Source organism: Miniopterus natalensis, chromosome 17 (assembly GCF_054644295.1).
Source record: "Miniopterus natalensis isolate mMinNat1 chromosome 17, mMinNat1.hap1, whole genome shotgun sequence".
NCBI classification, from domain to species: domain Eukaryota; kingdom Metazoa; phylum Chordata; class Mammalia; order Chiroptera; family Miniopteridae; genus Miniopterus; species Miniopterus natalensis.
Window position 1 is genome coordinate 41313166 of NC_142097.1, and position 283775 is coordinate 41596940.

General features: G+C 55.4%; 1 protein-coding gene across 1 annotated transcript; it reads right to left on the reverse strand.

Moving 5' to 3' along the window:
• Nucleotides 1–4345: 4345 nt before the first annotated feature.
• SDK2 (sidekick cell adhesion molecule 2) lies at nucleotides 4346–185562 on the reverse strand. The gene is made up of 45 exons (XM_087826335.1): nucleotides 185107–185562; nucleotides 104458–104617; nucleotides 81085–81191; nucleotides 73547–73694; nucleotides 67860–67993; nucleotides 62394–62505; nucleotides 61059–61249; nucleotides 60837–60920; nucleotides 58796–58990; nucleotides 57831–57947; nucleotides 56140–56307; nucleotides 55085–55187; nucleotides 53222–53398; nucleotides 52762–52898; nucleotides 52060–52207; nucleotides 49286–49426; nucleotides 48727–48908; nucleotides 48203–48318; nucleotides 41509–41704; nucleotides 41217–41315; nucleotides 40456–40647; nucleotides 39335–39456; nucleotides 38638–38747; nucleotides 38386–38536; nucleotides 37150–37387; nucleotides 36352–36467; nucleotides 35498–35687; nucleotides 34094–34192; nucleotides 32985–33179; nucleotides 31850–32051; nucleotides 30945–31048; nucleotides 30353–30423; nucleotides 29317–29452; nucleotides 27859–27915; nucleotides 27525–27626; nucleotides 27288–27403; nucleotides 25821–26007; nucleotides 23411–23548; nucleotides 20730–20891; nucleotides 20134–20259; nucleotides 16836–17000; nucleotides 15460–15600; nucleotides 15082–15220; nucleotides 12794–12920; nucleotides 4346–4956 (listed from the first exon to the last, which is right to left on the reverse strand). The coding sequence occupies exons 1-45, from the start codon at nucleotides 185168–185170 to the stop codon at nucleotides 4603–4605; spliced, it is 6519 nt and encodes a 2172-aa protein (XP_087682461.1). The 5' UTR covers nucleotides 185171–185562; the 3' UTR covers nucleotides 4346–4602.
• Nucleotides 185563–283775: the final 98213 nt, after the last annotated feature.

Genomic DNA, 283775 nt, shown 5'->3' on the forward strand with positions numbered 1-283775 from the left:
TGGCATTACATGTACTGTTAAATTCATTTTTCCTTGACTCTGTTTGAATCCATCTGACTTAATTTATGTGAGATAAATGTAGTCTAATGTGACACCACTGCACTCATCAACCAGTGAGTCAAGCCTTAACTCTAACCCTGGGCGATTAAATAGGTTAGATCAGCAAACGGTTCTCCCTGCCTCCAGGTCCCTAGGGCCTGGGGTGCTGGCTTCTTAGAAATGGAAATGAAAACGGGCATGAAACTTGCTTTAACGTATCAGAGAGGCCGCCGGTAGGTCCAAGGGCCGGACTGCTTTAGTACAAGTCCTGGCTTTTCCAAGCAAGGGCAAGCCAGCTAAATCCTGCCCGGTGCAGCTTCCCTCCTAGGGGTTGTCACAAGGATGCTATGAGTGAATCAATGTGAAGTCATTAGAACAGTGCCCGGCGTAGGGCAAATTCCACACAGCGTTAGCTATTGCCATTACTGCTATTATTCGTTGTTACCATTTTTTTCACTTTTTTTTATTATATTTTTTTACTGATTTTAGAGCGAGGAAGGGAGAGAGAGAGAGAGTTGAAACGTCAGTGATGAGAGAGTCATTGATTGGCTGCCTCCTGCACGCCCCCGACTGGGGATTGAGCCCGCAACCCGGGCATGTGCCCTGACCCGGAATCGAACTGCGATCTCCTGGGTCCTAGGTCGATGCTCAACTGCTGAGCCACGCCGACCGGGCCCCTTGTTACCATTTTTGCATCTCATTTGGCATAATCTGAGAGGCTCTTGTCCTAAACGTGTAGGGAGGAGAAAATGAACGTGGCTTCAGAACTCCAAAAAAAAAATTTATTTATAAAATACTGACAAGATCGACAGGACACGGGACTTCTCGTGGTATATATTTCAAATCAACTGCTTTCTTACCTTTCATTTAAAAAATAAACCTAACAAGCTATATGACATATAGATATATATTTTTTTCTTACACATAAACACCTGCCATAATGAATACTCTCCCCATAACTTTTTCATTATATCTTTTAAATCAAAAAAATAAAGATTTGTGTTGGTTTTTGTTTTTGGAGTCTATATGCGTAAAGAAAGGTAACACGTTTAAATGCTTTTGGTTACTCTTACGGAAACAAACAGGAGGGGGTGGTCCCAAGAGGGCACCTGTGCTCAGGGTGGTGGTCAGGGTGGCGCTTGGCAGTACCACACAGGCACGAGGGAGCCAGTGGCCACTGCTCAGATGGTGCCCCGCCCCAGGGTGGGCACCTTTGGATGTGCATGGTGGGAAGGTGAGGGAAGCCCCTGCCCAGCGTGGGCTACTGGGCACCTCTGGCACCTTTAAAAGCACTGCCCAATTGTGGGCAGAGACAGAAGGCCTTGAGGCAGCGTGCGCCGGGGGCGGCCAGGAGTGTCCTGTTTCCTCGGTATCTGGCAGTGTCGGGTGGGGGCAGGCCAGGCAGCCCGCGTCTGCAAACTCCCTGGAGCCCTGGGAGGAACTTAGAGCAGCTTTTTGGTTTGTCTTGGCAGTCTGGGTGCAGGGCTGATGTGAGCACCCGAGGCACGGCCGGGAGGGGGGGAGGGCGGCCCTGGTGTGCCATGTGTGGGCTGCTGGGTGTGCCACCAGATTTCCCAAGGCCACAGCCAGGCAAAGCCAAAGGTGCCAGGTGTCCCGGTGTGAACCTGCCGCAGGTGGAGTCACACAGACAGGGGCCCTGGCATCCCTGGCCCAGGAAACCACGGGTCAGGGAGGCTCTCTGTTACCCATGGGCAGTGCCCGCCCCGTGCAGCCAGGTGTCTGCAGGGGGTTGGGAGCCTCCGCTGCCCCAGCAGGTATGTAAACAAGGGCAAAGAGGTGTCTGCTCAGGAAGCTAAGTCCCAGATTCGGCGGGGGGACCGGGGAGGCCACAGTTCAGAGGGGTGGGTAAGGGCTAAGGGTGGACTTTCCCCTTGGGCCCAGGCTGCCTTCACGGGGTCATCTAAGAGCCGTGGTCTGGAAAGCGGCCTTGTCCTCTCGACGACAGATCCCAAGTGGGGGTGACTCAGGCGGCCTGTGCCTCACAGCGGAGACAACCTAAGCCACCAGAGGTTGTTGCAAGAGCCTCCCTGCTCACGCTCGTGTGGTGTGTTCTGTGTATAACTGTGTGCATGTGTGTGAGCCTGCGTGTGTCAGCATGGGTGTGAATGAGCCTGGGGGGGGGGGCGAACATCTGATTGCACCAAGGGATTTAGGAAAGGCAGAGGAAATCTGGCCTCACGTGCAACACACATACACATCATGTTTTTCACTGGATTCCCGCTTCCGCCCCCAAAAACCCCTCACTGGGCTGGGCTAGAATAATTCCTTATTGCAAGCGGGGAACTTCCTTAAATGGTTAAACACACAGCAGAGAGGGAAGAAGACACAGCTGTTAGAGAGAGAGAGAGAGAGAGAGAGGGAGGGAGGGAGGGAGGAGAGAGCAGCAGTGTGGTCACACACGGGCAGATGCAGATGTGCTGCTATGGAGATGCCAGATGTGTATGGAAGCAAGAGCTCGCCTGTCTTCCTCTGGGGGAAAGGCTGTGCTTCCATTCCCAGACCTGCTTCATGGAGCAGCTCTGTCTGGACCCCGGAGCTGGGCCAGCCTGTCTGCTGAGCTGTGTTCCGACCTCCCCTGTACATTTCCGGGGGGGGTGGGGTGGGGTGTCCCAGTTTGTGGGGAAGAGCCCGTGCGGGTGGGCCCTCCCAGGCCCCTGGCCCTGCTTTGGGCCGGTGGGAGGGGCGTACAGGCTCTCTCTTCCCCTGGCTTGCTTCCCAATCCTCCACTCAGGCCTTCCCTAACAGTTCTCTTCACCCCCTCAAATAGGTTGCCAACTCCCCCTGGGCAGACTCAGTGCCTGTGCTGAGCACCCCAGTGAGCCCTGCCCCCTAAGGTGCCCCATGCCTGGCCATCTTTCCAGAGGCAGGGGTGTCCATCCCCAACTGTGCAGGCATCAGAGGCCCGGAGATTTAGACAGGCTCCCCTCTTGACCCCTGCATCTGGAAGTCTCGAGCTGATGGGAACATCCAGGCCACGAGAGCGGCTTTCTACAGAACATTCCTTGGAGCGCATTGTGTGTGTAGAAGCTTTGCCTGCCATCAGCTGGTCTTGTCTCTCGGTCCCATCTGACCTGCTCCTCCTGGCCTGCCTGGCTATGCATCTCAGGAACTGTGTCCGGTTTGGACTGGGCCCCCCTGCCTCACTCCAGGCCCTGGCCAGGCTGAGCCGAGCCTAGAAGACATCCCTGGGGGTTGGGATGCTCTTTGACTCTTTGTAAACTGGGTACTGAGTAGATTGGGCAAACTTGGGCAGCCCTGTCCTCTGGACTGGGGACTTGGCCACCCTGCGGGGCTCCTGAGCCTCTGTGCTTAGGATGTGGGGTGTTTTAGACACAGAGCTATGGGTTGAGAGTGAGAGGAACACAGATCTGAAAGTGAGTGTCTTGTTTGGCTAGAAGAACCCAAAGGGATTTCTCTTGCAGAGGATCCCCGGACCCTTTTCCTTGCCAGTGCACGGGGTATGTGTGTGTGCACCTGTGTGTGCGTGTGCGCCTGTGCATGTGTATGTGACAGGAGGAGGTGTCTGCCCAGGGACTGAGGTGTGTCTGCATGGCCTTCCCTCGCCCCCACCTAGGCCCCAGCCCCAGGCAAGCTGAGTTCCCCTGTCTGAGTAGTTCCCCTTCCCCCTCCTTTAGGGTTGCGGCAGATGGTGCCTGAACTGGAGAAAGGGAAAAGTCAACACGGCCCTCTCACGCTCCGGGCTCCCCGTGTTTTGCCAGATTACCACAGCGATGGCCGGCCCGTGCCCCTACTCTGTCCCCGACTTCACTGCTGCTCCTCTGTGCTCCGGAAAGGGAGTTCAAGCACAGGCATGGCTGGGCTCAGTGGCGGGGGGACTGCCCACACCCCGAGGGCCCCCTTCCTTGGGTTTACAAGAAAAAAGTATGTTAGGAACAAGGAGCTTGCTAGGCCAACTCTCACCCTTGAGCTGTTTTCTGTTTTCTAAATAAACCAAATGTTTGATGAGGAAATTGAGCAGGGGAGGGGGGCAGTGGGGGTGAGGAGCATGGCGGGGGCAGCAGGGACCATCGATGCCTGCCAGGGACAGGGCGCACGTGGCAGTGGCTGGCTGAAGAGAGAGGAGGCGAGCTGTGCCCAGAGACCCCCATCCTTGCGTAGCATCTGCCCGCAGCAGGCCCAGGGCTCAGCACATGCGGGAGGGGGCCGCCGGCTGGACTTCCAGAAGCTTCTCGTCTCAGTCAGCCCAGCCTTGCAGCCCTCTGGCTCTCTGCCTTCTCTCCCCCTTCTCTCCAGGGGCCCAGCCCCGTCCTGCCCACCCCCGCCGCTCCCCCAGCTCCGCGCTGTCCCCGAAGGGGAGCCAACCCCACAGTCCCGAGCTGACCAATCGCTGGCCACACGGCGCCTCATGGGTTTCTTCTCCCCCCTCCTCACTCCGGCTCCGCTGGCCCTGGAATCTCTGGAAAAATAAACTCAGGAGGTGAACAGCTGACTCGATGGCCTGGTGCTCTTGTTTTCCGGCAGGCTGCGCGGGGCGGGCTGGGGGGGGAGTCCGGTGCTGTCTTCCTTTTTCATCTTCAGACGTCAAACAAATGATGAAAATCCTGCTATGGGAGCCCGGGAGCCAGGGGCGAGGCTGCTGGGGGGGCGGTAGAGGGTGCTCTGCTGGCTCGGGGGGTTCGGGGGGTTCTGGGGCGTTGGGGTCCGACTGGCCTTGGGCCGGAAGAGGCTGCCCTGCTGGACACCGCTGCTGTTGGCCACGGTGGCATGGTCCGGCTCCCCCGAGTCGCTCTCCGTGTAGCTATACGCCTGGGCCCTGGAGATCCCCTTCTGCTGCCGCCGCCAGGAGTTGTAGTATGTGGGGTCGCTGATGTAGTGGTTGACGAAAGAGTGGGCCTTCTGGTGGCTCGGGTCGACCTCATACTCGCTGTCACTTCCCTGGGAGGACAGAGAACGGGGGTGTGAGTGGCCCGGCGGGGACAGGTCGGTGCGCTCAGAATGTTTTCGAGGTTGACTTAATCTTGGTCTGTCTACCTGATGCTTTGACATCGGGGGCCTTGCTGACCCTGGAGGGACGGCCCTTCCCAGGGCGGGTCAATTCTTAAGACAGTTAGCAGCTTTCATATCCAGAGCCCACAGCCCACCACCTCCTCTAACGGGCTCTCACATACTGACCCGCTATTCCCTGTCCCTAATCACCCCAGGGCCAAGTACCAGATAACGGGATGGCCCCTACCTTCCAGAGCCCCTGAATTTATTCAGATTCACCCCAGCCTCCTCCCTTGGCTTTGACTTCCCTGTGGGAACCCCAACTGAGGCTCCTGCCAGGTCTTCTTCCCGCTCCCCTCTGCCTGCTGACTGGCCCTGGTGCTTCCCCGTGTGGCCCTGCGTGGTATGTGTCCCTTCTTCTTGGGAACTGTGAGTGACAAACAATATCTTTTCAGGGGCAGCTGTCTTCTGGTCTATTGGCCTCACCAGACCTGAATAACAACAAAACCTACATTTTAAAGCAGAGGTCCACACATGATATACTGAGTTCCAACCTTCGTCTAGCCTCTGACTTACTGCGAGACTGGGGACAGAGCCAGGGCCAGATTATAAGACCTGTGGAGGCTCCTGGCACTGCTCATCCATGTGGGATCCAAAATGAGAGCAACACTCAGTTATACAACAAGCACAAGAAAAATATCCACAAGAATTCTGGATTTTCACACAATGACTATCCTGAAGCTTTAAAAAAATATATAACACATTAAAATCATTCTTAAAATTGTCAGTGCTTTGGTGTCCCTTGGCTTGCACTCCATCTGCCTGTCGGGGAATCAGCACGAGACAAGAGTCAATCTGGGTTGCAAAGTAAAATAGCATCAGGATCTGAATTGTGAAGCTAAAAATATTGTGTGCCCCTCCTCCACCCCAAGCTCCCAGCGATGTTTGGAGAACTAAGAAGACAGCAGATGGGACGCCCTTAGAACTCTCGGCAAGAGAGGCACTCTGATTTTAGTGACCAGGACACTCGTAACAAAACAGAGCTCAGGGCCCGGGCGGGTGGCTCAGTGGGTTAGAGCATCGTCCTGATACGCCAAGGTTGCAGGTTCGACCTCTGGTCAGGGTACATACAAGAAGCAAGCAATGAATGCACAAATAAGTGGGACAACAAATCTACATTTCTCTCTCTCTCTCTCAAAAAAATCAATCAATCAATAAAATAAAATATAGCCTAGACCATGCTCAGGTCGCCTCACCTTTGCCCAGCAAGCACATGCTTGAAGGCAGTAAATTAATTCCTTCAACCTATATAAAACATACTTCAGAAAACTATTATATCCAGGAAACCCAGAGGGCCCAGTACAAGTGAGTCTGGGACGATCAGCCGTTCCCTGTTTTGCAGGTTAATAAACGGGAGAGTGGGCCTTGGCCCCGTGATCTGAACTGTGGGATCTGTATGTGCCCTAGTTCTGAGGAGCTCCATGTCCTTTACCACATCTAGACCCTCAGGAGAAGTAGCTACAATGTATAGAACTATAATGACACCAACTACGAAACTACACAGCTGACTCAGTTACCAGGCTGAATTTTCACACCTCTGTCCTGGAGCTCATGAGTTTTGCCCAAGGAAACAGTGAGCTGGGCTTGAACTCAGAGCTGCCTGATTTTTCCAAAGCCCACACGTGCCCAGACGTCACAAGATGGGGAAGGAGAGCCCCCTCCCCTCCCGGTGATAAATACTCCCCAGTCAATCTGCTAATTTATGTCCTCTGGCCCCTCCGCTCCACCTCCTCACTCCTCCACAGTCCCTGCCACTAACCCTAACCTTCCTCACCACCTCCCCGCTCCAGCAGGAAACCCGGGACCAAGACAATGGGAAGTCCCTCGCCTGACCCTCCCCATCTGCCCAGGACACGGTGCAGCCCCTTTCTTTGCCTACTGCCCAGCTGCTGACCCGGGAGGGAACAAAGGGACTGCACAAGCAAGGGCTCCATATGCCAAGAGTGGGAAGGGGGTGGAGGGGTGGGCACCCGATGCCAGGAGGTAGGAGGCTGGGGGGTCCCTCTGGTTCAGGGGCAGTAAGGGTCTGTGAATGTGTCGGGGGTGGGGGGGCTGAAGGGGGTGCCCAGTTTTCCCTGCAGGTTAGGTCTCTGTGGCGGGGCACCTAACTGGCTGGGATAGTTGCTAGCATCATTGGTAGAGGTTCTAGGACTTCTGCCAGCCCTGGGCCTCAGTCTTGGGGAGGAATTCTCAGATCACTTGGGGCCCATCCCAGGGTGAATGAGTGTCTGGGGTAGGAGGTGACTGTGGCAGGGGCAAGTGCCAGCTCTGTTCTTTATAGGCTTGGTGAGTTTGGACCCATTGCTTGGCCTCTCTTGACCTCAGCATCCTTGTCTGTAAGATGGGGAGGTCCCTGAAGGTCACAGGGTGAAATGAACGACCTAGGAAAGAATCCTGTGAAAGGTGAGGGAGAGGGAGAGGGAGAGGGAGAGGGAGAGGGAGAGGGAGAGGGAGAGGGAGAGGGAGAGGGAGAGGGAGAGGGAGAGGGAGAGGGAGAGGGAGAGGCTGGGTGGGAGGGGGCCTGGAAGCCCCACCAGGAGGGATCAGAAGGGCTTAGGGGGTGGGGGCGGCAGACTCTGCTCAGGCAGCTCCACCTCCTCCCCTCCCCTCCCCTCCCCTCCCCTCCCCTCCCCTCCCCTCCCCTCCCCTCCCCTCCCCTCCCCTCTTCCTGCAGAGGGAGGCAGGTCTGGAGGCTGGGGAACTGGTCTCTCTGCCTTCCTCGGGCCCTCCTCGAGGCTCAGATCTCAAAGCCCATTCATCTAATTATCTCCCTCGTGCCAGCTACCATCTGTTGAGCACCTACTGTGTGCTAGACACTCTGTGGGGCAGCATTTTGGATGAGGGAGGGGAAAGGGAGAGAAGAAAGAGCTGGGAGCCAAATGGTCTGGGGGTTAGCTTCCCGTCTGCTTCCCTCCTCCCCCCAGCTCTCCCAAGCCAAAGGAGGGGGGTCTTTGCATTAGCGACTGCTCTCTGGCCTCCATCTCCGTGAACATCTGTTTCTTTTCTGGGTGGGGGTGGGGTGAGAAGAGAAGAAAGAAAGCGAGGGGGGACCAGGGGCTCCCATTCCGCCTTTCAACTCGTGCGCGGCCCTCGGTAATTGAATGCAGCTTCCCAGTAACGGGCCCAGCACAAAGGGGGCCTTTCACGGGCAGGCCCGCCAGGCCGCCAGGCAATCAGGCAACTGTTTCGGCTCCTGGGCCTCTTAACAGCTCCTCAAAGCTACTCGATCAGCAATTACCGGGGTCTGGGGAGGGGGTGGGGGGACAGAGTCCAGGCCTGGTGATGGGAGCTGGGAGGGGGCCAGCGAGAGGGGAGGGAGGACCCCCGAGAAAAGAAGGGGAACAAAAGAGAGGGAGCGAAGAAAAGCCTTTAGCTTTTCTGCTGGTTTCTAGAGGCAGGGATTCTGCACCAGGCTCAGCAGGCAATGGGAGGGTGGGTGCCATTCAGGCTTGCGGACCTGTGTAGGGACCCTGGTGCCAGGCAGGGTACCCTCCTCTGGCTGAATCTCATGATGTCATGCAGAATGTCTTGCCCAGATGACAGGAGGTCACCTTGTGCAGCCCCTTTAGAGCCGGGAAGCAGGAGCCCCTCCCTCACCGGAGGTCCCAGGCCCTGCCTGCTCCCAGTCCAGCCTGAAGCCCTGCGGGAGTCTGGCCCCTTGGATGCCCTCACCTTGAGGGAGCCTCTCCTGCAGGGGCTGCGGGCCTGCGGATCAGAGGTGGGGAGGGGGATATGCTAAGGGTCTTGCTCACTGGTTGCCCCCTGAGGCACAATTTTGTCTGGGCTCCTTGTACTAAAATAGCTGGAAATCTCCCACTAGTGTCCTTTGAAGCACGCAGCTCAGACACAATCTCACAGAGGCTACCTGTGCCCTTACAGATCCGGTGACAGCCCATGTGTGCCTGCCCTCAGCTGTCAGAGACATTTGTGGTCAGGGGCCTCCTGGAGGTCACTAGGGTGTGGAGTGGGGCCGGGGTCACCGAAGGCCTCAATCCTTCGAGCTCCCCTCTGTGTCGGGCTGCAGAGGACCTGGCCTCAGAGCCAGCGGACCCATACTAAAATCCCCACTGGCTGCAGCCCTGTGACCAAGGGAGTGCTGCTTGACTTCAGAGCCTCAGTTTCCCCAGCTGTTAAATGGGGGTCTTCCCATTTGCATGGCAGGGTGGTTAGATGGTAAATGAGAATGTGAAAAGCACAGGGCTTGGCATGGTTGGTGCCCAACACATGGCTTCTCCTCCCCCCAGGCTCTCTCGGTCCTGTTGATGAGCCCAGTTTGGAACAAGCTGGGCTTCCCGGGTCTGTGTGGGTCCGGCTAAGGAGAAGCAGGAAATGGGCCCCGCTGAACCTGTAAGACTCGTGGTCCAATCTGATGGACAAGAGCCGACACTGACAAAAGATGGGACACACTCAGCGGAGGGAGGGCGATGGCAGAACTTAGACGGAACTTCTAAAAACGAAGTATGACTTCATTCGCCACCACTGCAGCCAAACATGAACCCGCATTCCTCCCTGTCACATTTCCACGCCCAGCTGAAATGCCACCTCCTCCAGGCAGCCCTCTTGTGAATTTCCAGGAGGATAGGACCTTCTCCCAGGATTTCCCACAGGAAACAGGAAGCCTTTGGTTCACCACTTTCCTCCCAAAGTTAGTTACTGTGGTGATAATACTTTAATGAGAAATGAAAACATGATATTTACACCCATGTGGTTTCCCTAACAGATCACAATGCAGCTTTCATAAGAGCCTGTCTTGCTCATTACAGCAGCCACCACATGTAAACTGTGGCAGGTACTGTTTAGTGGGTGCAGAACAAATAGTTGTTGAGTTAATGCACAAAGGAAGGAATGAATGGGCCCCATGGAGGGCAAATCCAGTCCTTACCCCTCCCAGGGGCCACACAGGGCCCAAGCATGAGTGGCCCACAGTAGATGTGAAGGGGGTCTAGAGGCGGAGCTTGGCTTCCTGTTGGGGGCTCCCCAACTCACTCTTCTTGTTTTTATCTGAAAACAGTGATAAAGCCACCAGCCTTCTAGAGGGTTGAGTGGTGCCATTCCAGAATAATCCCTGGAGTCACTCCTGGCTCCTAGTGAGGGCCCCATAAATGTTCACTATGATGACTGGGCACTCGCTAAGTACTATATAAAATCTAATTTGTCCTGTATATTTTCGTACTTTTCCACGTAGGCTTAATTCCATTATAATGAGCTTAGCGGGCTGCCAGCATCACATAAAGAACTGAAGAGTGATCGGGAGCCGGTGCCATGGCTCGGAATTTCTTTTCCATTGAGATTTTCTTGTGTGTTCACTGTGAAATTTTTATATCTAACTCGGGCTTTTACTTTGAAAATGAAGTTGGAATGAAGCCATCCTTTGATTTTAGAAGTTCCATCAAGCAAGCCACAGGCCCTTTGAGCCTCAGCCTTTGTGTGCCCCCCCCCCAGAGGCTTGGAACCCCTTCTCCTGCAGCCCTGGAGGTGCAGCTCCCACCCTCACTCCCACCCCTGCACCCTCTGGGGACAGCCAGCCCCCCAGCCTTGACCTCAGCCCCATTAGGGCCTTTCTCACATCATATCATGTGTGTCTGTTTATAAGAAACATCAACTTTCTGTTTATTACGGTATCACAGGGAACCGGCTGGCAAATTTCCACCCATTTTGGACAGTGAGTTTTGGGTGGTCTGAGTTAGAATATAAACCAGGCGGCACATGCAAAGCTCACTCTCAGAGGACCTTGGGGAAGGAGGACTTCAAAAGACAGGCGGTCAGTCTCCGGAGCAGCTGACAGGGACGGGCCTGGGTGGCCCTGACCCTTAGGAACATGCCCTTGGAAAACCATCACAGCAGGAGACCAAGAGTGGCACCGACCGTAAGCCCCAGATTGAAAGTCGCAACAGTGGACGCCCCACAATCCACACACTATCTGCAGTGAGTGGCTCCTCATGGCGGAAAGAGAGTAGTCCCAGGGTTTTTACTTATGTTGGTAGCAAGGGCCTCAGAGGAAGGCTAGCCGGCCTGTCTCCAGCCCGTCCCCTCCAGTCTGTCCCTTCCAGCCCACAGGCGCTCATGGGAGGCAGGGCCATGTCTCCGTCACCTTCACGTCCTCAGAGAACAGGCTCAAGAAATGAGCGTTGCGAAGTCAGCGTCTGCACACCCCCTGCACCCACCGGAGCACCCTCACCACCCGACGGACACTGACATCCGGGCTTCCTTAGCTGTCAAGGCACAAACTCCGACCTGATCCCGGAGGCACAGGGGACAGGCTGTGGCTGAAGGACCGTCCTACAGTGCGAGGACCCAAACGATCCTGTCTGGCACTGCCCAGGCCCAGCTCTCGCACTTGGTGCCCTCCTCGCAGCAGCCCTTGGACAGCGGAGCTGCTGCCTAGTGTGGGTGAGGCTGCCCAGGGCCCCTCCCCATTCCAGAGTCAGTAAGGAGTTTATGTTTTTGAACTTCACCTTGACTGCCTAGAATCTAAAGCTCATCACCATGTTCTGGGAGAAAGAGGAAAACTCATGCCTGGGGCCACAAGGAGTTAAATACTAATGGGATGCCACGGCCTGAGTCACATGAGTCCCTGTGTGAGCCAGGCTAAGCTGGGGTCTCCGGCCCTGCCAGCTGAGCTGGGGCGTTAGCTCCAGCCTCCCTGGCTCTGCCCAGCCCGTCAGTAACCCTGGAGCCGAACAAAGCAGCAGTGGGCGAGAGGCCCTGGGTCCACAGGGCCCACAGCAGATCCCAGGCTCGCTGGCACCTCCCACAAGGCCCACAACCCTGCTCCCTGCTGGCATCTCTTCCCTTTGTTCTCTCCCAGGACCAGGCAGAAAGGTCTAGGGCGTGGGACACGGTGGCCTTTCTCGGCCCTTCCCGGGCAACCACCAGGCTTGGCCAAGGCCGAGAGGGCTGGGGTGGGAGGCCATGACGTTGCTTCACTGGAATGCACTCAGCCCCCTCTCCCCTTGGCCTAGGACAGAGTGTCCCCACGTGGCCCACCTAACGGCAGCCTCTCTAACGCTCTGAGTCTCCCAGAGGCTGACATTTACTGAACAGTTGCCGAGTACCAGGCCCTATGCTAAGCTTCTATATGCCTAATCGCAGCAAATACTCCCTACAGCCCATGAGAGCCTGTTATTACCCCTGCCCATTCTACAGATGGAGAAACTGAGGCTCAGAGAGGTTCTCTACCACACCCAGGATACCCTAGCTCATTGGCAGCAGAGCCAGGATCCAAAGCTTGAATGCCTTGCCCATCTCTGCTGCTTCCCACCCTCGGGGCTCCGGGGCACCCAGCCTTCCATCTCTGGGACTCATTCTGACCCTGGCTAGCTCAGTGTATCTGTTCTCTGGGCTCTGGCAAGAAGGCTGCGGTGTCAGCCTCCCTCTCCTCGCCGTCACGGGCCTCTGCAGGCCAGAGCCACTGAGTGACGGAGCCTATGGGTGACTCCTGAGAGCATGAGGACCGTGGTCTTGGGGGCGGGCTCTTACATCACCCAGGTTCCAGGGACCCCATGAGCCCTGGAGGCAAACTCTGGGCAGAGCATGGAAGACGGCAGCTGGCCCGAAGATGACTTTTAGATAGTTTGCTGGGGCCCCTTAGTTTCTATGGGCCATAAAGGAGACGAGGGAGGAAGTCCATGAGCTGGGCCACCTGGATGGGCCACCATGCAGCCAGCACTCTGGGAAGGGGCCGCTCTACTCCCCGCCCAGGGCGCCTGGTCCTCTCGCCCCTCACCTGAGAGTCGGAGACTTCTGAGGGCTTCTCAGTCAGGCTGCTGCTCTCTGCCTGGATGAGGTCATTGTACTTGGTGACGTCTTCATCGGAGTAGTGCAGGCTGCCTGGGCTAGGCCGGGGCGGAGACCTAGAGGGGGCGGTGAACCTGAGAGGGGGCCTCACTCAGAGCAGCCTCCTCTGGTCCGGGAGGCCACCGCGAGGCCTGGAGGCACGAAGGTCCCTGATCCCTCGCCCTACTGTGTCTGCTCCTCACGGGCCTGCGCCCTGGAACATGGGCTGGGGGCCCGGGCTGGGGTAGGGAAGGCTCACGGTGCAGAAGGCGCTGCACCGACCTCCCAAATTAGCTCCAGGGAAAGGGGAGAGCACGCTGATTCTCTGCCTGTGGTTCTAGGACCGCAGGCTCTACCATCACCTGGCAGCGATCAACGCATCCCGGGCCCCACGAATCAGACCCTCAGGTGAGGCCCGGAGACCTTCGCTGCAAACAAACTCCCCGTGCAATTGGTAAACGCACAAGGTGAGCTTTAGAGTTAACACCTGGGTCAGGAGAAACAGGAAAACACCTCCTCCTTCGTGATCTGCTCAGAGATCCGCAGTGGTTCCCGGGGCTACGTTGTTCCCCACCTTCAAAAAATCAGCCCCAGAAAGTCACGCATTTCCAGGCAAATTAGAGACCTGGCTCTGAGTCACCAGAAGAAACACCCAGGACAGGGTGCCTGGGCCTTCCACCTGCCATGGGTGCCTACAGGGTGGGCTGTCCTGATCCATGGGGGCTAAGGGTGAGGCGTCTGGGCAGGCCTGGGGTCCTCCACGACTGTGCTCTCAGGACAGGGCCTAACACCCCAGCATCTGCCCAGCCTGCTCCAGGAAGGTTTTCTGGAGCTTTATGTGGCTCTGAACCCCAGCTGTCTGCACAGGGGCCAGAGGTCGTTCACTGCAGAAATGCTGGTCTGAGAATAGTCCCAAGACCTGGGAATGTGCCACAAGCAGCCCCCTACCCCCTCCGACCTCCTGTTTCTATTTGCACTGATTTTATTCCAACCAACAAAGTGCATCTTTGTACTAAAAATAAAACAGTAACAGGACTAGCTGTAGCTTCATGTAGACAAGACAGGGGAGTAGGTGACACAGAGGAGGGAGAAAATGGGGTGCCAGGCTAACACTGTCCTGGTGACATGCAGGGGAGTGGGGGCTGGCAGTGTCACCGTGGCTGGGTTGGGACGGAGCCTGGGGCTCATTTGGTGCAGAAAGGATTTCTGTGTATACCCAGTGGTGCAGGGACACTCGGGGGCCGTGGTGTGGTTATACTGTGGGCGCGAGGGGCAGGCGAGGCCAGGCCATCGTTGAAACGCCCCCTTGTTCCGTGTGGCAGGGCCCTGGAGCCAGCCTGGCGAGGCTGTGGTGGCCATGCTGGGCCTGCCACCGCGGCCTCAAATGTCCCTTTCTTTGGGAAGCTGGCTTTGGCAGAGGGTGAGAGCTGGGCCTCGCTGGCCAGCACCCCCACCTTCTGAAGAACACACACATCGCCTCTTCCTCGGGACCAGACAGAGAAGTTTTGTAAGCTGCCCTGCCCTTGGAAATGGGCAGCCCGGCCGGCCACAGGGAGTGGGCTGGGAGGGCCTGGGGTTGGAGGGACGTCAGGCGGAGAGAGCTGGCATGCCACCAGCCTCGTCCTTCCTGGGGGGCTGCTCTTAGATGCTGCCCTTTGAGGACAATGCTGAGAGTGTGGACTTGGGGAGGCAGGGTGGGTGGGGGAACTGTTCTACAATCACAGCAGGTATAAGGGAGGGCCCAGGGAGAGGGTGTCTACACTCAGAGTGCCCTTTCTTTCTAGAATTGGTAGGAGGGCAGGCAGGGCATAAGCAATCCTGGGGAGCTCCTGGCACCTCTCAATCAGGTGTGTCTGCCCAGCCCTCTTTTGCAGGGTCTGTCTCCCCTTTGGGGCAAATGAATATCATGGCTTCGGGCTGTTCCTAGGAACAGCTGGCTTCAAATGGCAGTCAGTCAGTTTGCAAAATTGTGCAAGTTATTTGCCTTCTGCCATCACCGGCGGAAACCCTCTCCCACCTCCTTGTGGTTTTCTCCCCAGTGTGTCCCTGTCCTTGCCCCTGGCTGAGCTGCCCCGGCCCTGCTGTGTCTTTCTGCTGCCCATTCCCACTCAGGGGGTAGAAAGTGTTTCCAGGACAGGGTGAGGTCGCGTGGGCACTGCCTGCTCTGTGGCCCTCCCCATTCTCGACACGGCTGGGCCCCAGATCCTCGCCCTCCAGTCCCCCCAGAGAGCCCGCTACCTGGTGTACAGGCCGTTCTTCCGGCAGAAGGAGTTCTTGACGGAGAGCCGTCGGTTGTTGAGTTCCAGGGCTGGAAAACTGCTTTCATCCAAGCTCATCATCTCCCCATGGCCCAGGGCACTGGACTTGACATTGTTCCCTGGGGGGGTGATTGACATTAGTCACTCACTGCATCCCTTTAGACCGGGCGGCCTCCCCTCCCCTACTCCTCCCTTCTCCCTACCTGGCTGGGCTGCCCCCTCTTTCTCTTGTTAGGGTTCAAAGCAAAATAGGAGATGGAGATTGTGTAGGAAGCCTGGGTTGCCCCACCGATTGGAAAGAGGGACCTCCACCCTCCCGCCAAAGGAGGCAGACATGTGGGGCTGGGCGCCAGCTCACCCGAGTCTGTCTTCTTGGCGTACTTCTTGCTCTGGCCCCTGATGATGAGAGCAAAGACCAGGAGCAGGATGAAGATGAGGCCCACCAGGGCGATGACCACCAGGAACCACCACTCCTCGTAGAAGGGGTTGGCTTTCTGGGCTGGAACACAGACAGGGTGTCAGGGCCAGGGTGCTGGGCCCCCGGGGACCCCGTCTCCTGCTTTCAGTTTATGGGTGGGCGGGGTCTGTGTCCTCTGAATGAGGTGGAGCCTAAGACAAGGTGAGGAGGGACAACCATCTTCAGCGGCAGCTCTGATCCACTGGGTTCCCTGGAGGGCTGTTTTGAGAAGTGCCCTGAGGTTGCTTCCGAACTCAGGAGGAAAGACTGTGGGGATTGATTAGTGATGTCTGCCAGAGACACGGGCTGGAGTAGAGGAGAGGTGGTATGCTTGCTATTTTTCCTTTTATTTTTTCTTTTATTTTTTCCATTGCCTCCCATGGCCTACCTTGATAGGCAGAGCCAGCTTGGCATTGGAAAGGTGCCTGTCTGGCCTGTGGTGGGCCTGGGAGAGTCTGTCCCCAGGCTCAAGTGGGATGTAATCTTTTTCTGGCAGCAGGAAGCAGGGGTTGTTGGGAGGATGGACATGAGTGGGTCTTTCCAATGCCTCTCCAGGGAGGGCTCCCCTTCTTTCAAAGCCCCCAGGGCTATGCTTTCTGTACCTGGCCAGTCTAACCCATGCTGCTGCCCGATGAGGGGCTGGCTTCTATTTTAGTCTTCAGTGTTTACTTCCCACCATCCAGTTCTATCAATCTGGGCAAGGGTGAATGTGGGTGGGAGGAGGGAAGAGGGAGGCTGGGTGTCTGAAACTCCCCCGGTGAGCAGAAATTCTGAGTTACAGTTCTGCCTTGAAAGAAGAGACCATGGATTAAAAGCGGGTAGTGGTTAGATTTGGGGTCATGGATGTTGGTAAGAGAGTCCTTTGTGAGCTCTGAGACAGGCGGGATGGGAAGAACAGGGAGAGGAGTGAGGGGAGGATGGCAGCCACCCCACCCGGGCTCTGCTGGTCAGGGCATCCAGGCCTGTGCTCCATGGGCTGCTGACTGTTTGGGGGGCAGTTTCTATGGAGACACACAGCTTATGGCCTGGCGCCCTTGAATCTCCTGGGTGATGAGCTCACGGAAGCTCTCCTGTTGGGCTCGCTGATTCGATCACAAGGCCACTGGGCCCCCTGCCCAGGGCTGCTGGAGTCCTTGAAAAGCTGACTCAGGCCCTGGCCAAGGGGCTCACTGCTCCGGGGCATAGAGGGGACAGTGTATTTCAGTCATCACCCCAACGCTTCCAGGCCTCCTTCCCCGGGGCCCAGCCTCCGCGGCCCTCACCCCACAGGCCGGTACCTGGCACAGACTGGGAGGGGCTGCTGGGGGTGCCGAAGCCGTAGTCGTTGACCGCGATGACCCGGAAGTCGTAGCTCACGCCGGGCTTCAGGATGTCCATGCTGAATGTGTAGGAGGTCACCTCCTTGGGGATGTCTTTGATGAGGATGTCCCATAGCCCCTCGTCTGCAAGAGTGTGGAGGGGAGGCGCCCGTGAGGGGAGGCCCATCCCGCCTGCTGCTCCCTGAGAGCGGCCTGGCTGGCTGCCCATCACCCTGACCTCCAGCGCCGGGCGCCCAGGTCCTCAGGAGATCCCAATCCTTCTGCAGTATCTGACTCTGTTAGTGTCTTTGTTAAAATGTCTATAAAACATTAAAGATGTGTAATATGCAGGAAATACTGTAACGAGCAACCTGATGCCACCGTCCAGACAAAGAGATGCACCTTTTCAGCCCTAGTGGCAGAATTCTGCATATCAGGCTGCCCATGGCATCAAAAAGTCCTGGTCCGCGCGAGACTTTAGATTTGGCGCACCCTCCACTACTGAACCAGGCCCCTACACTCCTGACCCCCGCCCCTATTCAAAGCACACACAGCAGTGGCATTGCACAAAAAGGGGACTTTTTTTGTTGGCTTTCTTTCTTTTTTTTTTTTTTTTTTACAGCTGGGAAAGGGATTGGGGTTGCCTATGAGGGCTTGGCCAAGTCGCCTGGATTTGATGGGGCCCATCCTCAGGTCCCTCCATGCTTAGGAGCAGGGATCTGAGGAGAAACGAACCAGGTCCACCCCAGTCAAGAACTCTAGTGGAGGTGCCACCAACCCCATCAGCATTTTGGAATTTGGCACCAAGAGTGTGGTGGGACCTGCGGAAGCTGCCTTCCTGCCCCTCCCATAGGGAATCTCCAATTCCAAGGTGCCTGCGGACTGGCTGCTCTCTGCTGTTGTTACCAAAGGTTCCGCATCCTGAGACTTGGACGCACCTTCCGTTTTATTTACTTGGTGTTAGGTGCCTCCTACACGTCACATCTTTTGTTTACCGTCTCCCTCTCTCTCCTGCCAGGCTGGGAAATTCCTCCAGGGCAAGGCTCTTGCCTAACTTGTCTCCGCAGCCCCTCCCCCAGCACAGGCCTCCTCTAAGCACTGAGTATACGAATGCAAACCTTTCTTTCCCAACCTCTTCATAGCGTCATGTACCCCAATTTCAGCACCATGTGCCCCTAAACCTAAGTGTTGGGGTGCAGATCCATTTTCCCCCCATGACACTGAATTCTCTCATTCACGACAGTCAAGGGATGATGATGATGGTGACCACGCAGTGACACGCGTTCCTCGTCAAGCATCGTGGCTTGAAGGGCTTTGCTTTTCATACCGACAGCAACAGCAGGAAGGAGGAACTGCTGTACCCATGCTACAGATAAGGAAACCAAGGCTCGGAGAGCTGAACCCATTTTCCTGAGGCCACACTGGCGAAGTAAGTGGCAGAGCTGGGGTATCAGTGCAGAGCCATGTGACTCCCCCTGGCACTGAACTCCCTCCAGGTGCCCAGGAGGGTACCTAGTACCATCAGCAGCTGAATCAGTGTTTGCTGGATGGGCTTGTCCGGGACTCTGCTGCCTCCTCCCAGAAGCTGGGGCCTCTCCTGCCTGCTGTCTGACCTGCCTCATTCTGAGAAATGAAGAGGAATGAAGGGTAGGGCCGGGACACCGGGGCCAGGCCAGAAGCTGCTGGAATGTCACGCTGTGGCTCTGGCCTCCAGCCCTGGGAGTCGGCTGATCGGCGGGGCGGGTTCCGTGGGCCAGAAACCTCGAGCGAATCCCTCCCTGGCCTGGCTGCTCTCGGTTCATAGAAAGCGGGTGTGTTTAGTCGACTCTGCCCAGCACAAAGCACATCGTGAAGATAAGGAGGGTGAGGTCACAGACCACCAGGGGCGCGGAAGTGGGGAAGATGACCACCGGTAACAGGACCCTGCTCACACACAGCCGCGGAGAGAGACCCTGCATTCCCCCGGCCCTCCCTCCCTTCCTCACAGCCTGCTGTCCCCACCACCAGCCCTCTGCCACTGCTCCAAGTCCCGACCCTTCAGGGGATCCTGGCTTGGTCGCTCCTCTTACGCTCCATCCTCGATCCCACCTGTGTGGACCAGCTCAAGGCCTCCAAACCCAGAACACCAGGTCCCACGCCAGGTCTCCCAGGGAACGAGAGAAAATCAACAGGACCAAAGTCCAGTCTGGAGCCAACATTCCACAGCCTGGCACCCTGGCTGGCCAGCTCAGGTGGAAAAAACAGGCTGGGGCCCTGGTTGGGAAAAGCACTGGTCGGTCTCCCGGCCAACTCAGCAGCCGGCACTGGAGGGCTGGGGAGGGACCATCTGGAGTGGGGAGCGAGCCAACCCCCCCCACGCACCCCTTCCGGCTGTATGCTGGGTCTGAGCTGCCATGTGTATTAGCTATTGGGACTGTGGCATTAGTCTAAGATTAAGGCAGTGATGGGGTAGTAGCTGCTTTCTGGAACCACTGAAATTTACTCGCTATTGAGATGACCAGGGCTCAGCCACCCCCAGGGAGGAGCAATGTGTCCCTGGGATGTTCCGATGCCCCCGTTAGAAGCGTCAGCGGCCGCCATGCCCGGCTCCTTCCCGCCGCGACTGCCGCTTGCCGCTCCTGCAGGAGCAGCGCCTCAACTCCCGTGGCCTAATCACGGGGCCGCGGGCTCTGCCGACTCCCGCACCTCTGACTAACTCGGAGGCCCAGCAGCCGCGGCCAAGGGCCCGGGGTAAGGGGAGCCGGGAGGAGCAGGTGTCGCGGCGACTGAAACAGGAGCGAGCAAAGCAGCGCCTGGAGCACTTATCACCGCTCATCTGAGGGCTGCGGAAGTTCTCGTGACTCGATCTCAGGCTGACGGGAGGGGTGGTACGGTTACAGGAACTGCCGAGACGGTCACAACAGCAGAGCCGGGCCTTAAAGAGGCAGCCGAGTCTCTGGGGGACAGGTGGCCTCCTTATGGGGCACTGGCCAGTGGGGCTGTACGAAGGACATGGGTGTTTAACCTACGTGAGCTCAACTCTCCGGCTTCTGGAACCATCCTCCAGCCGAGCGGGTCCTCACCTGGCACGAGGTGCTGTTCTCGGGGCACCTCTTGGGTGTTCCTCAATGAAGGGTGCTCCCCCCTCCCCCGCCACCTCTAGGTTCACCCGGAGCAGCGCAGGCTCCATCTCAGGGAACAAAGGCGGAAGCGCACCGGGTGGAAGGGCTGGGACGGAGGGAGAGCGTGAGACGCGGGCCCCGCTCCACGGGGCAGCCGGGCAGCCGGGCGGCCGTACCTGAAGGCCTGGCCTCGATGACGTAGCGGGTGACGGGCCCTTTGCCGGGGTCTCCGCTGGACCAGTGGATGGCGATGGCAGAGCTGTACCTCACGATGATGGGCACTCCAGGGGGTCCCGGGGCACCTGTGAACAGCGCCCCGTGGGCAAGGGATGTACGGAGCCCACAGACCCGCCTGTGCTCCAGCAGGAGGCACTGGCCCACGAAACCAGTCCCGCCCGCGTCTTGGGAACCCTGCATGTGCTGAGGCCGGAGGAGCATGTCTAGCCCGGGATCTGATGACATTCTCCTCTGAGTCACCCCCCAATTTCAGGTTCCAGGCAGGAGAGGGGCTCTGGGGTGATGTCAGAAAAATCCCTGGAGCAGACTCAGGAGACCCTGGTTTCTAGTCCAACCCAGAACCATTAGATGGTGACTGATCAATTCACAGAGACCTCTGGCGCCTGTTTCCCCACCTGCAAAGGCCTTTTGGAATGCGAGGCTTGACGGGCGTGTCACGGGGGGCAGTAGAGGTGGGTGTGACAATGGGAGAGCAGGCCCATGATAGGAGGAGGTTGCTTTTGGGGGGCTGAGGGACCCCCGACATCTCCCCTACCTTCGCCTGGGCCTGTGGTGACATTGGCCTCGATCTCGGGCCCATAGGTGAAGGTCTTGGCTCTGATGCGGAACCTGTAGGTCATGGCCTCTGCCAAGTCCTTCACCTTCAGCCACAGAGGGCTGTTCCCCTTCACGTCCACCGTCACGATCTTACTGACTCCTGGGGGGAGAGTAGAGGGTGTGTAAATTGTGGGGCAGGTGGGTGCCCTGGGAGAGAGGGCAGTGGCCAGGGCCAGAGCCCCTTGGCATGAGGCAGGGCTGGCACCCTCAGCCACACAGCGATGTCTCCCAGACCACAGTCCAACAGGCTGTTTTTAGGAAGAGGGCTCCACGGCTGTACAAGCTTGAGGAAAGCTACATACTGTCTGTCTATGAAATAACCACACAGTGTCCTGTTGCATCTGGAGGGAAAAAACAACTCACTGTCCTGTTTAACTTAACTATTGTACCCCAAATATATTTTATAGCCCATTTTTGTTCCCCAATGTCATATCTACCAGACTCGTCTTGGGCTGGGGGAATTTTTACCAAGGATCATCTTCCAGGAAGTGCTTCTGTAAAGATAGCACAGCCCAGAGTTGGAGGAGACATACCTGCAGCCAGCTGGGGACAGCTTCAGCCCCTACAGCCAGGACAACCTCAGCTCCTACAGCCAGGACAGCTCCAGCTTAGCCTGGGAGTCTTTCCTTCCTCTTACGCCAGCAAGATCCAGGAGCTCACACAGGGCACCCCTGTCTACTACACCCCAAATTGTGGCAACGAAAGGGGAGGCCTGGATGGTCCTCAAGAGGCGAGAGTTTGCGCGCCAGCCTCCTTGAGGGCCAGGACTGGCTTTCAGCTCCCATGTCCACTGAGCTCGCCAGTCACTGCTGGGAGACGTGCTCTGAAGCCTGTGGGCTGTGCCAGACCCCAGCACTGACCCAGGGGTCTCTGGGCATGTCCCCTACCCTGGCTTCAGGGTGTTCTTCCACTGAGCAAGGGTATCAGTGACATCTAAGGCCGGATGTTATGAGGTTAAATAAAACAGCAGAGTACTTGGCATGTGGTAGGTGCCCAGTCTATGTATTGAATAAATAAAGGGCCGATTGACAGATGGGGTGCTCAAGAGGTGCTTCCTGCAGGAATGAAGAGGCCTGTGGGGTGACGTGGGGACATGGCCAGGCCCTGGAATAGCAGCTCTGGGTACCTGCCCCTTGACATTTCTGAGCAAACCTCTCATCTGCCTAGGTCTTGGTTTTCTCTACATGAAAGGGGGTCCTGGACTCTCACAAGGCCTGCTGACCTGAACCCAGGGCTGAGGCACGAAGCAGGGGCGCAGACGCCGTGCTGGCCAGACTGGGCGTCGTCTAGCCACAGGCAGGGCTCGATGGTCCCATTAGCTGGGCCATCACGGGGCAGACAGGAACACGTAGGGGTGTGGGGTCAGCCATGGGGCTCAGACCCTGCTGGACAGAGGGACCAAAGCAAAGCACTCATACCTCTCAAAGTGCGGGGACCCCCTGGGCAGGCTAGGTAGAGGCCACTGTGACGAGGGATCACCTGTCCTGTCCCCCTGCGTTTCCTCCTCGTGACCTCTGTCCCCTCCTTCCTACCCTTGGGAGAGGTGTCCCCTTTCCCGGGCCCTGCCCTGACCGCACCTCCTGGGGCTGGCTTCCCCTCGGTGGCCTAGCACACAGTGCCACTCTGCACAACAGGAAGCTGCTGGCTCACAGGTGGCGGCTGAGAAGACTGAGGGCCATTGTGTCCGCGGCTGACCCAGAACTGCGGCCACTGCAGTGTTCGAGTGGCCCCGCCCCTTGTTCTGGCCAGGCTGCAGTCGGGGAGGGGTCAGAGTGAGGGGGTGAGCCCAGAGGCGGTCACCTCTGGCCACCAGGGCCGCCACCTGGTCGGTCGGCCAGCCACAGCCCAAGGCCTTGCTGGGCTCTGGAACTGGACGTAGGCAACTGGGAGCGCAGTCTCCTTCCCGCCTAAGGAAACAGCCGTGGCTCTTGTCCCCCTCTTCCCCCACCTGCCAACACGGGGGAGGCGGGAGTGGGCCGGGGTCCCAGCCAGGGCCTGGAGGGAGGGGTGCGGCAGGGCTGCAGGGAGGCTCTGAGGACAGCTCAGATGAACGGGGCTCAGGGTCAGAGGGAGACAACCCGAAGGCAGGGTACATGATCTGAGGCTCAGAGAGAAAATGGGGTGCAGTGTTCCCCAAATCTGTGCATCCTTCTGGGGACAGGCTCTCGCTTTTCATCAGATTCTCACAGGAGTTCCTGACTCCACAAGGCAAAGAAAGCTGAACCCAGAGTAAGGCTGAGTCCTAGATTTTGGGGGGCCATGCATGGGCCAGGACCACCAGGGGACCCCCACCTTCACGGGCCAACAGAGACCTGTCCAGTTTGGGATGCTCTGCCTCTCCCAGGTGTCCCTTCCTTTCCCTGACTGCCATCGATGGGCAGGGAAGAAGAGATTTAAAAATTCTGTCCCGGGAGTTAGGGCACCCGGGCTGCTCTTCAGCCTTGCCCCCAGCTTGTTTCACCGTGGAATGCCCCTTTCCCTTGTCCGGGCCTCAGTTTCCCATTTATAAGCTGGGAGACACTTGCCACGTGGACTGCAGTGAAGGTGGAGGGGAGCCCGGCTGAGAGACAGCCCCCTGGAGGTGGGTCTCAGGAGCCATGTGGGGGGGTCTCCACTCACCATCCACGGGGGTGCAGGGCTCGTACACCAGCCGGTAGCCCTCCAGGACGCCGTTGGGGAACTGCGGGGCCTCCCAGGACACGTTCACCGAGGTGGTGGTCAGCTCACTGAACCTGACGGCACTGGGGGCGCTGGGGGCTGCGGGGGGACAGCACAGGGGTTTTCTTTCCTCCTTCCGTGGACTTTCAAAGCCCTGCTCAGCTCCAAGGGGTCGTGGGGGCTGGACTTGGGCACAACAAGAGGGCAGGACTCCGAGCAGGAAAGGGCAGGAGGGGTCACTGGGGTCATCGGACCCCTCTCCTCCCCACTGCATCACTAACACTCACTTCCCAACCTCAGAGTCGAAGAATTCTTTTCCCTAAAGCTGGAGACCTCGGGTTCTTCCTGCTAAGGGGCCCCGGGCCCTGGCTAAGAGCCCAGGACAAGCCTGGGTCTCACCCCAGGATCTCTGCGGGGCCAGGCCGTGTCCTGGCTTTGTGGGGCTTCTCTTTCAGCTTCCTGGGCAGAGAAGGGGGGTGTCTGGGCCTCAGAGCGCCAGGTGGGCGCTCAATGAGAAGATGCCAGAGCCGCAGTTCCTCTAGTCCCCAGGGTCCCAGGTCTTGTGGCCCAGAGACCACACTGTCACGAAGCAGCCAGAGCCAGGGACAATCACACCCTTTGGAAGAGATGTATTCTTGGCCTGAGAACCCAGAAGCAACCCAAAACCATGGGGGGGGGGGTTCTCCGGGGGAAGACAGAGAGGACAGGAAGGCAGCTTCACTGGGTAGCATCCCGAGCTGACTCCAGAGGGACCACCCGTCTCTAATTGTCAGGCCGCCCCCACTGAGCCGGAGCTAATTGGGACCCCGCTTCCGTCCAGCTCCGTCCAGCCCGGGACAGGCAGGGCCAGTGAGCAGTGTCTGAAGGAGGAAGGCGAGCTCAGGGGGCCTTTCCTGCCGCCACTCGGCTGGAGGGACGTGGGACAGAACACTGTGTCCTGCTGTTACAGTGACAGAGCTCCCAGGCTCCCGGGGCTCACATCCGGCTGACGACATGGACAGAGAACGGTCGGGACAGGCAGGAGGACAGGCAGATCCCTGGGAGCTGGTGGAGGGACAGGGTTCTCTTGGAGCCAGGGCTTGTCCCCAAAGAAGACAATAAAGGCAATTTACAGAACGGGAGGCAGTAGGTTGGAAAAGACACTTAAGGGAGGTCAGGATGAAAGGCTTGTATTCAAACCCACGAGGATGGAACTCCGTGACAGGCACAGCAGCTCAGGGCAAGCTTAGAGACCTGGGCCCAAGTCTCGTCGAGCTGGGAGATCCTGGGGAGCATCCCTTCCCAGGCCACCCTTGCTCATGGTGACATAGGGGCACCACCTGCCCTGCCCACCTCCAGGGTTCCCAGGAGTATCAAGTGTCGCCTACCTGAAAAGCGGCTCTGGACATGACACAGGGGCTGGCTCCCCACGCGTGGGCAGCAGGGTCCTCACCACCATCCTGTCCCCTGCCCTGCCCACCACCCAGCCTCCTAACTGGCCTCCCTGGCCCCATCCTTTCCCCTCCATCAGTCGGTCTTTTGTCCAGTGGTCAAAGTGATCTCTTAAATAAAACGTAAACCAGATCCTCTCGCCCAACCGCTTACACCCGCCAATGCCTTTCACACACTTAGGTGATCCCAGCTTCCTTCCAAGGCCACCAGACCCTCCAGAACATGACTCCCACGTCCTTGCCAGCCACCTGGCTTCCTCTCAGTCCGTCTGATCCCTGCCAGCCCCCAGCCCTTTGCACCTGCTGTTCCCTCTGGCCGGAACACCCTTCCTCCAGAACTTCCCATGGCTGGCCTCTTCTCCTCACTCAAATGCCAGCTCAGATGTCGCCCCTAAGGGACGCCTCTGCAGGCAGACCTGCCTATAACCACTGTCCGTCCCCGGCCTCCGGCCTTCGATCCCTGGCACAGCCACCAGATGTTAATCCACCTCTGTTCTTGTTCTGATCTGCCTCCTTCCCTGGGGTGGGGTGTGTGTGTGTGTGGGGGGGTGTGAGTCTCCTTTACTGTTGTGGTCCCAGCTTCTGGTATATACAGGTGGGAACAGGCAGGGGGCAGAGTGGGAAGGCTGGGTGTGGACTGGCCACTGGCAAGGTGGGCTGCAGGGGCAAGATGTGGGGAGAATGGGGAAGGCCTGGGGGCTCTCCCCAAGGCTGTACGGAGATAGCTTCTCTTCTGCGCATTTCACGTTGGCCCCTCTTCGGGGGCTGTGCTCTCCCACTCTGGAGGTGTCCCACGGGGCCTGGGTACCCAGCCCGTATGTCTCAGCAGGTGGGATCAGGAGCTGGCTCCACTCCCCCCAGGAGCCCAGCAGCCAGGCCCAGGTGTTCCCTCCTCCACTCCCCAGGCTGACTGCCCCCCACCTCCAGCCGCTCTCCCCCACCTGCTTGCTGGGTCTGGCCCCGGGTGGGGGCGCTCCGAGGCCCTTCCCCCGCGGCGTTGAAGGCTGCCACGCTGACCATGTAGGTGGTGTAGCCCGTCAGGTTCTTGAGCTTCACGCCGTTCTCGGCCAGGAAAAGCGTCTTCACCCGCTCAGTGAGGTTCTGCCGCTGGGCCTCCCAGAAATAAATCTGTGGACGCAGACGACGGGGGCAGGAGATGGGCAACAGCATCCCTCCTGCCCCCGCCAGCCCCAGGGTCTCAGAGACGCCTGCATCAAACATCCGCACGCACGGACCGCAGGCGTGAGCGACCCAGGTAACAGTGTAGGGGTATTTGAGAGCTGATTTAGAAACCCTTCCAGAACCTTCCTTTTCTGACACTCCAGTCTCTGCTGGACTGTGAGCCCCACGAGGGCCCAGACTCACTGTGTGTTTACGGGGTGCCAGCAGGATTGAGCATATCAGCCCTTAGAATAAGAGCCTCTGGAAGGAACAAGCCAATTCTGCTCTGGAGGAACCTGTGCCGGGAGGTAAGTGGAGAGGAGGGTCCGCCCCCAATGAGGTGTGCGGGGCAAGGACCAGCGGGTCACATCACCTGGGCGCTGGCTAGGGAGGCAGGGTGTCAGGTGCCCCATGGCCCTGCTGTACCAGCACCTCCACGTGGACAAGTCCGACAGTCTGCAAAGCCAGCTGCAGAGGCTGGCGGACCTGGGTCTCTACCTCGGTGCCCAGTTGACCAAGGCTGTGACTCAGCCCAGCCGCTTCCCTGAGCTGCGGCCAGCTCGGCTCTGTGAGGAGGATTAGTGGGCATTTGTCGCCACCTGCTGGCAGACGTGTTTTCTGCCTCTACTGGCTTAATTTCTGTTTGCCAGCCCACCCGGGGTCTGACTCTGCTACCTGCTATTTTTGTGACCTGGCCCGGCCACCTGACCTGGGCCTTGGTTTCCTCATCTATACAGTGGGCACACACATTTACAATCTACCAGCCTTACAGGGTTTTCAAGAGCCTGAAGGGCTCTGTGACTATTGGGGACAAATGGAACCCTGTCATAACACATGACATCATTGCAAATTTAGATATAATTTTTAAACAGAGATTTCCAAGTCTTAGACAGTGGTCTTTTGCCAACTGGCCATCCAGTTAGTAACAGTGAAATTAGGGTTAGCCAAATAGCCACTTTGCAGGGTCTGATGCTGACTCTGAGAGCCAGGGGCGTGGGGGGCCGGCGCCAGGAAGTGATATGAGCCGAGGCCCGGCCTGAGCTCCTGCGTCTGAGCTCAGCCTGCCCTCTGGATGTGGCAGAGGCAGGGGTACTTTTATCCCAACTGCACGGCAATCCTGTGGACTGTGTACAAACATAGCCCGAGGGAGCAGGTGTAGACCCTTCCGCCCCTTCCCGTGGGTCATTCCCAACCCCCAGCCTGGCCCTTTGCCCCCTGGACCCTCTTCTTGGCCGGAGTGCCCCTACCTTGTAGCCCTGGATGTCTCCATTCTGGCTTTCCAGCGGGGGTGGCTCCCATGTCACGTCCAGCTGTGTGGCCGTGGGGCCGTGGACGGCCACGTTGCGGGGCGCCATTGTGGGCACTGGAGGGTGTGAGGGGTGGTGAGTGTGCGGTGCCAGTGGGCTTCAGGGAGGAGGAGGAGGTGGGCTGGGCCTCATGGGGGGGGGAAAGGCGTGCTGGGGCCAAGGGCTGGCGGTGCTCACCTGCCTCCCCAACAAAGACCTCCTGTGGGGGGCTTAGGGGCCCCTCGCCCACGGCATTGTACACGGTCATGCGGATCTCATAGCGCCGGTGCTTGTTCAGGTCTGTGGGTGGGCGAGAGTGGGGGAGGGGAGAAACAGAGGTCACGGTCCTGCAGCGGACAGAGCGGGCGTGGAAGATGGAGGCTGCGGGGAGGCTGGGACGATGCACCCCTGCAATTCTGGTCCCTTGTGAAGGCTCAGGAAAGAACAGGCAAGAGGAGGGGCAGCCGGGGGTGGGGGTGGGGGGGCTCCACCTGCAACCAGGCCCCAGACGGAGCGGCCATGCAAGACTTACTGTCCAGCTCGTACTGCGTGAGGCTGGGCCGGCTCAGGTTCCGCAGGGAAAACAAAGCTACGGGGTGGGGGGGCGGGGGTCCAAGGGAGACAGCAGACAGGAGGTTAGTGCACACGCCCCTCCACAAAGGCCCTGCTGGGGGTGGGAGGGAGAGAGGGAGCGGGGTTCCTGATGCTGAGGTGGGGACCAGGCGGGAGGGGGGCAGGAGGCGGCTCCCGGGACAGTGCTGCCCCGCCTGGTGTGCGCTGGTCTGAGGTCAGGGGGTACTGTGAGCCCCGTGGAGCCCAGCATCCCTGGGGACAGCACTGGGGGACCCTCTCGCTCCAACTCGCTCCCTTGCCTAAGTCCCTGCAGGACCACCGTGGAGCAGTGGTCGTTCATTTCCTCCTATGAACCACAAACTATTTTCCTACCAAGAAACATGACTGTCTATATAGGGTGTCCCCCCAAAATATACACACACACTTTGCATAATTATAAAGGCAGTGTTTATTAAAATACGTTTCATTTTCAAAATTGAGCTACCCGCTGTTGAAGTGTGTATACATTTTTTGGGGACACGCTGTACACAGGCGATATAAAGTCACATCCACAAGCACGTGTCTGCAAAATACTTAAGATAACCAAGCCGCTGGACCTGCTGCTCCCGCGTGTTTCTATTAATGCGCCTTTGCCACGCGGCCCAGCACTGTGCTGTCTGCTAATTCTCGCTCAAAGATAAGGCACAAAATGTTTATGGGAAGCACGGGAGAGAAAAAAATCAAAGCAGAGAGCATCTTAAACGGCTCCCCGCCTCCCACTAGTCTCTGTTTTGGTGAGTGGTCCCACCACCCACCTGGGCACCCAAATCCTCTGGGCTCCTCCCTCTCTGGCTGTCCCGTCTCCAACATGAGCCAGTCCTGGAGCCTGCCGCACGTCCTCTCCCATGCTGGCCCCCAGTCCCACCCCAAGCCGGCTCTCCCTGGAATTTCCACCTTTCCTAGAGGCAGGCTGGGTTCCCCAGGGGAGAGCTGTCACCTCCCCGGGAACCAGAGTGGGCCAGACTGCTACCCTCGGGAGGTGACCAGGCGTGGCTTTCGGTCTTCCTTCCCACCTCAGGCCCTTTGCACATGCTGGGCTCTCCCTTTCCCTTTGGACTGGTTGACATGGAATCGCCCATCAGTGTCCACCCCCCTGGGCAGTCTTTTCCGACACTGGCTTAGGCTCTCCTGGAACATTTCCTCCCCCAGCCTCCGAGCTCTGAGAGGGCAGGGAGCCTGTCTGCTTTGTTCACTGTGTCTGGGGGAAAAAGAAGCTGCTCAATAAACCCTCGCTGAGTGACTGAGGGGAATGGGGTGAGAGGCACACACGGGTGGATGGCAGGGTTTCGGGTTAGGGTGATTCCAGGAAGCTGAGAGCTTCAGGCAGGCAGGTGAGGTGCCCACCCCCCTCCCCTGAGTCCCGCACAGTGTTACTCACAGGTCAGCTCCGTCCACTTGGCCCCCGGGTTGTTGATGCCACGAAGCGTGAAACCCCTTAGACTGTCATAGAGCAGCTCCCGGTACCGGATGCGGAAGCCCAGGAGGATGCCATTGATCTTGTCCTCTGCTGGTGGCTGCAGGGAAGGGAGTGGGGAATGGAGAGGGGCCGGGACCACCGCAGCTCGGCCCCTCCACTGCTCCTCCCTCCCTCCCCATCCTGCCTCCTGGGGCCACAGGGCAGAGACTGAGTCTCAACCAGGAATCAAAATGACACTGAGCAGTTTTAATTCACGAAGCATTTCCAACAAGGTCATTTCATCCCTGCAGCATTCTCTGTGAGGCAAGGAAGGACAGGAATCGCCATGCCATCCCATTGGACAGAGCAGGAAAGCAAGGCTCAGAGGCGTTAAGGAACTTGCCCAAGGTCACACAGCATCGCTGGAGCCCCAGCCTGACCCCGGCTCTTCTCATAGAGCCAGTCCTTGCCTAGGAACTGCCTGACACGCTCACCAGCCGCCCTTGGCGTGCTGATCCCCTGCTGCCATCTGGCCAACATTTCCCAGAGTTTCCTGGGAGCCCAATCCTCTCCCTGCTCTTGGGCTAGAACGAGGGTGGGTGCCCCTGCATGCTCTGTTCCCCCTCCGCCTTGACTGCTTCTCTGCTTTCTGCTCCCATCCACAGCTGAGTAGAACAGGCTTTTGGGGAAGGTAAAAGCTTTTTATGATACCTCTTTAAAAATCCTGCTGAAGCGATTCAGCCTTTTACTGGATCCTTAATTGCATCCCTAGCAGCTGCTGGCACCTCCCAGCCCCCTTTCCCCTTCGCCATGATGGCCCCCGATCTGCTCCAGTCTCTCCCAGCTTCCAGCTGCACTAGGTCACTGTCATCTGAGGGGTGTCCTCCTTCACGAGGCCTTGGGCTGGGGGAGGGCTCAGGAGTCCCTCCCTGTTTTCTCTTCAAGGACTTTGCCTTCAGGGGGGGCTACAGGTGGGCGAAGGTTGGGTGCCTGGCCCCACCCTACTGCCGGGCCATACCTGCCACCGGATCAGCACTGAGGTGGTGGTATGGGGTGTCACCGAGATGATGGTGGGCGCTCCGTCGGGAGCTGGGGAGAGAGGCAGACAGACAGGTGAGCTTTGGGGGCTGGGACTTAGGCCCCCTAGGAGGCCACAGGGACCCGATTCTGTGGACACTGAACTACGGGCAGCTCCGCCTTCAGTCGCCTTCCATGCCCACCACCCCGACTTCTGCAGAACAAAGGGCCAAGGTAAAGGGAGAGAGGGGCTGGGACCTTGGCCACAGCCCAAACCCAAGAGTCCAGAGCCCTATCCTTCTGCTCCTAGAGCCAAAGGCCTCTGACGCTGCCACTGAGCTCCCCCACTGCCAGTCACTGGTTTTCTGGGGTCAGCCACCAACCTGAGGGACATCAGAGAGGAAGTACACTAGGAGCCAGGCTAGGTGTGGGTGCTGGGCCCACGGCAAATGCCCCCGAGAGAGCCAGACAGAGCCCAGCAGGCCTGGTGCCCCTCCCATCCTTGGAGGCCCCTCCTCCCAGAAGAGAGGCCCAGTGCTTAGGAAGTGCCCAGTGGGCCAACCGAAAGACACCCATGGGGGGCGGGCACGGACCGGCCTGCAGGGTGGTCAGTGGCTCCGACTCCTCGCTGAACTCACTGTCCCCAATGTCATTGGTCGCCTTCACGCGGAACTTGTAGGATGTGAAGGGCTTAAGCCTGTAGGGAGAACGGGGTTTAGTGAACAGAGGTATCTCTGCTCGGGAAAGGGGGCGGAGGTGCCGATCCACTGCACAGACAGGAACATCGAGGCTCAGGAAGACGCTACATGGGACAAACAGGGGCCAGGCCCTGGGGGTCCCGAGCTCCCAGGCTGCCTCCGGACTATGCCAGCTTGGGGTGTGGCCACAAGGGCCCCAAGAGGGACGGCCTGCATATTTCTTGCCTGGGAGGAAAGCGGCGCTGCATGTCAACACCCCCCCCTGGAACTGCCACCTCTTCCCCGAATCTAGTACATTTAGGACGGATCGAGGCTCTCAGGAGTTAACCACATTTCACCTCTATCAGCCTCATTTCCTCTCCAGGCAAACGGCTTCCTTTTTGATTTATTGGGGGTGGAGGGTGAGGGGGAAAGAGCTGTTCAAAACTCTCGGTCACGTCAACTGCGATGTAAAAAATACGACCCTCTAGGAATCCCATCGCCGCCAGAGTCTCGGAGTGAGGCTCCGCTCCCCCATTAAAGACGGAGCTGGAGACCCCGCCTGGCTGGGGGGAATCGCTAACGAGGGTGGGAGCGCTTCACGTGGGGGCTTCGAGGCTCCAGAAACAGAGAATTAAGAGGCGGCTGTACCAGGGCCCCGGAGAGGGGAGGTGGGGAGGCCAGGGCTGCGGCTGAGCGTGCTGGGGGGAGGCCCGGGGAGAGGCCCCGGGGAGAGGCCCGGGGGCCGCGGGCCCGGACACCCAGGGCGGAGGGGGCCTCCCCAGCCCGCAGGGCCGTCCAGGCTCGGGGGGCGGGCTCACCTGTCCACCAGGAAGGCGGAGGCGTTGTGGCTCACCGAGGTGGAGTGCAGCGCCCACCTGCCGCCCGGCAGCTCGCGCGTCTGGACGGTGTAGTAGCGCACGGGGGACAGCCCGTCGCTCCCCGGCTCCCAGGTCAGCAGCACGCTGCGGGGCTTCACGTCCTCCTGCAGCGCCACCGGCTTGCTGGGGGGCTGCGGGCGGTCTGCAGGGCGGGGGCAGCCGATGAGCCGCGGGGAGAGGGTGCGCTTTCTCGGGAGGGGAAGGAGGTGCCCTGGGCTCAGGCCTGGCGCCCCTGCCCCATCCCAACAGCCGGCACCTGTGTGGCTCTGGGTCAGCCACCTGTCCAGGCGGCCAGAGGTCCAGGTGTGTGGGCAGCCCAGCCAGGGACTGACAATGAGGGGTACAGGCACACCCAGCTCCTGCTCCCCTGCCCGCCACGGTGCTGAGATGGGACCTACACTGTCCCCTGCTGCTGAGTGGGACAGAGGCCGCTCCCCTCTCCGGCTTCATGCCCCGCGGAGCTGGGCTTCCCCCTCACTGCCCCGCGCCCTGCCCCTGGGCCTCTTGGCGTCAGCACTGGCAGGCGGGGCCAGGACTCTGCTCTGGGGTCCGTCCTGTGCACTGTAGGGTGCGTAGCAGGACCCTGGCCTCTACCCACTGGATGCCAGTAGCATGTCCCTCCTTGTGTGACAACCAAAATGTCTGGACAGTGCCCCATGTCCCCTGGGGGCACAGTAACCCCAGCTGAGGCCACTGCCCTCCGGGTTTTCCTGGGAATGTTGTTTAATAAACCCCATTCACAGGAATGTTTCTGGAAAGCCCTGCAGAGGGCGGGCACCAGGGCTGCATGCCATCCTCTCTCCACCAGACAGTCTCAGAAGCAGGTCTCAGCACCTGCCCTCAGAGAACCGGGGGCTGGGGGGAGCAGGATCCTTGCAGGGGAACCCCGGTTCAGCTCTGGAATTCCACCAGGGCCCTTCCTGACCTTGACGGTTAGGCAGGCACCTGGGCCCACTCTCCACTCCAGACCAGGGCCGGGCGACCCTAACCAGGTCCACTGGGAGGATCAGAACACCTGGCGGGTGGGGGCCCCTCGGCTGACCGTCAGGCCTCCCCAGCCCCAGTGCGTAGTCACCTCTCTTCTCAGTGGTCACCACCAGGGCCTCGGCAGCCTCTCCCCAGCCCTTTCGGGTTTGGGCGGTGATGCGGAACAGGTAGACAGACTCCGGCTTGAGGCCGGTGGCCGTGTACTGGCGGGCGCTGGGAGCGAGCACCTCCACGGTGGCCGTGTTGGCCGTGGTGGCGTTGAGCCGGTGCGTGATCTGGTAAGCTGGGGGGGAAGAGGGACACAGGCCGTGCTAAGAAGCAGGGCAAACAGCCCCCAAACTCCCGAGAAAGGGCCGTTCCTTCCTCGGCCACCACAATGTCTGCATGGGGGCCACCTTGGCTGTGGTCCATCTGCATGAAGCCCTGTTGGTCACTCTTGTGTCCTCAGCTGCCACTTGGGGAGTGTGGCTGTAGGGGGGCACGGACAGGGGCTCTATACGCAGTGTCTGTGACCACCTGAACAGCCCCAGGTGAGGAAAGCGAGGCTTGGAGAGGCCAGGCCAGCTGCTAGGAAGTGACAGCTGGAATTCCAGCCCAGTCCTTTTACGCCCAGTGCATCTGCCCTTCCCCGTCTCCAGGCTGCCTTCTGAGGCATTCACCGGGGGCAGCTGTTGCGGGACGTCAGGGCTGAGCCTGGGCCAGGCCCAGGGGGTCCGACCCACTGTTCTATAGGTGAGGGGGCTGAGGCCATGGCGGGAACTGACTTGCTCAAGTTTTCAACCCATGAGTCTTTTCCCGGGAGGCTGTGCGTGTGTGTTAGGGGAGGAACCTGAACCTGAACTGATGCATCTGACCTGCACCATCCCTCCCCCTGCATCAGCTCCTGTTTCCCACCTGTGAGCTTGGCTTTGCCCAGCCAGCCAGGGCGCCCTCACCTGGTCACACTTGGGAACAGCAGTGATGTTTACCAGATAACCACCGGGCTGGGGACCTGGGGCTCTTGGGGGCATAAAGCGAACCAGTGATTTGTGACCTTGCCCTCCAGCTGCTAATCTTACAGACTGAGATGTCTAGTGGGAGAAAACCAACTCAGAACTGTTCTTGAGGAGGTGGGGGCACCTCCTTGGTCTAGTTTTCCCCCTGCCAACACCGAATTTACCTCCTTTACACCAGGGCAATGAAAGGGTACAGGCTTACCAAGAATGATGCCATTGGGGGCAGCGGGGGGCTGCCAGATCAGCCGCACCGATGTGGTCCTCACCTCTGGGAACAGGATGCCCATGGGTGGTCCCGGGACTAGAGGGGACAAAGGAGAAGCGGGTGACAGTGAGTTGCAGCCGCCCAGCTCAGCTCAGCAGAGCAGTGTGGAGAGGCCAGACCAGCTGTGTGGTGGGTGGCACACAGCTCAACAACAGTTTCATGGGTGCTGCTCTGTGCTGGGCACCGTGTCCTCACACCAAGATGCTATCTGAGGCTTCTACCCTCAAACAGGCATGATTTGGCAGGACTAAAAGGGACCGAGGCTCCAGCTTCCTGTAGCTCAGTGCCTGTGCACATGTGCACGTATGTTCGTGCCCTCAGAGCTGGGCAAGGGGGGGTCTGTGCTTTAGAAGGTACCACTCTGACTTCCTGCCCCCATGGGTGCAGCAGCCGTGGGGTAAGGTGACGGTCCACTCTGAGCCCACACCATTCCTCTTTCTAGACCTCGCTCTGGAATCCTGGGATCCTGGAATCCCCTGCCCGACAGTCCGGAGCGTGCTCCCTGGGTCTGTACGGGCCTGTCTCCTGGGTTCCCACCGCCAGACTCGCACCTCTGGCCTGAGAAATGGGCAAGGGGTAGCTTTCTGGGGCATGTGGATGGAGACAGAATGGCATGGGCCAGAGGAAAGGGTGGGAGAAAACCTGGGGGTGGGGGTCGGGGGTCGAGCTCTCCCTGTGACGCCTCATTCCAACACAGTGCACCCCGAAGGGTGAGATTTCTAAACTTGAACTTGGCCTTCCAGGTCGTAGGAGAATGTATTTGTGAAGGTAGGGGGACAGGACACATTTAATTTAACAGCTCAGTAACTTGATTTATAACTTTAGACTAGACAGACATATGGTATTTGGGCTTCCTTGTGCATTCTTGTCTGTACCCCACAGATGTTTGTGGGGGGCAGCCTGTGAGTCTGTGTGTGGGAAAGGGAGAGGCCAGAGGCCCCGTCAGTCTGCCTTTGCTGCAGGGTGAATGCCCAGAGCCCCGCTGGCATCACTGTTTTGCAAACAGGACCAGGAGGCTCATGCCCAGGAAAAGCCAAGCCTCTGCCTCGCACAGACCTTGGCTCAAAGGTGAGCCTGCCCCAGGCGAGCAGGACATCAAACCGGATGCAAAGTCTCTATTCTGGACACTTGACCCAGAGAGAGAGCAAGAGTCAGAGGTTAAACTGCCCCCGAGTGGTCCTTTCTCCCTCAGGGGTGCGCAGTCTGCGATCAGCATCCCCTCGCAGCGGGGCTGGTGGCCCTCAGCAACCAGCCTCTCGCAGGAACAGAGTGTGACCCCGCGGGGGGTGGGGGGTGGCAGGAGGCGGGGTGGCTCCCAGGCTCGCAGGGGTGGGAGCTCACCGTCATCCAGTGTCCGCTCCAGGATGGGGGGGTGGCTGGGGCTGCCGTCCCCGATGCGCGTGAAGGCCAGCACCTGGACCTCGTAGAGCACGTATCGGCCCAGGCCCGTGAGCTGGACGCTGAGGGACGAGTTCCCTTCCACCAGCCAGACCTGGGGCTGGGCGTCCAAGTCCTTCTCCTTATACAGCACCTGTGGGAGCCCAGCACAGGGTGAGCGCCTTGGCCCGGGTCTGCCCTGCCAGCCCTTCTCTAAATCCCTCCCCAGGGGCTGAGGGGTGGATGGAGCGGGTAGACAGGCTCCTTGGAGTGGCCTGGCCCCAGGGAGGCAAAGCTAGTGCTCCGGGAGGGTGGGGGACACAATGCCGCACTTAGCCATGGAGCTGGAAGGTTCCTTAGAGAGCAGCCAAATAGGAAAACAGGCCCAGAGAGGGTGTGTGACTTGCTCAAGGTCACACAGCCAGTAGTGGCAGAGTCGGGACATCAAGTCACATCTTCTGATTTCCAGGCCAGGGCTGAACTATGCCGGTAGACTGGGCTTTGGGGAGGAATTCTAGAAGATAATAGAACTGAAGCTGGGCCCATTGGAGCTGAGAATGAGGCTTGGGGCAGCCAGCGTGGCCTCCTGGGGGAGGTGGGACAGCCCAAGGACCCTGTGGCTTCACTGGAAGCCTGCCCACCCCTAAGGGGGGAACTCTATGGTTGCAATGGTGACTGGTGGATGGGAAGCCAGGCGGATCCCCCGTGTCCACTCTAGAGGCAGAGACTGGGCGCCGGGGGTGGCGAGGACAGGGCGCCTTGGGCGGGGAAGCCGGGGCAGAGCCTCAGCCTCCTTCCGTCCTCAGACCGGGGCTCACCTTGTAGCCCAGCACGAGCCCGTTGCGGTCGGCCTCGGGGACTGCGCTCCAGCGCACCAGCATGCTGCTGGAGGTGGTGGCCAGCGCCGACACGTTGGTGGGGCCCGAGGACGGGACTGAGGGAGAAAGGGGGCGAGGAGAGTGGCGTCAAGACCCAGAGCGGACTCTAGTGGACGGGAGCGCAGTGGGCCCTGGGGGAGGAAATGGGGCACATCCCCAGGTGGCATTTCCTGCCACGGCCCCTTCTGGCTCCGGAACATCACATATAGTGTCTCCTTCCAGAGTCGCCCCCCTCGCCCTCTGTTCAGGTAACGTTAGGTTGAGCCCGCGTTTCCTGCCAGCACAGCCTGAGGGGCGGGCCAGGGGCCAGGGGCCAGGGTGGGTGGGACCCGTCATTTAAAAGGTGCCAGGAAAAAGCCACCGTGAGGAAAACCACGTGTGGACAAATGAGGGCTGCCCGTAGGCTGGGGGCTCGCGTTCTCTGGGCGACCCCCTGCCAGGCCCCTGTGAGCTGCTGGCTGTGTTTCTGGAATGTTCTGCGAGCTAACCCAACCCCCACACGTAAGGCTCTGGTGTCAGGGTTGAAGGTGAGGGCACAGAGGTGGGGGCAGTGGGCAGATGTTGCGGGAATAGCTGCGGGACGAGCAACACGCGGGGCTCGGCTGGGCGTGAGCACGAACAGGGCAACGGCTCCAGCTTTTGTGCCCTCGGGAGGCCCTGAGGGCAGAGAGGCAAAGGGGGGCGTCGCAGTCACAGGCCACGGGAAGTTAGGGGGCAGCTGGCTCGAGGGGGCAGTACCTGACTCCCGCGTCCTGCCCATCACCACCTGGCTCCAGGGCCCGCTCCCGATGGCGTTGAAGGCCTGGACCTGGACGCGGTACTCGGTCCACTCCTCCAGGTCCTCGATGGTGTGCTCCCGCTCCACGCGGTCCTGCACCACGTGGCTCAGCGCCTTGCCGCGCCCGTCCGCCCGGCTGTATCTGATCTTGTAGCCCACCGACTCGGGGTTCCCGTTGTACTCCATCTCCGGGAGAGGCTGCGGGGGAGGGGAGGGGGCAGCACCGCCGTGAGGCCGGCCCCCCCGTGTACAAAACACCGCCTGGCTTGTGCCCCCTCTTCCAGGGAGCCTTCAGGGAGAAATGGTCTCCCCTGTTCCCCGAGGTGGGACGGCAGCGGGCCAGTGGTGAGGGCTGGGAGTTTGGGGGCCCAGACGCCCTGAGAAGGCCTGTGGACAGGGCTCAAAGCCAAGAACAGCACCTGGCGGGAGAGGGCGCCCTCAGCATGTTAGTATCATTCCCTCCTCCAGGGTTACCTGGGGTAGTGACAAGCCTGATCTGTAGGGACAGTCTGAGAGCCAAACCTAAGGGTCCTCCCCCCGTCCCCCAACCTCAGAAGCAGCCCTTCGCTCCTGTGTTGGTGGAACAAATAAAACCTGAATTCCAGACCCACCCCTGGGAGCTGTGTGGCTGCAGGTGGATTCCTAACCTCTCTGAGCTTCCTTTTTTAAACTCTAAATTGGGATAGTAATGTGTCTTTTGCGGGATTTCTGGGAGGATTAAATGGAATTAAAAATGCAAAATGCTGCCTGTCTGGCGTGGCTCAGTGGTTGAGAGTCAACCTATGAACCTGGAGGCCACGGTTCGATTCCGGGTCAGGGCACATGCCCGGGTTGTGGGCTCGATCCCCAGTAGGGTGTGCAGGAGGCAGCTGCTGTTTCTATCTCTCTTTCTCCTCTCTCTGAAATCAATAAAAACATTAAAAAAAAAAAAAAGCAAAAGGCTTGGCACAGAGCGGTGCTTACTACACAGCATTTTCTAGCTCCCTCCCCTCGCACGGGGCGTTTGTGTATTTGGCTGAGATTGGTTATCAGGCACCTCTCCAGGCTGGACGTGTAAGAGAGAGAGAGAAGGGAGCGATAGGTATTCCGGTGGATGCCCCTGTGACACGGCCCCTTGGAGGTAATGACACCTCTGCAGGTGACGAGCACTGAGGAGACATTCCACCCCCACCCCCACTGCCCTCGGGGAGCCTCACCATCCAGCGGAGCCACAGGCTGGTCTCACTGGCTGTGCGCAGGGTCACGTTGGCCGGGGCCATGTCGGGGGGCGCCTGGAGGGTCTGGATCTTTCTAGAAGGCTGGCTGGGGGGGCTGGTGCCCACGATGTTCACCTGGCGCATGCGGAAGCTGGGGTGGGGGGAATGGGGATGAGCAAGGTGGTGAGGGCAGGATCTCAGGGCGGAGGCCCGTCCGGGTCTGGGCAGCCCTCCCCCTTCTGGCCCCGTTACCTGTAGTAGGTGAAGGGGTTGAGGTCGGGCACCTCCATGGAGCGGGTGTCGGGCTCATTGGCGAGCTGGTGGATCAGCAGCCACTCCTCTCCCTCCCCAACCACACCTACCTGGAAAGGGAAATACCCTTAGACTTCCCCATCTGTGGGCCAAGGCAGGCGAGACGCTCTGAGCCCCAGCTTCTAGGGTGTACACGAACTCTGCCCAGGGCTCGCCTGGAGGCACCAGATGGGGCCACCATCTGTGCAGGCCCTTAAATATTACGTCAGGTGTGACTCCCAGCCCCCCTGCATCGGAGGCTCATGTTATAAACCCACTCCTGTGCCCCGCCCTAGACCTGTGCTCAGCCCTAGGCCCACTCCTGTGCTCCGCCCTAGACCTAGCCCATCATCTGAGACTGGTACCCAGGGAGCTGTGTTCAACAGGCTCCCCAGGTGATTCCTCCGAATACCCTGGAGGCTTCTAAAACCCCAGCTAAATCAGAATCTGAATCCGAATCCTTGCAGTGTGACCAGGCGCTGGAACTCCTGAATGCTCCCCTCGTGCAGGTTTAAAGGGCTGCAGGCCTCTCATCAATACATCAACCAACAGCAAGTGCTGGCGAGGACGTGGGGAAAAGGGAACCCAGGAATGTCGGCACACCCAAGGCCGGGAGTGGGCTGCCCAGGCACCAGGGTTCCCCTTGGACCGGCCTTACCTGGGCCTCCACCAGCCAGCGGGAGATGGAGGTCTTCCCATCGTAGCCTGGCTTGAACTGCAAGGTCACGGAGCGGGGGCCGATGTTGGAAATGCCCAGGTTGGTGGGGGCCCCCGGGAGCTCTGAGAAAGGAAGACAGGACGGAAAGATTTGGGGTGAGAGGGACTTCATTCCACATGGAACAGGATTCTCTGGGCACAGAGGGCGCTGTGTTGCACTTTTTCTAGAAACCTCTGAGGAGGAGCATAGCGTGGCCTCACCAGGCCAACACAGTCCTTGTCCCTGCACTCATGGCTCAGCACATTCGTACCAGGGCCCTGAGACTGACTCAGGGGTGGACAGACCCCCCCTAGCCCCCCAGGGAGGCTCCCAGGGCCAGGAATCAAGCTGGGCACTCAAGGCTTCCTCTCTGGGGTCTGCATGTGCGTGAGATGCTCGCGTGGAGCTGGGGACCACACAAACCAAGCTGGGCTCAGAAAGAGGTGGAACGGATCACCCCTCCCAAACCCAAGGAGATGAGAAGGAGGGGTGGGGGTAGGTGGCAGCCCCTTTTCAGACCAGGGGCGCTGGGGCTCAGGAGGAGCAGAAAGAGTACAGATTCTGGAGTCAGACAGGCACTGCTTCCATGCTGTGTGTCTTTGGGCAAATTACCTAACTCTTCTGTGCCTCAGGGTCCTCCTTGGTAAATGGAGATGATAATAGTACCACCTACTTCAGGGATAGCTGATGTATATGAAGCACTTATCTCTGAGCCGGGGGGGGGGGGGGGGGGGGGGAGGCGCACCATGTAAATACTTGTCACTGTCATTATCACTTGAGGTCACCCGAAGCTTGGGAACCTCAGCCATCTCAGGGGCAGGTAGAGGGACTCTGGCCAGGCCACCCAAACATAGCCTCACTGATGCAGGCAGGACCACGTGGCTATCTGGTCTATGTCCTCATCAATAAAGAAGGGGAAACTGAGGCACAGAGGGGACACCTGACTTGCTCAAGGTCGCAGAGCAGGGCAGAAGTTGGGGAAGAAAGCTGAAGAAAGCCAACACTCCTGAGAGACAAGGGACCTCCTGGGGGGTTGTTGATCAACAGCAAGAGGCCAGGAGTGCCCCCGTGTGGGCACCTACCTGGAGGCACCCCGGAGGAGATGGTGGAGGCAGACACCTGGCCCTGGCCCTTGGCGGTCATGGCGGCCACCTCGATGGTGTAGGTGGTGAGCGCGGTGAGGCCAGTGACGCGGTACTCCAGGGTCACGTTGGGCAGGTAGTGCGTCACTCTGGTGTTGGTTCGGTTGTACTCCTCCCAGGAGATCCGGTAGCCTGGGGACCCCCGAGGGCGGCATGAGCTTGGCCGTGGCTGTGAGCTGGCCTTGGGCCTGCCCCTCCTCTCCCCTCTCCCCTCTCCCCTCTCCCCTGCCGGGCAGTTAGCTACACGCCCGAAGCTCTGGGCTGAGGCGGGTGGAGGCATCTTGCCTGGGGGCCCGGTGTTCCCTCTGTGGGACGCCCCCATTTGCAGGGAGGGGAAGAGCAGGTCGCTGTGGTGGCCACGTGGGGCCTGGGGCTGAACACTGGGATGTGTCACAGAGCGCAGGGTCCACGAGCCTCCTCTGAGGACTTTCTAAGGAATGGCTGTTGGGAGCTCTGGATGGACACCAGAGGGATGGACAAGGTGACCTTCTCCTTACCTATGTTCAGTGATACCACGGTACCCACCTGTGAGGGTGCCCGCCTGTGAGAGTGCCCACCTGAGAGGGTGCCCACCTGAGAGGGTGCCCACCTGAGAGGGTGCCCACCTGAGAGCCCTGCCTACCCGAGAGGGTGCCCACCTGAGAGCCCTGCCTACTTGAGGGTGCCCACCTGTGAGGGTGCCCACCTGAGAGGGTGCCTACCTGTGAGGATGCCGTTCTTCTCTCCCGGCTCCTGCCAGCTGACCTTCAGCGAGGTGTCCAGGATGTCACTGAAGCTCAGGTGTCCCACGGGCCCAGGCACTGTACCCCAAGAGGGCCCCCCACGCCACCCAATGCCAGTTAGAGCCAGGCAGAGACCACCGTCTGCAAGACAGCCTGTGGTGTCCCAGGGGCGCCCAGGGATGGAGACAAGCCCAGGGCCTCCCGGTGCCTGGCCCCTGGGTGGGTGGGTGGCGCAGAGGCCACGGGGGGGGGGGGGGGGGGCGCTGCCTACCATCCTCAAGGGTGCGCACCAGCTGCGGGGTGCTGCGAGGCCCGTCGCCGGGGGTGGTGAAGCACAGCACGGAGGTGAAGTACTCCGTGAACTTCTTCAGGCCGGACACGAAGCCCACGTGGATGCTGTCTTGGAAGTTGGGTCGGGCGGTCACCATGGTAACCTCCTCTTCCTGCTCTGGCTCCCAGGCGATCAGCTGGGGGGAGGGAGGCCAGCAACGAAGGCCGGGCAGTCAGAATGTTCCAGAAAAGGCCAAGCGTTCTCCCACAGGCTGGGCTAGTGGACAGGGAGCGTCCAGGAGCCCTGGTCCCTGTGGTCCCCCCTCCCAGGGAAGGGCGCCGTGCCGACACCCCCAGGCGCTGGGGCACGCGTCCTGGGGGTTTCCTTTGGTGTGATGCTCCGATCGCTGAGTGACCACGAGGCACCGGGAGCCACGCGGCTTTGTAGATTCACTCCCACAGTGACCCGCCAAAGACAGGTCTGACCTTTTATCAAGATCAGCTACCTATTTTGCAGGTCTAGTGTAAAATGAAGACAGAGGGCCCCCTTCTGCAAAAATTAGTAAGAATTTCAAGATGACGGCAGTGGAGCATTGAACCGCGCGTGGGGTCCTTCTGAGCATGGAGCCCTGAGCCACTGCCCAGCTGAGCTCCCATGAAGCCGGCCCTGTTTTTCACAGATGAGGAAAGTGAGGCTCAGAGAGGCTAAGCGACTTACTCTATATCACACAGCAAGCAGAAAGCCCGGGGTCTCTAATCCGGCACCTGGCCTCCTATACCTTTCTCCGTCTGGGCTGGGGTGGCGGCTCCCTGGAGGCTCTCCTACAGAACCGTGGCTTGCGGGTAACTCTTATTTTTTTAAACTTGTCCAGGTTGAGACTTCAGTCTTAACTCTCCCCTAGAGGTGGGCGCCGGCAAGAAAACCCCCTGGAAATTCAATGTCTTTTTTTGTCTAATCTCCTCTCTACAAGTACTACTCATGGCTGCACAAGCTTCCTGCCTCCCCTTCCTTCTCTTCTTGCATCTTTAAAAAAAAGAAATCTGAAGGTATGTTTATTGATTTGAGAGAGAGAGGGAGGGAGAGAGAAACATCAGTGAGAGAGAGAAACATTGATGTGAGAGAGAACATCCACTGGTTGTCTCCCCTACGTGCCCTGACTGGAGGCTGAACCTTCAACCTCTTCTTTTCTGTTTTTCTTTTTTTTCATCTTCATCTGAGGATATTCTTTTCATTGTTTTTTTTAGAGAGAGTGGAAGGGAGGGAGAGAGAGAAACATCGATGTGAGACAGACACATCTACTGGTTGCCTCCCACACGCACCCTGACCGGGGCCGGGGATCGAGCCTGCAACCCAAGTATGTGCCCTGGGCCGGGAATTGAACCCGGGACCCTTCAGTCCTCCGGCTGAGGCTCCAACCCCTGAGCCAAACTGGCCAGGGCGACCCTGCAACCTTTTTGGTGCACGGGCCACGCTCCAACCAGCCGAGCCACCGGCCGGGGCTCTTCTTGCCTCTAGATCCCTCACCTTACAGTCCTGTTTCCTGGGTTCTTCATCTGCCTCCAACACTGAGAGCTGGTCTCAGAGATTTTCCTCATTTATTTGAAGTTAATTAAATAGCAATTAATGGTGAAAAGCAACACTTGATGAGTTTTAATAAGTGCGGGTATTTATAGATATAGAACAATAGCCTGCCGATGCCTCCTGATTAGCTCCCGCCCATAACAATGCTTAATCTTCTCCTTTCATCAGCACGAGTTTACACGGGATGTTTGGAAATCTAATTGGTATTGTGAAAAGATAGCCTATAGCAAGTTAATTAGACACTAATTAGACCCTAAAAATACTCATCAGAAATCCTAAGTGGCATCTAATAAGTATGTTAAATATCCTCTTTATTTCAGTTATCTTGTTTCATAGCAATTAAATCGCCGAACTTCTTCGGAGTAGATTAAGAGACAAGTTTAATGTTTTAATTTAATTAATGTAAATTTGAATTAATTACGCCATCAGAATGAATTGTGCGGTGTGTTCCCCGGCGAGGGCAAAATCTGGATAAATATCATTGTATTGGGTTTAGGCCAATGACACTCACTACCATTAAAAAACCCCACAAAGGACAAAGGGTGTCTTCACAGGTGCCTTAAACAATATCACGAGAGGTTGTCTCTGAAAGGGCCCAGAAGGAGGGCATAGGGTCCCCGGCAGCGTGGTCTGAGGTCGCGACAATGACTTTAGGCCAGAAGCCCACATGAGTGGCAAGACTTTGGCTGCGTCAAAATATTTACGCTGGAGCCCTGGCCGGTGCGGCTCAGTGGTTAGAGCAGCTGCCCACGTACCAAAGGGTCGTGGGTTCGATTCCTGGTCAAGGGCACGTACCCGGGTTGCAGGATCGATCGCCAGTCCGGGGCGTGTGTGGAAGGCAACCAACCAATCGGTGTCTCTCACCATCGATGTTTCTCTCTTTCTCTCCCCCTTCCTCCCTTCCACTCTCTCTAAAATCAATGGAAAAAGTATCCTCCAGTGAGGATTAAGAATAACAAAAATATCTATGCTGGGATTCGAGCCCCTTGTCCTTCTCTAGCTGCATCTGAAGAGCAGGAGGCTTAGGGCTGAGGCCTCCCCTTTAGGGTCAGGAAGACACTCCAACTGCCCTTTGCACCTTCTATCGCCTGAAAGGAGCTGGGCTCTGGGCAGGGAGGGGATGGAACTGCAGGACCAGCATACACAACAGGCTCCGTCTGACAAGATTGTACTATGTGCCTGGTTTGAGTTAAGCCCATCACTGACCAGTCCCGTTTCATTAGCACAGTGAGGTCTCGATGGGAACCACTGGCCAGTGCTGTTCCATAAAGGGAAACTGAGGCTCAGGATGGTTGAGGAACCTGCATGAGAACCCACCAGGATCTGGCTTCAGATTTGTGGACCCAAGACCTTTGGTGGACACCACTGAGGTACACTTAGTCGCCAGCCGAGTGTTAGGGGTTCCTTTGGCTGTCTCTGTGCCTGTTCTTGTTACTTGGGGTCACTGTGATTCACTCTATTAGGGCCCTGGTCTTGAATTCGAAGCAGACTTGGCTGCCCCAAGCATGGGTGGGGTGCGTGTGTGCTGGGGAGGACCACCACACACAGATGCCAGGACATGTAAGTCCCACTTAGAGAGCAGAGGCCCAGGGAGGTAACCCTTTAACTGGAGGGTGGTGCTGCAGGTGGGGTGTGTGTGTGTGTGTGTGTGTGTGTAGGGAGGGAGAAAGTGCAGCCAAAGTGGAGAGAAAGCAGGACAGAGTCCAGTTCTGTCACTTACTGTGTGACCCTGGGAAAGTCACTCAACCTCTCTGGCCCTCAGGCTGCTATAAGGGACAATAATAGTTATCGGGTGAAAGCAGTGTATTATGGGGTTGAGAGTTAGGATGGCCTGCTGGCTTCTGGAGTTAAAAAAAAATAAATAAAGGAAATTCTCTCTTTCCCTCTTTGTCTGTCTCTTTGCATTTGCATGAATTCCCATAAAACATCCTGAATGTGAGAAATTAACAACAGTGGTGCCCTGGAGTGTAGAGAGTTTCGGGGTGGGTGGCCTAGAACCAGGTAGACAAGGGCCTGGGGTGGGATGCAGGATTGATGCTATAGGATTATGTAAATTTATTTTAAAAAGCAAAGTAAAAAATTAAAAAATACAATGGGGGAATTTGGCAATAGTAGCACAATTATATTCATATTTATCCTTTGACTAAGCTATCTTATTTCTAAGAACCCACCCCAAGGTTAGATGTGAGAATATGAAATGGTGTTTGCACAAAGACACAGAAAGGTTTGTTATAGTAAAAGATTGGCAATCCCCAAATTGTCTTCACTGGGGAGCAGGCGGGCAAAACTATGGGAGATTTACAGAATGGACTACGATACAGTTGTGAAAAAGGAGCTAGGAATATTTCTGTATATTCCTACAGCATGGTCTCAGGATGTAATACAAACAAAAAAGTAAGATGGGGAAAGTGTCTAGAGTTTGTCGTCATTTTATCCAGAAGGGAGAGGACAGGCCTTTGCATATGTATATACTTGCTTACGTTAGAAAAAAATGTAAGGAAGAACCAAAACAAACAAAAAGAGATCAAACCGACAAGAGGGAGAGGACCGGCGTTCAGGCGGACTGTCCGTGAATTTACTTCACTCTGCAGATTTAACTTTGGAGCCATGTCAATAGGCTGCATAATTACAAAATGAAATGAAATTAAAAAAATCAATCCCTAAAAGTCGAAACCCAACGGAAACAAATGAGCCTAACCGCGTATTGAGCCGCAGCAGAATTACACAGCGAGAAACTCCTTCACAAGACTTAGCAGCCCCGGGATGTGTGGCGTGAGGGAAGCCCCACTGGGACACACTCTGAGAACGAAAAGAACTGCCGGTGATCCGAAACTATTTTCAGTGATCAAAGTGCTGATATTCTTATTCTGAACCAGCGTGGGCATCTGTGGAGTGAGTACGTGGGTGACTATGTTGCTGCAGGGGGAACGGGAGTTTTGGTCTGGAGAAAAGAGATACAGACAAAAGACCAATGAGATTATTAAGAAGCGTGTAGGCCTCAAACTGAATTGGAAAAACAAAAAACAACAACAGTATTTCCTAGCTGTCCATCAATAGGGCCTAGAAACAGCAACCAATGCTAGAACATGAGCACCTCGGTGCCCAGTCTGTGGCGTCTAACTCTCATTCTTACTAAAGGAACAAGACTCCTTGAAGACAAGGCTGACCCCAGGCACAGTGCAGGAAATGTAGGTAGTGTCCCACGGGTAGCAAGGGAGATATCGAAGATTACTGGGGCCTGCCCTGGCCGGCGTGGCTCGGTTGGTTGAGCGCTGTCCCATGCATGGAGAGGTCGCCAGTTTGATTCCTGGTCGGGGCACATGCCCTGGTTTTAGGCTCGATCCCTGGTGCAGGAGGCGGCCAATGGATGTTTCTCTTTCTTGCATCGATGCTTCCCTCTCTCTCTCCCTCTCCCTTCCTCTCTCTCTAAAATCAATAAAAACATATTTGAAAAAAAGACTACGGGGTCCATGTCAAAAGGATTCATGAGCCAACTTGAAGAGGCCAGTGATGGTTCAGTTTGGTATCAATAAGAATTATAAAGGCAGTGGATTGAGACATATCAGAGGTGTTTTAAAATAATCCTTAAGTACATAATAATACTACCCCAAACAAAACAAAAAATAAAAAGATGTCTCCTCCACCCCAACCCAAAGTCACCTGTCGCCTCAGAAGTTGCTAAGGAACCAATTCATTATCCTGAGAATTGGTAAGAAATGGAAAAGAACTGAGTGTTTACTGGATGAACTGTACCTTTGGATAACCACAAAGTTAGTAAGGAGAAAATCCTACTTCTTAAAAAGTATTTCAGCTAATAAATCAAGACAAAATTATAACATCTGACTGTCTCAATTTTGCAACTCCTATTGAAAAAATAGCTCATTCGAGGATGGTCCACGGTGGCCACCTCACAGCAAGAGGCAGCCACACGTTACGCTTTCTGATGAAAACACACACCACCATCCAGGGAGTAATATTGTGAAGAAAGAAAATTCCTCAAACCTGAATCTGATCAAGCCTCTCATTCTAAGTCCAATTTACTGCAAAGATAGTTTTCAGAGGCCTGCGCTCAACGACCCCGCAGGGATACAATCAGCAACGTCCAGACTGTGAAAAATTCTACGGTGCGAATGACGGAGACTCTTGACTCAATACATTGCTAGAAAAAGAAAGCGAGCGGGAGAGAGAGAACCTACAGACCAACCGCGGAGATTTGGACACAGGCGCACGCAGAGGGAAGACAATGCGAGGCCACGGAGACGACAGCCGCCTGCGAGCCAGGGACAGAGGCCTCAGGGGAAACCAACCCTGCCGACACCTTGATCCCGGACTTCCCGCCTCCAGGACCACGAGAGAACCCATTTCTGTTGTTAAGTCCCGCGGTCCAGGGCACCTCGTTGCAGCAGCCCAAGCAAACGGACACGCTTCCGTCACCGCAATTGCTACAGGTATTTTCGGAACACCTGTTATGTGCCTATCACTGTGAACAACCGGTTACAAATACTGTCTCGCTTCGTCCTTACACGGCCCTGAGGAATCGGCACTGCTATCGTCTTTCCTGGCGGATGAGCGAACAGAGTTTATTCTGCTTCCCCAGCGGCCAGAACATTCCCCTGCGTGGGGCTCAATAAAGACCCACTGAAGGAAACTCGGAGAGGTGACAGAACCCGTCCAGGGAGCCAGCGAGAGGAAGCGCTGGGACTTCAACCAGAGCCTGCGGGGCCCGGTCTCGCGCCTTTCACGAAGCCGGGGGTCAAGTGCAGCCCAAGGACAGGTGGCCCGTGAGAGCCACAGCTTGGCGGTAAGAAGCGGGCTCTGGAGTTTTACGCCTGGTATTTCTTAGCCTGAAACAAGCCCGGTTTTGTTCATAAGCCGGTGTCACCGAGAATGCCCCCTGCACTGGGTCACAGCCTGGGTGGTGGCCACTCCTTGCAGCCTGTATCTGGCCTGGAGAGAGGCCTTGTGCCCTTTGCCGTGGTCACATGTCCTCTGCTTGGCTTAAACCAATGATTTCAGAAGCAGACGGGTGCCTCCCTCCTGCCCCTTCCCTCTCCTGCGCCTCCCTCTGAGCACCTCCCGGGTTCCCCTCGGGACAGGGGCCGGCCTCACGCACCTTGTAGCCCTGGTTGATGCCGTTGATGAACTGCGGGCTGGGGGCGTTCCAGGTGAAGCGGATGGTCGTGGAGTTGGTGGCTTCTGCATGCACGTTGCCCGGAGGGACCGTGGGGACTGGAGGAGAGCAGAGAAGTGGGTGGGGTGGGGCTGGAGGGGCACGACCAGTCTGTCTTGCCCAGTTAAGTAGAGAAAACAGAGGGAGGGGGTCTGCGGACTCTGCTGGGCCCCCGGCCCGTCCACTCTCCCCTCGCTGCGTAGACGAAGATGCCCTCGTCTTGACTGGTTTGCGCTGATAAAGCTTGTCTGACCCATTTTGCAGGGTACCCATAAAGGAAAGGACTGGCTATGAAAAAGCCCGGGTGGTTTTCAGGTCCAACGCCACCTGTAAGCTGTTTCATGATCCCGTTAAACGGGAACCTTCGCAGAAGGTCCCTGCAGCCCTGAAGCCTCTGCCTGCATCTCGCTCGCCCCCAGCCCCTCCTCTCCCGCGGCCCCCCCCCCCCGGGCAGCCGGGACACCCACCTCCCTGCAGCGTCCACTCGGTCACTTTGCCGCTGTAGACGCCCAGCCCGGCGCTGTTGTAGGCGGCCACCTCGATCTCGTAGTTGGTCCAGATAATGAGGTCCTCCAGCAGCAGGTTGTTGACGTCGGCGTCCGTGATGTTCTTGAACTGGTACCCGACGGGAAGCCCGGCCAGGCAGTACCTGAGGGGAGGGAGCCAGGGTTCGGTGGCTCGGGCACTGCGTCACTGTCCGGGACGGTGCAAACGTTCTGTATCCGTGCTGTCCGTCGCTGTAGCCGCCGGCACGTGTGGCCACTGAGCACTTGAAATGTGATGAGTGCAACCGAGGAACTTCTCTTATTTTTAATTAATTTAAATAGCCACAGGTGACCAGTGGCTACCTGAGTGCGCAACACAGGTCTTGGGGATGTGTCTGGACCCTTCTGTTTTAATGCGGGAGGAGGTCACTGTGGGATGGCGAACTAGGGACACTGAGTTCCTGGGGAGATCCACTCCCCAGTCCATTCCCGATGCTCCCCCGTCCTCGGCTGCTCTCCTGTCTCTCAGGTGGGCGCCTACCTGATGATGTAGCCCTTGAGGAGGCCGTTCTGGTGGCTCTCAGGGGGCGGCTGCCACTGGATCATAATGGACTGGTTCGTCCTGCCGCTGGCGATGACATTCTGCGGAGGGGCAGTGGGGGGCTCCTCGGGGAGGGAGACCCTGGATAGGAAAACACCAGGAGTGGGTGGGTTTTTCCCACTCTTAGTTCCAAGGGCAAACACAGGGTTAATGGGATATGAGGGGGCTGAACCCTGCCCGGCTCTGTTCCTGGATGACTGCACAATTGCTGTGTGCTTTTGGGCAAGTCACTTAACCTCTCTGAGCTTGTTTCTGTATCTGTAAAAGAAATAGCATAAAGCTCCACTTGCTTGTTTATAAGACTGGTTGGGGCTCAAATGACGCAACGTATGTACGAGTCTTTTGAAAACTCGGTAAAGCGTAAGATGTATGTATTTTCTGTGCAGCTGAGGGACGTGGGCCTCAGTTTCCCATCTGTCAAAGAAGCAGCAGTTGGGGCTGAAGACGTCCGTCATGAGAGTCAAGGGTTTTAGAAGCGGGAGCGTAAATGCTCACTTTCCCGTTGCCAGCTGGAGATGTACTTTAACTGGGCTTCCTTTACCCACCCGCTGAGCCCAGGCTGGATGGGGCCGGCAGGGCGGGGGTGACACGGTGTGTGGGTGACAGCCAGCACCTCCGCCTGCCCGCCTCCGGAAGCCGGGTGCCCCTCGTTTCCTTCCTGGGCATCGCCAGGGGACTCGGTGTTCCACCTCGGTGTGTTTTTCACACAACTGACATGCATCCATTAAAAACAAAAGTTAATTATTTTTGATGGATGTCTTTCCCCTTTTTTAATATTTTTATGATTTTGCCTTCTGACGGATAGGTTTCCAGTGCAGACCGCACACTCCCACGTCTGTGTAAAGCTGCAGGAAGGGTGGCTTCGCCTTTTTCGTGGTGACTCAGGGCCGTTCGTATGAGGCCTCATTTGGAAGATGACTCAGTGGAGCCCCAAGGCCTGGAGAAGCTGTGGGGTGGTTTCCCCTGTGCTTTGGGGCCTTTCCCTTGCCTTTTTGAATCTAAGAGGTAGTATTTTATTCTTTTGTCAAGGCGAATTATTTACACGGCTGCCTCCTCTAGATTGGAAAGGAAAGTAGAGGCCTATTCTATTAACTTTTATTTCTATTTCATGCCTTGCATATAGTTTTATTTACTGACCTTGTTGGGGTGACATTGGTTAATAAAATTACGTAGGTTTCAGGTGTACGATTCTAGATACATCACCTGTGCATTGTATCGTGTGCTCACCACCCCGGGTCACAGCTCCTTCCGTCACCATTTATCCCACCGTTTCCCTCTTCTACTTCCCTTCCCTTTCCCTCAATTCATCACCATACCATTGTCTACGTCTATGAGGTTTCGTTTTTTTTCCTTAATCCCTTCACCTTTTTCACCCAGCCCCCTTCTTTTCCTGGGATCTTGTAGCTCTGAACGACGGGGGCCTTCCCCATTTTGTTCCCTGCACTACCTCCAGTGGTCCACACATGGCCTGGAACATAGTAGCTGCTCAATAAACAGTGAACAGTCTTCCAGTAGCTGCTCCCCATGCTAGGCTGTTAGCTTCCACTTTTCTCTCCTGTTAGGCTGTGACGGCCCCCGTGGCCCTCCCCACCCATCGTGAAATCCAGAGGCAGCTTGTTGGAACCGTGGCAAAACCACAGGATCAATTTAAGCCAGAGGTCTGCGGACACGCCTAAGAGGATCTTTGCCGCTTGTGACAACGTGGAGGGCATTACGCTGAGTGAAATAAGACAGAGAGAGAAAGACAAATATTTCATGATATCCCTTATACGTGAAATCTAATAAAGCCGAACTCAGGGAAACAGAGAGTAGACAGGTGGTTGGCAAGGGCTAGGGAATGGGGTACACGGGGAGATCTCAAAGGGCACAAACTTCCACGTAAGAGGGACATGCTCTGGGGTCTAACGCACAGCCTGGCGATTACAGCCACTAATACCATTAGCGTGCGCTTGGAAGTTGCCCAGAGAGGAGACACTCACTGTTCTCCCCACGGAAGGAAAGGGCCAAGGCGACGGGACGGCAGCCTTAGCTAACTCTGTGGTCTTGTGTCGCCGCGAATGAGTGTGTCAAGTCAACAGGTCGTACCCCTTACCCTTACACAACGCTGTGTGTCAATTATGTCTCAGTAAAGCTGGGAACAATACAAACAAACATAAAAAGTAAAGAGCAAAGCGCACGGCCTTGGCGCAGGCAAGCCGGGCCGCTGTCACTCTGCCGCCCGGACGTCCTGTCCCACTGGAGGCACCGCTCCCGGGGGGGCGGCCAGCACTCGCCCCGACATGGCGGGCTCGCTGCGCGACGCCCGAACACGGAGGGCCTGCTGCTTTCACTCAGTTTCCGTCGTTTTTCAAAAAGCTCTGAGGAACGCCTCACAGGGCTGGCGTCACCGAGGCGCTGGCTGTGGAGGCCGAGCGGGTGTCCGTCCCTCTGGAAGTACAGGCCCACTGGACGGGGCACAGCCCCTGGCACCCGGGGCAGACGCAGGCAGGTCTCGGGCCTTGCAGAGGGCCCAGTGAGGGGCACGGCTAAATTCAGCCGGGGGTCTGGTCCCATTTCCTGGCTACCATCTCCCTGTGAGGCAGGGGGGAGAGCTGCACCCATCCTACGGACGCGGGGTCGGCCTGGAGGGCTCAGGGAGGACCAGCCAGGGCCTGCCCGGAGCCTGGCCCCTCTCGGCCCTTCCCTCAGCCCGTCCCTGAGGCCTGCTCTCTCACCTCTCCGTGTCCTTGCTGAACTGTCCCTTCCCCACGTCGTTGACGGCACAGAGACGGAACTGGTAGGAGCGCGCGGGAACCAAGCCCTTGACCGCCACCGAGGTAGCCTCGGGGTCCACGCTGGCCAGGAGCACGGTCCACGGGGCATCTGCAGGGACAGAGGGTGGGGGCAGAGGTGGGCATCTTGGGGGGCGATGCTTCTTACCCCCCCGTTCCCAGCGGGGTCCAGCCTCATTTGGGCTAGCAGAGGAGTGCCACCCCCCTTGGTCCAGCAGAGGCCAGTCATGTCATAGCTTAGGTCCCCTTAGCCGGCGTGGGGGGGAGTGGAGTGTGCTGGGCAGGAGGCAGTGCTCACAGGAACTGAGGCGCATCTGTCTTTTCCACTCTTTTTTCCTCCCCTCCAATCGATGAGCCCTAGGCAAACTGGATTTAAAACACCACTTCAGTTGTGGCTGCTAATTTTGGAGTTCACAGCTACGAGGATAAAAAGAGAGTCGCCACCTTCCCGGAGGTTTTTGGTGTGACAGGCCCTGTGTCCTGCTTGTCTCATGGGGCGTTTTGTTCAACTGTGACAGCGACCCCCGCGGGCAGATTCTGTCACATGAGAGCTGAGGAAGCCAAGGCTCCAGAGGGAAGGGTGTGCTCCAAGGCCGAGCACCGGGGGCTGGCACTGGGACCCAGCCGGCCGAGTCCCGCTCTTACTGTTCTCCGACATCTCCAGGACATAGCGCAGCAGGGGGCTGTTGCCGTCGAAGGGCTTGGCCCACGTCAGGTTGATGGCCCGCCTCTCCGAGGTGCTCAGAGTTGCCACTGGGTGCTCAGGCGCGTGAGGCAGTTGCCTGGAGAGAGATGCGGTGGGGCCGCAGGTGAGGTCTAGAGTCAGGTGACACGCGGGCAGCCAGGGCTCGGACTGAACTTCCACGACACCTGGTGCTCAGCCACAAAATGTGGCCTTTGGGCTAATCCCTCTGGCACTGGAGCCACCTGTGCACTGGGGCCATACCCGGCTCCCCTGCTCTGGCAGGGGGCCCAACCTGGAAGGATGCTTGCGGGTGTCCGGGGAGAAGGTGAGTGGTCCCAGGTCACCTGGTGGCCTGCCCGAACGAGCCTTCTCCTTGCTGCCTGCACCCCTCTGCTCGGGGCCTGGGCGGGCGGCGCTCACCTGACGCGCAGGTGGGCACTGCGCGAGTCGTTGCCCCCGGCTGAAAGCACCCGGCAGGTGTACGTGCCGATGTCCCCCGACCACGTCTGGGAGATGTGCAGGGAGCCGTTCTTGTCCAGGCGGACGCGGGGGCTGTTCTCCACGCCCAGGGTGGCTCCGTCCCTCTCCCAGGCATACCTAGGGGTAAGGAGAACCAATGAGGGAGGGAGGGAAGTGGGGTGCTCTCGGGGGTGCGCTCAGCCCAGGCTGGTCTGCAGGAGAGAGTTGTGAAGGTGGGCGGGGGGCAGTCCCCGGGCCCCCGCTGGATCGCTGGGGCTGGCCTCCGGAGGGGCACCGTGGAAGCCTGAGCGGTGTGGGGGGGGCAGGCGTGTGCCCAGGAGGCGAAGCGCATTAAGTTATTACGGGTCGTTCACGCCTCCGGTTCAGGTCCGGGTCAAAGCCTCACGGCTTTAGCCAGAGGCCGCCGCCCAGCTCAGCGCTGAGAGCCGGCAGGGAGGTTGACAGATCACAGCAGGACAGAGGGAACATCTCCGCACAGACCACATCGCAATTAGTATTACGGGAATCACTGGACCCATGCATCACTGTGACAACGTGACCTCAGCGTCCAAAAAATCCCTTCAGCTCCGGTCGGTCGGCACGAAGGAAGGGGGCTCGAGAAATCACACACGCCCGCGTCTGACAAGCATCTCCCCTGGAACTGCTCTTGAGAAAACACAGCCAGGTTGCCATGAACACGCGTGGGGGCCGGCTTGGGGAAGGCAGGCCCCGCCGCACATCCCGGGTTCTCACCACACCTATGCGACTTCCAGGCATGTGGGCCGGAACCACACGATGGCTGTTAAGTGGGGCGCTTCTCAAACTGGGGACCGAGGTGGATTCTCTGAGAACAGGTGCTGCTCTGAAAGTCTAGGACCACTTCCGCTAACCCTGGCTCCCAGGGTCCCCGGGGTGGCCATACGGACCGTCACATGCCCAGTGGCCACCAGATGGCGCCCCGGATGCGGCTGCCTCGAGTGGAGGGGCCCTTACTCGAGTGGCATCAGGGCAGGGCCCCTCCCAGCCTCGATGCCAGCTGCTTTAGCAGTGGGGTTGCCCATACAGCACAGGAGCACCACGGATGGAATATTTACTTCTAAGGAAGCAGTTACAATTCTCACTTAGCATCCCGGAGCTCAAGGGAGAGTCCAAAGGGATGTTTTTTTCCCTGGTTTTAGTTCCCAAAGCCTTCCCTAGGGATGGCCCCCAGGTGTCCTCACCCCAAGCTTGAGAGGGGTCCCGGGTTTTCAGCCTTTCATGGCTGCTTCTGTCCTAAGCTCCCCCCTACCCCGGCCTCTCCAGTGGGTCCGCAGCGGGCCCTGGTTCCCTCCAGGCCAAGTAGCTTGTGGCCGAGGTCCTGGCTCCCATGGAGAATGGTGGGGGTGGCCTCCGTTGGGACACTTTCCCATCACCTACGTCTCTCTGAGGGCCACCCCAGGGCCCTCTCCTGCCCCAGTCCTATCACTTCGCCCACATCTATTCAGTGAGACTCCTCTGCTGTCCACTTAGCAGGCAGAGGGCCTGGGAGAGCCAGCAGCCCCTTTCTTCCGCTTCCTCCCTCCTGCACCCCACTTTCCGCCATTCTCTCTACCCCACCCCCTTTCTCTCTCCCCTGGGATGCTCCCAATTCAATTCAAGCTTGCTCCATTCTCTGCGCTCCCTACACCTCAGCCCTGCCCCAGCTCTGTAAACGGTGCCCCCAAGGATGTTCCTTGGCCCCATGGGCAGGACTTACCTCCTTGGTGTAGATATTCGCCCAGCTACCAGCTACCCCTAGAGCTGCCCCTCCCCTTTGCCTCCCTGGGGCCACAGCAGAGGGAGTACCTGATGGTCACGCGGGGGTCATGGGCCACCCCACACACCATGGAGGCCTGGGTGCCCTTGATGACACTCTGGTCCTGGGGAGGCCTGGTGATGCGGGTCCGGGCTGAAAGACAGTGGGGAGTCGGTGTAGTGAGAAGGGGCATGGGTTCCAGAGTCACCGGTGGGATGCAGGTGGGTGGGAAGGTGTCTGCAGGTGAACCGGCCTGTGTGCCTGAATTCAGTGGGTGGATGGAGGCAGGCCACCAGGTGAACAGGGAGAACATAGTGAACGTCCCAGAAGGTTAAAGAGGACAACATGCTTCCACGGTGCCTGAGGAACGTTCACGGCGGGGGCTCAGTGGATTGTGCTCCCATGAGCTCATGTGAGGGATAAAAGAGGGAAATCTGAGGATGATCCTGGTTGTGTTCCCAGCACATCAGTGGGCCAGCCAAGGTGAAGAGAGGATCGTCTGACTCCTGGTCTAGTGTGTTGCTTATTAGACCACTCAGCACGGACAGGAGGCCCTCAGGCCTGTCTGTCTTGGGTGTGGATCCCTAGTGGTGCAGTCAGAGAGTTTCCCTACAGCAGGGGTCAGCACACTACAGTCTGGGGTCTGGGTGAGCACACGTGTGCTGGACCACAGCCAGGCCCACGGATTAAGTCTCACCTACAGCTGCTTTCTCGATGAAATAGAAGACTTAGTGAGGAGTTGTGACTGTCTAGTCCACAAGCCTGGAATATTGACTATCTGGCCCATTACAGAAAAAGTTTGCTGGTTTCTGCCCTAAAGTATATGAAGACGGCTGTCTGGCACCTCTAGTTCCCTCAACTTGGCCAAGCCCAGCACGAGTCCTCCATCACGGGCATCGCCTGCAGAACCTGGCCTCCTGGTCCCGCTCCTCTGAATTAATTTGTTCACGATCCTCTTGTAAGAAGCGCCCTGGTCGGACAGACATGGGGATGTGGAGGTGCTGGGGGTGAGTGTGTGCTCTGCTCACAGGTGTGTCTGTCTGCACACATGCTCAGCACACACTCATGCACAGGCGTGTAACGCACGCCCTCTCTGCACACTCACCCCACACGATGAGGTCGGCAGAGGCTTCGTCCACCCCCCGAGAGTTGGTGGCCAGACAGGTGTAGGTCCCGGCGTCGGAGATGCGCGCGGGGCTGACGAGCAGGCTGCCGGACTCCAGGAGCGTGAAGCGGGGCAGCTGGACCGAGCCGCTGGCCAGGATGCGCTCCCCTGCGGGCAGCACAGTGTGGGCTCCGGCCACGGCCCGGACCGCGTGCCCCACCCCGCCTACGCTGCTCTGGTGCGGGGCGGTGTCAGGCAGGCTCCAGCTTTAGACATGCTGGGAGGGCCAGGATGGGGTGGTGGCAGGGCTTCAGTGGGGGCTGAGGTTTCTGACTGGGGACAGCACAAGGGCACACGGTCACAGAGCCTGCAGCCCGAAGCCCGGGTCTCCTGATGCCCCTCACCCCCCACACTGTCTGCCCTTCACCAGAGAAGGCCGGGGACTGTCTCCTGATGCAGCTGGCACCTGGGCGAGGGGGGGAGGGGAGGCAGCCCTGACAAGGTGGTGACGGGCATCCTGCCGAGGATGCTTCTGGAGAGTCACCTTCAGGGGAGCAGAGGAAAGTGATGAGTGGGAGCAGCAAGGAGGGGGGTGGGGTGGAGAGACAGAGGGACAGGGGACAGCCCTGGCCAGGACAGACCTCTTGTGCAGTGGGACCTAGGGAGGCCTGGCACCTGGATATATATATGGGGGGGGGCAGGCAGAGTGCAGATTTTCGTGACTCTCTCTATTTTAAAGAAAACCCCACCTGCCTGTAGAGAGAGGGCCTCTCCCCGTGTGAGCCTGCGGGTTGGTGTGTCAGTCTGCACACATGCGCAGGCATATCAAACTGGTGCGTGTGTCAGGTGGGTGTGTTTATTTCTGTGTCTAGGCACACGCCTCAGTGTGCTGGCATTCAAGCCACAAATATTTATTGAGCACCTACTATGTGCCAGCCTCTGTTCTAGGCCCTGAAGAGACAGCAGGGGACAAAACTGAAACCCCTGCCTTTGTGGAGAGGCGGGCAATAAGCAAAATAAATGATCGTATATATTGGAAGGTGGGGAGATAAAGCAGGGAGGGGCTGTGGGGAGGGCCTGGGGCGGAGGGGCTGGGGGAGTCCTGTGGAGAAGGTTCATCTGAGCAGAGGCTTGGAGGCTGGAGGGAGCAATGGTGTGTGCGTCTGTGTGTGTGTTCACGGGGAGAGTTGTGAAGGTGAGCGTGCGATACAGAGGGGGAAAGGAGGCACACAGGGAGGGTGCACTTAGGTAGACGGCTGGGCTTTGCTGGCTCAGGCATCTGGAGCCCTCCTACCTGCCCTAATGCCCATCAGAATATTGACCATAGAACAGTCACCGTTTGCCAGGCCTCACCACCTCCTAGGCACACTGCAGGCCTTTCCCGTGCACTTCTGTCTAGTCCTAATGCCACCCTGAAGTATGCTGTCCCCATTTACAGAGGGGACCCTGAGGTTCACAGCGAGTAACTAACTCACCAAGGTCATAGGTCTTGAGAGATGCAGAGCTGTGCCCTGAGCCTGGCGAGGTGGCAGGTGACACCCTCTGTGGTGTGACAGGTGCCCCCCTGAGTTGTGCAGTGTACAACCTTCAAACTGTAGCCGGGACACCCAACCTGGCTAGCTCCAGAGCTGGGCCCTGAGGACTGCCCAGGACCATCACATAGCCCCCCAAAGCAGACCAGCCTCACCTACCTTTCTGCCAAGTAATGGCCGGCCGTGGAGCCCCCGACGTCTCACAGGTCAGCACCACGGACATGCCATCGATCACCGTGCTGTCCAGGGGGCCCCTGGTGATGTTGGGAGCAATGCCTGCAAATGGAGACAGCGGGGCTGCTCAGCTACACCCTGGGAGGAGCCCCCAGGGCCAGATGACCAAGTTCTTACCCTGCCCCTGCCACTCTGGCTGGTGTGGGTCCCACTCTGGGAAAGGACGCAGGTGCCTTCATGGGGTTCCAGCGATGGACCCACGAGGGCTCCCCACATCACCCGCCCCGTGGAGGGGCCCAGGTGGCACCAGTTCCCACCCTGCCTTGATTCTCAGCTTCCCATGGGTGAAACTGAGGACTCCCCAAAGCAGCCCACATCCCCATGACAAGGCAAATGGACTCATTCTCCACTGAGACTGAGGCTCCGGTTCCTTAAAAGAGAACAGCTAAGGCCCGTAGAATGTCACCCACTTTGTGAGAGGCCTGCCCGCTGCGCCCCCCAGCCTGGGTGGGCTGCACTTCCTGAGGGTCAGAGCAGACTTTTTTGGGTTTGTTTTCCTTCCTTCACCCGGCCCTCAGGAGCCCCTGGTCAGGCCCGGAGGGGGGCAGGGCTGAAACACCAGCTCCGGAGCCCACCTGCCCCGCTGCAGCTTCGGGGGGAGCCCCGCTCTCCTCTGCCCCTGGCCTCGGTGGGTCTGCCCCGAGTCTGCTGCTGAGATGAGGAGCCCAGGGAACCCGTCCTCGGCCGGGGCGTTGGGATGACGTGTAGGGACCGGAGGTCTCCTCTGGGCACTGGGAGCAGTGGGTGTAAATGGCTCGTGCCACCCTGGCTATTGCCCGAGGGGCAGTGCCCTGGGGTCCCATCTCTGTTCTCCAGAGGCCCCTGGCTTGGAGCAGAGCTTCCTCCTGGGCGGGGGTGGGGGCTCCGGGGGAGGACAGGGGAGGACTTACTGGTGACGGCCAGGTAGGTGGACGTCTGCACCTCGCCGGCAGTGTTGCGGGCAAAGCACTGGAACATGCCCGTGTCGTCAGGCACGAGCCCGCTGATCTGCAGGCCCCCGTCCCCGCGCTGCCGGAAGCGGCTCAGCCTGGCCACCTCCACCACAGCCGAGTCCTTGTACCAGGTGATGGAGGGCGGGGGCACACCTAGGGGAGAGGGGGCACATAGTCAGCCGCCTCCTGCCTCCCTCCCTCCCTCCCTCCTCTGCAGGGTGCACAGCAGAGGCCAGGAGCCTGTGAGGGGTTCTTGGGTGAACTGGCCTCTAGAACCTTCTCAGACGTGCACTACTGGCCTTGGGAGAGTGGGAGGATGTTCTCAGATTCTTACATACAGGCATTTCAAGAAAAATTTAAATATTCTGGAATTAGTTTATCCTGGGGATGCTGGATTGGACAAACTATATATTTTTTCTTGCGATATTTAGCAGAATCTCTTGTGTGCTCTGGGAACCTCCAGCTGGGAGTAGGTCTCCCAAACCCACCTGACCACCAAGCCCGCCTCAAGGAGCATGCAGAGGGGACTACTGGTCCTCGGGGGCCCTCGGAAACCCCCTCCTACCTGGTCTGCACAGGGAGGTGAAGGGGGGCTCCCTTGCCTCTTGGCCTTGCCCGAGCTGTGTCCCTGGCCTGGCACACCCTTCCCACAGGTACCCTCAACCCTCCCCGCTCTCCTTCTGGGTCTCTCTGCTCAAATGTGACTTCCCCAGAGTCCCCTGCTCCGTGCCCCGAGGCCTGCTCGCTTCCCTCCCTAGCACTTTCCCCCTGACGTCCTGCGGTCCCGTATTTCACCCGCTCAGTGACCTACGCTCCTTCAGGCCTTAACATCTCTGCGACGAGGGCGCGTCTCGCCATCGACAGCATGTCATAATTTAATTGGCTGTCTTTTTTCTTTCTTAGTGGTACATAAAATAATGGGGTGTCTTACAACCCATGGCATTTTAGATGAAACGAAATGAGGCATCTTTACTTGTTTATTGGATTGTCTGCCCCCCTCATGGGATCTGGCTGTTTGGTTCCTTCGGCACGTTTTCTGGCCCCCGGAACAGTATTCAGCACAGGGCAAGCCATCAAAAAAATGTTTGGTGGCCCTGGCTCAGTGGCTCAGTGGTTAGAGTGTCGGCCTGCGCACTGGAGGGTCATGGGTTCGATTCCCTGTCAAGGGAACGTACTTTGGTTGCAGGTTTGATCCCTGCCCCTGGTCAGGGTGAGTGTGGGAAGCAACCAATCGGCGTGTCTCTCTCACATCAACATTTCTCTCTCTCTCTCTTCCCCTCTCTCCCCTCCCTTCTGCTCAATGGAAAAAATATCCTCACTCCTCCAGTGAGGGTTAAAAAAAAAAGTCTGTCGAATGAATGAATCAATTTTGCCTCCCATGTGGGGGTCCCCCCTCCACTGTTACCCTCCCTCCAGCCTGAGCTACGTTCTGCATCTCCGCTCAATATTAGGTCATGTCCCACTGTGTCCCCCCAGAGTTCACCCTGGTTTCAGGCTGTGCTTTGGCTCAGCTGTACCAGAAGGAGGGAGGGCGGGGACGGGAGAAGCAGAAATTCTCCAGGAGCTCTGACAGGGGAGTTAAGTAGAAATGGTGGGTGGAGGAGAGGGGAAAAAATAAGCCAGAAACAGGGCAGGGCTTCTGAGGCACATCTAGGGCGACAGGCACCCCAGTTCTCATAGCTCTAACATTATGGTAATTGGGCAGTGTCTGCAACTCTCACATTATGGGCAATTTGGGTCCGTCACCTATTCTAAAATAACAGTAATTTGGGTTCATTTGTGACCCTCAACTTATGGTAACAGAGGTTGATTCCTAGTCCTGAGATTACGGTAATTTGGCCTGTTTGTTTCCTGGGGCGTCTGCTCACAGCCAGACTGACTCTCTGCTCAGTGATGGTGCCCCGAGAAGGAGGTAGAATTCAGAACAGTGACAGAGACAGGAGTAGCTGAAGGTTTGGGGGTTCTTGTCCCCCTTCATTCCTGCTGCCCGCCGGGTTACCTTTGGCCCGACAGGGAATGTCTACCACTTTTTCCATCTCTGCTGTGATGTGTCTCTCTGGCTCCTTGACAAACTGAGGTGGTTCTGCAGGAAGAAAGATAGGGGAGGGGATCAGAGCCATGCTCCTTATGATATAGCCAATGGTTGGATCTCCCTTAAGTAGGCCCCAGCCATGCTGCCCCCACCCATCAGGGGACCCCCAGCAGTCCTGCCCCGTCTCACCCAACACAGACAGGTAGGCTCCACGGGTGACAGTGGGGACGCTGCTGCTGCGCAGCATGGCTTCGCACTCGTAGAACCCGGCGTCGCTGCCCGTGGGGTTGGGGATGGTGAGCCTGCGGTTGTAGTCGCTGATACCACCTGACAGTAGCACCCCATCCTTCCTCCAAATGATGTGCAGCTTGATCAGGGGCCTGGAGGTGGGGAGGGAGCAGGTGCTCAGCCACAGGGACTTCCAGAGGCCCCAGGGCAGGGCCGGGATGGTGAGGCATGAAGCCTAGGCCTGGCCACCTGGGTTTGCCCTGGCCCCTGGCACTTTCTAGGTGCAAGCCGTTGGGTAAGTTCCTTCGGTGCCCTGGGCCTCAGTTTCCTTATCTGTAAAATGGGGCAACCGTGCTGAGCGGGGCTGGGGTGAGGGTGGATGCGTTAATGCAGGTACAGCCCTCGGAACAGGCCCTGCCTTGGGAATATCTAAAAGCACAGGCTCTTGGGAGCAGAGAAGCTGCTCTCCCTGAGAGCCAGGTCCCATCCAAGTAAAAGTCAGCAGATGGAAGACTGTTACTGGGGAGGCAGGTTCTCGGATCATTCCCATTTCTCAGCCCAGGAGGCTGAGGCCCAGAGCATGGCTGTGAGTGTGCACCGCAGGTGGCCTGATCTATTGCAGTTCTGCTAATGGCCAGCTGGGCGACCTCGGGCAGCCTGCTTGCTCACTCTGGGCTTTGGGATGGTGATATCTCTGCCGGGAAGTTGTTGATGGGAGAAAAAAAGTTGTGTGGGAAGGCAGTCAACACAGCACCCACCGTGATGGATTTGTTTCCTGTGTGACAAAAGTGAAGGTTGTGCATGGCTGGGAAGGGGCCCCGAATGCACCCGACTGTAGGTCTGCCCTCCTGCAAAGTCCACCACATGACTGTCTCCCGCACAGCTTCCCGCAAGCTTGCCTCCTGCACATGCTGCCTGGGAGGAGGGCATAGTGGGCAGAGGCCCCGCCCCTCTGTAGGCTGCTCTGAGGGTGAGAAGTGAGAGGACCCCCCTCCCCAATATCCTGGGCTGAGACCTGCGACCTGCTGCCCCCTAACTTCCACTCAGAGCCTGTTCTCTCCCCTCAGGCCACAGAGAACCAGCTGTCCTTTCTTGTGTCTGATGACCCTGCGACTGACTGTAGCTGGCATGTTCACCCGCTGTCCCCCCTTTGGGTTAAATACCCTGTCTCATTTCATGGGTCTGCATATGACACCCCTGGGCTTTTCTGAATCCTGACTGGTCTCCTTGGAGTCCAAAGGTCAGAAGCAGCTGTTAGTTTAAGAGTGAAAGGGGGTGGGAAGAAACACTACCCACCTGGCGTTGGCCACACACTCCATGGTCACCTCTGAGGTCCCGGCCACCACGCTGGTGTTCTTGGGAGGAATTATGATTGTTGGGGCGATGGGGTCTGCAGGCCCCCCTACATCTGGGGAGAGGTTGGGTGTTACCCAGGGAAAGAGCTTGGAAGTCCCAGCTCTGTCCAGCCCAAGTCAGAGGCTGATGCCACAGAGACATCTGTCCCTGTGGAGTGGGACAGGTGGCCACAGGGCAGCCGCCCGAGCATCCTGAGCTGAACCTCCGGACACTGACACCAGGGACCCCCTTGCCTCTCCTCCTCTGCTGATGGGTCTCTGCACAGTATCCATGGAGAGCCCACTGACACCTCCAGGGCCTTCCCTGCTCCTCCTGCAATCAAGCCCTCCCGTCGTCCCCTGGTCCTGTCTGTGGTCTCCAAAATCCTTCCCCCACCTGCATTTATCCTGTTGGCTTACTTCTTTCTACATCTTCCCCCAGAATGCAAACTCCCTGTACTGGTTTGAATAGTATCCCCCCAATTCACGTCCACAGCAGCTGTAAATGGAAAAAGGGTCTTTGCAGTTGTAATCAAGTTACAGTGAGGTCCTCCTGCATCGGGGTGGGCCCTGGGTCCCATATGACATGTCTTTATAAGAAGAGGGAAATTTAGACACAGCCACACAGACACACAGAGGAGAAGGCAGGTGAAGACAGAGGCAGAGATTGGAGTGATGCATCTACAAGCCAGGGAAACCAAGGATTGCTGAGAGCCAGCAGAAACTGGGGGAGGCAAGGAAGGCTCTTGGGCCTGCAGGCACCTTGATTTCAGACTTCTGGCTTCCAGAACTGTGAGAGAGTAAGATTCTAGTATCAGCCACTCATCTTGTGGTACTTTATTACAGCAGCCCCAGGAAGCTAGTACATTCCTTGGGGCAGGAACCTCAGGGGTCTTTGCTTGCAACTGAATTGTGTCTCCTCTCAAGTTTCTATGTTGAAGCCCTAACCCCCCACGAGACTGTATTTGGAGATGGAATATTTAGGAGGAAATTGGGTTCAACGAGGTCATAAGTGTGGGGCCCTAAGGGAAGGGACCCCAGAGCTTTTTCTCTCTCTCTGCCCACGTGAGTTCACAGTGAGAAGGTGGCTGTCTGCAAGCCAGGAAGAGAGCCCTCACTGGGAACTGACTATGCCAGTGCCCTGGTCTTGGCTTTCCAGAGCTGTGAGATATAAATGTCTGTGGTGTTGCTACAGGAGCCTCGGCCCACTCGGACAGACTTGTGCACCCCCACATCTCCAGCACAAGAAATGATGTCTGGCACACAGTAGGTGCTCAAATACATTCATTAGGTGAACAAATGAATGGAACGATCATTGTACAGCCCCCAGGGTTGATGGTGAGAACTGATCATGAATGGGCTTTATTAAAACAAAACGAGCCCAGTTGGTGTGGCTCAGTGGTTGAGCATCGACCCAGGAACCACGAGGTCACCAGTTTAATTCCCAATCAGGGCACATGCCCGGGTTGTGGCCTCGATCCCCAGTAGGGGGCGTGCAGGAGGCAGCTGATCAATGATGTTTCTCTCTCCCTCCCCCTTCTTCTCTCTCTAAAAACCAATAAAAACATATTTTTAAAAAACAAACAAAAACAAAACAACACCCCAAAGCCTCCTAAGAGAGGCAGAAACATTTCCTTTAAGAAGTGGTCGTGCTTTAATTTTTATGGGTCAGCGTAGGCACGGTATTGGCAGAAACTCCAATATTCCCTGTACGCCTGCTCAGGGCTCCTGAAAAGACAACAAAGGGCTTTTTCTCTCACAAAAAGATCCATCTAGTTGGCCCCTTTCCAGGCCCTGGGTGACAGCAGTAGGTCATCCTTAATGGGGAGGGCACATGGTGGCTCCACCACCACCCTGTGCGACCCCGGTCAGCCCCGGGCAGGTTTTCCTGCTTGGACTCAAGGCCTGGCTGGTAAAGGCCCAGGTCGAATAGGAATAAAATGTCAAAAATAAAGTAAAATGAAGGGAGGAAGAAAGGAAGCATATAAAACAAAATAATTGCAACAATATAAAAGCCTCATGTAGGTGCCATAAAATGCGATCGGATTGAAAGCTGCTGATATAGCTGAACCCATAAAAGTGTGCTCTAAGTTGTTTATTATATCTGGGCGTGCAGGTACCAGGCCCAGATTAATGGGGCCCGAGGAGGAGACAGACAGGGCCCGAGTGGTGCCCCACGGTGCAGCTGGGTAAGCAGGGCCCTCAGAGTTTAAAGATATGAGGCTGCCCCAGAGCCCCAGGCCAGCTTGTTGACTTTGGGAGAGTAGAGGGGAGATGGACCTCCCCACCCCAGGGACCCTGAAGCTCATGCCCAGGCCCGGGCGGCAGCCTGTGGGGCTCAAAGGGAGGGACAGACAGTGGCTGGGGACCCTGGATCCAGTGAAGGAGGGCCTGGGGTTCAGGAAGACCTGCTTCAACACCCCTGTTTGCCCCAGGTGTCCCTGACCTAAGCTGGTCTGGGGTGAGTGCAAACAACCGACACATAGTAGGTGCTCAATAAATGACAGACAGCCCTTCTTCCCAGGGATTTGCCTGTCTGTGCTCAGGGACACCTGGGCAAACCAGAGCAAGAAGGGACGTCTTTCACGCGAGCTCCTGACATGGATAGCCCTGGGGCGGGGGGGAAGCGTAGGGGCTCCCCACATATAGGCAAAGCTGGATCCTGCCGCCCCAGGACGATTTTGGTCACAGGCACAGCGAGGGACTCCCACTGAGATCCATTCTCCCAAAGTCCCCCCATTTAATCCTCCCAACTACCCCTGGCCACAGGCATCACATTACAGATAGGGAAACAGGCTCCTGGACCACATGGCTCACCTGGGCCGTGGGGGGGGGGGGGGTAGCGGCTTCCCTCCTGGGCAGGTTCCAGCTGCTCATGAGCCGGGGACTGACCTCCCCAACCCAGCCCGGGGCCACGGACCACAGGTTGCGGTGAGCTCTTGAAATGCGTGACCCGTAGCCCTTTGATTTAATGGGATTTAATTATAAATAATTTGCATTTAATTAAAAACAGGCCCCCAAATCAGTTATTAGAACACTTTTAAGTAAGCGTGGAACAACCTGGCACACGTCTCCACCTCCCCAGCTGTAAATTTTCTGAAATCTAAACACAGATCACGTATTTCGGATGAAAATTTTGCATCCAAATTGAGATGCATTGTAAGTGAAAAATACACACGGATTTTGAAGGCTTAGTATGAAAAAAAAACAATGTAAAATATCCCATTAATATTTTCCTATGTTGACTGTATGTTACAATGGTACTATTTTAGATATGTTGGGTTAAATAAAATATATTAATAAAACTAATTTCACCTAGTTCTCATTCTTTTATTAAAAAAAAATTAGGCTACTGGCAAATTTTAAATAACTTATGTGGCTCGTGTTATATTTCTACTGGGCAGTGCAGGTGTGATCCTTAGGTGTGGGGCCACCACCCAAGTATGAACTTTTCAAGAGCTGTGACAGCCCCTGTGAGGTCACCAGGGTTACACCTGGGCAGAAACAACGCCCGGGGTCACTGGCCTGACTCTCTCCTCCATTTCCGAAGAGCATGGTGTCCCCAAAGGGCTGCTGAGCAGCTGGGCTGCCCTGAGTGAGGAGAGAAGGGGTAACGGGGGAGCAGAAGGAGGGGTGAGGCTCTGGGGGAGAAATGAGAGGAGCTGGAGCCGGTGGCATTTGCTCCTAGTACACTGGCTGGCAGGCAGGACGCTGGGATTTGTGTCTGTGACAGGAACAGGGTTTCGAAGCACAGTGGCTCGTGGGAGGAGAAATTAACTGAAAATCAGCCGATTCTGCTCCCCATCTGGTACAAGGTACAAATCACGCCGTGAGAGCAGGAGGCGGGGGGCGACAGAGCGGGAGAAACAGACAACCGGGGAGCCTTGGTTGGCAGGGGGGTCTCGAGGGGCCCCGCCTGCCTCCCTTGGACCAGCTGCAGGGTTGGGGTCGTTAACGTGGAGCAGAGAGTGAACAAACCCCGGAGCCGGCCAGGAGAGTTGGGGCTGGGGGAGGAACACAGAATGGGAGGCTCCAACCTCAAGTCGCGGGGTAACGTGAGTCACCCAGGCAGACGCTGGCCTTGCCTTGGACCACGAGCACTGCTTCCTACTGATGAGTGGATTCCACAGACTCTAGGTATTCTGATCACTGGAAATATATGGGGAAAGACATCTCCCTCTGATGATTAAACTCCTTTCTCCACAGAAACATCAGCCCCAGGTCCTGGGCTAGGCCACGACCCTGGCCCAGGTCAATGTCAGAGGTTACACCCGTGACCCTGATAGGCCAGCACCCAGGATGAAACCCTCCTCCTGCATCCAGGTCTCTCTCTAGGCAGACTGGGATCTGGGGTGGAGGAAAGAGATAACTGCAGAGATGGGAGGGGATTCTGCGAGCACTCTGAAGGCCCAGGAATGGGGATGGAGGAGGCTGGGAATGTTCTGGACTTTCCAGGCACTGGCAGACAGGCCAGGATCAGAGGAAGGACGTGGGAAAGCCCCATGCTGGCCCCCACCCCCCTCTTGCTGCTGGCAGGTGCGTCCCAGAGGGACCGTGGATGATAAATGAGGCTTAGGGTGGTACAGATGTGGAGAGGCATAAACATCTGGCTCCCCCAGCTTGCGCGGTTGCTCAGCTGCAGCCAGAAGCTCCGGCCTCATCCCACGCACTCTGTGAGTCCTGATCTGGGCCTGCTGCCCAGGTGGCACCCACCCTCTCAATGCCAGGGACGGAACAGGGAGGGAGGAGGTGAGCGAGGCCAGGGACAGCCTGGTCAGGGAGGACATCCCAGCATTGCCATCACAGCTCAGTGTCCGCTGGACAAATGCCTCTTTGCCAAAGGAAACTCAAGGAGCCACCCTTTTAATTTGCCACTCTCTGCGTCTGCCCTGGGGAGGGCTCTGTCTCTCTCTTCTGGGGTGCTGGGTGGTCTCTGGGGGTGGACACAGAGGTGCTTCCAGACAGGAGTGAGGCAGGCAGCCTGCGCCCCCATTAGTGACGACGGCCTGGCTCCGGATAGAAGCAGTGCTTTTACGTGCCAGCTGAGCACAGGCAGTTAGTATATTTGTTTAAAAACGAGCTTCCCACTGCCTGGCGCGCTCTCCCCGTCTGCACCCGAGCCCAGGGAGCCTGTGGTCCATGATGTCCACCCTCCCCTACATTCCAAGCCCCCCCAGGCCTGCCAGTGGCCCTGTGACTGCCAAGCTAGGGGTCCTGATGCAGGATCTCAGACTTGCCATGGGAATGCCCCCTCCTTGCCTCACTCTGTCACTCCACCCCCGGCCAGGTCTCCCCCTCCTAGGGAGGGCTCCTCCCCTGCACTCCCCCCCCCCCCCCCATCCAGCCTCACTCCATCTTCCCTGTGACCCCGGAGCCCCATTCCCAAGACTGACCGACAGCTCCGCGCCCCGGGCCTGCGCTTACTTACTTTCCACGGCGAGAGTGATGGGCTGGCTGGTCTTGTTTTCCCCGTTCTTGTCATTAACAGCCTGCACGTAGTAGCGGCCTGCGTCGGGAGCCACCGTTGACAGGATGACAAGCGTGTTCTCCAGGGTGATGGCTCTGGAAAGGGGAACACGATTCCTCGGATGGGGGCCCGAGGGGCTCTTGGCACCCGGGGTGGGGAGCGAAGACAGGAAGCTGGTGCCCCCCAGAGCCCCTCCTCCAGCCACCTCCCAGAACCGCTCACTGCCAGAACTCCATCCACACTTAGTTTGTAGAGCACAGGCTGCCGGTGCTGGGGACCAGACCCCAATACAGCCCATGCCCAGAGGTCCCAGACCGCTGTCCACGTGAGGCTCCCTCTCCCCACCCCAAGCCCGGGCTAGGGGCTGTGCCCACAAGGTCCCTGGGAATTCTGCCCTGGTCCGTCATAGCCTCGATGGGGTAACCGTTTCCACCTCCCCAAAGCCGGTCAACAGAGAGGATTGGGGGGGCTGGTTGAGAGGGACAAAGGATGTTGGCTGGGCAGTGGGGTCCAGATGTGGGCCGTGTGCTCCCGGTCTGGCTCCCACTGCTGAGATCCCCTCACCCAGCCCCTCAGCACCCAGGTCTGCAGGCAGGAAAAAGGATTTGTCTGGGCGGGGAGCTGGGGACCCCATTCAACGTGGGCAAAGCCGTTCCAGGGGCACTGCCCAAGCCGCTCCGCCTGTCATCTCCTCTCACCCGTCCTCCCCATGACAAACAAAGCCATCAGTCTGTCGAGTCTATCTCGGGTTTTAATGTGATGTGCCCGAGACAGCTGTTAAATATCCTTAATGTTAGTTTAACAAGGACAAATCCAGTTGCATTCTTTTCAAAATTTCCCATTAGGTGACTGTTACAGAGTTTTAAACAACCTTTCAAATAAACAGCCCTGCTAATGCCTCTCCAGCCTGCTCTCTCCCAGCCGGGCCGGGCCGGGGTCCCCCTCTCCTGGTTTTTCTTGAGTTCACATGCAGTTTGGGGGAGTTCTCAGCAGAGCTCTGGGAAGTGGGAAGCTAATGCCCTCCTGCCCCAATTCTCGGGCACCCTAACGATGCCCATTTCTTTTTTTCTGGAGAGCTCTTGTAACGTCCAGCTAATGAGGTGATGGGAAGTGGGACAGAGTGAGGCTAAAGTATTTTAAAAGCAACAAAATGGGGCAGGGATGGTAACCATTTGCCCGCCTGGGAGTCTCCTGCAGGGACCCCTGTCCTTCAGTGGAGCCTGACGGGTGGATGAGGGCTGGGGGAGGGAGGGTGAGCTCCTGGGGGGGGGGGGGAGCTCGGGAAGAAGCTCTGGCCCCGGCCTCTAAAGAGCCTGCAACCGCCTCCTTGCTGGGCCTCAGTCTCCTCGTCTGTGCTGGGTGGAGGCACATGCCCGTGAGAGCTTCTTCCAGCCCCGAGGCTGGGGTTCTGATTCCTGCTGTTGCTTCTGCTCTGTCCCCGCTATTTGGCCTGAGGTGCACCCCTTCCTCTCACACAGCCCCCACCCGGCACACAGTCCAAGGTCAGGAACAATCTGACAAGTAGCTATGTACTTGGACCGCGCGGGTTCCCGCCTCCCCGGCCACTTCCACTGCCGTGGCACCGTGGGAGCAGGCGGAAGGAAGCCTCCAGCGGGCGGGCGCACTGGGCACGGCCTGGACCCGCTGTCCAGTTCACCTGCCTGTCCTGAGTCCCCTGTTGGCCTCCAGGGAAGGCGGCTTCCACCTCCGGTTCCTTCTCTCCTGGACCATGAAGATTCCCCCACCCCCATTCTCTCCTCTTAGCTGTATTTTGTCTATATTATGACCGATCCTTCTAGGCCAGTGGTTCTCAACCAGAAATGGCTTTGCCCTCCAGGGGACACTGGGCAATGTCTGAACAACTTCTGGTTGTCACAGCTGTGGGGCTGCTACTAGCAATGAGTGGTAGAGGCCAGGGATGCTGCTAAGTGTCCTACAATGCACCACACAACAAGAATTTATCGGGCCCAAAATGCCAATTGTGTTGTGGCTGAGATACCCTGTCCTAGGTGGGGTGGCAAATGGAGGTGGCAGAGATGGTCGCTGTCCACTTTAGTTTCAGGTGCCCCCTCCACAATGTAGGGTAGCTGCTGGGAAGTCAGGGGTCACCCTTCCCAGCTCCCCTGCACCCAGGTGGGGCAATGTGGCTGAGCTACATTGTGGGGTGTCTCAGCTTGCACAAGAATCCCCTGCATGATCCCCATGTTCATGCTGCGCCGTCAGAGCAGAGCAACTGGGAAGCCCAGTGTCAGTGACGGCACAGTGCCCACCAACCAGAGTCCCCAAATGACTGTGGAGGGGGCACCCCTCCCATCCCTCAACTGTGGTGGGATTTTAAATGAGTAAGAAATAAACATCTATGTTGCTGAGTTCCTGGGCTTGGGGGCCTGTCTGCTGCTGCAGCTAGCGTTGCTTTAACTAGCACCAGAGGGAAGCGGTCTGGACCAGGACCCACAGGGTCTGGGTTGGAGTACTCACTGTGGAGTGGAACAGGAGGCAGAGACACTGGGAAGTGATAATGGCCTTTGATCTGCCCTCCCTCTGCCCTCAGCAGGTGGCTATAAATGGTCCCTGGTCTCACAGCCTTTTTCAGGATGACCAGCCCCCCCCAGATGGTTCTGGAACCACCCTGGGTCTCACTTCCCAAGCGGCACTCAGGAGGGCTTCCACCCCACTGCCCCCAGATGCACCCACACTGAGAGCATTTGGCGGCATTTTGAGGGGCCTGGAAGACGGGGATCAGCTCTTAGGCGGGGGCTGGGTTCTATTTTCTGCCACCCTCCTCTGGATTCAGTTTACTAGGTCTGCCCCACCCCACCTTGCATCTACGCCTTCTATTAAGCCAGCCTATTTTCTGGGCTCCATGGGTGCCCGATGGATAATTTAATTAAGAATAAAATAAATCATCCCAGAACCTGCCTGAAGCCCCCAGCACGGGTCTGTTAAGAATCTCGCCCTTATTCATGAGTGAGCACCGGGAATGGAGGAGGTGCTGCTGAGCACCGTTCGTGCCCGGGCAGAGCGCCGCCCTGTGGACAGCTGCCCTCAGCGCCCTGCGCACCCTCTGGCCGAGGGCACTCCTCAGGTAGGTATCTCTGGCAAACTGACACCAGAGACTCTGCTACCAGGAACGTTTCTTCCCGGTTTTGAGTATTAATCCGCTGTAATTGCTGAGATAAGATCGGCACAGCGCGCTATCATGTTTGGTAGGAGTGGGGCGAAGCGGGGAGGCAGTGGAGGGGACCCTGTGTGTCTTGCTAAGACCGTCCTGCCCTGTGCCAGGGCTGCTGGGATGGAAAGGGGGTGAGGGCAGAGGCCAGGGGTGATAAAAGGACGTGGAAAGGTGTCAGGAAAGGGACGGTGGGAGTGAGGATGGAGGCAGGGTTTCACTGTCGCAGCAAGTGCAGTAGATAGGGGCCCACGTGTCCCCTCCCGCAGCCACGGCACACACCGTGAGCCTCTCTTGGCTCCCCCGCTGAGGCTGCATGAGCCTCAGAGTCCTTCTCAGCACAGCATCCCAGGGAGCCCCCGCCAAGCGCTGGGCGTGCAGGGTGCCCTCGGGGATACCCCTTGGACACGTGAGACACGCTCGGAAAGGGAGTTGGGGGGGGGCGAGGGTTCACCTGCCTGTCTCAGCATCGGTGTGGCACAGCGTTCGGCAATTCAACCTCACTACCCGTGTTAGCGGCGGACCACGCTCTGCTGGTTTATTGAACCTTAACCAGGTTTAAGGGAGTATGTTGACTCACACAGTGTGAGGCCACCTGTTACCCAGGGGTTCAGCTCTAATTCTTCCCCCGCTCTGCATCCGCAGCCCCTGCCACATGACTTCGCAGGGCCTCTCAAGAGGTGGAGCCAGTCTCCCCACTTCTTGAGTCTGAGTTGTACCACGTGGCTTTCTTCGGTCAATGGGAGGTTAGGAGACGCTCGAAAAAGCTGTTTCTGCTTTTTCTCCTGCTCCTCTGAAGGTGCCAGGAGAGGGTGCTAGGGTGAGCTGGCTGGAGGGTGGGACGTGTGGCACACAGGTGAGTCACCCGGCCATTCTCATCTGTCAACAGCCAGCCAACCCTGGACAAGTGAGAGCCCAGCCTCGATCACCAATCTGCAGACTCATTATGAAAAATAAATGCTTCTTGTTTCAGGTCCCTGGGACCATTTGTTACGCAGCATTATGATGTCTGTAGGTAACTGATACATCCTAGGACAGTGGTTCTTAACTGTGGCTCCATATTGGAATCACTGGGGAGCTCTTAAAAGTCCTGATGCCAGGGTACACCCCATTTAATGAAGTCAGAATGTGGGGGGGGGGGTGTTGGATCTAAAGGTCAGTATATTTTAAATTGTCCCAAATCATTTCAACAGGTCACCAGGTTGAGAGTCACTCTACCAGGACCAATTCTTTCCACGTGCAATCAGTTTATCCATTTTTTTCCCATATCTCTGAGCCTCTTCTCACATAATTTCTCTGTAAGACAGAATTAAGGCCCTGACTCTGGAGTCGGCAAGCCTGGAACCAGCTGTGGTGAGATTTGGCAAAGTCATTAAACTTTGGGGGCTTTACTTTACGGTCTGTAAAGTGGGGATAAAACCAGCCACCTCCAAGGGTGGTTGTGAGGGTCATTAGTTCCACAGGTATTTTTGGAGGCCACACTCTGAAGATTGAGAAGGGAAGGAGACAGTGTCTCTTCCTTGGAGGGGCGCACCTGTCCCAGAGGGGAGGGTGAGGTGTGCAATGCACTTCATCCAGACCTGAGAATATAGCAGATGCCCCACAAATGACAGCCACTGTGGTGATTACTATGCTTCTCTCACTAGACGACCTGGTCCCCAAAGGCGAGAGCTGTGCATCTCAGCTCCTGCTTCCTACAGGGACCAGGACAGGTCCTCCTGCCGTCGACCTGCTGCCCCAGGAGACCAGGACGGGGTGGCCTTTCTCCTTTTCTGGGAGTAGGGGAGAGGTGGAGTCGGAAAGGGAAAGCCTGGGCTGGCTCCAGACCCCGAGGGGGGACCAGGGGGGCCGGGCGTGTCCCAGGAGGAAACATTCTGCCCTCGCCCTCCGAGGAGGTGCTGGCTCCTTCGCTCCTGCCCACAAGCCAGGCTGCCCCAGCCGACGCCTTGGGCCACACAGAGGGGTTTTGTTAGGGCTGAAAGAGCCGTGTGTTCTCTCCCTGCCAGGCCCCTGCCTCACCTCCTGCCGGTGGCCAAGACACACAGAGCCCGGGCACGCCATGGACGCGGGCACACCCGCACAGCGGAAACACCGCGGCCGGCGCCCCACAGGGAGATGCCAGCGCCCCCCGGCCCCCCGGCCTTGCTGGCCCGAATCCTGGCCGTAAGCACAGCGAGGGCGCCTCTGGCCGCGCCGTCTGGGTGCCGTAAGTGCCCTGGGAGGCAGCGCCCGGGATTCCCCAGGAAGGCGACGGAGCTGTCCTGGCTCCGAGTCTTTGCGCACACATTCCCAGAAAGGCCCCCGTAAACCAAACTTTGTCGTCTGGGAGGTCCCCGGTCTGGCCATGTCCCAGAAGGGCTGTGAGAGGCTGCCTCTGCAGAAAGGGCCCCACTCAGCATTTGGGGGCTTTATTTGGCCCCCAACCTCCCCTCCCAGGGCACGGCCCCTCTTTCCAGCCCTCCCAGAGCAGGGTGCTCACATGCGGCTGCTGGGCGGGATCTTGCGGCCGTCCCGGAACCAGGTCACCTGTGGCCGCGGGAAGCTGGCGATGCGTGGGGCGCGGATGACAGCGGCTTCCCCGTGGGAGATGCTCTGGCGCTTCTCACCCTCCTCGAAGCTCCCCATGTCTGCGGAGGAAGAGCACACACAGGGTCAGGGCCCAGGCCAGTGGCAGTCCGTGGCCTCCTGGTGCGGGGAGGGGAGTGGTGACAGTGGAGGGAAAATGCAGACAGGATAACAGGGGACAGGGGGACACCACACTCAGACCACCCCTCATGACCCCATCGCCCCATCTGGGAAGTGCCCTGCCTTGGACTTTTGGGGTTTACATCCTTTTATACCCATATGTCTCCATGAAGCAAAGGATTCATCTCACATTCATGAGAGGCTGGTCTCTATTTCACACACTTTACAATGGAAATACTGCCCCACGGGCTCAGAGAGGTTCCCCAACTTGCCCCAGCACATGTGGCCAGGAAGGGGCAGAGCCAGGATTAGAACTCAGATCTCAGATTCTGGAGTCAGGCAGAGCTGCCCCTCCAGCCCTGCCCTGCAGTGGGGCAGGGGTTTAGGAGTGAGGTGAAGGGAGCGTCTTAGGGCCAGGTCCCCGAGCTCTTGGGGGCAGGGCGGGTGGGCAGGTGAAGAGGGTGGGTGGGGTGCTGGATGCTCATACCACCTGGTAGAGACTATTTCCCTCCTGGGCCTTGGGTGGGAAGCGTGTGCGGCTGCGTGGATGTGTGAACATAAACACCATAATCCTTCATAAACATGCCAACTCCTGCCTCACTGACAAGGAGGGGACACTTCTCCCAGATCTGAGGCTCTGTCAGCTAGGAGGGGGCAGAGAGTAGGTGAGACACAGGCAGGAGCACTTCTTATTGCCCGCCTGCCTGCTGGGATCAGGGCAGGACTGATTCTAACGGCAAAGGCTGGGAGATGGGGAGTGGGAGGAGAGTTTGGGTTGATCAGCACGACTCTTGAATATTAACGTAATATTAATATCCCCGCTACTCAAAGTGTGGCCAGGGGGCCAGCAGCCTGGGCACCACCTGGGCACCTACTAGACATGCAGAGTCTCAGGCCCCACCCAGACCTGCTGAACTAGAGCCTGCCTTCTAACGAGGTTCCTGGTGAAGTGTGCCCTTATTAGACTGTGGGAAGCATTCTTTGTCCTCACACTTGGCTGCACGTCAGTAAGAATCACCTAGAATTAAAAATGCTAAATCTGAGGTCTCACCCCTGAAGTCCTGGTTTTGCTGGTGTTGGGTGTAGGAAATAGGCTCAGACCATTGAAACCTTAGCTTTGTTTTCCTGTATGACCAAGGGGGTCACGTCCTAAGCCACCTGGTCTCTTGCCCCTCTGACCCCTTGAATACTATGTCCTCCTCTTCCTCTCCTTCAACCAGGGGCCCCCAACCTGGCTGCCCCTTAGACTCCCCTCCTGATTGGGAATCGAACCACAATCAACTGAACCACTCGGCCAGGGCTAATTTCTTCTGTAAAATGGAAGGAGAGTGGCTTCTTCCTACGTTACAGCCGGGGTTATATGATAATAGATGCATGTGTCAGGCTGTATCTTTCCAAAGATGGCAGCACCCATATTTATCTCCCATCCAACATGCTCTTCTGATGAATAAATACGCTGGAAGAGAAGCTGTGTGAATTTCAAGGCTAGGTCATCAAAAGGAGACAGCTTCCACCTGGATCCCTCTCTCCAGATGCTCCTGCTTGGAATCCAGCCACCATGTTGGAAGGAAGCTCAATCTACCCCACACAGACAAGGGAACGACTCATGTGGGAAGGAACTGAGGTCCCCACATGACAGCCAGCATAAACATAAACATGTGAATGAACATACAAACTCTCAGATGACTTCAGCCCTGGCCTTTGAGTCTTCCAGCTGAGACCTCAGTTATCATAGAGCAGAGACAAGCTATCCCTACTGTGTTCTGTCCAGATTCAAGAGTTGCAGAATCTGTGAGCATAAGAAATGAGTGCTATACACCATTATGTTTTGGGCTAAGTTGTTATGCGGCCGTAGAAACTAGAAAAGTATGTTAAAGTGTTAAAAATTATACCTATTTGTAGTGTTAAAATACTAGAATCCTGGATATTTTCAAAGTTTAGCTTAAACATCAACCTCTTCAACAAAGATCACCCCATGCAACCCAAATACAATTAGAGAACAAAGACATGCTGAACTGTGACCCTACGTTGGGCTTCTTTTGAGGTAGACTTCGCATGCATTGTCTCATTCAATCGTCATAATAACACGTGAAGCTCAACCTTAATAAACAAACATTTTTAGTTGTTGATTAATTGCTATTACTTGGCTCTGCCTATAAAAAATTGCATCAATAAATCACACTGATTCCAGTTCTTACAATAATTTCATCTATTTAAAAAACTTTTCACAGAACTCTGAAGATATATTTGAACAATTTAAAGCAATTTCATGGTAATAGTGTTTCTTTTTCCTCTCTCCAGTTTTATTAGCTCCATTTCGTCAGTAAGGAAATTAAAGCTCATGGAGACAGAGTGGCTTATCCAGTGCTAAGCGGTGAGTGCTGGGCAGGGCTGGCGCTCAAACCTGGCCTGGTTTGCATTTCCTCTCTGCCTCTCTCGTGACTCATCCCTGCATTAAAATTCTTCATGCACAGTCTTTATCTCATTCTGCTACACTATCGGCTTTAAGAGGCAGTCATATTCCACTGTACGCATGAGCAAGCCCCTATAAGATACCCGGCCCCGTGCTCTGCACACAGTAGTTTCTCTCTAAACTCACCCAATGCCATCACGCAACAACTCCTACTGAGCCTCTGCTGTGGGCCAGGCAGGATCTGTGGTAATATTGAAGAAAGACTGGTCCCTGCCCTCTTGGACCTTCCAGTCTGGTCAGGAAGACAGGCATCAGCAAGCCAACCCACCGACAAACGTTCAGTGGCTGTTAGGAGGAGTCCTTACGTGGGAGGCAGGAGCAGGGGCACCTACTGTAGATGGGGAGGTGGGGAGGCTCCTTTTAAGGGGAGACGTACCTAAAGAGCAGGAGTTAGCTAAGCCTGTGTGTGTGTGTGTGTGTGTGTGCCTGTGTGCATGCGTGTGTGTGTGTGCGAGCGTTGGGGGGCTGATGGTCCAGAGGGAAGAGACGATGTGAAGGCTGGGTGGTCAGAGAGAAGGGCTAGTTGGAGAAAACAGAAGAGTGCGAGCAGGGCAGGGCCATGGGTGTGTTCAGTGGATGGATGGACGGACGTTTGGATGGATGAATAAATGGATGGATGGATGGATGGATGGATGGATGGATGGAAGGGAGGAGGAATGAAGGGATGGAGGCATGGAGAATTATCTGTCTGTATGAATGTATGTGTGTGTATGTACGGTGGGATACAGGTACGTATGTATGTATGGTGGGACATATATGTGTGTGCATGTACGCATGGTGGGATGCATGCATGTATGCATGTGTGTACCTATGCCTGGTGGGATGTATGTGTGTATATGTGGATGGTGGCTGGCCTTGGTCCAGGTTCTGCAGTTGACACTGTCCTCCTCCTTTCCGTCCCACGATCTCCCCGCCTCACCGTGGCTCTCAGGCCCCCAGTACCCTCCCATTCTCCCCACTTCACTCTGTCAAATGGGCTTCCTGGGTCGGCTCAGGGAGCCCCCTGCCCCTGCTCCTGGGCCCTGGAGCATGTCCTGAGGAGCAGCAGGGGGGCCGCTGAGAGGGCGTCCATGCAGCCAGCCTGAGCAGGGGAAAGGCGAGAGGGGAGGAGGGCCGTGCTCTGACAGGGGCTGGGGCCCGGACCTCCTGGGGAAGCCCGAGCACTGAGGCAGGAGCGGATGAGTCTGCTGCACTTCCTCTCGCAGGCACACGCCTGGTAACACACCCTGCTGTGCCCTGCAGCGCCCGTCCACCTTCCCCACCCCATCCCCCGGGAGCAATGAAGTCTGGACCCGGGCACAGCTGCATGCGGCCTCACAAACGATCCCTGAAGTCTTTGTTATAATCTTAAAAGGTCTTGTAAAGTAGGCATTCTGCTTCAGCATGTAGTCACCACTTTTATTTATTTTTAAAGCAGTTTTTACCATGAAATATGTCATTACACACAAAAGAGCGAATATAATTATAGGCATAGTTTAAAGAAAACTAGAACAAACACTCAGGTACCCAGCACCAGCGCCAGGACCAGAACTCTAATAAGCCTCGCCCCTCCCCCACCGCACGCCTCCCTCTCCGGAGGTAACTGCCATCCTGAACGCGGCGTCAATCATGCCATTGCTCCCCCTCCGCTCCCCCGTGGAAGTTTCACCACATACAGACACATCCGCAAACAATTTAGGGCTAATTTAGTCTGGTTCTAAGCCCTTTGTACCTGGGATCATTCTGCATGCCGTCTACTGTGGTTTGCTTTTTTGTGCAACATATTTTTGGAGCCCCACCTATGTCCCTGCACTTAGTTTAGTCACTTTCACGGCTGCGTGGACGCCCGTGGATCGAGACAGCGCACGCTGCCGTAGGGCAGGCTGGGTTGGTGTCCGGCGTTGGCTGCTGGCTAAGAACTGTCTCGTGCAGCTCCTCTGGCTCCTACAGCTAGGAGACTCTCCAGAGTACGTGCCTTGGTTTTGCCCCGTATCCTCACTGCCCAGACAGAGCTTGGCACGCAGTGGGCGGGCAGCCACAGCTGTTTCCTGAGTGGATTAAACACTCAGGTAAAATGGGGGCTCGGGAAAGACACGATGATGTTATCCTGAACCACAGCACGGCCCCCTAAGTATTCCACAGTCACACCCGGGCTGAGAAGAAAAGCGAGTCCATTGGTGACATTCTGGGCATCGACGCCAGCCCACCTAACAACAGGCTTGATGCCCTTAAGTCCCATTTTGTAGAGGTGACTGAGCCCCCAGTATTACGGGGAGCAGACTGGCTCCCCATGGAGTGGGGACCCTTTGCCCTGCATAGAGTGGGCAGGTTCGGGGCTGGGGCTGGGGCTCCACGTCTGAGCCAACCGCCAGCGGGGTCGGGAAGTCGCCCAGGTGACTAGAACACAGAAGTGCCCACAGGATCTGGATGCGGACGACCGGCGGCCAGAGGGGAGCTATCGGCTCAGGAAGGCTCTCCCAACCCACCGGGCCACTCGGCCCACTTGTCGCAGGCCAGGAATTTATGGTGACTTTAAAAAAACAAAGAAGAGATTCTGCATGGGGACAGGAAGGGAGATGGGGAGGGGAATGAAGTTTTATTGACTTCCCCTTAATTGCTGTAATTAAAAACATGTAAAGAATCTTTTTGTAATGACTTTGCTATTATCATTAGTTGTTAGCACAGCTGCCTTATTAATTTCTCATTAGAACCCAATTCCCAGTCTCTGTGCGAAGCGGGTGGAGCCCAGGGTGCGGCCCGCCTGGCTGCTCGGGAAAGAGCCCCAAGGGCAGCAATCAGGCGGAGCCGGAGGTGGAGACTGCCCAGGACTCATCCCACCCACCCTCAGAACCATGCGCATCTGTGTGAGCGGGTGAGAGACAGACGGACAGACAGGCCGCTGCGGGAGGACTGTGGGACACAGAGCTGGGAGAGGCCCCGGGCTGGGCCGGGTGAGTGAGGCCCCACTCCCGGGCCCTGCAGCGCAGTGAGCGCCCGAGAGGAAGCCTCCATCAGCCGTGCATCGCCCACACCTCACTTGTCTCACCCTCACCCCAGCCCTGGAGTGCAGGGGGGCCGCTAGGGATGAACCTGGGAAGGCGGGCGGGAGAAAGGGCGGGCGGGTTACTCCAGGGCGCCTGCCCCGTGGGCCTCGCGGGGAGAAGAAAGAACCCTCGGCCCCAGTGTCATCCAGGCTGGAGTCCGGTCCATCTGAGCCTAGCTTACAGCACCTGGGTCCTTACCAGAGAAACATCAATTGGTCGTCTCCCATACGCACCCCCACTGAGAATCGAACCCGAAACCTTTTGGCGCCGGGATAATGTTCCAACCAACTGAGGCACCGCCAGGGCCCTTCCTTTCTCTCTTTTTTTTTTTTTTGACCAGCGGAGCCAGCCAGGAGGAGACTGTCATCCCAGGGGCTCTCAACTCCAGAAAGTTCCTGTTGTCTCTTATGAACCAAGGGACTGGAAGACACTCCCCATGACAGCCGGCACCGACTGGGGTCCTGGATGGCATTTCCAACTCCACACACATGTGCACACACACGTACATGTTCTCACCAATACATAGGCGGGCAAAGAGGCAGACCAGCCCAGCCAGGCACATCTGCACACACACATGCACGAACCCACACCAGTGCACCCACACTTGCATGCACGTGTGCACACACTCCCATGGGCGGTCTCTCTGGAGACCGCCTCACGGCTGCTGCTGCCCTGCTGGACTCCCCGAGGGACTCCTCCAGCCACCCGACAGTGGCCCTGATCCATCACTTGAATTCAGGGCTTTTCTGCTCCTGGAGTGAGTCGAGCTGCCTTTAGTGCTGATTTATGGGGACAAGCTGTCCTCCACTTCTGATTACAGTTGTTTTCTATAATTATTATAAACACTCTTCGCCTCACTAGAGGCTTCCTATTAGGATTCTCGCTCCCATTTCTCTCCAGGTGGAAAGCTCTCTTCTGTGCTAAGTCCGAGGCAAGCCCCCATGGCTCCGGATGAGTGGTTTACCTTTTCTAAAAAAAATTCAGGGCTCACTACGGCTTCCCACATGCCCATGTCCCACTATGTGACCCTGGACCTCTCCCCTAAGACACCCAGCATAAAACAGCCCACAGGAGGCCCATTTCTGGCACCTATTTCAGGGTGAGGGGCAGGACAGGGAAGGGAAACTGAGTTGCAGGGGAGGGTGGTGCCTGGTGCTCTGGGGTCCTGGGCCCCAAGATGCCCTTGGCTCTTCTGAAGCTGCCTTTCCTTTCCCATCCATCCTTTGGGGGTGGGGGCACTTGGGAGAAGGTTGTTACCCCAAAGGCTGGGTGAGGGTCACCTACTTTACCCTCTGCCTGCCAGGCTCTCCCAGGTGGCCTGACTTGTCATCTCCCCTCTTAGGGTTATGGTGCCCACCGTGAGGCACCTCCCAATGTCCTCTGAAGATGGTGAGGACCCTGTGCCAAGACATCTCCAGGGCTGAGCAAGTCGGAGGATGGGAAAGTTATGGTTATGGGGGGCCCCAGAAAGTAGGCCAAGAGAGGTTCAGGTTGGCCACTTGGAAGATGCCCCAAGTGTGAAGCCAACCCCAGAGGAGACTCTTGAAGCAGGTGACAGGGCCTCCTTCTAAAAAACAAAGCAGCTGGTTCTGTTTAAAGAGTGCTGAACTCAGAGCCAGCTGACGTGTGTCATTCATCAGCTGTGTGTCCCTGAGAGCTCCCGGCACCTCCCGGGCCGTGGTTCCATCAATTGCAGAACGAGAGTACTGGCCGGGATAAGCAGGACGGACCACCATGAGCACCCCATGAGCACAGACGGAGTGCGGCCGGTGGGTGAGGACCCTGCAGCCCCTCTCCTGCTTCACGCCCACCCTGCCCCGTCACCCTTGTACTCACAGGCCACCTGCACCTCGGTCTGCCTCTGCAGCAGGGCGCCCATCCGGTTACGCACGATGCAGCGGTAGAAGCCAGCGTGGGTGCGGTCCAGGCTGGTGATCATGTACCTGGGGGCAGACGAGACAGCCAGTGAGCAAGCAGGCACTTGCAGGTATGCACAGGCCAGACGGGGGTCAGAGGGCAGAGGTCACCACATCACCCTCCTCCAGTATGAAGAGCAGCTGGACACTCTTGACTCTCTGGCCACGTCATGGGGTCACAGAAAGGTCTTTAGCAACGGGAGAGTCCCACCCAAAGGCAATTTACTCAGGTGTTCAGGAAGCAGCCTACACTTTCCCAAGGTTGGGAGGTGCTGTGTTGGAGCCCTTGACCTTGGCCATGGCCAGGCCTCCCAGCACGTCTCAGGTCTGTTGGAGGCTCCTGTCCTCCCATTCTTGTGACTCACATGACTGAGAAGGGTGGGGCGTTTTATTCTGGCCAGGCATGGGATGTGCTGTAATATTCACTGAAACGGATGGAGGTGACAGATGCAGGGAAATTTACGTTTCCCCAAATGCTTTGCATCATTCTATCCTTAAAGTTATAGGCAACACCACTGCAGCTTTGCAGAGGGACAAGCAGAGCCTTCTGAGCAGGACAGGTTGGCTTTCTGTGCATGGGGCTCTGGGGCCAGGGCGCACGAATCCGAGAAGGCCCCTGGGGAGCCGGCTCTGGGAGCACGTGTCTGGCCCAAATTGCAGCAGAGTCTGGTGTTGGGGGAAAGGCTGCTGGAGAGCAGGAGAGCGGGGAGCCTACCTGGCTGAGAAGCAGGGAGGAGGCCAGGCACTGAGACATGGGCAGGCGATGCTCTCTGGTCTGGAGGGCTTAGTTCCCCTGGCACCTCCTCTGGGACCACCTTTCCTATCGCTGGGGAATGAATGGCCCGGCACAGACCTCATGAGTCAAGGGGCTTGTGCCTAGGATATCTCCCCTGTGCTTGGGTCTCCTAGGGGTTGACCAGCTGACTTGGTGGATAAGCTCACTGCCACCTGCCCCTAGGCTGTGGCAACCCTGGGACAGAGACACCTCATTCCCAGGAGTTGCCAAGTTTACTTTTACATGAATTCCAGTTGGGGCCCATCACCATCCTCATCATCACCAGTGTCATCTCACAATAATGATGCTGTATTAAGTACTTTCATACATTTCTTCACTTCACACAGCAGTTCCCATGGATATCATGGACCAGTGACACTTAAAAAAATGGGGGTTGACATAAGACTGTCAATTTTTTATTTTGCCAAGTAAGATCATTAAAACCAGCCAACCGAAAAGCAAACAGACAAAAAAATCAGGCAACAAAACACTAAAAAAAGAGAGAGATAATATTTAAAAGTGCTAGGCAGGGAGAGAAAAATAAATAGAAGTGGTCAGCAATTTATTTATAAAGGACATTTCTGAGATCACAAAAAAGAAATGTAATCTCAGCATAAAAGCCATTTGAGCAAGTTTTAAACAAATTTTATGCAAAGCCCCTACACTAGCTCCACTTTTCTCATTTTACCTGGACAGGTGCAGATGGTCCTGGGTCTGAATTTGAGAGCCTTTCCTTCAATCTCCATGCTAATCCCACGGAGGGGGCTACCCCCACTTTAGAGGTGAGGAAATTGGGGTTCGGAAATAGCTCGTCACTGACCTGCGGTCTTACAGGTAGCAGGGGGCCAGGCCAGGGTCCCACGGAGCCTTCTGACTCCAAGCCCAGCTGCTGACCAGCTCAGCACTGCCACGGTGCCCAATGGCCCCACCTGCTGTCCTGGGATTGCATAAGCCCCAGCTCACTCTGGCTCTGCAGCATTATCTAGAACATTCTGGCTGCCCAAGCCTCTTATCTCTGCCACCAGCTGCAGCTCTTATCTGTTCCTCCTTACTGCGTAAGCGTGAAGATGGGGAGATAGCGGGCGCCCAGCTCTGGCAAATGTCCCATTCTCCTCAAACCCATTCTTGAGCCCCTCACAGGCTCTCCCGTCTCTGTCCTCTCTCTCCCGCGGGGAGCGGGGGCGGCTTTGGGCCTTGAAAGCGATGGGGTGACCCGAGAGGGAAGATGGAGGGAGAGATTGGGTAGAAAAGCTCTCTATCTTTGGAAATGGAACTGGATTTTATTAAATCGCACCAGGGAGAGGAAAATGAACAGAAATGGCCAACACACTGACAAAAAAGATGCTCAACCTCTGTCACCACCAAACACAAGCCAATCAAAACCGTGATGACATATCAGACTGCAGAAGATCCTCATGTGCGATCACACCCAGTGCTGGCAAGAGCGCGGGGAGGGGAGGCAGACGAGCGGATTGGCAGGTGGAAGTGTAAATCGGTCTAGCCTTTGGGACAAAACCTGCAAAATGGGACTATGCGAGCCTTTTGACCCAGAGGTTACACTCCCGGGAGCCGGCCTTTTAGATATACTTGCAAAAATGTGGCAAAAAAATAGGTACAAGGATGTTCACTGTAGAGACGTACAAACGAACCCTCGAAGCCACGTAACGACCATCGAGGATGGGCCGGATCGCTGGAGGCCGCAGCCACAGGCTGCTCGGGGACACCTGTGTGGAAGGGGATGGAACGGTCTCCAGGACGCGGAGCTTGGCAAGGAAGCCGGAGAAGGCGGATGTTTATGGAAACAGAAACACGGGGAAGCGATAAGCTAAACAACATCGCAGCTGAGCGTTAGGGGCAAGCACAGCGATGTCGTCTCGACACTCCTGCTAAGTTGTTGTTTATTGAAACAGGTGACCAAACCCTAGTTTAATGTTTAGGACCATGCAAATTGACCCAATAAAAGCAATTTGAGTTTGTGGACCAAAATAAGTCAAAGAATAGTGTCAATGGTATGACACCATGTGGGTAAACAGAAATAGCACATATCTGTACACACATAACCACGCATACACTCCAGCAGGTACATGCTATGTTTTCGAGATTGATCCTCTGGTCTGTGTTATCTCCCTTTTGGGAGAAGTATCGGGGGTGGGGAGGGGAACTTCTACTTTTTTGATTTTACGTCTTTCTATGCCATCCGAGTTTTCTTTATTGTATGCATATATCGGTTTTATTTTAAAAATAAAGTTAAAAAATGCGCTTCGAGCATGTAATTTAAGTATACATTATAAAAAGGACACCGGGGACTCGTTGGGTCTGGGTTTGTTTGCCGATGTCAGTGATGTGTGGTGAATTTTAAACTTTAATAAAAGTACATTTCCGCAGAAGGCTCTGCAGCCATGTGCTTCAGCCAGAACCCCCCAGGCTGCACCTGGGGCTCTGAGGAAGGCCAGCTGGCTGCAGCCCCCCCCCCCCCCCCCCAGGCTGGGCCAGCTCAGGGCTTCCCCTCGGTTCCCCTGCCCTTTAGTTAATGGCAGGTTCTCCTCTCTGCTCCTCCGCCTCCTCTCCCTGGGCCACCTCTGGCGCTCCTTGCCTGGGAGACCTATTTCTGGCTTGTAGGCAACATTATTTAAAGGAACGGTTCTGTCACTGCTTTCCGAGCAGGGAAAGCAGCTTTGCTCCACCCAAATTGCAGCTTTCGTCCCCCTGCCTCCCAGGTGGGCGGCACAGGCAGCTGGCCGGCATCTCAATTTGCTATGAGCATCCTTGATAATGACAGTAACAGGCCTCATTATCCCAGCCGAGCTCCCTCCCACCCTGGGGACACACTCAGCCCGTAGCTCTAGCTGCCCCACCCACCTGTGGCTGCTGGCCTGGCAGGGCCCCGAATAAGCCCCGCCTCTCTGGGCACAGGGCTCACCCCTGATCTGGCCACAAGGGAACATTGGAGAAAGTGCTGGGGCTTCTGACTCAGAGACATTTAGACTTCACTTTACGTCTGCTCCTTCTTAGGAGTGAGGCCTGGGCACGTTATGGAACCTTGCAAGCTTCAGTTTTTCCATCTGAAAAATGGGCACAAGGATGGTTGCCTTTTATGTGAGCAATGCAAGAGGACCTAAGTGCCTGGCACATGGCAGGTGCTGCACAAATGCCTGTCAAATGAGGGAGCAAGTGTATGAGTCACTGGTGGGGAGTGGAAGGTAATGGGGTGAGGGACAGGGCAAGAGGCACCTCTCCCTGCAACCCCGTTTCCCATCCAATGAGGAACAGTCTCCGGGGCATGGCCCTGGGGGCTGGTGAGCACCTGGATTCACCCACCTCTAGGATCACTTATTTGCTGATTTATTTTAGAAAATACCTTCACAAGGTTCAAAGCTCAAGGAGGAAAAGAGGAGGTGCCCAATGACTGTCTCCCATCCCAGTCCCCCCACTGCCCGGTCTTCCCAGCTCCCAACACACCAAGTAAACCACTGTTATTAGCTCTTCTCGAGTCTCTTCTCAGAATTTCTTCATGCAAATGCATCATCCCCCCACTTTTAAGCAGGAGGCAGGGCCTCCTCTAGTGCTGTTTGGCTCCCTGCTTTGTGCCTGTGACAAGATGCCTTGGGACTCTTTCCACAACTGCACTTAGAGCTTCCCCGGGCTCTCTGACAGCTGCGGAGGAGCCAGGAGTCTCTCGGAGGCTGGAAGCTTTGCTTTCCCCAGTGAGATGGTCACAGGCAGCAGGCGGTGGGGAGAGCCTGGGGGCCGGGCTGGGGCCAGGCTGGGATGACAGGGAGGCACCCCGAGGATCTGTTCTCTCTACCCCATCACAGGGTGTCCCGATTTAACCCACGAGACCCTGCTGGCTTGGTCTACTCAGCTCAGAGATGGAGAGATGGGCTCAGGGTGGAGGGGACACGGCGACGACAACACAGAAAAGAGCCAGGATGGATAATTGGATTTTTAGACATGAGACAGGCCGGGGAGACAATCGCTGCCTAACAAATGTGGCATCTTCTCCAGCACCGGGAAACACACAATGCCCTTTTTGGTTCGAGTCCTTGAGCGTCAGAGTTGATATTTAAAATGATTCTTAGTCGCATTAAATAAGATATTTCAATTCCACGAAGCTGTCAGGAGCTGATGCGGACACCAGAAATAATAGGCACGCTCTCCTTGTATTGTCCTCGTTAATAAATCAGGTGCCCGGAGATGCATGTAGATGCTCACACGGAGGAAGGGGGTGTGTGTACATGCACATGGGTACACACCTGCACACACCCACCTGTGTACACATGCACATATACACACACTTGTGCATACAGACTCATGCACTTTCATATGTTCCTGCCCATGTGCACACTCTTCATAAACCCATATGCATGCACATCCATGCACACACATACAAGTTTATGTACACTCATGCAACCCTCCTACACACAAACTCACATGCAATCATGCATCCGTGTGTGCACAGCCACCACACTCACGCACACACCCTAATGTGCATGCACACACATGTGCACATACTTGTGCATGCTCACCCACATGCATGTGTGCACACTCATGCAGAGGCACAGGGTTGTGAACACACATACACATGTATGCTCACATGCATGCACACAATCTCCACATAAACACACACTCATGTACTTGGGCAACACTCCTAGGGTGAACACATGTCCATGGCCACTCCCACCCCGAGGTCCGCCTTGCCTGGTTCCAGACACTCCCTCTTGCCCCGTGGCCACGGCATGCAGGCTCTCTGCCGCCTCATTCAGATGCACTCGAGAGAGACAGGTGGCCAGTCACAGCCACACATACTCTCCCACCCACACCACATTTCCTAGGTTCTAGGTGGTCCTCCGGGACAGAGATTTCTAATCACCACCGAACTCTTGGTCCTAAGGCTTTTCTTTCCAAAGGCCTGTGTAGGGCAGGGAGGCTGGAAGGGCAGGGAAAGGGTAGCCCTGGGACTTGGGGGGGACAGACCCCCACCCGTGTCCCTTCCCCAGGCTCCATCACTGAGGCTCTCTGCCAGCCACCTGCCAAGCCTCTTCTCTAGTGAACGGTGCCCTGGGAGGGGAGACAGCTGGGCCTCCATGTCCACCGGGGGCCAGCGGGGTCCTCTGTGTGAGGCCCGCAGGTGTCACTGCAGACAGCCAAGGCCAGCGCAGGCTGCGGGGACTGGCAGGCAGCTGAGCCCTGGGAACTCAGGCTTCCTTCCATCTTCCCACAGCCTTTAGGGTGACAGGCAGGAGAGGCAGCAGGCCCAGGTATGTGCACGCCCATGTGTGCCTGTGTCCTCAGACACCTTCGGGCACACACACCGCTACCTCACCCCCTTCTGTAGTAGGGGACAGCTGGCGCCCCAAGAACTGGCCACTGGGGTGGTGACAGGCTGGAAATGGGCGCTGCACTGTGGGTTTGCTTTGGCACAGGTTCCTCAGGAAAGGAGGTGAGACCATCCAGGGTGATTTAAAGTGAAAAGTACACGAGCCAGGTAATAAATAATAATAATAATGTACCATTATATAATTAACATAATTATTAGTGCATAAGAAATGTACTCTTCTAAGAACTTTAACATACATCAACTCAGTTAATTCTCATGATGCCGTGGGAGACTTGTGCTAATAGAAACCACAGTTTACAGATGAGAAGACGGGCTTGGAGTGACTAAGTACCTTGCCCAGGTGACCCAACCAATGAGTACCTGGTACGCTGGGACAGTCTAGTCCACAGGGAAGATGGACCTCAACTGGATAAGTACCCAGCAGTGTGGGGTCTCTCATTCCTGGGGTTTGCTCTGAAGGGCAGTTTTGAGCACCCCACTCTCCCCTGACACTGTGAATGATGGAGGGGACAGGTGCTTCTGAGCAGGGCCGAGGGGTTTGGCCTGGGATGGCACAGAGAAGCCGTTGCTAAGTGCTGGCCAGTCTAGTCACAGGGGAGACCCGGGAGGAAGGAGCTTGGCTGATCGGGAAAACCCTTCAGTGGGACTTTGGTGATGGATGGAAGGGGATCAGGGATGGAGGGATCAGAGACAGAGCTAAACTGCTCTGTTTGATGCCATCCCTGAAATGTTGAGCTTTCCGTCTTAGTGACCACCAGTCACTAAGTTGGTGGTTGTTACAGTGATTGTGAGAAGCTCATACAGCCAGGTTTCCTCCAGGCTGGGGAGAAGCCAGGGCAGGAAAAGCCTCGACAATGTGGGAGGGATGAGTGGGATGGGGGGTGAGGAGGGATGCCGCCCATTGTCTGAGACCCTTCAGAAGCAGGTGGCTACAGGGCTGAGCTGGCTGGATGCAGAATCACCTGAAGGCAGCTACTCAGCCAAGACTCAGCCTGGGGGCTTGTACCACCACCTGATGGATGGCTTCAGAAGCGGAAGAGTTGCTGCAGGGCCTCCCTTCCCTGCCCCAGCCTCCCTGCTGCCCCCCCCCCCCCCCCGTGGGTGGCCCAGAGCCCCCCTGCTCCCCTGGGAGAACCTATGAGGCTCTGATTGATCCTGGGGCCTGTGGTCAATGAGAGGGACATTGGTGTTAATGAGCTGGGGCTGATAACACTGTGACAACCCTGGCTAGTTGGCTGGGGGAGGGCGTCTCTCTGCCCTGTGACCTTCCAGACCAATTAATTGCTCTTAGTGAGCAAGGAAAAGAGCTTCATTGAGGATTTCCATCAGCAGGGTGCTTCCCCTAGACTCTGGGTGAGAAGACAGATGAGGAGGAGGGAGGCCTGGGAGGAAGCTGAGGGGCAGGTGGGACTGTCACTGCTGGGATCCTCCCTCTGATAATAATACCAGCCTTGGGTTTGGAGCAAACACATAGTCATGGTTCATCCCCACATTTACTGTGGGGGGAAGGGACTACCAGCCATTTTATAGCCAGGGGACCTTGGCTCAGAAAGGTTAAGCAAGTTGCCTGAGGTCACCCAGCTCCAGGGCAGTAAAGTGAAATTCAATTTCAGGCCCATCTGACTCCAGCACGTCCCCTCCCACGCATGCCCTGACCTGTTCTGGGGTCCTGTCTGCTCAGCGGGCAGCAGGCAGTTCTCACATCCCAGAGAGATGCCCCCGGGGAGCTGCCCAGTCTTTGCCCTGGCACAGGGATCCCCTCCCAGACAACAGTCATGAGCTCTTGGGATCATTCTGAAAAGGGAAGAGTGACATGGGATGTGACATTTTATTACTAGGAGCAGAAAGGAATGGAGAGACTGACAAGGCAAAGCCTGTCCAGGGTGCAAGGAGTTAAAACTTGAAGCTGGTTCCCTTTGATTTTTTTTTTTAAGTGGCTGAAAAAGAAGAAATCCTTGGGGTTGGGGGGTGGGGGGCAGTGTGGTTATTTTTAAAAAAGGAAGAAAAAGAACAAACTACAAGGCAAGAAAAAGTGTCGCCTCTTATTTTGCTTACAAGGAAGCTCTGGAGTCTCCCCCAGGGCTCCCTGCTTCCTCCACCTCTGGGGAAGGATGAGATGCTCCTTTGTCCTGTCTCCTGCCACCTTCCTGAAATGCCTCAGGACCCTTTTCATGCTGAGGTGGATCAGAAAGAAAGCAAATTAAAACAAGCCCCTAAAGAGGCTGCGTGGGAATCTGGCCTGGAGGAGCCCAGTTGCTTGTGCTTTGTGTCCCGATCGTGGTGGGGGGGGGCGCAGCCTAATCCGTTCGCTATCTCCAGGCCCTCCCAGGTCTGCCAGGTGTGTGTGGTGGGGAGAGAGGCTGCCTTGAAAGGTCTCAGCCCCAGAGAGCAGTCCCTAACTAGGCCTTCCCCGGGGAGAGGGAGCGCCAGGGAGGACCCCTTCCCTGCACCGCGGCCTGGGGTCCTGCAATGCCAGGGGCCCTGCTGATTTGGGGGAAGTGGGGACCTGGGGCATCTGGGGATTCCAGCCATGCCTCAAGGTGGCAGACCAGGAGCTGATGAGACCCAGGGGCGTGTTCGTGCAGGGGGAGGTGTGCGTGGGGGGCCTGGGGGGCAGAGGACAGAGGCTTTGAGGAGGAGGCGCTGTCCAAGGTAGGATAGGAGGGTGAGTCAGGGTGCCAGGGTGAGGGGTACATATCAGAGAAAGAACTATTCTGAGAGTCACTACATGTGCCACTGGCCAGGGGAGAGGCTGGCCTCGCGGCTGGCACCAGTCTCCACAGGGCCTGTGCACGGGACTGAAGAGTTTGGGCTTTTTCTTAAGGACTCTGGGGACATGTGGAGGGGCTTAAGCGGGGGCGTAAAACAGACGTGGGCCAACTGCAGCCCAAACCTCGTCCCAGTCTACGTCCCACCCTCTGTCGTTCGGCAAGATAGACTACAAACAGTTTTCATATCTTTAAATTGTTGAACAAAATTGAAAGATGAGTGATGTTTCACGACAGGTGAAAGTGGTATGAAATTCAAATTTCCACGTCCATGAATAAAGGCGCACTGGAAGCCAGCCAGCTCGCTCACGGACTGCGCCTCGGCGGCTCTCGCTCCGTAACCCGGGGCGGAAATGTCGCAGCGGACTGGACGGCCCGGGAAGCGCCGTCACCGGTACCGGGCCCTTTCCAGAGTGCGCCCGCTGGCCCGGGTGCGACAAGCAGGCGTCCGCTGCTGGTTACAGGGCTCAGAGCAAAGCGGAGGCGGCCAAAGCCAGGAGGCGGAGGCCGGGGAGCAACGATGGGGCTGAGCAAGCAAAGTGCCGCCCTGTCTGAGACTGATTCTGACTGTGATCCCACAGAACAATAATCTTTTTCTAAAAAAAATAAATTTATTTTAATCCTCACTCAAGGATATTTTTCCGTTGCTTTTTAGAGAGTGTAGAAGGGAGGGAGGGAGGGAGGTGGTGGGGAGAGAGAAACATCAATGTGAGAAAGACACATCAGTTGGTTGCCTCCCGCAGGAGTCCCAACCGGGGCCGGGGATCGAACCTGCAACCCAGGTACGTGCCCTTGACCAGAATCATACCCACGATCCTTCAGTCTGAGGGCCGACGTCCTAATCACTGAGCCACACTGGCCAGGGCAGACCAATCGTCTCAGGAGCACTGCTCTGGCCTCAGGTCTGCTGCAGTCCCAGCTGCCCACTCGCTCAGCACGTGACCTTACAAAGGGCTGGGCCTCGTTAAGCCTCGGGCACTCCCCCTGTATAATTTGCGCAATAAGGGTGGTGCCTTATACAAAATACCCGTTCAGGCGGCTTTGTGCTCATGCTTTTGTTCCAATGCAATTAATATATTTAGAGGACGATCTGTGCCCAGCGCCAGTTTTTCTTTTGCTTGTGCGTGATTTTGTCCTCAAGAAACACTCGGTAAACTCGGAAAACCGCACTCAGCTGACTGGAGCCGCAGTTACACCCCCGTTATGAGCTCACCCGTCCGCACCTGGTCTACCTCTTTCCGTCCGATTTCAGACTTCTCTCTTTCCACCCTTCACAACCACTCACCGGCCGCGACCCTCCTGTGCCCACGTCCACAAACAAATTCCAGGCCCTTCCCAAGGCAAAGGGCCCTGTTTATCGTGTTTATGCATTTCCGAGCCACTGGATATGCGCAGACCCGCGTGGTCATCTTTATGAAGTGTCTCGGATGAAGGTTTTGACTGCTGTTCCCTCACCCCATTTCCCCCATTAGCCTTGTGGATTTTATTGTGCGATTCTGCATAGCGTGGTGATTCCTACCAACGCTTATGTCGCATATTATAGCAGAACTGACGGCGGAGCCCTCGGCGCAGCGCCTGACCTCCGGCGTGCTCGCAGGGAGCATGGCCTCATGGGGTTACTGCTGTTATTGACCGTTCGACTCGGACTGGAGTGCCTACAACATGTCAGGCAGTGTATTAGGCTCCGGGTATCAGAGTAATAACAATAACAACAATACCAGCAAGGCAGTCGTCCCCATGGCACCGTGGAGTCATCAGTCATCAGCTCCTTACGTTCAGATGGAGACGTTACTGCCGCTGCCGTATCCTGCTCAGAAACCCGGTTCCACTCCCAGGCCACCCCCTTCCTGCCACGGCCCCCACCCCTGCAAGGCAGCAGCGGAGAGTTCAGCACCCGGCCCCTTGGCATCTCTGATGTGCAGGGAGCAGAAGGGAGCGAAGACTCGCTAATCTGGGAGCAGGAACGACTTTGTCAAGGCCTCTTTAATTACCACAAAGGATAATCGCTAATTAATACCAAGGAGGGGGGTGGGTGTGCACAGGGAGCATCTACTTGGGGGTGGTGCACCGGGTGGCAGCGTGGGTGGCAGTGTGGACCCTGCCAAGCTCTGTCCAGCTGGCCCGAGCGTCCTGCCCGGCTGAGTCCTGCTCTCTGGTCTTCACGGGGCTCCTGATCTCCCCAGGCCAGATGTTGGTGGGATTAATGAGTGTTGATAAGGCTGGAACATGCACCGTCTCCCTGCCCCCCAGCAGCTTGCCCGGGCAGGTCAGGCCAAGCAAAGCCGGGAAGAGGCCTCCCTGGCCATGTTGCAGTGCCTGCTGTTGGCAGCCCTGGCAGGGTGGGGGTGCGCGGTGAGACGTCCATGCCCTTGCCTGGGCAGACCTGGCTCAAGGTCAGAGCGGATGCTCTTGCTCGCGACCTGAGGCAGGGCTTCAGGTGTCACTGCATCCCTCGTGTCCGAGTGCAAGGCTCAGCTGTCCAGGCAGGGGAGGTGTGTGCCCCCGAGCCCTCCCCTAGCTCCCAGCTCTGGGCTGTGTTTCCCTTTGGGGGAGTCTTGGCTGTCCAGCGCTGTGCTGGGGGCTTCGGGGGCAAATGTGACATGACCTCATTCCCCCCTTGAGAAACATACAAACGGTGTAGCAAACACTCAGAGATTTCACAGAGCACCTGAAATCTATGTCCATCCCCACATGCAGACCTAGGGGCAGGTAGGGCGAACGCTAATTTGACCAGCAAGGATACGAAGGCAACAAGAACAAAAAAAAAAAATGCCGTGCAGATCTCAGTGAATTTTTTAAAAGGACATTTTTAACACCAAAAGAGTAAAAGGAAAGGAGAGTTGTATACACTGAATGAATTTAGCTTTAGGAAAACCCATCGTGTTGCCCTGGTTTTTGTCACTCTATGGCAGACCTGGCAGAGCTCCATCCCGGACCTTCCCCCACTATGGGGTGCCAGGGTTTGAGGTCCCCGCATGAGCACAGAAGGTCCCTGCTGGGTTCATTCCTAATTCTTCAGCTTCCTATCTCCCTTTCCTAGTTTTTGCATCACGCTCAGTGGCTGACACTCTGCCTCACATGCAGCGGCCCTCAGCAAGCCTGAGCAGGCGGACCGCTTGCACAGTTTGTGAGCACCCCACTAAAGCACAGTGCCAAGGGGCCCCCAAGTCACATCACCCTGCTTCCCTCTGCCTAAGTAGCTCTGCACTAGGGGCCGGTGGATATGGGTGGAGAAGGGGGGTTAATGACTGTCTGAGCATCTTACTTGCTGTGTGACCTTGAGCAAGTTGCTTAATCTCTCTGGGCCTCCATTTCCTCATCTACTTATAATAGAGGAGTAATAATAATAGTAATAATAATAATATATTGGCCAGGCACTGTTCTAAGCACTTTACATATGATAATGCAGTTACTCCTCATGAATGACTCTGTGGAGGTCAGAGTTAATTTTATCCAAATTTGGCAGATGAAAAATATGAGGAAACTAAGGCACAGAGAGGTTCCGTCACGTGCCCAAGATCACACAGCCAGTAGGCGCAGAGCAGCAAGAGGCTGCCTCCAGATCCTGTGCTGTTAACACCACACCACAGTCCCTGCCTGAAGGCACACTGAACAACGAAATGAAATGACAGCTGTAAAGTGCTTAGAAGGCCAGGGCCTCGGGATGAAGGGTGTGGTAAGCACCAACGTAGCTGCCACTGGGATTACTGATGTCACTATTCACGCAGTCACTGTCCTGGGAGAACGGCCGTTGCCCTGAGCCCTTTCTAACAGCCCCTCCTACTAGGCCCAACACCCACTCTCGTAGAACAAGCCTTGCCCAGCAGGCCAGTCCAGGAGCAGAGCCTGAGCTTCAGCTGCTATGACATCCGGTGTCTGGGGCTGTGACAGCAGCCACCCTGCACTCCAGGGCCTGGAGCCAATCCCCTCCCCCCCACCTTCTGCACATCTGCTCGGCCCCTGGGCAGCTGGCCCCAGGAACGACTCTGTCTGCTCTACCTCTCTGGCCTCCGTCCAGTGTGATTCACCTCCAACCTCTGCCCACTCTCTTTGGGTTTCAAAGTCACCCTTGGAGTTGACTTAGGAGGCACCTGGTGTGGGACCCAGAACAGAACTGTGTTAACGAGGCCCTGGGGACCCACCGGCGAGCCGCCATCTGGAAAAGGTGAGCTGCTTGGCTGCCAGGCTGGGACGCCGCGGAGCATGGCCCTAATAGTATATAGCAGCTCCAGTCAGGATGTGGAGTCTGCTCCTCCCCAGGATCTGAGCTGGCCTCGTGATGTGCTTCCACTGATGGAAGATGGTGTAACATTCTGGAGCCTAGGCCCCAGGAGCCTTGCAGCTTCTACATTTGCCCTCTCAGTTCCCTGCCCTGAGACCACCATCCACAGAAGATAAACCACGGGAGGAGAAAGGTCCTCCAGCCCAGCTGTCCCAGCCCAGCTCTGCCCCAGCTGACTGCTGGCCCAAGGCGACCTCCTGAGAGGCCCGGGAGAGACTAGCAGAGCAGTAAGAAATCATGGTTATTTAAGTCGCTAAAGTTTGGGGTGGTTTCTGGGCCACAGTAGCTAACTGACCAGAGGCAGGGCCTGCTCCTTCAGGTAGGGCCCCATTCTCTGTATGTGCCCTAGGGGTTCAGGGTCAAGGGGCAGCTGCAGTGGCTGGAGCTTCTGGACGTGCTGCGGGTTGACTTCCAGGGTCTGTGCTCCATCTCTCTTGGGGAGACTGACTATCTCAGTTACTGTTCCTCATTCTGCAGGACAAATGGCCTCTCCCTCCTCCAAGCCCACTCCTAGGAGGCTCTGTGCCCCAGGGCCTTGGGCAGCCGGCTGGCAGCAAGCCTCTCCCTTAGCTGGGTGGAAATTTGGAGTGACAGACACCCTGGTGCACCATTAGTCAGAGAGCAGAAAAGGGGGCCTTGGCAGAAACTCCTCTAGGAGGGACAAATACACAGGGAGAGGCCTCCTGAACTCTCCCACATTGAGAAATCCCATGAATGGGCCAGAGAGAGGCTCTGAGAGGTATGGGGGGGAGGAGTCAGGCACCAAGGCAGCCCCCAGAAGCAGGGGTCATTACCAGCTCCCCAGACGTCTATCTAGAGCACTTGCCTACCTGGGAGCACAACTGAGTCAAGGTCTAATTAGGTTCTGTGTCCTGGCTGAGAGCCAAGAGGGGGTAGGGTGCAGGAAGATCTTTGGCGGGGGTGGTGGGGGGGTGTCCCCAGGACAGGCTGGGATCTCCAGTCCGGCTGCACAGGGAGAAAGAAGGAAGACAGTATTTCCATACATTGGAATAGCCCCGATGAAAAGCATGTGTGTCTCTGACGAGGACCACCTCTCCCTGCCTCCCCCATGGCCTGGGCCCCGCCTGCCTGACCGCCCTACACCCATCCCTGGGCACTGGTTACCAGGGCTCAAGGCCAAATTCAGACCTGTCCATTTCAGGTGATGGATGACCAAACCCTTCCTAATTTGCATGTTAAGTTTTTTGCGATGGAAATAAATAGCCTCAGTTCATCAGAGAAGGGCTTTCCTCGAGAGCCTGTCATTGAAGGTGGCAGGCAGGGCCTCGTCTGCATGTTCTATTCTGCACTCCGGGGAGTCTGGGAGCTCTGCCACCTGTTCCCAGGCTGCTGGGATTGGCTGTGGAAAACCCGTCAGTCTCTGGAGAGTGGGAGGCGGTGACAAGGGAGAAGAGAGGGGGTGACTTCAGTGAGCACACCTGTGTATTTGGGACAGTTCCATTCAGGGAGGTCAGCCACGGGTCTGAGTCCCTTGTTCCATTCGCTCCCAATATGCAGTGACCCTGGATGTGTCCCTTTACACCCCCCCCCAGGCCTCAGTTTCTGCATCTATAAAATGGGAAGCCTAATAACCGCTTTGTGGACCCCTAAGGCTGCCCCGTGAGAATTAACTGTGGTCACACTGACACCGTGTGTGCCTGTGTGGTGGGTCATGTTGGGTACCATTTGTGGACTGTGAATGGACATGCAGAGCTTTGCCTACTGAGCACGTTAGAGGAATTGAGGGCACAGGGGGGACTTTGAGAGATCAGCCCCTCCCTGCCTGCCCCAGCTTTAGGGGGATCCACGGCTTCATGGAAATGTCCTTCCTGCCCCACCCCCATGGGTTCTCAGGGCCCTGACGTCTTGGAGTGATGTTCTGGATCACGGGGACACAAGGACACCGAAAGAACTCAGTGGACATTACAGGGGGAGAGAGAGGTGAGGGCAGAACCCGTGACCCGAGCACTAGCCTTGATCTTGCAGGGCGTGTCCCAACGTGGTGTGTACCTCCTGTATCCCGAGATGCTCAGCCTGGTGAGGGAAATGTCACCTAATAAAACTGGATCTTGTGGCCTTTGCCTTCTGTATGCCAGAATGCCGAGAACTCCAAGCAGTGCTGGTGGGACTTGGGGGCCTGGGCTTGAATTCCAATTCTGACACTAACTCATGCCCCGTCTCTGAGGAAGATCATTTTCCTCTCAGGCCACACTGTCCCAATAGTAAGACAGAGGCTGGGCCTAGGTGCCAACCAGTGGAGCCCTTCTGTGGCTGGGTGACTCAAGGCCCTGGCGTGTGCTCCTCGGACCTCCTGGCCCTTAGCCTGGGCCCTGACAGTGACACCCACCATCCATCTCCGGCTCCCTCGGGAGTAGGGGGCCCTCTGCCTCTCCAAGCCAGCACCAGTTGATGAGAGTTTGAGGAAACAGGTTGCTATGGAAACGGAGACAGCCAATGTTTTAGCGATGCTTGCTTCCTTTCTCCCCTTTCCTGGTACATTTTGAACTTATTTGTCTTAATCGACATAATTATTGCAACGTCAACCTGAGGCTCAGGGAGCCAGCTGTGCCTTCCCTGCTCACCACCTGCCCTGACCACTCTCCCGGGCGCTCTCTCTCACCTCCCTCCCTCCCGTCCTTCTCTCTCCTGGCTTCTGCTGTCACCAGCGAACCCTGAGGCTGAGGCTGGGCCCCTCAGGTCCAAGAAGAACTTGTCCTAAATCCCCCACCACAGGGCGGGGGTTAGGCCAGGCCTCAGAGCCTCGGGGCCGTGTTAGGAGGTGTTCTCGGGCACCTGTGGGGACTGGGTCAGGGCTGCTACAGGGAACTGGGATCCGTGCTCTTCTTGACAGTGGCCTCAAGCCCTCTAGCAGCTTTTAGCAGGACCGCGTGTAGGAGACCGGCCTGCGTTATTCTACTCCGGGGAGCCAGGCCCTGAGTCTGTGCAGACTCCGTCTTCCTCTGTGCAACGACACTGTCATACCTGGCATGCTCATCCTATACCCAGGACCCCATGAAGCAGAGAGGAAAGCCACTCTGCGCAACTCAGTGAAGTACCGTCTCCTGGGATTGTCATGAAAAGTCAAAGGGGGGCAGGAGAGGCCCCTAAGAGGGGCCCTGACAAGCCAGACCCCTGACCCCCCACACGACAGGGTGTCTGCACGCAGAGGGCCAGTTCTGGCTCCAACTGCGAGTCTGGTGTCAGGGGCACCAGTGCCTCGCTCTAGGAAGCTGGCTCTCAATGGGGGCGATGTGTGCCCCCCTGGGCACACCTGGCAATGTCTAGAGACATTTCTGGATGTCATGACTGGGAGAGGGGGCTACTGGCATGTAGTGGGTGGAGGCTGGGGATGCTGCTGAACATCCTACAGTGCACAGGGGAACCCCGCAACAAAGAATGACCTAGCGCCCAGGTTTCGAAACCCTGCTCTAGTCACTGTGTTCCTTGTGGCAGAACAGGGTGTGGTGTGAGGGTCCCTCAGACATCCCATTGCTGGAGGTCTCCTGTGTGCAGGCACAGCAGGGTGGGCAGGGTCCTCTGCCCGGCAGGGGGCCTCTCGCTCCTCCTGGCCCACCTCCCGCATCCCCCCTGATGATTTGCACATTTCTAGACTCGTTAACTTTTAATTACTACCTTCCCTTTGCCTGAGTGTGCTGGCTCAATGCCATGTACATCTCTATTAAAATTCAATTTATGCCCATCATAACCAATTCCTGCACCTCAGCTCTCTCACCGGCAGCCTTCCATTTTCAGACAAGACGTCCAAACTCACGGCCGAACTGGAGTCAATCTCCGAAGAGGCTGGAGCCAGGCGGATGGGATCTGGTTGGTTGAGGAAGCGGAGCCTGGACTTTCCAGGAGGGCAGGAGTGACACTGTGGCCAGGAAGGATGGAGAGGGGACAGCCTGCCCACTGGGAGGAGACAGGTGCGCGATTCCTGGGTGCCTTCCAGGTCTCCCTTCTGACTTACAGAAACGCGGATGACCAGACCCCTCTGCATGCTTGATCTCGTGTGACACTCAGCCCCCTAGGGCAGCTACTAGTTCTAGTATGCCCATTTAATAGGCTCAGCAACTGAGGCAGGGGTTAAGTGATTTGCCTTGAGGCATACAGTGCGTCGGGCCAGGACTGGGATTTGTATTGGGGGGTCTTGGTGCTGAATCTTGGAGGAATAGGCCAGTACCAGTAGAGGACACCCCCACGCAGATGACCAGAGTGTCTGTTATCACGAGTTAACGTACACAAAGCATGTAGAACAGGGCCAGGCCCCTGGTAAGTTCCGTTAGCTGAGAATCGTTCCCCTTCTGCAGCTCTTTAGAAGGCTGGCTGGGCCATCCCAATAAGCTGGGCCCTGGCAGTGCCACTGTCCTGGGGAAAGGACAAGCACAGCAAGACGTTCAGAGCAGGGAGAGGGTCCCCAGCTTGGGGTCTGAGAGATCCCGTGTGAAACCTGACCCTCCGGGTATGGCTGTGTGACCTTGGGCACCTTGCTGAAGCTCTCTGAGCCAAGATTCCTAGCTACGAGGCAGAGATAATAATAGCACCAGCCTTCCCGAGCAGCTGCGGGTAAGAGCTGGCTCGGTCCTGGCACTCACGTGGCATGTGCTCCGGTGCCCTGTGGGAAGCCAGCCCGCCTCTGCCTCCCCAGCGTCGGCCGCCCGCTCTCACTTCCACTCACTTGTAAGGGGAGGCCAGAGGACAAGCGACAGACAAAGCAGCTGGCCCGGGGAGTTTCCCTTCATCCCTGCCTCTGAAGAATTTCAAAGGCAGCACCATCTTTGTATGTGTCCCTTGCTTTGTGCCCCTCACTAGGGCTGTCACACACGTGGGGTTTTCTTCTTCCCACCACTGAGCCTGTGCAGTTCCCTGAGAGACACCTGGGGACGCAGCCTGGGGCCAGCCACACGCCCGGCCTGGCTCACCTGGTCTTCCCCTCCACACAACTGCTCTTTTCCATGCCAGCCAGGGCCACCCGGGGCCTCAGCTGGGCTCACACCCTCACACAGGCCCCTTGGAGGGCCTGAGGCCCTTGGTTTCTTGCCTCTTGGGCCAGAAGAATGACACAGTGATAGGAGTCGGGCAGAGGGTCCCGATTGGGAACCTGTGTGTATCTGTGCAGAGGACAGAACACACTCAGGCCTGACAGACATCTCTGGGACCTGCCACTCGCTCTGCTGATGACCTCAGGCAAGTCCCGGAACTTCTCTGAGCTTCCAGGCCCTCATCCGCCAAATGAGGGTAATAATGCTCACCTCCTAGAGTTGCTGTGAGATGATGTATGAAAATACCTGGCAGCAGGCGAGCCTCCATAATGCGGGGGGAGTGTGTGTGTGTGTAATCTGCCTGGCTGATTGGTTTTCCTAGTCATTTTAAGTGTGAGGATAATTATGGGAGAAGGCATTATCAGGGCGGGACAAGATTATCTGGCTGATGACTCTGCCATGAAGTGGTCACAGGGGCAGGTGGTTACCATCCATCTCCCCTCCCTCCTCCACTGCCACGGCTCGGCCTGCCCATCCTTGAGCTGGTGGGGTTGTCCCCAGCCTCGCTGCCCTGGCTGGTGAAATGGACACAAACTGAGGCGGGACTGATCCAACCTGGAGGGGCGCGGAGGGGGTGGGGAGCCGAGAGGAGGGGTGTGGGTTCTAGTCGGCCAGAAGAGAGCCTGACCCTTATGTGAGTCACCATCCCACAGAGTCGGGAGGTTACACAAACACTCCTACATGCTTTGCACAGACACACGCTCACAACCATTAACCATGCATACAAGACTGTGAAGGAAATGGGCACACACGTGTGCAAACACACTAGATCATATATGTCTGAGTACTGTGTTCAACCTCCCCCTTTCCACCCCAACGCACACCGATAGCCACCATGAGGCTGTGCCCCGTCCCACTGGTGGGGAGGGCAGTGGGGCCGATGCCCAAACCTATGGAAGGGTCTTCCCAGGCAATATCCCACCCACATGGGAAAAGAAATCCCATTTTAGAATTAAATTTTGTTTTGCACCCAAGTGGTACCCCCAACCGTTATAGCCCCAAACTGGAAAATTCAAGGCTGGTTTCAAAATGGATAAAGCATGTCACCAACAAGGGGCAAGAGGAATTCTACAAAGGGTCCTGAGGAATTCCACACAAAAGGGTCCTGGGCCGTAGCTGTGTCACTGGCAAGACACCGCAGGAGATACACTCACTTGCGCGTGAGATTTAGTGGGTTTGTTATCAGATTTGTCCCCACTATCCTATCGAGCAGGGCATCTTGTAGAATCCTAACAAGTACCATTTATTTCATGTCTGTTGTACAGGGACTGGGCTTGTCTCACAGAACCTCATTTAATCCTTCCTCTAACCCCCTAACGTAGGCATTACTGTGCCTGATTCCAAGATGAGAAAATGAAGACAGGTGGCTAAGTAGTCCTGCCCAAAGTCACAGAGCTTATACCGGTGGCAGTGTGACTATATCCAGGTGGGCCATGCTCCAGCGTCCATCGAACCCCACTCTGCCCCCCACGGATGGAGGTGGACCCACAAACTCGCTGGCACTGGTACGCAGAAGGATGCATAGGATTTCCTCGGTGCAGCTGTGTCACTCACACACACACACACACACACACAAGCACACACACACGGCCCATTCTGTACAGCTCCCACTGAGAATAAAGACCTTTGGAGACTGGACATGAATACAAACTTCTTCCTTTGGCGACGGGGTGGGAAACACAGCTAAATTTATGGCAGCACTTTCAATCTTATTTTCTCTCGACCTGCTGAGTAAATCCAGCCATCTTTCTGCCTGAAAATTGGATATTGTCACCTGACCTAAAGTCAGGAATTTGCAAGAGACAAGGAAGCCCTTGGCAGCAGGCGGTGGCTGAAGGACCGTGGGAAGCTGGCCAACCTAACTACGTAATGAATTTTCAGGATGCATTTATTTTAGAGCTGAATCGGCAACACACTGTTGAGCCAAAAAAGCAAGAAAGTGCAAGGAATCTGATGGGGATGAGTCCAAAGGACCCAGGATCCGGCCTGAAGAGGCGCCACCGGCCGGGTGTGGGTTACCACGGGCGCCAGAATGAGTGACAGGGATGGAGTCGAGCACACTGAGGGGCAGAAGCTTCTGTGAAATGATGTCAAAGGGGGTGAGAAGGGACAAGTCTTTTCCAACAAAAGAGTGCCAGCTGACAGAAGTAAAAGGAATGACGCAAATAGAAAATCTGCTTATCACTGCTAAGACTCCGCGACGGATCCTAAGCGGATCCTAAGCACGGCGGGAGGTTCCTGGAGAGGGGACATTCGCACAGCCTTAGGCTATCAGCCGAGGGCGAGAAGGTACCTTAACACCCTGACAATGGGGAAACCTGGCGGGCATCGCCTTGACCAGCTGAATCACACCTACCACCGCCAGCGAGGGGGCAAAATGACATCGGGCGTCTTCAGGTACGAACCACTGAGAAGGAGGCACGTCTGTCCCCTGAAAGGTTTAACGCGACGAGTCCACACTGGAAGACAAAGCCGCCTGAACTCTCAATGTCAAGGCCGCGAAAGACAAGAAATGAGGAAGCTCTAGGTTTAAGGAGCCTGAAGTCTAAGAGTCATGACAACTACATTCAATGTGCGCACCTGGATTAGATCCTGTACCAAACACCACCACTAAAAATAACCACGAAGGACACAATGGGGACACACGGAGAAATCTAGCCTGGGTATTAGCAGCCTTGTATCAATGTGAAATTTCCTGGGGGTGAAAATTGTATCGTGGCTCCGCAGAGGAATTGCTTATACCTAACAATTCTACTTCGGGGTCAAGGGACATCACATCTGCAACTAATTCTTAAATAACTCAGCAAAAAAGTGCTCGCATTACATGTATGGACAGAGCAAGAGAGCGCAGATGCAAGATCTTAACAACTGGCGGATGCTAAAATGTATACAGGTATTTATGGTACTGTACTTATAATTTGTCTAAGATTAGAAAATTTTCAAAATTAAAAGAGGAAAAAAAAAAAGCACCTGCTGTGAGCCAGGCCCTCTTTGGGGGCAGGGCTGGTGAAGTGGACATGGGTGACTTCTGTGCCCCGCCTTCCCTTCTGCTAACAGCTCTCACCCTCCTTTCCCACCACGTGGCTCTAGTGTGGGACTGTACACACAGCGACCCATGGCCTCGAGAAGACCCCCCGATGGAGGCCTGGCCAACCACAGTGCTCCTCGGCCAGCCTTCTTGGGGGTGAGGGGGCTGGGTGGGGATGAGTGCCCTAGGTGGAAGCCCATTCACGTCCCTGGAATAACTTCCACCCAACCAAGCTCTGAGGTGGCACATTTGCCTTCTCCCGCTGCTTTGTTTTCTAGAACTGGGAGAGCACCGTTCTCAGAGATTGCTTAGGATATGCATTAAGGATGCAATCCTTTTTCAATGAGAGGCAGTGCTGGGTGGTAAAGAACTCCAGCTCTGCAGTCAGACGACTTCTAGCTAAAGCCCAGCTCAACAATCTGACTTCGGGTAAATTGTTTAATCTCCCTGAGCCTCAGTTTGCTCATCTGTAGAATGGGGAAAACAGGCTTGCTCGCAAGAGTAAATGAGATAATCATAGAGTGCGTATCATAACGCCTGCCATATAATAAGCTCTTTTTCATTGCCAGTATTATCATCATCATGACCAGCTGGACTCTGACTATGACCAGGATGCCCCAGGACTGACCATTTCCCAAGGAAGCCCATTCTGTCGTGGGGCAAGTCTGGCCCGTGTGCTGAGCTGGAATCTGCTTCTGTGCAGAGCCCACACTGGTGCACTTACAGTTCCCAGGCACCAAACGAGTAGCTGTGAACCAGCGAAAGAACCAGCGAAAGAACCGGCTCCCTGCCAGTAGAAGTCAGGGACAGGCTGGGAGGCTCTGGCACCACTAACCCCCCCATAGTGTGCCCTCTGCATGCCATTCGGGTATGTCTGGCACCCAAGAGCATGCAAGGGCTCCTCACTGAGGCTGTCAAACTGCCCAGTGCTGCCAGACTGTGGCTAGGAATGTCTTTGGGTCCCCACCTAAAATCCATCAAAGGGGCAGCGCAGGGAGGGCCCCCTAGTCTCCTCGTGGGCCCCCTGAAGACCTGAGGCCCAGAGTGGCGGGCAATGGAGAGCCTCCTGCTTCCTGGTCTGCCTCTCACCATCCAGAGCGGAGGGTGGTGCTCCTGCCTTGGCACCCCTGCTCCCTCCTTTGCCAAAGTGGCCATACCCACTGGGTGTGGCCCAATGCAGGCCAGGATTGGGGGGGGAAGGAACCTGGAAGTCACCCAGACTCTAGTCTCCCCCTTTGCAAAGAAAAAGAAAGTTCTCTGGAAAAGACAAACCCTCAAGCAATTAAACCCCCCCTCTCATTTGCATTCCTGTCCCCTGCGGCAGATCTGTATCAACATCCCCTGGGCAAGACAATCTTGTTTCCTCCCCAACAAAACCAATTATACACATCAGGTGGGGGATTAACCGCTAGCCACAGGGCTGCGAGCCAGTGAGAGGGGAGCGGCGCAGGAGGAAGGGCCCAGGAAGGGCTGGCGGCCAGCTGGGCTGGGGGAGTGGCTGCCTCGCAGGACCACTTCCAGCAGCGGACCCTCGAGCCCTCCGTCTGAGACCCTGTTCTCTCTCCGTCCTCTGTGTCCGCACCTGGCCGTGTCTGGGCGAGGTAAGGGCCAGCCCAGCTCAGAGTTCAGTGTAAGGGCACACAAGGGCGTGGAGAGAACCCGAAGACTCCGGGTGGCCGCCTCATGTCCCATCTCCGCAGCTCCCCCAAAGAGCTATGCTCCCCTTATTGATCCCTGGTTGCCTTCTGCCGCACCCATGTTGAACCCAGACCCCCACCTAGAGGGCCCCCTGGACAGTAGGGAGGGAAGGAAAGGGCTCTGGTCGCAGCCATGGCAACAGCCCAGCTGGTGGTGAGCACCCTGCCCCCATCACCGCCTCTGCCCCACCCACCCCCGCAGGCGCCACCCTGTCCGGGCAGGGCAGGGTCTTCTCATCCCTGGGCAGGGCTGTTGGCCCCACTTCTGTGACCCCAGCCTCCCAGCTGCACTGGGCCGGGAGTCGTCACCCCCAAACTGCCACGCAGCACCCCCCAGTACCCAGGAGGAGGGGGGCCGCTTGCCTGTACTCCAGGGAGAACTTGGTCAGCTCCCTGCTGTTGTGCAGCCACTTGAACTCCAGCGGCCAGCTCCCCTCGGCCATGCACGTGAGCACTAGGCGGTTGCCCTCCAGGTGCACCTGCGTCCGCACCGGCTCCGTCTTGAAATAGGGGGCCACGTCATCTGTGGAAACAGAGGCGCAAAGCCACGTTACCGCTTGCTCGCCTTGATCCGGTCACTCGTTTGGAGCCCTAACACCCCTCGGCAGGAGCAGGTGCAGCCTTGTGGCTGGGAAGGACTTGAACTTGGGTCAGTCTGGTTTCAGAGGACTCCAGGGCAGGGCCCACCCAGGGGACCCCCTCCACTGCCAGGCTGCTAGGTCCTCCCATCCCTGACCCTGCGCCCGCTGCCTGCCTCGACCTTCCCACTCACACACCAGGTCAGCTCCCTGGCAGAGGAAGGCCACAGCCCGGGCTGTGGGGGCGGGTCCAGTCGTGGCTACGCCTCTCTGCAGAGCCATCTCAACCTTCTGACCTGACTCAGCCCCGCCAACCACGAGCTCCCCACAGCTCCCCTCAACTAATTCAATGCACTCCAGGTCCCCGGACTCCAGGGGACCATGAAGACCTTCCTGCCCTTCGGGCCAGTGGGAGGGAGGGGCAATGAAATAACGAGGGGTTGGCAAAGGATAGGAAAAGATGGAGGAAGGGGGGGCCTCCAAGCCCAGCAGAGAGCCCGCCTCCCTTTGTGGATGGGGTGGGCCGGGGGAGAAGCCAGCATCTGGAAACAAAAACTAAAGCACCTGCTAGGTTCTGAACTGTTTGAGATGCTTTAACGATGCTCATTTACTCCGTGTGCAACCCCCGAGTAGCCAGGATCATAACCCACCTCTCAGAAACGGGTTAGGAACCTGCCTGGGATCCAGACTGGCCAAACCAAGTCCAGCACCTTCTCTGCCACTCTGTGCCCAAGGGGTGGGGCGTGTCAGAGCCGAGCAGGAAGCTGCTGGCAGGGCAGGCCTTGGGCGTCCTGTCCTGCAGACCAGTGGTGGATGGTCCCGGCATCCACGCCCGTCTGTGCTCACCCTGTAACTCCAGCAGCGCGGGCGTGGACAAGTATTCATTTTCCTGAGTCTCAATTTCTCCATCACGAGACACAGGGAGAGAAATAGGCACCTTGACGTCATCGGGATTAAATGAAATAATAATTGTGAAAATGCTAGGGTAGATGTTCTGCAAATGTTCATTTCTTTCCCCTAAACAGAAGTGTGCGTGTCCCTGCCAGGGAGGGGGCTGCCATCCAGCTCTGGCTGGTGCCCCAGCCACACCTTGGCCCAGAGCTAACTTTCCCCTATGAGCCCAGAGAGCAGAAACCACCTACGCTGTGTTTGTGTGCTTTTGGGGGTTTTTTGCCTAAGAAATGGGCTCAAGCACAGGAAGAAGGGGGCAGGGGGCAGGGGCTGGGGAGTGGGTAGCTTACAGGGTGGAAGGGAGTGAGCTGAGATGCCGCTGGACAGGACAGGCGGTCAGCCCACTGGGAATGGTAGAGGCTGGGTCCCTCCTGCATGGCAGGCTGACCCCTGAGAGCATCAGTGGGGCCTGGAGCCCTGGGCCCCAAGTCCATCTTCCCACCCTCAGATTCAACCAGAATTGGGCATCCATGGTCAGTTAAGTCCAGAATTTGTGGCAAGGCCTCACTCTGGGCTCAAGCACAGATTGGTAACTTAAGAGAAGCCATAAAGTATGTTTGGGGCCCAGGCTGCTTAGCACCCCCAACCTCAAGCCTGAGGTCTCAATCTTATGAGTGTATAACTTGTGAGTGTTTGGGGGAGTCTTCCTTGAACCCCATCCCTGCTATGGACCCTCACGGTGGGGGCCACCGAGAGGCTGACCAGGGAGGACCGTAGGTGGCTGGGAAAGGAAGCGCAGACCCGCACAGAAGGCCACCCTGGGCCACTGTGTCTGCGAAGCCGATGTTGCAGCCTCGGGTTAGATGCGGCTTAGGAGCACATCTCTCCATCACCCCTAATGACTGTCATGTCAGCCTACTGCCTTACAAGTGGAAAGTGCCTCTTTTAGAGCGTGTACTCAGGGGAGTGGCTAGCACCCCCTGGTCCCTGGCTTCTGGGGTCCCAGCCCACCTCTGGCCGGTGGCAGAGGCAGGCACTCATTTGCCTAGAAAAAAAAAACCCACAAAAAAAAAAAAAAAAAAAGATTCTCTGCCCTCCTGCCTGTTGAAGCCGCCAGCTCTGCTCTCTGTTTAACAAATGGACACATTCGCACTTCAAAGGCTCATTCATATTCTCCAGCAGCTTTCAAGAGCCCTTTGAATCGAGTTTTTAAAAACCCTCTGTTAGTTCCTGTCATCACTGGTTTGTTTTAAAACAATAACATTCCCAGCCCCCAAGTGACTCAGTCCCTTGGATGTGGGGCTGACTCAGAGCCAGCACAGTCGGGGTGTGTGTGGGGGGGCATATGTGCTTGCACGCACACACATACACACGCACACATGCTCTGCACCCCGACCCCTCGCTCGCCTCTGTAAACCACTCGATCGCTGAGCAATTTGCTCCCAGCTCCGCATCTGCCAGTTCGCTCCTCTGGCTCTCCCCGGGGGTGCCAGCCTGGAGCCAATGACTTTTGCTTGGATGGGTTGATTCCGGCTGCTGCCAGAGATAATGGCTTGGGGGAAGAGGCAAGGGAGTGCGGATATCCCCGCCTGAGACCCTGCTGGGCACCGCTGGGCGCTGAGCTGGGTGCTCCGCATCCCTCATCCCACGTTATCCTCACGAGGTAGCCTGGGAGAGGTTAAGGGTCTTCTCCCTAAGCCCCCGTGGTGGGTCACCCCACCCTGCCTCCTCCAAACACCCCCTGCCGTCAGGATCCAGAGGTCAGGAGGGAGTCCTCCACAGGAATGAGAGCCATGGCAGGGAGTCCAGCCAGCTGGTTTCCTTGATGGGCCCCCTTGCCCCAAAGCAGGAGAAGGCAGGGGGCCTGGGAGTGTGTGTGCCACAGGGGGAAAGTCACTGATGGGAAGAGCAGACGGGTGGGCACAGCAGTGTGTGCATGTGTGTATGTTCATGTGCCTGTCTGTGTGGAGCTGGGTATATATGTGGGTGTGTTTTCATGTGTGCATGCCTATGTGTGTGTCTGTGAGTGTCTGTATATGTCTGTGTGTGCGCATGTGTGTGTCTGCATGTCTGTGTACGTCTCGATCTCTATGGGTGTGCATGTGCGTGTGTGTATGTGTGCATGTTCGTGTATGTTTATGGGCGGGAGCAGATTTCTGCCTCACGAACACGCAGGAGGGTAACGCAGATCACTGACCCTGGACAAGTTATTTAACCCTTTGCACCTCAGTTTCCTTAGCTGTAAGTTGTGAGGATTAATAAATTGAACAACATAAAGTGCTTAGAAAAGTGCCTGGCACTGGTACCCACTATTACAGATGGACATATATGCAGATGGACAGGCCCTGTGGGCGGGGCCATCAGCTCCTCTCAGCCTCAGTCCTAGGGTCGCGCAGGGTACGGCGTCTATGGCGCACATGACAGCCCTGCGGCCACCTTCTCAGGGGAAGGGGTCTCCGAGAATGGAGAGCTGTGGGTAGAATCAGTGCCACACAGATGTCATTCTCTTAAACTTTCCCTCACTTTGAAAATGCTCACAAAGGATGGATTTTTTTTTTAACTAGACAAAGTGACTCTAAAGTTCACATTGAAAAAAAAACCACAACCAAAAGAACAGCCAAGAAAATCCTGGAAAATAATAGTAAGTACAGGAGACTGGCACAGATACGGAACCATATTCCAAAGCTGCAGTAATTAAAACAGGGGGCTCTTGTACAAATAGGCTGATGAAGCAATGGACTAAAAAGTCTAGAAATAGACCCGGATCCATATGGGATGATTTCCTAGATGATGACAGTAGAAATTCAAGTCAGTGGGGGGAAGTTCGATCATTCACCAAATGCCTCTGGAACAGCTAGAGAGCCATTTGGGAGAAGGAAAAAAAAGCTGAATCTCTTCCTCACACTTTACCTCAAAATAAATGCTAGATGGATCAATGTTTTAAACATGAAAAATAAATTCTAAAAGAGCTAGAAAAAAATCACCGGGGTTTAAAAATATATAATCTTGGCAAAGCGACGTATTCGCCAAGTACTTTCTAAGTACTACACAAACTCCAGAAAGTCGTAAAACAGATTGATGCCTTCAACGATATAAAAATTGTGCACGGGGAGAGGAAAAAAAAGACCCATAAACAAAAAGAAGCGACAAAATGACAAACTAGGGGGAAATATTTGCAACTTTTATCATGGACAAAGAGCTCCTTTTCCTGGTATAAAAAAATATTCCCATAAATCAATAAGAAAAAGGTAAACAAACCAACAGAGAAATGGGCAAAGGATATGAACGGTTCCCAGAAAGGAATTACAAATAACCCCGAAACGTACAAAGATGCTGAACTTCTCGGTGAGAGAAAGGCGAACTAAAGCCCACTGGAGCTCCCTGCTCTTCCTGTCACTAGGCCGAGATGGGGAGCTTGATAATACCCAGGGCTGGGGAGCCTCTGGAGGCCCCAGGCGAGCTCGCATTCTGCTCTGGGGGCCCGTCACTTGGCACAACATCTACAGGGACAACTTGGTTCTATCCAAATGAAAAGATGCGCCCCTCCCCCAATCCACCAGCTCTGCAAGGAGTTTATACTCCACGGATGTACCCCGGCAAGGGTGCAACGAGAGCAGCTCTCTGCCCTGCAACAGCAAGAGCTGAGAAACGACCAGAACGTCCATCAGGAGGGTGCTGGTTAAAGAAATGACTGCACCTCCCAACAATCAAATTCCCCTGCACAAGGCTCCGGAGCCATTTTTGAGAACCGCTGTTAAGTGAAAAAAAAAAGCAAGGTGTACAACGGGGTACGTAATCGGCTACCACTTGTGTTCAAGTGCTTTTTTCTTCAAGTATAAAAATATAGTTGCTTGTATAGCATCGGCTTTTTCGGGGGGGGGGGTGGTTACATAAGACAATGGGCTCAGTGATGCTTTAGGGAGAACTGAGGGGCTGGGGGTTGGGGGTGGGGACTCACTTTTTGCAACTTTCATGCTGTGTCCCACAGTTATAATGGGTTACTTATTTATAGTCAGAGAGATGCATGCATGTGCATAAACGTATGCGAGTGCACAGGGTGAGGTGTCACGGGGCAGCCCTGCTGGCGACCGAGGAACCGGCAGGCCCTCTGTGTGCTTGGGGCACAGGGTGTAGTGTGGCTGGGGGTCCCTGACCACCCGAGCCGGAGCCCCTTTGAAGGAAGAGCAGCCTTCGGAGGCAGACAAGAGGCCTCAGTCCTGGGCCTTCTCCTTCCCCATAGTAGTTCAGGGGGGTGCCCCTGCCTGACTTTCCCTTGATATTCCCAATAAATACCCCCATTGTCACCCTCCCCTCTGGGCTCTAGGCTAAATGGCCCCATAGAGACCTTATCTCAACTTCAGCCCCCCCCCGTTCCAGCCCCCAGCACAATAATATCTTCGTGCTCTGAGCCCCTCCATCTCTCCATCGCTCCTGGAATTTGACTTCCCAGCCAGCCCAGGCCTGGGAACCTCACCTCCCTGGGAGTGCCAGCCAGGGCGAGGACCTCCACCCGCCTTCTGATTGTCCCAAAGATGTCTATCTGCCCTCCAGGACCAGCTTCAAGGGTCAGTAGGCGGGACAAATGTCCTTCCCAGCTCTGAAACTCCCCAAAGCCTCTCTCTTTCAGCAGCCACCTCCTGGGCACATGGTGACTGCTGTCACTGGGATCTGTCTGGAATGGGTGGGAACAGGGTGAAGGTTGGGATTCTTACAAACTTTCCCCCTCACCATCTCCTAGCCTCTGCACCGGCACCTTGTCCTGCGTTGACCTCCACGACCTGTCTGGTCATCGGCTGGAAAGTCTGTGCTCCTTGGAGCTGGCCTCCTAATCTGGTCCCCTGCCTGGAGCTGGCCTCCTAACCTGGTCCCTAGCCCTTCAGCACCCCAGCTCCTGCTTCCCACCTCCTCTCTGCTCCCACGAATGAGATGCTAATTTATGCTCCTCCCCTGTCTCCTGGCAGATGCCTGGCCCAGCTCAGTCCCTGTGCTGCCTGCATGCCAAGTGCTTCATTAGCCAAGAAAGAAGGCTCTTGCCCTCCTTAATCTGATCATTGCCAGTGACCTTCAGGAGCCGGGCACCTTCTGACGTCGGGGGGCCTGGGATGGTGCGACAATCAATTATGCCTCGGCTCCACAGCTGCTACCGAATGGATTTCTCACTCAGAAAAGCGTGTTCGAAAAGCCTCTAATGGAACGGATCATCAGTTTGTTTGAATACACATCTAATCTGATTAGGGGGGCCCAGCCACCAGGGCAGCCAGCACAACTGAGCCCCGACATGGCCCCCGGGAATGATTGCGGTGGTGGGGCCCAGCCTGGGGAAGTGGGGGGTGTGAGACCCAAGCCCACCACCCAGGCTGCCCAGCCCAGCCAAAAAGTCACAGAGAACGAAGCACACGGAGACCTGGGATGACGCCTCCTGGGTTTCTACTGCCCCAGCACTGGACACAGAGTCTGAGGCAAAGAAGATGCTTAGAAATGAATGAATGAATGAATGAATGAATGAATGAATGAATGAATGAATACGGCAAAGTCCAATGTGAAAGCTAAGGGATGCCAATAAAGTCCACTCCTGGGCAAGATCAGTTGATGACTGTACTGGGTTGAATGATGACCCCCTCACTCATGTCCTTCCTGGGACCTCAGAATGAGACCCTATTTGGAAACAGGGTCACTGTAGGTGTAAATTAGTTAAGATAAGGTCACCTGGGAGTGGGGTGGGCCCTGAATGCCTGGTGTCTTTATAAAAGGAGACAAGGAACAGAGGCACACAGAAAGATGGCCATGTGGCAACGGGGGGCGGGGGGCAGAGATTGGTTTGGGGCATCTACAAGCCAAGGAACACCCTTAGGTGAAAAATTGGACAAATGAACTTGCTGGGGGACAAATGAACTTGCTGTTGAACTTGGCCAGATCACCTCTCTCTTGGGCTGACATTCCTGGGGACTCTCTACATTCCCTTCCAGCCCTGATGTTGCAAGATCTGAGGAGCAGTGTGCTGTGGACCCTGACCTGGGTTCAAATCTTGGCTCAGCTGCTCGCTAACCAGGTGACGCCAGGCATCTCTGTAATCCCTTCATATCTCAGTGCTCTTATCTGAGAAATGGGATAATAATCGTGCTACCTCTCAGGACCACTGAAAGGAGTAAGTGTTTAGCCCAGCGCCAGGCACACAGCCCGCACGAGGGGAGCTGCAGTTATCCCCTGTCCTTACTTGGCGTGACCTCTGCAAGCCCCTCTCACAGCAGGGCCTCAGGCCTGGCCCTCACAGGTAAATAATGCCCAAGCGCCCCCAGCCGTGCGTGGGAAAAGGATGGTTCTCATTTCCGATGGGTTTATTCTGCTATTAACAGAGTGGACGGGAGCCCTTTCTCACATTTCCGCCGGAGGGTCAGAGATGAAACTCATACCATTGATTAGAGTGCTTTTGCCTAGCAGCGCTGTTATCATTTTAGTGTATTCAGATTCATTTGAGTTGTAAAACCAGTGATAATAAAATTTTCACTAACTCCCAAGAGGCTTGATTATGCTGCGTGGATGACACTCGCCTGTCCCTTGGTGACCCCGAGGTGCAACACGCGCTTGGCTTCTCCTGTTTACAGCGGGGACCCGAGGCTGCTGAACAGGAAGGCCTTCAGCTTTGGGGCTCAGCCGCCGAGCCAGGGCTCATCCCACCTGCTGCCCCCCATTCCCCGGGTGACTCTCTAACGATCCCTCAGCGGGTGAGCTCCCTCCACCGCACGGGTGCCACCATCAGCTTTGGTAACAGAAACATCCGCCTCCCGCAGGCCTTGAGGAGCTGAGAGAAGGGACTGGCAGGCCCGTGACTGCTTCTGAGACCCCGCACTGAGCATGTCTAATGTCCACCTTGGCCAGTGACGGCACCACCAGACACGGGCACAGAGGGCTCTGCTGAGAGAAATGGACAAGAGCGCCCAAGCTCCGGGGAGCAGGCTTCCCAGGGTGACCCCCTTTCCTCTTTCACCCTTGAGAAAGGCCAGCATCCAAGGGAGATGGCTCCTTGGGCCCGAGGAGAGGGAACAGGAGGTGAGGAGACAGGCACTGGTGGACCTGACTTGGCATCAGCCTTGACTTCCTACCATGCATCCGAGGGAGCTAAGCTGGACAGCAGGCCCGCGAGGGGCGCCCCGCTTGGCCTCACTGCCCCCAGATGGGGGCTTCCCACCCATTTCAGCGGCTGCTCCTGAGGCCTCCGCTTCCCAGGCATCAGAGCGGGGCGCCAGCCCAGGAGGAGGCAGGAGAAAGTTGTTTGCGAAGGAAAAATCCACTCCAAGCTCCCTGTGTTTTCTCATTTCATACTCCCGGCCACCTTGGGGGAGAGTTAGTATTATTACTGCCCTTTATTTCTCTCTCCTGAAGCTCACAGGGGAGAGGCGCGGGCGGGTCACCCTCTAGCCAGAGCCTGCTTTCGAACCCCGGCCGCCTGCCTCCCTCGAGGCCTCTGATCTCCGCTCGGGTCAGCGGCGTGTGGGTCACAGGGAGGGAGGCCAGGGCGGGCCTGGGTGCGGAGGAAAGAACAAGGCCCCGGCCCGCCTCCCGCCTCCTGCCGAGGCTGAGCTGGAAGCCGCCGCCGCCGGAGAACACGCGTTCATCAGGCTGGTGACCCGGCGCACCGGTGCTTTGTGGCGTGTAACGAAGACCGCGGAGCAGAAAATTGGAGTTCAATTTGCCGTCCATCCCGCACAGCGCTCAGCCCATTCCCGTCCCCGGCAGGCACCTCTGCGTTTCATCATAAATAACAACACCACGCGGCTCCATGGCCCTTTCAGCAGCTACAGGCCCCGAGCAATTTACAAGCTGGATTATACAGAGGCCCACACGTGCCTGCCGGCAGCTACTCCAGCTGGAACAAGTGCCACCCTCTTTTTCTGTGTCACCCACCTGGGGGACGTGCCCAACCTGCAGGGAAGCAGACCCTTGTCCCCCCAGACACCAGGCTCAGCCTCCGCCCCGACCGCTGTCCCTGACTTTCCTGGCATCCATCCTTAGCAGAGAGCCCACCAGGGACCAAGTCCTGCTGACCCTTTCTGGACCAAGTGCAGGTGCCAGGTTCTCTGAGGGGTGGAGGCCGGCAGAGCTGAGTCACTGCCAAGGTCCCACAGCTAGGAAGTGGCCTGGTGGACTTGTGGGTGAGCACTGAGAGTTTTCTCACTCCTCCCACACAAACCAACGCCACCGAAGGCCAACCCAGAGTGTGAACTCTGAGGACAAGAGAGGGAGGGGTGTGGGGTGTGAGGCTGAGCTGTCCGGGCCCCCCCATCCCAGGCTGCAGCTGCCCCGATGCCCCCCTTGCCCTGGGCTGGCTGCCCCTGCTCACGTGGCCTCGTGGCAGGTGGCTTTTCTGACAGCAGCCTGGCGGCCTGTGTGGGGAAGCAGAGGGAGCCCACTGAAAGGGGCTGCATTCGTTATCCTTGCACGGGAACCAGCAGGGTCTCCCACCCGCCTCTACTTTCTGTCGCTTTGCAGACCCCGAGCCCATCTGTCGGGCGTTAAAGGGCTACAGGGGGAGGCGATGGGATCTGCGTCCACAGTTGATCCCTGATCTTATCCACCAGGGAGGTCAGGTGGCCTCCTCTCTAGTCAGCAGCCGTCCCTGCTGTTTCCCTCACTCAATGCCATGTCCCCAGATGTAAATCGGGGTTCCCAGCCTCTCAGGAGGAGCTTGGGCCTGGCAGCTGATACTGGGGGGCCAACAAGAGAGACTGAGATACAGGGAAATTCATATTAATGAAAGAGGGGCCAGCTTTCCCAAGAGCATCCCCATGGGGCTGCAGTTCACACCAAGGTGGCTCCTGGCACTGGTCCCCAGCCCTCTTGTGTGGGGGCTGTGCTGGAGGAAACAGCTGCTGGGCTGGACGTGAGACAAAGCCCTGGGCTGCAGGCCGGCCCTGCCCAGCTCTGCCCCTCACCCATGATCGCCCTGGGCCTCTCACAGGCTCCAGGCACCTTGAGGCCAGCCTTTGTAGGACCCACCGAGTCCAACTTCTTTGGTTGGCAGATGAGGAAACTGAGGCAGAAGAGTTTAAGGGAAGATTTGAGCTCAGCTTTTCTGACCAAGTCAGGATGTCTCACTTGACTGCTCTTGGCCTCATTTCCCCACCCGTAAAATGGACATAAGGCTTAACAGGTGTCTACCGCCCTCTTCCAAGTCTAGCTTCCATCCGGGACATTCTCGGGGATGTCTGACTTATGCTAGAAAAGCCTCCTTCCCCCAAGAGAACCCAGGCTGCCCTTCTCCGTGGAGTGAGGTCCGGGTGCTTTAGAATGTTCTCCATGGCTTCCTGCTATACCCCCTGTTATGAGTTGAACTGGGTCCCCCAAAAGATACATCAAAGAGCTAACCCCAGTGAATATATGAATATGGCCTTATTGGGAAATAGGTCTGTGTAATTGTGATCACGTTAAGACGAGGTCTTTAGAAGTTGGCCCTAATCTAATCTGACAGACACACGGAGTAGACAGCTCTGTGACGACACAGGCAGGGACTGGAGCGGTGCATCTACAGGCCAGGGAACACCCAGGATTGCTGACAGTGCCGGGAGCTGGGAGAGGGGAGGGAGGGTTCTCCCTCAAGCCTTCTGAGAGAGCACAGCTCTGCTGGCACCTCAATTTCGGACGTCTGGTCTCCAGAAATGTGAAACAAGACATTTCGGCTGTTTTAAGTCACCTGGTTGGTGGTACTTGGCTTGGCAGTCCTAGGAAACTAGTCCAACCCCTAACCAAAGCCCACTCTATAAAAAAAAGCCAGCACTGAGCAGAAACCCTTCCTCCTCCACACAGGTTTCACAGCTGCTCCCCCCAGGAAAGGGAGAGGCCCCTTTTGGGCTCCCTGAGCCACATACACATCTATTGTCACATCAGTAACACCCTGTGCTGCCCCCAAACTTCTGAGTGCCCCACTGGACTCTAAGCTGTCAGGGGACACGACTCGGTCATTTCTGTGCCACAGCCCTTCACCTGGTGTCTTGCACAGAGCAGGAGCTCAGTACTGAAGGAAAGACTGGATTAAAGGAATTCTCTTATTTCCAGGGGGCTCTGTGACAATCCCTAACCTGTTCCTGACCTATCACTTCTCATTTTCACACGTCACTTCCCCATGCACAGGCCTCACCTTGCCCTCCTTGGCCCCAGAATGATGTGTGCCAGCCGCCAGCCGCTCTGCAGCGGGCCCCGAGTTCAGCTAATGGGGACTGACGACATCCCGCAAGGCAGGGAGCACAAGGGGCGGCAGGATTGGCAGGTTGGCAGCAGGCACCGGTGTGACTGATGGTCCTGCAAGGCCATTTCCAATTCATTCCCCGGAAGCTGAGCCATTCTGGGAAGGAGAGCATCCTGCCCCCCCGACTCCTGCATGTGACACCCCCCTTCTTTCTCCGAGGTCTCCCCTCCTTCCCAGAACTGAAGTCCCTGCCCTTCCCCGGTGGTTGGGGCATGGCAGTGGACGGGATGTTTAACTTTCACAGGCTCAGGAAGTGGATGACATGTTCCTGGTGGTCCCCTTTTCCTGCAGGGATACCCCCATCCTCTGGCCCACTCCCCTTGACCCCCTGCCAGGGTCTCACAACCCCAGGGCTGGGCTTCTGTCCATGGTTCTGAGGGCCAGGTGTCTCTGTAAATCCCTGAGCCCAGGTAGGTATGACTGTCCCACTGTACAGATAGAAAAACTGGGGCTCCAAGTCATGAAGTGACTTGGCCTAGGCTACACAGGTGGCCAGTGTAGACACTGAGATTTGGACACAGGGCTGTCTGTCTCCAAAGTCCACATGTAACATGTGAAGTGGGCTGGAAAGGCAAGGAGCCATCTCTGGGCACTCTGTCCTCAACCAGGCATAAGTCTTAGGGGGGCAGGGCAGGAGTTCCATCTCCTACAGTGAGCTCACTGTTCCCATGGGCACGGGCTGGCCTGGGGTCACCGGGGAAAGGCCAGGGCCAGGTCCTCAGCAGAGGCCAAACCATCACATGTAGCAAGTGGTTGAGCTGTCAAGAGACCCACTTCCCCCAGGACCTGTGTGACCCTGGGCAAGCCAGGCTAGTTCTCCAAGCCTCAGTTTCCCTTTAGACCACAGTCTGGCTCATCTCTACCCATCCTTCCCCAGGGTGCCCAGGACTAAGTGAGAGATGGTGTTTGCGCAAGAAGCCAGGGGGTTAAAGGTCTTGTCACCAGCAGTGTGAGACCACGAGAGGCTCCCATGGAGAGAGCTCATACAAGGAGAGGGTGGGCCCCAGAAGCCACCCTCAAAGGGCTAAGGCCAGGAGGGGCCCAGGAGACCTCTGCTCCCTGCCTGGCCATGCTCAGGCGTGGGGAGCCGTGGTCTGGGAGCTGTGGTCTGGCAATGGGCAAAGCCAGCGTGGGAAAGCGGGAGTTTACAGGAAGGCTACAAGTTACTGGAAAGGACAGTAAATTAATATAATAGGGCTGTTTGGCTGGTGACAAGGGATAAAACATGTGGTCCAAAAGAGCCCCATGTGAGATTGTCGAAAGGATGAATGAGAAGGCAAGATGGAGTGAAGGAAAGGGCAGGGAAGGGGCTCACAGAGCGGCGACAGGCGGGGGCAGCCGGGCCTCCTGACCTTCGTCATCTCCACCCTCTCAGCTCTCTGGGCTCCCCTTTCCCTCGATCCGACACACTCAGCGTCGGGTCCCGCAATGCTTCCCTCCAGCCGGCCCCTGCACAAACCCCCTCCTGTCCTCAAACTTGCTCCCTAGATTTTGGTGCCCCGGACCCCATCTTGCACAAATGCACTTGGCCCTTGGTCGTAATGTAGAGCATGCACGTCACACCTTCATTCACTCATTCAAATCCCAACTCTCTAGTTCAGCAAATGCTTCTTGAGCACCTACTTTGTGCCCTCCAGTTGCTTGTAGGCAGGCAGGGGATGGGTGAGCCCAATCAGCAGTGGGAAGAACACACAGTACAGCAAACCCCATGATACATCTTCCCTAGAGCGGGGGCGAGGCTCTCCAGGCCCGCAGGGACCGTTGGGGAAGGTGGCCCTGGCGGAGTTTCGAAGGGAGAGCAGGACCTGCGCCAGGCAGAGGGTCAGGAAAACTCGCAGGCAGCGGGTACTGTTTGTGCAAAAGCCGGGAGTCATGAGAACAGTGGCTTCTGGGAACTTCGGGTATTTCAGCGTGATGGGGACAGAAGGTGCAAGGGTGGTGGGCTGTGAGGTGGGAGAGGAGGCAGCTGGCCCAGCCGCCGCAATAGCTGCTGGACAGGCTGAACTTGGACTCCAGCCCTGGCTTCTTCAATAGGAGCTGCGTGGCCTTGGGCGAAGCACTTGACCCCTCTGAGCTGGTTTCCTTGTGTGAGGGGAACGAGATGAGAATGATAGCACCTGCCTCGTAGAACTGTGGCAAAGAATAAATGAGAAAACTTGGTCGTCTCCGAGGACACTTTCTGGTCTTTGAATGAATGAATGGTGAGCATCAGGGGCCCAGAAAATAAAGGGCTTATCGATTGTGTGAAGGAGTTTGGATGACATTCTGAGAGTGGTTGAGAGGCACTGGAGATTCTGAGAGTGTGTGTGAGTGTGTGTGTATTTGATTGTGTGAAGGAGTTTGGATGTCACTCTGAGGGTGGTGGAGAGGCACTGGAGATTCTGAGTGTGTGCGTGTGCGTGTGTGTGCGCGTGTGCACTGGGGGCTTGTTTGAGCGCTAGGATCAGCCCAAGCTCTCCCTCTCCAGCCTCTCCCAGCTCTAGTCTATTTTGTTTCCCTGGAAGAGAGTCAAACACAGTTCAAGGAGAAGACAAAACACTCAGAGATGGTCCTGAATGACCCTCAGTGAGGATGGACTGAAGGGACCCTCAACTTCTCAGCACAGTCTCAAGGTCATGACTCATCTGGTCAACCTTTTCCTGACCAGTGAGCACCAATTGTGGGCCAGGGCCTGGAACACAAAGAGGCACAGACATGGCCCTGCCCCGGGGCCTGCAAGCTGGCAGGAGAGATAGAATTCACTGGGAAGGGATGACTGATGGTGTGAGGCGTCACAGAGCGCAGCTGACTGCAGACACGGGAACCAGGTGCCATGGGCTCAGGGACAGAGTTGGGCTGCCGGGGGCGGGGCGGGCAGTCAGGGAGTTTCGTGGGGGAAGGAGGCATGGTGTGTGAGTCACCCGCTTGTTGATGAATCCAGTGGCACTGAGCTGTCAGCGCTGCACTGGCCAGCCGTCTTTGAGCTCAGGGCGTTTAGGGTCTACAAGAAAAGCAGGTGTTAGACAAGGGACTGCAGGCGTGAAGGGGCTGGGTAAGGGAGATGTAGGGGGCAGTGGGAACACATACATATAGGAGCGACTTCCCAGAAAGGTGATGTGGGAGCCAAAACCGAAGCCAGTCGAGCCCAGGTGGAATATTCTGGTGGACATCCAGCGCTGGAGCCCAGGGCTGGGGAATGGCTGTGCAGGCGTCAGTCGGCATGAGGCAGAAAGGAAGGGGAAGGCGATGAGGAAGGGGGTTGGGTGGCACTGTGAGTATGTCTCCCACGTCTCACGGGGTCTTTACCCGCCTGGATCCCCCGACCACTTCCTACTCTGTGCCTGCACAGTGAAAGAACTCATGTGTATTAAGTGTGTGCATCATGCCAGGTGCTCCCAGATGTGCTAGATGCACATTTCACCAAATCTGCACGACAGCCCTTCAAGGTCATTGCCTCCCCTCCAACAGATGGGAAAGGAGCAGCATAGGGAGGCTGGGGGTCTGCCCCCCATCACGCAGGGGTGAGCGGCAGCGGAGGGGTTCACACCCACGCCTGGCCAAGGCTCTTATCCCAAGGAGATGTTCAGGCCCCTGGTGACTGGGGAGGATGCCTGAGCTGTTCTCCCGGGACAAGTGGAGGATCGGGAGGGTGTAACTGAGCACCAACCCTCACAGAGGCGCAGGGTTTAGGGAACCACATCCCCAGGAGTCCTCTCTCTGTGGGCACACACACCACCCCACTGCTCCGGGAAAGAGTCCACAGGGGCAGCCAGAAGAAGGGTCCCAGCCCGGAGAGCAGGGGCCTCTCTGTCCCCTTCCCCGAAGTTCTCCCCCTGCGGCTGTGTCCCTCCCATCCTCCATCCCTCTCCCACCCTCTGTTGACTCTTGGACACTGCAGAGCCGGCATCTGCAACGGCCAATTCAGACCAACCTCTGCGGCTCATCCACTCGCACTACATCTACCCCTCAAGGTCAAAGCTTTTATTTCCAGGTGAGAAGGGTGAGAGGACAGTCCCTCTGGCCATGCCAGTCCGAGATAACTTATGGGCCAATCGGTGCATCCATTCACCTTTGCACTGAGGTCCACATGCAGGTGGGGAGCTGGAAGAGCAGGCCTCACCCCCGCACCTCTGTCTTTCTCGGAGTCCCTGAACTCTCCCGACTTCTGCTCCCTTGGGTGGCTCTCATGAGCCTCGCCTATCATTCCCCTCTGTTGTCTCTTTCCTGAGTCCTCTTAGGCAATTGTGGCCACTTGAGCTTCTTGTAAATGTCTCCTTAGCCTTCCTTTCAGTCACAGGGAGAAAATATTTCCCTGCCCAACCGAAAGATGATCCTGGAGAGAGAGGCGGCGGCTTAGCTTGCAGCAAGAATCCCTTACAAGCAGCCCCTGGGGTGCCCTGAAAGACATGGCAAGGACCGAGGAGCCAAGGTGTCGCCGAGGGAAGATGGCACTGGAACGCGGAGAGATCCACTGGGGCCCGTCTCCACCAGCTCTGAGCTGGGAAACCTGGGTAATCCACTCCACCCCCGAGCATCAACTTTCTCATCTGAAAATGGAGGTGGCAACGTCAAAATGAAGAGAGGAGCGACAAGTCATCAAGGTGTCTCTGCGAGCTTGTAGAGGCCCCAGTTCTCCAGCTCAGTCAGGAGGACTGTTCGTCCAGGCCCCACGCTGGGAACCACTGTGCACGTCTCCTTGGCTTCCTCTGTTCCTGCGCCCACATCCCGTCACCCACCTGAACATCCCTCACCCAGCGAGCCCCCGGCCCTCTCCTGTCATCTCTGATCTAGGTTTCATCTGCCGAGCCCTTGCTCACCTCCCGGCCATCGGTCATTAGTATGACCTCCTTAATTAAAGGCATCTCTGACCACATGCTTCCTGCTTAAACTCCCTCAATGGCACCTCATTGCAAATAGGGACAAAATACTCCCCAGCAAGGAAGACAAGGCCCTTTAGTCACTGAACCAGACGCATGGTGGGTGCTCTGGAAACACTGGTTAAATGGAGGAACTCAGCACCGTATGGTTTCCTAACACATCACACAGCCTCACCCCTGGGTCTCTGCTCTGGCCAACCCACTGACTGACTCCCAGCGCCCAGCCTCCCTTGGGCACTGCTGACCCTGCCCCACAGCGGGGAGGGGCACAGCTCTCCTCTCTCTCTAGACCAGTGGTTCTCAACCGGGAAAGACTGCACCCCTCACCCCCACTCCAGGCGGCGCCCAGAGGTATTTTCGGTTGTCACAACTGTGGGGCAAGGGGAGCTGTTAGCATCCAGTGGGTAGAGGTCAGGGCTGCTGTGATACCTCGTACAATACACAGGACAGCCCCCCCCACACACACAAAATGATCCAGTTGACATGTCAGTGGTGCTGAGGTTGAGAAACCCTGGTCCAGACTTGAGCAGGGACCACCTGTATCTGCTCCCACGCTCCAGGGGCTGACCATCACCTGCCACGTCGCAGGCCCTCAGCACGTCAGCTGAGTGGGCACCTCCACACCCCACCGCAGCCCGGGAGTGAAATGCAGTCGCTGCTCCACACAGGAGGCTGGGGCCACAAGGAAGGCCGCTGGCTGCCTCCCAGCCCCGAGAATCTGGTGACAGGGAAGGAGGCAGTAGAGAGCTCGACCTTCAGAGAGAGGCCTCCCCCAGGAGCCAGGGTGGATGAGACCAATTTCCCTAACAAGTTGCCAGGACTGTGATAACGTCGACAGACAATGAAATTGCCCTTCTTACCAACACTGCCAGGCCGATGAGACAAGCCTGTTAATTAGGCCTGTAATGGCAGCCATAGAGGGGACGATTTTTCCACAGAAAGAGGGACTGGGGGATCTCGTGTCCCATCAGAGATGAAGCCTTAGGCTGGACTTGGTCACTTTCCAGAGAGGGAGAAAGGTTGTCTCTTGCCAGGGCTGCAGCTCCAAGGGCTTTGATGGTCTGTCTCCCAGGCTTCCCAAGGGCAGGGGACAGACAGTTAACTATCTGATGGATCAGCACAGTTAGCCCAGACAGGCACTTAATAAAGGCATTTGATAAAGAGCCGTGTAAACATCGACGGGCCTGTCTCCCTTCAGGTTCCATCTCTGCTCCTTCTGGCCATCTCCCTGGATGCCCAGTCTCGCTCTGACCTCTCTGGGAGCTGCTCCCTCCACCTGCCAGGTAACCCTTGTACCACAGGTGGACGCGGGCAAAGCTGCGCTCCTCTAGGTGAGGCGCAGAGAAGCCCCCCTCCGTGTCCCCTTCAGTGGGTAGCGCCAACGGAGTGTGCCAGTCACCGCATCCCACCTGATCCTGTCCTGTAGCCCTGGACACGGGTGTGGAGCCCCGACATGCTTGGACTCCCGAGGGCCAACTTGTGCCCATTGGTACACGGCCTGCCCTGGCTTCAGAGGCCAGTTGCCGAGCCTGGAAGGATGGCATTCCCCGGAGCAGGTGAGCACTTCTCCTGGCAGTCTTTCTATCAATTGGCAGTGGCCAGTGACACAGGTTTGTGTCCCTAGCAAGTGTGTCAACAGTTAGGAAACCGCACCACCCTGGACACAGGCCCCAAGGCCCTCTAGGGGACAAGCCCTAGCTCTGGATCAACACTGGTGCCCATTGTCACATCCATAGGGACCTCCCCTCTATTAACAAAACTCACTCTCCGAGGAGCTCTGTGCATCAGCGCCACAGGCTCGCCCTCCCACCCAGGCACCAAGTGGTATCTCCTCCGCAGCCCACCTCCAGCCTGCCCTCCAGCCCCTTCAAGGAAGCGCCTCTCTCTGAGACTCTGCCCCCGAAGAAGGGTCATTATTGCTAATGCTTTTCTCCCCCATCTGTTGTGATTGTTTACACTCCACTTGCTAATTAGAGACTAATTAGCTGGTGCTGAAATTCATCACTTTCCAAGCACAACAGGCAGCAGGAAGGGCGCAGGGATGCCTATGTGGACAACATCTGCACCTCCGCGCAGAGCCAAGGCACCTTCTGCTCCTCCGCCCCGCTCCTCCTCCGCCTCCTCCCTCTGCGCCTCCCCCTGCCCTCCTCCAGGAAGCCCCCAGGGGCCTGGGGGGCCTCTGCTCCTTCCCTCAGCATCCCCGGTACAGCGTGGCACACAGCTCATGGTGAAGATGAGAGGTTCTCACTGAACAAGAGAATGCAGGAGTGAGTGAGTGAATGAATGAGGGCCTGTGAGTAGATTAGGCCAGGTGTGTTGTTGGGGGAAGGGACAAGAAGCTGCCACGGTGACACTATATGGGGCAGGTGGTGGGATGGCATGGTCCAGGCTGAGACGGGTTCTCAGGAAGGCCTTTGGGGTACTGAGTGAGGGGTGCGGGCAGAGTGGGGTGGAGAGAGGAAAGGTAGACAGGAAGGACAAAGGCAGAAGATTAAGTGACAAAGGGCGGGGCAGACAGGCAGACTGAGGCAGAGAGAGGGAGAGAGCAGGAGGGGCCCCGGGGACAGGCGGAGGAAGGAGTCCGGGGTGCTGGCTCGGGTGAGGTGTGACTGCCTCAGAGAGAGACCTCTGTGGCCCCGGCGCGGCCTCCATTGAAACCATTCATTTGCATGACAGCCGGGAGTGAGGAGGGCCTGGGCCCTGACCTGCCTTCCTCTCATCTCAGAGAAAGAGGCTGTGATACCCATTCCCTTCTAATTAGGCAGCAGGGCCAAGGGGCCAGCCCCTGGACTGTTTTGCAGCTTCTGGGCCTCCCTGGGGATACTCTGAGATCAGCTGTCTGCTGGCCAGGGTCTCAGACGCCCAGGGGGACACCAGCCTGAGCCCTGAGAGGCAGGGTCTGCAGCCCAGGTCTCGGTTTGAGGATGATCGGAGGCAGCTTCAAGGAAGAAGCCCCCAGGACCGCCTGGAACCTGAAGGGAAAGAAGAGAGGTGGCATCCCCAAAGACATTGCAAACCCCCACAGTCCTGGCCAGGAAGCCGAAAGTCATCTCCACTCAAAACCCTCATCCGTGTGTGATGAACACGGGCGTGCCCTGGTTTGTGCATAGGTTGTAAGCATGTCTCACCCGCGCCTTCTCTGAGAGTAGGTTTGTGGAAGACACAACCCTAACCAGCACCTCCCCCCTCCATGCCCCGCCACTTTCCTGCTGTGTAGCTTAGGATATGACCCATAACTTCTCTGACCTTATTTACCCATCCGTAAAATGGGCATGCCAACATCGTATGGTTGCTGTTACAACAAATGAAGACTGTTTCCTCTTTTCAGCACAGTGCCTGGTACTCTACAGGTACCCGGATGAATGGTGAGCTGGCTGCCTCCCGAGAACAGACCCCATTCCCTTCTCCCATTTTCCCATGTGTGCAGTAGCCTGCCAGTAAATGTGTAACAGCTCTCTCCCTGGGAAAAGCAAAAAAGCCCTGATTTGCAGCGCGTGCCAATTTTCATGGTGTAAATCCTCCAGCACAGTCAGTTTCAAGCTGTCAGTGGGATATCATGGAACGGGGACTGGGAAGAAAGGCACTGAATGAGCCGGCTCTAGCAGACGACCATCTGCATGTCACCAATGTAGGATTGTGGAGCAGAAATCTGTCGGTGAGTGTGACTGGCAAGGGGCTGCTCAGGGACCTCGGTCAGGCCGATGGAGCCCCTGGAACACAAAGTTGCTTGAGCACAGGTGGTCACTGCCCGTGAATGGGCTTGCCCCTGTGTGGCCATGGGAGGTGGAGAGGAGGGCGCTATGCGCCCTCTATAAGGACCACACTCACCCAGCAGACACACCCTCTCTCCCTACTCCTCCCCTCCCTTCACACCTATCCTGACACTTTTCTTTTGTTCACTTAACATCTTTTAGACTCAGAACGTCCAGGTGCTCTGCCCACTTGGCAGAGAGGCCCCATCCCTGCCCCACAGAGTCTATGGACCAGAGCAGTGGGTCTCACGCTTGAGGGCACTGGAATCCCCCCGAGGGCTTGTCAGAACAAAGATGCTGGGCCCCACCCCAGGCCGCAGGGTCTGATTCTGCAGGTAGGATGTGCATTTCGAACAAGTTCCCAAGTGACACTGCTGCCACTGGTCCAGGGAGCACGCTGAGAACCCCTGGTCTAAAGGGACAGCCAGATAAGCAAGCTGGCAACTGTCACCCCGGGAAGGTAAGAGGGGCTGGGTTGGAGAGGACTCAGGGGTTACAGACTTCAGAGGCTCTTTCCCAAGCCCAGGAAAGGCCAGGACTCGATTCCTTGCTTGCCTGCCACCCAAACCCTCCCCAGCCTAGTTAAGACAATCGACAGCTTTGGGAGGTAGGAGGTCCCCCCTCCCACCTCTCCCCCACTCCATACCCTCCAAGCCCCCAGGCTGTGCCACCTGGCCACCTCCCACCTCTCTTTGAAACCAGGTTAGATGTCACATTGCCTTTTCAGGTAAAGGGGCAGTGGACCAGGCAGGCCACAGAGAGATGGCTGGGGCTGCCGGCTGTTGCCCCAGAGGCAGCAGGACTCCCTGCTCCCCCAAGGTAATGCAGGGTCACAGAGTCATCCATCAGTTTCCCCTGCTCCCTCCCTCTCCAGGCCCACAGGGAGCCCCTTCCTTGGGCAAACAAGTAGAGAACTCAGCAGCACATCACTAGTTTGCATCTCCCACCCCTGCCCATGTAGGGCCAGGTGACAAGTGACTGCTGGAGCCTCTTTGAAGTTGGGAGGTTATGAAGAGGGTGCAGAGACCAGCCCCCTTCTCTGCGGCCCCCACCTCCCCTTTCCGGCTGACACTCTAATCTCCCAACCTCCAGAGAAACTAATCCCCCCAAATGGGATAAGTCTCTGTCCCTGTACTTTATTTACATAATGGGGACAGGGACTAGGGTGCCTTCCTCTCACCAGCCTGGAGGGCCACCTGCGGGAGGCAGGGGATAGAATGTGGGGAGCAAGAGCACTGGCCTACCCGGGGGTTTTGGGGTCAGTGACGATGGATCCGAGAACAGTGACCCCTCGAGTCAGCAGCCTGGGACACCACCACACGTGCATGCGCGTGTGCACGTATGCATCTGGGTGCGCAGTAATACTCAGCCGCAGATCTAATCCCTTTTTATGCAAAGAGACGATGGATGGTAAGCCCCGAGAAATCAGACTGAAACTTGGCTGCCTCCGCCCCGCTCCCCTCACCCCCGCCAAATGGCCGCATCTGCTAACGAGGAAGATAAACAGAGAGGCCATCCAAGCAGATTTTCAATCTGTCCATGCTACTGTGAGGCCGTCAGAACTCGACACCCCCCCCCCCAACTCTGGCCCGGTCCACCCTCGGCTCCCACTCTGTTCCCACCCCCACGCTCTTCTCTCCCAAAGTTGGCTCTATTGACCTGACTTGGAAGGGCTCCTTTCACCAGCTCCAGGCCTGGTAACGGAGAGGCAGGGGGAGGGTGGGAAGGGGCAGGCAGGTTGGCCTGGGGGGGTGGGCACTGGGAGAGAAAAGAAGGTTTTATATTTTGGGGGGTCTTCCCCATAGCAGACCAAGGCCTCGGCAGGTAGATGTGAGCCCATGCTGGGGGTGAAGGAAGGCGTGAAACCCAACCGAGGCGGAATGTCCGAGGAGCAGGGGCGGGGCCCCTCTCAGGATGCCAATCCTATGGCACCTCTCCCTGGTGCGTTGACTCAGTTCCCCACTTTGAATTCCCCTTGCTTTTCTCTGTAGTCTTGCCAGGAGGCACCCTGGACCCACTCGTACAAGTAAAAATGGTCCCGGGGGGAAAAAACACACACACAAGCTTCTCCATTCACAGACTCAGAAGCCAGACAGGCTGGTCTCAAGTAGGCACCATACTGTCTCTGTTCTCTAGATGGAGATACCGAGGCACAGAGAGGTTAGGCAACTTCCCAAGGTCACGCAGCTCATCAGTAGACAGCCTGTCTGGCTCCGAGCTGTGACCCCGACCCCAGGCTCCCAGCATCTCTCCTTGGCTTGTGCTCCCGATATGTTCAGCCTTCATCCCTCTGCCCCTTTTTAAAGGGGTCACCGAGCACCTTCTGCCAGAAACTCATTAAGTGGTGTTGGGGCCTTGGGGCCTTGAACTAGGATTCCGGTTTTAAAATGTGCAAGAACAGCTTTTCCAATAAACACAAAAATACATCAAAATGCAGGGGCGACATCTGAAAAGACGGGGCACTGAGCAAGCCTCTGGCTCCTAGTGAACAGTGCCCGGCAGGGTCCCGCTCAGGCGCACCGGCCCGGCGATTCCTCCGAGGGCACCAGGCTCGGCTGCGCCGGGGCGCGGAGAGGAGAGAGGAGGACAGGAAGGAACGCTTATTGGGCACCCACTGTATGCACAGCTGTTTCTTCTCAAATGCAAACAGCTGGGAGGACTTTGGCAGTGGTATCCCCATCTCTGGGTGGGGGCACTGGCCAGGCAGGAGCAGAGTGGGTCTAGGGGTCAAGTCTCCAGACTCCCCCCTCCCAGGGGTTGGGGGTCACCCCATCGCTGCTCAAACCTTCAGGGACCTTTGTCATCCATCAGTTGCTGTTTTGGTTGCCTCTGCCCACTCCAGGGGTGCTACCTGGGCAGGTGACCTCGGAAGGCCAAAGAGCAGACGGGGGTGGCCCCCCACTCTCCTGAGACACACCCATGCTCCCCTGCCTCAGTTCCTCTGCAGCCTCCAGCCCCAAAGAGGAGGGGAAGCCATTTCTGTCCTCCCCACTTCCAGATCTCCCAAAAAACTAAGGAAAAGCCTTGGGGACATTTCTTTGTCTTTTGAAATTTGTCTGGCCATCACTCACTGGACAGGCCCCTTAATGAGGAAAAAAGCTGTAAGTGGGAGAGTGGAAAATCATCCATTTGTCATCAAAGGAAAGTGAGTCTGAGGGAGGCAGCCCAGGGGGGCCGGGCAGGGTCAGCGGGCAGGGAGGGGGTTAAACTTGCAGCCACATCAGCTCTGCTCTGCTGAGCGAGGCCAGAGCTTGAGAGGCCAGTGGGAGCAGCAGGGGCCGTGGGACGCCCAGGCACGCGTGAGGGGAAAGCAGAGGCTGGGGGCTGGGGGGACACAAAAGCATAGCTGGGGCTCAGGCCCCGGGCCCCTTTGGTGAAAAAAAGTGACAAAGAACCAAGGTTACAAAGCCATGTGCTTGGGCGAGAGCAGGACCCCGGTTGTGGGTTGAATCAGGTCTCCCCCAAAAGATACGTTGAAGGCCTCCCCTTTGGTACCTGTCAGTGCAACCTGATTTGGAAATAGGGTCTTTGCAGATGTAACCAAATTAAAACGAATCACTAAGGTGGGCCCCGATCCAGAATGACTGGTGTCCTCATAAGAAGAGGGCAATTCGGACGCAGACTCACAGGGAGAAGACCACATGAAGAGAGAGGCAGAGACAGGAGGGACACAGCACGGGCCATGGGGACCCCTAGGACCTACCAGAAGCCGGGAGGAGGCCGGGAGGGATTCCACCCAGATCTGAGGGAGGCGGCCCTGCTGACAGCGGGAATTCAGGCTCCTGGACTTCGGAACTGGGATACGATACATCCCTGTTGTTTGAGGCCACCCAGCTTGTGGTACTTGGTTACGGCAGCCCCAGGAAACTCGTACAAGTCCTAAGAGTGTACTTGGCTCCCGACTTTATTTCTCCAGTAAATCCAAACCTGTCCCTTCTGCGGTCTTCCTCCTGGGGACAAGTGCCACCGTCCACCTGGCTCTCAGGCCTGCACCTAGGAGTCAGCCTTGGAGCTCTGTCTCCTTCAGCCCACACCCGCTCAGGTGACAAGTCTGCAGTCACTTCCACCAAAAGGTACTCAGGACTCCATCCACTTGTCTGGCCCCACCATCACCTGTCGCCTGGGTGCTGCCGTTACCTCCTGTCTGCTTTCTGGTATCCGCCATCCCACTGCCACCAGGGGCCATTTTCAGGAAGGGCACAAGCGCAGTCCACTCCCATGTTCGACACTGTCCCAATTCCCATATGATTCCACAGTTCCGCTCCTGGGTGTGTACCCCAAAGAACAGAAAGCAGGGTCTCTGGGAGAGGGCAAGGCCAGAGCTCACCCCATCCTCCGTCTCTCCCTGCTGGCTTTGCAATTCTCCTGCCTTATTTTCCTCCCTGACTTAGTCTTGCTTTTGTTTGGTTTGATATGAAAATAAGTTTGCCCAGAATGCACAGCAGCAGAAGGAAGGGGGTGCGGGAAGGACCGGTGATGAGTGGCAGGAAGATCAGAAGTTGAATTCCAAGCAGCTTGTCACTAAAGGAATCCACCCATGGAAAATTCCAGGTGGATTTACACGGCAGTGTAAGATCCTAGTCAAGGGGGCTCATGGCTTGGTGGGAACCGCGGGGGGCTTGGAGTCTGAGGTCTGGGGTCTGGGGTCTGGGGTCTGGTAGGGGAGGTCAGTCAACTATTTTGCATGATACTATGATGACAGATACATATCATTACACATTTGCCCAAACCCACAGAAAGCACAGCACCGAGAGTGAGCCCTGTGTAAACTGTGAACTCTGGGTGGTAATTCCAGTCAGTGGGTTCAGGTCCATCAGTTGTAACAAACAGACCACGCTGGTGGGGAATATACATCGTGGGGGAGGCTGCGCATGTGTGGGGAGGGTATGTGGGAAATCTCTATATTCTGCTTAATTTTGATGTGAACCTAAAACTGCTCTGAAAAATAAAGTCTTAATTTAAAGAAAGAGGTCCATTGTGAGAGGCTGGGGAAAAGTGGCCCAAATGGTGTTTCAGGCAAGGGTGGGGGGAAGAGTCCTGAGGGAGGAGAGAAAGAAAGGAGATTGGCGGGGAGGGAGCCTGGATGGGCCTCTGGGGAGGATTTCAGTGCCACTTCTGCTGGGAGGGAGGGGGCTCTGCTATAGTGTGCCTGTCCCCAACCCCTCTTCCCTGTCCCTCTCTCCCCTAATGGAACCTCCTGCCAGTGCAGCACCAAACCCGGCTCCCAGCTCCTCTCCAAGCCACTCCCTGCAGCTCAGAACACAGGTGATTATTCCTCTGGGGGCAGCAGACGAGTAATCCCGTCCTGTTTTGGGGGATATTGCACCTGATGCCCATGGTCCATCTGGAACAGAAGCCAGGAGCACTGGCTCTCTCTGTAGACAGGCCTCCCTTCAGCCCTCCATAGCCCAAGCTTGCTGGGGTTCCCAACAGCCGGCTCTTAGTGCCCAGTGGGCAGTTGCCTGCTCCCGGGGAGGCCCGCTGCTTTCCCAAGGAGGGACGTGCACCTGGAAGGTGGCTGCCCCGGAGCCCCCTGGCCTCCTCTGGCCCCCAGACGTGCCATCCACACCTGCAGCTGTGGCCGCCAGCCTTCTCTTTCTCCTTCTCAGCACTCAGAGAATCAATGACGACCCCAGTGGCCTCCTGAAGAGACACGTCAAGGACTCCTGTCACCATGACGCTATTGGCCTTCTCATGTGTGCTGACACTGGGCGCCAGCAGCCCTGCACTGGCCCTGTTGCTGGCTGATAAAGGAATGATTTTCCTGCCGAAGGAAAAAACCAGCAGGCAGCGGTTTCCTCATTCATGAGGAAGCTCTGAGACTGACCAGAGAAAGCCAAGTGAGGAGCAGAGAGGAGGCGAAGGGAAGAGGGGTGAGAAGAGAGGAGGTGGCTCCCTCCTCTAGGCAGCCTTCCTTGATTGCTAGGGAGCAGTGGCCAGCATGCTGGGGCTGCTCACTGTTGAAGAAAGTGCCCCCAGCTCCCTCACTGTGGACTCTGTAGGTGCTCTTTGCCCTTTAGTTAAGCAATCTGATCGTCATTCATTCACCCAAAAAAAACTGCCTGAGAGCCCGACATATATTGGGCACCGTGAACAAAGATGTGGCTCCTGTCCTTGAGTTGCTTACAGACCAGGGGGAGAGGGTGAACATAAACAGAATAAGGCATTACGAAGTGCTATGGGAGAATCTAGGAAGGCTAACTCAGCCTGGGGGCTTCAGGGAAGGCTTCCTGGAGGAGGGGCTGCCTAAGTCAAGCCCTGAAGGACAGATGCGAGTCAGCCAAGCAGGGATAGGAGGCATGCTCTATGGGAAGGGGACTCCTCCTGGCCTCCCAGCCGCTCTGCTCCGGGGTGAATGGCTCTGTGATTTATTGCGCTGGATGCAACATCCCCAGGAAAGGGCCCCTAACCTGCTAAGCCTTTGCCAAGCTGGGGAAATGGCTCGATTATTACTAGATGAGGGGCTGTTCCGTGCGAATGTATCGGCATAAAATGATCAGTGGAGGGGGCTGGACATGAGTGACCACCTGCCTGAAGAGGCAGAGAGGCACCATACAGAGACAGGCTGGGCATGGCTGGCAACCTCCCCCAGGCAGTGAGAGAGCCAGGAGGGGCTGAGAGAGCCTCTCCGGCCCCCACCCCTGCCGGGCAGCTCTTCTGTCACCGATCCTGGGATGTTCAGAGGGCAGGTGTGCAGCCAGAGTCCAACCGGGAAACAGAATTGACCTGGTGTATTAACAGGGAAAGAATTTGCTACAGGGGCTGGTTACAGGTGATCGGAGAGCTGAGAAGGCACATGGGTGACAGTGAGCAACCCAGATATCAGCCACATAGAAAAGCTCTACCACCCGAGGCCGGAGGGGTCTGGGAGGAAGTGGGGTGATTTAAGCCCAAGGCTGGTCACGGTGGGCAACTAGAACAGGGCACCCTGTCCCCTAGGAGCTGGAGTCATGAATGAAACACAGTTGCTTCGAGGAACGCTAGTGGAGGCACACAGAGTGGGGAACAACCCGGCTTCTCTCCCACCTCCCATCCTTCGTCAGTGCCTCTCAATGGCCAAACCCAGGCTTACGCCAGCTGACCTGAAAGCCTGAGACAGCTGCCCGAGACACAGGACAGAGCAGAGGAAGGACAAGGAAAAGAGCCGAGAAGTAACAGCCCAGGAACGGCACAGTGGGTTAAGACAGTAGCCTGCAAGCCGCAAAGCGCGCCGACTGGGGCCTCGGAGGTGCCGCCCTGCCTTCCTTCCTTCCCGATGCCGAGGGCTCACCAGATGATGTTGGACAATGGCATTGGGCTCCTGCCCAGCTCATGGTCCTTGGTGATAAATGCCCAGCAGCTCCCGGTCCCAGCCCGATTCATCAAGCTCCCAGTGGCAGGTTGCAGGGCCAGAGACCTTGCCCACCAGGAGCTTAATCTCCCAGACAAAGAACAGAAACGCAGCCGGAGCCAGGGAGACGTGTAACACATCAAGGGCAGTCACCAACGGTCTAAGTCAGCCAAGGAGCCTTGCAGCTCCTGCCAGGAACCAAGACGAAGCTGTCTTTGGTTTTCTCTCCTCCTACCATAGAGCGATGGGGGAGGGGGGTCCTAAAAGGAAACCCAGAGCTTTTCCAGGCTGTTCCCATTCTCCTGTCCTGTTACTCCCTACTTAATCCATCCTGGACCAAACAGACTCTATCGGAGCTCTTCCTTTCTCCCTCTTGTCCTCCCTCGACAAGAATTAACAGTGGCCAACGCACCACTTATGATTCTGGGAGCTGTGAATGCAACAGTGAGTGGGACAGGCATGGCCCCTGCCCTCATGGTGCTTGCACACAGAGCTTCCACAAGCTTCTTCAACTGACCCCACTGGGCAGAAGGAACTTCAGAAGGTCCACCCCACCCCACTCTGCTGCTTTGCAAACATGCTTTCCAAGAAGGAGCTGAGGCCCAGACATCCACAGGCTCAAGTCCAGGCTTCCCTTCTCTCCTCAACCTCTGCCAAGTAGAGAGGAGGTGGTGGGGAGGGCACTGGATTCAGAGGGCGGGGATTGGCTGCTGCCAGGTTGATAGAGGGCTGAAGAGACCAACCAAGACTGTTGGGCAGCCAGAGTGACAGCCAACCTAGTGTGAGAGGCAGATGCCTCGCAGATCCCCTGCTGCCCACCGCCCACCCCGGGCAGCTTCTCCATCCCCTCTGGAGCAGAGCTCTAAATCTCTTTGACATAAAATATCATCGGAGAGCCGCAGTACACAGAGATTAAAAAACAATAAAGAGAAAGCGAAACTCTCGACTATAATTACCAGGCTCTAGCCAGCAGCAGCAAAAACGCACTAAAATTTTAATAGGAACCACTGCATTTAATTTAACGACACACTTTTTCAATTACCAGAATAATTGTTTTATTCATAAAATGAGTTTCAACAAAGAGGGCAATTCTCCTTCGTTTTTATTATTCATTTGTGCAACATATTTGACACAGAATTCCCTCATGTTAGAGCAGCTTGGGAAGGGCTCTTGACATCTGTGTCATGAGTGAGAATCGGAGGGAGCAGGGTACTGGAGACGGTGGACTCCACACGCCCAAGACACGGGGAACGGCAGACTCACGGGCCTGAGAGCTCTCAGCCAGGACAGCAATCTCTGCCTCCCGGAGAATCTTCCAGAATGCACTTGGTCTCACTGTGCCTTGAACCTGGGTGCTTGGAACTCAGTCAGGGGCTCTGTCTCTGACTCACCGGGGAACTGGGCTTGGAGGAAGGAGGAACGGGGAGCTTTTCCTGGTCTGTCCTTCTGACAGCATCAATCCCCATCCCCATGCAAGAAAGAGCATCTCTCATGGAGCTGCGTGCTCAGCCCGAGCTCTGTGCTGCGGGCACACAGTCTGGCCTCCAAGGAGGTTCACACCCAGCAGGCGGGATGGTGGAGACCAGAGAGACCACAAGGAGTAGCAGAGGCACAGTGTGTATAGAAGAACCAGGAGGGCCACAGGGGACACGAGTCTTGACGTGGCCTTGAGGGGTGGTAGCACTTGAACTGGTTGAGGGCAGGAGGGGGCACACCCAGGTGGGGAGGACAGCTCGTGCGAAGGTGTGGCAGGTGAGCGGAGCCCGGCCAGGCTGGTCTGGGGGAGGTACCTTGGCTGGTACGTTTGACCTTGGACTCTGTGCAACCCTCTTCTCCTCTGTCTACTGAGAGCCCTAAAGCTCATGACAGGAGTGGGCTGGTCCAAGGTCACTTGTCTTGGCTGGACCACTGCCCTGGGCCTGAGAGGAGACCTGGAGGTCACTATTCCAGCCCCTGCCATCAGGCAAGCGAGGCTGGGCTGGCCCAAACTCCCACTGAACATCCCATGGGCTCCCTCTGTACCTCGAAGCTGTGGGGCTGAGCTGAAGGGTGTGGGGTGAGGAAGAGCCCAGGCCCAGGTAGGGGAAGAGGGGAGCAGGGCTGCCAGGCACCAAGATCACATAAGCAGCAGATGTTGGCAGATTAGCAGCTCTGCTTCCCAAAGCCGCCCGGGCCACTTAATATTCTGCAGACAGGATCGCTTCCCTTTCCTAAGCGGCAAACATGCGATTGAAATGCTGCTGCCTCCAAGCACCTGGGCAGGGTTGGAGTCTCGAAGCCTTGTCCTTGGTAAGAGGGTCCCGGGAATGAGACAAGGGGACGAAAGGGACCGGCAACCAGCCCTCCTTGCCGGCCAGAGGCCCTGAACGGCAGGGAGGGACGCTATGGGGGTGCAGAGGGCCTGGGCTTCGAGGTGCCAGGGAAACGCTCAGGGCTTTGGGAGACACGAGGGCACCATGGGGCTTGGACTTGGAGTGGACAGTTGGCAGAGCAATGTCACTCGGTGGAAGTCACCATTCCTGCCCCCCTAATGACACCAGACAGTGAGGATGGACGTACAGCCACTGAGGTGGATCAAGATGGGAAGAGGCGGGCTCTTTCCAAACAAACAGACCAACAGAGCAAAACAGTAAACAGCTTTAGTTAAATATGAATAATTCCAGGAGCTCAGCGAGCTTTCGCCTTATGAGCTTTTCCTTTTCTTTCTTTATTATTTTTTTTAAATACAGGAAGACGCCTTTCTTGGATCAGATGGAGCTTACTTTATCCAGCCAGAAAAGCAGCAGAGAGCTCCCCCTGCCCCCCCCCCCCCCGCCCACTTCCATCTGAAAAGCCAGGCGCTGCGCGCATCCTGTCACAGGTGACATTCTCTGAGGTGCCAGTTGGATAGAGGCCGAGTGTGGTTGGGTGTTTACAGGCCATAAGTCATTTTGGGTCGAGGCGTTCCTGTTTGACCCACACGGGACTGTTCTTTTAAGCACACATTTCGTGAAAAATATTTGCTAATTCTTGTGCAGGTGTTAACAGTGGCTGTTCCATTTTTGTCCCCTTTGGAAATCTGTTCCTGGCTTTAAAGGAATTCAGAAGTGGGTAATAACCCCCTTGCCCGGGTAGACATACTGCATGGAGGCAGTTAGCACCAATTCTGGGGCCAGGCTGCCTGGTTCAAATCGCAGCTCTGCAATCTGCTGCCTTTGAGACTCTGGGGGGATTTTCTGAGCCTCAGTTTCCTCATCTGTAGAATGGGGCCTTTGTGAAGATCATATGAGTTAAAACACTGAAGGAATTCAGCACAGGGCTCAGTGGAGCTCGATAAAGGTCATTATCAGGACTACAAAGAACCCTCAATAAATGTTCTGCTGCTAAGCGGGGAAGAGGCTGTGCAGGGTCAGAAAGTACAGACACCAGAGTCAGTCTGCCTGTGTTTGAATACTCCAGAATATTCCAGCTGTGCGAAACTGAGCAAGCCACTACTATCAATTACACGTGTGGCCACTTCCCAGCTTTCAAAGGCCTCCCCACAGGCAGGTGGGCAGGATGGGCAGGTAAGCTCAGCCCCTCCCCCTTCCTTTCCATTCATACCTTCCTGTCCTGATAGGGACGTGTCCCTAAATGTCTGTGCACCAGAGCCATGATGCCACAAAGGCCTTGCCAGGATGGGACACGAGCGAGGGTGAGACAACGCAAAGCCTTTCGGTCGGGGGCCTGGAAGGGCGCTGAGATATGAACAGTCCACAGCTCTGGACCCACACAGAGCCTGGCTCGAATCCAGCCTTGAGCACACTGCTTAGGCTCTTAGAGCCTCAGTCTCCTCACCTGTAAGATGCCGTCACTACCAGCACCCCTGCCCAAAATCATCAGCATACATTACAGGCAGGCATCACTGAGATATTTAATAGCTGGAAATGCCTAGACGCTGCTGGATGGAATGACACCCAGGCTGTGGGCTGGGCACCCTGCCATGGCCTGTGTGCCAGGCCTTCACCCTTTTGTGGCTGGCACATGGAGTGTCCCGGATGTGTCAGGGCCCCAGTTATTTACTGGCTGTATAAATACAGAAGGACTTCAATATCCAAACAGCCAGGAAGTTGATGGAGGGAATACTGGGGGACCATGCGCCTTGCTTACAGGGTTACTGGGAAGGTTGGCTAAATCTCGGGGGACACGCATGGCTGCTGCTCTTGAAAGGCTAGCTCCTCCGTTTTCCCCTCCTCTCCAGGGGACAGCATCTGGGCCAAAGCTCCCACTGGCCAGCAAGGGCTGTGGCAGGAACTAGGATAGCCTTGAGGGTCAGGAAACTTGGTGTGGGGATGCTGACAGGCTGGGCTGGTACCCTGTGGTCCCACCCTGGCTGGTGCCCTGCTCTTCCCCCACCGCCCACAGGTACAGGAGTGAGCAGGACTCCACCTGCTCCTGCCCACTCTGCCTAGCTTTGGGGGATCTGCTGAGCACCCGCCTGACCCCATAGTTTGGGCATTTCTACCCGAGCTCCAGAGAGATGGGGTCAAGGGAGGGGCTGGAGCAGCTATTTTGGGCCTGCGAAGACAGCTGTGGTGGGAGTGAAAGGAAGGCAATGACAGGGTTGGCAGGGCTGGGCCCCCTCTGCCTGGCCCCCTTCCACCTACCACACCCGCCCCTGCGCTCGGTCAGCCCTCAGTCTGGCCTCAGCACAGTCTGGCCTCAGCTGAAGAGGCCGAGGGGGAGAGGGAGTGGGAGGTGGCGGAGAGAGCAAGACAAGGAGCTGGGGTAGGGAGAAGAGATGTCAGCACAGGGCCTGGGAAGTCCCCAAATGGTGAGGTGGCTGAGAGAAGTGGCCCAGAAGACTTTGATTTCTTGGATTTCCTTAGACCTGCCCTGTCCAAGACAGGAGTGTGCGGAACCCAGAACAGTCCCACAGGGTACCAGCCCAGCCTGTCAGCATCCCCACACTGTCACATATAAAGTTCAAATGGACAGTGAGGGCGCAGAGTGCGAAGTCGGCCTGCATCGGTTTCTGCTGAGAGCGAGGCTGCTCTGCATTCTCTCCTGGGGGATTCGGTCACTGTGAGCAACGACTCAACTAATCCCCCCAGACGCAGGTGTGACCAGAGAGGTACCTGGTGTCTGTCCCCCCAGCCCATGGCCTAAGACCTTGGGAGATTAAACAGCTGGGCCTGGGCTTCTGATAAGGGTAGAAGTGGCTGCAATCAGACCCACCCCGTCTGCAGATAACTGTCTGAAGGTATTGGAGAGAAGCAAGCAGGCAACACTGAAGGCAGGGGGACCAGTACTCAGAAGACAGGAATGGCTCTCGGTGGGCCGCCCATATTCACAGGGCTTTGTTTGCAGGCAGGCCCCAGCCTCTGCCACGTGGGCCAGCTAAATGCAGGTAGAAAGCTCGCAATCTTACTGGCTTCAAGAAACAGAGGACAGAGTTGGGGACAACCAGAGCAGCTGGAAAGTGAGGGTGGGAATCCCAGAAAGAAGTATTTGAAGAAATAAGGGCTGAAAATGCCTGATTTGGAGAAAGACAAATTTCAGATTCAAGGTGCTCAATGAACCCTGAGTAGGATAAATACAAAGAGTAAGAGTCGGTAACCCAACGACCCAAGGAAGGAGCGACCATCACTCCTGCTTTAGCCTTAAAAACCGCTGGCAGCAGGGCCGCCTCTCTGCCACATGCACATTTTGTGATAAACGTGATGTATTCTGTCCTCTCTCTGAAGAGGGCACTGAGGCTACAAAAACACTGAAGAGGTGCTCGGTGCCTTTGTATGTTTTTTTAAATTGACAGCTATCTCCTTAAGAACCAGGAACTCCTGTCTCCATTCTGGTTTGCTTATTAACTTATTCATTAATTTATCACCAATGGAAATCAGCACTAAGGTTTAGAGATGCTGAGCAGCTCACAAGGTCACACAGTAAGGGCAGTGTCAGGGTTGGTAGCCCAACTCCAAAGCCCATTGTATTTGAGCCTCTTAACCCTGGATGCACACTGGAACCACATAAGGGGGGGGGCTTTCCAAAAATCATTTCCCCCTCAGACAAATTAAACCAGAGTCCGTGGCATTTGAGTCCAGGCATTGGAAATTTTTAAAGCCCCTCCAGGTGATTTTAAGGTGCGATGTGAGTTGAGAACCACTGTGCTGCAGCCTCGAAAATACCAGACAAAGGGGGAAATCTGGTCAACCCCACGGTGGGCGGGCCATTCGAACCCTCAGTTAAGACCCTTGGAACAAAGATCCAAGCTCCAAGTTAGTAACTCTCCACCCCTTGTCTTTCCCTCGGATTTCTAGGACGTACACAGCTATCCCTGCTCTCAGCTCCAGGAAATATGGGGGTGATAAAAGTATCCCCTGAGCCTCTCTGCAGCAGGCCCTGAGTTACAGGAGGCAGCGATGCAGGGCACTTACTCTGTGTGAGGGATGAACAGTTAAGACCTCAGAGCCCTAACTCTCCCAAGCTTTGGCGGGGGAAGGCGGGGAGTCAGATATCCCCAGTACTCTGCCAGAGCCCCTTGGGACTGCTCCACAGTTTTGGGGGAGAAGGCAAGTCTGCACTGGGCAAGGCAGACGGGGGCAGCTGCCCCACGGGCCAGCCTCGCAACATCCACCTCCCCTCCCTGCCACTGCTCAGACCTTCGCCTCCTTAACCTGTCCCGGCCTCAGGACACTGCTCCCACCACCCTCTGCACCCAGCCCAGAAACCACACAACCCACCGGCTCTGTTTCCCCAAACCCAGCACAGAGCAGCTGCTCAATGAATAGTCTGTGAACGCACGTGCGGGTGAATGAGGCAGGCTCCCAGCGCTGTCTGGGCGGCTGGGCGAGTAGGTGGCTCAGCTTTGCTGTCCGACATTAGATTAGCCAAACAAACAAACAACAAATAAAACCCAGGAGAGTGAGACTCACCGAGCACCCTTCTTATGATGGCTGTAGTGATGATAATGGTGGTGGTGGTGATTATGATGGTGATGACGGCAATGATGACAATGATGACACAGAAGCCACCCTCCACTGAGCACTCACTACATGCTGGTGGGCACTTCACATACATTGCCTCACTGCACCCTCACAACCACCCCACCGAGTGTGCTGTTCTAGCTCCATTTTACAGATGAGGAGACTGAGGCTCGGAGAGGCAATACAGCTTGCCTGTGAAGTAACTGGGATCAAAGCAAGGCCTGGATCTAATGTTGGAGCCCTTCGGGGCCTTATCCTCCCATCCCTCCCAATCCTCGTTGGACTGAATCAAATTTAATCCTAAACGACTCCTCTGGCCAGGCCCAGGCCTCAGCAACATGGCCAACCCCCTACGCTCTGTGCCCCTTTGGGGTTCTCATTCCCAGGAGCTCCCCCACTCTGCCCCAGCTCATGGCCTGGGGTCAAGGGTGGCTCCAGTGTGGTCCCCAGCAGTCACCTGTGCTGAGGGAGCTCAGCGGCCACCCAGGCCCAGTCCGGCTTATTGATCTGGGTCCTGGGCGAGCACGTGGGAGCCCAGCCCAGGCGGCCCCGCAGGCGCTCCCAACAGCCTGTGTCTAATGACCGCAGAAAGCCATTACGGCCCACTCAGCTGCGAACAGCTCTCCGCAGCACTCATTAGGGCCACGGAGGGCGCAGGGCGCTCTCTCCGCTTGCAGTGAGGGGGCGGGAGCAGCTGAGGGGCTGCGCCTCTTACTGGAATGGCTGCTTCCTGCCTGGCCCGTCTTCCAGGAAAGGTGAGCCCGCCGGCGGCCGGGGCCCTGCCCTCTCCTGTCTTCTCTGACCAGGGTCCCGCACTGCTGTGCCTCTCTTCTCCGCAACAGGAAGCAGGCGCAGGCGGTGGACGGGGTCTCTCTTTATAACAAGGCAGTGATGTGGCCAAGTAAGGTGACAGAGGAGCCCCTGAGCCCTGGGCATCATGGGCTGGGGGCCAACCGCCAGATTCTCTGCTCTTCCCAATGCCCACAGGCCACTCTGAGTCACCTCTACTACTTGCCCAGCTGCTAGGACTACCCTTAGAGTCCTCTTTGAAGCCAATCTGTCTCTCACATCCAAGCCATCAGCTCAGCATCGTGCCGGCTCCACCTTCACCATGCACCCAGGATCTGACCACTTCTCACCACCTGGCCTGAACCACCAGCATCTCTGGCCTGGCCCACCTCACTTACATCTGGGCCCACGTGGCACCCACAGGGCTTTGGAATGACTTCCTGAGAGTGGTTCCTTGGAGCTGGAATCCAGCCCAGAGGTGGACCAAGGGGAGGGAAGGAATCACACCCATGAGTGCCACTAGCTGTGGTTTAGGGCTTTCCGGAGACCTATAAAGTCTTCAGTTGAGTTTACCCAAAAGAGTCTTAAACATGATCAGTCGGCACCAAAGTCCCAGTACTAGTCACAGTCATTCGTATTTTTATTTACCCAACAAACATGTACGAGGTACCTCCCAAACCCCAGGCGCAGGCTGGCTGCCGGGGACCGGCCCCTGCCCTCATGAAGCTGGCAGTTAGTGGGGAGGAGAGGGGCCCCCAGCTGGTGTGGAGACTGGAGGTGGGGGTACCCATCCTACAGGACTGTTTATCAGGGGGTCAGTTAACCCAGGGAGATCAAGGCCTGGGTGTAAAACCCAGCTTCTCTCCTCCCAGGTGGGAGACTCTGGGCAACTCAGTGATCTTACGCCCCAGCTTCCTCATTTGTAAAATAGGAATCACGAGTGGTCAGCAGATGACTGCCCCCAACGATGTCCACATCCGAATCCCTAACTTGTGCATATGTTGCCTTACAGCCAAAAGATGAATTAAGATTGCTAACCAGCTGATTTTAAAATAGGGAGATTATCCTGGACTATGGGGGTGGCCAGTGTAATCACAAGGGTCCTTAACTGTATAGGGCAGAGGCAGAGGGGAGTTAATGCCAGAGAGGTACACCCCGGACTGGTCAGTGGCTTGGTTTAAATGCTCTGCTGTTACCGTCCTGAAATTCATAATAATTTTATCTTTGGATTTGTGCTTTGTAGGTGAAGTACACTGGGCTGGCCTGTGCACGCGAGCAGGAGGGACATGCAGGAGAGGGAAAAGCCTGACACGTTAGTACCTTAAATGGAACTTTTCTGCCTGCTTTGCAAACAAGGGCCCACGTTTCCATTTTGCTCTGGGTCTTATAAATTATGCAGCCAGTCTCACACCAAACTTGGAAAACTCAAGCCCCTGATCCCTGTCCCCTCAACCCCCCCGAACTGCTAGTACAGTTAGTGTCTCCCTCATTGATTTCTGGAGCCTCCCGGGGGCCTCTGCACTCATTCCTACACCTCCCACTGCCTTCCTCCGGCCTGCGGAGAATTCTGGTCTGTGATCCGATGTGCCCACCCTGCTCTGCTCAGCTCGGATCATATATTTCTTCCAGAGTTCCGGCCACCAATGCAAAGGGTAAATGACCAGAGCCAAGGGCAGTGGCCCTCGCCTTGCCGAGACCTCCCTCCGCCCATTTATGAGCAGGGGCTCCCTAGGTGAGCAGTCACCTCACACTCATACAGGCAGCAGCCTCAGGATGCCAGCCTTGCAGGGCCTCGGGGAGATGCCCCGCTCAGCTCCGGGGAGAAGGTGCCTTCCCAGCCTGCCCCGACCTGACCCAGGGCCTCGCAGACACACTGGTCACCTCTCAATTGCAGTGGCATTGGGCAGGGGGTGGGAGCAGGAGACTGTTATTTGGGGAGGGAGTTCGGTCGGAGCCTGGGCTCCTTTTTCTCCTGTCCCATCCCCTCCAGGGCCCGACCTGGGGCTCTGATGGGGACAGGCTGGGGGACCCCTCCCCTAGATGGCCGAGCACCCCACTTCAGGCTCAGCCTGGGAAGCATGCAATTTATGGTAGGAAAGAAGAAACAGGGCAGAGTGTGGGGCACGCAGGCACTAGTGTTTGCCTTTTTGTCAACGCTGGCAGCAGCTGGTCCCACATCACAGAGCCTGTGGCTGTGACAATTATCAGAATATAACTGTATGTCACTGTTAATAAGGCAGAAGCCCTGCCAGCCGCCTAGTCAGAAAAAGAGAGCGTCACGACCTGGGAGCTGGGCTCTGGGGAAGGGTCTGCGCCGCCCCTGAGGGGTGCCAGCCCTGCTCTCTGCCCCTTCACCCCTGACTCTGTCCCTCAGGGGAGGGACAGGCTGTGCCCCCTCTCCCGGACTGTGTGTTCACCTCTCCTCTTACTGAGCTGGCCCTTGAGACCAGAACAGAGTCCCTTCCCTCCTGGGTGTCTTCCTCACCCTTCAGATATAGGATTTAGAGCTGTCTACCCAGGAAAGCTTCCAGAAGAAGATTCCATCCCCTCACAGCACTAAGCTCTCACCTCTGTGTGCAAAAGTGTGTGTGTGTGGAGAGGGAGAGGGGCCCATGCCCCATCAGTCTGCCCCCTCGCCCCACGCCATTCTGAAAGTTTCCACATCAGCTTCCTTTCAGCCCCTCAAACATGGCAAGATCCCTCCACCTGTCCCAGGACCTTTACACATGCTGTCTTCTCACTCAGGACAGCCATCCTTTACCTCTCTGCCTACTACCTCCTGCCCGCCCTTTAGGGATCATTTGAGAGCCTTCCCAAGACCCCTGTTCTAGGTCAGAGTACCCTTTTGAATATTTTTAAAGAATCTATAACTTGCCTTATGAGACTAATCACTATGGTAATTAAATAACTTTAATATCTGTCCCTCTACAGACAATATGCTCCCTGAGAGCAGTGGTGTCTTGCCCGTTGCTACATTCTCAGCAGACAGCAGTCACCTCATACATATTCCTGGGTTGAATGAGTGAGCGCCCTAAGACCAGTCCTGGCTCAAGCAGATTTTATAACGTGCAGGAGGGGCCCTGCTGCCTTCTCTCCTACTCGGGTGGGCACTCTGCGCTGCTAGTAGTGCTGGGGGTGTGACCTGGGGGTGGAGTTGCCCCTCCTGGGACAGTCCCTGCATCTCTGTAATGCATCCCCCCCAGTCCAGGACATGGCCAGCTCCTCAAAGCAAAGAGGTGGGAGGGCTCCAAACAACCAGCAAGCTGCTGGCCTCAAAGGCTGGGAGGAAGAATCAGTAGTGCCACCCTGTTCAGTGTGTCCTGGCGACAGTGACAGTCCCTGGCCCTCACACCTGCCCACAAACAACTGAGCTCCTGGGCTTGTGTGGACGCCGCCCTGTAGCAGGACACAGAGGGCACGAGCTGCCCATTCAGTTCCCTCCAGGACTTGCATCCTCAGGCTCAGGAATCCTGGCAGACGAGCGAGCACATGGAGGGCAGAGCGAGTGCCAGGCATGCCCGCAGCCGCTGGGCCAGTCTGCCCGCCACCAGGGATCTGTCCCCATCTAAATGCAGACTTTGACTTCTAATGCAAGGTGCTGGCTGTGGAGTCCACCTGGAATGGCTTGATTGTCGAGGAGGCTTGGGTGGGAGAGGGTCCCTGTGGGGAGGAGTGGGACCCAGTGTGACCAATAAGTCCACTCTCTGCTCAGGGGCCTGGCTGGTCCTGCTTTCTGTCACGGGGAAGTCAGGGAGCAGTGACTCGACACTGGTTTCTCACAGTCACCAACTCACCGAGTCTGCTCAGCCACCCAGCAAGGAGGATGACGCTGGTTTTTTTGGAGACATGAAGAACTGAAGCTCAGAAAGGTTAAGTAACTTGCCCAAGGTCACACAGCTTGAGGCAAAGCCAGGATGGGAACCTGGAAAGGTCTGATTTAGATGTAATCTCCCCCCGCCATGCCACAAACTCCCTGCCACGCATGCTTCTGGGGCTGTTGTCGGTGAGCCACACAAGGGTCTAGCCCAATGCCTGGCACATAGGCACTCGCTACCCCTTCTCGCCTATCCCCAGGGCTGGCTCTCCGCGCCCACATGCCGCTCTCCTTCCCCTGCCCTCTTTATTTATATTCTCTTCAAAGGGCAGGGGTGTGTGTGGTTGAATCAATGCATCCACATCGCTCAGTTTGCTCCGCTGCCCCCTCCTTCCACCCAGCTCCCTCTTGCTGAGACCAAGAGCGTAAATTCCTTCTGGCTATTAATTAAAGGCAGCCTCTCTCTTAGAGAGAGTGTACTTGCCATAAATTAATAGCAGTCTTCTTAATCAAATCTTATCTCCTCCTCGAGCCATAAACACATGGAGCTCGAGTTGGTATCTCCGTGCACCCAGCCGTGAAATTTAATTTCTGATGCTTCAGCGGACTGCGTGGGGCGGGTGGGTACCATTTTGGGGAACCCACCGCATCTTGGGTAACCAGCATCAGACCCCTGGTCGACCAACTGGATTTACTAAATAGCCTTCCCTGATGTTTGGAGGTGGAGCGGGCCTGGCTCTTGAAACTTGAAGGTTCAGAAGTTTAATTGTCATGGTTATAATTGCTGGCTTTTTAATGCCTTCCACATATTTTCTCCCATGTGATTCTATGACAGCTCTATGAGGGAATGGGTTGGGAGTATAGGCCTCATTTTAGAGATGGAAAAACTAAGTCTAACATGTTCTTTAGAATCAGATCCGAATCTATCACTTTCTAGCTGCCACTCTGACCCTCAGTTTCTTCATCTGTCCAAGGGGGAAGATAACCCCTCCTGTAGCTTTGATGTGAGAACGGGATAAAATATACAGTGCCCTAGTAGGTACTGCACAGGGTAGAGGTTTTCCACTAAGTGGACCCCCCAACCCGAGTTCACCCATCTAGCTACAAACGGAGGAGCCTGAACATAGGCTCTGATTCAAATTCCATACCCTTGGAATTTCATCTCGAGGCTCTGGAGTGTGGGGTCACTGAGCTCCACTGGGGTCACATGAACAAGCTCCACTCAGCCTGCTCCCTGCTCCTGGCCTGCCAAATGCTCCCCCACCCCCCGCCCTGTGTGCGTTCATAAGCCACAGGACAGAGGAGGAGCCAGGAGCTGTAGGTACCCCAGGACAGGCCGAGGCAGAGCCTGGATGGAGACGCTTCTGCCAGTCTAGCTGCAGCTGCTAAGTTACTGAGCTGCCACCACCCCGGGGCACCCCCTGGGTACCCCTCTCTCCTTGGGTTGCCCTGGCATCATCACCACTCTACTCAGTAACTGAGAGTTTCCAGCAATTTCCCTTTAGCTATGGGAAGCCTTGGGACGTATCTCGGTTACGCTTGCAGGGACTCCTGTCATCCCGGCCCGGGCTCCCTCCTAGATGAGACGGGACTCTGCTTGTCCCATTCAGAGCTGAGCGTCACTGTCTCTCCAGGCTCTTCCAGCCCTTTAGGAGGAGTGGGTACCCATGCAGTCTACTGTGGCGAGTAGAGGCCAGGGATGCTGCTAAACATCCTACGGTGCACAGCCCCACCCCAAACACAGAATGACCTGGCCAAAGGGCAGAGGTGCTGAGGCTGAGAAGTCCTGCGCGTGGCCCATCCAGCTGATGATTATTTGCAATTAACCCCCGAGAAGGGTCAGGGAATGTCACAGTGCCCCGTCGCGTTCCAAGGCGGACTCCCAGACCCAGGAGCCGTGGATGGCTCTGCACGCTGTAGGTGCTGCTCACACGTGAACCCACTTCACTCCGACCGTCCTCCTCTGGGGGCCCATTTTACAGACAGGGAACCTGCAGCACAGAGAAGTCCAGGGTCTCACAGCTAGTGAGCGACAGGGCAGGGACGGGAACCTGCAGTCACTAACAGCAGAGCCGGCGTCCTCACCACAATGCCACGCGTCACCTCCTCGAGCAGAGATGCTCCATTGTTATCCAATGATCTATTTAAGCAGGAAGGGAAAATGGCCTGTTTCCTAATCTACAAAGTGGGCACACTGCTGCGTGCCACTCAGCGCTGGGCAGGGGTGAGACGGGAAGCTGTGGGAAAGCGCTGGGCCCTGCCCCGCTCACGGCACTGGCTGCCCCGCTGCTGGGATGCGGGGAGGGTTCCAGCCTGGTTCTTGGAGACTGGAGTCCCACTTGGGGAGTGAGATCAGGAGGTTGTTTGGGCAATAACTGGGCAATTGAGAAGCCCCATGGCTGCCAGCAGGGCAGAGCAGCTAGTTTATCTGAGCACTGGGCAGAGACACTGATGTCAGCAGGTACTGCAGAGGTGCTAAGTGCCATTAGCACCTAATTATGCCTTTGTCCTTGCCGTGATCAGGTGAAGTAAAAAAGGCTGCCGAAGGGGAGAGCGTGAAAGGGAAGGCAGGCAGCCGGGGCCAGGACTGTCTGCCAGCTGCCCATTCCTCTCCAGAATGCGGCCTCTTTCAAATGGCCAGAGGGCCTGGGGGAAGCCAAGTGGACAGAAAGGATGCAGCTGATCTTACAAACTCTTAAAAGCGAGGGCAATCGAAGACTTGGCTCCAGAGGAAACAGAGCCAGTGGGGCCCTTGGAGAAGGGGGAGGCGTTTGATGAAAGAGAACATTTAGCATGACGAATCGGACAGCTGTCTGCGGAATGGACGAGGGGAGAGGCTGGATCTGAGGGGTCGGTTAGGCGGCTGTGACCATAATCCAGGCATGAGCAATGCGGCTGGGTACCAGGAACACGGGAGAACTGGTGGGGCCTGCAAGCGATCCCTCCTCCCCAGGCACTTGCCTCCCCCGTTGGAGATGATGCCCTAAAGCCTGAAGGTCTCACAAGAAACACACCAAGGGCTCAAGGCCAACCCTGCCCATCCCCGAGAACGTGGGCCGAAACCCAGCACCATCCATGGTAGAGGACAGCTTACTCTGCCCCTTCAGACCCTGGCCTGTTAGACTTGGGATTTTCAATGGTCCAAACCCACAGAAAATACAGATCAAAGACTTGAAATCTCAGGGCCTGGCCAACTCTACCCTTGCTTGGCGTGCCTGCCTCGCTCAGCAATCCTTGCCTGGTGGCAGGTGGTTTTTACTGCCCCTGCTCTGGGGGTCACAGCCAGAGGGTAGGGAGGGTTCCAATGAGGTCAAGAGAACCCACAGGTCAGGGATGGTTGGGGCACTGTGCTTGGTGACACACAGCCAGGGCATCCAGTCACCGGAGCTGTCTCTGCTCCCCAGCTCCCCAGCACACTCCTCCACGCTGGGGTTGTCAGATTTAGAGAAACCCAGGACACCAGGTTGAATGAGGATTTCCTTTCAGCCCCTGGACTCTTAGAGTCGGGGTTCTCACCATTCCGACCCTGCAGGAAACACAGCATACACGTGCGATACTTGGGACATACTCATTCTAAAAGATGAGCCCTTGTGTATATGAACTTTAAATCGACCTGGGCATCCTGTATCTTACCTGGCACCCTATCCACTTGGAGATACCAGGTGCACAGGAACTAGAACATGGCCTGAAGAAGGTGCCCTGGAAGCCAGGATACCGGGTCCCCCTCCAGGGGCCCTCTCCCCATGGCTGAGACTGCTCACCTGTGAAATGGGGGTGAGACCTGAAGGCAGCAATCACGGAGCCGTCAGGAAACCTTACAGACAAAAAGTCTCAAGCACTACAAAGGTAAGGGGCTGGGGACCATGTAGTTGACCTTCAATCAATTAGGGATCCAAGGTGGCCAACAGCACACTCCGCCTCTGTAGGGACCCAGGGAGGGCGGGTGCTCCCCACACACCTCGCCTCTGCCCTCCCCTGTGAGAGGAGGGAGTTGGTCTCGGTGACCCTTTTCTATTTAAAAGCTTGGTGATGATCCCAGGCGCCTGCCTTGATCTGTCCGTAAGGACGCATCTAGGCCACCGCAACCTGCCCTACCAATAGCCTCCCGCACCAGAAGAGAAAGTCAGCCCGCAGCCAGGAGGGAGTACGTGGTCCGCAGGCCCCGAGCCCCCGGGGCTGGGTCCACCTTCCCCTCGAAGGGCCAAGGCCGCTGTGCTCGCCTCCGGGGAGTCAGGGGCTGGCTGCGCTGTGCGGCCCGGACCTGCCGGCAGGATTACACCTGTGAGCTTAGAACGGTAAGAGCAGATTTTATCAGGATAATTAAAATTTAAATGATCAGAAGGAGTTGGAACCCAGCCAAACAGGGACATTGGAGGGAAAGTGTCTGAGGGTGATTTTTTTTTTTTTTAACGTTTTAAGCAGGCCAGCCACATGGACAATGTGAACGTGTCGACCTCCTTCCCATGCCCCCTCCAGTGCCTCCGGACGCCTGTCCCCGCCAGCTCCCTGCCTGGTTAGCGCGCCTCCAGAACCGCGGCCGCCTGGAGTCTAAGCAGGGCGCCAGGAGCCTTCAAAGGAGTGAGTCCGGGTGGGAAGGTCCGAGAGGGGAGGGACGAGGGGGGCTGGCTGGGATGGGCAGGTCAGAGGGACGATGGTGGCTTCCCGCCCCTCTCCATCCGGAATGACAGTGGTGGAGGGCCTACTATGTGCCCCGCGTGAGACCATGAGCTTTGGGGCGGTTACAGAATAAAGGCTCACGGGTTCACAACTGTCCACATGCTCTTCTCCCAAGCAGATTTCGGGGAGTTAGGAACCTTGGCTCACCCGGGAGCTCCGTATTTACAGCACGTGTCGCGGGGAGGGGATGTCCACCGACCCGGGGATTCCCAGCGTCACAGGGGTGATGCGGAAAGAATGCGCGGAGCTCAGCTGGTCCAACCTCCTCTTTCCGGGCCAGGCTTTCCCAAGCCCCCAGGTCCCGTCCCGAGGGACATAATAGGGATCCTACTCTAGGTCTTCCCTCAGGTTGATGGCCTCCATCCTGCCCTCGCCGTGCGTGTGACCTGGGACACCGCTCCGTGCAGGGGAAGAAGCCTGGGTCCCTCTGCCCACCTTGGATTCAGAGCTGCCCTGAGGGGCCCCGCAGGGCAGGTGCCCAACACCTCTGTCCTCAAGTTGATGAGCAACTGAAGTCCCAAGTGCACCTCCGCCCTCACTTTGTCTCAGTAGCAACTTCCCTCCTACCGTGCAGGTAGGCTCCACCCAAGGGACTGCTATAGCGGGCCAGGGTTGGGGACAGCTTCCTGCCCCCTCGCCCCACCCCACAAGTCTACGGGGCTAGAGGTAAGCTGGGCAGCACTGGTTTCCTGGAGAACTGGGTGAGGACAGTGGCAATATAGGACTCTGCCCAGGTGCCTGCCCAGACTGCCAGGGGCCTTGGTGGAGGAGCAGATGGCACCCAAAGTTGAACCCCTTCTGTGCAGGGCCCCCTCCAACCCGTGCCACTCACATGATGCTTCTGATCAGATTTGGGGTTCCTTACATGGACTAACCGGATTACAGGAGGCGCTAACTGGATTAGGCAGAAGGCTTCCAAGAGACACCAGCTGGAGGTGGCTATTAAATAGCATGGGGACCTGGGCATGGGACAAGGGCTAGTTTCCAGCAGTGCTGTCTCCTCTCCTGCCCTCCTGGGGGAGGCAGGGAAAAGGGGTGCACAAGGGGCACGGAGCAGGCCCTGGTTCCTCAGCCCTCTTCCTACTGTGTCCCTGTCCCCTCCCTTAGCCACCCCGCCCTATCTCAGCTGCTTTCTTCCAGGAGCATAGACTGAGTGTGGCCGGTTCCGTGCTGGTCACTGAATTTCCTCCTTTCACCTCCATGGGGAATTTACAAAGTCGGCCTCAGCATCCCCATTTTCACGGAAGGGAAAACAGAGGCTTAGAGGTTATGAAAACTGCCCTGTAACTCACTGTTATGAATGTAAGTTTGGGATTCCAATCTAGATCTGCCTGATATTATTTCCATCTCAAAAATTGTCTCCCCAAACCCAGTCATGGCCAATCTCCCAACTTGGGGGGACCACCCTTGTCAAGCTGAGGCTGAATGTTGGGCAGGGCGGAGGGAGCACCATGCAGGTTCATGGGCTCCAGGACGAGGTGACACACTGGACAACTTCCCTGACCCCGATGCCCTCAGGCTGGGTACTGCCTTCCCCACAGGGAACAGGGCCTGAGCCACATGTCCTTGGGCTGTGCTAGATCAGACACCGAGGCGTGTGCACCCCCCCAAAAAAGACCTGATTTTCCTTCCTGCTTTATTCTACCCTCAGCACTTATCATGTATCAGCATCTAAATATATAAATTTTACTTATCTCTTCTGTTGATTATCTCCCCAACCAGAACATAATGCCAAAAGAACAGAAATATTTGACTGTTTCTTTTCCTGTGACAACTGTATCCTCAGCTCCTACAACAGTGCCTGGGATATAGTGGGTGTTTGATTAGCATTTGTTGAATGAATGAATTCATGAGAGAGTGTGGGTGTGAGGACGTGTGAGGAGAAGAGGTTGTGTGGGAAAGGGGGGAGGCCCGGCTTGCCTCTGTGTGAAGGGAGGGAGGCGTATGTGATAAACAGGGGAAGCAGGCTCGGGGCTAGAGGAAGGGCTGTGTGCAGGGGGGGCGGCCAGCGTGTGTGGGGTGGTGTGGGAACAGTGTGAGAGAGACAGAAATGAAAACGCGTGTGGGAGGGAGCGGTGTGAGCAGTGGGTGGGGTGGTGGGGCCCCAGGGGCCTATCTGCTGGCATCCCCAGCTCCTGAGTGAAGGTGGGCCCAGAGGATACCCGGGCATGGTATCTGAGTTGCTGTGAAGCTCCCAGGATCATGGCACAGGCTCAGAAAGGAGGGGCTCCCTTGTCTGACCAGAGACCTGTCCTCCATCAGTAGCCACAGGTGTGGCTCTCGGCTGTGCCTGTGACCCGGTCTGGCTACTACCAGCCCCAACGACAGCTCCGGGGCAGCCTCTGGAGGGTCAGCAGACTGGCCAGTCCCACAAGCTGCCTCCTAATGAGGTGTGGTGTCATGGGAAGGCGGCCTGGGGCCCAGGCCAGCCCCAGGTGGCCCCAGCTGCTCACACAGGCCCAGGGACGGGCAGGGAGCTGGGGCACAGGGAGTTGCCCTTGATGGGAGACCAGAGGCAGCATGGAGAAGGGCCTGGTGGGAGCAGCATCAGTGCAGGCCTGGCAAGGCCCATCCTCCAGGAATGAATGGAGGCAGCCAGGAGCAGGGGCACGGAACAGGCCCCATCCTGTCTGTCTCCTGCTGCCCTGGACCAGCCACCAAACAGCCCGAGGGTGTGGTGGGCACAACCCAGGTGGGCTGACCAGCAAGCCCTTGAGACATGATATTGCACAAGTCGGAATGTCCCGACCTTTGAGGTCCCGCTGGCTTCAGCTCCCAGGCAGGCCTCCCCACGGGCCCCTGCCTGTCCCCACACTCAACCTGCTCTGGGCACGGATACATAGGTCCCAGGCGGCCTGGCTGGAGCAGTGGGAAGCCGTCAAGACTGGGTCCTGGGCAGCTTGGGACCACTGCGCAGTCTGACACCAGGGAGACTGGAGCAGGGCCCATGGCGTGGGTGTGCAGGCAAGGGGGCCCTTCATGACAACAGGCAGCCTGGTGGAGTGACCAGCACACCTGGGTCCCACCCTACTCTATTGAGCAGGTGACCTGGAGAGGGTGCAGAGCATGGCATGGAAGTCCAGCAGAGCTCCACACCTGGCCCGAGACCTGGGCAGGCCGCTTCTCTCAACCCCGTGAGCCTCAGCACCCTTGTCTGGAAGCTGAGTGGGCAGGATATGAGGCGAGGTCGCTGTACGTGTGGGAGCACCTATCCCGACGCATTGTGTCTATTTACACCTGTGTGCACTTAGGTGTTTATGCATCTCCCTGCCCTCGCTGCCCCAGGGCCCTGGCCTTTAAGGGGAGGGTGCTGAGGGTGGATCTGGTTCCTGTAGCACAGTGTCCAGAGCCCATGACACCCCTTCCCAGCAGTCCCCAGCAGCTGCCTGGGATGCTGTCCCACCCCCACAGGGCGATGAGGGATGGGGCAGGGGACACAGGATAGGGCAGCTGCTGCCAGCCCCCACAGGCCTTCCTGCCATACTCTGATGGCCCCCTCAGCTCTCATCATCCCCCCACGGTCTCCGATGACAGCTCCTTGGTGACAGCTCCTCATCACAGCCCAGCAGCGTCTGAGCAAATGAGTGTGATGAGCTGGTGTGGAGCAAGAGGGGACGACCTTGTCATCAGAGGCTAGTGCTTGCCTCTCTCCACTCCCAGCCCAGGAAGGGGGGACAGGACCCTGAGCACTTCCTTCCTAGAAACGCTGATGGGCAGCCGGGGGCCCCAGAGGCCCGCTCCTAACTTCCCTGGGCAGCCATGCCACGGCCGGGGGCCCGGCCCAGCGCCCCTGGACTCCGCTCACCTGCACACACCTGTGCTCATTCCTGCCAACAGCAGGCTGCTCCCCCGCTCACCTGTGCTTCCTTTAGCTTGGACACTCTGCTCCTCCCATCCCTGGGGGCTTGCAGGGTGGAGACTACTGTCCCCTAGTTCTGGCTACCTGGTACCCCCTGGCCTGGGCCTCTGGCCCTCCCACTGCTGACACAGGAGAGAAAGCTGACCCGGGTCAAAGATGAGACCCGAAGCAGTAAGATTTCTGGTCTCAGGACAACAAGAGACCCATGATCCAGTCTCAGCCCAGCCATTCACAACTGTCTGACTGTGGGCAAAATACTGTACCTGGCTGGCACAGTCCCTGGAGCACAGGAGGCATGGGATTCGTGGAACCATGATGTCACCGGCTGTGCCTTTCACCCTGGCTGCCAGGCTGATGCAGTGACAGCCTGCTAATCTCTCCTGACCTAGTCCTCATAGATGTGTATTCACAGGAGTGCTCGCCTGCTGCTTTGTCTCCTTTTATTTGGTTTTTATGACATCCCTACAGGCCAAATGTTCTTCCAGTTTTCACAGGACACTGAGGCCCAGAGGGCTCGGGCCACTGCTCTGAGGTCACACGGCGGCTCTCAGGTGCCCTAAATCTAGGGATTTTCTCATGACATCTTCCCAGAGGAAGTGTGTCAGGGGAACCCCCTGTCCAAGTTGGTTAATACAAGCCACAGACCACTTGCTACCTGTTAGATGAGCCAGGTACAGAAACCCAGGCACAAAAACTCGGGTACAGAGACTCACCAGGGCAGGAAGCCCCAGACGCCTAGCAAGGGGCAATACTGGGAAAACAAGAACCTTGTCCCCAGGGGAACCTTTCCTCTCCCAGCTTACCGCTGGTCATATATTTAGACCCCCTGAGCATTTCTCCCTAAAGATAACATCTAGGCCTCAGTTGTATTTCAGCTCCAGGCCCAGAAAAGCAGCCAAACCAGACAAGTGGCACCTGGGGCTGCCTCAGGACCAGCTGCATAGACTAATGACCCCCTGCCCTGGTGCCTACCAGGACCCTGAAAGAGCGCGCCTGGAAAGCTGATGAATATTCTATTGAGACACTCCCCTGAGACCTCCCCTAAAGTTTCCACCTGCAAGAGATAAATATGCTCAAGACAAAGGACCAGTGGGAGTAATCTCCACCAGGGGAGCTGCCAGCGCCACCTCCATCCCTCCAAGGGACTTGCAACCAGGGGAGCAATGGGCAGCGGCAGCTCATCCCGGGCTTACCCCCTGAAGCTGTCTCCAGGGCCCCTTCTCTCTGACTTCTCAGGGAGCCAAAGCAGCCTGTTGCTTCTTCTCCAGGCTCTCCTGTTGCTTCTTCTATGTGCCTTCCTTGTTTCACTGTCCCAAGTATATTTTTGCTGCCATCACGGACCAAATACCCTTTGACTCAGTGCTATGTAGCCCTTCCCTTTGGATATTCCCATCCCCTTTTCCTTAAATAAATTCAATTTTTCTTTATTCACCGTCTGATATGGCTACTTAGCTGCCTGCGCACCTACCTTACCTTTCACTACCCATCTTTGTTCGGGAGTCACCTAAGCATATGCATTGTCAAAGGGTCTGCTGGAGCTCAGAGACGTCGGATGGAGTTGAGGGACAGCATGGGGGTGAGCCCTAAAGCCTAGCCCCCTACTTCCTGGGCCAGGCTGCTCAGCCAGTGGCCAAGCTCGATGGTGCTGCGCTGGGCCCTTTGGGGCAGCCTGGGTGGCACAGGCCTCCCTGACAGCCACTGGCCAAGGCAGCCCATGCATCAGGCAGTTTTAGTTGTTTGTTCTCCAGCCGAAAATCCATAACACAGATAGTGCCTGTCTCCCACCCACCGCCCACCCTGATCTCTCTCCCTGGGGACTCTGCTCTGCTCTTTAGAGAAACCACTCGCTAACCTGGCCCCACTTAACACCCACAATTGTCTGTAAAAGACCCTCTCTGGAGAGGACGCTGCAAGTTAAGTGTGAAGCTTTGGGTGTAACAGGGATTGCTGGTCTTGGCCTTTATCAAGGACTCAACGGTCCTACCGGGAGCAGCAGACCCCTCCCAGGACAGCCCCCAAGCCTGCTTGTGTGCTCCCCACTGGGAAGGTGGGAGGGCTGGGCAGGGGTGGCGAGCGGACCTGGCTCCTGGCCCCGGGCTGGCACCCACTGAGCTGTGAGACCCTGGGTCCGTCACAGCGCCTCTCCGACCTCCCATCTCCACTGATGCAGTAAAATAAGTGAATTCAGCATCCATGGCTTCTGCTCCTTTTTTAAAAAATATATTTTTAAGCAATGGAATCCTTTCTTCAAGTGAAATTTTACAGATCCCGAACAGGAAGGAAAAACAGCTGAAAAGGCACTTTTCTGATCAAAGAACAAGTGGGAAATGCAGCAGCCACCTTGAAGGAACCACCCTTTTGTTTTGTTTTTCCAGTGGAAGTTTAGAAGCTTCTGGAAGGCTGAGACTGGGCCTTTTTCATTGTTGAGTCCCGCATAATGGGCCTGTCCCAGTGATGGGTCCCCAGCAGTGCTTAATGCCTTTGTGTGCAAGGAGGGAGGTGGGTGGGAGGGGGAGGGAGAAATTCATGCACTCTCGGCTCTCACTCCAAGCTCAGCCCCCTCTTCCTCCTGGGACTAAGGATAAAATCAGCAGGCCCTCCTCAATCCCAGGAACCCAGCCTGTTCCCGGGACCTAGAGAGCTGAGCCTGTGGTCCCCACCATGGGGGCCAAGGGCCCCTGAGCTGGGACAGGGGGATCCTCCAGGGCACATGCACACCCAACCCTGTCTGCTGACAGGATCAATACATCTCACACACCTACGGCCATCTGTAAAAAGTGGGGGGCTGCTGCTGTGATTAGTAAGATAAATCCATTTAAAAGCAATACTGAATTTATGGCAGCCCTTGATCACAGGCTTCCTCAAACAGCGGTTGCTACGTGAACAACCTCCAGCATGTGGCGATCCAGGGGTTTCTTGGAAGAGGGTTCCTCGTGCTGGAAAAGGAGGGACGCTGGCCCCACGGGGCCTGAGCCCTGGGCAGCCTGACTGCTGCCTTGTGCCATCCCTGCCCCCATCTCATCCCTGACCCCGTCCAGGAGCCCCCGGTTGGCCCCAGGAGCCGAGGGCGGCAGCTGTCTGCTGGGCCAGAGGCCACATCTGGAACGAATCCTCTTCATTAAATTAGTGGCTGCGTCCCAAACTCCGGCTCCCCTGATTCCCCCAAAGCCCTGTTCGTGCTGTTAACAAGGACAGTAATTTGTTCATTAAAAATGGGCCACCGTCCCAACAGGCCTCTGGGCTGCTGCCTGCCCTGGGGACCGAGTGGGAGGGGAGGCAGAAGGCCGGGGACCCGGGACCTCTCCAAGGCAGAGCCCCACACACTTTGGTCACTCACTCCCTAACTCCCCAAGTGACTCCCAGGATGCCTGGGGACGATCTGGGGACAGGCCGTCAGGCAGCTCCTGCCAGCTCCTCTCCTGCTGTGACAGGGTTTTGTGGCCGTCCAATCAATGCAGACAACTCGATCTGGCATGGAGTCCCTGTGCAAACCACAGCCCATCAAGAGGCATTTATTGTCCTGAAAACAAACAGGCCCCCTCCCCTCAGCGCCCGCCAGTCCCATCTCCACTTCCCGCCCCGGTATCCTTCGCCTGTCCTTGGAGCAGCTCAGATCCACTAATCCAGGGCTGCTCATTCCTGTGCATTCCAATCTCTGCCCAGCAGGGCTAGGTCCAGCAGGGGACAGGAGCCAGGGTCTGAGGGCAGGAGGAAGGGGGGGAGGCCTGCAGGTCTTCAGACCCCGAGCCTTTATGAATGAGCTGAGTGTAACCACGACCACCCCGAGGTAGTGCACCAGGTTAACCAGCGAACCCCCAAATCCTTGTTCACCTGGAACTCAGAATGCGACCTTTGGAAATAGGTTGCTGCATTTGTAATCAAGTTACTATGGGCTCATACTGGATTGGTCGGGCCCTAATCCAGTGACGGTGTCCTGTGAAAAGGGAAACCTGGACACAGATGTGATGAGAGACACAGGGATACAGGGGAGAAAGCCACGTGACCACGGAAGCAGAGACCACAGTGGCGTGTCTACAAGCCAAAGAACACCAGGGACACCCAGCAGCCACCTGGAGCCAGGGCTCAGCGATGGACCAGGCCTCCAGAAGGAGCCAACCCTGCTCACACCTTCCTTAACCTGGGACTTCTGGCCACGTGCTGTGTTTTCAGCCACCCAGTGTGTGGAAAATTGTGGCAGCCACAGGAAACTCGTACAGGTGGGTAACTTTCACAGGTGGACAGATGTCGTCATGTGTCCCTGGAGAGAAAGTCACCTGTATAGACCCATGTGTGCTGACCCCAGTGGGTGCAGAGATGAAGAGGACCCAGGCCCTGCCCTCAGAGGCCTCCCCGTTTGTGGAGGGTGGTGGTGGTGACAGCTAGGGATGTGGATCCTGGAGGGGGGGAGACCACTCCTGCCCAGTGACCCAGGAGCCTGCCTAGCAAAGGAGAAGCTACCTGTCTGAGGGAGTGTCCAGGTGGAGGTGGGGCCCCCCGGTGCTGGAGAGAATCCCTTCTCTGGAGCGGGAGGGTTCACCCTTCCCCTAGAAGATTCTAACCCCCCTCCCCCAAGCTCCTGCCACACTGGAGATAGCAGAAGGACCCTCTTCTTCTCTGCAATGCAGCCAGCCCTGGGCCCCAAGATGACAACCAACGCTCTGGGATGCCCAGGGTGCCACACCAGGCAGGATGCCTTTGCAGCGTGCCCGGGGAATTTGGCCCCCTGCCGCTCCCCCAGCCCTGAATCTGTAAACGGGCAGTACCCACTGTGTTTCCTGGCTCTGTGCTGGGTGCTTGCTTTTCAAACACCATCTGTTATCTCTGTTCCTTACAACTACCCTGTAAGAGAAGTGTCACTATGAGCCCCTCTTAAAGAAGAGGAAACCAGGGTTCAGGGAGGCTGGGAAAGGTGCCAGAAGTCCCATAGCTTGTGAGAGGCAGAGTTGGGCTCCCAGCCCAGATCGTCCGGCTCCTACAACACAGGCCCTGGCACACCGAGGGTCCTCTGACGAAGTCCCCCACCTGGGCCACTTCTTGGGGGAACAGAAGCCAATGGATACAATGAGTTTCCTTTCAGCAGGAGCCCTGGGAAAGAGGTGTCAAAGAAAAGAGATGTGGGACAAGGAGGGGGGCCCAGAACCTACCAACAACTTCACCTGGCAGAAGAACAGTGACCATCTCAGAACCTGGGGCCCGGGGGCAGCAGGGCCCTTGGGGACTGCCACACGCAGGGAGCGCCCGCCCCGGGCCCTGCCCCAGCGCCAGCGCCAGTGCGGCAGCCTCCCTGCCGGGAGTTTATTTCCAGGGCGAGGCCGGGAGCGGTTCCAGGTGGGGGTCCGTGGAAATAACGTGCTCACACACACTCCCTCCCGGCCACCCTCGTGACGCTCAGGAACAGAGCCCCATTCAGCCGTGCGGGAGCCGCCTGCGTGGCTCACGGCCCGCATTCCGGGAAGGGCGGAAAAGTCAACTCAGAGACGGGCGCCCCCGGAGCGGCCCCTCTCCGCCTCTGCCACGAGCTTCACGTCGTCCTCCGGGGGACAAGGCACACGGTCGCAGGAAAGGACTGGCAATTGTGACACCCCAGCGTGCCCAGGGGGAGCTACCTCCCTACACAGCACGACAACTGCACACATGGCATCCTGAGAGCCTGGGAGCCTGAAGGCACAGACACCCGTCTCCTGGCCCGTCTGAGTCCTGGGGCTGAGGGCCAGGGACACCTAGGACACTGCTGAAAGAGTCCCGGAGAAGGGGTGGGACACGATGAGCTATCAAAAGTCGGGGTGAGGGGAGCAAGAAGGGAAAGTACCCAAGCCACTGGGTGCCAGGCAGGTCTCTTTCTGGGACAGCAGGCACACAGTGTAGAAATCTCAGTTTGGGGTGGTGCTAAGGGAAGGGCCGGGAGATGGAGAAAAGGAGACGTCCTGGGGGTCTGAGGCTCATCACAGATGTTTTGGCAGAAGCTGTGGGGAGGATGCCACGGGCACAGCGAAGGTAACCAAAGGCGTGGGGCTGGGCGGGGAACACTGGCAAGCACCCACATTTAGTGGACGCTGCAGGAAGAGAAGGCCCCCAAATGGGCCTGGGAAGGAGAGTTAAAGAGGCAGGAGGACCCCCAGGAGACTGTGGTGTCTGGAAGCCAAGGTCAACTCCGGGCAGGAGGGCACGGGAGGCAAATGGAGATGCCCCTTCGAGAAGGCGTGCCTGAGGGAGACGGGGAGGAGGCCGGGCAGCCAAGAGACATCGCTCAGGTGCAAGAGACCGGGCGGCGTGGGCGGGCGGGAGGGACTCAGCAGACAGGCGGAGGGTGAAGGCACAGGAGGGGGGCATCTGAGCAGGGGGCAGGGCAGGGTCCAGGCTTGGCCTTGAGCACAGGAAAGGGGAATGGAAAAGCAAATACAGGGAGTAGAAGGGGGTCTATGGAGACCCCGCACCAGAGCCCAATTCTGTTTGGGGACATGGGTTGCTCACTAACTCTGAGCACGCGGTGACAGGTCACATTCACGAGGATGTCACTAGCATGCTCGGCACATGGCAGGTTCTCAAACCGCTGGTTGAGTGACTTCCAGACCCAAAGTCTCTTCTCTCCACAGACTCAGCCTCCTGGGAATCACCACGTCTATGAAAGCCGACACCCCACTTTCCAGCCAACCCTGAGGCCACAGAAAACTGTGGAGTTTGCTTTTTTCCTCCTATGTTTCAGGGAAAGTAAGAAAAAAATCCACTCACACCAAATAAATGAAATGAGGTGGCCTTGGTGAAGCGCTGATGAGATCTAATTAGCAGAGACGGGCTGTGTTGGTTTTCCTTTGCAAACATCCTATTTATTTGTGGGGCGCTTGGGGGGCACACCATACTCGTTTCGCATTATTACTTTGCTTCATGCCTGGACAACCATGGACAAACTCGTGATGAAAGGCTGTGGCTCTCAGAGGTGGCAGCAGGAGTCCCCTGGGGAGGCGGGATATGGCAGGGGGACGTGGCAGGGGGACGTGGCAGGCGGACGCGGCAGGGGGACGCGGCAGGGGGAGGGGTGGCCCACTGAGCCCCTCTTCTGAGGTGGGGCAGGTGAGGGGCTGGGGAGCAGACCGCTGGGAGGGGCTCTCAGGGGGGTGATGAATTTAAGAGCTTCTGCCTATCCGGTGCCTGCGCCATTCCCATTTTGCAGAGGAGGCTCCATGGGGTATTGTCCATGGGCCAATGTGATGTGGTTCATAAATGGTCAAATTAGGTTGCTGACCTGGTGTGGCTCACTCCAGAGCCCACTTCCTTTCAGAAAGCCACCATTGACTCCCTCTATGGGAATCCAGATTTTCAGTCTGGAGAAAGGGAAGATCAGAGAAACTGGAAATAGATTCTATTAGCAGTGGAAACTGGTGCTCTCTAGTCTGCAAGGGCCCAGGCTGAGGGGCCAAGAGAAGCTGGGGGAGACTATGCTCGGGGGAAGGTTCCCAAGGCCAAGTCTAACAGAGGGGTAACTGGCCGAAGGTTGGATGTAAGGACGACCTTCCTGGCTGCCATGATGAAAAACACCAGAATGGCCCACTAGCCAATGTTTTTGAGGGTCTCCAATACTCAAGGCTCTGAGCCAGAGGGTGGGGATTGATTGTGAGCGGAACAGTCCCTTCCTCCCCTAGTCATTCAACAACCTTTCCATGGGTAGCATCTTGTCCCACAGTCTCCAGGAGATAAGATGTGTCCCTAAGAGGCAATTACTGATTCAAGTACCAAATAAGAGGTGTGGACAATGAGTGATGAAGAGGGCTTCACAGAATCCTTCAGATCTCCAAAGAAAAGAAAGAGCTGTCGTTCCCACCAGGACGATCTTAACATGAACAAGTCCAAGGCAGGCAGGGCAGAGTGAGCACAGGTGAGTCGGACGGAGGAGTCTAGAGTTTGAGAGACAGGTGTGGACTGGAGGGCTTTACAGGGCATCAAGGGTACAGAAGCTGGGTGAGGTCCCCAAGGGGGTGAGAAAACAGTGGGGAGGAGAGAGCCAAGGCCTGAGCCCCAGGAGAAGTAGGCTCAAGAGATTTGTTTTTCAAGATGGGAAGAATCACATTTGTCCACTAATGGGAATGACCTTAGAGGCACGTGCCAGGGCCCTCTCGTCTACATGCGCGCTATCAGAGGTCACCAGGGCTCTCCAAATCCCCAGGGGGAAGGAGTTAACTGGAGACCCTCCTGGGCACGGAGAGACGGAGGGCATGGGAGACAGAGCCCCTGCTGGCTGGGCATGTGCCCCATCCCAGCAATCAGCAGGCAGCTGCTGGAAGATAAAGGCCTGGGGCAGGACGCGGCTGGTGTGACAAACCACACAGAGCTCAGCTAGGCAGCTGCACTGGAAACAACTGCTAAGGGCACAAGAGAAAGGGTGCCCGCACATCCCTGTGCGCCCGTCAGCCCCGAGAAGATGGGTGGGGTGGAAGGCACCCTGTTTCCTTCCTCCAAGTCCCTGGGAACACACTGGTCTCTGGAAGCATTGAAAGCTCAGGATGCTAAGGAGCTGCTGTCCCCCCACCCCCACAGGGGTCCCCAGACAGGGGGTTAACCCCCTGAAATTGTACCCTAAATGCTGGATGTTCAGGCACATGCACATGTTTTCTGGGGAGAGCTTGGGGCACCCCCTAATGCATGCTGGCCCCCACTCCAGCCTAGAAGTTGCTCACCCTACTGTAGAGACTGTAGAAAAATATAATCGATTAGCTATCAGCCCAAATTTCGCCCCATCATACACGTCTGAAAGAGCCCCAAGTCCAGGGACAGTGACTGTTGGTATCTGGGTCACTCTCTGGGTCTGTGACTCACAGGGCTGCTTTAGTGCAATTAGGATGCTCACAGCCAGAGAGCCGATGGCTTTGCTGATTTCCCCAGAGCAGCCGAAAGGGCAGCAGGAATGTGTGCCTACGGTGTGTTTATGCACAAGCACGTGTATGTGTGCAACTGCTGTGTGTGTGTAATGTATCTGGGTGTGTAATGGCATATGTGCAGATAGTGTGTTTCTGGGTGTGTTATGTTGCCTGGGAAGGACTGTGTGTGTGTGTGTGTGTGTGTGTGTGTGTGTGAGAGAGAGAGAGAGAGAGAGAGAGAGAGAGAGGTGGGGGGAGGCGAGGTGTGCAGGTCAACATAGCATACAACTTGGGGGGAGACGTGCCCCCATCGTCTCAGGATGAACATGAAGATCTGTCAGAAATGGGGTGAAACTCTCCAATGGATGTGAAATTGGCTGTGGTCTCAATTCTCTCTTTTCTACACAGAGGGAAATTACATTTTACTAAAAATCAAGTGATCGTGCCCCGAAAATGTTGCAGTCCTGCTGTGATTATGAACGAGTCCCCTCAGGGGCTCCGAGCGCCCAAGGTCACTGCTCTGAGGTAGAAGGTGGGAAAGAGATAGCCTGTGGCTCTCCCTAGCCCCTACCCCAGAAATCAGGGCCCAAAGAGGGGGACTCGGGTTCTCTCTCTGGCCCTGATATCATAGCTGGAGGCAAAAAACCCCTCACCTGGGTGCAGGCTTCTGGGCTCTGTCCTCCCCTTTACTGGTGTTAGAGCTGTGACAGGAGGCCGGGCCATGACCCTGGCTTTCCCCGAACCTCCCTCGGGGAAGAACTGCCCCCCCACCCCGGGTCAGAAGTCCTGGCCCACCCTGGCACCCAACACTTCCCACAGAGGCCCGCAATGAAGCCGGCATCCTCTCTCTAGCATGGCCTGGGCCCGCTCTGACCAGCACAAGGGTTCCTCCTAGACAAAGCTCCAGGCAACCAGACCACAGAGCAGAAATGGCCCAGCCTGGCCCCTGTGCCCCTCTCTGCTGGACACCAGGGCCCCGGGACAGGCTCCTTCCAGGGACTCAAGGCCAGTCGATCTGTAGCCACTGCTCACGTGGCCAGTGGATCAAGCGTGGAATTACTGACTCCTGGGTCTGAGATCAGGCTGTGCCATGTGCTAACCAGCGGCGAGAGCTTGAGTGAACTACCAAGGCGCTCTGAGCCCCCCTTTCCCCATCTGCAAGCCAATGGTCTGGGCACCTTCTCTCCCTTGGCGCTCCAGTATGGAAAAGACCCCAGCGAGGGTCTGCACATTGTCAGGTTCAGAAAAGAGGTCCTCTATCACCACGTCAGCTCTGTGGGATCCACCCACTCCAGTCCCCACCCCCAGGTTAGGATCCACTTCCCTGCCAACTCTTACGGGGGGCAGTCCCATCCAGCCTCTCCTCTTCTCCAGGCCCCTGAAGGTCATGCAGAGGGAGGTCCCCCAGAGTCCCTGGTGTAGATCAAGGTGTCCCCTGGGCAGGACTGGGGCCTGAGTGGGGAAGGGGAGGGCCCCGGACACGTGCTGCAGGTCATTGAGAGTTTAAATACCGAAGACACTCTCCCCATCTCAGGAGGGGGCCCGCATTACCCATCAGCCACCAGGGAAGTCTCCCACAGTACAGTTGTGAATTAAATATGCAGCCTAATGAGTTGATTTTATTAGTTTGCAAACGCATCGAGAACTCGTTATCAAAATAAACATCAATTCCGTTCACCCCTGCTGCAGCCTCTTCAAGCAGGAAAAGCAAACACCACAGTATGCGAGCTGTGACCCAACGGCACTGTGGCTGCACGCTGGCCCAGGCGGGGCGCCCCCGCCTCTCGCAGGGACCCTGTGGCCCTGCTGGGGTGGGGGTGGCGAGGGGGTTCTGCTGCTGATCACAGGACCGGGGTGGCAGTCTGAAGGTCCTGCTTCCCTGAGTCAAGCCCCTCACTCCAGTCCGGCCCCTGGAGCTGTGCTTTAGGGCTGTGGGCAAGCGGAGCGGCCCAGAGGCCCAGATGGCCAAGTAATGATGATGATTGTAATAATAATAGCAGCCGCACACTGGGTGCTTATTAAATACCAGCTTCTGTGCCACATGTTCTTTAACTATCCACTAACCCTGGAGGGTAGGAAATATGATCCCATTTTATAGATGAAAACACTGAGGCTCAAGGTCATGCCGGGGAGCCAGGGCACAAGCCCAGGCCAACTGTACCATTCTGGCTCCCAGGCTCTGCCCTGATGCACCCCCAGCCCCCTTAGCCTTGAGCGTGGCTTCAGAGACTGTAGTTCCTCAGAAGCGGCCTCCTGCAGAGTTAGGCGAGGGCTGGGTTAAGGACAGCAGGACTAGTTTTTCCTGGAAAAGGCTCCATAATCCCGTGGCTGGGCAGGGGGCAGGGGATGGCCAAGCTGACCTTTGCAGGAACCTTCCCTCCCAGCCCAGGGCCCTCTCTGGCTCTCAGCCCTGTCTCCCTGGAGACACCAATGAGTTGCCTGCTCACCCCCACGCCGCCCCCTGGCCCCAGGTCCCTGGGGAGAGATGGCTGGAGGTTGGCAGAATTAGCCTCGAAGCCAGCAGGACAGGGACGGTATTGTCACGCTCCGCAGTCCCTGTTCTCTTTGGAGAGGATGTTCTAATCCCATTTCATCCGCTCTCCACGGCTGTCAGCTGTTTGCAGGCATTTGGAAGGCAGGTTGTTTGAAATCGGAGCCTTGGTGCGGCCCCACCCCCACCAGCTGGCCCCTCCCCCGCTGGCATGTGCTCACCCATCCATCACACTGGCCTGGACCACCTTTGTTAGCCAGCCAACCCCCATCCAATGGCATCCTGGGCCTCATGCGCCCCCCCCCCCAGCTGCCCCGCCTTCCCTTCTATTTTGGGCCCACACCAGGACAGGGCTGGGATCCATCAGCAAGCCCCCTGCAACTAACAAGGAGGGGGGACCCCAGGGAGGGGGTCTCTTGGATTCCACTGGGAAGGAAGTGACTAAGTCCCAGTGACTTTCTGCAAGTGAGCGTAGATGAGAGGGAGCTCTAACGAGTAAGGGGACCTGTACTTCTTAATGAAACATATTCTCTCTAGTTCAGTAGAGCAGCGGACTTTCACCTGGTGTGCCCAAGAATTTTTAAAACATGCAATACCTGACTATATAGTCAGGGGCACTGACCTCTTTTCCCTTGGATTGTCAAATAAAAAAATGACAAGAGCCAATACAATAGCCATCCAGTGGGAATGAATAAAAATTATACCTTTTATTTTTTTTGCAGACCAGCAAAAAATGTATTTTTTGGTGTGCCGCAGGATTTTAATAATTAGTTTATGTAGGCCAGGAGATGAAAAAGGTTGAAAATTGAGGCAGTGAAAGATGGAGCTATTAAAAAACAAAAGAAAAAAAACCCCTGCGCCCACCCACTCAGCACACAAGATACAGAGATGTAGTCCAGGGCTCCCCGAATGGCCTCCACTTCGGCCTCTGCACCCTCCTGTCCCTCCCCTCTGCCCCCCATACTTTAAACTGGGCTGCTTTTAGTTTCCCAAGCACACCATGGCATTGCCAGCCTCTGGCACACCCTCCCACCTTCCTCTGCCATCCTGGTTCCTACCCCACTTCACAACTCAGCACAGGTGTTCCTCCTCCAGGAAGCCTTCCCTGACCCCAGGAGGGACGGGCCCTGCCTCTGCTCTCCTGAAGGACTGTGTGGTGTGTCTTCTTAGCACTTGATTTAGGCGTCCTATTGGGTTTTTCTGGATATCTCCTCTCCCCCGAGACTGGACTGGGTCTAGGCTAGACTTGAGGTCAGGGCCCACAATACATGTAGTAGGCATCCTGGAAAAACAGCTCACAGGGGCTGCCCTGCCCTCACCTGCCGGGTTCGGAACAAGTGCTGGGTAAGTATGAGCCACCTCTACCGCTGCTGTTCTCGTTGTTTCCATTTTGCCAGCTCCTAGAACCATGCCTGGTACACAGTGAGCATGTACTAGATACATTTTAAAACTGCCCACTCAACAGTCCAGGTTCCATTAGAGTCTTGGAAAGATACTGGCAGGAGATAACCTTAAAACCCACGGATTTTAACGCTCTGTCGTGGGTGGCAATTTGAGGCCCCAGAAGTAAAGTGACTTGTCCAAGGTCCCTGAGGGGGGTCTCTGGCGGAGCTGAACCTAAAACCATACCCCCTGGCACCCCACCGATGTACTGCCCCTGCCTGATGCCCTCCTCACCTGAGCCAGAGTCCCCATCAGACTCTCTGCCCCTGGAGGGGGTAAGTCTCTGTAGAACCCAGTTTTCTTTGCAACACTTAGATGAGGCAGGTCCACCGTGTCTACTACTCACCCAGGAGGGGAAACAGACACTCTCCCCAAGCTCTGCTCCCTCCTCACCCCCAGTCTTTTTCTCCCCACTGCATGTGACCCCAGGGACTGGTCGGTCACTGTGGGGACTGGTCCCAGCATAGTGATGCCCAGGATGGGGATGTGGAGACACAGGGTCACGGGCAAGGGGGTCAGGCAGGCCTTCTGAGAACATGTTTCTGAGGCTACGGTCACATGAAGCAAGCAACACATGCATGCACACACACGCATGAGCGACATGCATACAGATAAATGCACACACACACCTATACTATGTACACATATAGAGGGACGTGCACACAAACACACATACATGCATACAGACATATATACATACACCTATACACATGTACACACACATACACAAACACATACATGCACACACATACATGCATACCCAAGCACGATCACACCCATACAATGAACACATGGCCCCCCACACACACACACTTCCTCCCCCTGCACCCCACCTCGCCAGTCTGCACAGAGCAGGCACAGGGTCCAATCTGTGAAATCAGGACGCTATGAAGAGCCCAGGGGACCAGGAATGCACGCCCCTTGCAAACTGGCCTGGGACATTGCAGATGCCTCTCTGGGCCACGGCAGGCTTCCCGGGGCCCCTTCCCTTCCCTTCCCTTCCCTTCCCTTCCCTTCCCTTCCCTTCCCTTCCCTTCCCTTCCCTTCCCTTCCCTTCCCTCCCCTCCCCTCCCCTCCCCTCCCCTCCCCTCCCCTCCCCTCCCCTCCCCTCCCCTCCCCTCCCCTCCCCTCCCTTCCCCACCCTCTCCTCTCAGAGCTGGGCAAACTCTCCCATCCCCGGCCCCAGCCCTCCCAGCCCAGCTCAGAGGCACAGGCGCCCAGGCCGGCCCAGGAAGGGGGGTGCTGTCAGGCCCCGCTCCTGGGCAGGCTGACCGGGCCTTCAGGGGCTGCCTGGCGTTCCAGCTCCGAGCATGATGCGGTGGCCTCTGGCCTGTTTGTCTTGTTCTCTGGGGGAACTACCCTGTGGCAGCAGATCCCTTTTCCGGAGTAATGGTGTTAGTCCCGGGTGTTGGGGACTGGGAAAAATGCAAGTTCCAAGAGGGTCCAAAAGGAGGAAGATAAGAAACGAACTCGCCTTGGACTACAGAGACTTCTCTGCAGCAAAATGCGAGCGTCCCAAGGATACAAAACCACTTTCTTCCTCGGCTTAGTCCTTACGAAGGTGCCTGAGAGATGGGGGTGGGGGTGCGAGGTAAAGTTGCAGGCATATAGTTTTCTTCTAGGTCTCCGATCCCAGGGAAGGGGTCAGATTCCAGGGCACGAGGCCCCTTCTCAAGTGGGGACAGCTGAGAATGGAGGGGGCGGATGCAATGGGCAGAGACACATGCTCTCTTAGGAGGAGTGGGGAGCAGGGGAAATGCCGGGATGAGGGGTTCCACAGGCGCATCCAGAGCATGGGAGGGGGTCGACAAATAGGTACGAAACGGAGGAAGGAAGGGGCCCTAAGCACCCTTGTGGGCAGGTGGCAAGACAGCCTGGCACCTAGTGGAGGAGGCTGAGGGCCGCAGAAGGGAGGGGTGTGGCTGGGGGCCCTTTCAGCAGCAGCAGGAAGGATCTAGGCTGCTTTTCTGATCCCAGACCTGGGGGCTGCTGGCGGGCTTTTCTCAGGGCAGCCTCTGGCCACGTTCCGTCTCTGGATGGAAAGTTTTCGGGGGAAACGTCCACCCTTTTCTTTCTAAGAAGATGGTTTGAACGCAGTCTTGCTCTAAGGCAAGTGGGTGAACCCAAGACCCCAGGGGTCTCTCCTGGTTCCTGGCTGATTTCAACCCCAGGCATGTGGGTAAAAAGGTCCCAGGTGGTGCTGACCAGACCTCGTCCACCTGGCTGCAGAGACCCCCCCCCCAATCCGGCTCACTCGGCAGAGTCTCCAAGGGACCCGGAGCTTATGGGGAAGTCCCTGCTATCTTTGTGTTCCTCTGAATGATTTACTGTCCCTGCCAATAGACTCCCTCTCCTGGTGAATTAACTCGCTCCTCAGAAATCATAAATAATTAGTGAGCTGGTCCCAGTCGCCACTTAACAGTTTGTGTTTTCAAAGCACTTTGTGCCCATTAAGTAAAGAATTCTTGATGTGCCTCCAGGAGGAAAGGACAATCGTGAGAGGAAACCTGCAAAGGTCTCTGGGGGCCACCCCATCCCACCCCCTGCCCCTGCGCAGGGCCATGTCTAAGAAGAGTGCGGTAAAACAGAAAACAAACCAGCAATTCTGTTTTGAGAAAACATCCAGACTGAAACGCCTAAGACAAAACAGAACAAAGGAAAACAAGTCATAACCCAGACAAGCTGCTCTGATGAGTTAACCACTAGACCGAGCCTGGCACACCAAGGAGCCGGGGAGGCCCGTGGAATGCGGTGGGTCAGCGAGGGGAGCCCATCAAAGGCCAGAGGCAGTTAATTTAATCCAAGGCGAACTGGAGAGACCTTGATCCAATAAGCAGGTTTCCTCACCTGCTAATACGGAAAATGGTAATTTGCTAAGCAGGACCCATTCATTAGCCTGCAAATGACTCAGTTCTGTTACTTAGGAATGTCCCTCTCAATTAGACCCCCCCCCCCAACCTTTGTGCAGCCACATTTAGAGTCTTGCTTCTAGCTGGGGGCAGAAATGGCCATTCATGCCAACTTGTGCCTCCCTGTGGGAAGGGAGAGCTCGGCGTGTCTGCTGATTCACTTATAATTTGCCAAAACAAGATCCTCCTGGGGGTAGGGGTTGGCTGGCCCCCGAAGGCTATGGAGCCAGAACGCATCTCGGAAGCTTCGCCCCTTTTCTTTGCTGGAGTCACAACCACTGAAATTTTCAACGAGGAGCCACTGAAAGCCTCCTAAATGTCCGGCACAGTGTGAAAAGTGGAAGGAAAGGGGGGAGTTTCCATATCTGTCTCATACACACACAGGGCATTTCTCTCCGGAATCAGTCTCGAGTCCATTGAGTGCTGGGACTGGTGCAGGAGGAGGAGGAGTAAGGCCGCCGTACTCATGGGATGGAACATGGCCCAGCAAGAAGTCGAGGGGAAGCGAAAGGTTAAGGTGGTGCGGGCAGCTAAGGAGCCATCTCAGACGGTGAAGAAAGAAAAACTGAATTTATTTAAGGAAAGGAGTGGAGGATGGGGCTATCCAAAAGGAAGGGCTACACAAAGGGTATTTGGTCCATGATAGCAGGAAAATAAGACGGTGAAACAAGGCAGGCACATAGAAGAAGCAACAGCAGAGCCTCACTGAGAAGTCAGAGAGAAGGGGACCCTGCAGACAGGTTCAAGGGGTTAGCCCGGCACGAGCTGCCGCTGCCCATTGCTCCCCTGGTTGCAAGTCTTGTGGGGTCCTCAGGAGGGAAGAAGGGGAAGGAGATGGCTCTGGCATGTTCCCCTGGTGGGGAGCGCACACTGGGTCCTTTGTCCTGAGTGTATTTCTCTCTCTTGCAAGTGGAAATCTTGGGGGAGGTCTCAGGGGAGTGTCTCAATAGAATATTCATCAGCTTTCCAGATTCGCTCTTTCAGGGTCCTGGTAGGCACCAGGGCAGGGGGTCATTAGTCTATGCAGCTGGTCCTGAGGCAGCCCCAGGTGCCACTTGTCTGGTTTGGCTACTTTTCTGGGCCCGGAGCTGAAATACAACTGAGGCCTAGATGTTATCTTTAGGGAGAAATGCTCAGAGGGTCTAAACTGCATGACCAGCAATATGCTGGGGGAGGAAAGGTTCCCCTGGGGACAAGGTTCTTGTTTTCCCAGTTTTGCCCCTTGCTAGGCGTCTGGGGTTTCCTGCCCTGGTGAGTCTCTGTGCCCGGCCCGGCATCCTTGCTCTGCTCATGTCTAACAGAAAGTACCTGGGCAGGTAACTTGCCATTTCCCCCTCACTTCTGCCATTTTACTGAAAGCCCAGGAAAGCTGGTAGGGAAAAGGGAGGAGAGGAGTGGAGACTCCGCTCGGGCACAACCGGCTAAACAATCCCACAGCTAACAGCTCCCAACGCGGACGGAACACAAAAAGGCAACCACCCGAGGGCCCGAGAGCGACGCAAAGCCGGCAGAGCCTGGAGGGGGCGAGATGCTGAAAGCGGCCCGCGGCACCGTGTTTCCCGTGTTTCCCAGCTTCCCACCTGAGGGCAGGCTGAAGTCAGCAAGCCGGAGAGCTGGCCGCCCACAGAACAAACTTCCCAGACAGACAGACAGAGGCCAGTGGAAGAGAGCTGGAGTCAAGAGCTGAGCCCGTACAGCCACGGCCCGTGGGTTTTGCCAAGGTTGGCGGAACGCTCAGCAGGGAAAAACTCTCTTCAACAAACAGTGCTGGGACAACGGGACATCCAGGAGAAAGAATTAAGCGGAATTCCTACCCTACACCATCCAGACGGGCTGACACTAAGTGGACCAATGACCTAAATCTAAGAGCTAAACCATAAAACTCTTAGCGCAGGGTCAAATCTTCACGACCTTGGATTTCGCAATAGACTCTTGGATAAGACAAGAAAAGGAAAAGAGTTAAGTTGGACCTAACGTAACTTCAGTGTCAGCCTCTCAGGAGTGGAATATTAAACTGATCAGTCTGGATCTTCCCGGCCAGCTCTAGAGAGGCGATCTGCCTGGTAAGACGCCCAGCCCTCCCCGAGGAACAGGGACTTGGCCGGAAATAATCCACTTTTCAACTTCCTGGTGCTGCCCCGTTTCTGCCTATAGAAGCCGTCCACTTGGCACAGCTCCTCAAAGAACCTTTCTGTTTACTAGATGGGATGCTGCCTCATTTATGAATCACTCAATAAAGCCAATTAGAGCTTTACATTTACTTGGTTGAATTTTTGTTAACACTGGTGAGAATATAAAATGGTTCAGTAACTGAGAAAACAGCCAGTTCCTTAAAAGTTGAGCATGGAATGACCCTATGAACTAGCAATTCCACTCCTAGGTATCTACCCAAAAATAGTGGGCACCCAAACCAATCCACATGCGCATATGTTCATCGCAGCACTATCCGCAATAGCCCCAAAGTGGAAACAGCACAAATGTCCATCAACAAATGAACGGATAAACAAATGACGGTATATAAGACAATATGCTTATAATGAATGCAAAGACAGTAAATCCTTAGAGAGCAGACAATACATATTACTATATAAAACCAAATGGAAATTTTAGAACTGAAAAATAAAATATATACAATTTTAAAATCACTGGGTGGGTGTAACAGCAGAATAAAGACAATCAAAGAAATAGTGAATTTGAAGATATACCTATAGAAATTATTCAATCTGAAGAACAGAGAAAAAAGATTGAAAAAAGTGAACAGAGCCTCAGGGACTTGGATCGACACATCTAGCACAGGCACTGGTGAAGTCCTGAAGGAGAGGAGAGAGAGTGGGGCTGAAAAACTATCTGAAGAAAGAATGGCTCACATTTCCCCCAATTTGGTGAAAGGCATTGACATACAGACTCAAAAGGGTCCGTGAACCCCAAGTAGAATAAATACAAATAAAGTAAAACCATGCCTGGAAACGTCATAGTCAAACTTCTGAAAACCAAAGATAAAAAGGGGACAAAGGATGTTGTGTCCCATTATCAGCTGTGCCTGTTCTTTGTGTCCCAGCAATGGAATTACGAGGGGGGCCTGGCACAGCCCGGGGATCATTCCAGTGTCCTGCTGAGACAGAAGCCTTCCCATCACATCACCTGGGGTGAAGGGACCTGCAAAGGACACTTGGACGACGTAAGGAGAGAGAACCTTTCTCCCACGCTTCATCCATTCTTCCCATGGGATATGGGCCCAGAAGGACCACAGGGGGAGCAGCTTCGTCAGGGGCTCTCCCAGATCTAGGATGAGCAATGCTGCATGGGCACCACTCTGGCAGGGGTGGTTCTGGCTTTCAGTTTTGGGGACATGAACTCCAAACTCTCAGCTTGGAAGCCAAGGGCACTGACCATCTGGTTTCTTCCTTGTCATTCCCAGTAGAGTGAGCAGCGACCCAACCCTCTACCTCTTCCACCCAGCACCTGACTAATGGTCCCACCATCAGGCCTGCACTTGGCAGCACCCCCAGCCTGAGCTCGCACCTCCACATTCCAAATCCTAACCCAGTTCAAATGTCCCATCTTCTGCAAAGTCCTTGCTGATCCCCCAGGGGGATGGCACCTCATCCCTTTTTGATGACTGCTGCCTAGTTCATTTGTTTAACAAATAAATGATTTGTTAACAGATCATAAAAATTATCATTTATTTAACAAACACTTATGTAGCGTTAACTATATGCCAGAAGCTCTTCTAAGACCTTTACAAATAATAACTTGTTTAATCTTCACAACCACCTCACGAAGCAATTAGTACCCTCCCCAATTTACAAGTAGGAAAACTGAGGCTGGGGGGGGGGGGTTAGGTGGCTTGCTCCTATCCATGACCTTACTTCTCCGCTGGTCTGTCCAGTGCTGGAGGCCCCTTCAGTTGGTTAAGTAGAGGTACAGGAATCCCAGAGCTCTGCCCAGGGCACTAGGAGGCAGGGAGGGGGGCAGGGAGTAAGGAGGGAAGAGGCCTTCCCAGCCCTGGCCCAATTCAGCTCCCTCTGCTCTGCAAAGCAGGGACGGGCAGGGAGGGCGTCACAAGTCTAGCCTAATGCCCTGGGACCCTGACCCCTCTACAAGGTCAACTCCACTCCGCTGCCCCCACCCCTCCCTGGGCTGCTCTGCCTTCCCGGGTGTTTAGTGGGTCCGCGCTGGGGAAAGAAATGCCCTTAAATACATGATCCGTTCCCACAAGAGCTCTCCCGTGCTCTTCCCTGGAGGATTTTCAGTTTTGTTTATTTAACAGGCGCTTCCTTTTCAGGTTCTTCCCATATCAAAGGCGGCACCGCAGACAGACCGTTAGCAAAGCAGCAGGGCCTCCTCGGGTTGTTTTTCCAGGAGGACTAGGTGGGGCAGCGGGGCCCCTGCTCGCTCCCAGCCCCCTGTGCTGGGGCGGGACCGGGCCGAGGCTGGGGCAGGGCTGCCCTCTGAGCAGAGAACTGCGGCCCAAAAGAGACCGCTTTAGGCAACCGGCAGCTGCTCCGTGCACCCCCATGAAAGCTGATGGAGCCGAAAGCACAACTGTAGGGGGCCTCTGGCCTCTTACAATGGACCTTGCTGGCTGCCTGTTTGAGCCAGAACTTGCCCCTGCGGCTGGCTACTTTCCTTTCGTGACCGGTCAGCAAGGTGTTTAAAATTACTTAATATAAGTGCAGACATGAGTTACCTCGTGACCAGTCAGCAACGTTTGGACGCAGAAACACGTGTATACTCCTGACCAGTCAGCAAGGTGTTATTAAGATTGCAACAGTGGCAAATGAGCTCTCGTGCTTCCCAAACTTTATTGCACATATACACCTGGGGATCTTAAACACAGATGCTGATTTATCAGCTTTGGGGGGGGGGGGTCCAGGTTCTGCATTTGTAGCCAACTGCCAATGATGCTGATGCTGGGGCAGGGGGTGGGGGTACAAAGTACCCATGCAGCCAAAAGCTTGAATTAACCTGGCTTAAGCTGGGGAAGACACAATCCTAATAACGGAGGTAGTGGTAATGCTGTTATTAGTATCCAGTATTTACTGAGCACCTACTATGTGCCAGACGCCCCATGCCACTGCAGACTATAGTAGGAGAATCTACCCAGTGTGGCAGGATTTCCCTGGTCTCCCTGAGAGGGTCAGCCAGTCTGCAGAGAGGAGGAAACTGGATATAGGAGGATTAATGTTTCCTGAGCAATGTGTATTGCTGCGCCATTTTACAGATGGAGTCACTGAGGCTGGGAGAGCTTGAAGATCTGGCTAAGGTCCTACAGCTAACAAACAGCAGGGCCAGGATTCTGGCTGCGGTGCACTCAGGATTTGAAGACTGGCTTTTGTACGAAGCTGCTCATGGGCTAAGGAGACAGGCAGTGCATACCAGACAGGACCAGACAAGCAGGCACCCGAGACACGGGGCTGAATTCCAGATCCCTCAGCCCCATTGTCCTGCCCGTGATGACTGATATGGCCTCCTGGACACAAACGGGGAGCCCTGGAGAAGTTTCCACACTTGCTCACTGTCCTGCCTCACCTTGTCTTACCCCGGGCCTGGGACAAGATAGCCCCTGGCCTTTTCAGTCCCGGGAGAGGCAGTGGGGGCGCAGGGGAGACAGAAGCAGGAAAAGAGGATCCTGGATGCTGGGTACTCTGATGTGACAGATCAGGAGACCGAGGCCAGGAGAGGGAGGGGACTCCCTGGAGGGTCTCACCAGTGGGCGGGACCAGCCTCCTGGGCCAGCAGCCTGTGCAGTCGAAGGGACCCTGTGCATAGAAGAGCCCACTCTCGGGTTAATGTTCTGCCACCACTACCTTGGAATTTTTTTTTTTATATACGTATTTATTGATTTCAGAGAGAGAGGAAGGGACAAGGGGAGAAAGAGAGAAACATCAATAATGAGTCATTGATCGGCTGACCCCCCTACTGGGGATCGAGCCGCAATCCAGGCATGTGCCCTGACTGAGAATCTAACCGTGATCTCCTGGATCCTAGGTCAATGCTCAACCACTGAGCCACACCAGCCAGGCCACGTTGGAATTCTTAATGTTTTGTTAACAAGAGGCCCGCATTTTCATTTTTCACTGGGCCCTTTAAATATGTCACCAGTCCTGCCAGTGACTTAGAGGTGGTACCCTGGCTGGACTCTGTCTCGGAGCTGTTTCTACGTAGCAGTTGAGCAGGGCTGAGCTAGACAGAGCCGTGTCTGACGGGCAGGCCGGTGCAAGCCCACACCCCCATGCAGCCCGGAGAGCCCGAGGACTGGAACGCAGATGGAAAATGCAGAGGTGAGGCCTGAGCAAGGACCTTCTGGGGGGCCAAGAAATTGACATCCAAGAACAGTGCCTCCGGGAGGCCTAGGACAGCTCCAGTGTCCTCCTCTGTCTGTGGTGAGAGACCAATGGGTTTGCCAGGGCTGAGGAGGGGACCTGAGGAGCCAGCTGTCTTCAGGGTCTTGGCCTCTCCAAGGAAACCACCACCCAACACCACCCAAACCCTGTGGGCTGGGCACATGAAGGGCGCTCAGCTGTGCCAGCGTGTCCTGGGGTCTCCGTGCAATTGGAGCTGAGCCCTTGGCGTGGCTTCTGGGGTTGGCCAAAGAAGGAAAGAAGAGCCAAGTGCAGTTGGTTCAGAAACGCTGGCCTTTGGAAGTCCCAGCTCAGAGGGGAGGAACCACTGCCAGGCATTCATTCTTTGGGGGGCCACCGTCCCCGGGAGACAGGTGCTGGCATCAGGAAGAGCTGAGAAAGGAATGTGGAGCCTGGGGCAGGACAGGGAGAGGCTGCATCAGGCCCAGCACATTCTGGGAAGATGGTAACAGGGAGGGCAGAGTGTCCTGGGGCCTTGCGGACAACCCAGGGGTCTTGGCCCCAGGGGCCTGGTCCACGTGGGTCCCAGAGGGTTTCTGGATTGTGTCTAGTCTACTGGGGTAGCCTCTTAGGCCTGCAGCCCCTTCTCCGTTCTGGACTTCCTGGGGCCCACATCAGCATCTTAAATTTTGGGGGGGGGGAAATGGCCTGATCTGTGGTCATGACGATGGTCCTATCCAACCTTAAATGTGCTAATACACACAGGGCCCTCAGAGCGGAGCCCAGAGAGGGTTGGCATCATATAAATAGTGGCTATTGCCCAATCTCATGGGTTCCAAATGCATTTCACATCTCCAGAGCCAGAATGCACCTCATTGCAGATGAAACAGCAGAAGGTTTTTCTTTCTCAGGGGCACATAAAATAATGACATGTCTTACAATGGAGCTTAGGTTCAATCATATAGGGAACAATGACTATGGTGACTGTACCCATCAGATTGCATCTTTTTCAGTGATACCTCCTTCCCTGTGAGTTGAGTTCTGGTCCAGAAACAGGCATAGAGACCCCAGGATGCTGGCGAGGGTAGGAATCTGGGATCCCCAGGGGAGGATGCTCCTGAGGGATGAACACAAAGTCACCGGCAGGGGCTGGGGCAGGCTCGCAGAGTCCTCGGCAGATGGTCCAGGAGCACGGTGGGCAGAGGGTGCGACAGGGCTCCTCACTCACACAGCAATATCCCAGGTGTTGGGCTCCATGCGAGGTCTGTTCTTCAATATCTTGTCAGACAATCCTCCCAACAACCCCACGAGTTTTAGGTCACCTACTGCCCCTTTGGGAGGCTCCAGGACCTAGAGCCAGAGGGGGGTGCAGGGAAAAGGACCACAAGCCCCAAACATGCCCATCACACATGTGGACAGATGGGAGTCGCTGTGCTTTTGTGTGTGGCTCCCCACCAGAAGCTGGTTGCTACCAGGGAGAGCATGTGTCCCCAGGTGTAAGCATCCTGAGGGGGTGTCAGTCTCAGCAACCCACTCAAGAAAGTGGCTAAGCACAGTCTGACCTTGGTGGTTAGTGGCCACTTAGGTGTGAATCTGCTGCCTGTAACTGCTGCCTGGCAACAGAGACGATTAAAAAAAAGGACCCTTAGAGGTTCTCGTCTGTGTAACAGGTCGAGAAGAGAAATGGATGACATCCAGGCTGGAATAGAAGTTACAGCGCCTGCAATGGGAGATAACCTGATCATCTACGCAGAAAATCCAATGAAGCCTACAAAAAAGTTCCCAGAACTAATCACTGAGTCCAGTCAAGTCGCAGGGTGCAAGATCGACATGTCAAAATCAACTGCATTTCTGTATCCTGGAGACAAACAACTGGGAGTTGAAATAAAAAATAACATTTACAATTGCATCAGAAACATGAAATATTTAGGGCTAAATCTGACAAGTGATGTACAAAACCTGTACTTTGAAACCCACAACACGTTGCTATGTGAAACAAAAGAATGAAAGAATAGGCTGGGGCAGCTTCTCAGGTCACCCCTCTGGACATCACCTGGTTCTCACCTCTCTTAGCATCTCTCACACTGCCCTGTATTCCCGACCACACGCTTGATGCCCTTACTCGACAGCAAACAATTTGAGAACAGGGACCAGCCTGAGCCTTTGCTGGATCCCAGGCACTGTGCTTGGCACACAGTAGGTGCTTTGAAAATGCCTAATGAGCCAATAGAGGTTCATAGCCTTTGCTATCTATCCACACATTGGGATTACTTTGGACCTTCCAGGGAAAGCTGCTCCCGCCAGTGATGACTTTGTGTGTTGTCTTAACCAAGCTTCCCACAGTCCTCTGTGGTAGAAACAGAGTCCGCCAGAGCCAAGGTGGCTTAGCACAGTCACCACTGCCATGCCCTAACTTGTCCTCAAACCTCTAGGCTAGTCCTTCTCAAAGTGTGGTCCCCCAAACAGTGAGCGGCAACGGTATCACTGGGAACTTGTTAGAAAGGCAAACTCCCAGGCCCCACACCGACCGGCCACATCAGAAGCTCTGGGTGTGGGGCCCGGGAACCTGCATTCCGGCAAGCCCTCCAGGGGATCCAATACAGGCTCAGGTGTGAGCCCCATGCTATGGCTGCCCTCTCACCTCCACCCTGAGGCAGATTACACCTGGGCTCCAAGAATGTGCCCCCGAGGTTCCAGATGCAAGGGTACCCCTCGGTCATTCAGCCTTCCTCCAATCCCGAGGAGCCCCAAACCCAAGCACCATGACGGGGCCACTCCCCTCCCCCATCCGCTGGCATCTCGGAGGCACGTCTCTGCTTCGGCCTGAACTCTTAGCTCGGCTCGGAGGCTCCAGGGCCCCTTCAGCTCTTCCACAGCAGAGGCCGGAGTTCAAGGCCTGCTCTCCGCACCCTGGGCTGGACATTCCAAGTTCCTGGACAGACAATACGTCCTAACATTGCTGGCGAGGTGGCGCGAAGTGGCAGGCAGGGGACGGAGACAATGGGCCTGTGTTTCTCCCACGCCTTCCTAAGGCAGCTCGCAACCAGAGCTCGGAGGGAGCTAAAACATCAAAAGCACGGCGACCCACCCAACCAGTCCACTTGCCTCTGCCCAGTGCCCAGGCTGCCGGGGTCGCTTATCACAGCCTCCCTCGCACCCTGGGGCCGAACAATGTTCCTTTTTCCTGGAGCTTTCCAGCATCTTCTAGGTTCTTAATCCACCAAGGCCTTAGGAGGACAGGGTCAAGTGCCAACACCTCCTCTCCTCTCTAGGACATCCAGCCCTCTGTCTTCCCGGGGTAGGGAGGACAGCCAGGGACAGAGCTCTCCAGCCACCCGGGGCCACAGGCAGGAGTGGCTGCTCTCACGCTGGCCGATTCCTCTTCATTAGGGCAATCACATCAACACTGACAGTGGCGTATTTATTCCCATTCTGACGACAACTGTTTTTCACTCAGTGATGCACAGCCCAAGGAGCGGAGGGCAGAGCTGATGTGGACTCCCCTCGGCCCTCCTTGGCAGCTCTGGGCCCCCGATGGCCTGCCTGCCAGCCCCTCCCTTGCCCACACTCACTCTGCCAGGGCTGGGAGAAGGGGCTCCAAATGGGGAGGTCAAGGGCCACTTGGCTGAGCTGGCCGGAGCTGGGCGAAGCCAACGTGCATGCTGCCCACAGGGAGGGGCCTTCAGGGTTGACCGAGCAAGGAGGCGCGCGTGCTGGGCACGCTCAGCAGCATTTCCTCCGACTGAGTGCTGAGTCCTTGAGTCAGGGCAGCGAGAGAGCAAACAGTGCTGGGGAAGGCTGGGTGCAGAGCCTGGGAGGGCAAGGATTCTGTGGAGTCTGCTTCTGGAAGCCCAAGAGCCTCAAGACGCATCAGGAGGGGTGAGGGAAACCGATGACCTGGAACATTTAGTTAGTGCTGCATGGGCAGGGCACGGGGCTTGGAGCTGCTGGGGCTGAAGCAGGGAAGCTAAGGCCTGGTTTGGCCGGAGGAAGGCCTCCCATTAACCTCGGCTCTCCTGGAAGGGACGTGCGTGCCCATGAAAAAGGCCCCTGCAGTGGACAGTTATCACAGGGCCAAACACCTCCTACTAGGAGTCCTCAGGCCTCACTCAGAGCCCTGCCCCAATTCTTCTGCAGTCACCATACGAGCGTGCGGTTGACGCCTGTCCGGCCTGCCCAGTCAAGCACCTCTCCTGGTCCAGAGACATGTTCCCGAATGATATGGAGCAGACTGGCTGAAGGTAAGAGAGGACCCAGAAAATGCCAGCCATCCAGCAGCAGAACCCCCTAGGGAGGGGCTGACAGCCTCACACTCACACCCAGCACCCTTGAAGGTGCTGCCATAGACCCCACAGACTAGTCATGGTGGATGGTTATGTTGGGGACACAACTGCTTCAGGAAGTATACAAAAAAATTATAGAAAAATTTAAATACAAATGGTTGAAATCATATACATACATATATATGTAAAGTGTCTAGTCTTACAGATGATGTGACCTAAGAAATCATCTCATTCAAGTCTTTCAAAACCAAGTTTTGACACATAGCCCTGAGGGTCCAGGAAGCCATAGGACAGAAGTACCACATCTTCCAGCAGCATTAACTGGCTTTAAAGTATCCTTATGTGGCCCTGGCCAGTGTGGCTCAGTTGATTAGGTGTGGTCCACGCACTGAAAGGTTGCCAGTTTGATTCCCAGTCAGGGCACATACCCGGGCTGCAGGCTCCATCCCCAGTAGGGGGCATGCCTCTTGATGTTTCCCTCTCACATCGATGGCTCTCTCCCCCTCTCCTTTCCTCTCAGAAAACCAATAAAAATATTTTTAAAAATAAATATCCTTTGTGTTAAAATAGAGTTCAGATAAACTACAGGATGGAATCCAAAAGTTCATGTATTTAAAAATTAAAATACTAAAAAGGAAAAGGTTGTGCGGACAGTGGGCAGCCTCAGACTGTGTGGCCAGACCCCCAGGACGCGAGTCTACATCACCACCCCTGGAGTCCATCGTGGAAGAACTTGGAAATGCTACACTTATGCCTCACACTTTCCCAGCAAAGACCCGGGGGCCCAAAGAGAACTGGTCTTAGTCTCTGAGGCCCACAGTCTCATGAGCCGCTTACCCTCTTTCTGACAATACCATCACCCCTGTAGGACCCTTCCTTAAAGGGTGGACTTCATTAATTGGGAACAGTAATTTATGTCTAATACCTCCATCCTGTTGATGAAGGGTTATTATCTCAACTCGAGGAGATTATAATTAAAGAAATCAGTCACACAGACATTAAAAGATCATTCAGAATCAACAAGGCCAAAGTGCCAAATGAGACATCAGATCATTGGCATCCTGAGAGCTTGGGTATTGGGGAGGGAGTGTTGCAGCTGCTGGGCCTTGGGTGGGGGGGCAAGGGGAGAGAGGAGGGAAGGGTGCTGATGGCTTCCTGGGCTGCTGAGGGCAACTGAGCAGGGCAGATGGCTAGGCAGGGGAAGGGGAGGTGAGACTAGCCCCTCAGAGGCCCAGGTTGTGCAGGGCTTGGTGTGGATGCCACAGCACTAGGGAAGCAACCAGGGAGAAGCCCATCAGTAGGGGGTGGTGATGTGAGAGGTCTGTGTTCAGATCCCATTGCTAAGACCCTGTGGGAGAGCAGATGGGGCCCCAAGAGAGGGCTCTGAGTTCCCTTAGAGGAGAGGCCATGGGGCTGCACCCCAGGCCCTCCCCCGTGCCCACCCAAGCTGGGGAGAAGCCTGTGGTAAAAAACAAAACAAAACAGCTCCCAAGTCCCAGAGCAGTATGGGGAGCCATTCATTCCTGAAGGCAATGTCTTAATCAAAAGCAATGGCTTGAGCAGCGGCTGACCTGCATCTACTCTCTCTTACATGGAAAGTGACCTGGGCAAGTGACTTAATCTCTCTGAACTTCAATGCTAATAAGGTTAACAGTGTTCATACTTGCTGGTCCAATGGCTTCATAGGTTGGGGGAAGAGAAAATGAGATGTCTGTGAGAGATGCTCACAGAAATGTGAGGTTTTATGAATGGATCTAGTAAAAACATTCACTCTAAAGCCTGAAGAGCTGACAACAGCTTACTATGCGGTCTCTCTGTGGCATATTTGCATTTTAAGCTGGAGGCAGATAATATCTTAACCAAATAAATAAATCCCTAATAGTGGAGGTGGAGGTGGAGGTGCCAATGGCAGGTCTCTGAGAGATGAAGGGAGCAGAGGTGTCTGAAGACAGTCCATGTCAAATTGCAAAGCTGGCCGTTTCCCAGATACCAAGAGGACAATAATGACAATGACAAACACTTATCCAGTGTTTACTGTACATGGAATGCTGTCCAAAGTGCTTAGCATATCTTATTAAACCCTGTCACAACCCAATGAGGTAAGGACTACTGTTATCCCCTTTTACAGGTGAAGAGACAGAGACACAGATTGGCTCACGGTTACCCAGGCAGTAAATGACAAGTCGGATTTGAACCCTGGGAGTTGTCCCTGTTTCAGGCTCCTTCAAGGCTAGTGCTGTCCTACCAGGGCTCTCTGATGGCACATTCTAGACTGGCTGTCACAGTCCAAAGCAGGGAATGGGGCATCTGAACCAGATTCATAATTGACCTACGCTCTATAGTGACAATGCGAGTGTCCAGGTATCCAGCCATATTTCTGACCGCTGCTCAGACTCTGAGCAAGACAAATGCCTCCCTTATTCGCACCTCCACAGAGGTGCCCTGGGGGGACGGTCGCAGGGCTCCCAGGCCCGGAGGGCCTTTCTGGCCCAGACACCTGGCCTGGGGAGTCTGATGAGCTGAGCTGTGCAGCCCTGCCTCCCTTCCCCAGGCCTGTCCCTTGCCCAGCACCACTCACTGGCCCTGCCTTCTCCCAGCCGGGATGGGATGACAAGGAGCGACCAAGATGTCTCCGCAACCCGGCTTGTTTTCCTTTCCATTGCAGGCCGTGGGGCGCTGCTGGCAGTCAGTCGCTGCTGGCCCATTTGTTGCTGTTGGCATCCCAAGGCCCCAAATTACGATGACTAATTCCCACCGCTTCAGGCCAGCTATGGCAACGTGCTCCAGGGGGAGCCGGGGTGGAAATCCCACAGGCAGCACCCTAACACCCAACATCAATTCCAACTCAGCCTCCTGACTCCCCAAGGGCCCAGGAGTCACAAAACAGGGAGCGAGGTTCCAGGAGTAGAGGGATGGGAGGGAGGTTCCAACCAGTCAGAGGACTCCTTCAATTGCAGCCGATCCTAGGATGATAACCAGCCAGAGAGACCAATTTCTTCATCAACACAGAGTACAACTGTCTAACAACCAGCTTGTTTTAGAAGGTAGTGAGGCCTCCACCACCAGGGGCATCCAAGCAGACATCAGATGGCTACGTGGCCCACGTTTGTGGGCAGAGGACAGCACTGGATGACTTCTCATGTTCCTTTCAAGTCTAATGCACTGACTCATGGGAATCCTGAGGACAGAGGAGTTTGTTCCTTACCGGTTAGCTCCCAGCCCAACTGCGTCCCATGGTACAAAGTCAAACGCATACCAATACCGTTTAACACATCATTTTAAAGTCGGCCATTCAGGCGCTGTTTAAACAGAGAACTGCTGTAAAGGACTTGGCCTCTTTCCCAGCCTCCCTTCCCTGATGGAACAAGGTTCCTGGCCCCACTCGGGCCTTCCAGGAGAGGACACAGGGAGAGGCGGTCGATAAGTATTTGCCGAACAAATGCATGAAAGGGAGGGTTTCTGAGGCAGGTGTCGGGCTCCCAGCGTGGCTTGGACTGTGGGTGGGGGTCCTGAGTCTGTTTGACCCAGGCAGGGGAGGTCTGCAGTGAACAGAAGCACCAAACTGTGAGGTTCATCTAACCACAGCCAGAATGTTCCATAATTCCCCGGAGGCGCGGGGCGGAGAGCCACTTCTCTGGCCCTGGGAGAAAGGGACATAGGCAACAGGGACACCCCCGGCCCACTCTCTTGTGTAGGGCTTTTGACATGTACCAGCTGAGCCCCAGGCAAGCGTGACACTCGGCCTTGTGGTAATTAGCAAGAGGCCCTGATCAATAAGTTATTTTTTGCTGTCAGTAATTAATAATTACAGCTTAGCCACACCATGTAATTAAACTTTCATCCTGCTCCCTCGCGTGCTGTTTGGCTTTTATTGTGATTAGCTACCAGCACTAAACTTTTTCCCTTTGGAGCCTTCAGGAGCTTCCAGGGCCGGGCTTCCCAACCCCCACTCAGGGTTCCCACTGCCTGGCTCGCCCAGCCTCAGCTCACACCCCCTTTTGTCCCTCCCCCAGGGAACTGTTCTCCTGAAAGAGCCTTCCAGACCAGCTGGCTGGGCTGCTACTGCCCTCCTGCTCCCAGCCTCCTCAGGATGTCCACCAGTAACCAGGCTTCCAGGCACATGGAAACTCTTGTGGGTGCCTGTTAAGATGCGGACGTCCAGGCTCCCCCTGCTGCCTCCAACCAGAGTACTTGGGAGTGGAGCCCAAGACTGTTGGACGGCCACTGAGACACAGTGATGGAGCCGCGGAAGGAAGGGAAGGGTCTCAAGTGAGAAAAAGGCATTCAAGGCCTATCTGGTGGGTGGCCCAGAACCACTCCCCATGGGCCTGGGCTTATAGTGTGAAAACAATAATAATGCTAACAATTACCCTCTCTGAAGCACCATCTAGGAGCCAGGCCCTTGCTGCTCCCTCCACCCCCAAACCTCAAATCCTCATATTGTCTCTACTCTTCCTACCCCCTCACTCACTCAGTTTGGGAAATAAATGAAAACTGTGAGACAGCCATTTGAAGGGGAAATGGTGAAATGGCTTAGGTATAAGCAGATGCTGTTGTCCAGGTCCAGTGACCAGAAGTGAGGTCTGTCACCAGGGAGGACCACTGTTGGGTCCCTCACTCTGTGCCATGATTGGAGAATGGGGCTCATAGGCTCAGAAGTGACAAAGTGCTGGTGACCTCAACCACCCCAAAGGTTAATGACACGACCTCAAACTTAAGGAGAAACTCCACTCTAACCCCCCAAAGCAGATTAGAAAGTGCCCATCCCCCCAGCCCTTGGCCTGCCCCTGCCCCCCCTCAAATGAAACCCTGTCCCCAAGCCTGGGTGGAGACCAAGTTCCCACAATCCCCTGCATCGTTTGCTGCCCAGGAGACAAATGGATAGAGTACTGGCTGGGGGCAGGAAAATACTCTCAGATCAGAGAACACAAATGGAGCAGCAGGGGACCCGGGCAGCCACTCTCAAAAAGGCAGTAAACAAGAGAAGCCAGAGAGGGAGTGAATCAATCAGAGAGACCTTCAGGCTTCTGACAGACAGGGCCAGCCCCTCCCCAAGGAGGCACAGGGACAGGAGGTGGCCTGGCCTTAACTTCAGCAGGATGGTGGAATCTTGACCTCAGGTGGAGGGGACAGGTGTGGAGTTGGAGCATGAAAGGGACTTGATGACTCAAAAGGAAGGACTGTCAGGTGTCCTGGGGGCTCCTCACGGGCCTAGGCAGGACAAGAACAAGTGAGCCACCTGGCCAGGGACATTACGCCATTGCTGGAGTCTGCGCTGTGATTACATTAGAAGAGTCCAGACAGAGGCTGACCCCCCCCCCCCATCCCCCTGTCCTGGCTTTTGGCTGGTAATCTCATGAGCATCTCAGAGCAAATCTGTGAGGTGCCCCAGGGCAGACTACAACCTGTTCCTACCTGGCAGCCTCACAGCCCTCCTGGGACCCGACAAACCCACCCCAATGTGGATGGTCCTGGTCCCAGGGCGAGAGGGGCTTAGAACCCAGTCCTTACTCTGCCCCAGATCTCCCTGCAGCCTTGGTCAAGTCACTTAATGCCTCTGGACCTCAGTTTTCCCATCTGCTAAATGGGTACTAGAATAAGCCGACCTCTGAGGTCCTGTTTGCAGGAAGATTTTATGAAGATCATAAAAATAATAATAACTTTTATTACCTTACATTTACAGGGCCCCTTAACAAAATTTCTAAGTGCTTTAACGTAAATTACCTTGCAAAATCCTCCCCTCGGTTCTGTGAGAGCTGATTATTTTCAGCTCTTTGATCTTGGCTCTCTGGTCTGCTTGACTCTGGGCGCACTGGGGTCCCCCCACCCCGCTCAGCAACCCCAGAGGTAGGTGGGGCCCCTTTCCCGGTTGCAGCCTCCGCAGGTGAGCAGCCTTGCGGCCGCGGGGGTGGGGTGGGGTGGGGTGGGTGGGGTGGGCACGTCCCCTCAGAGCCGGGGAGAGGGAAAGCCAAGCCCGGAGAATCCTGGAGCTCAGTCCAGGCTTGTCTCCCTCCGCCCCCAGCAGGCGCCGCTCGGTCACCGCTGGCACCACTGTCTGGGTCTGTGAACCCCAAAAGCAAGGAAACGCGGGTGCAGCCGCTCTCTCCTTCTGGGACCTGCCAGGCATCCGCCTCTGGAGGTGGGCAATGCGGACCACACCTCTTCATCCCTCCTAACACCCCCACCCCCACGCCCACCAGCCCTTCTCCACCGAGGGGCTGTTCCAGGCAGCTACAGGTCAGAGCAGCGGCTGCAGAGACAATTGAGTGGCCAGTGGAGCTGAAGGCAAAGGCAGGACCTGTGTGTCCGGGGGGATGGGAGGGGAGGGGAGGGGAGGGGGGGGGGGCCTCAGGCACCCTCTGGGCACCACCCCCTAGTGGGTCCTGGGCTGCACCACGACCTGGGCTCCTGGCCCTCACTGCGAGCGCGCCCCCGCCCCAGCCGCGGGCCAGGCAGCCGGGCGCGGGCTCTGTACGTGGCCAGGCCCGGCGAGTGCCCTCCCGGGGCCACCAGCAGGCACCCGGCACCCAGCACCCGACTCTGCTCCTCGGCGCCGCCCTCCAGCCTCACGCCCTCGCCCCGGGGCGCCGGCGCCCGCAGGGTAGGGCCTTGCCCTTCTCCAACGCCGAGCCCTCCGAGCCGGGGAAGCAGGAGCCCGGCCTGCGGGTCTCCGCGGAGCCGGGGCTGAGACCCGCGCGGCACGGCGCGCCCCTCCCTCGCAGGCCCAGCGGGGCACCCACGGCGGTGGGGGAGTAGCGACCCCTCCCCCACCTCATCTTAGGCTCTTCGCAGCCTCCCAGCACCGACTACCTTCTCGCATTCGGAAGCCACAAGTCTCGGAAACACCGCCCCACCCCCCAAACAGAGCTCGTAAAACTCGAGGAGGGGTTCCTGAAACTCCCTGGAGAGAGCTCTGCCCAGGGTAAGCCCGGGGTCCAGGAGGCCACCGGGCTCCCGCCCCCTCCCCGCCCCCTCCCTATCCCCACTTGGGGGTGGCCCTCCTACCTTGGGCTCTGGTCTGGGGGATCCAGTGCAGGGCCAGCAGAGTCCAGATCAGCGGCCCCCACATGGTGAGGGTGTGGGTGTGGGGGGGGTCCTCAGCACCGTTATAATCCTGGTGGGGTCCGGTACCCTGCTGCTTCGTCCCGGGGGACTTTCTCCGCGGCTCTTGCCTGGGGCAGTATATGCCCGCGGGGTGGGGGGCAGTTCTGGCGACCCCAACGCTCCCAGTCCTCCTCTGTCCAAGTTCGAGCCTGCAGCGCGCCCGGAAGGCGACCGGCGAGCTAGCAGCAAGAGAAAAGCCGCGCTCTCGGACTCAGGGTGCTGCTTCCCTGAGCACCCCAACTCCGACTTCGTCTCCCGGGCAGGGAGGCCTCCGCGATTCGGCCTGGTCCCCGGCCGGGCTTCGGAATAAAAGGACAACTTCAGGAAACTTCCTCCAGTGGCCACGTTGCCCGCCCCCCGCCCCTCCCCGCCCCCTGGTTGGGTCGTCCGGGCGGACGCAGTCACCGCCGTTCCAGGCGCTGGGCCCCGGGGGCCAGTCTGGAGCCGAGCGCGGCGGCAGGCGCGGGCGCGGGGGTTCTTTCAGCGACGCAGGTTTCGGGGGGCGCGGTTTGCATCGCGGTCCGAATCTCCCCGGAGCTGAAGTTTTCTTCTAACTTTGCAGGCGGCATCTAACGGGGCCGAGCCACCCCTATCGGCTCCACCGCCCTGGCGCCCAATCCGGGGACTCTCGGTCCCTCCCCGGGGGCGCTGGGCCCGGGCGCGCCCTCAGCCAGCTAGCAAACTTTGCGGGTCCCGCGGCCCCGCGCGCAGCTCCGCGCGCCCATGTCCGCGCAGGCAGCAGGGTGGCGGGGACGGCTGCTGGGCTCGGAGACCCGCGCTGTTGCCGCCTCCCGGGCACGGAGCCCCCCGCCGCCCGGAGGATGGAGATGGCCGGTTCTGTCCTCGCCGCGCCCTGGCCGGAGCTCTCGGCGAGACGCACGGGGAGAGCCCGGCGGGCGGCCCCGGCCCCGGCCCCGGCCCCGGCCCCGGGGGCGCGGCGCCTCCAGACGCCCGGCGCTCGCCAACTGCCCGCGCGGGAGGAGCAGCGGCCCCCCGCCCGCCCCAGCGCCTCGGCCGCCCCGCCGCCGCCCGCCTCGGCAGCCGCCGCCGCTCGCCGAGCCCGCCGCCCTGCGTTTCCCCCGCTCGGTGTCCGAACAACCGCTCCTGCCTGCGCCGAGCCGGAGCTGCGGGGGCAGCGCGAGCCGGGGACGAGCGCGGCGGAGGCGGAGGCGGCGACGCGGAGAGGGGGGCCGAGCGCTACCCAGTGGCCGCGACTGGAGAGCAGCCTGCGCGCGGGGAGGGGGGGCGGCGGCCCCGAGCCAGGCCCGGGAGCGAGCCCCGCAAAACACATCTCATCTGCGCGGCCGCGGGCGCCCAGCGTCTCCGGGACCCGCCGGGGGGCAGCAGTGCCAACCTCTTACGGCATGGAGGACGGATAGGCATCGGGCCCCTCCGCGCTCTGAGCCCCGCTCGCCTCTCGGAGGCCTCCTCTGATTCCCACTGTCTGCCGTAGTCAGGAGCCCCGCCACCCTTTCCCGACACTGAGTGACAGAGGTGGAGACTATGTTGGGAAGAGAGACTCGGCCCGCTGGTAGATTCTAGTTTCTTCTTCCCGGGTCAGGCTTTCAAAAGTCTGGAAACGCTCAGGGCAGAGAGCAAGACAAAAGGGAGGCCAGGGACTTACAGATGGCTGAGAGAGTGAGGCCGGTGCCAAGATCTATGCATTCTTTGTTTGTTCTGAGTGCTGTTTGCAAAGGGCAGAAGGGAAAGTGGTGAGGGAACCACAAGAGGAGGACTGCGAGGCTTCCTCCCTGGTGCAGAGCCGGCACCCCCGTGGCCAGAAGCCCAGCTCTAGGCTGCAGGACCCAGTTACACTTTCCTGGGCACCAGACTGCTTTCCTTCCCCAATCCCTTCCTCCATTTAATATGTATGTATAATACTTTATGACCGTGTTGGCATAAAAACAAATATATTAATACTACATGCTAAAATATTTTCTTCAACTAGAAGTTTATTTATTTCTTCTGATTTTAAAAGAAATTAAATATTTTCCCGGGTCCCTGTCTCTTTGCCTGATGAGTCACATGGAAGAGTGGGCCCTGCTGGCTTCAGAAGCAAAGAGCCGCTGAGACCCGCTGCCTTTTGCCATGGCGCTTTCTCCTCTCATTCCCTGGTGGCCTTCTCCACCCCAGAGGGTGCCCTGTCTGTAAGCAAAGAGTGAAACAGCACCCTACAGACCACAGCTGTTCTCCCGTCTGGGGAGGACCTAAGCTCTCAGTTGGGGTAGTGATAGCACCGGGCGGGAGAGGGGGTGTCACAGCTGGACATCCGTAGGCCTCTAACAAGGGTGTGTGGCCATCAAGGGGAAGGAGGGCTGGCCAAACCTAGACCACCTGCCCCCAAAGCCCCCTCACTTACCTATCAGCCAGCCAGAAGGGCTTCGGCCTGGGATGGAGCACAAGCTGTCAGGGGGCTGCTGAATGGGCCCAGCCAGCGAAAACATTTCATTACTTTTATATTCTCATTTCACCTGCCTCGAAAAAAGAACTGTGGGTATTTTCTGAAAATGGTTGAGAAGCTAGCCTGCCTTCCCTACAGTTCTTCAATCACCTAATTCAAACAGTGTTTTGTGATTTCCCCCTGACAACCTCTGCTCCATCCCAGGCCAAAGCCCTTCTGGCTGGTGATGATGGGCAAGTGGCTTGGGTTTAGCCAGCCTTCCTTCCGCTTGATGGCCACACACCCTAGTTAGATGCCTAAGGATGCCCAGCTGTGACCTCCCCTCCCCCAGGTGCTCTAACTACCCCAGCTGAGAGCGCAGGTCCTCCCCAGGCTGTGGGGAACAGCTGTGGTCGGTAGGGTGCTGTTTCACTCTTTGCTCACAGAGGGGGCCTGAGAGCCAGGTTTGCAGGGAACCTCTCCTCTGCCTCAGCCGACGGGGGACCAGCAGAGAGGCTGTATCTCTGGTGTCAGAGGGGGGGAGTCACATCGGCACAACTGCCTGAAAGCTTGGTGGGTTCCATCTTTTTCGTGTCTGATCCCAGACTTCCAGAAGCCAGGACTGTGAACAGAACGCTCTTGGGGCTCCGAACAACATTTCTCTTTGTAAAAGGAGAGACATGGTGGCACAACCAGCTGTAGCTCCAGCACCTTCTCCTGGGAGTTTAATCCCCAAAGGCCAGGGCAGGGGACAAACCAGAGGCTTCGGGGAGGGAGGAGGTTTCCTTTTGTGATGGGAGTTGCCAGGCACGCTGGCATGTTAGCAGGGCGGACAGCACCCCACCAGTACCTCTTACGGCACGTCTGCCTCCATCCCTGCCACTTGGAGAAGATGACTCACGGGCTCTTTCTGGGCTCAGCCTGGATGCACACTCGGGAAGGGAGCTGCCTGATTTTGCTTCTTATCTGAGTGAGTTTCGCTGGCCCAGGAGGAGGCTGAGCAGGGAGCCTGCCACTCTGAGAGGGGCTCATTACTGGGAAAGTTACTTGCAGACACGATGACCTCATTCTTGCCACCAGCGGTGTAATTAGAGGCTGCAAACGGCGCAGTTACGGTGGGTGCCGCATCAGGAGAGGCTGAGCGGCTTTCCCAGGCTCCGCACCGCCTCCCTGTTGCAATCCTGCCCCTCCTGATTGGAGTCTGTGCCTACAGCCTTCCTGGAGAGCGCAGGACAGGGCCCGGGCCTGCTCCCTCATTTCTGTCCCATCCCCCAATATCCCCAGAGCCAGCACTTCGGAGAGGGCGCTTCATCGCAGACACGCTCTGTCCATACATTTCACTGGCAATTCGAGGTGTGTGTGGGGGGAGCAGTGGCAGAGAGGAACACAATTCGTTTCAAAAAAGAAGGCCTGACTCCGTCTGCTTCGTCTCTCCCCTTCCCCCTTTCCAAGTGGGTGCTGTGTGTTTAAAATCCCCCCTCTTAGAAAAACCTTCACTGAACCCCAACAGGGCCCTTCCTTGGCCTCTCATGCTGCACAGAGTCAGTGAGAGCGTTGCCGCAGGGCTTTGCCAGGGGCTTTGGAGCGCGAGGTGCATCGCACCACGGGCCGGGCAAGAGCAAGGAGACGAAACCCAGGACAGTTGGGTGGAGCTGCTCAATGTCACAGAAGGCCCCGCTCCTCCTTACCCCCCCCCCCGTCCCCCCGGCAGCAAACCTGTCCTCTGCCCCATTTCACACACAGAAACCAGAGGGTAGGCGAGGCAGAGTCAGCTTTTCAACATAATTGTTGTATATCTTTTTCTGTTTTTCATCTCAAATGTAACAGCAGCTAGAACAGAGTGTTCCGTTGCAGGGCCAGGTACAAGAGTCGCCAATGGGGACCAGGCGGGCGGCAGTGATACCAGAGAGGCAAAGACCCGCGCATCCCCTCCCTGTGCCCGCCCGTCCACACTCCCTCGTCCCCTGTCCCTGCTTCCCAACTTGTCCCAGCTGCTGCCCGCAGCCCAGAAGCTCACTCTCTGGCTACTTCGCTGAGGATCAGGAGGCAGGAAGCGTGGCCATCAAGGAGGGAAAGGGACTGGACGTGACTCAGTCTAGATGGAAAAGGGGAGAGGCGAGGAAAGGAGTCGGGACTGAAGTGGCTTTAAACTGCTGTGTTTCGGGGCAAAGTGCTTCCCTGCCCTGCCATCCTTCCCAACGCCACCCTCCCCAGCTCTTCATTCCTCCCAGCCCGCTCTCGGGGTTCCCAAGGGTGGGGCTGGGTAAGGACACACACACCCCCCCAGCAGGGACGTTCAGCGGAGCCACCTCTGCTGCACCTGAAGGGAGCGCAGACAACTAATTGCCTGAAACACGGCTTCCAGTAAATGATTAATGCGTTCTTCTTTCATTTTGTTCTGTTTTGAAGGTGGAAAAAGGGGAGTTGTAGAAGAGAGAGTGGTTTATTAATCTCCATTGGAAAATAGAGAGGCTTTGCGTCCCTGCCCAGTCAGCTCGCTCCGCCGTCACAAAGTACCGTGGAAATTTATTTCTCACGGAAATTTATTTCTCACGGCCCTGGAGGCTGGGAAGCCCCAGGTCACGGGCTGGCCCTGTCAGGTCTTGGTGAAGGCGCTCTCCCTGGCTTGCAGGTGATGGCTACTTTCTCGCTCAGTCTTCATAAGGCAGAGAAAGCGAGAGAGCTCTGGTCTCTCTTCTTCTTCTAAAAGAGCACCAATAACATCATGGGGGCCCCACCCTTATGACCTCATCTAAACCCAACTACCTCTCAAAGACCCCGTCTCCAAATATTGTCACACGGGGGGGGGGGGGTGAGGTTAGGGTTTTAATATACAAATTTTGGAAGGACACAGTTTAGCTCACAGCAGTCCTCTAATCCAGGTTCCACCTCATCCTCGATTACTATTATAATTTACTTTCACTCCCTTAGGGGGAAGGACCTAAGAGCACAGTGCATGTCCATGTCTGGGCTCGTGAGCAGCCTGCACGTTAGCTCCTCCTGTTAAAGTCAGAACTGCCATGGGTTCAGCTCTCATCCTCCGAGCCCTGGGATCTGATTGCTGGGGATATACTTAAACAGACTGAGGTTCCGCCTTCTGTGGTCCTTTCTGCTTTTGCTCACCAATTCTCCAGGAAAAAAGGGAAAAGAGACACGGGGCAATGGAGCAGAAACCCACCAATACTCATGCAGAAATGTGCAATGGCTTGCTGGTTGGGAGCCAGATGCAAGCCGGAGAGAATAGAGGTTAGCAGACCACAGGAGACAGCATTTTTAAACAATAAAATTGCTAAATGTAGGCTAGGCTGGGGAAGGAAGTGAAGGAAACAGACATCTTCTGTATCTGGGCCAGTTTCAGCCTCTGTGAGCCCTGGACTCAGCATGTCAGGGGTGCAACCAACTCTGGTGGAGAAACTCAGTGCTAAAGCTGGACAGGAGAGGGCGCGATTAACACACACTGCTAGAAGGTCCAGGAAGGAGGAAGTTGGTTGGGACAGAATGTGTACTTTGTGGTAGTTTAAGAAAGAAAACCAGCTCACATTTTACTCATGAATGTTCTTGTGTCTACAATAAAGTATATAAATACCACGGAGGAGCCTGCCTCTAGGTGGTCAAGACATTGATTTTTAAATTGAACAAGGATTTGGTATCATTTAGGGCCATTCAAAATCACAGAGCCATGAACTTGAGCAGGGTTTATGTAATCTGCTTAGTATAAGAAGAAACTGGCTCTGTCTTTCAGAGCTGTCAAAGGCAGCCTCTCCCAACTAGAAGAGTAAATATGTTTGATGGGGCACAGCTGACTTCAGCCATGCTCACCTCCTGGCCGGTTTGTAACCATGTCACACACAGGCCTGGCTCCAGGCTTGGCTCTTGCTGACCCCTGGCTCTGAAATGCCCTTCCTCCAAGTGTCCATGCGGCTCACTCCTTCCCCTTCACGATGACTCTGTTTAACTGGTACCTGACTAGGGAGGCCTCCTTGTCAATCACTTTGAAAAAGCAATCCCACTGGGAGGGAGGGTGATCAGAACAGTTGCTGCCTGGGCCACTCCACCAGCTCATACTGCTGACTCAGCAACCCCCCCCACCCCCGCATGTACACATACACACACACACACAATTTGCCTCATCCCACCTTCACACTTTCCCTTTAGCACAGTCACCACCATCTGATATACTACACGTTTTACTCATTAATTGATTGCCCCTCTTCTATCACTAGAATATAAGCAACTTGAAGGCAGGGATTTTTGCCTGTTTTGCTCTGTGCATATAAAATAATCGACATCAAACCAAGTGCTGGCATAGGCTCAATGAAATCAGAACAGCAGGAAAGTATAATGAAGTGTGAACAGCCTTTCAATTTCATTACTGTGTCTTTCCTGCTACTGACCTTGCAAATTAAGCTCTTTACACCTCAAATATGTGTTTCCGATATTTGTATTTACAAATAAATACAAATTTGCTGCTCCCTGAAAATTAACCCAATGATCGACTAATATCTGTAACATATGCAATCACACACAGTCATTTAATTTCTAAGAAGTAAGGTTTTTGCAGAACTAAGTAAGTCGAAAGGTGGCATGAGTTTCAGGCAGGAGGCCGCCTCTCGTCAACTATGCAATTGACGTTCTGAGCTGTGCTATGGCGGAGTTGGGCAGGCTTAGGGACTCTTGTCTCTATAAAAGTTTACACTAGGAATTCTGAAAAGCCACTGCAGATCCAATGTGGTTCAATTCATATCCGAAGCCCAAAGCCTCGCCATGCTTAGGATGAGATGGAGGCATTTTTTACAAGGCAAAATGCAAGGGTGGACACAAGCTGGGATGTGGCATCAGAGAGATTTTAAATATTAACTACCCGCCCTTTACAGAAAAAGCTTGCCACCTCTTGCTCTAGAAGAAAATGAAGGCAAGTAGTCCCAGGCCTGGCTGAGGATTCTAGGGGTATATGGCCAGATCATTAGCCTGCAGATACAACGATCAGTCCCCCTTTCAATACTTCCTGAAGCCCCCTGAGGGCAGCAAGCAGCCTGCTGATGTGAGATGATCCCAGCTTCCCTGCGGCTGACTTCTACCTGGTTGACAGCCACACCCAGCAGGGATTTATACAATATAAATATGCTCTGTCTTGGGTGCAGAAGCACCAGCCTGGTTTGCTGGTATCACTTTCTCTGCTCAGGGCCCTGTCGATTTCAGGTCCACCCTATCCACCCGAACCGACCTCTGCGGGCTGGCTCCTTCCTCTGCTCTGGCCCGCACCGCCTCCTCCTGGTCCTTGGCCTCTGCTGGCTTGGGCTCATGGCCTTGTCAAGTTTCTTCTCCTCACGCCAGAGCCCTACATATAGAAGGCTTAGGCTGAGGTCAGCCCTGCCCGCTAGTGCTCTGATCAATACAACCAGGAAATTTATAATTTGGGATTAATGAGTTTGGGCCTCTTTTCCTTTCTAAAAAACCTTTTATTATGTACTCTATTTAGGACTAAATCTCCATGATTCTTACAAGCTGAAAAAGTGTAAGGGTTCCCTGGAAACCCCTACTCCCCTCACCCTGACTGACAGCTGTTCTCTCCTGGCTGTCCTATCCCACGTCCTGACAACCACCCAGCTCATCCCGGTGCAAATCAATCTCTCGACATGCTGGTTTTTTTAGTGCATTCTGTGGAATCCCATTTTGTTATGGGCATGCATTTCCTTTACCCTAAAGCAATTTCCTTGTGTCCTGCTTTCACCTCCCTATCTTAACTGAACTCTGAATTCCCCCTAAAGATGACTCCAAGAGACAGGACCACCTCTAGTTCCCAGCGCAGGACGGGGCAGACACTGAGAATCCACGTCTGCTGCTTCAAGTCTCTGCCACTGGCCTCTCCTCATCTCTCATGGATGACTTCACCTGACCCCTCATTTCTAAACGACTGTACCTCATCTTTTTCTGTTTTCTTCAACCCTCGACTTCCTCTAGATGAAGTCACGAAGTCAGATCTGTAGACCTTGGACTTAATTAATTTCACTGCTTTGCTTTTACTGAATTTCAGGTTGTCATTATACCAGTAGACCCTTGGAAAGATGATATGAGAAGCAGCCCCAAGGTTCTTGTTAAATAAGCTGTGCTTCCCACCAGAGCCTCCTTGCATTGGGAGGAACAGTTTAGCTGGGTATATAAAAGCCCAGGTTCAAAATCGTCTTCCCACAGAACATTGTAAGGTATTTCAGCCCCTGTATTTCTAATAAAACCTAGGATACCAGCTTTATCCTCAGGGCTTTCCAGACAATCTGCTGCTTATCTTGGGAGAGAAGCTCTGGTCCTTGTTCTGAAATTTTACCAAAATGCCTCTCTGTTGACCTTTTTTCCTTCATCCTGCTTAGGGGATCCCTTTCATTCTGGAGACTTGGATCTTCAGTCTCCTCAAGGAAGCTTCCTTGATTAGGTTTTTGACCATTTTCTCTTCTCTGTATTCTCTGTTACCGTTTCCTAAGACTCTCAATAGTTGTATATTATAGATGAAGGCATCATGGGGAGCTTGTTGGAAATGCAGATTCTCAGGCCTCACCCAGAACTAATAAATTAGAATATGTATTTAACAAGATCCCTAGGGATGTGTATACACGTGACGTTGTAAGATATGCTTCTTTAATTCACTCTCACCTCGTATTTGCTTTAAACTATTAAGGCTACACACCTGAAGGGTTGTCACTTATCACTACATCTGGCCTCGAACCATCCTCTCATCTTTCCAGGCTTAGAAATCAGGTGTTTCTCTTCTCTGAGGTGAGAAACTGTCTAAGTCCCAAGAGGCCCTCCTCCTTTGTGTACTGTTCCTCTTTTACTCCTCACTAACTCTTTTCATAACACTTTTAAATAGAAGCAGGTGTTCCGGCTTGAAAAAGCTTCCCTTGGCCCTTTCGCCTCTTTGAGTTACCATCCCATTTCTCAATTGGCTTTTCCTGCCAAATTTCTTGGATTCATGCAAAACAGGCTGTACCTCTGTTCTTTATATACCTTCCTTCCTTCACCCCTTACAACCTTACTGCTCTTTCAAACTTTTCTAAAAGGTTTTCTTTCAGCCTTCATTCTCCGGTCCCTTCAGCAGCACTGGCTGTGGCCGACCCCTGTGGCCTTTCTGGATCATGCTCCTTCCTTAACTTTCACGTCACCTTGGTGTTGCCTCATTCCACTGAAGACTGGAGCAAGGATCACCTCATCTGGGATGATCCCCCTCTCCTGCACTTCCCTAAACGCTCAGCTCAAACCTGGCCACTTCCAAGATTGTTCTGTTTCATGTTGATCTACTGAATCTGTCCAGTCCATGCTCTGGGGGTCTCTCCCACATAGTTCCCAAGGCTCAGGATCCAGACCGTTCCCCCCACTCCCCACTGGCTACTTCCTGCTAACCCTCAGACCTTAATTTAAAACCAGCCCTTGAGAAATGCCCTTCCCAGTGCCCCAATTTAAATCCAACCTCCCTCATTTACTTTATCATGGCCTCCTGTAATTTCCCATCTCGGCACTAACCACAATTTGGGTCTCTCTGTCCCCTGAGGCCATGCATTCCGTGAGGGCCAAGGTCATAGCTATTTTGTTCACTTGTGTGTACACCAGCGCCCAGCTCAGGGTTGCAAAATGGAACGAGGTGCCACACCCTCTGTCCCCTACTGAAGAAATGTGTCCTAAGCAATTAAAACAATAATTTAAATGAAAAATAAAAGTGCCAAGGATGGGAGACCGCATGTCTCCAATATGCCACGTCAACAAATGTTAATTTAAGCATTCTTTTCATAGTTTTTTATGGTCGTTTTATTAAGGACTACGGCTTTAGAAAGATTCACGGGCCCGAGTTCCCCTCCCAGGCCCCGCCCTTCCTTCCCCGTAAGTTACCTCTACCATGAGTTTGATGTGTTCAGGGTATACTTTTAATGTTTATATTACAAATGTGTGTATCCACAAACAATACGTACTACTGTTTTATGTGTTTTTAAAATGTGCGTTACACGGCACAATAGGCTCCATAATGCCCTGCAACTTATGTTTCCCACTCGACATTGTTCTATGCACGTGTGGTGCAGGTGTGTCATGTGTTAGTTCACCCGTTGAAATGTAACCTAACAACCACCGCGTGACTACATCTCACGGATCCCTTCCTTTTCTTAATGAGGTATGTCAGGCTTGTCCCCGATTTTATCTCCGACAGAACCAGTAGAAAGAATGTGCTTGGACCTGGCCCTCCCCGTGCACATGGCCCTCTGCCCATTAGACGGGCCTGACGAAGGAGAGAGCCGGCCGGGGGGAAGGAAGCGGCAAGGCCCGCACGCCGCGGAGTGGGAAGTGACGGGCGTTGAGAGCAATTTGATAACATCGAGTTAGGGTGCGAACGCTCAACCCCGTGGCCCAGCAAGCTCCCTTGTAAGACATACTTAGCAGCAAAAGTAAATTATGTGTTTCTTTTCTGCCCTGCGGAAAGCATAAAATGTGTAATGTTCCTTTATGCCGTGAAGTGTACGGTCCCTTTTCCCGTGTCATCTAAGTCCATTCACCACCGCAGGAGAGCGGATTAGTCCCATGTTATAAATGAGGGCACTGAGGTCACATGCGGGACGACCAGCTGTAGCTTGGCGCTGGGGCTCGAGTCCCACTTGTCTCGCTTTTCCGCCCAAGCATTTTCCATCGCCCCGCGGCCCCCCTGGGTTTCCACGCTGGGGAGGAGATCAACAGGCCCCGAGCACTTCTGAGTCGAAGCTGCTGGTGCCCCCGCCAGACGCCCTTCACCAGGCCTTGAACTCATGCCCGGGGACGGGAGCGTTGGCTGCCAACAGCTCACAGCTGCCTCTTCCGCAGAGTTTACCCACCTTCTGCAGCGGCCTTACTTGGAGAAGCCTGGAAAGTTTTCTCAGCTGCCTTGGGTGGGGGTTCCTTAGGCAATGGTAAGGATACAGTTGTTCAGAGATGGCCTTAAGGTGGGACAACCCTGGGGTTCCCTTTATGCCCCAGAGCCGCCCGTGGGATCGGGCCGAGCGGGACTTCAGCTGAACCCCGACCTTGGCCTTGGCCCTCCCTGCACCTGGCATCTGAGCAGTACAGCAGAGATAGTCATTATAAAGATTGTGGAGCTGAGAGGCTGCTTTTAAGAGCCGTCGGCGCATCAGAGAAAGAAAACGACAGGCCCAGAGCCGAGTGTGAAAGTCACAGAGTGTCTTTGGCCGTGAGGCCCTGCTCCCCTGTGGCCCGAAGTCTGCTCACGCTGAAGTCCAGGCTCAGTAGCTGATATTAAGAGATGCAGAACATCACAGAAGTTTGAACGCCCAGCCTCGGCAGGTCTCCTGTGCCAGCGTCAGGGCCTTACTAGGAAGGGTGTCACACTTAGGAGTTGTGATATCCAAGCAGAGGCGATTGGGAGCCTGGAGATTCCTCTGAACCCCGAGGGCCCTTGGAAGTGGCCCAATCCCCCCTTGTTAGAAGATAATTCGTGAACTCAGGCAACTGTCCACCAGGAAAAGGGATATCCAGATCTTTTGAGGGTTGGAAACAAGGTCCAAGTGGACAGTGATATTCAGGGACCCAAAGAACTACCATGGCTCCCCTGTTAGAAGCATATGGAGGGGAAAGTGAGGCAATCCATGGAGTTCTGGCCCAGCGTCACCTCACAGCGACTCCACCAGGTCCATGGTCCCAGATGGTGGTCATGTTCCTGGTTCCTGAAAGTATCATCAAAATCAATGTGCTTGGGAACTGGTACAGTCCCCCCCATTCCTTGGCCTGTGGAATAAGTGCTACTGTAGTAGGAAAGCGCTATTATGATGAAAAGGGCGTTTTCAGCAGTGCCTGGACTAGAACGGTCATTAGTTTGAAAACAGGAGTTGACAAAAAAAATTATTCACTTCTGTAGATTCTTTTTAAGTTTGGAAAATGAACTGTATGTTAATAAACACTGACTTTATAATCATTCAAATTGTGTATATATTTTTGGGGGGACACCCTGTGTGTGTGTCTGTGTGTGTTTAAATACATTGAATGATTCTATACATATTTTTCTGGGGCTTGTTTTATTTAACAATATGCCTCAGAAATCTTTTCATGATAATACCTGCAGGTCTATCTTTTGTTTTTAACGGCCGCATGGTATTACGTGATATAGATATTTTATTAAGTTATCTCCCCTGTGGGAAAACAGCATCATTAAAGATTTCGTGTTGAAGGGATTTAATAGCGGGAGTCGGTTACACAGGTGTCAGGAGGTTGAAGGAGCAGCAGGGGCCGCTGAGAGAAGTCAGGCCTGACTGCGCACCTCGGGCTGAGGTCACCGGATTATAGGAAACAGCGGCCACTCCTGGGACTGGGGAAGCCAAAGGGATGACATGGGGTCACCCTGACCTCGGACTCGCCAAAGGTGAGTGGGGTGCAGCAATGTCCCATGTTCATTTAATGAAACTGACAAGTAAAGAAATGTTGTCTTTCCATTCTTAGTTGCATTTTTTCCGATTACCAGTAGCAAGTTGTCTGAAAAATCCTTATTAGCCATTGTTTTATTATTATTATTATTTGAGACTGAATTACTTGTATCTTTTCTCCCATTTTTTTAATTTTAATTTTATTTATAAAATATGTCTTTATTTCAGAGAGAAGGGAGAGAGAGAGGGAGAGAGAAACATCAATGATGAGAGTCATTGATCGGCTGCCTCCTGCACGCCCCTGACTGGGGATCGAGCCCGCAACCCGGGCATGTGCCCTGACCGGGAATCGAACCGACATCTCCTGGATCCTAGGTTGGTGCTCAACCGCTGAGCCACACCAGCTGGGCTTTTCTCCCATTTTTAAGTCAAGTATTTTGGCTTTGCTTATTGGCTGGTAGATGCTCTCTGTCCATGCTATGAATTATTCTTTTATTGGTTAACCCTGTTGTAAATATTCTCTCCCAGGCTGTCATTCTGGTTCTGGCTATTTTTTTTTTTAAAGAAATACTTGTTGGATTATATCTTTCTGACTACTGGGTTCTATGTTTCTTCTCAGAAAAATTTTCTCTACTGTGTTTTTTTCAAACAGTGGTCTTAACCTAATATTTTTATAAAAGGTTGGGCTTTGTTTATATTTAGCTCTTTAATTTATTTTGAGTTTATTTTGGTGATTCAGGGCCTCCCTCCCCTGCCCTACCGGTGAAAACATAATTCACTGCCTGTGCCGCCCTCCTCCCGCCGAAGCTTAAACCACGCGGCCTGCACGAACGCGTCCGCGCCCGGCCTCTCTTCGCTCGCGTGCTCTGCTTTCCCGTCGTTGCCTCATTACCGAGCCATCTTAACAAGCGCCTGTGTAGTAGGTTTTGCTACCTAATTTGGCAAGACCCTACCCAATGTGCCTCTTTTCCTAAAACGTCTCAGCTGGTTCCAAGTGTTGCTTCTTCCATGTGAATTTTAGAATCAGCTTATCAAGTGAAAAATCTCTTGTCTGGTTTTTAATTGAGATAGCATTACATGCATATATTAATATAATGAAAATGAATGTATTTTCAAGGGTGAGTCTTTCCACAGAGGAACACTGCCCAAGCCTTCTTTTGGGGTCCTTCTGAGAAGTTTTATCATTTCCTCTATGTCTACTTATTAGGCTGGTCTGGGTATTTTATAGCTCCTGTTGTAACTATGAATGGCACCCATTTTTATTCAATTTTCAAGTTGTTTATTGCTAGTGAATAGAACTATTGGATTTTGTCTGTTGACTTTAAATTCAACTTGATTTTATTTGTTCTAATGGCTCTTCAGTGGCTGCACCTGGATTATTTAGGTTGATAATCATTTTGTGTGCAAATAGCAACATTTATGCCTGATTTTATTTAATTTCCTTGTTGCGCTGGCCTGTAACCCACTACAGTGTTAAATGGAAGGAATGATTAACATTTAAACTCGTACCGAAACTGTTTACAGTGAAAATAATTTTAATCTCTAACTGTGAAGCATGATGTTTGTGGTTTGTTATAGTGTGAAGGAAGTTGACCAGGTTGAAAAACATTTCATCTAGTCCATCAATCTTTTATTAGTGAGATGGTTCCGTGTCAGAGACTCAGTGGAAATGAGAGAGGTTTGCCCAATAAGCCAGCAGAGAAACTCGGGCTTCCAGTGGCCACCTGAGCACCGGTGAGGCTGGAGACCAAGTGGGCTCAGTCCTCCTGAGAACGAGAAAACTTCCCCAATCACAGACCTGGATTCTGCAGAATGAATCTTTGTCATAACTGCCAAAACCTTTTGTTTTTAGTGAGAAAGGGTGTTGGATTTTATCAAATCTCTCTTTAGTATCCACCGAAATCATCGGAATATTTTTTCCCTTAATTTGTTCATGTAAAAGAAATTACATTAATATATTTCCTAATATCAAAACATCCTTTCATTCCTAAAATGAATTAAACTTGAGGATAATATATTATTTTTAATATACTGGAAAAGTTGATTTGCTCATGATTTGTTTGCCTCTAATTTTTAATAATGAAGCTGGTGTTGGGCCTTTGCTTACTTTTTGTGCTATTGCGGGCTTGGTGTCCATGGGATGCTATTTCATGGAATTAATTTGAAACACTTTCATTTCCTTTTATGCTCCTTAATAGTTTTTATATCATAGGAATCAACAGTTTCTTGAAGGTTTGGTAGAACTTACCCATATACTGTTTGGGACTATGACCTTGAGCCAGTCCCGCCCTGTTGGCCATCAGATCCATCCCCTGCTCTGCCCCTGCTTTGCTGTGTCCCAGAGAACTACACTTCCAGGCTCGCCTGGTGTGGCGTCCAGGTATGTTAGTCAGTGGGAGGCGCTAGTTGAACGATAGAAGAGAAATGGGGAGCGTGTGTCCCTTCTTAGGGTACCCTTCTCTGATAGCAGCTGCATCCCCTTGGTGGCTTAAGTCACTGGTCTCAGTCCCTCCTTCAGTGGGTCCAACTTCCAGCCTCTGCTGGAGGTACCTCCTCTCCTTACCTTTCCAACGTCCTACTGTTGCTAGGCAACCCATGAGGCTTCTCAGCTCTGCCATCACCCGTGTAGCCAGCTCCCTGTATTCAATCCCCTTGGTTTGAAAGACCTAGCACGGTTCCTATGTTCTGACTGACACACAGATTTTGATCTGAGGCCTCTTCTTTAATCAGTTCTGATCATTTATTTATTTTTATCGAGCCATCTATTTTATGTTAATTTTCAAGCTTGTTAAAGTTGTATATAGTATTTTCTTATAATTATTAAAATCATCTTTGTTTTAATAGTTATGTTGTTCCCATTTGTTCCTAAAGCCATCTATTTGCACGTGTGTGTGTATTTTGTGATTAAATTTGTCGTACATTTGTCTATTTTATATTGGTATGTTGCTGGGTATTTTATGCAAATCCTGATTTAATCACCAAATCAGCTTCACAGAAGAGGTTTACGTGTCAGGAAATTGCGGCAGAATACCCTTCCTTTCCTTGCCTGAGACCACATACCGCACCCGTTAAAGTTGCAAAACCGAGACTCAAACTCAGATCTAGTCCATCTGAATTCAAAACCCACACTTTGCTCACTGCATCAAAGAGCCTAATACTCTGGGCAAGATTAAAGGGATCATCACAAATAGGTTTGACATTTTCTACAAAGAACATGGATTTCTTTTGTAATTGGGAAAAAAGTTAATTAAGCTTAAACAAATAATTATAATAAAAATAGCCTTGAAAGGAGAGGAAATGTCACAGCACAGCAACTCACAGCTGTGGAATGTTCATGAAAGGGAGGCTCCTCCTTGCCAGGTAGCCAGCTCCATCTTCCTTGGGGCTGGGGCTAGCCAGGGATGACCTTGGCCTCCCCTTCCCCACCAGGCCGCAGGCAGCAGCTTTCCCAGAGGGTGAAGGTCGTGCTGATCTCCGCAGTCGGTGCTTCTCTCTCCCATGCCCAGTGAAACACGCTGCGGGGAGATGACCGCCACGCCCTGCCCAGCGTGGCTCGTGTGGGTTGGAAATTCCTCTCTGCTCTTTCTGCAAAGGATATGGCCAGAGTGGCCGGAGTCACAGAAGCTGAGATTCTGTGTGGCGACCTGGCTGATCCCCACCGGCGGTGCAGGGTGCCCGGTCTCCTTGGTCAGGGCAACCCGGGGAGGATCACTTTCTGTTCCTACTTCCTCTCCAGTCCTGAACTGAGCTCCTGGTGGCAGACGAGCTCCCGAAACCTCCGAAAATAGCCTCCTGCTGGAAAGAGGTAATGCAATGCACACCACAGTATGCATATTGATTTCTATTTTTGGTTTTTATCAAGATTTATTTTTCCTCCCTTCAGGTAAATAGTGACCTTGGACTCTCTGCTTTCCATATTTGCAGCCTGGGTCAATGAATCTTGGTATTGACCTCGGGGGCCATCAATAGCTCCTTATTGTTGAGATATTTCAATGTCAATAGTGGCCCCAGCAAATCCAGCAGCTAAATAAACCAATCCCTGTTCTCCCAGTTGTCATCTTGATACAGAAGGGGCTGCTTCTAAAATTGATTAACTTTCCTGCAGGGAGTGGGGAAACAAACTCCTCAACATAGCCCGAGTCCTGCAACGGGAACGTCCTCGGAATTACTGCCCATTATTATGAATGGAGAGGGGCGCCCATGTGGGATCCCTTCTCTGTTACAGTGTCGCACCCCAGCTACCAGAGGACTCACAGCGCTTTGGTTAGAGACCCCTGGGTGGGTTATGAGCCCGTCGCATCCTGTGCTTACAAGCCAGTCGGCCCAGCCAGCCTACCCCACCAGGGAAGGTTGGCTGGAGAGTGAAAGGAGCTGCTACTTGGGCATCTGCCACTCCTACAAGCAAACCCCAGTCCTATTACTGACAGGCGCAGTTTCTCACCTGCACAGTGGGGATGCTTTCCGCCCCTGGTGAAGGTGGGAGACGCCGCCTCGTGTGCCTGCAGCTGGAGGGCCGTCTGCAAACCCAGCTCCCGTTTCCTTACGATTCTGCCCGCCAAGCTGGGTCAGGACTCTGAACCTGGAGGCCCGGCTCTCATTCCCTGACATTCTCCTATTCACTCGTCCTCATTTTCCATTTACAAAAAGATTTTAAAAAATTAACATGTAGCTGGAGTTTAAGTACTGTCTTCTCATCAAAGCATGTGCTCACCTCTCTTTGTGACCGTGCTGTGCTTTCAGCTGTCGGCCCACTTGTTTGTCCACCTTGGAGACTCCATGGGGGCAGCGCTGAGCCTGGGCAGAGCTCTGTGGACCCAGGGCAGGGCAGGGCGGGGTCTGCCTGTGCCACCCCCCGCCCCCGGGCAGCACTGGCTCTACCCTTTCTAGGGTGCATGGTGTGGCTCACTGTCCCTACCTCTTTCTTCCTTCCTCCCCCCACGGTCACCTCAAAGCTCTCGGCATCTAGAGGACAGAGCTCTGCCGGCTCCTTTCTCCCCGGGCCCTGCCTTGCCCTGAGTGGCCTCGGATTATGAGTACAACCTTGGTAATGACAAAGAAGAGACAGCGTGGTGACGTGTCTTGGCAGGACTTCTCCTGGTGATAACAGAGGGATGCTCAGGCTGAGATGGTGGAAGATGCTGGGAGAGAGAAGGAACCCAGTGTAGGCAGGCACTTTACCAACAGGATTTCACGGAGTGCTCAAACAGCCCTGAGTGGTGGGCATTGGTATCCCCATTTTACAGAGGAGGAAACAGAGGCTCCGAGAATTGAAGAGCTGAGATTTGAACTTAGGTGTCTCTGACTGCAAATCCTATGCGTTATTGAACAGCTGTGTTGGGAGGAAGAAGTCTGGGGGCCGAGGAGAGGTAGGGAAGAGACGCTCAAGCATCTGACCTGGTTAAAGGGTTAGAGCAAGATGCCCTTGGTGTCTTCATCCTGCCCTGGATCTGAAATTCTAAGAATAGAAATAGGAAGCGCCAACCTTGCTTAAGACTGTTCCTGGCAGAGCATCTCGGTGCTCACAGCCCAGTTTCCCTTTCAGAGTCGATTTTACTAACCACGAGCCTGTTTGGGGCAGACTCCAAAATCCTTTGCCTATTGCCATCCCTGGACACTGGATCCTGCTGCCAAAAATCTAATCTTTGGAGCAAATGTCCCAAACTTAGAATACTCAGACTGAATCACAGATTTGCACATGGAAATCAATACCTGGCTATACACATACTCCCCTCCCAGACCAGCAGGGAGGAAAGGATCACATGTTAGCAGGTGGGAACCATGTCTTATGTTGATGTAGCTTCAGAAGAGAGAGCAGGGAGCTTGTTCACTCATTTATTCCTTCATTATCTCCACAAATATGTACTGTGTTCTACCATGTGTCAGACAGGGCACTAGGACCTGGACTTGAGCACACAAAAAATGATAATTGATGTGTGAGTTGTTACAATAAGCACATATTGATTTAGTAATTAGTCCCTCTTTCTGTGTGTGTGTGTGTATATATGTGTGTGTGTGTATGTGTGTAATTTATTATTAACCACAGGGTTCTTGCCTGCAAGGAACTCCAAGTTCAGCTGAGAAGACAGATCTGCAAACAATTATGATATAATGAGAAAAATGGGATTAATGTAGGCAGGATCAAAGCACAGAGGAGACTAGAATACGAAGTACCCAAGGCTATTGGGGAAGCTGGGAAAGACTTCAAGGAGGGAGAAAGAGGTGAAGGCTGAGTGAGCATCTTTCAGACAGACAATGAGCACCGGAGCTGCCCAGACAACAGGAACCATCATTCATTTAATAATCATTTATTAGGACATTTGCTTCTGGTTAGAATGGAGTTTTGCTATCAGTCAGGATGCAGCAAGTTTCAAGAGACCACCCCCCTTCTACTCTTTCTATTCTAAAAATGAGAACAAGCTGGATAAACTACATAAGAATGTGTTTCAAAACCCATCAGAGAGCCACGGACACAAATGCCAGGAATTTACAAGTCCTTTCTAGGACAGAAGAGACCCAAGACTGCGGGCATGGCAGGAGGAAGGCTAAACTCACCACAGGTGGAAGTAAAAATAAACAATCCAAACTTTAATACTTTTTAATAGGCACATGGAGGCTGACACAATAGGTTTATGTTCTACAAAGCCCAGTCATACCTTCTAATTCTTTCCTAAGAGTATAGAGGTGGCTGAAGGCAAGTCAGGAGAGCTGAGAAATGCTCTCAACGTGCACCAGGCCTTTACCAAGTGCAAGGCAGCATCCAGTCAAAGGATATGGTCAGGGAAGCAGGGTGGAGAGAGATTGCCCAAGGAAGAAAGCCAAGAGTAGAGCCGGAGAGCAAAAGAACTCCCCAGTGGACCCAAAACTCAGACACCTGTGGTTCAGAAGACTTGCAGGTGCTCAGATCCCAAATGCAGGGAAAGTCCTGATCCAGCCTTCTAAACATTTGAAGTCAGTGGTGGACTGGCTGTAATTAAGGTGCAATAAGTCTTGGCTGGTGTGGCTCAGTTGGTTGGGGCATTGTCTCATGCACCAAAAAGCAGTGGTTCGATTCCAAGTCAGGGCACATACCCAGGTTGTGGGCTCTCTCTCTCTCTTACTCTGTCTTAAAAAAAAAAAATCAATAAATCAATAAAAAATTTTAAAAAATAAATAAAGGTGCAGTAAATCTCAGACTATGAACTCATCCCAACCACAGATTACCTTGACTCAGCCTCCCCCTTTAGTAATGATTATGTACTTTAGTCTGTACTGTTCTTTTATATACAATGTCTGAAATATAATTAAAAATTACAAAACACTTGAAGCAGGAAAATATGACCTATAATCAAGAGGGGAACACTTATTGAAGCTGAACCACAGCTATTCCAGATATTGCTATGAGCAAGCAAAGACTTTAACATAATACTTTTAAATATTTTCATTGATCCAGCGTGAAAGGTGAATGATATATGTTAACAGATTGTGAATTTCAGCATCAAATTATAACAAAGAACCAAATTATTCTAAAACTGAAAACTACTGAATCAGAAACAAAGGGCTTAATATCAGACTAGACACAAGAGAAGGAAGAATCAGTGAACTTGAAGACAGGTCAGTAGAAATTGTCTGATTAAACAGAAAGAGAAAACTACAACAACAAACTAAACAGATCACTTGAGCCCTATGGGATAATATCAATACGATCTGACATATAGGTAATTAGAGATAAAATGCAGAAGAAATATTTAGACAGATATTGTCAAGAATATTCCAGAATTGATCAAGGACATCTATAGATCCTAGAAGTTTAACGATCTCCAGTCAGAATAAATATTAAAAAACACACACCATACCTAGCCATATCATAGTCAAACTGTTGAAAACCAAAGATAAAATTATTTAAAGCCACCAACTAAAACATACATAAAGAGGAACAACAATGAGGATAATAGTGAGTAACCTCTCATAAAGGAATGGAGGACAGGAGGCAGTGGAACAATATCTTTAACGTGTTAAAAATAAAAACATCCCACTGTCCATGTAGAATTGTATGCCCAGCAAAAATACTCTTCACAAATCAAAATGAAACAAACATTTTCAGATGAAAATGGTGAACAATTTTTTCCCAGTGGGTCTGCACCCCAGAAAATGCTAAAAGAAGTGTCAGACTCTCAGAAAATAATACCAGGTGGGAGCCTATATATGTGGAAAGACATGAAGAGCACCGAAAAGCGTAAACCTGAGGACAATTGCAAATCATCTTTATACTTTATAGAAACAGTCTTAAATTTCTAGAGACGACTACTGACCATGGTAAAAATTATAACCATGTAGTGTGGGTTTATACCTTATGTAGAAGTAAAACATATAACAGCAAGAGCATATTAAGCAGTAGCAAGAGTTTTACATTGTTTGTGGAGCAATACAAAATGACCTGAAGGTAAACTATGTTGATGTAGTGTAACCTTGAGTAACCACTAAAAATTAACATAGAGGTATTACTTTAAAAATCAATAGAAGAGATAAAATGGAACATTGGAAGAAGATTAATCTAAAAAGAAAAACAGGGACTGGAGTATATAGGTGAACAAGTAACAGGACAAATACAAAGCAAACCTTGAAAGTAGACTTGAATTCAACTGTATCAATAATCTTTACAAATGGACCTAACATGCTCAAACTAAACGACAGAGATAGTCAGGATGGATAAAAGCAAATCTCACTATATGCTGTTTATCAAAAGCACAATCTAATATAAAGTCACAGGCAAGTTCAGAATATAAAAGATAGTCCAAGGCAAACATAAGAAAGCTGATGTATCTAGAGATTATCAAAGTAGACTTGAAAATGAGGAGCACCAGCAGCATGTTATCACATTCGTGTTTCGTACTGATAAAGGGGTGAATTTGTTAAGGCCTAACAGCCTCACATTGCAGGCACCTAGTAGCAGAACTTTAAAATACATGAGGCGAAGATGGACAGAACTAAAGAGGGACCAGAGAAATACGCAATCACAGTTGAAGACGTTGAAGCCCCTTGCTCGTTCATTGATATAACAAACAGGCAAAACATCAATAATGGACACACAGGGTTTGATGCTGCTACAAACAACTTGTAGTTGAGCAACACTTACAATCAGTGTATAGGTGATGTTTATAGATTGTAGCTACACTCAATAGTCGAGTAGACATGCTTTTCAAGTGTACGTGAATACCTACCAGGATTGACCCTGTGCTGAACCAAAAAATGTCAAGGATTTAAAAAATGAAATCTCACTGAGCATGTTCTCTAAACGTTACATAATTAAATCAGAAATCGATAACAATAAGATTCTAGATAATCTGCAAAATATTTGGAAATTAAGCAATATACTTCAAAATAATCCGCTGGTCAAAAAAAAAAAATCAATAGCAAAATATTTTAAATTGAATGTCAAATACAATGTGGCAAAAGTTGTGAAATGAAGCTGAAGCAGGGAAGTTTATAGTTTTAAATGATCACAATAGAAAAGAAAACGGATATAAAATTTACTTTAAAAAGCTAGAGGGAAAAGCAAATTAAACCCCAAACTGGAAGGATGGAAATAGTAAAGATAAAAGCAGAAATCCATAATACAGAAAATGGAAAAAAACACACAATAGATAAAATCAATAAGGATAGCCAATAAGCAAAATGTTGGTGGCAGGTGGAGGGGAGAGGATGCCGTCTGAGAACAACATGAAAATGGAGACCTATAAATCAATAATAAAAAGACAAACAATACAATTAAAAATGGGTAAAACAACCTGGACTGGGCTCAGCTGGGCAATTCTTCCGCTGGCCTCGCCTGTGGTCTTCAGCGGCAGGCCAGCGGGGACAGTGGCTGGGCGGGGCCGTTCTCTTTCTCTCCATGAGATCTCAGAACCTCTCCTCCTCCGTGTGCTCCCATGTGGCCTCTCCAGCAGGATAACTGGAAAGCGGGAGCTTTCAGGCTTTCTTCACCTGAGGCTGGGTGCTGCCATATTGCATCTGTTAAAGTATGCCCCAAGGCCAGCCTAGATTCAAGGGGAGGGGACCCCGCAAAGGTGACTAATGTACAGACGACCACAGCCACTTACTAGCCAGGTGACTTTGGGCAAGTCATTTAATCTCTCCAAGCCTCAATTTTTTCATCTTTAAAATGGGACAATGCTATCGTTTATCTTAGTGTCCTCGCCTGGGCTGAATAAAGTGATACATGGAAAGTACCTGGCCCGGGACAATGTTAATCGGCTGCTGCTCTGGTTACTGCTGAGATGTGTTTGCCGGCCCCTGCTCTGCCGGTGCTCTGCCCGGGGCCTCCCCTGGCCTATTCGTCTGAGGGAAGCCCTGCTCCCACGGGCGGGAGGGCTCCCTGAGGGGACTCTCACATGTCAAGGGGCTTGTTCTGCACCAGCACCCACCGTCCAGGGAGAGGCCTGGCAGTCCTCGCTCCGCTAGGCAAGGAGCCAGCGCGGCTGCCCCTCTCCCTCTTCTTCCCATCCTGTTTTCTTTTTGTTAATTAAATATGGGTCAGCTATTTACATAAATGATAACCGTTGCCATGCCAACCCGGAGAGCATCTTGAAGTGACAACGTCCTTTGCCCGGCTCCAGGGGAAGCTGCTCCTCCGCCTCTCCCTCAGGGCCGCCGTGCTGTGCACCCTCCCTGTGCCCTCTCCCAGCACCTCTCCCTCCCTCCCTGGTCCCCCCAGGATGTTCTGCTTTGTAACACCTATTTCCTGCCAACCGGACTCTGAGGACAGCAGGACGCGGGCCACGGAGCCTTCCAGACAGGTCTTAAACACCTTTTTCTTAAAAAATGTTAGAAGGTCCCTTAGAGCTCCTTTCCACCGTCCCCCGTATGTTGAGCATCTATCGGCTGGGAAAACGCATAGCCGTGGAAAGCTACCGTGGGCTCGGTAATGCTTTCAAGCGAGTGGATGCTATTCCACCTCGCCAGCTCGGGGACTGCTCATCCGTACACCGAGAGACACGGAATTCTTCAGATTTCAGCAATATTGGGCACCTTGTGGATTCAGAGTCTACTGCCCCCCCCCACTGCAGTTCTGGGGATACCCAGGGTCCTCCGTTTATGGGTCAGACCCCTGCACCAGCCCCTGCTCCTCAAAGTGAGGCCCATGGGCCTGTTTCACAAGCACCCTCCGGGAGCTTGTTAGAAATGCAGAATCTTTATTTTAACGAGACCTCCAGGTGATTCTTGTGACGTGAGGGTTGCTGAAGGCTGGTTTCATGTGGGCCGCTAGGGTCACCTGCAGCCAGTCAACCAGCAGTTGCCAGGTGCGCGGGCTTTGGAGCTGAGAGGGAGGCAGACAGTGAACAATGAAATACAGAGTATATGGCATGAGTGCGTGGGCAGGGATGGGAGGGGGTGTCACTTAAACAGGGTGGCCAGGAAAGGCCTCTGTGTAGGGTGACTTTTGAGCAGAGACCTGAAGGAGGTGAAGGGGAACCCTGAGGACATTTGGCGGAAGAACAGTTGGGACAGAGGGAGCTCGGCAAAGGGCTTTGCATCCAGCTGGGAGGGTGAGCCTCGCAGGTCAAAGCCCTAAGCAGGGCAGCCTGTGGGGGCAGCAGGCGGCTTGTGATTGGGGCGTTCGGAGGAGGTAGGGGTGACCGTGGGCTCAGAGTTCCGGGCCCCTTCAGAGAGGTGACTGTGGTAGCTGGGAGTTTATGTATGCAGAGAGGAGGGAGAGAAAATAGTGAGGGGACAAAGACACAGATGGATATGGACATGTGACTTGGATGACAGCTCATCCTCAAGACAGCGCAAACATCACCTCCTCTAGGAAGGCTTCCCTGACTTCCCTCCCTCCACCAAGACTTTCAAGGCCCCTTCCTCTGGGCAACTCAGCACCTCGTATCTCCCACCCTGAGCACTCCACGCGCTCCGCTGTGCTGGCCACATGTTCTCTCTTCCTTTATACGTGTGTTTACTCCAGGAGATGGCGCATCCCCTCGGGGCATGGCCAATCTGTGTATGTATTGTGCCCAGTGCCCAGCACAGGACTGACACCTAGACCGAGAGTTTGGCTGGAAAGGGGGTTGGGTTGGAGGCGAGCGGGGAGTGGGAGGCAGGTTGAAGGGAAGACTGAAGGCCAGACTTGGGCAAGTGAATCTGGCTGTGGCTGGTGGGATGGTTTTCAGAACTGGGGGCAGGGAGACGAGCTACCAAGGCTGCCAACACCCCAGCGCTGGTGAGGGGCGCCTGCCCTGATCACGGCAAAGGGAGTGAGGAGAGGAGACGGGGAGAAGCCTCATGTGGAACTGCAGTGTCTCTCAGGCCCCTGCACGGATCGCTGTCTTCACTTTCCCCCTGGAGAGTGACTGAAACATCATGCTCCAGACATCAGAACTTAAATAGCAACCTTAGCACCGGGGCAGCCAGTGGCTATTAACAAGCATTAGCATCAGCGGGTGATGCCTTTGATGGAGCCCAGAGACCCGTATACACACACTCGATGGCGGTAACTCGCCAGGTGGACAGAGCCACCGCCGTCCCACAGGGCTCCACGCACCAGAGCTATCGCCGAACCTGATAATGGTGATGAGCCTGCGTCGTTAGATCACATTAAAACCCGATCCGATTTTAAATTAGTTAATTAAAAGTCACAATGCCCATTAAAAGCATCAGGAATACCTCAGCTCGATTTAGTATCCCAGCAGTAAACTCCTCACAGTTTTTCCCCAGGATCATCTAACTCAGACCAGCGAGGCCGAGTTCACCAGCCTGCTTTGTCGAGCCGAGCTTGAGGGGCCCGTGTGTAACAAGCATTTACTGAGCACCTGCTAGACGCCTCCCCCTCCGCCGGGCCTGCGGATGCGAAGAGCAACGAAACAGGGCCCTGGACAGCACAGCTCCAGGCCCTTTTCTATGGATGGGGAGGACTGGAAGACTTTTGTCCCCAAGTCCCTATAGACACATCTACCTTTGTCTTTGTCTCTACATTTCACTGGGATGCATTTTGAGAAGCGAAATTGCTGGGTCCAAGGGAATGCGCACTTGCAAGGGTTTTGATTCCTATCTGCAAAGGGCTTTCCGGTCAGTCTGCCACCTCGGGGAGTGTGTGTGACGGGGAGCCATTGCCCATATCCCCACCGACACTGCATATTGTCTTGTTTTTCTGCTAGCCTTTTACAGTCTTGGGGATAGAGGTGGCTGATCAGGGAGCTGACTTCAAAGACAATCTCTCTGCCTCCTTCTCACCTCCCCCAGCTTTGCCTCCTCCACTCTTCTCTCCCTGATGAGTCCATTGCAGCCCATAAATACCATCAAACCCATTTTGCATTTCCCAGAATAAAAAAACAAACAGAATCCAGGATGTTCTCTTGGATCCCAGGGCACGGAGCAAGGGTCAGCCCTTTCTGCTGGGCAAGGAGGGCCTTGGTGTGCTCCCCACCCCGTGGCAGGAGGTGAGCCTGCATCCCCCCTCCTTTTGCAGCTCTATCCACATGTAGTATCTTTTCTCGGAGTTATTTTTCAATTAACAACTCAAATCCTCTGGATTACAGTTTCTCATTTGCCAGGATTATTAGTAAAAATAATAACAATAATGATAAATATTTGCTGTGCCCAGAGCCCCTGCTCTGCCTGCTCCGTGTAATTAAAAAACAGCCCCATGGGCAAATAAAAAGCCTGGATGCCACCTCCGGCCTCAGAGAGGACATGGTGGGGGGTGGGGATTATGCACCCCAGACAGGCCATTAATGCCATGTCAGAACCCGCAGATACTGAGCAAAGCAAATGAAGCTCCGCCGCAGAGGGAGAAACCCTGTAAGCCTTGCCCAAACTGGCTGCACCTGGGCCCTGAGCTGGAAGGGGGGGGGGGGGCAGGAGCCAGGCTCTGGAAGAGGCTCCCCCTGCCTTTGCTCCAAGTGCTGATTCCAGGAGGGCGGGCACCTTGGCTGCCTCTCACTTACTTCAGATCCCGCCCCGCCCCGCCCTTGGGGCCCCTGGGACAGCCTCCGTGCTTCGCCCATTCCAAGCTTACAACCCGTGCTCGTCACTCGGTCCTCAGCCCTTCCTCCACCCTCAGCCCCGACCTGCTGCCTTCCCTCCCACCTGGTTTGTTCATTGCCTCTGCACCCGTTCCCACCCGTCCCTCTCTCACCCCTTCCTTCTGTGCCCTTTTCCTTTTTGCAAAGCAAGTCTCCAAAGTCACCTCCTCCCAGCAGCCTTCCCCCTCACCCCACCCTTTGCAGGCTGCATGCTCCTTCCTAGGGAGGGGCTGACCTCACACTGGAGCTCTCCCCTCAGTGACTTGGGTGACCCTGGGCAAGTCATTCCCCGTCTCTCATCCTCAGTGTCTCCACCCACAGAATGGAGCCTCCGCCTCCTGTGTTCCAAGGATTAAATGAGATACTACACGCAGGCGGGTCTCGCACAGCTCCAGGCATGTAGCAGATGTTCAGTTAATTGAGCCACCTCTTATCCTGAATCTTTTCAGCCTAGACACACGGCTTGCACAGAACATTCTCGCTCTCCTAGTGCAGCGGGCATGTCTTTGCCCCTTAAGTGTGTCTTCTGCTCAGACTGGGGTGCTCTCTGCTTCTATGTGTCCTCTACAGGAGCCGATGCAGGGCTCCCGGTGCTGGGGCTGCCAAGTTCCTGATGCCGAGGGAGGAGATGGGTGAATTATTAGATGCGACTCCTTTCTCCTTGTCCCAGGGAAGCTGCCTAACCACGCCTCCAGCTGGCGGGACTCCTGGACTATTTGCCGGGGCGGTGAAAAGGGCTCTATGTTACTTGCTTCTGGTGTTCAGTCCCAATTTGGGGGCAACACTTTCCTCCTGAACCCCCAAGAGAAAAACAGTAATTCTACTTCTGCCGCCCTGTGGTCTGAGCTTCTTCCATGAAACTCAATCCCAGCCGTGGAAACCATGTGCTCAATGGCGGGGTTCCCCTAAATCTTGTCATGCTCAGCCTGCCACCTGCAACGGAGTCACCGGGCCTTTTAACCTCGTCTAAGAAAGCCAAACGCTAACTGTGTTTCCAACAACAGGGAGTTTGCTAAATAAATGATCGTGCCACGAGCACATTTATGATATATTTTCAATGCAAAAAGACAGGTTGCAAAACAGTATGTAAAGCAAGAACCTATTTTGGTGAGGAGGAAAAACCTTCAACTGTAGATGTATGGGCGGAACTATGTCGGGAAGAAATATGCCCGAACGTTGGCAATGTTCTGTTTTTTTCCGGGTGGTGGGCTAACGGGATTTTGATTTCCTTCCTTGCGCAGAGCTGTCTTTTCTGATTCGTTCACAATGAGCATATTTCTTCTGTCTCAACTAAATAAACAAATAAAGAAAAGTACTACGGGGCCCAGGGAGGCCTCATTTGCATACATTTGCATGCCATCCCATCAACACCATCCATCAAAGCCTTAAGCCAGCAGCCTTCTAGTCCAAGAGGCCCGCCTGCTACCACCCTTTGTGGTCCCCAGGCCACTATGGCCAGTAGCCCTCCCCCCTTAGGAGGACCTGGCACCTCCACGTGAGATCCTGAGCCCAGCGGCCTCCCCCGCCCAGCCGTCCATCCAGCGTCCCAGCGAGACCACAGTGGGGACACCAGCCAGGAGGCAGCAACAGTTCCCTTGTCACGTTCCCAACCTCGGAGGTGTCTCGCTCCCGCGCCGTTAGCAGCGTTCACTTGCTGTTCTCACTGCTCTGACCTTAAGCGGCGGCTTTTCCTTTCCTCCTGCGTCAGCCCCTCCCTTCCCTCCGTCTTGGCGGCCACCGGCCGAGCCAGGCGTCTGAGCCGTCTGAGCTTGCCTCCTATTTTTGTGCTTTGCCACCCCGGGGGATGCAAAAGGCTGTGAGTGCATGGCTCCCAGTCGTGTGACAGCCTCCTGTCTCCTTGCCTCGGTTGGGGCCAGATTGCATCTCAGACGCAGTTGGGGACCGTGAGCTGGGGGAGGATTACACATTCTGCTTGGCTCATATCTTATCTGGCTCTTCACTGTGGGAAAAACAATAGCTCCAAAGCTGCACACACGCACAGCTGAAAGTCAGCTCAGAGACACGGCTGTCCTATCAGACACGCCTGCTCTTACGTCAGCTGAACAGGTGCATGTCTTGTACCCGATGACGTTAGGTGGGGCTGAGGCCTGAGCGCCAGGAGGCCCCTTGATCCCACAATCCCAAGCCCATCCACTGGAAGGCTCCATGACCACCACCGCCAGCCGGTCACGATGTGTGGATGCTGGTTACGTCCCTTGTGGGTGGCCCCGTTCGGCCCCATCACGGTGGTCCCGGGGTATGGCCGAGCCTCCCGGCCTCCACCCAACGCGCACGCACCTGCACGCTGTCATCTCGGTCGAGTTACTCAGCATCGCGGGTTCAATTTCCTCGTCTCTCCCTTAGGACAACGTCACCCCTGCTCCTAGGCTCCTCTTGAGAACCGAACGAGCCAACGTGCCTAAAGGACGCAGAACCGTGCCTGACACGTGGGGAGCGCTTGGTGCAAGTTACTGCTGATTTAACCTTCCCGACAAGCCCGGGCAGTGGGCAGTGGGCAGCGGGGAGGCCGCGGCGTCTCACTGAGTCCATCGCCATGTCGATAGTGCATTTATCCTGTAGGCCCCCTGCCTCCGGGCGCAGCGCCCACTCTGTGTTTCACCCTCGCTCCACCCTGGGACAGGCTGAGACGCCTCCCTACTCCCGGGTTTGGGGTGTTTGTCCGCCTCCCGTGGCCCCGCGGCGCCCGGTGCGGGAGCGGGGAGAAGCCGATGGCCAGCGGTGGGCCCCGAGGCCGCGGGTCTGGCTGAGGGCCCGGCGCCCACGCTCCTTTCACCTCCACTTTCCGAGGATGATCTCCGAGCAAGTCTCCAAGGCTGGAAACTGGTTTCTCGATTTCCACATTTTGCTTCCAATTGAAGTCGTGGGAAACTGCGACCCGTCTTCCACTGACCCTCTCGCCAGGCAGCGCGGCGCTGGAATCAAAGGGGCAGGGGCTGTCGGGGGACCCAGCGCCCCGGGGCCCGGGGAGAAACCCCCTTCGGAGCGAATGACGCCTTGTTGGTGTTGAAGGCGCCCAGTTGGTTCTGTTTGTTTCTCGTTTGTTTCCCCCCTTCTCGGGCACTGCGCGTTGGCGGGAGGGTTCCCGCTCCCCGCTGCCCTCGAGCGGGGGGCCCCCCCCGTGCCGAGTGGCTCTAGGCTCACCTGTTTGTGAATAACTCGCTCACTAAACATCATGCCCCTGCCTGGGACCTGAGAAACAGACCCCACTTAACAGCCTGGGTTCCCCTCTTGTTGGTCAGCATCCCCCAAAGGTGTAATTACCTGAACGCCCCACATGCCAGGGCGGGCGGGCGGGGTAAGAGCAGCCATGGGGAGGCCCAGCCCCTTGGCCCCCGAGGCCCCGGGCTGGCCTTTGTTCAGCCGCCCTTCCAGGTCTCAACGCCCGTTCTGCTTCCTTCCCCCTGAACCTCACCCCTGTTTTTCCAGGTCCTCTGAGCTTTAATGTCCCAGCCAGCTTGTCCTGGCCGCCACCCCAGTCTGGGGGACGAAGCCTTGCCCTTCTTTCCCCGCATGATCAGCATTTTCCCTGCTCTCCTCTATTTAGGGAAGAGGAAACCTATGCCAGCTTCTGGAAAGACAAAAAGCCATCCCACACTTTCTGAGAGTTTTCCCTCTAGTTTCTGTCCCCAGTCCTGGCCACTGCCCAGTTCCTAGGTGTTATGGGCTGAGTTGTACCCCCACAAATCCATCTGTAGAAGCCCTAACCCCAGCACCAGGCAGCCCCCCCCCCCCCACGTGTTAGCTGATGGCAGGGAGTCCTGAGGGCTCAGGCTGGAGGCCCTGGGGGCGGGGTCCTGCAGCCTGCCATTGACCCTCTGGGAACCTCAGTGTCTTCATCCGCACGTGAAAGGTGATCCCAGGCACCCGATAAGATTATAGCACGAATGAAATAATAGTTTAAGCACCTAATAGCAATAAGAAGCAGGTAAGAGCTATTAAAGTAGGTGAGGCATATGCCCGAGAGGGGAGGGTGCCATCTGGACCCCACCTTTTCCAGGCTGAGGGCCTTTGTAAAGATTAACACCAGCTGTTGACTGGGCACCACCCTGGGCGCTAAGAGCCCGCGGAATCGCCCCTGACTCCTGCTCTGGTTAACGGATTCACGGCTCCTGCCGGGAAGTTATATTCAATGAGGGTCTGTCAATAGAATTTTCCGTCAGCTGCCACTTTGTACAGTGGGAGGGAGGATGGACGCGGGAGCCGCGGGCCCGCTGGCGGAGAAGGTGCTTGGGTGCGTGGGTCTGCGTGAGCCAGCGCCACGGGCTCCCGACGCTCGGGACAAGCAGGCTCGGCGGGCCCCGCCCTCCTGCTCCGGTCAGGCCCGGCCAGGGCCCGGAGGCTGTGTCTGGGCGAGCGGCGGGCTGCTCGGGACCCGTCCCCAGCTGGCCGCCCAGGCCTGCGGAGGTGCTGGGACGGTGAGGCAGGCCCGGGGGGGGGGGGGGCTCCCTCTCCTCCAAGGAGAGGCCCTGTTTGCATCAGAGCGCAGTCAGGATTCCCCGCGAGCTCCACCGTCAGGACCGCAGGGAGGGCGATTTACCAAGTTGACTGAAGTCTTATTAACCTGACACCCACCCAGGGGAGTAAATCAAAGGAGTCCACGTTATTGAACCACTGGCCTTAGGAACATATACGTTGTCTCAGCTCCAAGTCCCCCGCTGTATGACGCAGCATAAAACACAGTCACCTCTCAGCTGTGACAGGTGCAAAATTAGGACGCTTAGATCATTAAATTATATTTCTTCTGAGCCTCAGAATGCACTGTGAGCCTGTCAGGTTCCTGCCTCTGTTGTTGTTGTGTTTGTGTTTGTTGTTGGGTTTTTGGGGTCTGTTGTTTTTACAGATTTGTTTTCCTCATTTTCTCCTACTCTGATACTGAAATGAGTTTCCCTTTCGGAGTTCATGCCCGCAGGTCGACAGGGAGTTGTCCCTGAATGTGTCGGGTGGGGCAAGGACGTGGGAAGCGGATTTCCAAAGGGGGCCAGCGCTCCTGCAGGCCCCCAGGGGTGCCGCTGCGCTTGTGCTTGATGGCGCCCCTCCCTCCCTCCGTCCCTCCCTCCCTCCCTCCTTTCCTTCCGTGTCTGTATGTCTTAGTCAGTTTGGGTGGCTATAACAAAATACTGCAGACTGGGCAACTTCACAACAGGCATTTGTTTCTCACAGTTCTGGAGGCTGGATGCCCAAGATCTGGATGGCAGAGGATCCGGTCAGGGCCCTCTTGGCCTTTGCAGCCTTCTTGTTATATCTCTGCGTGATGAGAGAGGACAGGAATCTCTGGAACCTCTTTTATGAGGGCACTAGGCCCATTCATGACGGTTCTGTTCTATGACCTAATCATCTCCCAAAGGCCCAGCTCCAATGCCATCATCACAGGCATTAGGTTTTTAATATACGGATGCTGGAGGGACACAAACATCCTGACCACAGCACTATTTATTCATCCATTTGTCCACTTATTTGTCAAATAATTTTTGAATCTTCAGGCTAGGTACTAGGGATCCAACGAAAGAGGGAAAATGGCATTGTTCTTGACGTGCGGCAGATTCTATGTATCAAAAGTGGCCATTAAACTGTCTCCCATCCCAGACGCTCGTCTGCAATGTGGTCTCGCCGCTGCCCCATCGAGAGGTGGAGTCCATGCCCGTCTCCTTGAACCCGAGCTGGCCTCAGGGACTTGTGCTTGTAGCTCATCGAAGGCAGCTGCAGTCAAGTCGCAGCAAGTGGCCCCTAAGTCTGGATCAGAAAGAGCCACGCCGCCCACTGTGGGCGCTGTAAGGAGTTCGAATACTCTGAAACCGCCATGCCGGGGAGGCCACACATTGATGCCCTGGGGACAGTCTAGCTGGGCTTCCAGCCAGCAGTGACCCACTACAAGGCGTGTGAGTGCGCCACCATGGGTGTCCAGCCCAGGGGAGCCTTCAGATGACCACCACCCCAGCTGACATCTGACTGCTACGAGAGCGCATTGGCCAGGAGCGGTCAGGGAAGCGGCCCTGAGGAAGGGGTGACTGATTGAGGACTGAAAGAAATGGGAACTTCACAGGGGTGGGAAGAGGTGTATCTGGCATGGGCAAAGGTCCTGTGGCAGGAGGGAGAGGCTGAAAGAAAGTCTGTGTTGCTGCAGGATGGGGAAGGCCGAGGGACACAGGGCCAGGCCCTACAGGGCCACCCTGGTGAGCTGTGCTAAGGATCTGGACGTTTAGGAGAGTGAGGGGAAGCTGGCCGTGGCAGGCATAGCAGCAGCAGCTGTGGGTGGCGGGTGGGTGGTTAATGAGCACAGTGAGAACTCCCCTGGAGGTGGTGCTCCCCGTTGAAACCATATGTGCAGAAACCAATTATCCAGCAGGACAGAGGTTCTTGCGGGGGTTGTGTTCCCACCCAGGATCCCACGCCCACCTTTCTTAGAACAGGCCACGTGAATTCCATTTAATTGCATGTCCTTGGGTAGGTCACTTCACCTCTCTGGGGACAGGGCTTGGATGGATGATTTATAGATCCTTTCAAATTCTGTGAATCCGAGAATCAGTTCTCAGTGTCTTTCCCATCGAGAAGGGACGTGCTCCCTAAAACTTATATAAATAGATTAAATAGGCCAGTGGCATGGAATTATATTTAATATGATTCATTATCCTAATGTGCTGTATACAGAGCTATCTCTGTGCTCCCTAAAGCCTGCCTTATTCTTTTGGCAACACAAGGGTTAGGCCAGGCAGCCTCCGAGCAGAAGCCCTGTGGCTTCCCGGGAAGCCTGGCCGCGCCCACCTGCAGCAGAGAAACAAATGTTACACGCGTGTGGCCGTGGCCTGGACGTGGAGCTGTGGGCAGGCTCGTCCACTCACCCAGGTGTAGATGCTACCTGGTCAGCTAGGGTCACTCGCTAGGAGAGGGACACACTCTGGACTCCAGTTTATTGCACTTGGTTAAGACTTGAACCCAGCACCATGGAAAATGCAGGGCACAGTAGAGCACTGGGCTGGGAGGCATTTACTCTGTGACCTTGGCCCCGTCACCTTAGCTCTGCAAGTAGCAATTTCCTCTCTGATGGAGATAAAAATACGTACCTGCCAACCTTAAAGGGCTGATGTGGAGACCGAGTCAGATAACCCTAGAAATTGCAACGTGCTCTGTGCCTGGCACATAGCCCGAGCTGAGTAAATGACGACAATGGCTATCCCAGGCCATTCTTCAGTGCTTCTCTCAAATGACTGAAGTGACACACAGTCGACATTACTAATGTCACCCACAAACACCAAGGGTCTGCTGGATGTATTTATGCTTAAATGGGCTGTTCAGAAAACACAGAGGAGGTTCTGCTCCTCTCCAGTCCCTTTTGCTATTTTTAAACAGTCCTGGGTTAAAAATAAAAACAAAAACAAAATTCTGAGTAATGTTAAAAAGAGGTGCCCGAGCCCAGTGGGTCCAAATGACATTCGAAGGTGCCCTCTGAATAATCGGCAGGGCCCCGGCGCTTGGGCTTGGGCTTGGGCTTGAGTGGTGGATGCGTGCAGACACACACACTCGCACACGCACGCAAATAACTCATGGCCGAGAGTGAGCCTGGAAAATTAACTCCCGCTTCCTTGACACAGTCTCGCTCCGCTTTCCAAGATGAAAAACGTATCGCCTCCCACAGCAGCGGCCTCCCTCCCGCCTGACGAGGGCAGCAGGCGAGGCCGCGGCCCGAGCGCCAGGCTGTCGCCAAGAGGCGGTTACACATCCCGCTGCCAGCCGGGCCGCAGGGCCCCTCCCAGGCCGAGCCGCGGGCTGTGTCTTCGGAGCAGGCAAGATGAAACGCTTGCGTCTTGATCTATCTAGACAGTAAATTTTTTGAGTCCCTATAAGCTAAAATCAATATTGGCACAACTGTGTGTCATTAAAAACTAAATGAACATGACAAAGCCAAACTGCTGCCTATTAAACAAATGAGTTTTTTCTCCGCACAGGCACAGCGGGTTATTAAATTCTTTATTACAGGAACATCACCATTTGAAGGGGGTAAAAATACGTCTTTATGAGTCATCTGTATGTGTGCAGCAGCCTGGCCTTCCTGTGCCCCCCGGAGACTCTCTGGCAGCCCTTGACCTTCTCCTCCCGCGGGCAGACGCAGCGCCTCTGAGCCACCGGGAGAGGCGGAGAGGACGGGCGCGGGCGGCCCTGGGCATCCACACATGTCCACCCATCACTTAACTGATTCACTCAGCAAGTGCTTATTGAACACCTACTGTGCGTGAGGCATTCTGCTGGGCCCTGGGATCCAGTGGTGAACAAAAATAAAACATAGTCCGTTTGCCCAAGCCACTCCCCTGACTTTAACATATCAGCTGAGATACTGGCAATTGCACCTCAGAAGACAAGATGCCATTGGCCTAAAACCCAAGGGTATTTATTTTCTTACCCAACAGAAAGCCTGGAGGCAAAGTGCTCCCAGAGTCCTGTCATGACTCAGTGATGATAGTCCCAGGTTCTTTCCATCTCTATGCTCTGTCCTCCTCAGTGTGACCCTTGTCCCCTCATGGTTGCAAAATGCCTGCCATAGCTCCAAACATCTTGATCGCACACAGGCATATCCAACAGCAGGTTCTCTTCCCCTATCTCATTGTATGGGGGAAGTGAAACCTTTTCCAGAAGCCCCAAAGCTTCTGTTAAGGTCCCACTAGCCACAGGTGGAGCATGTGCTCAAGCCCTGGCTGTAAGGGTGAGCTGAGTGGAACAAGTGTGAATGGTGGTCCACAGGCTCTCTCTTCTCCTGTGGAAGAGTCTCCCCTTTCTATTTTCCAGGCCTCTGTGATTCTCTTGGCTCCTCGCCGGCCAGCTAACCCTGAGCCTGCTTGCTCTATCTCAGCATTTCTCCAGTTCCTGCAGCGCTGGGTGTTTTCTACCCACCTTCTAGATGTCCTCTCACCTTCTTTACCTTGCTCTGTGCTCCAAAGAGATGACTGTCGCCCCTTGGGAAGTGTCCAGGGCTGTGGCCCTCCAGCTTCCACTAAGAAAGCGTGGACAAGAGCAGGTGCTCCATCGGCCGTTACAATGCCCTCTGGGATTGCTCATTTGCACTAGGAGGTGACCCGTCTTCCCTGCTTCAGCTCAGGGTCCTGTCCCCATCTGAGCCAGGTCCCAGAGCAGTGATTCAGGACTCAGGCAGCACTGATGCATACATCGTTGCTCTTTATTTGCTCAGTGGCCAAGCAAAGTAGACATTATGGTTTCCATTTCCCAGATGAGGAAACTGAGGCACAGAAATGTTGAGCATCTTGCCCAAGGTCACCTGTGATTCCTAGCAGGGCTTGGGCCAGAATCCTATGCCCTGACTCCACATTCCCTGATCTTTCCTCAGTGCTGTGATCCCTGGTCTCTGCTCTGAACAACCTCGGGTTCTCCACGCTGAGCGGAGGTGCTTTTTCTACTGGTGAAATAGGGTAATGAAGATCTTCCTCAATTTGCAGATGGGATATGTTAGTACATGTAATATCTTCAATTGTTCGGCTTCTCCCCAAATTTTCTGTCTCTTGACACTTATTCTGTCATCAATAGCAGAATCTCATATAAAATGCTCTATGATTTAGGAGGACATTATGTAGTTAAATCCAATATCTCCATAGTTCAGTGTTCTGCACAGATTATTATGTACTTCCCTGTGCTTTATGCCCAGATTAGTGGCTTGAAAATCATTTTTCCGCAATTGTTTTCAGACTCTGAAAGGTTACTCTAGACCCGAGATAGCAAATTAGTTTCATTTCAAATTCCAGCGCAGACTGGTGATGACCCTACGCACACTGTGTTGAAAAGATATGAGGCTGCATCTGGATTCGGGAGAAAGAGATCGGGGCTCCATTAGTTACGCCTGCCACAGGCACAGGCGTGGGGATTGTGGACATGCTTGCCATTTATTTACACACCCTTACCCAGACCTGTGCCTCTGGCAGAAGTCAAGAACCTGGCTCTGACCCGTCTTGGTTTGGGCACCCCTTAGAATGACAAAGGTGTAGGAGAGAGGCTTCATGTCTCCCACTTGTGTTAAGTGGTGATGCTGATGGCATTGAAGATGATCACTTAATATTATTTAAACAATTTTAAAAATATCTATGACAATGGCCAAGCTCCATCTGCAGGGCTTGACCACTACCTAGCAAAAGGAAAATGTTTGGTTTATAAGATGAGACCATTGTTGGCACAGAGGCCCTGCAGCCATTCTTGCTCGCTGAGGCGAGTGTCTCTGAAGGTGACACAGCTGCCGGTGGGTGTGGAGGACTGGGTTCCATGCTGCTCCACTGGGAGAGGAAGGATGGGGGTGAGCTGGAGAGAAGCCCCGTTATCCAGGTTTAGGGGCACATGGAAGTAGTGACCCCTTCTGGCCAACGGAGGAATGACATGAGCTTGCTAATGCGAGGCAGGGAGGGTCATGGGGGGGAGAAGGGACCGAAGCGACCATATCTAGCATGACTTGGCTCAGTCATTCCCTAGGTCTCTGCACCAGCACACTCCAGCCCTCAGAATGAGGTAGAATAAATGCACATCTAAGGAGGGTGTGCATGGGACAGCAAACCTTGGCCGCTCTCCTCTCAAAAGGCCTGGAAGGGAATGCGTGGTGAGGGCTGGCATTGGAAGCCAGGGGGGAATGGGAGATGCATTTGAGAATCTTGGGGCGCACCAATGCTCCTTTTGAGAATTGGTGCTGTGTTGCAGCAGCGATATCTCCTGACGCTCCATCTGCCAGTGACTCTTGGGGGCATTCCCTGCCATCTCTGGACACAGGTCACCCTGGAGGCTGGCGCAGGACAGAGCCCTGAGGTAGCCTATGCCAGCCAGGCCCCTGCCGGCCCCCAGCGCTGGGCACTTCATGTCACTCTGCGCCCCCCCCCGCCTGTCTTTGGGAAGGCCTTGCCTTGCCTTTCCTGGCCTACCTGCCCTGCCTGCCCCCTCCGAGGTATCCTCTGGGGCTTCCTGACGGCTGTCCTGTGCCCCAAGCACAGTCAGCCACTTCCCCATCTACGCCCCCGTGGCACTGTCACAGGCTGAGCACACTGTGTTAGCGTCACTTCTTTGTAGAATAATGTCCTTACATGTGAAAAAGATCAGCTATGGATTGTTGGGCATTTGCTGCGGGTTCTCTCTCTCCGTCCTCGGCGGTGGGTGTGGTGGTGCAATTACAATCCTGTTTCAGGGTGTGAAGGGCAGATAGCTTGCTCAGCGCACAGCTGCCGTGGTTCCGAAAGAGGCCGGATTCATGGCCTGTTGCCCATTTGCTTGGTGTAACTAGTCTGAAAATGGCAATTCCATGCTACCAGTGCTTTCATAATGGGCTCGCGTGATCCCTGAAAATTTAGTGATTGGTTCTTGCAAGGTGGCACGAGCCAGTATGGCCTGTAGAAGCTGGTACGAGCAGGTTCCATTGTGTTACCTGATAGATGTCTCCGTCTCCAGGAACTGGCCTGTGGGCTGCTCAAGATCAGGGACTGAGTTTTAATAACCTGCTACCCCAGTGCCCTGTGCAGAGCCAAGTGCCCTGCACTGGAACTGAGCAGATACTAAATTAATGTGTGTGGAAATGAGACGAATTTCTGAGCATCGAGGGCAGGGGCGGGGGGCCACCTGGACAGAGCCCCCACCTGCAGGATGCTTTCTCCCCTGAGTTGCACCCTGTTTGGAAGGCTCAGATCCCTGTCCTGAGGTCCGCGGGACAGGAAGGAAAGGAAGGGACAGAGGTAGGAAGGGGCCTGGGCTCAGACGTGGAAGTGGGCCCTGAGGCTGTGGGCTGCCGGGGGCAGCAGAGGCCTCTGAGCTGGGAACAGGTATCACGTCTGGGCACCTGACAGGATGAAGCTTCTGGGGAACAGGGAGTCACAGCCTTGGTGCCCATTCCCATCAGCCACCAGGATCCAGCTCTCCCAGGACAAGCAGAGGGGCCACGCACACCAGGCAGCTGACAACCTGGCTGTCACCTGGTCAGGCCAGATCCACCTCCGACGTGTGTGTGTTTGTGAGAGAGAGAGAGAGAGAGAAAGAGAGAGCGCGCAAGACAGACCTTTATCCCAGTAGATAATGTGGATCTGAGATTTTCTCTCACCCATAAGAAAAAACATTAAAACAGCCCAACATAAAGATGTACGTTCAACATGGGTAAGCGGCACACACAAAAAGAAACACAATGAATCAATAAGCAAATAAAAAGATGCTCAGCAAGTCATTAAACAATTAAAGAAATGTAAGTGGATACCGGGAATGGGATGGCCATCTTTTACTTCAAGGACTGAATGGAATTTATATTGAATAGCTTTAGAGTACGGCTGTTTTATATTGCATTTGGTCCGCTCTGTCTTGATATTTAGATTGCATCTGGTCCTCAGGTATTATAAACAATGTTGTCAAGAACAATTTTGTAGCAAATCCATGATTATTTACTCAAGATGAATTTCTGGGAGGATCATCAACATTTAGCATCGTGTAGCTGATCTGATAGTTTCCAGAGTGATTAGAGCAAGCGGACTGGAGCCGGGGCCCTGGTACAGGACTCCAAGCTCTCCTGGGAATGGCGGCCCTGGACTTGGAGATAGAAAAAAAAAGGTAAATAATGTTTAGTGGGCATCTCTTATGTGCCAAGCAGTGCTTCGGATACTTTCACATCTGGTAGGCATTTCATTTAACCTTGCAACAGCAGCGAGAAGTGAGATGAGAAAACTGAGGATCAGAGAGGTTTAGTAACTTCCCCAGGGTTGCACAGTGGAGTGAGAGCACAGATCGCTGTGGCCTGAAGCCTGTGTTCGTTCCTTACAGGGCTGTCTGTCCTGGGCAGTGGCAGGTGGTTTGGCTGTAGGTTCTCCAAGAAGGAGGGAAGACAGGCACTGCCAAGGAGGTTGGGGGACCCCCAATTTTGTCACTATTTACAATTTTTCGGAAGGTTGGCCCTTCCCCTGGGTGCCATGATATGTAGCTCTCTAGGGAAAGTTCTCCATGGGAAGTGCACGCAGCAGTGGGTGAATGGTTTCCACATAGCAAAGGGCCGGAGCCAGTTACTAAGCCTGCTCTGCGCCCCCCAACCCTGACTCTTTAGGTTCGTTTAAATCGGCCACCCAGGCAGACTGCAAGCTGTCAGTCGCCGGCATGCACACAGCTTGCACACGGCCCAGCAGCAGGAAAGAGGCTTCTGTGTGCTCCACGCTCCCAGGAGACCAGCACCCCTTCTCACCGAATTGCTCGTCCGAGCCCTTCTCGGGTCTCCCCAGCGAGGCCGACCTGTCTCCCCCCCTTCACACTTGACCAGCCCGGCCCCTTCCAGTTCATCCAATTAAGTAACCATGTCTGGAGCAGGTACCATGTTTCCTTTTGAGTGAATTCTAAAGGTCCAGCCAGGTTAGAAGGAGGTTGGAGGCTCAGAGTTAATTTTCTAAGAGGACTCACTCCTCCCAACCATGACTGCGTCTTCAGATCTGCGGCCGCCACAGGAGATAAACTGCGATCCTGGACACAGCCAGTGAGACAGAGAGACGGCCTGTTCTGCCGCCTCTGCGACGGGGAAGCCACTTGCCTGCTCGTTGCTGTAGGGTGGTTGCCGGTTAAAAGTATTCCACAAATACCTGGCTGTCCCCAAAGACGGGGGAGACAGCGAGAGGCGATGCACAAGCATCTGAAGACTTTTCAAAAACGTATGCATGCTCTGCCCGGCAGAATTTCACTCCTACGGAATTATCTTAAGGAAATAATCCGATGGGCACAGACATCTGTGTGCAATACGTTCTTCACGGCGTCTTCTGTACGGCTGGAGAGATGGAAACAAACTAATGTCCAGTAGAAGGGCCTGACCGAGGAACCTAACGCGGTGATTAAGAAGCACACTGTAGGAAAGACGGGTGGGCAAAACAGTCACAATATCACGGTGAGCGGGGGCCAGGGAAGCAACTTAGAACCCAGTGTGTACAATAATAGGTATTTTTAGTAAAGAAAAAATACTGGGGAGAGAGACAGAAGTCTGGAAAATCAAGCTCCAAAACTGGTATAGGGTTTTCCTCCAGGTGATGGAGTTATGGGAAGTTTTTCTTTCGTTGCACTTTTCGGGTTTCCGAGTTTGCTGCATGGAGCACCCTTTGGAATAGGAACCCTTTTTTTTGAGATGGTTCTGTGGCAGATCCCTTGATGGATGCCCGGAGGAGTCCGTCTCGGAGCAAGGCAGCTGCCCGGTGGGGTCCAGGGTGCCGGCGGCCGTGAGAGCCGTGCGCCGAAGCAAAGGCCAGCCTGGCTCCTGGCTTCATCTCCTGTGATCGCTCTCACCACCCGAATCCACTGGGGACCATCAGTGTCTCAAATACCCAGCCTGTTAGACACAGTGTTTGATGGAAGATCCAGTTCCTCGGATTAGTGCTGGGTTGAAAAATGACCCACGAGTCTCTGGAGACGCGGCAGAGCTGGAGCGGAGCTCCGTATTTATAACCCAGTCTCCCAGCGCAGGGCCCGGACACCACACGATCCTGACAGATGATTCTCGTGAGAAACTTCCCGTTTCCATTTGATTATGGGCCCATAAACACAGATTGCAACTGAGCGGAGTCAGGGATCTGCCTGCATTGGACCTGCCAGGGCTCAGGGAGTTTTTCCAGGGCCTATGGCATGCCTGTCACCGCTGGAGTCCCAGGCAGCTCAGGGGACTCTGCTGCAGTTGTGCCTGTGTTCTGATATGATCGCTGGAAGTGTCCACATGTGTCCCTTCTGTAGGCGTCTGCCTCTGCTGTTACTTGAGCAGGATGTATCTTCCCCTGGATCGTCCAGTCCTACCCAGCTGTGGGTGGCAGAGTTGCCCCGCTGGTGCTAAGAGGCTTCGACCAACTTTGGTCTGGGGTCCACCACCCTGCTTCTTCTCTACATTTATTCATTCCTTCATGCCTGTCTTCCTTCATGCCTGCCTGCCTGCAAGCATGCATTCCTGCATGCATGCATTCATTCATTATTAGGCAATATCGGACAGCTACCACGAGTCAAACACACAGACCTAGACACCCCAGGCAGACTCAGGAATACAGAGACTCAAGTCCCCCTGCTGCCCTAGGAGTCCTGCTCTAAGACCATCTCTTGCATTAATTTAGGGCCAGGCTCCGGGAGCGGAGAGAACGCAGGAAGGGGGAGCCAGCCTGGGCTGTGAGGGAGGAATGTCGGTCACTCTGTTCAACCTTCACCACACCGGGTCCCATGGGGACTGGACAGAGGAAGCGGGACCACAGTGTGTGCACCTACCTGTCATCGCTGGGCATTTCGCCTGTGAAGATTGCTTCTTTCTCCCTCCACCTATGGGGAAAAGATCGGGAAGTGCTTCGGGGCCCTTGGGTGAGGGGACAAGATGAACCGGTAGCAGAGTGACCTATGAGGTCTTGAGTCTTCAGGTGCACTTAATTCAACCACTATTTATTGGCTCTGTGCCGGGCACTGTTCAAGGCACTGGGGAGCAGAAGAGGCCACATGAGACAAAATCCGAGGACCCCGGGAGCTACCGTTCTACTGGGAAGAGAGACAGACCACAGCCAAGGAAGCACACGAATGTGCACCTGCCCAGCGCAGAGAAGGGCACCGGACACCTTAAAGCAGAGGAGGGGGGAGAGGACCGGCACAGGCACATGCTTTACATGCAGGTGGAGCTGGTGGAGCTTGGACCATGGTGACAACAGAGGAAGTGGTGGGGGAGAGAGAGGCATGGGGGATGGTTCTTGGGTTTTCTGCTTGAGAGTCAGGACAGAAATGTCATTTACCGAGTGGAGAAAGCTAGGGGTGAACATTTAGGGAAATGTCACTTCTAAGCCACACTTATGTCCCCAAATGCCACCCGACCTCATGGTCCCTTACCCAGTGCTGTGATGCTCTTTTGTTACTCGTGCATCTGCCTGCCTGCTTTGGTTAAAGTCCCGTTTGTCCTGTGCACTGTTACACACGCAGTGAACAGGAAGATGCCCAGGGCCCCCCATCTAGCATGAACCCCAGCACGGTCGGTGTGCACCAGCTCCTACCCAAGCCACCCCCCTGCCCTGGGCCCTGACGTCAGGTGGTCCAGCACCACCCCAGGGTCCAGCGGTCTGGTGCTGCCACCTCTGGGCCCTGCTCCTCTGCTCTGGCTCCTTCGCCATAGTAACACCCCTGCCCTCCTGGTGTGTATAAGGCTCCCGTCCCAGGGCCCAGATTGCACCAGCCTCCTTTGTAGACCAGCTGCTGGGTCTCCGCTCTTTCATCCCTGTTCCTGGGAGGCCCTGGATCTGTATTCTGTGCAAACACATCTGGATTTCTTCAGACCACGTGACAGGAACATCTGCTGCCTGAAAGGAAAGGACACAGGGACCTTATTGTAATCACTCCTAATTGTCTCTAGCCCCAGGGGCACTTGCATCTGAGTCACGGGTCTAAGGACTTTGGAGATGTTTCTAGAAGCATATATTGCCTTCTGTGGTCCGGGGGCAGCGGAAAAGGGACATAGGAGAGGGTGCAGAGGCTACTGGGACTGAGCAGGAAGGCTTGTGCAAACCTTCTGTCCCCAGCGTCTCTTGGCATGGGACATGGCACACGGGAGGGAAAGCACAGCAAGGCAGCAGATGCCCAGGGTACACTTTGGCCTCACCACTTCGAGGGTCTCCCGCCACCATCTACCTGCCCTTAGCTCCATCTCTTTGCCTGAGGGATTTTTCTGAAGCCCTAAAAGTTTGCTTTGCCAGAAGCAGGGGGAGTTAACCCCACCTCCAGACAGAGAAGAGTGGGCGTATGAATGCCCCTGGGCTGGGGGACCCCGAGGCGCCTGCCCTGCAGATCTGCTGGAGACCCCAGAGGGCCACGAGGGGGCCGGCTTGACTACATGCTCCATCACCCCCTCCCGCTGGAAGTCCTGTACCCAGTTTCCCTCTCAGGAGCTGCTTTTGGGAAAATCCAAACTAGACCCGGGGTAGCAAATGTTGGCCTCTGTGGGTTTACAGGCTATTTTTAGGGCAGTTCAACCAGACACCAAGAAACTGTAGATGTCGGGGGCCTCAATACAGGAAAGAGACGCCATGGGGCAGAGATGAGCGCACTGAACGCAGGACAGTCTTGTTCTATGGTTTGGCTCTGGATCAGCTCAAAATGCGACTGGAGTCCAGAAAGGCTCAAACACCGCGGTCACAGGGAAGGAGTTCTCCTGGCTGCTCTACCTCCCCCAAAGCAGGCCCGGGCTTCCCGTGGGACTCTAAGGCACTGCAAACGCCATCCTCCGTGACGGAGATTTAGCTGAATTCCCAACTTTGACATCACGCGACATTGCGTTAAGGGAAAGCGAGAAAGCTGCAGGCTTCTCGTCGCCCAGAAGCATGGACACCAGTCATTCCTGCGCTGCCACCATGAGGGAAGCGGGATTTCCGGTCCGAATTCCTTCGCCTCTCGGTTCACCCAACCTGGCTGTCTCCCGGGTAATCCCGACATTGGCCATGGCTCCGTCACGGCATCACGAAGGTCAATCTTTTCATTTTATAAATGGGGGAACCGAGCCCTGTGACTCCACTGCCACCTGTATGTCACTCACTTCCCAGAGCTCACCCTGTTCTCGGGTTCCCTTACGAACAAGCTCGGCAAATATTCATAATTTATTTCCACCACGGGCAGCCCATCTCATGCACAACCTTTTTTTTTCTTCTTTTTTTTTAATGTACCTTTATTGATTCTAGAGAGAGGAAGGGAGAGAGAGAGAGAAACATCAATGATGAGAGAGTCGTCATTGATCGGCTGCCTCCTGCACGCCCCCAACTGGGGACCGAGCCCACAACCCGGGCATGCGCCCCGACTGGGAATCGAACCTCAATCTCCTGAATCCCAGGTGGGTGCTCAACCGCTGGGCCACGCCCGGCCGGGCCGGGCTCGTGCATCCTTTATGGAATTTATTGGAAATGGCCCACGTGGAGGACCATCCCATTCCTGGTCAACCAAAAGGGCAGCATGGTTCACAAAAGGGGTGAGAGTGGAGCAAGCACAAGTGAGCTCCCATTTGCAGTCAGTTGAAAGGACAAATAACAAACCATCACACTGAGCTTCAGATGCCTTGGCCTTTGTGACCTCACAGGCAAGGAGGACAGCCCGGTTCTTGGGTGGACAGCTGGGCCTGTTTGCAAAGACTTCCTTAGACACCCCCTCACACACACCACATCCTGTCCTGGGCAGGTGGCTGTGACCCAAGAGACTGGTTGGACTTCAAAGAAACACCTGCCACAGAAGTAGCAGCGTCTGTCCGTAGAGCCAAGAGGTCATCGCGTCACTGCCTCTTTGTTCTAAGGGTGCGATGTTTCCAATGCGCAGCTGGGTGCAGTCTGCGAGCGGGAGGGAGAGACCCACGCCAGGTTCCCCGCTGACCTACCTGCCTTGGAAGCTGCGGGCTGGCGTCTGCAGGGAGCAAGGTGGCACAGGGATGGGCAGCGTGTGAAAGCCCCAACCCTGGGTACGTCACAGCTGTGCCTGGCACTGGGCTCGGGCAGGAAGGTCCCCTAAGAATCTATGCTAATCTGAGCGGACACCTTGCCCAGCCAGGCCATCTCTTGGTCCCAGATTGTCTGGTTTTCTTCTGGAGGAGAGGCCCCTGACACTGCGCCTCTTTGAAGTAAGGCAGTGCCACAGTGGGAGAGACAAGAGGGTGGAGGGGCCGCCCTGCAGGCATTGCAGAGGAGCCCCAACGTCCCTTGCGAGCAGTCACACAAGCATAGCTCTAGGCCAAGGCTGCGTACAGACCCTGAGAGCCTAACACCCTCTGGGGCCGGAGTACCAAATAGACTGGATGTCACCACTCCATTTCCCACGCAGACGTGGCTTCTGGGATGCTGATGTTCATCTGGGATAAAGCCTCAGTCCGTCTTAACTCTATTCCCCAGGCAGCGACTAACACCAGGACCCAGAGCTGGCATTCAAGATGAGAATTATTGCCCACGTCTATCCCGGGAACTTATAGTTTAAAACTTATTCACTGACACAGATAAACTTGTAACAGCTGTGCAGATATTTGATGAAACATGTTTAATGATTATTATAGCAGAGAAGAGCATTCAGCTTGCCTAAAAGGTAAGGTTTTTGCTGCACCGTGAGACCTTACGTCAGAGTACAACGTGATCCATGCCACTTCCTCTGACCCAAGGACCAGCCTCGCTTGAGTTGGGGGGAAACAGCAATCTGCACTAGCCTCTCCCTGAAGGCCCCGAGGATCCCTGTCCAGGTTACGAGTTCTGCAGAGTGCGCAAAGCAGCCATGGCAGATGCCTGCATTCTCTGGAGCATCCCTCCAGTCTGCTCCTTCTACCTTCGTCTCTCTCCACGTGTTACCAACTAAACTAGAAGAACTATTAATAATCACACAGAATGACAGGTAGAAATGGGAGGAGTCCAGACAAATAGGCAATTCCCATGCCCCTAGGCCCTACCCTTTGCATGGGCATGTGTGTATATGTGCCGTGTGCGCGTGTGTCTGCGTGTGTGAGATGGGTAGCTGTGCTCTGGGGTAATAAGAGAAAAAGCATCCTCCCCCAGCCTGGGGTCGGTCCCTCCACAGCCCTGTGTCCCCCCGGCATCTCCTGCCAGCTCCTCTCAGGTGTGAGCACAGATCGATGGAGCTCCTGGCTGAGTGGACGAGACTCCCAGGGGCTGGATCAATTAATTAAGCCTTGCCTGACTCTCAGCACACGCCTAGGGCCTGCAAGGGCCTTTTAATTGCCACTTGAATGGGTAGCTCCCTTCCTCCTTTCAGAATAAAGATTCTTCTCAGAAGTGACAGAGAGGGAAGCCGGGAGTCGGTGGAGCTGGTCCGTCCAGCAGCCAGAGGCCCCAATCTGGGCAGGCCTCAGGGAGGCTCCCCTCCCGCGGCTCCCCCGCTGACCTGCCCGCTGCGGGATCTTCCGCAGCTACACAGGTGTGGACAAAGTCCAGCACTGCACACTTATCCATGCTCCTGACAGTGTGGGCGGAGGAGACAGCAGGCCATTGACGGGCAGTCGGAGGCCTTTTGGTCACTGTCCCAGCGCTTGATCAGCACCGCAGCTGTCTTCATTAAGGTCCCAGGCAGGGGCAAGAACCAACCTGCTGGGTGCCCCAGGGGCCTGGGGTCATCCTCTCTGCCAGAGCATGGGGTACAAGGGAAGCTGGACAATGGGCAGTATGCCACCTCGCCGAGGGCACAGGCCTTGCTTTCTCTCTGTAGAGAAGTGCCAAATCCGCTTTCTAGCAGCAAGTGGCCAAGCCTGGCAGCTGCCAAGTGAACAACAGGACATTGGGCAGCTCCCTGGACCCCAACGTCTCCCGTGACTTCGGAACTGTGGCAACCCCGGCCGTTGAGGTCACTCAGGCCACAGCCGAGCAGGCCTGGCCTCCCTCCAGAGCCCAGGTCGGCAGCTGCGGGGAGGGACCCGGTGCGGCTGGGAGGGGAGGGGGCTGAAGAGCAGGGAGAGAAAAAAAGATCGTGTCCGGCCTCTGGGCCAGAGGTGACAAAAAACCCACCCCCAAAATGGCTTAAGAAAAACCAAAAACCTGGGGATGTCTCTTACTGATCCCTTCCACTGAAATCGCCTGCCTGGCCGAGTCCAGGAGCCCGGATGAGGTCAGCAGCCTCCGGCTGTCAGTTCCCAGCTCGGCCCCCTTCCTGCTGGCTTCACGCTCAGGCAATTGAGGCAGAGTGGCGTTGGCAGCTCCAGGCCTTGGGAAAAGAGGGGCCTGTTCTTCCTCGACAAATGCAAGCCTCTCTTTGGCCTGAGATGGGCCACGTGGTGGTCCACGCACCAATCCTGCGCCTGCCCACGGATTGCCTGCTCCAAGGTGGGTGTGTGGGTGGGGAGGTTGGAGTGGGAGAGAATCGTGCGTGGTACCAGGAGAACCTTGGGCAAGAACTAGGCAGGTGACCAGATGGTCACCAGGCCTATCTCAGGCAGGCTGGGCTGCTGAGAATGGCCCGGGGACCCCTGTAGGTCCGTGGGTCCTCAGGTGGGTGACAGCTCTCTTAAAGTCCGCTCCCGAGGCTGACACACTGATAGTCCACGTTCTGTCCATGCGGCCATCAGTATTCAAAAGGCGCCAGAGGAGAGACTGGGAAACGGGGCTGAGGGCAGGAGTCAGCTCTGAGCAGGGAGAGAGAACCAGAGCTGCTTTCCTTCCTCCCATGCCTGTGTCGTTCAGCACGTTTCCGGCAGAAGGTGCAGCGGGTGATAAGGGGCAGGATGGGTTTTCCCCCCGATAAAATTGGTGTGAGTGCTCTCCAGTCCAGAGTCTCAGCTCTAGAGCTCCTAGAAGCCCAGCTCCCCAGCCCTCCATTCTCCACCTCTAGTCTTCCAGAAAGTCTGGCCACCCCCTCCTTTGCATTCCAGCTGTTTATCACCTCATGACTGTCATGGCTTTCTGATGAGCCCTGCCTCCTTCCTTCCCTCTGTCCCCACTCTGATCCGTCCTGCCGGCAGGCTAACTATGGGAACACTGCTTTGCGGTTACCCCTGCCCTGTTTAAGAATCTTCTATTTGTCCCGAGCCCCTGGCAGGACCAAGTCCAGAAGCATTGGCCTGCACATGGCCACATGTTCCCCTCTCTGCCACGGACGCCACGGACTCCAGGCCCCCCCCCCCCCCCCCGATCACCCAAGCTGGCAGGCCTTGACATTCGATTCCATGTTCCCTCAAGTGCACCTTGAGCTCTGGTCTTTTTCCTGTACCCCTCCCATTTTTTCCTGTCTAAATTCTACCTCCTTCAAAGCCGATGTCAAATCCTACCTCTCAGGAAATCCATCCCTGACCATGGAAGCCCTAAGCGCTTTCTCTGTCCTCTGAACTGTTCTACAGTTTTTGCCCGTGCAATTTATTTGTTAATTAATCATGGACTGTGCTGCCTTGAAACATGGCTTGTTCCCTGGTAGCCTCATGCTGATACTTAACTCTTCGGGGGTAGTTTTTATCTGGCTCTTTTTCTATCTTGGCTTCACGCCCCCTTGTGATCTCCTTGCGGGTGGATGCCGGACTCTGCCCAGGGAGGGCAGGCTGGCGGAAGATCAGTGCCTTCCTGCAGACTACCAAGGGCAGCACTCCTTGCTTGGGGACTAGGTCTGGCAGGACAGAGCGCGACCGAAGGGCACAAAAGAGGGTTGGAGAGGGGAGGAGTCCGGGGTGGACAGAATAGAGGCAACATGAAGAGTGGAAAGAGCGCATGATTTGAAATCAAGAGACCTTATGCCCCAACTTCCCTTGACTCTGTGTGACCTTGGACAAGTCGTTTAACGTCTCTGAGCCTCATTCGGCTCATCTGTCAAGGGGAGATTTGCAATAGCTCCCTAACATGGTGGCCATAAAGATCGATGGGGTAAGGTACATGGATGGATTTTATAAGTGCGTTCTGCATGCAAAGAATTTCTATGATCTCAGTCTTTATAGCCTCCCTGCTAAGCTATAAACCTGCAGTGATAGTGAGAGGCTTCTCGAACCAGAGGAGGGTTGGTGACTCCCGCCTCTCCAGGCAGGGGGACTGGAGGGACAAGATGGGGGAAACCCTAAATTCATTTACGGATAATGAAGGGACTGGGAGCAAAGGCTCCCTAACCTGGCTTTGTTGCCGTTTGTCATTCTTAGGGAGAAGACCCCAACCCGACTCTGCTTGAAGCAGGACTGTCGGGGGTTGATGCCGGGCCAGGATGATGGATGGCTCCGGGCAGTTTCTGACACCCAGGCACACACTCCGCATTCTTTATCTGGAGCCACAGGCAGCGGAAGGCTGCTAGTAAGTGCCCCAGTTACAGGATCCCGATAAAATTCCACCTGGGCCCGGAGACGGGTTGCAGGATTCAATAGGCGAGCAGCGTGTTGGGGAGCGGAGCAGGGCCACTGGGGAAATCTCCCCCGAGCCTGGAGGCTGTCTTACTGGAATCCCATAAAAGTCACCGGCCTGAGTGGAGACTCAAACCATCGCTGACATCCAATTGTCTTTTCCATTTGCAATTCCGGGGAAATTACATGGGCCGTGCAGCCGCCGGAGAGGCCGGGACCTCAGTGCAGGAGTCTATTTGGTTTCATTGAGATGTTAGGTTGCAGCCCTAGGGACGTGTCAGTGGGAAACGAGTTCAGCTTGGCCTGGCTCACTTTTTTGGCCTCCAGCTGACTCATCAGGGCCTGTTGATGCCCAGAGGTGAATATGTAACACCCTAGCCCTGGGAGATTTAGGAAAACTTGGCTCTCACCCTCCGTGCCTGCGCCGCAGGAGCCTCCCCCCTCCACTGGGGGACCTGGCTGGCTTTGTGAGCTCAGAAGGGAGGACAGGAAGCTGGCTAGTCAGACAACCTGGGTTAAAATTCCTTGGCCTCCACTTGCAAACTGCGGTGCTGGAAAGTCCTGACTGTCCCCCTCTGTTTGCTCATCTGTAAATGGGGCCATGAGACCTTCCTCATAGGGTCACTGTGGGTTTGAAGTCATGGATGTGGGGTACCCCAGGGCCGGGCATGTGGCAGAACAGCAATTCTATTTCCTTCTTCCTGAGCGACACCATCCGTCCACACTGACCTGGGGCCCAGCTCCCCTGCCTGCCGCGCTCCCGTTTCCCGTTAGCTCGTCGCCGGCTCACGAGTGACTGGATTCCGTTTCCATATGTGGGGATGTTTCTGTTTTTCCAAACACGGTGCATTCTGCCGGCTGCACTGTGTCTGGGCCTCGAGGCCTCCCGACGGGGCGCACCCCCTGCCTCCTCCCGGAGCTGCCTTCCCTTAGGATCAGCCAACCCAGCTGTGAGCGTTTCAATATCAGCTGTGTGCGCACTGCATAGGATTTTACATTCTGTTTCTCATTAAAAATAGGTGGTAGGATATACTGGGTTTGAGGCACGACTCGCCCTGCATGGCCCCCATCCCTCTGGTGGAAGGCACTCGCACCAGAGTCAGAACCGCTCCTTCCGTCCATCTCTCACGGCCCCTGCCCAGTCCACCTTGGTGGGCTCTGGTGGCTATCTTCCTTCACCCAGACTGTGCCCCCTAGACAAGCAAATCTCGTGTCCCGGTTTTCTCCGACCCTCCCAGGCTTTTCACTATCTTTTCATTAGAGGTGACCTTGGTGGAAAGTTTCTCCTGGGGTGACAGGGTTTCTCCCTGGAGCCCTGAGGAGAAGAGGGGGCCGAGGAGGGCAGTGCAGGGTACCGGGCCTGCTGGGCCTTAGGGAGCTGCAGGAAGAGATTCCTGGGTCAGCCCAGAAGACCAGTTGCAGGACCTGGGTCCCGGCCCCCAGAAGGACATACCTCCCCTCCTCCCGGTTCTCGGCACCCTGCCCCCGCCCCGCCCCAGCCTGCCACCACCAGCCCTGCACAGCACACTCGACGACGTCACACCAGCGCCGAGCAGGGCTTTAATCAGACTCTCGGCTATTAGTCCCCGAGTAGTAATTGAAGTGGTCTGATTGGACCTATCTATTAGGCCCGGGAGCTGTGGGGAGACAGCTCCCAGAACACTTCCTCCGCCCGCTAATCTGTCTGTCTGGCATTTTATCTGGAGCCCAGAGCCTGCGCTCGAGCACTGAAGCATTTTATGGTATTATTATTACTTAGCACTTACAACACACTTCATCAATGGGCGGGCCAGGCGGCCGCAGCCGGGCCATCAAGTGGGCGCTGCCGACGGAGGAGGTGCGATCTCGCTCGGGCTGGGTGGTATTCGATCCTGTGTCTTCGGTCCCCTGTGATCTGGTTGTTAGTTATGTCTCTTCAAGAAAAACATCTATTGCCTTTCTCCTGATAAATGGGAGTCAGGTGGATGGGAGGCTTGGCGAGGGCACAGGCTGGAGGAAGGACACAGGGAGGTCTTAGGGTAGGTCCCCCGAAAGCGGACCTGAGATGGGGTGTGAGTGCAAGCAGTGTTATTGGGAGGAGATCCTAGGACACACCTGTAATGGGTGGGGCAGTGAGGCCGGTGGGGAGGAAGCCGCTAAGGGATGCAGGTCAATGCCAAGGGCAACCATGCTCAACTCCGCTGGGGAACTTGGGGAGATGGTGAGGAGCACCCCAAAGTTATTCCTGCCCGAGGGACGGAAGCAAAAGCTTTTGTCTTCCGATTCCAAGCTCATATTGGTGAGGCAGCTCCCAGGGGCAGTAGCTCCCCCGTCCTTTGAGCTTGGCCGCAGGTGGAGAGCCACAGATGCCGGTCCAGTGGGCACCCGGGAGGTAACAGGGCGCTCACAGTGGCTGACAGATGGGCTGTCGGGTCTGGAAATGTGTTTTGATCAGAGGACGAGCCCTGGGGAGGAGCCCTTCTCCCTCTCTTCACCCCTTGTCAGCCCCTGCTGGCCCTGCATTTCCTGGGATTGGTCAGGGCTGGGGTCCATGCCGGCCAGTGTGCAGAGGAGCAGGGACTGTCCAGCTTCTCCCCTCCCCTGATCCTGCCCCAGGTGCAGCATTCACGGAAAGGTACAGAATGTGGTCTGGGTTCGACCTCTTGACATGTAACCTTGGGCAAGTGACTTAATCTCCCTGACCTTAGTTTCCTCACCTGTGAAATGGGAGCAATGCTACCTTGCAACATTGTTTGGGGGACTGAATGAGGTATTGCCTAGTCCTGCACCTGCCATAGAACAAGAATTCAGTGCGTTTTAGTTTCCCTTCCCTTCCATACTCCGCCTCCATCCAGGACCCATTTCCTATTTGGAACATTCTGACTTGAAAGGATTTCCCTTGAGGCTTGATTCCCAGGGGCAAGGGACTCACTGCTTCTGGGACACTCTGCACCCTTTCCATGCAGAGGGCATCTCCCGATGCCCCTTCACCAGACACTCCAGCAGTCTCCTGCCAGATGCCTGGCGTTGAAAATATCCCTGCACTCGCCAGGCCAAAGCAGAACTGCCAGACATCCCCTGAGGGGCCAATTTAGGCAGCAGCTTGAATATCTTTTAAACACCTTCCTCCTCTTGAGATGTGGGATTCGGCTGCCGCTCCAGGCTCCAGGCCTTTCTTCCAAGGGCTTCCCCCTGGGCAGGTGAAAAACTCGCCAGGAAAAGCTCTTTTCTCTTTTTCTTATATAGCTTTTCTCCTTCACAAAATTCTGCTCCTGCCTCAGCCCCTAACTTCCACAGAGCAATCAGGGAGAGCCTATGGGAATCAGAGATCTTGAACCCCCCGCGGGGCACCTCCTGTGGGAAGACTTCTCTAATTACCCCCAGGCCTCAGCATCCCCCCCTTCTGCCTTTTCTGCTCTTCAGGTGTTCAGGCTTTCTGGTGGCCGCAGGCTCGACTGGAGCCCTTAAGGTCTGACAAGTGTGTATGTCCTGGAAAACTTGATGTCTCTCTCCAGAGGGATGCCAGCGTCTCAGAGGTTAGGAATCCTGCTCCATCCTTTCTCTGAGCCTCCTGCAAGATCTGGTTCAAGGCCTGGGCCCAGGGGAAGCGGCTGCCGACTGCACGGGGCCAGAGCTGAGCCCGAGCCCACCCACCACGAGGCTGCTGCCCAGTCCAGGCAGGCTCTGGGCAGGAGCCGGTGTCTCTGCTGCAGCGGGATCTGTCAGGGCTGAGAGGCCCGGGAGCCTTTCATCCCCATCATGTTAAAGATCAGTTCCGTGCAGATTAAGAGCACACAGCGTCTATTCTCTTGGGCTTTGGGAGACCATCCACCTCCCTGGAGCCGGGAGCTCTGGGCTAGGAAGGGAAAAGAACCAGGGAGCGACCTAGAGAGGAGTCCTTTCCCTGTGCGTTAAAGTGAGGCCCCAGGTGGGTGTAGTGTGAGGCTGTGGAGGCTCCGGTTCCCTCCCAGGTGCTGACACACTGCTTCTCGCATGAAAAGGCTCAGGGGCCCTTGTTCTTTCTTAAGATGAACTCATCTGACTTCCTCCAAGGCCAGGAGCCTTCCACTGCCAGGGGCACTGCTGGCTGCCTTCGCCCTCGGCCTGTACCTGCCTGCATCACTGCCCACGAGGCCAACGCGGGACCAGCGGTCCCTTGGGGAAGGACCTCCTCTCCCCAGCAGGCTGGCCGGAGAGCACAGACAAGGGGACTGGGGAGGAGCGGGATTGCCCTATTTAGACTGTGTGGTGGGGCGGGCACGTTGGCAGCCTGAGGCTCTGGATGCTGAGCAACAGCCTGAGTGGGGGTGAGGGCGGGACGTGCTCACTAGAGGAAGGGCAAAGAGAAGGGAGTGGGCATTTACTGGTTTCCTGCTGCGCTCCCAGCCCCACGACTGGCCGCTGTGTGCGTTAGCCCATACTGTAAACACTGCTTGGTGGTGAAGAGCGTGGGTTCCAGAGCGACAGAGCCAGAGAATTTCAGCTGCCCAGGGTTCTGGCTGGGTGGCGCCGGACGAGCGATTTAACCCTCCTGAGCCTCAATGTGTTCATCTGTAAAGTGTGAATAATCCAAGTCCCCACCTCTGAGAGCCGTGGCAAGGATTAAATGGTATCCGCTATCTAAGCGGCTGGCCTTGTGCAGGCCCGTCAGGACGCACCCTTTAAATGCTGGCTCCTGCTATTATTAACGACCATGGATGCAGAGGTCACTGCCTTTATCTCCGCTAGACACAGCGCCGAGGGTCTGAGATATTAAGAAACTCACCCAAGGCCACTGAGAGTGAGAGTGGCGGGCTGCATCCGAGCCAAGGCCCTCCTCGGGGGACAGAGACAAATGAGCCCAGGCCTTGAGAGGTGCCCACCTGCTCGGCCACACTGGCAGAGGCGGAGAGGCACTGCTGCCAAGCTCCTGGAAGCTCACACAGCCTGGCGGGGACCTTCCCTTGGAGGCTGCGGAGAAGCTGCTGGAGTGTGGGCCCCGGGCTCCCTCACCTTGTGCCGGGCTGTGTCCTTCAGCAGCCTGGACACTGCCGGCAGCTGGAGTGTCGCTGGGGGAGCTGGGGACTGCAGCCCCGCACCCCCGCCCTCCCTCCTGGCAGAATTGACTTTGGATAAACAATTACAGTCTATTTACCTCGGACCATATGGTGTCGGGGAACAGGTGTGCGGTAATGAAGAGCCCAGCTCCAATTAAGTGTCTGGGAACCCGGCCGGATTCCTGCTGAATCTTTAGCTTGGGCCGAGGCCCACTTACAAATGAGAGCTAAAAGGGACCAAGGCTGGGTAGAGGAAGAAGCGGGGGCAGCGAGGGACCCGAGATGTTGGGACCATGTGGGGGCCTGAGAAGGGGGCAGGGCGGGGCTGGTCAGCGGCTCCCACCCACCATCCCGGTCCCCCTGGCCAGGAGGGCAGAGCCCAGGGCCCTCATCTGGGGCCTTCTCCGTGGCAGCACCGGTGACCTGGGAATCAAACAATCAGGGGTATTGCTCTTGGCCTGCCCGCCTGGTACCTGTGTGGGCGGGCAGTCTGGAGGAGATTCCTATAAGGCCCTGAGCAAAGCTGGTGCTTGTCCTCTTGACCAAAACACTTCACACCCCGACCCTCCCACATGCCTTAATTTCCAACCATTTGATATTTTTTTGAGGACTTACTATGCGCCTGGCACTGACCTAGGTACTAGGGACACAAAATAGACAAAGGCCGTGGTTTCACCGAGTTTATTTGACAAGAATGGAGATGTCAAACTTTTTGGGAGGGTGGAAAATCAACTAATGATTCATGATACACAAATAAGGTCATTTCAGAGCCGTGAGTATGAGGGGACAGCGCACCATTCGGCCTGCTCGATGAACTCGCCATCCTCGCGGGCCCAGGCTGAGCAGCCCCGACACTCCCCGGAGGCCTCTTGCCATCAGCCACCACCTCCCCCGGGATCCTGGTCACTCCTGCCCTCGCCCCATCCCGGCTCTCCCGTTTATACAAACACCTGCTGTGTCCGGGACATTGACCTCTCCCGGGCAGGGATGGGGGCTGGCTGGCTGCTGTTTCCAGCCCACGCGGTGCAGGCCAGGCGGACAGGACCAAGAGTTTGGGGGGTGATGGAGGAGCCCCGTCCGAGCCTGGGCAGGGCCGGCCTCCAGGGAGACTTGTCTGGCCTGTTGAGAAGGCACCGTCCACTCTGGCCTGGCCCGAGCCTGCGGACAAACTGCGACTTCAGAGAGTGCCAGCCTGCGGGAGGGGTCGCGGCTCCTGTGATCACCGAGCCGGGCAAGGTGCCCTCCCGGCGTCTGGGAGGCTGCAAGCTGAGCCGAGAGAAGATGAAGGGCTCCTGTCCCCGCGGTGGGCTGATGAGAGCTGAATGAGGGCACGTGCGCCGATGAATCTCCCGTGTCAGTTTCCACGGCAGAGTGATGAGGCCGCGCCGCGTGGGGGAGGCGGGGCGCGTCGCTTCTGCTCTGCGCCCCAGCTTCAGGCCTGGGGAGGAGACAGACAAATGGAGAATTTCCACACCCTTTGGCCTAACTTCCCGTTTCGGTTTTCTTTTAATCTCAGATCTGCACTTCATGTTAAGTTTGCCAAATCAGAATTAGCACCTTCCTGGGTTTCCCCACAGGGGAGCCCTTCCGACGTCTTCCCATGGTCCCCCCCACGTCCGTCTGGGGCGTGCCCACCCTTTCTTGGGGGACGCTGACCCTCTCCCGCTCTGTTCGACTATAACGAGGTTCCTCCCCCTAGGAGGACACTCTGTGGGACAGGAAACGGGTAACACAATTCCAGGGCAAATCCAGATTTCAGACGAGGGGCTTGCAGTGTCTCTGGGGATGCGACGCCTTCAGGGCCAGGACGCTGGGAGCCTCCAGCCCCCCTTCCTACCGCAGAGAGCAGGAAGCAAAGTAAATGGGTTTCGAGGTGAGAAACAAATTGGATTTTTAAAAAATACTCCGCTTCTAATGATCGGAGGGGTTATTCATAACCCCGGAGTAGAAAGTGTGTCTTGAAATCTATGTTTTGCGTTGACAGCCTCTCCCTAATGGGCAAGATCTCACGCATGATAGGGCCATAAAACACTGCGCTCCTGCCCCGCCGCCTGGCTGATAACAGACCCACGGACTCTCCAGCAGCAGGCAGGGCCACAGGAGCCCACCCGCCTCCCCCACCGCCCTGGGCCAGGTCCCTGCCCCCCCCAACTCCTGCGGGTGGGGAGGGAAGGAAGGAGGGAACAAAAGGCAGAGTCCTCGACGCAGAATGACTCCTGGAGTTGGAGGTCTCCAGAATGTCGGAAGGCATGCTCTACAGAATACAAATCTCCGAACTGCTTTGCAATGAAAGGGTTCCATGTTCAAGGAAGTCTGGGCAATGCCACAGAGTCGGTCCCCTCCCGGGGATTGGAAGCATCTGCTAGCACGGTCACCGCTGAGTCTGGCATTAAACGAGTAAACCCATGAAGCTTTGCTCAGCCCAGTGGTTCCCAAACTTGTGTGACAACAGAACCCTGTTTTTGCACAACCCCAGCTGATAACCTACAGAACTGAGGACATGCCCCAGGACCCTCGGTGGCAGCAGCTGTGTTGGTTCACCAAGGCTGCCACCCCCAAGCCCCACAGGCCAGAGGCTTACACATCGGAAATTTCCTCCCAGTCTGGAGGCAGGTGCATGAGGTCAAGGTGAGGGCAGGGCTGGCTCTTCTGATCTCTCGCCTTGGCTTGTAGATGCCGCCTTCTTCCTGTCTTTCTGTGTCCAAATGTCCTCTTCTTAAAAGGACATCCATCATATTGGATCAGGGTCCATTCCCCGTTTTAACTGAATCATCTCCTTGAAGACCACACCTCCAAATACATTCCCCTCCGAGTTACTGAAGGTTAGGACTCCAACCTATGAATTTGGGGGGACACAATTCAGCCCTTAGCAACAGCAGGGGATCTGGGCATTGTAACTGGAAGCCTGGTCATTGCTGGGATCCTGAAGAGGGCAGGAAGGTAAGTGTCCTGGCAGAGGGGTCTCCTGCTGTCCAGCCCATGCCCATGCCAGTAATAACATTAACAGTCACCATATTTGTGAGGCACCTGACGGACACACGGTGCTTTTTCATCTATCAGCTAATTCAGGTGATCCTCGTGATGAGGTAGAAGATCCCATTAGTCCCACTTCACACAGGAGGACACCTATGCTCAGAGAGGTTGAGTCACTGGTTTTAGGTCACCCAGTAAATGTGGAATTAAGGAGTAAGCCCAGGTGGGCTTGGACAACCAGTGGCGGATGGGCCGCCTGCACCTAAGGGTGCTGCTGTAGCCGGCAGCAGAGAAAGCACCTTCTCAGGTCATTTCAGAGGGCCCTGCTGCCCGAGCACCCATGGGTGTCATTTATCCTGATGAGTCCGGGCATGTGCTGGGGCCCATGCTCATGTTAACAGCTTGGACAGAGAGCCACTCCCTGGAGCTGCCCAAGTGGTTTCAGATGGGCCAGTCCCGCCCGAAGCTCTAGACACCCGGCCCTTAGAGCTGAAAGTCAGCCAGGGGGAGTGGGTTGCAGAATTCTTGGCTGTCCATGGACCAACATAAAGGGCAGATTATGGGGCACGAATCAATGCCAGGTTCCTCTCAGTGGCGGCTGAGAATCCGAGAGGGCCCGTTGGTGAGCACCCCCCGGGAATAAGCAATCCGGGTGGGAGCTGACTGCGAGCGGAGCCAGAGAAACCGCTGCCCCCTGCAGGAGGGGCTGAGGGCCGGAAACCAGCAGGCTCACCTCCTCCCGGCCCTTCCTCATTGGGGCACCTGCTGTTCGCCTCCTGGGGCTCCTCGGCAACTGTCCATGACCAAACTAATTCCCTTCCTGCCAGGCTGAGGCCTGTTTATTACCTATTCTTCTTGGTCAGAAAAGGTGAACAGAGGTACCTGGGCGAAGTGCCTGTGGTCCTGCTGCACCTACCCAGGCTCACTGGGCACGCCTGCTGGACATTTAGTCCAAGATGCTGGGCGCGTGAGGAGCTGAAGTCATTTGGAAGAGACTGAATTCCAGGCCTGACCCCCCAGTTCTGAGCTGTGGAGCCCGGGGCAGCTCGCTCGTTCCCTGAGCCTCAGGGGCATCATTGGTAAATGGGGCTAATGTGAAGGTCATTGTGAAGGTCCAATTAGAGAGGATGTCAAAAGTGCTCTGCAAACTGCACAAGAGCTGTTGTCCAGATGACAGTCGTTAATCAAATACAGGAGGGTGAGAGAGGAGGGGGGACGGGAAACCTGCCAGTGACCTGCCGCCAGGTATTGCAGGAGGCCACCTGCATGAAGCCTGAGGGCATCACTCTGGGCAGGACTCGCCCTCACCTCCGAGGGGCTTAGGACTAGGGTTCCATGGAAGGGACGTGGTGGCTCACGGGCTCTGCGGGAATACCTCCCATGCCCTCGGAACCTGTCCGTGGAGGAATCCAGGGCACCATCCACGAGGGCCACAGTGTGTTGTGGGTCCAGTGCGGTGCTCGGACCCTCAGGGAAAGGAATTCTCCATGTGCCACTTCCAGGGACAGGGGCTGTGGTCCCCTGGAACATGGGGGGAAACTGTGGGGGCATAGCAGCCTGAGTGGGAGGCCTCCCCCTCCCTCTCCCAGGCAGCCCCCCGTGGCTGCACCTCAGCTTTGGTCCACTTCTCAAGAGGGAGCACAGAGACCACCCAGCCGGCTTCTTAGGTCAAGGCCAGGACTAAGGTGGGAAAGGGAGTTACCCAGCGTGCAAATTGGAGGTGCCCACCATGCCATTGCACGAGCCTGGAAGCCAGGCCACCTTGAATTTTCCCTCCTGGGTGCCCCACTTGCCTCGTTCTAGTCCTGGCCCTGCTTTGGGGAACCTCCTTTCTCAAGTGCTCTGCCCAAATGCCACCTACCCTAAAATCTATCAATTGTCAGCCCAGAAGAGAAGACCGCTGACCACATGCTGGGATCTGTGGGACGGGAATCCGGCTTCAGGAAGGAATGCAGGGACCCAGGGTTCATCCCTCTCTCCTCTCCCCAAAAGACACCCGATGAATGGGTCTAACTGTGGGACCCACTCCCGCGGCATCTCAGGGACTGCGTGGGTCATGACTAACTCAAGAAAGCAAATCAGAAGGCACATCTGCGAGGTGACACCATGGTAAGAGTAACTATGAATCAGCTCCAATTTTCTTTTTAAGAAAATGACATTATTTGCAGATGTTGATACTGTAACCGTGATTAATAATTTACTTGCAGTTGCTCACACTTTTTCCTGACACATTGCTGAATCTTGACACTGTCACGAGAACCACACACTCTCCCAAATGGTGTCAGGCGGTGATTTTCACCTGTGTGCTGCAGAATTTTTAAAACATACAATACTAGAGTATTTAGTTGGGACACTTACCCCTTTTCCCCCAAGGCTGTCAAAAAAGTGACAACAGCCAACACAATAGCCATCCAGTGTGAATGAATTAAAATTCTACCTATTTTTTGGTCAGGTCGGCAAAAAATGTTTTTGGGGTGCTACAGAATTTCAGTAATGAATTTGCCTGTGCGTGAGATGAAAAAACTCGCTGGTGTAGAGCAGCGCTTCCCAAAGTTGATGTGCAGTTGCCTGGGGCCTGATCCAAATGCAGGCTCTGACCCCCAGGTCCAGTTAGGGCCCCAGATTCTGCATCTCTAACAAGCTCCCAGGTGATGGCGACACTTCTGTTCCATGGGCCAAGTCTTGAGCAGCAGGATCCAGAGAGGCTCATGGTCAGTTTCCAGAATATCTAGGGCTGCTACTTGGAGGTGGGGAGGAGAGGGAACCCATAAGTTAGGCCAAAGTAAAACCCAACCTTCCTTCCTTTCCGGGAATGAACACTGTTGAGCAATGAAATGGGACCGGTGTGGCCGAGATGAATATTCTAGAGAAGACTGGGCCAGAAGACTTGGAAGGCACCTTTCCATGGAACGATTTAGGATCGTAGAACTACCTGGGGTCCCGGGTCTTGATGAGAAGACTCGGAAAGGATCCTGCAGTTTGCACGGTGGAGCTCACCTGTGGGCCAAGCCGCTGAATTCACTATCTCTTCTTCTGTCCTTTCAAAGGTCCTCTCTCTGATTCAGATATTCCACTGCTGTCCCATTGTGCAGACGGGAAAACAGGGGCATAGAGCAGTGAGAGGCGTGCATGCCCAAAGGCACGCAGCTGGGAGCCAAACCGACTTATGGACTGTGGAGCCTACCCTGATCATCCATGAACTACGAAGCCTCCCAGGATCCTGCAGAGGCTTGATAAGGTGTCCTACCGGCCAGGCGGAGTCCTCCCCTCCCAGGCCCAGCGATGAGGAAATCCAGGGATGGGCCAGTGGCCCTAGGTGTGGCCTCTTCCCCAGACTGGCCCCCTCCCTGTTGTCTGGCTCCACACTTTTACGCAGAGCCCTGCGTTCCTGGCAGGGTGATTAGGCGCAGCCTCCCCAGCAGCCCTCACCACCAAGGGGCTCTTGAGCTGCTGCCCAATGGAGGGAAGATTCCAGAACACGGAAGGAGCCATCAGGTCCCAGGGAAAAGGAGGGGCAGCCAGTTCTGAATATATACCCCCCGGAGTGTGGACTGCAGGGCCCACAACAATCACCAGTTTCCACATCATTTAGGGTCAGAATGGACACCCTATTTCCCTCTGCCTCCTCTCTGCAAACATTCACCTGAGCCCTCCCGCAAAGCTCTTCTCCCTGCAGATCCTCCCGCCCTCCCTGCTGCATCCTTCTGGCCATCGAAAACAAGAGGCTCCCCCACAGAGAAGTAAAATGTCACGCCTGGTGCTGGGGCGGTTGGGTGGGGATGTCTCCAGAGTTGACTCATACGTACACATACACATTGTTACATATGAGCCAACTCTGGAGACATACATATATATTACTTATACGTATGTGTGTATCTCCAGAGTTGCTTCATATGTAAGTTATGTATTTCTATATAAATATATTTTACATATCTATAAATAAACTAGCAAGCGGTGGGGACCTGCAAGGGGCCAGTTCTGTGAGGTCAGGGCTGACCATCTAAGCAGGCGGGTGCTCTCAGGCCATTGGCTAGTGGCAGCTCTCCAACTGGGGATTCAGGCTGGTGACGGTTTTACTGGCCACCCCATTCCCCAAGAACATCGTGGCAGGGTCCCTGGTCCCCAGGAGGCCTCTGAGGACTTGCCCCGCTGGCCTCCGAGAAGCAGTCCCCAGCCCCAGAAAAACAGGACAGACTCCAAGAGAAGCGAATAAACCAGTGAAGAGCCCAGCCCGCTCCGGAGGCCCCGGCAGCACCGCTCTCGCTCTGGTCTTTCAAGGCACGAGCAGCGAGGGCTGCTGGGGAGGCGCAGTGCGCCCTAATTACACACTCCTCTGTGACAGGCGGTGTCAAAAGATTAAAGGAATCAAACCAAGTGGCTCTCCAGCAGCCCCTCCCCCAAGAGCCAGAGCCGCTGCGGGAAGGCAATTATGGTACCAAGGTAGTGGTTAGAAAGATAATTTCTCTGGGCCCCGCGCCCACCCTCTGTGACCAAGCTACGTGTCAGTGCTGCGTCTCCACAGCTTTGTCTGAGTTCCTCGGGCTCATATGCTTTTTTTGTTGGCACAGCTGAGCGGGAGAAAACAAATTAAACACCTCTCCCTCGGCCGCCTCCCCGCCCCACCACGCACAGCCCTCCGGATCCAGAAAACTTTGTCCACTCCTGTTCCCTCCCTCTCCCCCTCTCCCTCTCTCAGCATTTCCTTCCATCTTAGCTGTCTCCATGCGCTTCATCTGTCCCTTCTCAGCTCCTGTTTGGTCTTTTTTCCCCCCCTTTTCCTCCTTAAATACTCATCAGATCTTAAAAGGAAGCTACTGCAGGTCTCCCCCACCACCGTGATCTTTAAAATAATTGCAGCAATAATAATGACCTGTTCTTGAGCACTCACATCTGACAAGCCCCACGTGGAGTATTTCTCTTGCATGATCTTGTTAATCTTCAGATGTTGTCAGATGAGGAAACTGAGGCTTGGCTTAGTCAGCCTGGGCTGCCATAACAAAATATTTAAACAATGGATATTTATTTCCCGCAGTCTGGAGGCCTGAAGTCCAAGATCAAGGTGCCAGCGAGTTAGGCTTCACAATGAGGCCTCTGTTTATAGGCAGCCACCACCTTGTTATGTGCCCACATGCCTCTTCTTTGTGTAGTGCTGGGGCAGAGGGGGGGCAACCCCCCCCATAAGGGCACTGATGCCATCATGGGGGCCCCACCCTCATGACATCATCTAACCTAACGACCTCCCAAAGCCTCCACCTCCAAAGACCATCACATTGGGGTTAGGACTGCAACATGAACTTGGGTAGACACAACTGGGTACATAGCAGACCATCACCCTGGTCGGGGAATGCTGCATCCTTCGGGCAGGCTGGGCAGGCCAAGGGTCAGAAACTCCCGAGTAGGCTTTCATTCCCCAGAGAGAAGTTGGGGTGCTGAGGAGTCATGCGATCTGCCCGAGGTCACCTGGAAGGGTGAGACCAGAGCCTGGCTCCTCCCTCCAGCCTGGGGGTCTCTGACACTCCTCTGCACCCTCAGTATCTGCAGGGCCTTTGCCCAAACCCAGACCTCTGCAGAAGGCATCTCTGAAGACAGCTCACCCATCGCTGAGCAGCAGGAGAGATGCTGAAGGGGGTTTGGTGGCAGTGGGCACTGGCTTTGACAGTGGCCTCTGCTCCCGGGTATGTGAAGATGTGACTTGTGGTTTCAGGGGAAGGGTTAATGTCACCGAATCAGGTTGCCTCCTGGGGGTGGTGTCTGGGATAGAGTGGGGGCAGCGGGGAGGAGGGGGTGTGACACTCGCCTCGTCTGGCACCCCCTCTCCCGTTGCTATCTTGCCATATCTGCAACTGAGCATAGGAGGGATTAGGGGTTTAAAACGTGGCCATTAGAGGCGGCGAGAGTGGCCGGCTCCAGTTAACGTGGAGTGTCTCTATTACCATAATAACTAACCACTTAATAACCGACTTCCCCGCTAATCCTAATTGAAACACGTAATGACATTTCCGGGCGGAGAGTGGCAGGCCCGCGTCCAGGCAGACATCTCGGGGCCCCTGGCTTCACGTGGCGGGGACGGCGGGCCTCCTCGGGGCGCTCTGTCGGGATGGGCCGAGCAGCAGACAGCAGCTCTTGTACGGCTGCCAGGAACCACAGCTGATGATAAAAGCCACTAAAGGTCAGCTGGGAATAGAAAACTATTTATGTTAAATGTCACAGATTAAGCCGCAGGCTGGGCTCAGGTGGGGAGCAGAGGGTGAGGTGAGAAACTCGGTCACTGCGCCTGCCTCTTTAGGGGCCTCGAAGGGGTGGGGTGGCGCTGAGAGGTGGCCAGCGTGGGGCAGGCGCTGGGTTTCCAGGCCCCCTTAAGGCCGGGGAAGCAGCTGGATGTCGGCAGCCACAGGTGCCTGGCCAGACTGCCTGCCTGTCAAGGTTGCTAGGTGACCTGAGCGCCAGGTTTGGGGAGAGCAGAGCTGGTCTCTATCACATCAAGGGGGACCTGGGGTGTCTCCCTAGGGCAGGCGAGATGGAAGCTGAGGATGGGTACACTGCTCTCCCGCAGAGGGGACCCCAGCTTGCTGTTTGCCTGGGTATCGCCCTGGGTTTGGCGTGGATTCGCTTCATCATGATGAGATTCAATGTGACACAGCTGAGCTGGACCAGGTGGCGAGAGAGGACAGCACGCTCCCTTCAGGGAGGGTCCCCAACACCGGAGCTTGACAGACACAGGAGGGCGCTGCGCGGGAGGGACTTCAGGGGTCAGTGGGGTGTCTGGGCCAAGTCCTAAAGGGCAGTGCCGCCGAGGGGACACAAGTTTGCGGCAGCTCAGCCCGGCCCCAGCAGCTGTCAAGAGCCCCACTGCGAGGCACCTTGGCTTATCCATTTGCCAAACACACCTGAAGACTGCATTTGTTGACGGGTCAGAGATCTCCCCTAGAAGGTAATTAGATCGCTGAGGCCCCACTGAAAAGATTCCTACAACCCTCGATTGCTCACCGGGGAATTGTGCGTTTTGCAGGTTGAGGCGGAGGCTTAATTTCCATGATTTTCAGCCACCCGCCTGCCCAGCCTCCGGACCACCCTGCCTCCGACCGCCTCCCCATTATTATATCAGTTGCCGTGTGCACAGGGAATAGAAGCACATTTTAGCACCGCTGTAAGCAAACATAATTAGGGAGGTAAATCTAGTGGAAAAAGACAACCACACAGGCAAAATAAACACCCCCACCCTGCCCCCAAACCCTATCCCGGCGTCTTAAGTAACAGGAGGGGGCTGCTGGTTTGAAGTGTCCATGTCTCAGCCTTTCTCCATGTGTTGAGACTGATGTTGTCATTTGATCTCAAGGAGACAGCCCCCAGCCCACCCCTGTGGTGGGGAACAGGTTCACACGAGCCCAAGGTGCCCAGGGAGGCCCCCTCCTCACTTCCTACATCTCACTTGGCTGTGGAATGACCAGGCTGGAAGGGCCTTGGCCCAGACGGACCCATAGGGATACAGGAGGGATCAAGAGAGGTCTCAGGAGGACCGAAGAGCCTAGGCAGCTGGGCTCTGGATCGAGAGGGTGGGGTGGGTAGGATTGGAGCCTGGCTGGGGTGAGGGTGGGGCTTTGATAAAGAGATTTATTCCCGTCAATAAATATTCTACCCCAGCCCAGTGCTTGGCACGGGGGATGTAGTGCTGACGACCATTATTGCTGCTTCCAGAAGCTGCTGTGAAAGGGCGAGGCCCACGTGTCCCCAGGTATTCATAGGATGTTAGAACTATCACTAGGAGAGAGGCTCGGAGCACTAAGGGCTGTGGTTATGCCCCCCAGAAGGACTAGGAGGGTGGGCAATGCTTCCCAGAGGCAACATTGAAACCTGACCTTCAGCCGCCAAAGGGAATAGCTGGATGCTTAAGGGGCTGGGCCAGGAAGGAGGGGGGAAGCTGGAGAGGGAAGTTCGAGCCAGATGGTGAAGGGCCTCGAACACTGTACTTAAGAAGTTAATTAAAAATTAATTCTGAAGCATGAGAGTTACCCACTGCTGTTGAGCAGGAGAGTGAGGACTTGGCTTGGGTTTTAGAACACTCTGGAAGCTGCTAGACAGCAGTTCCCAGCCTCGCTCGCATCAGTGTCACCTGTGGGCTGTTGAAACAGATTCTGGCCCCACCCAGGAGTGTCTCATGTGGCAGGACTGGAGCTGGCATCTCTAACAAGCTCCCAGGTGCGGATGCTGCTGGTCCCAGGACCATTCTCTGAAAACAATTGATAGAGAGAGGGGGGCAGGGAGGTGGAAGCCTGTGAGGCCAGTTGGAAAATAATGGTTATAAGAGGAAAGATGAAGGAATGGGCTTAAGAGAGCCCTCGGTAGAGCCACATGTCGGGGAGAGGGGGGACCCAGGGCCCAGATGCGAGGGGGGGAGCAGAATCACGATGTGCTCTTGGATTTGCTGAAGCAGGTGACGGACAGAGGCAGGGAGCAGGGAGCTAGAACTGAGACAGGAGCAGGGCTAAAGGTCCGGAAACAAGGCCAGGAGGGGCTGAGGTCAGAGTTCCTGCTCAGTGTGTGGAATTGGGGGCTCATTACACTCCCTGGCCTTCCGTCAGGCCTTAGGTCTGGGAGGCAGCTGCGGCTGGACAGGAAGGTCGGCCTATGCAGGGCAGGGAATCGGGCAGATCAGACCCAGAAATAGCACAGGTGGGGAGAATCCGACGCACTGCATGCGGCCACGTGCCAGCCCAGTCAAAGCACCTGTTACCGGCCCCCGATTTGCAACTGAGGCCCAGGAGCATCTAAATGGACAGCCTTGAGCCAGGACTTCTCCCCAGTGACGTGAACCCTGTTCAGCCCCAGCCCGATCTCCCATCTCTTGGGGGGCAGAGAATTGGAGGGCAGAGCAGTAGGCAGTGGTTTAATTTGCTTTGGCAGCAGCCCAGGAACAGGCCAGGGGACTGTGGGCAAAAGCGGGGAGCAAACAGACCCCAGGAAGGTGTGGCCAGTTGTCAGCTACTGGAGCCCAAACAGCTATCACCCCAATTCCCTGCTGCTTGCTCCCTGCGTCTCCAAGGCCACCAATGTCCCTGGATCTAAGTCTTGTTCCCGCCTCCATTGTGTTCTTGCCAACTTAATACACAATAGTTCACTGCGATTTAAGGGAAGCTGGTATCTGGACCCTACACCATTTAGTTTAAGCACACGGGCCTTAGCTCACACGGGCATGGACTGGCCAGTGGACTAACGTCTGTGGGTATGTTGGCCAGACAATAACATGCACAAACACTGCTCTGTGCCAGGGTTCTGCCCGCCTCAACCCCAGCACTGCTAGTCCTTGTTAACACTCTGCTCCCAGAAGCATCCCAGGGACAGTGGCCTCTTTGGGGGCAGTTGCAATATCTCTGCCCCCAGAACTCGCTCATTCCTAACCATTTGGCCCCCCAATCTCAGTCCTGAATTGCTCTTGCTTGCACACCTCCTGACCCCATAGCCCCAAGTTCCGTCCCGCTCATTGTAACACTGTCACTGCTCATGGTCACTTTTGGGACTTCTATTTATCCCCCAAGGCTGCCCACATTTAGCCAACCCTCAAGCAGGCTTGCACTGTCTCTCCCAGTACCAGCATCAGCGGGGACATCTGGGCCCCAAGGCCCAATAACATTGACTGTTCCTGAGGTTTACTCCCCAGCCCATAGCAACTGAGGCTGCGGCTGCTTGTGTTCCCAAAGGCAGGAGAGAGTGTCTCTGGCAGGATAGCCCTGTCTAGAGGGGACTTGGAGGGCAGGAAGCTGTGTGGAAAGAAACGACAGAATGCTGGAAGAATGGGTGCTGCGAGGAGATGTCCTGGGGGCAGCCTGGCACGCCAGCCTTCCCCGCGAGGACAACACCCCTTGCAGGACAGCGGGGCAGGAGCAGCCTTGTAGCTTTCCACTTGCTTTGGAGTAGTTCAGTAGTTCCCCGAAAGAGAGAGAAGAAGAGATAGGATCATGACAAGCTTAGGGGAAGAGGGGACAGATAATCCTAAACCCTTTCTGCAAGGACTATTCCTGAGAGTGAGGCACTCCCAGAAGCTGACACCGCTAAGTTCTCACTACAAACAAAACCCCACCATTCCATTTACGGTCGACGTTGACCTTGGGAGGAAGGAGTGTTTATTAATCTCAACCTGGAGAAGAGAAACAGAAACTCAGAGAGCAGTGCCTGCTGGAGGGCAGACAGCAAGGACTGGAAACCGGGCCTGGCCTGCTCCAAGCCCATATTTATAGCTACTGCAGCGAAGCAGCTGAGCACAATCATTGCTCAGAGCCCCCGGGCACGTGGCGGGCGTGGGCTGCTCGAGGGCTGCTCGTGGAGTGCCTCGCCCCTTTGCACCAAGAACCACCTGAGCCAGTCCCACCAGCTGCATCCCCAACAATTAGCCTTTGATGGGGGTCAGCAAACCGGCCCATGGGCCAGACCTGCCCCGCCACGTTTTGATAAAGTTGTACTGGCTACGCCCGGTCATTTACAAATGCCTGAGCCTCAGTCCATGCTTCAAGGGCTGGCCTGTGTCATTGCAACAGAGACCATATGGCCCGTAATACCTGCAATACTTACTACCTGACCCTTTATGGAGAAGTCTGGTTTCTGGTCTTGGATAAGACCACAGGCTCACCAGGGTTAGCAGAGCCCAGCTGAGATGGTGCTTATGGTGATGGCGCGTAGGTGTGTGCCCATGTGCGTGTGTGCATGTGGGCGCAAAGGGGCCCCAGACTTTGGCAGTGACACCCACACCAGGCTCTCCCTTCCCTTCTCCCTGGAGAAGAGGGCGTGGGTGTTGAGTGAGCAGTGAGCTCCTTTCTACCGGAGCTGGGTTTTAGAGGCTTTTATCATCAGAATGGCCCAGTGGCTGCTGCTGCTGCTGCTGCTGAAATTTAAGTAATTTTCCCCTAATTAAGCAATTATCTTGGATATAGCTGCGCCCATCACCAGGAACATTTTCATGGCAGGTGGGGAGGAGCGGGACGGAGGTGTAGCGTTTGGGAAGGCCCAGATATAGAAACACCCTAACGGAGTTTCTCTGCAAAGCCGAGCCAAGGGCACAGCTGCTGCAGAGCCAGCCAGGTGGACTTCAAAGACGTGCTTCGAAGTGACCAACTGGCCTGAGAGCTGCCACCCCAGAGCCAAACACACACATGGCAACCAACTCATGACAGGAGATCTGAGCCCAGGGAGGCCCCTAAGAAGGAGAGTAGATTCAGGTTGGGGAAAGGGGAGAATGGGTCATATTAATGTAGGCAAGAGCAAGCCAGCAAAAGTTGGGAGTTCAGGAGAACAGAAAGACAGGGGGCTTCGTCTTTCCATTGGGACCACCCTGAACAGCCCACCCAGGAGCATGAGGCTCACCTGTCTCAATGTGAAGACTTCACAGTCACAGGTGGGAATAGTCATGGGCTCGACCCGCCTCCGTAGGCACACAATCCACACACATACACACACCCCAACCGCCCCTGCAAGCCTGAGCCTGCAGCCGAAGGCTAGGGTTGCCAGACCACCAACAGGAGGCCTCCATACAGTGGGATTCCAGATAAACAATGGGGAAAATTTTAATGTCACAATTATTGCACGGGGCATACTTGTGCCAAAAACCTATTCATTGTTTTTTGTTGTTTAATTACCTATATGTCCTATAGTTTTACTTGCTGGCACCCCTACCCAAGGTCCACCCTCTAGATACCTTCTCCCCACAGTTCCCAAGCAAGGAAATGGTCGTTTGTCCCCAGGTAGTCGCTGGACCCAGCCGAGGCAGCGCATGGGCTCTGGGCTGGAGGCAGTGAGGGAATTCTTATTTTGAGTGTTGGGATGGAAAACCAGAGGCTCCCCCATAGATCCAGGTAGAGGTGGGTGCTTGCGCTAGGCAGCCAATCAAGGTGCTTCTTTGCCTTGGGATTCAGACATAAAAATAGCTAGAAAGGAAGGGGGGAAATGGCCTTCATTTGGGGTGTTAGTCGTCATTTACTACATAGGGAAATTTTTTTAAAAAGACAACTGTTATCAGGGAAATGGGGTTGATCCAACAGAGTATCAGTCGGACTCTCATGCAGATCTTTCCACGAGAACCAGGGACACAGAGTCTTCCCTGCTTTCCCGATGGGAACCATCGCCAGGGACTCCAAGGCAGCAGGCAGAAGCGTGGCGCCCTGCTCTCACCTGGGGGCCCAGGTGGGTGGGCAGGAGCGAGATGGAGACTGTGCCGAGACTGGGGAGGGGAACTTCACTTCCCTCGAGGGGCCACAGGCCCCATGCCCACGGGCCCAGCCTCTGCCTGCACTGGGGCTTCACCCGCTCCTGAAACAGGGTAACATTTCACCCGGGCACTGCCAGCTGCACCCCAGCGGAGGGGCTGGTTGGAAATACTTGAGGAGGGATGCAGTGTAAGGCCCAAGGGAGCCATCCCTGGTGGGTGAAGACCCAGGGAGCCTGGAACAGAGCTTTAGGCTCGGGTGCACAGAGCGGTTCCGATCCCCCCCCTGCTGACCCCCCCTGCCCCCCCCCGAGGCTGAGGTTCCAGGCGGCTCCAGACAGAGCCTGCGGCTGAGGCCTACAGCTGGTCAAGGCTGATCAAAGCTACACGGTATTTATTTATTCCCTAGAAGTGCGGAGGGACCTGCGTAAAAGGAAAGGGCAAGCGTGGAGAGACCATAAAGAGAGTTTAGTTTTTATGCAGTGGTAACCAGGGGAATTAATTCCCGGCTGGCAGAGGTCGCAGGATAGTAACTGAGTTTTAAACAGGCACAGAGAGGACCCTGGGGAGGTGGGGAGAAGCGCGGTGGGGGAGGCGGAGTGGGGGGTGGGAGGCAGCCGCCAGGAGGCGTGGGCACCAGAGTCTGATTTCAAAGCACCGTCAGGAGAGGGCTTTAAAGAGCCAGTTACTCAATGCTGCTCTCATTCAGGGTGCATTTATTGGGCACCTACTGTGTATCTGGACCTGACTTGATGGCAGGGAGGCTAGGGCGATGGATCAACTGGGGTCCTGGTTCTCAGACTCTTGTGCTTTGGCGGTACCAGGAATCGCACTAGTGGCGAAGGTCATGGCCAGGGAACCGGACCCCATGGGGTGGAATTCTACTTCCTCTGCTATAAACTGCCACCCTGGGCAAGACGCTTAATCTCTGTCTTAGTTTCCTCATACAGCAAATAGGCAGAATCAAAGGAGCTACCTTCTAAGACTGTCCTGAGGGTTTATATTAATAGAAATGGCCATTATATCGTGCTTGCTGTAGGGGCAAATTCTGATCAATAGTTTGAGTTTGGGGCGAAGTTCTCTGATGGCACAGAGTGATTTCTTTATTGAAGAGGTCTGGGAAGAGGTGGCTTCTGACCTAGATTTTAAAGGGTGAGTAAGAACCGTATCAGTGAGGAGGGGCAAGATCCCAGGCAGAGGCCCCGGGGTGAACAAAACCGCAGAGATGCCACAACAAACCTAGAGGGGGCCACCTGGCACTGGACGTTGGTGTCCTGGCCAACTTTGGGGAGCCTCCCCTTAAATAAATAAGGCTGAGCTCAGGGAGCTGGCCGGTGGGCAGGCAGAGGCCACACCGAGGGAGAAAGCCAGGCAAGAATAGCTGCCTGTTCACCGGGAGCCCTGGGATTTGCGGGGGAAAGTGGAGCTACAGGGAGCAGCCCGCAGCCAACCAGGTCAGAACCCCCGGGGTGCGGGCGACACCGGGTATTTCCAGATCTCAGCAAGACAGGAGCCCAGCGCCGCCCAGCGAAATTAATGCAGGCCACGGGGTAGCTTTACGTGTTCTAGTAGCCACATTGAAAAAGTATATCCCAAAATATAAAAACAAAAGCCAGGTGAGATTAATTGAAATTGTATTTCATATAACTCAGCATATGCAAAAGACCATTTCAAAATGTAACACCTATAAAGGTATTATTCATGCACTATTATGTGTCTTTTTAATACTAAGAGACTGAACTCTGCTGTATAATCTATACCCAGAGCACGTCATTAGTCCAATGTCACTGCTCAACAGCCACATTTGACTTACGGCGACCATTAGGACAGGACTGGAATAGAAAACCACAGAGTTAAGCTTCCCCACTCCTGGGTCCACAGATGGTCCATTGCCCCACGGCCCCTTCCGTGTGCTCCTCCAGACACACACATCTGGGGACAAATGGCCAGGGGCTTCTTGGATGGTCAAGTTGCATCTTAGGATGTTGGTTTGTGCTGATGACTTTTGTGCTGACCAGGGAAGGAGCCAGGTTCCTTCTGCTGGGAGTGATCACAGGGTGGGGTGGGGGTTCAGAGCATCCCCTGCAGAGGCTGCTTCCAAAATGCGTCTAGCACCCCTGCTCTTCGCACTCCCGGCACCAAGGCGATGGTTCCGGGGATGAGCTGGGGGCGCCGTTGGCACAGAGCGGGGAGACCGGGAAAGCTCCAGCTGGGAAAGCAGCAGCTTCGGTGACTGTGGGGAAGTGAGAGCCATGGAGAGGACACCACCCATGCTTCTGCCCATCACATATTTGAAAAGGGAAAAAGGTAGAGCCCTCACCTCTCCCCAGCACACACAGGCTCACCCTATTGTCTACACACAGGGAACTGGGATCTCAGAATCAACGTATTCACCGCTCGCCAATGTGCTGTGTTTTACATGCATGAGCCCCTGTAAGTCTCACAGCAACCCTCGAGGGAGGTAGGTCCTGTTATTACCTCTGGCCTCAAGATGAGAAAGCACAGAGAGGTTAAGCAGCCTGTCAGGCCTCACACAGCGTGTTGGTGGGGCAGCCAGGATTTGGACCTGGTTGGGCTCCATTGAGGTGCCAGCCATTCACCACAGCTCTCGGAGCGCGTGAGGCCCCCGTCACCTGGAAACTACATCAAGACGAGAGGAGAAGCCAGTGGGGAGGTGGAAAGTTGGGAGGCTGCTCGGTAACTGCGACAAGGAGGGGGAAGGCTGCTGTCTGGCGCTGCCACAGAGCCGGTCCCAGATGGTGGAGGACCCGCATCCGCTGCCTGGCCGGGTGGAACCGGATGGGGCGCAGACAGGCTCCTGAGAGCATCTCGCACTCCACCCGGGAGGGAGCGCAGAGGAAAGGGAAGCCTGTGACCTCACCGGTTGGGCCAGTGGCCAATGACATCACCAGGAGGGCGAGGAGCCAGGCCCAGCAAGTTATTTATGGAAAAGGCTGGCGGCCAGGCTCAGCAGCCCCTGAGCTCTTTCCCATGTGGCTGGGATAAAGCCTCCAGCTGGCCCAGCAGAGCCGCCAGGGCCGGGCAGGCGCGTAAGGCAGGAGGAAGGCTGGGGGAGGCCGCCAGCTGAGGGGTGGGGGCTCCTCGCAGCCTCCCTGGGCACGCAGGCAGGGATCACTGGGCACCGTGCTTCTCCTTAAAGTCTATCCACCCAGCTCCTCCCTTGCTCTGGGTAAGCCTGCTCTCTGCAGCTGTTCTCCGGTCACTCATTCAGAGCTCAGAAACCAGATGGATGCGCAAAGGGCAACAGATTTCCCTGGCCCTGCGCTGGTGCACGTGAGGGTGCGGGCCGCGGGCCGGTGCCCTTCCTCGCCAGTGTGTACATTCACTCTGGTATCTTGTCCATCCGTGTGCACATGGGTATTTTTGCATGCCGTGTGCGCACGCATGGAGAGGGAGGAGAGGGAGCGAGCGCCCGAGAGCTGGCAAACGGAGAGAGGAGGCACTGGGGAGAGAAATTGCTATGGGAAGTTGGGGGACATAATTTCAGTGGAAGATACAGAGGCACTTACAGAAGCTTCAGGAGAACTAGACAAACCTTTCAATCCATTTATCAAAAATGCCCGCAGCCTGCTGCCTGAGCAGGTGCAGCAGGAATAAAATATTGAGCAGAGCCAGCCACTGTGGGGCTGGAGGAGCCCAATAAATAAGGGGCTGCTGCAATGCTCACCCTGACTCCGCCGGGCGTGCTCCCTCCCGCCTGTCCCCCCACCCATCACGCCAATGGCCCTACAGGCACTGCCCGGGGCCCAGGGGCCCCCATCTGTGGGGTTTGACTTTAGGCCTCGTGGGAGGATCATGGTGGGTTGTGGAGACCAGAGCTGGAGAGCCCCGCGCAGATGAGTTTTGGCGAGGAGGCAGCACCAGGACCCTGCTTCTTGAGCTTGCGGCCTGCCCTCCTTGCCTTAAAAACCCTCCATTCGAGAGAAGCAGGTCTATGCAGTTCTGGTGGCACTTTGGTGGCCATTCTACAGGCCCCAATGGGACAACGGGGGGTGAAAATGAGGCCCAGGTAGTGACTGAGGGGCTCCTGCGCCCCGATCTCCCCCAACTTCCATGTCTTGGCAACTGGGCCTTTTGAATGGTGGGTGCAGAAATAGACACATGTCACATCCAACTGAATCCAGTTCTTCTGCATCCGCTTTGTCACCCTGCCCCCTCCTCAAAGCCCAAAACACACAGTCATTTCCCCTAAACCCGAGTCTACACACACTCTCTCTCAGGTGCTCAAGGGACTGTCCCTGCCCCCACAGCCCCATCTCCCGCTTTCTTCACCACTGGCCCCACCACCCCACAGGTGTGGTAAATCCATAGACGGGGGTCCCACATTTCCTGGAATGTTCTTGGGAAGCAAATGCCCAATGCCCTAGCCATAAGTTGTCCTTCAACTGCTTGGACCACCTGCTCATTTGCAGCCTCTGTTCTTGCTTTCTAGTCCCCAGAGAGCTTGGATTGTCCTCAGGTAGGGCAACCTGAATCTTTGCATCTTGACGCCACAAACCAAAAGCTCAGGACACAGAGCTCCATCCAGGGCACGGCTGCGGGAGGCCGTTGTCTTGGCGCTCTCAGCTGAGACAGGGCCGGGAAGGGACAAGGCAGTGGCTCTCTGGGTTGCCAGGCTAACTCCCTGGAATGCGGGGGACGGGACCAACCCTCAGCTGGAAACGGGGGGATGAAGGTTAATGAGGGAAGTGGAGGGAGCCCAGACCGGCTGTTCCCAGGGACCAAAAGGCAGCGTCTCCGCTCTGTGGGTGCAAATGGAGGTCATGTGGTTTGCCCTGCTGCTTTGGGAAACCCGGTAGATGGGGGCCCCACTTTTTCTGGACTGTTCTGGGGAAGCAAATGCCCTATTCCCTAGCCACGAGTTGCTCTTCAGGCACCCGGATCACTGCTCACTGCAGCCTCTGTTCCTGCTTTCTGTTCTCCAGAGAGCTTGGGTTTCCTGTGGCTCTTATGGGACCAGCCAAAAGGCTGTCAGTTCCTCTGATCCTAACCCCACTCCTCCCTCCCCTCCATCTGCCTCCTCGTGCATCCCGGGGACCGCAGGAGGTCCATCTTAGGACTCAAGCAAGATGTGGCAGATGACTCTCCTGTGACCCGGGAAAGGCCTCAGCTCGGCAGGGCCAGTCGCTCCAAGTGCACCTTCTGCTTTGCAAGGATGGAGGTGAAACCACAGGAAGAACTTCTCAGCAGCCATCCCTCTGGAACTTCAGGACCATCGCTTTGGGGACAGTGAGGAAATGAGTGGGAACCGGGGGAGCAGGGCCCCGGTTCTCGGGGGTGTTGCTGTTTTGTCACACTCCTCATAAACCTGCAAATGCCATCGCAGACTGCTGGCCCCAGAGCCTGCCCCTCTCGGTGCTTCTCTCCAGCCCTGAGCAGGGCCGAAGTGCAGGGAAGGGGGGGGCGAGTTGCCAGGGTAACCACCCCAACTTTCTCTGCCTTTGGAACTCTTTAAGGAGAGGAAGCATTTTCCCGGGGTGCTGGGGTGCAGCCCCACAGGATCAGAACTACACAAGGCATGGAGCCAAGCAGAAGGACCTGGTCCTCAGCCTACCATCTGCTCGCCGGCTGCTTGATTTAGCGGCTCCTTTAAAGACTCACATCTGGGCTCCAGCCAGAGCTCCAGCTGCAGGGGTGAGGGGCTGCGCAGGCTGTGAGGAGCTGAGGGAAGGATGTCATTTCTCTTCCTTCCAGGAGGGCCTTTCACCATCCCCATACTCTGTTCCACAGCCTCACCTAAGGAGGCCTGTTCCGATGATGGTGATGACAATGACGACAGCACTATCGCTCCACCTGCATTCTCTCTTCCATTTGCACGACGATCCTATGAGGTGGGGACTCCCATCCCCATTTTTCAGATGGGAAGACTGAGGCTGAGAAAGGCTGTGTAACTTGTCCATGTGCACAGGTAGCAGGGGACAGATCCTGGGCCCCCACCCTGCAAGGAAGTGGCATAAGGCAGGGAAAGCTAAGAGCTGGCCCGAGCGATTGGGTCTCCTCGCAGTGCAGACAGATCAGGACTTTCCACAGATGAGGCAGAGGGGTTTGCGGGGGATTTCTTTGGTTTTAGCACTGAAAGTCCTGCCTCTGGGAACCTGCTCAATCAGAGGCAAACCCAGACTGTTGGTCCCCTAGATGGAGTGCACTCAGAGGAGAGAGTGGGATGGGTACACGCGATGGGCCTTGGAGACCCACCTGCCGCGGGTTGACGATAGTTTAAGGCTCAAGTTCACAGGCAGGGTGCGGTCTGCTTGCAGAGGCTCTCCCAGCCAGCCCATCCGTGGCTCTGAGAATCACTGGCTCGATCCCCTCCCTCTCCCCACTGGAAACGAGGTATAACCCCCACCCCCCAGTCTTTCACCAGGCTGACACTAGGCTGCAAGGGTGCCCCAGCCCCTGACCCCACCCAAACCTGATTTCCTGTAGACAGTTTACAAAAAGAGGCTCACGGTTTTCTAAGCCTCTTGTATCCCCAAGTCAGAACGGGGTCAGGGGAGGGGGCAGAGTGCACCCACACTGCCCAGGGCAGGGCCCCTGGCTGCCAGGAGAGGTGGGAAAGGGTGAGAGGAGAGAGAAAGGCAAGACTCCTGATAAAAAGTTCAATCAGATTTGTAAAGGGCACGATTTACAAATCCGTCACATATTTTACTGGGCTGGGATTTACGGATTAGCCTGTGATACTTAGGCGGCTTTTTTGTAATAAAACCCTGAGCCCAGGAAGCCTTGGGGAAGACAGGAGGAGGAAGGGCCTTCTCTCTCTCTTTCCCTTTCACTTCCCCAGCATTTTTTTGATCTAGGCAGCCCCGTTAATCTGTGCTTTATCTGCCTATGGAGAAGGCTTGAGCTCTTTATTGGATTTTTGTCAAGAATAAATGATTTAGTTTGGGATATTGTGGAAACGATTTTTGTGGTATTACACCATCTAATAAATGAAACAGCAGGGATCAATTCCTTTCTTGCAATGCGTTCAACAGGCAGGGTGAAATATGCCCCACAATTATTTGGTATTGCACTCTATAGATATTTATAACTGAGTGTGACTGCATGGATACCGGTCTGCCCTGGCTGGGCACCTGTCCGGAAGCTGTGATCCATCAACTCTAGATCATGAGACTTGGCACTCATGTGACAGGCCGGTCAGAAATGCAGATCAAGTTCACACTTTAGCCCACAGGCCTGAGTGTTAGGTTAAAAGCAGGGGCTGTGAGATTGTCCTTACCAAGGCCCTTGGCTAGAGTGCTTTTCCTGGAGGGATGGGAGACTAACAGGGTGGAAGGGACATCATGGCCATGGCAGGTCTGGCAAGCACTGGGTGTGTGTGTGTGGACGCCATGCAGAGAACCTGGGTCCCATCCCTCCCTGTCCTGGTGCCGAGTCCATGCCCACTGCCCTCTCCCCCTGGACATCACTCCAAGGGAAGGGGTCTGGAAATACTTGGATTTGAGAGCTAGCTTTTTGCCCAGGTGTGCTCATAAGGTTTATGTCCCTGGAGGCCCACAAATATTTATTGAGAGCCTATAACATGTCAGCACTTAGCACAGGTCCAGCACAAAGTAAACCTTCTATAGATATATGTTCACAGAACAACTGATTAACAGAATGCTTTTGAGATGCCCCACCCACCCAACACAGCATCCTCCCAAGTGGCAATGGGGACAAGTGAGGAGAGGAAGAGATGACCGGCAGAATACAGTCCACAGGTGGGAAAGGCTCTTCTCCACCCTTCGCCGAAGCTCTACTCTAGAAGAAAGACTAGCATTGCTCCAGAAGGGAGAAGCCGGGAGGGGGATCCTGGATACCCCACTGTGTGGGAGGTAGTTGCCTGCCCAGGTTTTGCTCTTTGGACAACAGAACCTTGAGTCAAGTTGTTAAAGTGGCTCCTTCCACCCACTGGACTGAAAGACCATCAGAGAAAGTACATTGCCTGACATCTCACCACTGAACTGTGCCTGGGACGTAGGAAGTGGTTAGTAAATATTTGTCAAATGATGGTCTGATGGAACAGTATCAATAACTAATTGGGGGTCTTTGACCCTGGGCTTCATGGAGTTGGCAAAGCAATGGTTGAAGACCACTGTCTCAGTCCATTCAGGCTGTTGTAACAAAACACCCTTGGTTGGGGGTTTATCAACAGATATTTATATCACAGTTCTGGAGGCTGGGGACAGAGCTCAGAGCTCCCACATGGTGCGGTGAAGGCCCTCTTCTGGGACCCAGACTTCTTGTTGAATCCTCAATAGAAGGGGGCTGGGAGGTCTCTAGGTTCTCCTTCATAAGGGCTCCACCCTTATAACCTAATCACCCCCAGAAGCTCCCACCTCCTAATTCTATCACCTTTTGAGTTAGGATTTCAATGTATGGATTTGGGGGGGGGGGGGGGGAGACGAGGCACATTCAGACTATAGCAATCAAGGCCTCTGTACTCTGCATGGAGAGATTACTCAATGAACTCACTGGGTTTAAGGAACCAGAGCAGCCGTCATAGGTTTTGCTACCAGGATCCCACCTTCCTCTCTCAGAGACCAGGATGACCACAGCCAAGGGGCTGTGCCGGGCTGGCCCACTGAGGTCCTCCCCGAGCCCCCGTGCCATTCCATTGCACACAGCTTGAACTGGGCCTTCTGCTCCTGCTTCAAGGCTGTTGTTACTCAGGCTGTCTCTGTTCAGCATTCTCGGAGTGTCTGCTCTGTGGGCACTGAGCTCCTTGGGGATTCATTTCCTTGACAGGCTCTGCGTCCCTGCCATATGCTCTATAAATGTTGGCAGTGACAGTCAGACCCTACAGCTCTCAGTCTCTACCCTGCGTGGGTTATTTCGGTCCTGTTTTGGACTGTCTTCACTGGCTGTGTTTTCTCTGCCACAGCCGGATTTCTTGGAGCTTGGTGGTAATGGGAGGGGAGTCCTAATGCCTTTGGCATGAAGAACATCCTCTGCTTGGAGTTCAACTTGAAGAAGACTCCTCCTTCCTGCCCCCCCCAGCCAAGAAATACAGAGGCTCTGAGGGTTCCTGGGCCACCAATTAAATCATTGACGATCCCCACCCCATCCCTGACAGTGCAACTCAGAGGCTGGACTGCTGGGGCCATTCAGGTGCAGTCATATGTACGTGCCATGGGCAGAAGCCAGGTGTGGCCCAAGAGTGGGTGCTGGGGCGGAGGTTGGGGTCCTATGGCATCATTTGCCCCAGCTCCCACCCAGGGGCAGCCAGGAGTTAGACCTTCCATTCTGACTCCTAAGGCTGGCTGTGGATGTCGCCTTGGGTCTTGGCCTTCAGCCCTTTGGGTTCTCTGCTGCTCCTCTGGACATGCTCAGAAGCCTGCTGAGCAGTTGCCTACGGAAAGCATCAGGCAAGCATTCTCACCTCCACCAGAGCCTCCCGGGACAGCCTTCCCTTTCATCTGCCACCTCCACAGGGACAGTGTCATTCCAACGGGTGGTGCTGAGGGAGTTGCCATGCTTGTTGGCAAGCGAACAGATGTCCCTGTATCGAGAGAGAGCAAGGTCCGCCTTCTGGTTTGTGTCTCAGGCCAGGGCTCGGAGCCATCGCAGATGCTTCGCCTTCTCCCACACCCCCATCCCATGCGTCAGGAAATCCTGTCTGCTCCACGTCAAGTTTTCCAGAATCCCATCCCTGTCCTTTCCAGTGCTACACTGCCACCTGGCTGACCCGCCACCGTCTCCCGCTGGCCTTCCTGCTCCATCCCTGCCCGGGGGTCCACTCAACACAGCAGCCGGAGCGGCCCCCACCGCTCAGAACGCCAGAGCTCCCTCCCCAGAGCAGCAAGGCCTCGCCTGCAAGGGGAGGCTTTTCCCAGAGACCCGCGTGGCCGCCCCCCTGGCTGCCTTGACGTGTTTCCCCAAACTCCAGGCGGCGTTGTGCAGAGGACAGGACGGCCGGCTGGAGCCACACTGCCTGGGCTCAAGTCCCTTGTCTGCCACTTGCTAGCCGCCTGACACTGCAAATGTCATTTTGCTTCTCTGTGCCTCAGTTTTCTCATCTGTAAAATGAGGATAGCTCATAGGGTACAATGGGGATTGTGACCTAATATTTGTAAAGTACTTAGAACCTGACACAGTGTGAAATGCGTGATTGCTAAAGAAATCAAGCGAGCCTGATGCTGCGCAGACCGTTTACATATGAAGGCGGCTCCTCAGCACCCCCACTTCCAGGCTTCCTCCTCTGCTGGACACTCACTCCACTGCATGTCCTCACTACACAATTTACCTATTTCTTGTGTTTATTTTCTACCTGTCTCCCCCCACCAGAACTGCTAGAACATCAACTCTGGGGGGGGAAATGTTTGGTTTGCTCACTGACGTAGCCCAAATGCCGAACAGCAGCCCACACGCAGCAGGCAGTCAGCAACTAGCGCGTTCCCTCACCCCGCACGCAGCCATTTTGCTTACGTTTGAAAGAAATGAAACGTTTTCCTGATTATATACGTGGGAACGCTCCCCCTGTGGGAAGGCGGCATGAGAGACGCGCCATAATGAACAGGAGACAACTAACCCGACTTCTGGGTCCGGGAGGGTCCCCCCCATAGCCGGCCGTGAGATACGGTGTCTGAATTTCCTGTGGCTGTCGTCACAAACGATCACTAACTTCGTGGCTTAAGACGCAAACCTTTTATAGTTTGGAAGGTCAGAAGTCCAAAAATGGGTCTTCCGGGGCTAAAGTCAAGGCGTCAGCAGAGCTGTGTGCTTTCCGGGGGGCTCCAGGGAGACTCTGCGGCTGCCCCGGCCAGCCTCCGGGCTGCCTGCTTTCCGTGGCTTGGGGCCCCTCCAGCCAAGCAGTCGGCCACTCAGACCTGGCCTCCTGCCCCTCTCTTCTAAGGACCCTGGGCTTACACTGGACCCACCTGGATAACCCAGGAGAGCCTCCCCATCTCGAGATTCAAAATTTAATCACATTTGCAAAGCCCCTGTTCCCATGAAGATAAATATTCACAGGTTTTGGGGATTAGCACGTGGTCGTCTTTGGGGAGCCGTTACTCTGCCGACCACATAAAGATTCAAGAAGAAGTCATTTATTTGGTAGGTGAGTCCAGAAGATATGATTTCATTAAATCTTAATTACCTCCCTGAAGGCCTTATCTGCAAACGCAGTCACATTAGGGATTAGAACTTCAACATCTGAATTTGGGGGGATGCAATTCAGGGACTCGCCTGGGGAACTTGGTGAAAATACAAAGACCCAGGTTTTCCCTTCCTGCCAGGAGCCCAGGCCCCGGGTCATTCTGCCACACCCTGAAGTTGAAGACACGCCGGGGTGGAATACTTGCAGCCATCCTCAGCAAAGGTGACATCGGTGGAGGGCGCCCAGGGTCGTTTGCTCTCTGGCACTTCCAGCCTGTGTCTGCCTTGCTCCCTCGACAGAAAAAAGCCCTCGAGAGGATGGTCACGGGCATCTGCATGAGCATGGCAGGGAGAGCTGGAGCCAGGGGAAAGGATGGCTCAGGGTTCCCCACCGATCGGCAACTGAGTGTGCGTGCAGAAGTCATTTTAACCTTCAATAAGAAAAAGAACTTTAATCAGAAAAGTAATCTGATGTCCCCAACATAAAATGATCTGAACAACGGGCATGTGTATAATTGTATCTCATCACTTTCCTGTTACTGTTAAAATCCACATGTATATACACACACATCTTTTATGTGTATTATACATGTGTGCACCTGAGACATGTCTCTGCATATGCGCACAGGTGCATAGATATTATAGATACACATTATAGTGAATGCTCTGGAGCCTACATACCAAATGATTAACAGTGGTTATGGCAGGAAACAACTTTCATTTCTATATTATTTGTATTTATTAATTTTTGGTATAATTGGAATTTATTTCTACACAGAGGATGTCCTATTTTGTAGAATGTCTTATTAAAGTACTGAGAAGTTTAAAACGAGATGGGATAAAGACACATTGCAGGGATCTGGAGAATCCAGACACGTGTAAAGAAGGAACCTTTGCTGTATTTCTTTCAACATATATTCTGCGGCTTACGCGCAACATGCAGTTCTAAGTCCTGACTTTTTGACTTAATGTTATATTGTGAGCATTTTCTATGTCATTAAATATTCTTTGCTCGTATATATTTTTAATGGCTGCATAATATTCCTTCAAGGAGATGTCATCATTTATTCATCCAGCCCTGCATCCATTCCCCTCCTCGCTGCCCATTAATGCCTTAACTGCTGGGATGAGAAACTGTGGCTCTGAGTCCCCGTCAATGAATGTATATCTGGAACATTTCAGAGAATATCAAAGTGGCTACTTCATTAATATAAAGAGGGCACAGACCAGAGCAGATCGATATCTCCATGATGCATTCTTGCAGGAGCAGAAGCCCTCAGCCTCGTGACCTGCCCCGAGCTATTCACAACATCTCACTTGGGTCTTCATGCCCCCTGGCCCCCTGCCCCCGCTTCCTGGCAGGTGCCCTGAGCAGAGCCAACTGGCCTATTAGCTCATGAAAAAAAAAGTTTGGGATAAAAATAAGGTTGGTATATGAGCTTAATAATTTTCCAAAAATAGGCCTCCCTAGGCCTTGTCATCTGTCCTGGGGAATGCACCATTTGCCTACCAGAGACGGTTTGTGGGTTCGACTGGAACTGACAGGAGACAATGGGGGAGAGAGAAGAGGGGCCTCTTCATTTGTTGTTGTAGTTAATACTCACCGAGGATATTTTTTCCACTGCTTTTCAGAGAGTGGGAGGGAGGCAGGAAGGGAGGGAGGGAGGGAGGGTGGGAGGGAGAGAGAAACATCGATGTGAGACACACACAGTGATTTGGTGCCTCCCTTACCAGTCTCGACGGGGGCCGGGGATCAAACCTGCAACCCAGGTATGTGCCCTTGACCGGGAATCAAACCCAAGACCCTTTGGTGCGCAGGCTGACGCTCCGACCACTGAACCACACCGGCCAGGGCAGGACCTCATCATTTTAATGGAATCCCGATGCCTCCCTGTAGCTGCCCTGGTGGAGAGAGGAGGGAGGGGCACGCCCAGGTACAGTGCTCCCCCGCAGTATGGCGTTTTACATCCCGCCGGTGACTGTGACAATGCATTTCTGGTGGCCTGGGAAGAGCGCTGACCTGTTCTGGTTTGGTATCAATACAATAACAAAGGTAAGTCTGCAACAGCTTCCCGCCTTCGGAACAAAACCCTGCGCACTGAGAATCTGGGAGGAGAGGTTAATTGAGGGGTGACTCACAATCGTAGGTTTGCAGCAAAGGAGGGTTAAGTGGAGCCTTTTTGTAGCAATTATTTACCTCGAAGCATCGGCCTCTCCACTGGCTGGGTTAAGCTGCCTGTTGCCCAGCTCAGCCCTGGTACCCAGGAAATGAGATGCTGGGTCCCCCACTCAGGGAGTTATGATCTGTGGGTACATCATGAAGGAGGACACTGTGGAAAGCCCAGACCTGTGCTTTGGAGACTCCTGATCCAGCGGTCCCTCTGCCCCACGCAGGAATGATGGCCCACTGGACTTCAGACCCTGACTGGGCTCAGCCCACGGAGCACATAAAAAGCCAGCCATTGTTCTGGGGTCTATCTGCACAGAGCCAAGACAGTCTGTGTGGTCAAGGGGGTCTCAGTCCAGAAGGAAAGCAGACGTGAAAATAAATAATTACTGTGCAGGGGAGGGGGTAGGCATACTCATGTTCATTCATTCATTCATTCAGCAACTACTGTCCGCTGTGTGCCAGGAGCCACCCCCGACAGAGAGTCCACGTGTCATGACATGGTCCTTGCCTCATGGAGCGAGCTTGGCCTAGTATAGACATTGGGAAGTATAGACATTGAACAAATAATAACACATCTTTGATTTTCATTAGTGATAAATGCATTGAAAGACACACAGGGAGCTGAGTATAACACAGGAGAACTTGTGAGCGGCTGTGGGTGCACAAACCCACCCTCCTCCACCAGCTTCTGACCTTTGACCCCGCTGATCCCCTGGGTCCTGGCTGCTGGGGTGCACCAGCAAAGCAAGTCCTGTGCGCCTCTGCCTACATCTGGGCTCCCCAGAAGAAGACAGGAGGTGCATGGGGAAAGCTCCGGGCCGGGAATGGAAAGACACAGGTCCTAGACCCAGCTCCGTCACAAAGCAGCTGCGTGGCCTGGATTTCCCAAACGCAGCCTGCCCCCTCCTGCTCTGCTCCTCTGACTCCTGCTCCATTCTCGGATCCCGGTGCATCGTGAGGAAGCCCTGCCCACAGCCTCTAGGGCCAGAACACCTGGGTTTGGATCCCACCGACTCTCCTATGTGTGCCTCAGTTTTCTCCTCTATACAGTGGGGATAATATCAGTGCCTAACCCCCAGGGTGGCTGTGAAGATGAAGCCGGTTAATAGAGCGCTTCGCACAAGGTACGTGCCACAGATGAGCACAGCAACCTGTAGCTCAGGAGTGGCCCCCCATGGCCCGAGACCCCCCCCCCCCCAGCTGACCGAGTTGCCCGTTTCTCAGCTCCCCCCCCATCCTGCCGCTCCTCACAGCGGCGCCCAGGTGTCACCCATCACCAGGAGAGCAGCGCTAATCTGAAGAAAACGCTCAGCCATTAAGGCCTTGACACTGAGCTATGATTTTGACAAATAAGACACAAATGCACGAGGTGCCAGGAGCCCTCCCGTAAGGAACAGCAGGGAGCGGGGGCTCTGGCCGGGAGGAGGGGCCCCGCCAGACGTCGCTCTGCCAGCGTTTCATCTGCAAGAAGCCCCGAGGTGCTTCCTGAGCCAGGCCCCGCCCGGGAGCTGTCAGCCTGGAGGAGGGATTTGGAGGGTTGGCAGCCCCCAGCCTTACCAGCAGTTCTTAATCTCACCTGCAGGGCTGCGAGCCTCTCCCAGCCCGGATTCAAAAAGCCTCCTGGATGCCGATTTCCCTGTAATTGGCGGGCTGGGTCTGGAGGTCCCCTCATTTCCTCCCTCCCCCCTTTTCTCCAGGCCCTTTCTCTGGTACGTGGGGTTGGAGCGAGTTGATGACAATCAGGAGACAGGTGTCACCTTCTGTCCCATCCTGGGGACTTGTGACCTCACATACAGCACAGCAGGGCTGCTAGAGCAGAAGGAGGTGGTGGCAACTCAAGTGTCCCCTGGGATCCTGTTAAAATGCAGATTCTCCCCGAGCCAGCCTTTGTAACAAGCTCCCCGGGGAGCTGAGGTCCCAGATTGCACTGGGGCAGCAAGGCTGTTGGTCAGTGTTTCTCAAACACGGCCCTTGTGGGGATCCCCGGGGCACTTTCACGGTCCTGACATCCCAGCTTCTGAGTTAATTGGTCTGACCTTGGGCATCAGCTTCCACCAGGCAGCAATTTGGGGGCCCACTGCTGTAGGGAATGGGGTCTGACTGTGCAGACTGAAGACACACCGGGACTCACGCTCCTGGTGCAGCCAGCTTCCACATAGCATCTGGAGAAGGGGGCCACCACAGTGGGAGGAGACAGGTGACCCGGGAACCGCACTGCAGAGTAAGCACCCGGCCAACGGGACTAAGGTTGGAAACTAGAAGACTCCAGCAGAAACCCTTCCACATCATTTCAGGGAGGGTCACTGCCAGTGAGGGGAGAGCTCCCATGCTCATGCCCAGCCTGGACTATTGGGTGCTAGACCAGGGTCTTTTCTGGGACGTGAGGAGGGGAGGGGGTTGGGAAGAGGCCTTTTCCTGCTGAGAAAGCCCATCACTGTCCTTGGTAATCGGGCTTTCTTCCCTGGCAGAGGGGCGGAGAGGAAGGGGAGCCTTTCACTCCACAGAAGGGCATCTGCCAGGCCCTCCCCTTGGGGGTGGGATTGAAATAGCTTTTCAGATCCTCCAGTTAAGCCGACACATGTGGCCCCTCCAACCTGCCACGTGGTTTCGGGTCTCCCCGGTGGTTCTCTCTCACCACACCGCCAGCTGTCTCCCTTCACAATAGGGGGGCTGGGCCCCAGAGCGCCCGGTCCGAACAGCATCCGAAAAACACAGAGGCAGGAGCGCCGGGGAGCGGAGACCAGGGCCACCAGGCCGGCTGGGATGTCATCCTCCAGTGGTCAGACTGCACCTAGGGGCTCCGAGACATCCATGGGATGGGACTCATGGGGATGCGAGGGTGATGGGGGCAGGGCTGAGCGTGATCTGAAGATGGCAGGGCTAGAAAAGCATCCCTGACAGGTGTGGAAGGTAAATGCCACGTCGGCCCGCGCTGCTCCCTGGGCTGGGAACGAGATGAGTTATTACCCAAGGAAATGAAACTGCTAATACATTCAAAAGCAAAGCTCAGGGAGATGAAACTATTTTTAAAAGGGAGCCAGTGATTTATAAAATGCCCTCTCCCCTTGCCTCCCAGGGTCCCATCAGCCTGTGCTCTGTCCTCACAGCCAGGCCAGCCCCTGACCCTGTGGGCATATAGCCCCCTCCCCAGTTGTTTTCTTCCCTTCCCTCTGTAAGCCACTCCCACCCCAAGGGGAACATGAAGCTCAAACTGGGCTGAACTTTGGGACAATTGGTGTCGAGATCTCCAAGGAACAGCTAGAAGGAAATTTATTTTCCTAAGAAGTCTGTTCCGACCTTTGAGCCAACACATTACAGGTAGAACCAGCTCCGAATAGGCAATCAGGCTCCAGAGCCTGGCACTGGGAAGGGGGGCCACTCCTACGGCAAGTGACAATCAACCCAGCCCGTCAGTGGCGGCCAGGCCTCCCCTGTTTGGGAAGCTCTCTGGCTGCATCCCACTCTCTGTCTAGTTTCATCCCTCTTGGGCCCCATTCCCCAAACCCTGGCCCCCTGATCTCCACTCCCCTCCTTCCCTGCCCGAAGCCAGAAGCCATCAACCCCCCGCTGCCTGACCTCATTGCCCCTCTCAGGGACAACCGGCCTGTGATGTCCCTCTGGAGGCCTGTGAGCCTTCAGGTGGGTTGATGGGAGCGGCAGGTGCCCAGGAAGAGAGAACAAAGCTCTGGTTTCTGTGCCATCCGCCCTAGATAATGGGCATTGGGGAGGGGGCGGGGGGGAGACTGAAGGCTGCAGCCATCCCCAACCCTTGAGCTCAGCTAGAGGGTGTGGAGAGCCACCCCTGCCCCCTTCCCCAAACTCCTGCTCAGTAACTGTTCAGGCTGGAGTGTGGGGCCCTTCTGTTTAAAAAGCCTCGTGAGGGACTCAGCTTCCCAAGAGGGCTATTTTCTGCAGCCCGTCCGTGCCTTCTGCACCTTCCCATGGTGAGACCTGAAGGAAGGCTCATCCTGCTCAGCTCCTGCGCTTACCTGCAGCGAAAACAGGCTCCGGGGCTCCCTCCTCGCAGCCTGGGGTCGTGGGAGGCCCCAGTGCCCAGTGGCTTTCAGAACAGCCTGGGACCACAGCCACTATTTCAGTGATGGGCGCGGGAAAGCCGCTCGTCCAGCTCCCTACGTTTTTCTGGTTCGTCGCATCCCAGCCAGACACCAGGAGGAAAATCGAATTCGGTTTGGAAACAAAGGCTCCGCCCAGCAGGCTCTCCCTAAAGCCCATTTCACCTGAGTTTCAGACAGTTTATCACTCAGCCTGAATTCTGTAAACAACCCAGGCTTACCTGGGCTTCAGGTGTGTCAACTACCTGAGTAAATCTCATGTTCGTGAGCAAGGGGGATTGGACACTAGCTCGAAGCACATTCAAAATTCTGTGCAGCTTTGCTTCCCACCGACAGAATGGAGGTTGGGGGGACTGGGGGTGAGAGGTGTGACAGGTAACCCCAGGACAGGGGGCAGAAGAGGCCCAACCCTCCCGGTGATGGGTCTTACCTTAGTTTCTCTTTTAGGATCTGCCAGCAAAACCAAAGTAACTACCCAAGAACAACTCCAAAGAAAGATGGGAGAAGAAAGTGAGAAAATCTTTAATATTGATTGTTCATACCCAAAGAAAGAGAGGAGAGAGGATTCCCCATAGCCCAGCCAGAAGGTAAAAATTTAATCCTATAATCTAGTCTGCAAGGGAGCAAGGCAAGGACTGGACTTATTTTCAAAGGCAACCGTGCATGCAGAATGCCTGATGCTCAGCAGCTGGGGCCGAGGAGCCTGAGACCGTTTGCAAGCACTCGGTGAGCAGCCAGGGCCTGCGGAGCCGTGCTCCAGGCCCCGTGGAATTCCAGACTCCGCAGGGCGCTCCCCTGGCTTCTATTAGAGCATGAACCGCCTCCCCCTTTTAATTTCTCCTGTGTGCCCACTCCTCTTGCCCAGGCCACAGCTCCTCGTTGCATTTGGTGAAATACCTGCAAATGTCTAGTGACCTTTTCAGAGTTAGACCAATTACACTCAGGTGGAACAGCTTCAGAATTGCAAAGCAGCACATGCAAATGCTCCCAGTTGTCTGAGAGCGAAGCTGAGAGCAACCCCTGGCTGCCTATTGGAATCACCTGGAAAATTTCTGCAATTCCTGGTGCCTCAGTGCTCCCCCGCCCCCAGTATGCTTTCATTGGCGTTGGAGGCAGGGGCATTTTTGAAGCTCCCCAGGTGACCTAAACATACAACAGAGCCTGAGACCCGCTGAGCTGGAGGATTTTTTAAGTTGTTGAGTGGAGTCTGCAGCTGAACTTGATCAAGTTTGGCGCTGTTACAGGGATCAAGGCCCGCTTGGAGTCGGGAGGGAAGGCTGCCATCTTGAAAGCAGATAATGATGGCAAGGTTTTCATATGGAGATTATTTTAGTGGCTTCTAATGAGAGTTGGTTCAAGGGGGAGGAATTTGCACAGAAGAGTCTTCACTGAGCTGTCATTTCGCTGAAGGGGGAGGCAGCGGGAGGAAGTAATATTTCTTGAGTGTCTATTGTATTCCAGAAACTGTACTTGGGAGATGTTATGCGAAGTGCTGAGGTCCTGGAAAACCTCAGCCTATTGTTCTTGGATTCCAAAGAAATAACCCCCTGGCTGTGAAAGAGGTGGGTTTATTAGGACTTACTCTTGCACCCTGGGTTTATTAGGACTTACTCTTGCACCCGTGGCAGCCTACAAGCGAGGTTTGCCTCCCACCGGTTTCCAACAGTGAAGCTGAATCGCTGAGTCCCATCCGGCCTGAGGACAGGAGGCACCAGTGCTATTGTTTCACTGCCACCCAGACTTTCCCAGCACGTGGTTTTTATAGAGCACAGAAAACAGAGAAAAACAGGGCATGCAGGGGGAGGGGCACAGTCCCTGCATGAGATCAAAACACTAGTTGTTTACAGTCCAGGCTCACATTTAGAAGCAGTTTCTCTTTGACCTTAGACTGAGTTGCTGGTTAGGTTCCCAGGGTCTCAGAGTCCATTTGCCGATGGCCTTCACTATTTATCCCACAGGGCTGGAGGGGGATTGGAGCATGGGAAGGGCCCGCATCCCCATTTACCATACAGAAGCCTCTACTGAAATCTTGTTCTCCCTGCCTTTGTGCCAGATGGATATTATCCTATTTCACAGATGAGGAAACAGAGGCAGAAGATTACACGGCTACCGAGTATGGGGAGACAGGAATGCTTGTTCTTATGGTGTTAACACCGATGGCATGCATGCCCCTTCATCTGTGACCATTTCTCTTTGAGGTCAGAATCTTTAAGACAGGTTATAATCATCTGAGCCCCTTTCTTGGCCCTTTTCTTACCTAATTCTTTACTCAAACCAACTAAGTTACTGGGTAAACATAATTTTGAAAGGATTGCTTCTTTTTAGTAATACCTTCTCTTTTAATAAATGAGAATTTAATGTGCAATAGTGATTTATAGTAGCAGGTTCTGTGTAATTTTCAGGTGTTAATTATAATTATTAAAATTATTAGAACTAAGTACCGTTTATGTGCCAAGAACTTTTAAAGTGCTTTATAAAGCATCTTATATCTACTCAACAACCCTAAAAGTATTTTAACTCGAAGAAGCTGAGGTTTCAAGGAAGTTAAATGTCTTGTCCGTGGAGCTAGTAAGTGGCAGAGCTGGAACCCAAAGCCAGGTCTGTCCAACCCCAAAGCTAAACGTTGCCTTCTACACCAACTGCCCCTTTAAAAACAGCTTTTTTGACCTATAATTCACATTACCCACACTTCACCCATTTAAAGTATACAATTCAATGGTTTCAGTATATTCTCAGATATGTGCGGCCATCACCACAATTTTAAAACATTGTCACCACCTCCAAAAGCAAGCCTGTACCCTTTAGTCATAGCCCTCCACTCCCCAGCCCTCCCCACCCCCAGCCCTAACCAACTGCTTGTTAGCAAAACCACTTTCTAAATCAGCCAACCCTTTTCCCCCCCTCTATAGTAAATATCAGAGTGTATTTATATGTGTTTGTAAATGAGTTGCCTCTTTGGGTTACTGAGAGATTGAGTTGCCCAAAACAAACAAGTAAACCAAGCAGCCCTGTGTCTCGTTTCTGGTATTTTCCAGGTTGTTTCTCTCCTTCCACCGTTGGGATGGGCACCCGGAGCACCTGCTACAGCCTGGCCCCACTCTGTCTCTTGGGTGTGCAGACACACACACACACACACACACACACACACACACACACACACACACACACACACACACACACACACGCGCGCGCGCGCGCGCGCGCGCGCGCGCGCGCGCGCCCACGCTGAGCAGGGTGGGAAAACCGCCCAGCAGAGCGTTCCTCCAGCCCCGCGCTCCCCTTCCGCCAGCATCGTCCGAGCTCACCTTTCCCCGGCAATGAGGGGCAGCAAGTTCAGTAACTGAGGTTTACCAGGGACTAGGTGTTTTTTTTTGTTTTTTACCTTCAAACCTGGAGAACTCCCTACCAGGCTTTGAAAAGAGTTTGGAACTCCAGACAAGATCACCTAGGGGTGGGTGTTGCTCCAGGACAAGAGAAGAAATATGCTCCACCCCTTTGGGGACAGAAGGAGGGCCTCAGACGTGCAAAGCTCATCGGAGAGTCTGGCTTTCCAGGTACAGCCTGACCAGCCCCCTGCCAGGACCGTGGGACAAACCCGGAGTGATGAGCGCAGCCAGGGCGGGGCAGAGAGGCTCCAGCTTTCCCTCTGCAAACCTCGGTAGCTGCCTAAGAGGGTCTGCCCCCTGGGGGAAGCTTCCTTGGGCTGCAGCAGAGCTTCCAGGAGGAGGAACTAATTGGTGTTTGCACAGGGCTTTGGAGAGAGGCGCAGGATAAACAGTGGCATCCCTGGGTTTCTGCGGGCTTAGGGGCTTCTCTCTGGGAGGTTATGATGTCTTAGGATACTGACCTGGAGGCTGAGATCATCTGCAGCCACTCTCCACCTGCCCCCCATCGCTGAGCGGGCCCAGGAAACAGCTGAGAGGGTGCCAGTCACTGGCCTGGACTCACACCGACTTACAGTGTGAAACTCTGGTGCCCAGGGATCATTGAAGGTACCATTTTGAGTGCCTCAAGTTTGTGGCCTGTTATCACTTTGTATCAGTGGATCAATGACCAAGAAAGGTGATATTATCAATTCCACACTTGAGTACATATGGGTCTTGCCATTCCACAGTCTGATTAAGCTCAACAAAGCCGCACACCTACACCAGTGCACACACACATGGCATCTCGAACAGTGGGGAAAGGGGCTGTGAGAAGGAACCCTCTAGGACACATCCTGAGGTCGTCTTTTGCACTCCCACCCACTCCCTGCCCTTCACCCTGCTCTGGGCCCCGGGATCTGGACCAGAATGGACCACACTGGGGCCCTCGGGCTCTGTGGCTCCCAGCTGGGTTCAGCCAGCGGTGCTGTGGCCACAGATCAAGGCCGAGGAGAGTGAGGCCAGGCCTTCATTCCTCTGGCCGCCACCCTGCAGAGGGTCACCTGGGGGTGGCTGTGTCCTGCCACCAAAGGCCACTGCTCCTCCGTGGCAGCCTCTTGCATAGGATTTCCCCCTGGGTAGGGGACTATAACCTCCCCTTGTCCTCCCAGCTTTGGGTGGAAACAGCTTGGGCTTTCAGCTCCGAGTTACTGTCTCCCACTCTTCCCTCAGCTTGGAAAACATTCCCTTTGTAAGTAAACACTCCCCAAAGTATCTAATTGGAATGTGCTTTCAGTTAGAGCCATCGCTAAGAAATAACAGGGCAGATTAGGGAACTTCAGGGCCCTGGGTTGAACTGGAAGGGACTCTGTGCTAACTAGTTCAAGTTCATTATTGCTGGAGTACGAGTAAAGATAGGAACTCTGTCTTTACTATCTTTAAAGAGCCAACTCACCCCTCTCGCTGACACTACAGATTTAATAGGTGTCTAGCTACACTATAAATTGGGGCATCGCACACCAGTAATGGGCCAGAGGGGCAGGAGGTGTGTCCACAGGTTACTCCAAGCCTTATCTCTTCCACCCCCTTTCTCGTCTTGGGGAGAAATCAGATAAGAACCTCGGACTGCCTGCAGCTTTTACTGAGCTGTCCTGATTCTAGCTTTGTGGAAGGAATTGGTTATTGGCCAAGTTAGTAGCTTAACGTAGGCGGCTTGGTGATCTTCTAAGTGTCAGATATGACATGAATGGTCAGCCGGCAGATCTGGCCATGCGTCCGAGCAAAGTAGCACAAGCCTGTGCTCTGGCCTCTTTCTTGTGAATATGTATCTTGATGACGTGAAATCCCTTTGGATTATCCAGATGCCTGCTCTCTTGTTAGAGAAAACAGAAAAAAGCTGAGTAGCTTCCCTTTCGCTCTGTTATCATTTCATTGTCACGGGGCAGAAGTGGACCCAGCGGCTGGAGCTCGTTACTGAACCGCTGTCAGGAGGGCTCCCGGCTAAGGCGTCTAGAACAAAGCAACTTGCTCCGGTGGATGCGCCCACCACCCGGCGACAGGTGGGCTCGTGTTCACTGCCTCCTGTCGCGGAAGGACGTGTGTCATAACTGCCCTGTAGGATTTACAAGTAGCTCCACCCCCCAAAGTCAAATGCACCATGGCCCTCTTTAGAGATTTCTCTACGACCACGGTGAGCACCGGCTAACTCCAGCTTTGCAAGACAGCCGTGCCCAGAGCACCCTGTACCACCTTGGGACCTTGAACAGTCACCTGCCGGCGAGTAGCCAGATTATTTAGCCAGGACAGGGTTGGCTTTGCTGCTTTCCTGTGCACCTCCTCCCGTGGGGCCTCCTGGCAGGACAACAGGTTAAAGGGAGGTTCCAGGCATTCAAGGCTTGTCCTGGCCTGGATGCCACCCACTCGTGCCCACAGCACCCTGCCTCTGCTGATAGCCAAGGTGGGGAACCCAGAGGCCACCCTATAGCCCCAGGACTTCTGGCAGGGTGCCAGGGCTTCATGGAACAGCTGAGGCTCCCTGGTAGAGGTCAGCGTTTCTCGCACCGGCTGGGAATCAGAAGCTGCTGGGAGCTGCTGAGATGAGCTGAGATGCCGCCTACTTGCTGCACCAGAAGCTCCCGGGGTGGGGCGCCGACGCCTGTTACGGGTGATTCTGCCCCGGCATTCAGGGCTTTAGCCCCAGATTAAACCAGGTCATGTCTCCGCCTTGGAGTTGGCTCCCCCCTGAATTGCCCCTTGGGGGATATCTGAAGACCCTTTAAGAAGCACCCACGCGACTTGTTACTGAGTTTACTCTGGAAACGATAGCGTTGCTCATGTTTCTCACCATCTCACCCGGCATCCACCGTATTAACAACCACCCATAAAAGCTTTATTTTCTGGGAACATGAGGTATGAAGGACAGTGAGAGTTTCATCGCGGATCGTGTTTGTCTTTTTACATCAGGTACTCGGCTGAGCAGAGTTAAATGGTGGTTCGGTTTCGTGACATGCCCGTCCCTGTGGCTCCAGCAGCTACATCTCGCCTCTGTCTCTGACCTTAGGTTTCTCTATTTTCCTTGGTCTCGATTTTTTATTCTACTTTTCTACTTCGAGGAATTAGTGTAAAGTAGCAGGAATCCTTCGGGGATAAAGCGATGCGTGGATATAAATAAACAGGCAGAGGCGGCGAGCCTGCCGAGGATGAAACCTGTCCCGCAGCTGCAGGGCAGCATCCCTGGGTCGGCCCAGCTTTAGTCTCTCCTGCGCCGCCTCCTCAGAGAAGCCTTCCCTGATTGGCTGGACCACACTGACAGCCTCGGCTAAGTGCCACTAACTCTTGTTCGTTATTAAAATAACTCGTTTTGCCCTGGCCAGGTGGCTCAGTTGTTCGGAGTATCATCCGGTACAATGAAAGGTTGCAGGTTCGATCCCTGGTCAGGGCACATACCTAGGTTGTGGGTTCGATGCCCTGTTGGGGGTGTACAGGAGGCAACTAATCCATGTTGCTCACATCGATGTATCTCTCTCTCCCTTCTTTTCTCTAAAATATATCCTCATGTTTTATCCTCAGGTGGGAATTAAAATAAATTAATAAATAAATAAAATGACTTGTTTCACATCAGGCTTCCTCACCAGACTGTAATTTCTATGGGGGCAGCAAGCAAGTCCATCTTTCTCACGGGTTATCACCCCAGTGCCTCGTCATTGCAGTGGGGCAAGGGGACAAAAAGGCAAATGCAAATGACACTTAGCATCCACGCATAGCGAGGTTGGAGTACCCAGATTATAACTCTGGACCACCTGGGGGGCAGAGCAGGACAGAAGGCCTCACCCCTCCCCTTGCCAGTAAGTGGGGTGGTGAGGGAGGCTCCATGGAGGGCTACAGCTGCTCCCGTCCCTGCTCCCCCAACCTCCACCCACACCTCCTCCCAGAAGCGACTGCGGAGGAGCCAGCAGGCTGAGCTGGAGGATGGCAGGCTGGGACTGGCCAGGGGCCCAGAGGGGTGGGCACCAGCTGGGGCCCTGCTCCAGCAAGGCAGCTGGAACTGGGCATGCCGGGGCTGGGGGGACCCAGCTGCAGTGGCTGCTCAGCCAGAGGACGTCCCCGGTAGATTCTTGCCACATGTAATCCAGTCTCAATGGGCGGGAGAACACTTATCCAGACACTCCAACCCATGGAGGACAGTGCCAGCGTGTGCCCCTGGGGCAGAGGGCCCTGTTTACCCTCCACTTCCTCTCTGGAGAATCAGCACCACTTATCAGCTCTGAGCAATCAAGGCAGGAGGACATTTGGAAGTCATCCTGAGCTGACACCACTCCTTGGACCGGAAGAACTTGATGAGCTTCTAGGGGCACAGCCGTTTCCAGACACCTGGCTCATCTTCAGAGCCTCAGACCTCAAAGGCCATCTGTCCCAGCCACGCAATGCAGGGGGGTGTCTCCGCTCCAACACACCTGCCTCCGGCGACCCAGTGTGTGCCTACATGTCTCCAAGGAGAGCCGGGGAGATCCCATGAAGGCGAAATGGCCCCTGTCCTTTAGGGGTCCATCTCCTGGGCAGGGAGAAGACCCCACACACCACCAGCCCTAGAGCTAAGATTCAAGTCACGAAGTGCAGGGGACCTAAAAAGGCTGCAGACTTTATGATTCCTGCCTTACGACATTCAGGAAAAGGCGGAACTACAGGGACAGTGAAAGATCACAGGTTGGAGGGGTTTGGGGGTGTGTGTTGGGGGGTGGTGAACAGGGGAGCACCGTGGCCTCCTAGGGCAGTGAGACTCTTCTGTATGACACTGTGATGACGGTGGGTGTGCGACCCTGTGCCCGTGTCAAAGCCCATGCAGTGTTCAACACCAAGCCTGAACCCCAGTGGAAACGATGGACTCCACGTCGTAGTTACGGTCGACATTGGCTCGCCAACTGAAACTAATGCGCACACGATGCAAGGTGTCCATACGGGGGAAGCAGGGGTGCAGGGGCGGGGTGTAGAGGAAATCTCTATACTTTCTACCCAGTTTTTCTGAAAACCTAAAACTGCTCAAAATAAGAAAGTCTTTAATTTTTTTTAAGTTCTAGGTAAGAAGATGCTGAGAAGGGGGGACTGATTCTGGGCGTTTCCTTGGAAGCGGTGGGCTGCGGGGAGAGGGCGGGCGAAGGTGAGGAGGGAGCCGTCGCCAGCAGGGAGCACACACAGCCCCCAGGGCTCCTTAGCGCCCCTCGCCCGCACCCAGAGCCCAAACCGCTCTCTTTTTTTCTTTTTCTTTTGGACCCAACAAAGATCTTGAGAGCCAGAGACCCGCTAGAAGCCACAGAGGGAGAAGGAAGGGACAGGAGATCGGGGACACCGCCGGGGACGGTGCTCGGGGCAGGGCGCACAAACCACAAGTGCAATAGTCAGAGAAGTCGAAACTGAAGAACGGTCCCGACCGAGGGGGCGTCGGTTACCGCGGCCCCGGGACACTTAGGAATAAGCCAGGGCCGAGGTGGCGGCTAATTAACACGCACAGCAGCAGGGCCGCACTTGGAAAACAATGGCGCGGTTTCCCCCCACCGGCAGTAAAAATATTTCCAGAAAGACTGACACGTTTATTATTTCCCGACATAATTACCTTATTGTGGAGCATTTGTAACGGGCACATTAGAGACGCTAAGCGCCTGCGGCCGAGGTGCGGGGAGGCGGCGGCAGGGTGGGGTGCGGGCGTCCTGGGACGGCCCTGCGGCCCGGCCCTTGCTCTCCTGCCCCTTGCCCTCCGACGCCACGCCAGCCTCCCGGGACCTCCTCCCTCCCTCCCTTCTCCTGCTTCCCGGAGCCCAGGGGCCGCCCCCACTCCTGGGTGCCCCTGTGAGCTGGTGACAGGTTGAGGAGCCGGGGTTGCGGCCTTGGAGCCCCCCGGTGGCCTGAGAAGGCCGAGAGCAAATGGTTGCAGCAGAAGCCCCGGCAGGAGGTGCCGGAGGAGGAAGGGCGGGCGGCAGAGAGGCTCAGGAGAGAAGGCAGCCGGCCCAGGCCAAGCACAGCCCTGGGAGAGCCCTGGGCCTTGCCGCGCTCTTGCCACGCCAGGGGGAGGAGGGCTCTGGCCCCAGCTCCTGTGGGGCGAAGACCAAAAGTCCCCTTGCCTCCCTGCCGCTCAGCCCTCTACCCCCGTCCCTTGGATAGGAGGTAGCCGGGCCTCACCCCAGCCCTCTCCCCCCGGTGGGCAGCCCTGTGCCATGGACGGAGGCCCATCTGCCGCTTCCCGGGCCCGCGCCTCCCGCATGAGGGAAACCAGAGGCGATCGCGTGGCCACACGCGTGGCCTGGTCCCGGATGCCTTCCCCCGGCCCCCCCCCAGCTGCTCCGTCCCTCCCGCTGTTTCGCCCTGTCTCCCCCTCTCCCCTCTCTGCCCTCAGACACGGGCTCCCTCCAGGATTTTGCCCTTGACCCTCCGCTCTTCCCATTTTACGGAACCTTCCATGGCCTCGTGCGGCAGGTGAACCTCATATCTGTACTTAAAGCCCAGCCGCCTCTTCTGGGATCTGTAAATCCAGATGTGCGTGCAGTGTCTTCACCCAGTTAGAAGTCGCTGCGCCCCTTTAGCCCCCCAGCCCTCCTTCCCTCCTGCGTGCTGTGTCTGCATGTCCCTCCCCTCCCAAGTCAGAACCCAGAGCCCAGGGGTTTTCAGAGCCCTTTTTCCAGAGCCCTCTCCTTCCTCTCAGGTTTATTTGGCCATAAAATTGATCTTATACCTTAAAGACCCCGGGGGCCTCTTTTCCACCTTCACTGCCGCTGCTTCCCTCCTTGAACGAATTCCTGGAGTCGAGGCTGGCACTTGGGTGGATGGCACAGGATGTTCTGAGTGAATGAGCCTCGCTTCCTCCATTCCACTGCCCACCTTGCTGCCGGCCCTCTTCCTGGAATCAAAGGTGGCTCTTTCCCCTCCTTGGAAACCTCAAAACGCCCCATGACGCACAGGAGAAAGTCCCACCCCTCTGCAGCCCAAACTGGCATGCTCTCTCCCTCCAGCCCCCTGCCCCCGGACACCCGTGGTGACACCAGCTCCTGTGGGTCTCTAATCGTAAAGATCTAGCTCATGCTTTTGTGTCTGGCATGCGTTGTTCCCTTTACCTGGAAGACTGTCATCTACCATGTGGTCAGCCTATGTTGAACCCTAGAATCAGTATTCTGGTTATCTATTGCTGTGTAATGAGTCACCCCAAACTTAGTGGCCAAAAGCCACGTCATTTTATGACTGTACCTTACAGTTCTGGGCTTGACCTGGCTCAGATGGGCAGTCCTTGTTTGGTCTCTCAAATGGTGGCAGTCAGGGGGTGGCTGGGGCAGGGGTCACCTTGAGCACTCTCTCACTCACAGGTCTGAGGGTTGATGTTAGCTGGGGCTGTCAGCCTCCCCATGTGGCCTGGGCTTCCTCCCAACATGGCAGCCACGTTCATGCCCAAGCATCCCCAAAGAGAAATCAGCAGAAGCTCCGCTGGCGTTTTCTAACCTAACCTTGGAGGTCAGGTAGCGTCACTTCTGCTACATTCTCTTTATTGAGGTTGTCACATCCTACCCAGTATCAAGGGAAGGGAACAGACATACCTGCCACCTCTTAATGAGGGAGCGGCAAGGCTCTCAGAGAGCATGTTGAACAAAAATGGGGTTGTGTCCACATTGGGAAAACACAGTCCACCACATACAACAACTCCTCCTCCAGGAAGCCCTCAGATGCCCCTCTCCCTCCTCTAGGCTACTCCTGTGCCTGCCTCTAGTATCCCCATCATACATATCACAATTATATTTTTAATTTTTTGCCTGGCTCCTTGAAGACACGGTCTGTATTTTATTTATCTTTGCGTTTGGCACCTAGTGCTCATGAAATGTTTGCAAGTTAATGACTAAGGAAGTGAGAGGCTGATCATGACCCTACCATGTTCTTTCCAGAGAGGGCCAGGTACCGCTGGGATGGCCCCCCGCCCAGGTGCACGTGGTCAGAGGCTCCAGCTGCAGCTGCTTCCCGCCTCAGCACCGCCAGCACTGAGGGAGCCTCCCCACCCAAGGGCTGCACCTGCCCCAGCAGGTGTGCGCAGATGCAGACGTTCCATCCAGAATCTTCCCCTTAGCCCCAAAACCACCTCCACCTTCTTGCTTCTCTTATGGCATTTCCAACAGTGGAGTGAAGGTG

Excerpts from the sequence above, each read along its gene's own strand:
- SDK2 (XM_087826335.1), bottom strand. The coding sequence starts at position 185,170 with ATGTGGGGGCCGCTGATCTGGACTCTGCTGGCCCTGCACTGGATCCCC. Across the intron at positions 23,549-25,820 it reads GGGCCAGACCCAGCAAGCAG|CCCCCAGCGCCCCCAGTGCC; the intron begins GTGGGGGAGAGC and ends GTCCCCCCGCAG. Across the intron at positions 17,001-20,133 it reads CATCGAGGCCAGGCCTTCAG|ACGAGGGGCTATGGGACATC; the intron begins GTACGGCCGCCC and ends ACACTCTTGCAG.